This window comes from Staurois parvus, unplaced genomic scaffold (assembly GCF_062004578.1).
Source record: "Staurois parvus isolate SC_StPar_1 unplaced genomic scaffold, SC_StPar_1.0 ptg000159l, whole genome shotgun sequence".
NCBI classification, from domain to species: domain Eukaryota; kingdom Metazoa; phylum Chordata; class Amphibia; order Anura; family Ranidae; genus Staurois; species Staurois parvus.
The window spans coordinates 285,065-556,209 of record NW_028317955.1 but is presented as its reverse complement, the minus strand read 5'-3'; the positions used below and the strand labels follow the sequence as shown (position 1 = coordinate 556,209).

Sequence of the window (271,145 nt, the reverse complement as noted above, 5' to 3'; positions counted from 1 at the left end):
GGGCATCTCATGGGGCCCCCTACTGACCCCGGGCCCTGGGAAAGTGCCTGAGTTTCGAAATGGTCAGTCCGCCCCTGGTTCACAGCTAGTGACAGATCGTGCTGCTTCACGGCCCTGCAGCCATGTGAGTGGCACCTTCTGACAGGACGTCATATGATGCCCCTTCAGAAAAAAGCCTGGCCTATAGCAGATTGAAGGTGTTAAACGCAAAAAACAGCGTTTTTTCCAGTACAATGGAGAAGCTGCTGAAACGCATAGAATGCATTGTTGCCACAATTTTGCTGTGTTTTGCATTTTTATTCTGCCCAGCAACAAAAGAATTTCCCCTTTAACAAAAAAGAAGGCTGAAAAAAACCCAAAACATGTCAAAAACACACTGGAAAACGGACAAAAAGCACAATGCATTGGTGTAAACCATGCCTGAAAGGATAAAGGATATGCTGTTTTAAAAAGTGACAGCAGATACGGGGATAGGATCCCCCTCCTCCTATCACAGGGAGGGGGGAGCAAGGCAGGAGCTGGAACATGTTACATACATGTAAATGTTATTTATTTGCAAACATTTATAACAGAAACGAAGAAAAGTGTATTTTTTTTCAAAAGTTTCAGGTGTTTTTTGTTTTATTTAGCAACAAATAAAAAACTCAGTGGTGATTAAGTACCACCAAAAGAAAGCTCTATTTGTGTGAAAAAAATGATAAAAATTTCATATGGGTACAGTGTTGCATGACAGCGCAATTGTCATTCAAAATGCGACAGCACTGAAAGCTGAAAATTGGCCTGGGCAGGAAGGGGGTATAAGTGCCCGGTAGGTAAGTGGTTAATATGTGTTAAAACTCATATCAAGATGGCTCTAAGCTCCGGCATGACTTCAGCACGTAAGGCTCCACCGAATGCGTTTCGTACTCCTGCATGTCCTCAGGGCTACGCCCACTATTTTGTTGATACACAAGCTCATTTTAAATATAACACTATTAAACCTATGGTACTGTTTCGACATTTAGCTACTACAATTTTCTAAAACTGGCGAAAAAAAATTCAAATGCTGCTTTCCCACAGTTATGGTGTCATAGGGAGGTTTTGTCCGTGTACAGCGTGCCTCATGTGTGCTTGTGTGATTGGCTTGCTTTTCCTAAAGTGTATGTACACCCTCACAATGGAAAACAACCCATTCAGTTTAAAATAGAAATGAAAGCCAAAACATATTTATGTATACATACAAAAAAAATGATAAATACTTTTTCCCCCCTTTTTTTTATAAGTGATCACATACCCTCTGTTCTCAGCTGCATAAGGAGCTCAGGGAGGAGACAGAGCAGCACATTGGTCTTCCCAGTGAATGGGAAAGGGTTAATGTCAATGCTGGTCGGGATGATCAGAAGCTCGGACGGCAATACATAGTTACATATAGTTAGTCTGGCTGAAAAAAGACAAAATCCATCCAGTTCAACCATTAAAAAAAAAAAGTTATAATCCTATACCCACAGTCGATCCAGGCAAGGAAAAAAAAACCAGCAAAGCATGATCCAATTTGCCTCTGCAGGGAAAAAAAATTATTTCCTGATCCCCCGAGAGGCAATCAGATATTCCCAGGATCAACTTTACCTATAAATGTTAGTATCCAGTTATATTCTGTGTATCTAAGAAAGAATCCAGGCCTTTTTTAAAGCAATCCACTGAGCTGGCCAGAACCAACTCTTGAGGGAGTCTATTCCACATTTTCACAGCTCTCACTGTGAAGAAACCTTTCTGTGTTTGGAGATTACATTTCTTTTCCTCCAGACATAAAGAGCGTCCCCTTGTCCTATGTGATGACCTCAGGGTGAATAGCTCTACACCAAGTTCACTATATGAACCACTGATGTATTTATACATGGAGATCATATCCCCCCTTATGTATTATACATGGAGATCGTATCCCCCCTTATGTATTATACATGGAGATCATTTCCCCCTTATGTATTATACATGGAGATCATATCCCCCCCTTATGTATTATACATAGAGATCATATCCCCCTTATGTATTATACATAGTGATCATTTCCCCTCTTATGTATTATACATGGAGATCATATCCCCCTTATGTATTATACATGGAGATCATATCCCCCCTTATGTATTATACATAGAGAGCATATCCCCCCTTATGTATAATACATGGAGATCATATCCCCCCTTATGTATTATACATGGTGATCATATCCCCCCTTATGTATTATACATGGAGATCATATCCCCCTCATGTATTATACATAGAGTTCATATCCCCCTTATGTATTATACATGGAGATCATATACCCCCTTATGTATTTATACATTGTGATCATATCCACCTTGGAGATCATATCCCCCCTTATGTATTATACATGGTGATCATATCCCCCCTTATGTATTATACATGGTGATCATATCCCCCCTTATGTATTATACATGGTGATCATATCCCCCCGTATGTATTATACATGGAGATCATATCCCCCCTTATGTATTATACATGTTGATCATATCCCTCCATATGTATTATACATGTTGATCATATGCCCCCTTATGTATTATACATGGTGATCATATCCCCCCTTATGTATTATACATGGTGGTCATATCCCCCCTTATGTATTATACATGGAGATCATATCCCCCCTTATGTATTATACATGGAGATCATATCCCCCCTTCTGTATTATACATGGAGATCATATCCCCCCTTATGTATTTTACATGGAGATCATATCCCCCTTATGTATTATACATGGTGATCATATCCCCCCTTATGTATTATACATGGAGATCATATCCCCCTTATGTATTATACATGGAGATCATATCCCCCCTTATGTATTATACATGGAGATCATATCCCCCCTTATGTATTATACATGGTGATCATATCCCCCCTTATGTATTATACATGGTGATCATATCCCCCTTATGTATTATACATGGAGATCATATCCCCCCTTATGTATTATACATGGTGATCATATCCCCCCTTATGTATTATACATGGTGATCATATCCCCCTTATGTATTATACATGGAGATCATATCCCCCTTATGTATTATACATGGAGATCATATCCCCCCTTATGTATTATACATGGTGATCATATCCCCCTTATGTTTTATACATGGAGATCATACCCCCCCCCCTTATGTATTATACATGGAGATCATATCCCCCCTTATTTATTATACATGGTGATCATATCCCCCCCCCCCTTATGTAGTATACATGGAGATCATATCCCCCCTTATGTATTATACATGGAGATCATATCCCCCCTTATGTATTATACATGGTGATCATATCCCTCCTTATGTATTATACATGGTGATCATATCCCCCCTTATGTATTATACATGGTGATCATATCCCCCCTTATGTATTATACATGGAGATCATATCCCCCCTTATGTATTATACATGGTGATCATATCCCTCCATATGTATTATACATGTTGATCATATGCCCCCTTATGTATTATACATGGTGATCATATCCCCCCTTATGTATTATACATGGTGGTCATATCCCCCCTTATGTATTATACATGGAGATCATATCCCCCCTTATGTATTATACATGGTGATCATATCCCCCCTTATGTATTATACATGGTGATCATATCCCCCTTATGTATTATACATGGAGATCATATCCCCCCTTATGTATTATACATGGTGATCATATCCCCCCTTATGTATTATGCATGGAGATCATATCCCCCCTTATGTATTATACATGGTGATCATATCCCCCTTATGTATTATACATGGAGATCATATCCCCCCTTATGTATTATACATGGTGATCATATCCCCCTTATGTTTTATACATGGAGATCATACCCCCCCTTATGTATTATACATGGAGATCATATCCCCCCTTATTTATTATACATGGTGATCATATCCCCCCCCCTTATGTAGTATACATGGAGATCATATCCCCCCTTATGTATTATACATGGAGATCATATCCCCCCTTATGTATTATACATGGTGATCATATCCCTCCTTATGTATTATACATGGTGATCATATCCCCCCTTATGTATTATACATGGTGATCATATCCCCCCTTATGTATTATACATGGAGATCATATCCCCCCTTATGTATTATACATGGTGATCATATCCCCCCTTATGTATTATACATGTTGATCATATCCCTCCATATGTATTATACATGTTGATCATATGCCCCCTTATGTATTATACATGGTGATCATATCCCCCCTTATGTATTATACATGGTGGTCATATCCCCCCTTATGTATTATACATGGAGATCATATCCCCCCTTATGTATTATACATGGAGATCATATCCCCCCTTCTGTATTATACATGGAGATCATATCCCCCCTTATGTATTTTACATGGAGATCATATCCCCCTTATGTATTATACATGGTGATCATATCCCCCTTATGTATTATACATGGAGATCATATCCCCCCTTATGTATTATACATGGTGATCATATCCTCCTTATGTATTATACATGGAGATCATATCCCCCTTATGTATTATACATGGAGATCATATCCCCCCTTATGTATTATACATGGAGATCATATCCCCCCTTATGTATTATACATGGTGATCATATCCCCCCTTATGTATTATACATGGTGATCATATCCCCCTTATGTATTATACATGGAGATCATATCCCCCCTTATGTATTATACATGGTGATCATATCCCCCCTTATGTATTATACATGGTGATCATATCCCCCTTATGTATTATACATGGAGATCATATCCCCCCTTATGTATTATACATGGTGATCATATCCCCCCTTATGTATTATACATGGTGATCATATCCCCCTTATGTATTATACATGGAGATCATATCCCCCCTTATGTATTATACATGGTGATCATATCCCCCTTATGTATTATGCATGGAGATCATATCCCCCCTTATGTATTATACATGGTGATCATATCCCCCTTATGTATTATACATGGAGATCATATCCCCCTTATGTATTATACATGATGATCATATCCCCCCTTATGTATTATACATGGTGATCATATCCCCCTTATGTTTTATACATGGAGATCATACCCCCCCCTTATGTATTATACATGGAGATCATATCCCCCCTTATTTATTATACATGGTGATCATATCCCCCCCCTTATGTAGTATACATGGAGATCATATCCCCCCTTATGTATTATACATGGAGATCATATCCCCCCTTATGTATTATACATGGTGATCATATCCCTCCTTATGTATTATACATGGTGATCATATCCCCCCTTATGTATTATACATGGAGATCATATCCCCCCTTATGTATTATACATGGTGATCATATCCCCCCTTATGTATTATACATGGAGATCATATCCCCCCTTATGTATTATACATGGAGATCATATCCCCCCCTTATGTATTATACATGGAGATCATATCGCCCCTTATGTATTATACATGGTGATCATATCCCCCCTTATGTATTATACATGGAGATCATATCCCCCCTTATGTATTATACATGGTGATCATATCCCCCCTTAATCTCCTCTTCTCGAGAGAGAATAAATTCAGTTCCTCTAATCTTTCCTCATAGTTGATCTCCTCCATGCCTCTTATCAGTTTGGTTGCCCTTCTCTGTACTTTCTCCAGTTCCCCAATGTTCTTTTTGTGAATTGGTGCCCAAAACTGAACTGCATATTCCAGATGAGGTCTTACTAATGATTTGATTTTGACCCCAGACCTCAGAGTATGAATCATTAACCTCTACTCTCTGAATACGATCATTTAGCCAGTTTTCTACTCATTTACATACTGATTTTTCCAAGCCTGTAGACTTTACCTTACACATTAGCTGTGTGGGGGGAACTGTGCCAACATCTACACTACGAAGACAGGTGAACACATTCTCCTTACTGCACAGTCTGCACAAGGGGGAGACAGTGACTATCCACAGAGAATGAAGTCTTCTCATGAACATCTGACCTCAGCTCTTCTTGACGGGAGATGTCATGGTATGTACAGGGTCAATGTCAACAGCAACCACTGCAATCCTTCATGGTACAGCACTGGATTTGTGTTTTATTTGCACGCACACAGATTTTCTATGTTTAAATTGCCTCAACAGCCTCCTTAATGTGGACCCCTTCCACCTCCCGGGCCCCATAACAGTTACATGGACTGCCATGGCTCTTGTTAATGAATAATTCCAGGCATCAATATATTAGACATTGTCAATGTAACTATGTATATACCATACCTGGCCAATGCCTCTGCAAGCTGCAAATCTCATAGGTATACCCCAATACTTCAGTGATCTCCATGTGCTGAGTGGCTGCACCTCTGCTTACTGAACACAGGAGGTCGGCTGTTCGGCACAGGCGCCATTCAGAGAGGTGGAGAGGCAGGGCAGTGTCTATTGAGTGATTTCCAGCTTCTGGGGCATTTGCCAGGTATGGTATATACAATTTTACATTGGACCAAGCTGAACAACTATGCATAGTATACCTTTGCCTGGCATTATTCCTAAAGTGTTATTAAACCCACAACAGTAACATCAGTCTGTATATGCAGAAAAGCATGCTTGTCATTCTCCCCATGGAACCTCAGGGGTTAATCCTCTGCACTGTGTACAAAAAGGCTGTTTGATCCTGTCTTCTCTGATCCTCCTCTTCTTCTACTGTCCCCAATCCATCTGCTGATAGAACTGAGCCTTGTGGGCAAGCTACACAAGCTCAGTTTGGTGTGTATTACTAGAGAGGTTTTTTTTTCTTGGGAGAATGCATGTGATCAGCACAGGGACAATCAGCCCTGTCCAGACAGAGGTCAGGGGTTCTGCATCCTCCTAGAGCAGAAAGAAAACTTCTCCTACAAACGTTAACCAATGCTCTGCTGATAGAAGTCACAAGACTGCTATAATTTTTGATGAGAAAAGGTATTTAGCAGTTTATATTTACCAAAATAATTGCATTTCCACATTCCGTGTACTGTGGGAGACCAGATATAGTGAATGCAGGGTCCTGGGAGACAAGATATGGTAAATGCAGGATCTGGGGAGACCGGATATAGTGAATGCAGGGTCCGGGGAGACCGGATATAGTGAATGCAGGGTCCGGGGAGACCAGATATAGTGAATGCAGGGTCCGGGGAGACCGGATATAGTGAATGCAGGGTGCGGGGAGACCAGATATAGTGAATGCCGGGTCCGGGGAGATCAGATATAGTAAATGCAGGGTCCGGGGAGACCGGATATAGTGAATGCAGGATCTGGGGAGACCAGATATAGTGAATGCAGGGTCCGGGGAGACCAGATATAGTGAATGCGGGGTCCGGGGAGACCAGATATAGTGAATGCAGGGTCCGGGGAGACCAGATATAGTGAATGCAGGGACCGGGGAGATTAGATATAGTGAATGCAGGGTCCTGGGAGACCGGATATAGTGAATGCAGGGACCGGGGAGACCAGATATAGTGAATGCAGGGTCCGGGGAGACCAGATATAGTGAATGCAGGGTCTGGGGAGACCAGATATAGTGAATGTAGGGTCCTGGGAGACCAGATATAGTGAAATCAGGGTCCGGGGAGACCAGATACAGTGAATGCAGGGTCCGGGGAGACCGGATACAGTGAATGCAGGGTCCGGGGAGACCAGATATAGTGAATGCAGGGTCCGGGGAGACCAGATATAGTGAATGCAGGGTCCGGGGAGATTAGATATAGTGAATGCCGGGTCCTGGGTTTAGTAACACTTTAGGCCACTGCTAGTATAGTTTAATGTGTGCCTGTGAATACTGACCTTACAGGGCAGAACGTCTTGTAAACATTTTCACAGCATTAAGCCTCTTGTATTCCTTTAAAAAGCATTGAGCAGCTTTCTTGATGGTTTTTCCAGCATCCCTCAGTTCCTGGCTGGGAGTGATGAATACAGATGTTAATCAGAGTTCTGGCTATGGCTTCAATCGAGCTGGTAGAGGGCTTCAGCAGGAATTTAACAGGCCTTTAGCAAGCTTCAAGAGCCTAGGCTGAGCAATGCCAACATTCAAAGCTTAACAAATGCCTGCTAAATCTTGCTAAATGCCTGCTGAACACCAGGCTCTTGAAGCTGGCATTTGCAAACGAAAATAAAAAATGCCTGACGTAGCTTGAATTTACTTTTCATATGCATAAAATATTTGTATATAGTAAAAAGGCATTAAACATTTTTTTTTTTAAAAAGTGTGACATTTGATTTTTAGGTATTGCAAAAGAATTGTACAAAATCAGATTACTCCATAAGGCCTGATTCACACCAATGCATTTTTGTTACAGTAGAGTTCAATGGAGATGCTGCTGAAACGCATGTTGTGAGTTGTTGCTGTATTTTTGCCACGTTTTGCATTTTTATTCTTTTCAGCAACAACAAAACTTTCCCCTTCAACAAAAAACAAAACTGAAAAAATGTGTCAAAAAGTGTGCTAAAATGCAAAAGCATTGCAAAAACGGATCAAAAGTAAATTGCATTGGTGCAAACCAGGCCTTAGACAGAACTAAGGACCTATGGAAGCCCACCTGATGTGTACTGTAGTTTTATCACTGATAATTTCTAATCTTTCTATGGCTTATTGTGCTTCACACCATTTTTCTTCTTTATGCTTTCTCACTGAACCATTCTCAAGGCTTGAACAGGTCTAGGTAATATAAGACAGCGGTCACTAACCGATGGTCCATGGACCACTGGCGGTCCCTGAGAAAATTTTGGTGGTCTGCAGAAAAACCTGGACATTATTTGCATTTTTTATTAATAATAATAAAAAAAATAATATTTTAAGAAATTCTGATATTCTGAATGACAATTTTCACCTTTATATTGCACTAATTTGACGGACTGTACTGGAGAGGGGGAAACGAGAGAGGTGCAACGTGATGTCAGGGTAGTCTTAAGTTGTATGAGGCAGCCGTTGGCAAGCTGTACCCCTCAGTATTGTCAGTACCAGACTCGCCTTGAAATAAAAACCGCTCTCCATCTTGCAGTAACGTCATTGGGGCCACAAATCCATAAACTTATTTCAAACAAGCAGGAACAAATATCACACTAAAAATGTGTAATACTTAAGTACGCTTCAATTATTTTGTAATAATTAAACTAACTTTAATAATTTTGTTACAATTAAACAACCTTTAAAGATTTTGTTATGATTAAATAAGTATTTATGATTTTGTTATAATTAACCATTTATAATTTTGTTATATTAAATAAGCATTTATAATTTTGTTATATTAAATAAGCATTTATAATTTTGTTATATTAAATAGGTGTATTTCATATTAATAAAATGGAAGTTCTCTGATCATTATTTTACAAATGTATGTATTTTTAAAAAAAATCATATTAGTGGTCCGCGGGATTTAAAATTATGAATTTAGTGGTCCGTGAGGTCCGAAAGGTTGGCGAACGCTGATATAGGATGTAGAGAAAAAATTTAGGGAAAAAATGTGGCCTGAGGGGCATATGCCTGAAGCCCATAAGGAGGCCCTTTCACCTTGCTCCTTCAGCCCACCAAATTATAACCTTTACAGTTCCCTCCTACCATTCCTTCCCCTGTTGCAGTAATGGCAAAATTGACCTCCTCCCAAAATGCAGTGCCCGTTGGAGCAGCCAATGGCTGGGCCCGAACACTGCCACACTCCTTCTGATGCAGAGTCACCCACCACTGCATCATAGGACAGGGTCACTGGGCACTTTTCGGCAACTGTGATGAAGGAAAAAGCATTGGAGGGGAAAGCTAGGTCACTCCTCCCTAAATGGGAGAACCCGAATGGCATGACACCCTCTGACGTAAGTTTGTTGCTGCGTAAGGCATGGAAATATATTGATGTGCGTTGTGCTATTCTTCCAAAAATAGTGCATGCGCCATTTTTGATAGTTCCCCCACAGCACACGTCCATCAAAGGTGTTGCCTTTCAGATGGTACTGCATGGCACCAGCACATTTAGCTGCTACTGCAAAATTATGGTGTAAATGGGCCCTAAATGAATGAAGAAACACACAGCAAATTGTAAATTTCAAATGCCTTTTTAAAGGCTGGGGTACTTTATTGGGCATACAGTAAACCAACAAACAGCAATTATAACAGGTGTAATAATGATATATTATTATCATTACAGTTAATACAATGATTAACCAGAACGTTAATAAAACAATACAGGGATCAACAATATAAGCTCATGCCCGACCAAACCAGAACACCCAACTAGGGCTTGAACATTATATCTCAAACCCCCAACTGATTATATACTAGTGACTTTTTAATATTACTTGTCCACCTACTTATTGAGTGACATTTGCCGATAAAGTATTGACTCAGTATTGGCCCAATGACATTTCCAAAGATCCACCAAGGAGAGAATATTTAAAGAAGATGTGTCTGATTCACTGGGTGACAGAGGGTGCCCCATATACAAAAGTTGTAAAGTATTGCAGTGTACTAGTCCAGATGTGGTTGCGCCACTAGTTTTCTTTTTTACATTCTTTTTTCACTCGGTAATCTTGTGACTAACACACTTCCTGTCCCTTGGTGGCTACACTCACTCTTCCACAGTGCAGTTGTGTTGAAATGTTTGCATACCCTTTTGAAAATTGGTAATATACAGTATGTACCATTTTTAAAGAAATCATCAGCAAACAAAACACATTTCTTTTGTATCTTATGGGATTCATATTCAATTGTAGGTCAAAGGATAGCACAATCATAAAACAAAACATGTCAACAAGTAAACAAATTAAATGCCCTCTGTTCAAAAGTCTGCATATCCTTCGTTCTTAATACTGTGTATTTCCCCCTTTAGCATCAATGACAGCGTGCAGTCTTTTGTAATAGTTGTGTATGAGGCCCCAAATTGCAGGTGGTATAGAGCAAACATTAAGGGTGCAGAGCAAAAATTCTTCCTCCACTTAGGTGGATGCTTGGATTCTTAATAAGGACTCTTTTCTCAGAGCTTGTACATCCCATGTGCTGGCGTTCATCTCAGAAGAAACAGGTCTGTTCAGCATGTAATAGTTGTGTATGAGGCCCCGAATTGCAGGTGGTATAGTTGCCCCTTCATCTTGGCAAAATGCCTCAAGGTCATGCAAAGTCTTTGGTATGTATGTACGAACCGCACGTTTGAGATCTCCCCAGAGTGGTTTGATGATATTAGGGTCAGGAAACTGTGATGGCCACTCCAGAACCTCCACCTTTTTTCTGCTGAAACCGCTGGAGAGTCAATTTGGCCTTATTCTTAGGGTCTTTATCATGATGGAAAGTCCAAGAGCATCCAATGCTCAGCTTCCATGCAGAAGAATGCAAATTGTCTGCCAGTATTTTCTGATAGCATGCCGCATTCATCTTTCTATCAGTTTTCACAAGATTCGCTGTGCCTTTAGAGCTCACACACCACAAAAATATCAGTGAGCTATAACAATGCTTCACAGTTGAGATGGTATTCTTGTCTCTATAGACCTTGTTGACTCCTCTCCAAACATAGTGCTTATGGTTGTGACCATAAAGCTCTATTTTGGTCTGGTCACTCCAGATTACAGTGTACCAGAAGTTGTGAGGCGTGTCATGCAGGGGTGTATTTACCATGAGGCAAACAAGGCATTTGCCTAGGGTGGCATTTTTCAGGGGGCAGCACAGCCAGGGACACACATGACATGGGGACCAGGTGGGATCTGAGAGAGGCCGTGGGCTGCTTGACGATGTATACAGAGCCCAACTCTCGTACCTGGGGATGTCCAGAGCTGTGTGAGTGTCTCTCTCGCCGGGGGGAGAGGAGGGTGCGGCGGGCATATGGGGGTGGGTGGTAGAGGAAGGCTCTCTTGGCCGGGAGGAGGGTGGGTGGTGGTGGTGGGGAGTGGGTAGAGTGCAGTTGGTCGGTTTCAGTTTCTTTCTGGGGGGGGGGGGGTAGTGGTTGGTTGGTGTTTTTTGGTGTCAATCTCTCTCTGCGGTGGTGGTAGGGTGCAGTTGGTCAGTGTCAGTCTCTTTCTAGGGGGGCATGATTGGTTGATGTTGTTTTGTCAGGCTCTCTTCACAGTGGGAGGGGAGTACGGTGCAGTTGGTCGATGTCAGTCTCTTTCTGGGGGGGGGGACGTGGTTGGTTGGTGTCAGGCTCTTTCCATGGTGGGGGGGGGGTGTAGGGTGCAGTTGGTTGGCGTCGGTCTCTTTCTGAGGGGGCGTGGTTGTTTGGTGTTGGTTGGTGTCAGGCTCTCTCTGTGGGAGGGGAGGGGAACGTCCAATTTTTGCCTTGTCTAGGGCAGCACAAAATATAAATACACCACTGGTGTCAAGGCGTTGTCCATCATATTGTTACTGGGCTTTCTTATAGCATTGGCACAATAAAGGCTTCTTTCAGGCAACTTGACCATGCAACTTATTTTTGTTCACGTTTTGTCATATTGCGCTCCTTGAAACAGCCACGCTGTCTTTTTCCAGAACAACCTGTATTTCTCCTGAGGTTACTTGTGGGTTTTTCTTTGTATCCAGAACAATTCTTCTGGTAGTTGTGGCTGAAATCTTTTACCTGACCTTGGCTTGGTATCAAGAGATCCTTGAACTTTCCACTTCTTAATAAGTGATTGAACAGTATTGACTGTACTGCATCCTTTTCCATCTTTATAAAGTTTCATACTAGGTCTTTTGACAGTTCTTTTCTGCTCCCCATGGCTCAGTATGTAGCCTGCTCAGTGCATCTACGTGAGAGTTAACAAACCCATTAACTATTTATACACAGCCACTAATTTCAATTTAAAAAGATGTGGGAAATTAACCTTGCCATTTTAACAAGTGTGTGTCACCTTGAGTGTCTGTATTAAGGCCAAACATTCCAGGGTATGTAAACTTTTGATCAGGGCCATTTAGGTGATTTCTGCTGTCACTATGATTCAAAAAGAAACCAAACAACTCTGTGATAAGAGACGGCTTCATAAGATCACTATCCTTAAATAAAATAGTTTTTTTTGGCATGATCAGTCATATTTTCAGTCTCAATGCCAAAATTTCATGATTTCTGCCAAGGTCTGCAAACTTTTGAGCATAACTGTATCTATGGATGGAGCCCTGCCACCTAGACTGGACGAACATGCCTGCATTTGGTCATCTCCAATACATGGTTGCCACCTTGAGTAGACAAACATGTCTGCCTTTGGTCATCTCCATTACATGATTGCCACCTTGAGTAAACAAACATGTCTGCCTTTGGTCATCTCCATTACATAATTGCCACCTTGAGTAGACAAACATGTCTGCCTTTGGTCATCTCCATTACATGATTGCCACCTTGAGTAAACAAACATGTCTGCCTTTGGTCATCTCCATTACATGATTGCCACCTTGAGTAAACAAACATGTCTGCCTTTGGTCATCTCCATTACATGATTGCCACCTTGAGTAGACAAACATGTCTGCCTTTGGTCATCTCTATTACATGGGGGTCATGGGAGTAGTAGTTTACACAAGAAAGATAAAATTGTTTTTGCTTCCAGTCCAGCTTACATGAAGTGACAAGGATACTGCATCTCCGGTAGAATCAACACATATTTTCTGTACTAGCTGAAAATATTTTAATTGAAAAATAATAACATAAAGCAAATGCAGCTAGCCCATCTGAAAGACTGATAAGTCACAATAAATTACATTTTTCTTTTCTTGGGTTTAGGTATCCTTTAACAACTTTTGCCTGATGACCTCCTAACCTTTCAAACTGAAGCAATAAAAGTAGAGAAGCTGAAGCTAGCCAAAAAGGGACTCCTTCAAATTGAAATAACGCAAATAAATGTAGTTGTTAAACTAAATAAAATAAATAAATAACAGAATCAGAGGAGGGAAGATAAGCAACCCCACGGGATCCATCTTTAGTCAAAGACAAAATTAGGTTAAAAAAAAAAAGGACTCATAGTTGAATATTTGGCAGATAAGAAAACAAAGCAAAATCCAAAATGTAGCGAACTTTTTTTTATTGTGAACACTGTAGCACACAGGAAAGTATTGTGCACAAGATGAGGGTTGAGGTCACGTTGTTTATACAGAGACTGGCTGAGCTGCTCTTTCACAATCCTTCTTGAGACATCTGGAAATTCTGAGCACATTAGGCAATTTCCCCACCGCCCACATGTCAGTATTTTTTATCATGGCAACGGTGAGTGCGGGTCATTGTTGTGTGATTCACCAATCTGTTTTCAAGTGTCACCCTTCGATCTGCACAAACCACTGTGACAATTTTCCGGCCACCTTCCTGGGAGGAATGGGCCTGCTCCAACTGGCAAGTCCTGTGGTCTGAAATGGAGAAAAATGGCAATAAGCTCCTAGTGTCTTCTGATATGACATAGACAGCCGGCTAAAGGCATGTACAAATACAGACATACAAAAAAATGCCACTGCTATCTCCTTTTGAAAATGCTAGCTTAAAGCAGGTATGGTGGTATAAAGACATTAAAGTAGTAGTAAATACTGCTTGGGTACCTACAGGTAAGCGTATAATAAAGAAGAAAGACCAGGTGAAGAGGCAAGTCCAGTCAGTGGTAACAGCTCAATGCGATGCATACTAGAACATCATGACATTAACTTGCAGGGACCCGATTTTAATTTGCATTTTTGAAGACTTTACCACCACTTTAAGGTATCACAACTGTTCCTTTACAGGAGCTTTTATCCAAGCAAAACTGGCGACCATGGCCTCATACCCTACTTTGTCTAATCTGAATTTTTTAGGGCAAATTACAATTATAGCACTTTCTTGCCTCCCTACCATGGTTCACGTGAAACCTTCTGCAATTAGAGCAGTTGGACTGTGAGACATTCTTATGTCATATCTCTTTGACGTATCGAATACTCAATTATCCCCCAGCAGATTTCCAGTTACCTTCTCTAGATGGGAACGGGTCCTTCAGCTTGGTCTCTCACAAAAACAGGTAAATAGGATACTCTTCTTTATATATAAAACTTCTATCTGCTTCATGTTTCAGGAATCTGGATCTAAAATGTTGACTAGGTGGTACTATGCTCCCTATAAACTACATAAAATGTTCCCTCAAAGCTTGGAGAACCACTGGAGATGTTGGGAAGCAGTGGGGGATTTACTTCATATTTTTTTGTTCTTTATCAGGCTTTGTACCTTTTGGTCGGAGGTGCTTTGCATCGCTTGAAATTCATGGATCGTGAACTGCCCCTGGACCCTGGTTTCTTTGCACCATCACAGTAACCCAACTCCATGTATTGGCGCTTGATGGTGCCACTTCTGATCTGTGCAGTGAGGAGCCCTATTCTAGTATTCTGGACAAAGCAACAGGCACCCTCGACCGTCACCTGGCTGAACAAAGTACAAGAAATTAATGAAATGGAAGACCTGGTGGCTACAGACAGGAAAATGTTTTTTATTGACATTAATTTTCTTATTCATCAAAATATACATCCATCCTGCTGGAAGAGACTATCACAGCCGCACGGGAGGGAATATGAATGTTTTGAGGAGGCCCCTTAGTCAGAGGAATGGACAACCCCACCCCTTTTTTTCTTCTCCCCAAATTTAGATTTGACCTGCGGTTGGGCATGTTGAGGGTTTCCCCTCTATGTTTTTCTTATGAAGGCCATCTTGCTATGGTAGGCTATGTTGCCAGATACAGGCACACCAATTTCTCTATGCCATACTTATGCCTACCACTGGCTATTATAGGATTTATTTAGCTATCCATGACAAGGTGTGATCTCATTTTCTCGAGTGCTAGATACCATGTGCACCTTTTTTACCCTGGTATTTTTCTTTTACGTTGTATAAATAAAGAATTGATTTTAAAAAATGGCGACCACATGTTAACACCAGACACAAATGTAGAACAATAGCTCAGTGCGTATAGTCAGGAGATTAAATGCTTACCTTTCATCATAGCAGAAACCCCACTTGAACTGGATCAACAGCTTTACTGATAGGGGGAAATGGTTTAGACTTGTGCTGGAACTAAGCAGAATACAAAGGTTGATCCCTGGTCTCCAAACTGCTTGTGGCTTGACGGAGTGAGGCCTATCTGTCCCACACAAATGGGTATCTATCTGTGCCTAAATGCACTTCCCACTACAAGGCGATTCCTATGACACAGATCAAACTATTTATAGTCCTACAGTGGCCACCAAAATCTAACAGAAACTGTGGTGTCAATATATGACATGAACTTTCCCAAGATGGTGCTTGCAACCCAAGACAGAGGACATATGAATCCAATGCTGGGCTCCCTGTGTTGCCTATGATAAATGGCAGTCATGTGAACTCATTGTTTACTACTGGACCTCAATGGGGAAGTGATTTATGCTTCATTCTCCTACATTTCTGCCAGGGTAAAGCACACAGAGCTCTACAAACACAGCAGCAAGGCGTCCAGCCATCTGCCCCAACTTTCTTCAAGCTAACTGGCTGTCACACTGATCCTGTTTGTGAGTCAGTAAGGCATACAATTTTGGCCGTATTCAATATATTTCAAAATATATTTATATATATATATATATATATATATATATATACATACACACACACTATGTGTTGAAATGCGTTTTTTTATATATTACAAAATATATGAAAAATATTTTTAAAAATATATATTTTTTAAATATATTCTTCACATTTTTTTAACATCTAAAAAAGTAATTTTAACATATACTTTTACATATATTTGTAAATGCATTCCAAAAATGTAGATTAAATGTATTTTTAAAGACATACAGTATATATGAAAATGTATCTTCAAAAATATTTTTCATACATTTTGTTATATATAACATACAGTATATACATACAGTGTATATATATATATTGAAATATATTGAATACGGCCAAAATTGTAGTCTTTCAATGTCAATATATTTGGGAAGAATATTTTAAAATATATTTAAAATATATTTTTCTTCCATGTGGGCAGTGCTGACCCTGGACAGGTATGTGTCTTTATGATAAAAGTCAACACTTAAAGTATTTGTAGCTGCTGACTTTATATTTTTTTGGGAGCTCCTCTTAGCTGCAGACGTATAGGTCTGCCTCATTGTGGAGCATGTAGTGCCTCTGCAGGTATTGAAGGCTACAGACATTTGTATATCATGCAAGAAGATTAAGTAAAAATCAAGGTGATGCCCTGGATTTTAGGGTGAGTTGAAATGGATGATATGCCAAGGTCATCTTTAGTAAAAGCTGTATATGCAAACAATAAATAGCATTAGAGTTATGATTTACATGGAAGTGTCAGCTTTTGCTGTGAAAGTCAAGGATTGCACCACCCCTGCCCATCCTTTTAGCCTCCCTATTGATCCATTCATATGATGGGTGCCTTGCTGACCAATTGGAAGGAGTGGAAGGTGTTAGGGGACGGGGCCAAGTGTGACTCTTACAAGGAAAGTTGAGACTTACATACAGAGTTCTGGATCCATTAACCGACTTGTGGTCTTTACAGACTGGAACTTCTGCTTTTGCATTTTGCATCATTAGAGTTTGACTTGTCCAGGTTTGGGACTGGTTTACTTTAAATCTTTTTTTGGACAAGTTTAATATAGAGCCACATCATACAGAGCCTTGTGTTGGACAGAAAAACAGGATGTGGAATACAAAAACACAATAATCATATGGAAAGTACCTTTGTGTGAACAAATGAAGTAGAACTGTGCATAGACTGGAATATTACTGGAATTCTCTACTTCAGTCCAACGACACATTTCAAAGTTTAACTTTGAACTTTATGGCCAGTGTGTTTCTAAAGTGTTTTTCTTTTGTTGGGTAGACAATGATTCTTTACAGGCTCTAATTTCAGATGCAGTATTAAACCCAAAATCAAAAATGTAAAATATTGCTGCTTGCCAATCATTAGATGTCGTGTCTGCACTCCTTTTCTTTTTTTTGTGAAAAAATGTATGGACTGGCACTGTGCAATGGTGTGGACTGCTGCCAACACCTATCACACCTTGACTGGAATGTGTAACGTAAATATGAACATAGGGATGTAGCACTGTTCCTGAAATGTATAAAATGGTGCAACCCCCCACTCGGAGTTGATACACAGTGCATCCAGAAAGTATTCACAGCGCTTAACTTTTGCCACATTTTGTTATGTTACAGCCTTATTCCAAAATGGATTAAATTTATTTTTTCCCTCAACATTCTACATACAATACCCCATAATGACAACGTGAAAGAACTTTGTTTTGAAATCTTTGCATTTTATTAAAAATAAAAAAAACAAACAAAAAAAACCCATGTACTTAAGTATTCACAGCCTTTGCTTAATACCTTGTTGAAGCCCCTTTAGCACCAATTACAGCCTCAAGTCATTTTGAGTATGATGCTACAAGCTTGGCACACCTATTTTGGGGCAATTTCTCTCATTCTTCTTTGCAGTACCTCTCAAGCTCCATCAGGTTGGATGGGGAGCGTCGGTGCACAGCCATTTTCAGATCTCTCCAGAGATGTTCAATCGGGTTCAAGTCTGGGCTCTGGCTGGGACACTCCAGGACATTCACAGAGTTGGCCCGTAGACACTCCTTTGTTATGTGGGCTGTGTGCTTAGGGTCGTTGTCCTGTTGAAAGATAAACCGTCGTCCCAGTCTAAGGCCCACAGCGTTCTGGAACAGGTTTTCATCAAGGATGTCTCTGTATATTGCTGCATTCACCTTTCCTTCGATCCTGACTAGTCTCCCAGTTCCTGCCACTGAAAAACATCCCCACAGAATGATGCTGCCACCACCATGCTTCACTGTAGGGATGGTATTGGCCAGGTGCCTCCAGACATGACGCTCGGCATTCAGGCCAAGGAGTTCAATCTTTGTTTCATCAGGCCTGATTGGTGGAGTGCTGCAGAGATGGTTGTTCTTCTGGAAGGTTCCCCTCTCTCCACAGAGAAATGCTGGAGCTCTTTCAGAGTGACCATCGGGTGCTTGGTTACCTCCCTCAATCGCTCATTTTGGCTGGGCGGCCTGCTTTAGGAAGATTCCTGGTGGTTTCAAACTTCTTCCATTTACGGATGATGGAGGCCACTGTGCTCATTGGGACCGTCAATGCTGCAGAAATTTTTCTGTACCCTTCCCCAGATCTGTGCCTTGATGCAATTCTGTCTCGGAGGTCCATGGACAATTCCTTGGACTTCATGGCTTGGTTTGTGCTCTGATATGCACTGTTACATGTGGGACCTTATATAGACAGGTTTATGCCTTTCCTAATCATGTCCAATCACCTGAATTTCCCACAGGTGGACTTCAATCAAGTTGTGGAAACATCTCAAGGATGATCAGTGGAACAGAATTTACCAGAGCTCAATTTTGAGTGTCATGGCAAAGGCTGTGGCAACTTATGTACGTGTTTTTTTGTTCGTTTTTTATTTTTAATAAATTGCAAAGACTTCAAAACGAACTTCTTTCACGTCATCATTATGGAGTATTGTTTGTAGAATGTTGAGGAAAAAAATGAATTTAATCCATTTTGGAATAAGGCTGTAACAGAACAAAATGTGACAAAAGTTAAGCGCTGTGAATACTTTCTGGATGCACTGTAAATGTTCAATGCTCAATTGGATGAGTCTAAATCCTTAAAACATGAAAAAACCACTCCTTACTACAAGACACCTTCCCCCTTCCTAAAATGTGTCAAAATGAAGACTGAAAATGAATGAGGTGATACGTCCTAGAAAATATTCTTTTAAAGAATCCTTCCGCCTACAGAGCACCCTCCTGCATTTACAGATAAATCAAGTGAGTCAAGCGGAAACTTCAAAATCCTCCTCAGCTTATTCCACAGGGTGAATTGAGGTGAGATCAGACCTTCTTCTTCTTTTCCTTTTTTTTAGGCCTTTTTGTTCCCCTCTTTTTTCACCTGGTGATCTTTCCAGTAACACACCTCTTATATTAGAGTACCCCCACTCTGGATGAAGGAGCACAGGGGGCACCTTTGTACAGCAGCATTGTCAGTTGGGGGGGGGGGGGGAATGTTAGATGGACTAGAAGATTTAAATACACAACAAATTGAAGCTGAACTTTAGGTAATACTTTACAGCAAACAGTTTTGTTCCTTTTGGGATAAAGTTTTTTTTCTTTTAAAAAAAGGTCATTGTAAGTATCCCTGCCAGTGTTAAATGGTTTGTCTCATCTCTGTAACTGAAGCATTCTGCTGGAAAGCGTGTTCTTTTGCAAAACAACAGACTTAGATTCCTTTCACATGGGCAGTTAGTCTACACTAGTCTGTCAGTTTTTCTAATGGATCCAGACTGAACCACAATGTATTCGCAATATAACATAATTTAAATAATACAAATATAATATATTCCTTGTGACCTGCTCTGGTGGTTTTTCTACATAAATAATGAGAAAAGTTGCCAAACGTGCCAAAACCTATCACAAATGTTCCTGCTGGTATACACCAAATGACTCCCATACTAATCAACATAAACATAAATTAAATAAAAGTGCAGCAATGAAATAAAAAAATCTAATTCAGATAATAAACATAAAAAAAGTCCTCAAAAGAATCTTCTTTATGTGGTGTATTTTTTGAACTATTCTACCATCAGGGCTTCTACATGTCACTGCAAACATGGCCACCACAAGATTTGCACTCACCTCAACTGATTGACATCACATAACATGCTCGGTCAAACTGCGCTTGTTTGTCCCTTAAAAGCTAGACTGTAGTAGATTCCTTGGTACATCCACTATTATCCACCACAGCCTGACATCCGCTTCCTCCTTTAGCTCCACTCAGCACCATGCAACCAAAACACTTATATAGTGCTTATCCTTTTAAAACATTTATTTCCTTCTCAAGTATAACAATATCACACACACATTATTTTGGCGCTGAATCGCACCAGATATGTCTAATTTTGTATTTGAATATCGCCATCCTGTGCAATACCTCCAATGTTCTACCCATTACGATCGAGCGTTGTGATGTCATCCAAGTCCTGCCCCTACGCATTTCGTCGGAGATGTGACTTCCTCAGTGGAGAGGGCTCTCCTTCATCTGAAGCATAGCCCTGCAAAACACAAACTGTGTTTCTCTCTCTTCCCCTCTGGCCCTCAGCAGCTCCTTTGGCTCTCTAACGGATTGCAAGAGGGAGAGCAAGTGTGTGTGTGTGTGGGGGGCAGTAGCTTCCACTATGACAGCTCTGTCTGCAGCGCCCCCAACCCAGGGCTACACAGGGGTAATTTCCAGTTAGCAAACAGCATTTCGAAACATCAACCAGGCTACACTACTGTGGCATTTAGTATGGCACATTATCTCTTCTTGAATAGTCTGTTGTGAAATCAGGAGCCCTAATCACTTTAACTCCTTGGCGCCGGCGCCTCCCAGACCTTTAAGGGTTTCAGAAGCCAGGGGGGTTTTAGGGTTATGTGAATGCTGTGATTCACTGTCACGGCGGTCACATGATCGGGAAAGGTCCCGATCGAAAGAGGAGATCGGGACCTTTCCGTGAGTACCGGACATGTGTGCTGGGAGCTCGCAGGGAGCACGCTCTCAGCACATATGTTTTTCTTAATTGTATGCAAATGTGTGGCCGCTTGGCATCAAGGCCCAGACGCCGGGAGGCCGCACATTTGTGTGCAGCCGGGGCCAAGAGGTTAAAGAGAAGTATGGCCAAAGTTTTTTCTGGTCATACTTCTCTTGGGGGTCACAGGAGTGCACCAACTTGTGCTCCCCTGTGAACCAGAATAAGCCAACAGTCAGCTGACATCACACAGCCACTCCAGGTTCTGGAAGGATCCCAACAATAATATCAGGATCCACCCATATGCCTTACCAGCAGCTTTCTCAGCCTCTCAGAGCTCTGCTGAGAGCCTGAGACAGCCGCTCCTGCCCCTTCCACAGTCCAATGCTCCAATGTGCGCTAGAGGGGCAGAGCAGAGAGCCGATGACTGACAGTCACTGACATCTGATAACAGGAGACCGATAACTAAGCAATCAGTGGCCATGTGATCACTCACAATCTGTGCCCATTCAACCAACAGAGCAGTTTATTAGGGTTAGGTTCAGGTCTCTTTACAGGCCCCTTGCACCAAACTCCTCATACCATGTCTTTATAGTGTACAGAGACACAGACAGGGAAGAAATGTTGGTTAGTAAAGAATTCAGACTCAGTAAGGCAATTAACACTATCTCAGAAAAGTTAGGTGTTCCAAACATTAAAGCCATTACCTAGAACAGGGATTTTCAACCAGGTTTCTGAAACCCTAGGGTTCCTTCAGAGGTGGTTAGGGGTTCCTTGAACTACAGTTGATTGACCTCCCATCTTAGGGTTCCTCCATGGTTCCAGGTCCAACACCACATGGCAGAACCAGTGGTATGACACCAAAGAACATTTAGCAGTCTGTGGTGTTCTGAGCCCACTGTAAGGATTTAATTCTTTCTACTGACCACTAGTGTAAGGGGTGGGGCCAGTTCACTAAAGGTTACCGCATGCAATATGAAGGTCACGTGACTCATTTTTCAGAGTCAATTCATCAAATTAAAATATTGCATCTTAGGTAAATACCACATTTTTGTTAAAATAGTGAGATAAATACCGCAAAAAAAAAAAAAGAGCTAAATCATTAATTTCACTAAATACATATTCGTTATTGGTGTTTTGCTGGTGGTATTTTAGAAATGTACATAATAACAATTCGAAGAACTCTGCACAGTGGAAATGTTCTCTACTGAACTCTGGGATGAAAATAAATGGTAACATTTTATTAAAGGGAGATAGTTTTGTAAATGAAAGCACACTAGAATGTTTTCATTGTTTCACAATATTCCTGTGCCCTTTCTGGTGCAGTGTTAGCCTGCAAAAAAAATTGCGAAAAAATGCCAAAAGTAATTCAAAATGTAAGCGCTAAATATTTGAAAATATAAAAATGTAAACACACTTGTTAAATAACACTTTTTTTTTGTGAATTTATTACTTATAAAATAAATAAAGCATGAGTTATTTTAACTAAAAAAATCATACAGAATTGACCCCATTCTTCCCACTGCTCCCAGATGAATTAATTTTTGCAGGGGTTCCCCAAGACCTGAAAATAATTTCAAGGGTTCCTCTAGGGCTAAAAAGGTTAAGAAAGGCTGATCTAGAATGTTGCTTGATCCAACACTGAATCCATGTTGTTCTGCTGCTTTAGAGTGACAAGCAACACTCACTGCCATAACTCACTTAAAAGAAGAGGCATCGAATGCATGCGATCTGTGTTTTTGTATTTCCTTTAGAGAATAAATACATTATCGTGATTAAAAAAAAATGATGTTCCTCCTGATACTGCAGCTTGCAGTCCTAAAATGATTGTATTTTTAGTCTCAGACTTCTCTGGAAACAGCGGTGGTTGACATCAGAACAATTGGCTGAGACCTTTCTTGACCTTTTTACCATGGAAGAACCATTGAAATCATTTTTAGGTCTCAAGAAACTATTAATAATAAATACAAGAATAAAGAAAAGGCTGTATTTAGCCATCTTTACACTCAGAATGAATCATTTTGGACAACCCCTGGTATAAAGTATATACAACAAATTTATTTTCTTCATTTCTTTGTGCATTACAAGAAATGGCCAGAAAAGACATAACAGTGAAATCCCCATATATTGTTTGTCAGTGTAGTGCTCTCCTACAATGGTGATCAGTGCATAAATAACCCCCACCCCAACCCACCACCACTTCCACCCCACCACCACTTCCACCACCACCTCCACCATCACACATTAGTGGTCAGTAGAAAAGCGATTTCTTACATTGTTCCTCAGCCAATGTAGAGCTCCCTTAAATTTGTGGTCAGTAGGAGGGATGTCCCCTTACATTGGTAGTCAGCGCAGAACTGCCCCTTAGAGGAGAAGTGCCCCCTTATCCTGGTGGTCAGCATATAAATTCTGCTTTACATTGGTGGTAAGTGAAGAAGTACCCCTTACATTTGTGACCAGTGCAAATGTACTCCCTTACATTGTGTTTATTGCAGACGTGCACCCTTACATTTTGGTCAATGGAGAAATGCTACCTCACATTGGTGGTCGGTGCAGAAGTGCTGCCTTACATTAGTGGACAGTAGGGAAGCACTCCCTTACAATGGTGGTCAGTGCAGAAATGCTGCCTTACATTAGTGGTAGGTGGAGAAGTGTTCCCTTACATTCTTGGCCAGTGGAGATGTTTTCGATTACACTGGTGGTCAAAGTTCTCCCTTACATTACATTAGAAAAGTACTCCTGTACATTGGTGGTCACTGCAGAATTGTCTCCTTACATTTGTGATCAGTGCAGAAGTGCTCCCTTTACATTGTGGTCAGTGGAGAAGTTCTACCTTACATTGGCAGCCAGTGTAGAATTGCTCTCTTACATTGATGGTCGGTGGCCAGAGCTCCCTTACATTGATGATAGGTGGAGAAGAGCTCCCTTAAATTCATGGTCAGTGAAGAGGTTTTCCATTATCTTAGTGGTCAGTGGAGAATTGCTCTCTTACATTGATGGTCGGTGACAAGAGCTCCCTTACATTGATGATAGGTGGAGAAGAGCTCCCTTAAATTCATGGTCAGTGGAGAGGTTTTCCATTATCTTAGTGGTCAGTGGAGAATTGCTCTCTTACATTGATGGTCGGTGACAAGAGCTCCCTTACATTGATGATAGGTGGAGAAGTGCTTGAAAGGAATGATTTTCTTTTCCCCTCAGAGACCCCCGGTCTGTGGAGAGATTCCTGGTTTATCAGCAGAATTCTGGGAACACCCCTTGAACACGGGAATAACGGCAGTTTATGTTCAGAGATGTTCAAAGTTTATTAGACATTAATAAGATTATATAGACTACAGATAAAATAAGGGAGGGGGGAGCGAGTTTCAAAACTGTAACTTGTAACTTTCCATCATGAGCTAACTACATGAAACATAACATATACATTTCTTGGTACAAATTGTTTTGGCTAACTTTCTGGAAAACAACCAGATAAAGACATTGTCAGGGTCATGTTAGCTTCTGTTGATACATCCTTGAACAACCAAAAACAGTTTCATTAAACTTCTAATATATCTGCAAAAAGCTAACTTAATACTTAAAATGGCGTACATAATACAAAATGGAAGTTATCTAGATCCTTTTCCTATAGCTCTAGCTTCTTCCATCAAACCATCTACCTGTTCCCTGTGTTGCTTTATTATTTCATAATAATCTGGAACAGTCATTGTGGTATTATATATCCAAGTACAACATTCATAATCCTCTGTCATCTCACACAAACCTGTCAGAGCAGCACTCATACTTTCAATAGCTAATTCTTGCATCTCCAGCTGTTTTCTAATAGCTCTGGTCTCGGTATTTAGCAACCCTATGTCCTTAGAGTTCCTCTCCAGTATATCATCAATAATGTTTGTGTAATTATTTATTTTGTTCATAAGTGTTATTCCCCATCCCGTGTAAGTAGGAAACCATGACCAAACCTTATCCCCTGTAGAGAAAAGATCTACCTTTTCTTGTTTGGTTTCCCTTCTCTGTCTCAGAGTTAGTTGGTGTTTTGGGTATGTACTGGCTTTTACCTGGTGTTCCTTTTGGTCTATAGCTGCCATGATTGGCACTAATTGGGCTACATAGCACCAGCCCTGGACATTACTCGGTATCCAAGGGTAACAGATCTTACCACAACAGATATAGGTATTGTTTCCCAAGGAGATTGGCAATTTTTGTATTGCAGAGCGAAATTCAGGGGTGACAACAAGTGTAAAATAAAAAAGTTTTCCAAACATAGTTTTCCCCACATTATCTTGTATCCCTTCTAAACTTTCATTCAGGGTTTTACCATTTACTTGCCAGAGTTTCACAGAAGAAGTTCCATCCCTCCTCCCAGGATCAGATATGTTTAATATGGACTGAGAGCACATTCCCTTTCCCTTGTGGGAAGTATTCCCCAGTCTAAAACACCAATCGGGGAGTTGAGTGACTCCCAGAGTTGGAAAAGATATGGTGGCATTAGAAGTAATATTGGTCAAACCAATACTTACATTCCCTTTTATTAACAAAAATATTTTGACTGGAGCGGCCAGAAGAGGAATTTCATATGTGCTAGGATGTAACTTACTACATATCCAACATTTATCATAACCTGACTTTTGAGCATAAGCATATTTAAACTGCATCATCAAAATTTTTCCTGAAAAAGGATTGTTCTCTTCAAAACTTCTTTTTGACTTTCTTTCACTTTTGGTTATCTGGGTCTCATTTAAAACTAGTCCTTGACCACAGATACCTTTTATTAGGCCCAAGTCCTCAGGGTGATAAATACAGTTAGTTAGGATCCATACTGGCAGGAAAAAGAGCACAGTCAGTGTGCCCAATAGGACCCAGAGCTTCTTCACCATGAGGGGCAGTAAGGAATGTCATCTTCAGGGTCTTTCTCACTTCACCCGCTCTTCGAGGATTTTCCTCTCATACTTCACCTCCTTTTTCCATCTCGTGTTTCTCAGGTGTTTGGTTCACCTTCTTCACTCGACTAGCATGGATCCAGGACTGGGAATTCTCCACCAAAACAGCCGTTCTGGTAACCGCTATCACCGTAGTAGGTGGTCCAAAGGGGTAGCCTTGCTTCTTGTCTTTAGTGAGTTGGCGGACCACTACGACATCTCCCACTTGGAAAAGGTGTGTTGGTTCCTGAAAAGATAAAGAAAAAGTGCGAGCAACATTTCTTTCAACCTTATCTAAACTCTGAATCAATTTTCTCACATATTCTTGTTATACCAGGTCAAGGTCCCCTCTTTCTAACATAAGTGGCTGTCTAGCCCAAGGAGTGGGGAACGGTCTTCCCATTAATATTTCAAAAGGGGATAACCCTGTAGTCTTATTAGGTGTCATTCTTACCTCTGATAGAATTGCAGGTAACATCTTCTTCCAGTGGGTATAGGTTCCTCCAGTGGCCTTCCTCAACTTATCCTTAATTGTCCTGTTCACCCTTTCTACTATACCCGAACTTTGAGGATGATAGGGAATATGAAACTTCCAATCTATCTTAAGTACTTTTACCAAATCTTGACATACCTTGGCCACAAAAGCTGGTCCGTTATCAGAATTTATCTGCAGCGGACATCCCCATCTGGGTATTATCTCCTGTGTAAGAATTCTGATTACAGTTTGTGCGTCTTCTTTATTAGTGACAAATGCTTCCACCCATCTGCTGAACATATCCACCATTACCAACAAAAACTCTTGCCTCTGTCCTGTTTTTGGCATGTGGGTAAAATCTATTTGTAAATGGGTGAAAGGTGTAGTTGGGTACACTAGATGCTGGTGTTGTGATTTCTTTGGGTTCTGTGGATTGTTCCTTATACATGTAATGCACCTAGAAACATATTCTTTCACCAACCTAGATAAGCCTGTAATGTAAAAATCCTGCAATAATGTTTCACATGTCGTTTTCCATCCTCTATGTCCTAGACCGTGGTACTGTGCAATGAACAATGGGGCACTTGACATGGGAATGCATGGTTTCCCCTCTAAGCACACTAGACCAGAAGCTGGATCTAGTTGTGCTCCAGAACCATTCCAGTCTTCTAAATCGATTTTTGTAGCAAATTTTTGTAAATCTGCATACATCTGGTCATGTGGGGTAGTTGTGACGCCTGAAGTGAGCAAAGGCATCTGCTCACAGGCCACCTGTTGTAATGCGGCTTCCTTTGCTACCTTATCTGCTAATGCATTTCCTTTGGCAATATGATCTCTGCGATTTGTATGTGCCCTGCAATGTAGAATGGCTAATGTTTTTGGTAACTGTATGGCTTTGAGTAGATCAGATATCAAAGAAGAGTGAGATATGGTTTTGCCATCAGCAGCAATGAATCCTCTTCTCTCCCAAATGACCCCAAAATCGTGTACAGCACCATGGGCGTACTTGGAGTCTGTGTAAATGTTGACATCCTGTCCTGCAAATAATTGACATGCTCTTGTAAGGGCAATCAGTTCGGCTGCTTGGGCTGACTGATATGGAATTGGCTTTGCCTCGAGTATTTTGTCAGGAAGTTGCACAATGCCGTATCCTGCATGGTAAGTAGAGATGAGCGAATCGAACCAGGCGAACCGGAATTCGATACGAATTTCAGGAAAAATTTTTCCCGATCAGCCGGCAAAAGTGTCCCTGCAGAGAGCTCCGCTATTTCTGACATTTCTCTGACAGTTCCTTCACATGTACAGCGGTTGAAACATTGTATCTATTAGTTTCCATTTAGGATACAGATGTTTCAACCGCTGTACATGTGAAGAAGCTGTCAGAGAACTGTCAGAAATAGAGGAACTCTGCACATACACTTTTTGCCGGTTTGGAATTCTTATTTTCATCCTACTTCTTCTTCTTCTTCTACTTCTTCATCCTCATCCTCATCCTCAGAAGAAGAAGAAGAGGATGAGGATGAGGAAGAAGAAGAAGAAGAAGTAGGATGAAAATAAGAATAATTCCAAGCCGGCAAAAAGTGTATCTGCAGAGCTCCTCTATTCTGCAGATACACTTAGAGGAGCTCTGCAGATACACTTTTTGCCGGCTTGGAATTAATCTTATTTTCATCCTACTTCTTCTTCTTCATCCTCATCCTCATCTTCAGAAGAAGAAGAAGAGGATGAGGATGAAGAAGAAGAAGAAGAAGAAGTAGGATGAAAATAAGAATAATTCCAAGCCGGCAAAAAGTGTATCTGCAGAGCTCCTCTATTCTGCAGATACACTTAGAGGAGCTCTGCAGATACACTTAGAGGAGCTCTGCAGATACACTTTTTGCCGGCTTGGAATTAATCTTATTTTCATCCTACTTCTTCTTCTTCATCCTCATCCTCATCCTCAGAAGAAGAAGAAGAGGATGAGGATGAAGAAGAAGAAGAAGAAGAAGAAGAAGAAGAAGTAGGATGAAAATAAGAATAATTCCAAGCCGGCAAAAAGTGTATCTGCAGAGCTCCTCTAAGTGTATCTGCAGAGCTCCGCTATTTTTGACAGTTCTGTGACATTCACTCCATACAGCGGTTGAAACATTGTATCTATTTGTTTCCATAAATGGATCCATTTATGGAAACAAATAGATACAATGTTTCAACCGCTGTATGGAGTGAATGTCAGAGAACTGTCAGAAATAGCCTATTTCTGACAGTTCTGTGACATTCACTCCATACAGCGGTTGAAACATTGTATCTATTTGTTTCCATAAATGGATCCATTTATGGAAACAAATAGATACAATGTTTCAACCGCTGTATGGAGTGAATGTCACAGAACTGTCAGAAATAGACAGAAACTGTCACAGAACAGTCCTTCTTCTCATCCTTCTCCTTCTTCTCATCATTCTTCTCATCCTTCTTCTCATCCTTCTCCTTCTTCTCATCCTTCTCCTTCTTCTCATCCTTCTCCTTCTCCTTCTTCTCATCCTTCTCCTTCTTCTCATCCTTCTTCTTCTCATCCTTCTTCTCATCCTTCTCCTTCTCCTTCTTCTCATCCTTCTCCTTCTTCTCATCCTTCTCCTTCTTCTCATCCTTCTCCTTCTTCTCATCCTTCTCCTTCTTCTCATCCTTCTCCTTCTTCTCATCCTTCTCCTTCTCCTTCTTCTCATCCTTCTTCTTCTCATCCTTCTTCTCATCCTTCTCCTTCTTCTCATCCTTCTCCTTCTCCTTCTTCTCATCCTTCTCCTTCTTCTCATCCTTCTTCTCATCCTTCTCCTTCTTCTCATCCTTCTTCTCATCCTTCTCCTTCTTCTCATCCTTCTCCTTCTTCTCATCCTTCTCCTTCTCCTTCTTCTCATCCTTCTCCTTCTTCTCATCCTTCTCCTTCTTCTCATCCTTCTCCTTCTCCTTCTTCTCATCCTTCTCCTTCTTCTCATCCTTCTCCTTCTCCATCTTCTCATCCTTCTCCTTCTTCTCATCCTTCTCCTTCTCCTTCTCCTTCTTCTCATCCTTCTCTTTCTCCTTCTCCTTCTCCTTCTTCTCATCCTTCTCTTTCTTCTCATCCTTCTCCTTCTTCTCATCCTTCTCCTTCTCCTTCTTCTCATCCTTCTCCTTCTTCTCATCCTTCTCCTTCTCCTTCTTCTCATCCTTCTCCTTCTCCTTCCTCATCTCCAAGGGCATTTAAATTAAAGGTACAGTGTTCTGCACTAATTTAAAGGCTCTCTGAAGCCTAGAAACCCTTTTTATAAGTTAACTTCGTAGCGAATTAATTCGCATCGAATCGAATTTCTTCCTGAAATTCGGCGAATCAGCCGAATCGAACTTTTGAATAATTCGCTCATCTCTAATGGTAAGTATTATCATTTGGCCTAGAGCATGAGCCATCTACAAACACATCTGGGGCCCCATGAAGAGCCACAGCTGACATGTCGGACCTAGGGGAAGTGTCTTGCTGTATGTGGGTTATACAATTGTGTTCTGGTGCCACTTCATCCTGTTCCCCCTTTATCCCCAGTAGGGCATTCAAAATTGGAGTAGGACCTGAATTTGCTGAAGAATATTTAATAATCAAGTTGGGATCAGATAGAAGAATCACTTCATATCCGCTCAACCTTTGTGCTGACGTGTTGAGTGTGTATGTTTTTCAGTAGTAAGGACACTTGGTGTGTGGTGTGTAGGGTAGTTTCATGTCCCAATGTGAAAGAAATAGCCATCTCCACCAGAATCGCGCAGGATGCAACAGCTCTCAGACAAGCAGGCATGCCCTGAACCTGAGTTGGCACTACTTTGGAAAAAAAAGCTACAGGGCGAAGCTTGCCTCCATGTTCCTGTGCCAGGACCCCCGCCATGGTTGTACAATTTTCCCTAGCATACAGATGAAACATTTTCTTATAATCAGGTAGTCCAAGACCAGGGGCCGTTACCATAGCATTCTTCAGGTACACAAAGGCATCAACCATTTAATTTGACCATGTGAGAATGTCAGATGATTCTGAAAGTGTGGCAGACCTCAGAGTGTGATCATAGAATGAACAATCAGGTATCCATTGGCGGCAGCAACCAATCATACCAAGAAAAGTTAGCATGTCCTTTTTTGTTTGTGGGCGGGGCAGACCCACGAGAGCCGCAGCTCTTTTGTGACTGACATTCCTCTCACCATGACTTAGAATAAAACCAAGGGATTCAACCTGTTTTTGGCACCATTGCAATTTCTTTTTAGATGCTTTGTGACCATTCCCTGACAACCATTCTAACAGAGACCAACTATCCTCCTGACTGGCCGCCTGACTTGAACTACAAATCAATAGGTCATCCACATATATAATGAGGACCGAACCATTGGGAGGGGTCCAGGACCTCAGTGTGGTCTGGAGGGCAAGTGAGTAGACTGCAAACGAATCTACATAGCCCTAGGCATTCTACACCAGCTCATCTGGCGATTTTCAGAATATAAATACAAATAGCGCCCTCGTCTGGTGGTCCACAGGAACCAAAAAAATGCATTTGTTAAATCAATCACTGTAAAATATTCTGCATCGAACGGAATGGAGGTAAGGAGTGATGGCACATCAGGCACTATTGGGGCTAATGGAACCACCAAATTATTTATGGCCCTCAAATCTTGTACAAACCTGTAAGAGCCATCCGGCTTCTTAACAGAATTGATAGGTGTGTTGTAAGGAGAAACAGTTTCTTCCAAAATACCTGTTTACATGCTGTAGCAATAGGGAGGGAAGCCTTATTCTTGAAAACCCTTTTTAATTCTGTGTCAAGCTCCTCCCACATAGTTTCTCTCCCTTCTGTGGTATTCAGTTTATAGGCAGTAGCCTGTGTATTACTTGGTTCTATGTGACTAATGCTTTTTACATTTATCCAATCCCAAGCTGGATTATTTCCCAGAATACCATCAATGATAAATCTCATATCTTCCTGCGTGTAATTTCTTCCTAAACATGCCTTTTTTAAATAAGCAAGTGTACCTCCAGGAGATACTGTAGGCTTGGGACAATGTTTAACAATCTTATTAATATCTTCTAATTCTATGGTTTTTTTTAGAATTAGTTCTCCTGCTGTGAGAAAAGGTAGTGTCAATATAGCCAACTCCTTTCCTCCTACGGCTCCCTCATCTTCTCTTTTTCCCTCTAGTTTCTTATCCATGGATCTAAGCTGCATTCTAAATTCCTCCACATCTCTGCCCTTTCTATGACTGGTGTCACTTCTTCTCCATTGACCATCCTTTTTCTGTAATTTTATTATATTTACCTGTCCCTGTTCTTCGTATTCCAACTCTCCTTCGTTGTCATTATTCTCCGTAAGGATGCCTTGAACTTGGCTACCCTCTTTTGGTGATTTTATACTAATAATCTGTTTGGGTCTAGTGGAGGGGCCTGGCTGTATTGGTTGTAGATCCGGGACGGGAAGTGGCGCAGGGACAGGGGCAGGGACTGGAGGGGCAGTGGCAGGAGGGGCATTAGGCTGGGGAGTAATCATCCCCAAACTGATCAAAAAATCATCATCAGCAGCATTTTTAAAACCACTTAATGAAGGATATATATTATACGGAGGGGGTGGGATTGGTGTCTGAACTGTTTTCAGTCCAATCTTGGGTCTGCATGTCTTTTCAGATTGATGCTTTTCCTGGCATATTTTTAATGTATCCAATTTCAACTTCCTCTTTTGTTTTAAAGAGAAAATCAAATTGAACTTTCCCTTGCTATTATCAACCCAATACGGTGACCATTTCAACCAGTTTTCTCCCCCTTTCTTCATATAAACTTGGTCCCATTGTGGGTCCCCCTCATACCAAGGAAAGGCTTGTTTGTCCCCCAAACATAATCCCTTAACCATGTCTGTATGAAAAGGATCATTTGCCCCCTTTCTTGGGAATGGGTCTGTACTCCCCATAGCTTCTGTCCAGCCTGCCATACAATCCACCCAGGGATTTATTAAATAAAAGTCCGTTCCACAAACTCTAGCAACATAATCCTTACAATTGTCTCCCTTTTCTGGGGGACCTGGTGGGTAACTACCTCCTTGACCCATATTTAGACAGTGGATAAGACAATTTTACCTTAAAATCTTATTTTGTTCTACACAACAAATTATCTTATACTTCTACGCAACAGAAAGAAAAAGCAAAAGACAGATAAACCAGAATCTGCTCCACAGACTTATTAACCTTTTGATAACTTCCCAAAAGTTATCTCTTCACTGTTTTACCAAAAAAACAGTGTGTTCTACCAGAGAACAATCTGTGTTTACCAAAAACACTTTTTTTTTTTTTTTTTTATAGTGCACTATTTTGTAACTCTACCAAAGAGTTAAGTCTGCTTACCAAAAGCAGCTACAGGTTATCACGGGTCTATATAGACAATACAGAATGATTCAAGACCTTCCCTCAACACAGGGCAAGAAAGAGCTTTTAGTCATAAAAAGACAAAAGGTTTACTTACCAAGTGAGGTGGGTGGTCATCCCGGGCTGAGCCCCCAGCTGAAAGGAATGATTTTCTTTTCCCCTCAGAGACCCCCGGTCTGTGGAGAGATTCCTGGTTTATCAGCAGAATTCTGGGAACACCCCTTGAACACGGGAATAACGGCAGTTTATGTTCAGAGATGTTCAAAGTTTATTAGACATTAATAAGATTATATAGACTACAGATAAAATAAGGGAGGGGGGAGCGAGTTTCAAAACTGTAACTTGTAACTTTCCATCATGAGCTAACTACATGAAACATAACATATACATTTCTTGGTACAAATTGTTTTGGCTAACTTTCTGGAAAACAACCAGATAAAGACATTGTCAGGGTCATGTTAGCTTCTATTGATACATCCTTGAACAACCAAAAACAGTTTCTAATATATCTGCAAAAAGCTAACTTAATACTTAAAATGGCGTACATAATACAAAATGGAAGTTATCTAGATCCTTTCAGTGCTCCCTTACATTCGTGGTCAGTGGAAAGGCTTTCCATTAACTTGGTGGCCAGTTGAGAAGTTCTCCCTTGCATTGCTGATCAGCAGAGCAGTACTCTTTTACATTGGTGGTTGGTAGGGAAGCTCTCCCAGTGTAGAAGTGTTTCCAGGCTGGAGATCAATCCATCACTGGTCAAGGAACCCCTAGCAATCTCTATAGGAAAAGAAATAGAGAGCCTTTTGTTCCTTTAATATGTATAGGAGAGCAAGTTATGATCAAGATTTCGGAGTTTAATCTCAAACCAGTATTATTATTTTACTGAAGGTTAATGCTTGAACAGATTTCCAGTAGAGGTGGTGAGTCAGTCAACATTCTTGGAGTGAACCTAGAGCTATAATCCGACAAAAAACCTAAAAATACACAAATACTAAAAAAAAACACACATAAAAAATAAAAAAGGGACTGCTTGCTACATGACTATCTCTGAAGGTAAATGTGCACATCTAGAGCATCTGGAAAAGCTTTTTTGTATACACCCTATTTGGTACACCTGTTCAATTGCTTGGTAACACCAACTGCTAATCAGCCAATCACATGGCAGCAGCTCAGTGCATTTAGGCATGTAGACGTGGCAAAGATGGCTCGCTGAAGTTAAAACCAAACATCAGAATGGGGAAGAAAGGGGATTTAAGTGACTTTGAACATGGCATGGTTGTTGGTGCCAGACGGGCTGGTCTGAGTATTTCAAAAACTGTTGATCTACTGGGATTTTCATGCACAACCATCTCTAGGGTTTACAGAAATTGGTCTGTAAAATATCCAGTGAGCTGCAGTTGTGTGGCCAAAAAGTGTCAGAGGTCAGAGGAGAATGGGCAGACTGGTTTGAGATGATAGAAAGGCAACAGTAACTCAAGTCAATATGAACCAAAATCTCTGAAGAATGTTTCCAACACCTTGTTGAATCTATGTCATGAAGAATTAAGGCAGTTCTGAAGGTAAAAAGGGGTCCAACCCTGTACTAGCATGGTGTACCTAATAAAGTGAGTTTTTCAAAATTATTTTTATAACTTTTATTGCTGTCACAAGGAATGTAAACATCCCATGCAACAGGCACATGACAGGTACTGTTCATGGAGGGATCTAGGGTCAATAAGACTTCAGATCCCTCCTCTGCCCTTAAAAGCATTTAATCACATCAAGACTGGCACGATCAAATGCTTTTCTGTTTTGACCTCCCAGCCCTTTAAGAGTTTCAGAAGGCGGGAGGTGGGTGGGGTTTTAGGGTCATGTGACCGCCGTGATTCGCCGTCGCATGATCGGAAAAGGTCCCTATCGAAAGGGGAGATCGGGACCTTTCTGTGAGTAACGGACATATGTGCTGGGAGGCACAGGGCTCGCGCTCTCAGCACATATGTATTTTCTAAATATGCGGCCGCTTGGTGTAAAGGGGTTAAAAAAGGAGCCGTTTATATCTGAGTAAACCGTAAGTGATGTAATGTCATTGCTTCCGAGTTACCACATCACAGAGTCTAATTTATTATTATTATATAGGATTTACAGTTGCAAGAAAAAGTATGTGAACCCCTTGGGATTACGTGGAGTTTTGCATGAATTGGGCATAAAATGTGCTCTGAACGTCATCTAAGTCACAACAATAGAAGAACACAGTCTGCTGAACATAATACTACACAAACATTAGATGTTGCCATGGTTTAATTGCACATAACATGTAAACATTCACAGTGTAGGGAGGAAAAAGTATGTGAACCTTTGGACTTAATAACTGGTTGACCCTCCTTTGGCAGCAATAACCTCAACCAAACGTTTCCTGTAGTTGCAGATCAGACCTGCACAACGATCTGGAGTAATTTTGGACCACTCCTCTTCACAAAACTGTTTCAGTGTAGCAATATTCTTGGGATGTCTGGTGTGAATCGCTCTCTTAAGGTCATGCCACAGCATTTCAATCGGGTTGAGGTCAGGACTCTGACTGGGCCACTCCAGAAGGCGTATTCTGTGCTGTTGCAGCCATTGTTTTGTTGAATTACTTGTATGCTTTGGGTCATTGTCCTGTTGCATCACCCATCCTCTGCAGAGCTTCAGTTGGCGGACAGATGTACGTACGTTTTCCTGCAAAATGTCTTGATGAACTCTGGAATTCATTTTCCCATCGATGACAACAATCCATCCAGGCCCTGAGGCAGCAAAGCAGCCCCAAACCATGATGCTCCCTCCGCTATGTTTTACAGTGGGGATGAGGTTTTGATGTTGGTGTGCTGTGCCTTTTTTTCTCCACACATAGTGTTGTGTGTTCTTCCCAAACAACTCAATCTTGGTTTCATCTGTCCACAGTATATTTTGCCAGTAGTGCTGTGGAACATCCAGGTGCTCTTTTGCAAACTTCAAACGTGCTGCAATATTCTTTTTGGACAGCAATGGCTTCCTCCGTGGTGTCCTCCCATGTACTCCATTCTTGTTTAATGTTTTCCTTATTGTAGATGTGTCAACAAAAATGTTAGCATGTGCCAGAGATTTCTGTAGGTCTTTAGCTGAGACTCTGGGATTCTTCTTTACCTCATGCAGCATTCTGCGCTGTGCTCTTGCAGTCATTTTTACAGGACGACCATGCCTAGGGGGAGTAGCAACAGTGCTAAACTTTCTCCATTTGTAGACAGTCTGTCTTACCGTGGACACATGAACATCAAGGCTTTTGGAGATACTTTTGTAACCCTTTCCAGCTTCATGCAAGTCAACAATTCTTGATCGTAGGTCTTCTGAGAGCTCTTTTCTGCGAGGCATGGCTCACATCAAACAGTGCTTCTTGAAACCAGTAAACCCAAAACAAGTGTGTGTTTTTTAAGCGCAGGACAGCTGTCAGCAACACATCCAATATCATCACACTGATTGGAGTCAAGGTTGGCTCACTCCTGGCTCCAATTAGCTCTGGGAGAAGTCATTAAGCTAGGGCCTCACATACTTTTTCCTCCCTGCACTGTGAATGTTTACATGTTATGTGCAATTAAACCATGGCAACATCTAATGTTTGTGTAGTATTATGTTCAGCAGACTGTGTTCTTCTATTGTTGTGACTTAGATGACGTTCAGAGCACATTTTATGCCCAATTCAAGCAAAACCCAACTAATCCCAAGGGGTTCACATACTTTTTCTTGCAACTGTATATAGCGCCAACGGTTTGCTCAGCGCTTTACATTATAGTGGGAGACAATACAGTAACAATACAGTTCAATACAAGAGGGATTTGAGGGCCTTGCTCCTTGGAGCTTACAATCTAGGAGGGCGGGGTGAGTAGTACAGTAGGTAGTCACTGTGGGGGATGGAGTGGTTGGAAGAGTAGAGGATACCAGGATTAGCAGAGGGCGGGATAGGCTTCCCTGAAGAGATAGGTTTTCAGTGAACGCCGAAAGGCAAGTAGAGTAGGTGATAATCTGATAGATTGGGGTAGGGAGTTCCAGAGGATGAGTGACGCCCTGGAGAAGTCTTGGAGACGAGCATGGGAGGAGGAGATAAGGGAGTTGGAGAGTAAGAGGTCTTGCAAGGAGCGGAGTGTACGGTTTGGGTGATATTTAGAGATAAGATCTGTTACGTAAATTGGGGCAGTGTTGTGGATGGCTTTATATGTCATTGTCAGAGTTTTGAATTTTATCCATTGGGCAACTGGGAGCCTGTGGAGGGATTGGCAGAGAGGGGTGGCAGATACAGAACGGATAGTGAGGTGGATGAGTCTGGCAGCAGCATTCATGATAGACTGAAGAGGGGATAGTCTACGATGAGGTAGGCCAATGAGGAGGGAGTTACAGTAGTCGATATGACAAGGGAGTGAATAAGTTGCTTAGTGACTTCTGGGGTTAGGAACGGTCGTATCTTGGAGATGTTGAGGAGGTGAAGTATGCCAAGAGGAATTAAGGCAGTTCTGAAGGCAAGTGGGGGTCCAATCCGGTACTAGCAAGGTGTACCTAATAAAGTTGCTGGTGAGGGTATATCTCTAAGAAGCCTGTACAAAGCATCTATGGATTACACCAATACAATTTTTAATACATAGGCAATAGATGTCTTCAATAATAGAAAACAATCCAACATGCTAACACCCAATTTTCTGTAGCTAATAACTAGGAAATACAAACCAGCTTAACTAATGAAATAACCAGTAGAAAACCTTGGGGACAGCAGGAACATGGAAAAAAGACAGTTCTATTTTCAAACTTGCTTGAGTGTGTTAATGGTAGTTCAGGACTGAGCAGCAAATAACGTGTATATAAGTCCACCAAGGCTGCACTATTTTTTTTTTTAAGAACGTTAAATGTGTATATTTTTCCAGCAGGGTAAATGATTCCAGTTATGATCCTGAAGAAGAAAGTACAGACTACGAACCCCTCACCTCTCCTGCCCCCAGGCACATAGCACCAACTTGTGCTCTATGAAGGGTAAGCAGGGTTATGTGTCATTGCAGCTATGGTCAGTTTATTTTACAGAATCCTGGATCGCAGGTCAGATGTAGTCACCATTCTCCTGGAATCACATGCCGCTGAGCTGGAAGGGTGAGGGGATGTGTGTTCTGTTCTTGGCAAGCTCGAAATATTCCAGGCTGCAGTTGGAGCTGTGAGCAGGAGCCTAAATATAGAGGCCATAACTCAATCCTTAGGGAGCTGTGCGCAGCTACTGAAAGATGGCAGTTCGTACCAGGCGTGCCTTTGTCAGGTGCTTCTCGATTCTCTTCGTATGCCAGTTTAATCCCGATGCATAACTCATTAACCACAGGCTAAGTCTGGCAGCTGTAAACTCCTCACCGTGGAGTCTATCCAAAGCTCACTTCCGATCCGGGAAGAATGGACTGTATCTGCATTGCAAACGGACTGTATATTCCAGGGGCACTCGAAGAATGGTGATATCCATCCAACCATATGGTCAGGGCCACTAAGACTACACATGTTACACAAACAGTTATTAAAGCCGTATTAAACCCAAAAACGTAATATATTGCAGCTTACCAGTCACTAGATGAGGTGGCTGCATTCGTTTTTCCCCTCTGTTTCACCTGGTGATCTGGCTATTCCTGTATTAGAGTGCCTCCACTCTGGATGAAGGAGCACAGGGGACACCTTTGTACAGCAACATTGTCAGGCTGGGATGAGGGGAGTGTTAGATGTACTAGCAGATTTAGATACACTAACACTTTGAAGCCAAACTGCAGCTAATACTTTTTAAACAGTTACAGCAACCAGTTTTTTTTTTCTTTTGGGATAAAGGTTTTTCGTGAAATAAATGAAAGCTGATCATTGTAAGCACAAGAAGGAGAGAAGCGCCTCTAAGTGCAATAAGCCTCTTTATTAAAGTCTATCTGTAGAAACACTTGAAAAAGGAGCGCACTTTCGCCTTCCACGGCCAGCGCATGCTCCGAAACGCGTCGCAGTGCACCTTGGGATCTGACGTCATCACGGCCACACCGCCACTGCACTCCAGCATGCGTTCCATCTGGCTCTGAGGGAGGACGTGCACGCCGGCCGGCCTCACCGCTGTTCCCCTCCAGCCACCACGCTGTTCCAGCCGAAAGCTGACCTCCCCACACCACAGAGAGATGACGGCTCTTCACCCGGGTTACCACCCCACCGTTAACTATTGTTAACCACGGTTTTTATGCTTATCATTACTTCACACATGTGAGTGTTTCTACAGATTGACTTTAATAAAGAGGCTTATTGCACTTAGAGGCGCTTCTCTCCTTCTCTTACCTACAGAGCCTGCAACAGCTTATTTGGAAGCCTTGCCCTCAGTGCCACACGGAATCCTTCGCTCTTCATACAACAGCCACAACCACCACTATCACCCCATACTATTATTTCCCAGGACTTCCTGCAGTGTTTGCGCTGTTACAACCCCTGATCATTGTAAGCACCCCTATCAGTAGTAAATGGTTTGTCTCATCCCTGTAGCTGCTATATCTGCAGAAAAGCTTGTTCTTTTGAAAAACAACACTTATTGGCCAGATCACTACGTGAAAATAAAGGAAAGAAAGCCTAAAAAGAAACCGAATTCAGCCATCACATCTAAGAATTGGTAATCTGCAATATAATAATTGTTCGCCTTTGGGTTTAATACTGTCTCAACATGCAAGCCCTTTAAATGACATTCACTGAGTATCCGGGTAATGAAACAGAAAATCGGCATGAATCTGAGAGTACAAACTAACCAAAAAGTTAAAGAACTAAAGGCAAAAGCGGTTTTCTCATTTTGGATATAGTACGGGTGGGTTATAACCCCTGTCAGTTTTTTTCCATGTGTTTCCCATTGGGGAGATTTTCTTTCACTTCCTGTCCCATAGCCTAAACAGGAAGTGAGAGGAAATTTCTCCACTATAAGGGAATCCCTGGTTGTCACTGGAACTAGTGTCCCCATTGGAGCATTTCACCTTCTGTTCTGGTGACAACCAAACATTTGTGATTTTCTTCCATTTCACTCTCGGTAGAAATAGAGAAGGTGAATCTCTTTACCACCTTCCAGCCCGGTCTATAGCAGATTGACGGCCAGGCAGGATACTCACCATTGTGACTGAGCGTCATGTGATGTCCTGTCAAAACGAACTACTCACGGCGGCGCGATCTGTCACCAGCTGTGTCCTGTGGCTAGGAAGGCTACATATACCTTTTCTCCCACTCCAGCAGGGTCCAGCACTTTCCTCTTCTCTCCAAACTCTGGGCAGTGGGTAGTTCATCAGCATCATCATGTACAATGCTGGGCTATTAACCCTGTATTGTATGTATAGGAGGCAGGCGACTGTGGACAGGAACATTTTAGAGAGAAGTCTTCATGGGACCAGGTGCACCACTGGCAGGACCCCTCTGAAGCAAAAAATAAGAATTACACCTTATTCATGCATACGTAGACTTAACGAGCATTTAAACTAGGGCTGCTCAACCTGAAGCCCACAGGCCACATGTGGCCCTCTAATCCTCTGATGTGGCCCTCGACCTCAAACCAGGAAAGCGTGCTTATATTATATCCTGTGGGTTTGACGTGCTTTCAGAAAGTGCACCACACCCACAAGATATATTAGAGGTATATGGAAAAGCGCAACTACCTCGCAGGAAAGCCACAGGTGCATTGTGCTGCATCCACCATGCAGGTAAACCGCAGTGCATCAATGTGAAAGCAGCCTTATAGTGGACTCCGGACAGTAAGGGCTTGGTTACGATTGTGGTTTTGGGGGGTGGTAAAACCCATAGTTGATACATGATTTTACCACACCCCCTCAACCACTGGTGAAGCATCAGGGGTTGCAGTGGTGACCCTGCCTCATGCTCCAGGGGGCCTGTGTGGCCTTTCTGTCACATTCTGTTTTACACTTGGAAAGGATATACAGGAACCTCTAAATTTTCCCCCTGCAACCGCTTCTTCTTCTCTTCTCCCTCCTGCTGGCATTCATCGGCTGCAGGAGGAAAATGTTCATTGTGCTATTCAAAACAAAAAATTAGAAATTTTAAACAATTTCATTTCATTGTGGCCAGCAACCAGTTACCAAATCACTTAAGTGGCCCTCACTCTTCAAAAGATTGAGCACCCCTGATTTAAAACTTGCTGTGCAAGAGGGAAAGATCACTGCAACTGTATTTTTTTTTTATCTGCTGTGCCTATAGTTGGGCTTTACATATTTTTGGTGTCATCATTCCAAGACCTGGGTCATAATTCCTTGATCGTCCGATGACCATGCATAGTGGCAATTAATGGTTATTTTGTATTTCTTCCATTTGCGAATAATCACTCCAACAGTTGTCTCCTTCTCACCAAGTTTCTTGATGATGGTCTTGTAGCCCATTACAGCTTTGTGCAGGTCTACAATCTTGTCCCTGACATCCTTTGACAGGTCTTTAGTCTTGCCCATGGTAGCGAGGTTTGAATGGAAGAAAGAGATCACATAGCGAGTTGTCTTTTGGAGAGCCTTCTTAAATTGACAAGACAAATCTGTGTACCACATGAGTACATAGCCAGTCTGTGGGAGCCAGAATTATTGTTGGTTTGTAGGGGATCAAATACTTATTTTACTCACTGAACTTCAACTTAATTTATAACATTTGTACCATGTGTTTTTTCTGGTTAATATACTGTCTCTATCATTAAAATATTCCTATGATAAAAATTATAGACCCTTCATTTCTTTGTAAGTGAGAAAATTTACAAAATCTGCAGGGATCAAATAATTATTTTCCCCACTGTATATATATATATATACATATATATATATATATACACTATATTGCCAAAAGTATAGGGACACCCCTCAAGATCATTGGATACCGGTGTTCCAATCACCTCCATGGCTACAGGTGTAAAAAATCAATCACCTAGGCCAGGGGTATGCAACCTGTGGCTCTCTAGCTGTTGTGGAACTACATTTTCCATGAGGCATTGCAAAGATTACAAAACTGACTGTTACAGCTATGACTTGCAGAGGCATGATGGAACTTGTAGTCAGGTTGCCTACTCCTGACCTAGGCATACAGACTGCTTCTAGAAACATTTGTGAAAGAATGGGTTTCTCTCAGGAGCTCAATGGATTCAAGTGTGGTACCGTGATAGGTTTCCACCTGTGCAATAGGTCCATCTGTGAGATTTCCTTGCTACTAAATATTCCACAGTCAACTGTTGGTGGTATTATAACAAAGTGGAAGCAACTGGAAACAACAGCAAGTCAGCCACGAAGTGGTAGGCCATGTAACATGACAGAGCGGGGTCAGTGCATGCTGAAGCGCACAGTGCGCAGAAGTCGCCAACTGTCTACAGAGTCAATAGCTAAAGTCCTCCAAACTTCCTGTGGCCTTCAGATTAGCTGCATCCAAGCCTTACATCACCTAGTGCAATACAGTGGTGTAAAGCACGCCGCCACTGTATTCTAGAGCAGTGGAGACGTGTTCTCTAGAGTGACAAATCACACTCCTCTGTTTAGCAATCTGATGGACAATGTGTTGGTTTGGTAGTTGCCAGGTGAATGGTACTTGCCTGACTTAATTTTGCCAAGTGTAAAGTTTGCTAGAGAGGGGGTTATGGTGTGGGGTTGTTTTTTAGAGGTTGGACTTGGCCCCTTAGTTCCAGTGAAGGGAACTCTTGAGGCGCCAGCATACCAAGACATGTTGGACAATTTCATGCTCAACTTTGTGGGAAGAGTTTGGGGATGACCCCTTCCTGTTCCAATATGACTGCACATCAGTGCACAAAGCAAGGTCCATAAAGAGATGGATGAGTGAGTTTGGAGTGGAATAACTTTACTGGCCTGCGCAGAGTCCTGACCTCAACCTGATAGAACACCATTGGGATGAATTAGAGTTTACACTGTGAGCCAGGCCTTCAGTGTCTGACCTCACAAATATGCTTCTGGAAGAGTGGTCAAACATTCCCATAGATACAAATTAAACCTTGTGGACGGCCTTCCCAGAATAGTTGAAACTGCAAGGGATGGGCCAACACAATATTGAGCCCTACGGACTTAGACTGGGATGCCATTAATGTGTGTGTAAAGGCAGGCATCCCAATACTTTTGGCAATATAGTGTATACACATACATACACACTCACTGGCCACTTTATTAGGTATAGGCTTGGACCTCTTTTTGCCTTTAATTCTTCATGGCTAGTGATTGGCCAAACACCACTGTGTTTGGTTCGCAGTTGAACATTGGAACCTAATGAATGTTCGACTGCGAACTTCAAACCTATTGCAAGTCAATGGGACTCAAACTTGTAAATTCAAAAGTGCACATTTTAAAGGCTTATATGCAAGTTATTGGCCATGAAAAGGTTATGGGGACTCGGGTATTGCCCTGAGGAGCATGAATCAGTGAAAATTATTTTAATAAAGTATTGTTTTTAAAGGTGCAGTCATTTTTCATTGCTCAAAGTAAAAAAAAAGAAAAATTCCTTTAAATTCCTTTAAATATCATGCCTGGGGAGTCCCCTTAAACTACCTGCAAAGTTGTACATCTGTACAATGTATAGACTGGACTGACATTTTAAAAAATAAAGAAGACATTTTTACAAAAAAAAAAAAACAAACAATCCATACCAGGCCTTTAGACCTGGTAGGACTTTTAAAGGGAACAACACCTACAAAAAATGGGGGGGGGGGGGAAAGCATGGGGTTCCCCCTGAATTCCTATTAGACCCTTGGTCCGAGCACAGGCTTAGCAGGGCGCAAGAAAGGGGAGGGTGAATGAGTGACCCCCCTCCCTGTGGCTTACCAGGCCATGTGCCCTAGGCATTAGGACGTTGTCCCCATGCCGATGAGGACAAGGGCCTCTTCCCCAAAACTCTGGCCTGGCGGTTGTAGGGGTATGCAGGGGAGCTCATTAGCATCATGGTACCCATTTAAATAAAAAGACACATTGATGCTGCCCCCCTTCCTTGTGAATGAGTAAAGTGTACTTGTACCCCTACCCATTCACTAAAGGGTTATATTTAGTAAAAAATAAAGAGACCAAGCTTTTGAAAAATTCCTTTATTAACAAACTTTTTTGACAAGTCCTTAAAAAAAAAGCCAAAAAAAAGGATCCATCATTGTAATCTATCGTCAATCACGGCGTCCAGCATTGTCATGATGCCGCCAGCTCGCCGAAATAAAAAAAACCCGGCACCCACTGACCCATCTGCTCCCGCTGAGCACCCACTGCAATCTGACATTTGCCGGTCAGATGGAAACAAGTGGGTGGAGCTAGGCAATGTCACCACTAGCTCTGCCTAATTGTGCTGTGATTGGCTAAAGCATTGCACCCAGGGGTGGACTGACAACTCATGGGGCCCCCGGGCAATAGGAGATCATGGGGCCCCTGTGTCCTTGCCCAAACTCAAAAAAACCTATGAAAAAGGTACCAGGGGCATCTCATGGGGCCCCTTACTGACCCCGAGCCATCAGGCAGTGCCCGAGTTTCCAAATGGTCAATCCACCCCTGATTGCACCTGACCAATTGCTTTAGCCAATCATAATGCACTGTGAGAGTGCAGTGCATTGTGGGCCACGGCGGGCAAACAGCCTGCCAAATGCCCTTACATTCGACTCGAACATCCAGCCCATCCGTATTCATGGCATAGATTCAACAAGGTGTTGAAAACATTCCTAAGAGATTTTAGTCCATATTGACATGAGTTACTATTGCCTTTCTATCACCTCGAACCATTCTGCCCATTCTCCTCTGACCTCTGATATCAACAAGGCATTTTCACCCACAAAACTGCCGCTCACTGGATATTTTCTCTTTTTCGGACCATTCTCTGTAAACCCTAGAGTAGAGATGGTGGTTGTGCCTGAAAATTCCACTAGATCAGCAGTTTTTGAAATACTCAGACCAGCCCGTTTGGCACCAACAACCATGCCATGTTCAAAGTTATTTAAATCCCCTTTCTTCCCCATTCTGATGCTCGGTTTGATTTCAGCAAGTTGACTTCACCACATCTACATGCCTAAATGTATTGAGTTGCTGCCATGTAATTGGCTTATTAGCAATATGTGTTACCAAGCAATTGAACTGGTGTACTTTATAAAGTGGCTGGTGAGTATATACACCCTGTTCCAAATTATTATGCAAATTATATATTTCTCATTTACCTAAATAATTGATGTAAATAACAGCATAATTCTCAAGTTATCAACTATTAAGAGTACAATTCAAATTTTATTGAACAAACCTCCTAATGATAACAGGATTTTTTTTAAACATAAAACACTTCCAATGCACTGTTCCACATTATTCCGCACAGTAAGTTTTAAAACACTTTATAGGTTGTAAAGAACTGACAATTGTCATTTGTTGTGTTTGCAGCATATTTACTGAAATCAAAAGCTATTTCAATCAAACTTTTAACAACATTTTAACTTTTTAAACATTTTAACAGGTCACGTTACATTGTAACATAGGACCCCTTATTTGCAGCTTCACAAGTCTGGCATCCATTGAACTTGTGAGTTTTTGGACAGTTTCTGCTTGAATTTGTTTGCAAGATGTCAGAATAGCCTCCCAGAGCTGCTGTTTGGATGTAAACTGCCTCCCACCCTCATAGATCTTTTGCTAGAGGATGCTCCAAAGGTTCTCAATAGGATGGAGGTCAGGGGAGGATGGAGGCCACACCATGACTTTCTCTCCTTTTATCCCCATAGCAGCCATTGATGCAGAGGTATTCTTTGCAGCATGAGATGGTGCATTGTCATGCATGAAGATGATTTTATTACGGAAAGCATAGTTCTTCCTTCTGTACCAGGGAAGAAAATGGTCAGTCATAAACACCACATACTTTGTAGAGGTCATCTTTACACCTTCGGGGACCATAAAGGGGCCGAACAGCTCTGTTCCCATTATTCCGGCCCAAAACATGACTCCACCACCGCCTTGCTGACGTCGCAGCCTTGTTGGAACAGGGTGGCTGTCCACCAACCATCCACTACTCCATCCATCTGGACCATCCAGGGTTGCACGGCACTTATCAGTGAACAGGACTGTTTGAAAATTAGTCTTCATGTATTTTTCTGCCCAATGCAGCTGTTTCTGCTTGTGAGCATTGGTTAGTGGCGGCCGAATAGAAGGTTTATGCACAGTTGCAAGACTCTGGAGGACTCTACACCTTGATGTCCGTGGGACTCCAGAGGCACCAGCAGCTTCAATTATCTGTTTGCTGCTATGTAATGGTATTTTAGCAGCTGCTCTCTTGATCCGATGCATGGATCTGGCAGAAATCTTCCTCAATGTGCCTTTATCTGCATGAACCCGTCTGTGCTCTGAATCAGCCACAAATCTCTTAATAGTGCGATGATCACGCTTACGTTTTCGTGAAATATCTAATGTTTTCATACCTCGTCCAAGGCATTCAACTATTTCACTCTTTTCGGCAGCAGAGAGATCCTTTTTCTTCCCCATATTGCTTGAAAATGGTGCTCTGCTTAATAATGTGGAACACCCTCCTTTAGTAGTTTTTCCTTAAATTGGGCTCACCGGCCAATCTAATTATCACAGGTGTCCGAGATTGTTTTCAGTGATCAAAAGAGCCCTGACACACAATGCCATCCATGAGGTAAACTGAAAAACTAAATATTTAATCTTTGTGACATTTAAATAGAATTTGCATAATAATTTGGAACAGGGTGTATACACACACACACTACTGTGCAAACGGTTTAGGCGTGTGAAAAAAGCTGTAAGTGAAGAATGCTTTCAAAAATATAAGTATTACATAGTCTAGTAGATGTAGATGGGTGTCCCTGGGTCCCTCTGGTTTCTGTCAGTTCTGTGCTGATGGCACTGCTGGACATCATCTGATGTTGAAGGGCAGTAAGCATGATGTGTCTTTCATCTGCTGCATTAAAGTTCCTTGACTGACCATTGAGCCTACAGTCCTCAGCATTGCCCATTTCTTTAAAAGAGCTTGAGCAAGACATCTTGAAACCCCAGTCTTCTTCTAAATCTTTGGCTGGAGAGACCATGATGATGCAATATAAATACCCTGTGTCTTGTTGCTCTGTTCAGTCTTGCCATGGTGTATGACCTGTGACATGAAACTGTCTTCCACAACCTCACTTTATTAGGAGAGTTTGGCTGTTCCTCACCCAGTTTTAAGCCTCCTACACATCTGTTTCTATTTTCTTTTCTTTTTTTCTCTTATGAATGTATTTCAACCTACATATAAAATTGATGATCATAAGCACCTGCTTGGTATAATTATGTAATCATGCACCTGACTCTAATCCTACAAAATCCCTGACTTTGTGCAAGTGTACAAAGTGTACAAGTGTAAGGATTGATGTTGGTTTTAGGCCAATGGGTAGTCACACCAAGTATTGTTTTGATTTAGATTTTTTCGATGACTGCATTTTGTAAATTGATAAAAATAAACAATGAAAATACATGTTTTTGAAAGCATTCTTACTTTACAGCATTTCTTTTGCACAGTACTATCTATCTATATATATATATATATTGCTAGCATGTAACCATATAGCTATGATGTGCTATTGTGTGATCACAAGAAAGTACTGTATGTTTCTGTGGGTGTGATCTTCGCTTAAATCTTTTATCTTTCTCTACCTCTTTTATATTTATACTTTAGAAGAAAAGCCACAATACAGCTGCATTAAATGTTTTAACCCATTCTACCTCCCTCTGCCTATACCACAAAGGCCAGGGAGGGAGTAATGCACTAAAAAGGAAACACTGTAGCCAGCTTACCGGCAATATGCCCCGTTCATCACTAATGGTGCATTTGATTATCATGCTCTAATGCAGGAAAAAGACAACTTTTAAGGAGATAGGTGTTCAAATATTATCAACTTTAAAAAAAAAAAAAAATCCTTTTGAAGAAGATTCTACCAGCCATATATTATTCAAACATATATGCACTGGAGCATAGCGAACGGTCAGCACAGAACACTACAACTAGAAGGGAAACTATTATGTAGCCATGAATGTGTAACTAGTATATTTAGGAGGTCTTCTTGGCATTAATGGCGGAACTATGTGACAACTATGCATTAAAAAAGAACCTGGTAGCCTACAGTAGTTGAAAGCTGGGAGCAACTACAGCAACTTAAAGGTTCATTCTTGCTGATGCTGCCTACCTGTTCAGAGCTCCAGTTTCCAATGTCATTCTGATTTTACATATACCAATACCCTGTGCTAGCAGCACTTTATAGAGCCAAACCTCTTCTCAACGCAGGGGGCAGCACTCTGGGTCTCCAGTGGTCCAACACACCCTGGTCCTCAGTGGTTTGACACAACCCCTGCCTAGTGCTCCAAAAAACAAAAAGTGCAACAGTCCAGTCTCAAGTGGTTCGACACCCCCGCCCTGTGCTTCAATCAACACAGTGCACCGATGCCATTCTCCAATGATTCAACAAGCCCCCTGCCCAGCGCTCCAATCAACAGCACTCACAAGATTCCCTGTTTGCAAAACTGTGATATTTCTCCACCGTGCTGATTTTGTCCATGTTTGGGCTACAACACCCTCATCTGCTCTGAAAGTTACAGTGAATACTAACTAGCAACTACTAATTAGCAAATAAATTATTACATGCAATAAAATGATTCTCTTGCTTATAGGGACAGCTGCAACAGAATAGTTCTCTATCAGGTAAGAGGAGAACAAAGGTACAGGCTACTTAAAAGTCTGATAATGCTGAAATAAAAGCTTATCTACTTTTGGGCCACAAAAAAAAACTTCCTTTTTCTAGCCATGGTTTGAGGCTTGCATTAGCTTATGGAGGAACTCTAGGCAACAAATATTATCAGTTATTATCTGTTACTACTGCTGTCCAGGAAATAGGGTGACTGTAGTCCACTTAGTTTAAAGGTTTAGTTCACCCAAAATTGACCTTCTAGTTTTTGGGAGGATTAAACTTCCTGAGAGTTATTTGGAATCAATTGGTGAGATCATGGGGCTGAGTTCCCACACTTACTGTTGCAATTACGAAAGGTTCCCACAGTGCCTGCTCGATTTTTAATGTATTTTATATTATGTAGAATGTAACAGTGGGAGCAAGAACAAACAAAGGTGGACAGGAACACTCAAGAATTACCAGATGTACAGGGAGAGTCAGGGAAATCTCACTGTTGGACTATATAAAACAGGTAAGAAGCCAAGCCCTTCAGTCATTGCCAAAAATATTGGCACCCCTGCATTTCTGTCAGATAATGCGCCACTTCTCCCAGAAAATTGTGGCAATTACACATGTTTAGGCATTTTCATGTTTATTTCTTTTGTTTGTATTGATATGACACAAATAAGTGGAGAAACAAGCCAAATCTGGCACATTCCACACAAAACCCCAAAAATGGACTGGACAAAATTATTGGCAGCTTCTGAAAATTGTAAGAAATAATTGCATTCCAAGTTTGTGATGCTCCTGTAATTTGTAATTAAACTCATCTGTATCAATTAACAGATGCTGACAATATAGAAATCACACCGGCAATTAGTTAAAATGGTGAAAAATTGACTCAACCTTTCTGTTGTGTGTCTCTGTGTGCCACATGCAACATGGAGAAGAGAAAGCACAGCAAAGAATTGTCTGAGGATTTGAGAACAAAAATTTTGGAAAAGCATGGACAATCTCAAGGTTACAAGTCCATCTCCTGGGATCTTAATGTTCCTGTGTCCACTGTGCGCAATATTGTCAAGACGTTTACAGCCCATGGCACTGTAGCTAATCTCCCTGAATGTGCACGAAAGAGAAAAATTGATCAAAGATTGCAATGAAGGATTATTCGAATGGTGGATGAAGAACCTCAATGAACTTCCAGACAAATTTAAGCTGACCTTCAGGTACAGAGTACAACTGTGTTAGCTCACACTATACGTTGCCATCTGAATGACAATGGGCACTATGGTAGAAGACCCAGGAGGACCCCACTGATGACACAGAAACTTAAAAAAGCCAGATTGAAATTTGACAATACTTACCTGAGAAAGCCACAGTCCTCTTGGGAGAATGTGCTGTCATACAGGTGGTCCTCACTCAGGGGGCCGGTGAGCTCTGATCTTTCCTCCTTTCCAGCTGGACGCTAAGGTAGAAGACCCAGGAGAACCCCACTGATGACACAGAAACTTAAAAAAGCCAGATTGAAATTTGCCAATACTTACCTGAGGAAACCAAACTCCTGTTGGGAGAATGTGCTGCCATACAGGTGGTCCTCACTCAAGGGGCCAGTGAGCTCTGAGCTTTCTTCCTTTCCAGCTGTAGGTCTGTAGGTGAGCCCCATCCCACTGAGCCTCCTCACATCCTCCTCTCTGTCTTCCACACAAACTCTCCTGCAGCTAAGCAGGCTCTAACACTTTTAAGAATGTCCAGCCCCTTGCCAACCTCTTGTTTGGGATTGGCTAGGACCCCTCAAAAGTGCATCCAGCCACTCCCCAGATCCTCCCACTGCCTCTAATGCCTTCCTCCAAAAGTCCTAGAGCAGGGGTAAATTCCAGAGGGTCCGGCCTGCAGATCCTCCCAGCCCTAACCACAATTTGACCCCTCTCTGGCTATTACACCTCAGCTGCTGCTCAGTTCCTGTTTAACCATTGGAGTCTAGCTCCCCCTAGCTAAACTAGGAGGGTACTACACTAACTTAATACTTGAACTGACAGATGATACAGGATCATGTCCTGTTCATTAAAAGGTGAGATATTTAGCTCATCATCCCCTAGCAAGGGAACAGATGCATATACCAGACCTAAGATTACCATTTGTCCCCATCTCCTGGAGACAGTTACTGATTTGAGAGGTTTTGTCTCTACATGCAGAAAATCAAGAATCCTCGGCTGTGGGACAGTGCAGTTTAAACATTATATTGTCCAGATTCTTTGGATCTGGTTGTGACCTTCCAGTGCTATGATTAAAAGAAAATTATGGGCTTAAGAAAAACAAAAACATTTACACTCACCTAGGTGAATGGCTGTCAGTCACTGGCTCTCTGCTCTGCCCCTCCAGAGCTCACTGGAGTGCTGGGCTGGGGAGGGAAGAGAGCGGCTGGCTCAGTCTCCCAGCGGCACAGCTGAGAGGCTAAGCCAGCTGCTGGTCCAGACTTCTGGGTGGATCCTGACCATGTGGTTGGGATCTTTTCAGAGCCTGGACTGGCTCTGTGATGTCACAGGAGTGCGGGTCACAGGGTGCACTTTTGTGATCCATAGGAGAAGAATAGCTGAAAAAGATTTGGCTACACTTCTCCTTTAGGACCTGCATAGGGCAGAAATGTGTGACCGCGGATACAATGTTCTATGTTAACCTGTTCTAAATACAGTTTTGCAGTAAAGTGTCTCAGAAGCCGAGATCTACAGTATCTATTCGCTTTGGGCAATCTAAAATGGTGAGAAAACATTTGTGGCTTTTGGCCAGTAGGGTGTTCCTGAATTTCATTTTGAAAATCTGGGAATCTTATAGCCAAAACCCCAGCGATGATATACTTTGCATAATAACATTGGCCCAGCTTGGTCCAATGTAAGTATGCATATTTGATACCTATTGTGGAAGCTGTATATCACTGTAGTAGCCCAAGTTACTACAGTGATGTCTAAGTTCTTCCCGGAGTCATGCCAAGCGAATGCTCTGCTGAATAATAATTACAGGGGGTCACCTGCTTAGGACCAGCCTCCATTCACAGAAAGCCTTGCATTCTTCTTATTGAATGCAAAGTGTTCTCCGATTGGAGAAGGTTGAGAGGGGTGGTGATGCAGAAGATCGCAGCCATCACTGTAGTAGCTTGGGCTACTACTGTGATTTACAGCTTCCACAGCAGCCAATCAGGTATGACTAGGGGCGGACTGACAACTCATGGGGCCCCCGGGCAATAAGAAGCCATGGGAACCCTGTGTCCTAGCCCACATTCACACCACACCCAAAAAAGCCTATGAAAGGTACCAGGGGCATCTCAAGGGGCCCCCTACTGACCCCAGGCCCTCGGGCAGTGCCCGAGTGGCTAAATGGTCAGTCCGCCCCTGGGTATGACATATGCATACTTGTAGTGTGCCAAGTGGCCTAATGTAAGTATACAAAATATATCATCCCTTGGGTTCAGTTTTCATGTACCCAAGTGTATGCGATTATGATATAAACCGCATGTAAGTAATTCAAAGTAAATGTCAATAATTAGACAGGTTGTTTCAGACAGAATTCTTAGCTTTTTTTTTAGATATATTCGAACATATTAATGGTATTACTCATAAGAACTACTCTGATATTATCCTAAGCTAATAAGGGGGTGGACAGACTAATGAACAATGTTTTCTGACTGGCTGTTACACGTACTGCACTTTGTTCTCCTTTTGTGGAGCTCATCTCCCCAGGAAATTTTCTCTATATATCCTTCTATGCTGGAATCATTACTTGGGGCCATTTAAATTGGACACTCTCTATTTCTTTACTTATTTTATGGCCTTTGCCTCTAGAGTTTCCTGCCTGTTGTCAAAACTTGGCTATTTTTAGTTTGACGACATTTTAAAGTCTCTATCGTATTGCACTTTTACTTACCTTCCCTCGTCAGCTTTTAAAACTTGAAGAACCACCTGCTGCTCTGCATCTGACACTCCAGCTTCTCTGCATTAAGAACTATCTCTGCCACACAATTGCACTTATAGGATTAGAGTTCATTAGATCATTGCTCTCGTGGAGGGAATGTTTTTCAGCCACAGTTCCCAGCATGCCTCAACTATCGGTGCTCACAGCTCAGCATTGGTATTTTTTGGTATGAGGTATGAGGACTCATCACAGCTGGTCCTGGTGTAAGAGATAAATATATAGAACATAGAATTGTTTTAATATTGGGGGTTGCTGAATAGGCAGAGTTGGATTTGCCCCCAGGCCACCTGCTTGTGGTGCCCAGCTGCCTAGCCAAAGTATCATACTAACAAGATAATACATAGTCACACAAGACACATCAAGGACAGAGAGGCTGAAGATACTTTATCCACTCTGCTTCTAATATCTGAGAACCAATGTCCACTAGATTTGGGTAAATTGTCAATATGCTCTGCTAGAAGTGTGGTTCTGGGTGAACAGACTGTAAACTATGGTAGGACATCATCAGTGAAGAACCATCTGGATGGCACTCTCATGTAGTCTGGGACCTTTTATTATATAAAAAAATGTGTACAGACAGCTAGGAGAGAGAAATCACTTTAAGGGTTAGGGCTAGGAATAAAGGATGAGAACACTTCAAAACATAGTATCCTTAGCCTTTTTGCCTCCACCTTCCTTGACCTTGAACTTAGTCCACCCTCCTCCTCCTCAGGTGAATACCTACCTCAATCTGACACTGTGGCCTCCAGTGTTTGTTTAAGGGCTAAATTCTCCTTTTATGTAAACTGGCCAAATAGGCAAGGGGCCCCAGTAACTTACAATTTGTCAAATAATTACTTAGTGCAAATGCCATACCTGTAGGTCTTTTCTTTCGCCTTGACACCTGGCTGAAATACTCCCAATGTTTGCATTTCCACAGCCTGGCCTATCTCCCAGACATCGGTTACAACAGCATTGTTACTGAGCCTTCCTCTTCTTTGAGGACAACCAAAATGATCATCTCTTTACTTCTCCTACAAGAAGAAAGCTCAGTGGCCATTTGTTGTAACCTATGTCCTGGAAATAAATCAGGATGTGGGAATTCTTGGACATAAGCCAGGCTGTGGGATGGAAATACTGGGATTATTTTGGCCAGGCTTCATGGGTAACAGAAAAAAACCTATATGTATGGCATTTGCATTTAACAATATAATACTGGCTCTTGTCTGTATGGGCTAGTTTATGTAAGAGGTAAACTTAACCTTTAAATCTCAAACTGCAAGTATTCAGTGACCTGGCCTTGCCATGCAGTAGTTCCCCACAGATCTTTATGGGACTGTGTCTTAGGAAATTCCAGCCTCTGAAGACTCCTCCATTGAAGTCTACAGTGCCGGCACAACCAGGACACTGGAGACTTGTGGCACAAAATGTAAAAGTAGCTCAAACCAAGGTAAGTATGCATCTGTGGAGGGTAGGTGGTTAGGGAATTGAGGAAAAAGGATAAGTGCACTTTGTTTTAAAGTGGTGATGTGTGATGAATATACAGGTAAAAGCTACCTCTTTGCCTGTGCCGCCTATAGTTCTTAAATCTGCCCCTGACTTTACAATACTCTGCTGTGCCAAGCTATTCCTGCTCATCATCCATCATTCCGTCAGAAGGAAGGAGAGATATGAGACATTAGCTTGCAGTATATACTGTATGTTGACTGGGATGCTGCTAAAGGTAAGCCCTTATTTAAACATATGTACATATAAAAATTACATAGGCTGCTGCAAATACTTGACATGCCTAAAGTGTGTAAAAAATATGGCTTTAAAAATAGTACTTTGTCATTTTACCATACTGTATAAAGAAAAATACCAGAGGATTATATTCGGTGTGTAGAAAAAAAGACTTAGTACTGTGCAATGTCCATATACAGTATACAAACGTTGGTGGAATTTTAGAAATAGTAACTAAAACAGTAATTATTATGGACCAACCGATGGCAGCCTCTAGCATTCCACAGACCAGAATTCCCCAGGGTGCAGAATCTAAGTCCCGACCTGCTTGTTCAACAGAGCCCCTGATGGTGGGGATGGACTTGGAGCAAGCCGAGACCAGGTCGCCACTCCTGGGTGCAACCATCTGTGGTAGAGACACCTGTCGGTGGTACGCAGCAGGTGAGAGTCTGATGTGAGGAGGCAGAGTAAGAGAGGTCAGACAGGCCAGGTCAGTAACAGCGGAGCAGGTCGGTACAAACGGCAGGCAGAAGAATAAACGGGTCACGGTCCAGGTTTGGCAACTGGGGATCAAAGGTGCAGGAGCAGGCAGTAGAATGGTCAGGCAAGCCAGGGGTCAGAGCACGAGAAGTCAGCAGATCAGGATCAGGGTCAGCAGCAAAGTAAACTTACAGGACACAGGAAAGACCATACGGCAGCTAAGCATTGTCAGAGCCTGTTCAAATAGGGCGCCCTGTGCTCCTATTGGTGCCAGGCGCGCGTCTGCGATCGCAAGTGCGCATGCACGAGCGACGTTGCCGTTGCAGGCGCCCAGGTCCTAGTACATGCACGCCAGCGCACCTCGGCACACCGCGCATGCGCAGACGCGCATCCGGCCCGAGATCCCTGACAGTAATATACATATTGAGTCCATGTAATGTAGCACCCTCATAGCTAGCTAGTTTGAATTATTAGTCATAGGCTGAGTAGCAGCCTGGGTGTGATAGTTAGCAGGGTCAAATTTGGGTCAGAGCTGAGAGCTGTGCAGACTAGCTCTCTGAGACTTCCCCTTGCACTAGAACTTTGGAGAAAATTCTAGAAGTAGTGGGTGGAGGTAAGGAGTGACTAGTCTGCACTCTCAAGGGATCCTGGCCAATCCCCAACAGGAGGCTTGGCAAGGGGCCAGGACAGCCCTTAGGAGTGACCAAGCCTGCTCAGCGGAAGAGCCTGGGAGGGTGCTCACATAGCAAGAGGTTCACCTACTGGCAGAGGACCTTGGAAGGAGGAAATCTCAGGACTTCACTGGCCCCCAGGGTGAGGACCACCTGTGCAGCAGGGAAGAAACAGCCCAGCTAGAAGGCCTGGTAGCCACCGACCCACCAGCAGCATAGGAGAAGGACTGAGTGAGTAGACCAGCACCCCCTGGGCCAGTAAGGGAAAAGAGGCACTCTAGTGGGAAACTGAATTAACTTTCTTTCCCAGGACTGTTTCGCACTGTCGTGTCAGTCACTGGATACCCTGCCCAGGGATTCACCCAAAATAGCCAGATAAAAGAGTATCTGGGGTCTAGGGGGGTACTACAGGAAAGGCTGACTAGCTCTTCAGAAGAGAATCTTTTTTTTGTGTCTGTAAAGACTTGTATATGGTTCCAGGAAAGTTTATCTTCTGTTGCCATTACCCTTGGGCATCCTGTATACCCCTTACCTTCCCTTACCCTATCTAAGTTTTAATTCCCATAATAAAAATTCTAAAGAAATTTCAAGGATTGGTTACTGTCTCCTGGATACAAGTCTGTATGAAAAAAATGTGTTTTGCCTGGCTGTGCAGGACTATATAGGGACCCTAGTCTACAGTGACTCCTAAGGGGGTAGTGCTACATAATATATATAGAAAGTACAGAAAGAAGTGGAATCAGTACTTTATCTGAAGTAGATGGCTTGGCACACCACACAAAAACTAAATGCAGAAGAAGGTAAAAAAGGCACTCAAAGAACTTCCATGAAGAATCGATGAGGTTGATGTCATAGTTTTATTGCATGTTGAGAAATGCTAGCACAATAAAGCTATCATATCATCCTTTTAATTTTTCCATGGAAATCCTTTGAGTACCTACTATACCTTCTTTTACATAAATGTAGCCAAGTACTTGTCTGCAAGGGTCAAGTAGTTATTTGTGCATTGAAAGCAATCAGTCAAGTTGGACTTCATTGCCCTACTGTTTCCCAGCTGCAGTTCTGGCAGAACCCAATGACTGTAAAGCTGGCCACAGGGGAAGAAAATTATGAGCCTCTATTAGAAAATTATGAGCTTCTATTACCAATAGGCTACTGTTCCCAGAAGGGCTTGGGCGTCGGGAGGGAAAAGAAGCAGTACCTTCCCAGGCTGCTTTTGGAAATGTGCAGGTCTTTTGCTGTGTGAGCACATACCCAGAGCTGAGGCCTCAAGTACACATCTGTGGGGCCAGGGAGAAAGAAAGCACTAGAGAGCATGGAGCTGGGATCATGCTACCACCACTGTGAACTTTGGGCTGCACTCACACCAAAGCGGTAGTGGCGTATGAGCCAGCGCATGGAGTCACACTGAACCGGGGCAGAGGATTCCTCCTCAAGTGCTGGGAAATTCCAAGCTGAGTCTGGTGAGAGGACCTTGCAGTCATGACTTACTGCCACTAGAGGAACTGAGCCTTTAGAAACTATCCACCTAGGTGTCCCCTTGCTGTAACTGCCCTTATGTGCACCAGTGGTATGATTGGGCCCCAACGCCAGTCGGCTAAAAATTCAGGATCAAAGACTAACTATTTATAGTTGCCAAATAGAGACCTTTGCTAGTCGTTTAGTTCAAAGGTAATGCACAGGGGAGTCATGTAAGACTTAGTTATACATTGGGTGCACCCTAAGTGGTTGCAATATCTCTATTTCCAGAACAGGTAATTTTCATGTTCATTGTCTATTATTGATCTTGCTAGATTCTGTGTTAATGACAGTCTAGTGGCACAGAATTTTAATTTAAGTAGGTCTGGCATAGTGATTCTCCTGTCTAGCAGACTATGTCTAAAGCCTATCTCCTGTATGTTCATTGTTATTCAAGCCTCTGTTTAATCCATATTACCCTAATACATTGAGTGTCCATTCCTTGGTACTGGCTTGCTACTAAAGCAAGGGTATCTTTGATTGTGATTCCTTAGGAGGTTGTGGTGATTTTTTTTTCAACTAGGTGTTGTCAGAGGGACTGAGAGGATTAACTTAGTCTAGGCTCGGAACAGAGAACCAAGGTTACCAAATGGCTCCTTCTGGGGTGGTACTACATACACAGACACTCACACACTCACACACAATATTTATATCTGCATTAAAGCATAGTGCCTGGTAAACTAAAAATATAATATTACCCATGCAGGATGCTTGGTACACCAAGCATCCTGCATGAATGCCTGGAAAAGGGATATATCTAGGAAATCATTCATGGCAATCTCTTTCCCGACCTCCATTCCTGCTCTACTGAGGACCTCAGCTCATGACATTTGTCACCAAAGTGCTCATTTTCTGTTGACAGCAGAATGTGTTTGAAGCTGCTGATCACAATGGAGACTGATATCATCCCTTAAACAAACATCCTTGATTGCTAAGCTGTGACACTTCACAGATGAACCTCCAAGCTGTTACTAGCAGTATTAATACAACATGCAGGGTAAGCGTTGGCATATATACAAGCCATGCAGACTATAAATGGGGGGAACATAGTAAAAAGAGTCAAGTTTTATCTCAACTGGTACTATTGCTTATACTAACCACCAATTAACTTATATTTTTATTTTTTTCCCCACACAGCTTAGAAAATGAACATTTAAAAGCAGATTTGCTGCACTCCAGTTTAAGCAAAACTGCGACAAAGTTTGTCTCTGACCCTTTTCATTCAACAGGAACTAATCCCCTTAAGATACTTACCTCCACCTTCCAGTAAAGCAATGGTTACATCCTTCGCTAGCCACTGTCATCTTTTTTCCCAGCTACGTTTGGATGGGCCCACATGCTGCTGCTTCAGTTGGTAGTGTCATGGTTGATTGCTTTCCCTATGTCCATTTATTGCTGTAGCTAGCTTGTTCCTATTTGCTAAAGGGACAGGAATCTTCTTGTTCCAGGTCACACAGCATCCAAATTGCATCACAAATGTTGTAATGGAAATAATATGAAACACTGCATAGTGAGCTGTTATTGCTCTGCCTGGTTGGTCTGTGTCAGATTTTATTACTGTTTAGCTCTCACCTGTACCAGTGCTGGAGGTGATCTAGAGGAGGATTTGGGTGACCAGCTTTCTGGATTGTTTAACAAAGTGCGATTGACCAATCTTAACAGGGGGTTATACCTTTCTGGTAAGCCTTCTGTAGTAGTGGTTGGTGACACGGCAACTGTCCTTGGATTTCTTTTGTTTCATCACAGCCTCTGCGACTTTTCTTTTATTTCTGGATGGACTATTTTTTGACACATTTTTCACTGTTTTCTTATGATTATTTGTAACTTTTTAAGTGCTGCACTTTTATGTTTTTATTGTTGATTGCCTAGTATCAGGGTTTTTGTACTCAGCTGCTATGTTTGATACCTCATTTTTGTTTATTGATTATTTATTGTGGTTCTTATTAGCACAGGTTTATATGTATATATATTTATCATTGTATATGAGTATGCTTGTTATGGATATATCTACCGAAAAAAAAAAGTTGATGGCATTAAAAAAAAGCACACGGGAATAAAGTTCCTTAAAGTGAAACTAAACAATATTCTTATTCTGCAAAAATAATCTATACACATTCACTACTTAATGGCCCTGCAATCTATTTTTCATTAAATTGTTTCCCACTGTATTTGACTGCTTCCATGTAATTTCTCCATGAGCTCCCGAACCTCTCATTTTCCTCTTTCACTTCTATTTGTTTAGAACAGTGGTCGGCAAGCCGCGGCTCGCGAGCCACATGCGGCTCTTTACAAGCTTAAATGCGGCTCTTCTGTGTGCCGGGCGCCCGCTCCCCTCCCTCCTCTCCCTCCTCTCGGACGGGCGTGTGCAGGGCGGCCGGCCGCCCCCTCCCCTCCTCTCGGACGGCCGCTCGCTCCCCTCCCTCCTCTCGGGCGGCCGCCCCAAAAGTCAGGACTCTGCAGCTGTCAGGATGTAGGCGGGGCAGCCAGGATGTAGGCAGGGCAGCGTGACGAACTCCTCTCCTCTCACAGTCCGCCCTGAAGACCAGAACGGCGCGGGAAGCACGGCGAGAGGAACGCGCGGAGCAAAGGTAAGTGAATTGACACACGGGGGACTTACTATATGGGGGATGAATTACTATATGGGGGACTTACTATATGGGGGGACTTACTATATGGGGGGGGACTTACTATATGGGGGATGAATTACTATATGGGGGACTTACTATATGGGGGGGGACTTACTATATGGGGGATGAATTACTATATGGGGGACTTACTATATGGGGGGACTTACTATATGGGGGGGGACTTACTATATGGGGGATGAATTACTATATGGGGGACTTACTATATGGGGGGGGACTTACTATATGGGGGGGACTTACTATATGGGGGACTTACTATATGGGGGATGAATTACTATATGGGAGATGACTTACTATATGGGAGATGAATTACTATGGGGGGGATGAATTACTATGGGGGATGAATTACTATATGGGGGATGAATTACTATGGGGGATGAATTGCTATGGGGGATGAATTGCTATATGGGGGATGAATTACTATGGGGGATGAATTACTATATGGGGGTTGAATTACTCTATGGGGGATGAATTACTATATGGGGGATGAATTACTATGGGGAATGAATTACTATATGGGAGATGTATTTTCAGTTTTAAAAATGTGGCTCTCAAAATAAATTTCAATCGTGGTTTTGGCGAGATTTGGCTCAGTTGAAAAAAAAGGTTGCCCACCACTGGTTTAGAACAAGCAGTGCATGCTAGCTGCGGTCATGTGCACTTCTCTATGCACACTACAAACCCATAGTCCATCTCAGGAGTGAGCAAGAGAGGGTGGCTACGTTCCTGCATACAGTGGATCCATGGAGAATAAATGTAGCCACCCTCTAACAGGAAGTCAAATCACAGAAAAAAGAAAAAAAAGGAATGTGACTGAGAGCAGTGAAAGGTACTGTACTTTTCAGAGTTGAAAATAATTTTCTTTTGTCTATATACCGATGTAGTGCCGTCCAGTTTAGGTGGGATTTTTGTTCTGTTAGAGGCTTGCTACTGGCCTGGGATGAGTCAACCTGGGAGTGAAGCAGTGAGGTTATCTCAGTGCAGGCTGGAAGGCTCTACAGGTCAGGGCGTCTGGAGCACTCCCATCCTTCTAGAAAACTCTGGCACGTTCTAGAAGAGGGGCAGAAGAGGGGAGGAGACCTGGCTTGTCTGAGGGAACTTGGTCAATCCTCAGGCAGTAGAACTGGCATTGTGGCTGGGACAGCTCTTAAATGTGGGAGCGCCTGAGAAGAAGGGAGTTGTTGGAGTTGGGTGGAAGATGGAGTGAAAGAAGATACTGGAGTGTGGAGCACGGAAGGGGGGCCCATCTGTATGCTAAGGCGGGACAGAAGGATCTCTACTGCCCTACAGTCTACTGGGATAGACAGCCTGTCAGCAGGGAAGGAGCCAGTCCAGTGTAGGGCCTGAAACCAGCTGCAACCCATTAAGCTACAGGAAAAAGATGGTGTGAGTACTTCTACACCCCCTGGGCCAAACAAGGGAAAGGGCGGTCAGGTGCATTACCAAATTAGTTCTCACTGGGACTTCACTGTAGATCTTGTAATCCCTTGCCCAGGGGCACCCTCTAGATGGCTGGGTGGAAGAGGAAAGTTTCATCTGGGGTCTGAGGAGGTATACCAAAGGGGACTCAGAGCTCCTTACTAAAAATGTAGCTGATTTTTGTTAATTTTTGCTAAGAAGTTGTCCTCTGACATTGTGCAGTTCCTTGGGCATCCCATATACTCCTGGACCCCACCCAAGTTGTTAACCTCTAATAAAAACAACAAAACCAAGCTCAAGGACTGTTTTACTTCTGAAAGTGTTGGAAAATAAGTGTTGCCTGGTTGTGCAGAGCTGAGGGAGGACTCAAAAACTCAGCGGCCCTCGAGAGGGTAGCGCTACACCAGAGTTTAGTATCAGTTTCATTTCACCTTCCCTATTGACTGCAATGCATTTATTCAAAAATGGCAACAATTACCAAAATCTACTCATTTTTGTTAAAAATTCCAGGAAGTGAAAAAGTCTCAGTTTCTTGTATCCTTTCTGAATAAGCACAGAGATAAATCTTTTAATGATCTGGCAGAGAGAAAATACAACAGATACCATTATTATTATTAACAGAACACACTGCATTCATAAGCATATCAGTAATAAAAAGAGCTGAACTAAATCAGACAACGGGTGTCCTAATAATTCCATCAGATATGAAATACCATGCACCAAGGACATGGGAGTAACTGAGCCTACATGTCAGATTTAATGACGATCATGGAGTGATTTTAATGGAGGTTATCCAACATTTTACAGAACCTTGGTTTCCATACAGAGGCCACATACATCTAGGTTTTGAGCTGGCTATTGTAAATGGCTTATAAAAAAAAAAATCAAATAGATTCCCCTATCCACACATGTGAGGTGCAAGGAGGAGGAATCCTCCTCACTGTGCCATTGTATTCTGACAGCAAGGACTCCTCTGCTATCAGAATACACTGATCAGGGGCTGCAGCCATTGATTATTATTATTATACAGGATTTATATAGCACCAACAGTTTGCTCAGCGCTTTACAATATAACGGGAGACATGACTATTGCACCAGAGATAGGCTCGTCCACTTCCCCATTACCACCATTACCGTTCCGCACCAACCCCCTTCCCCTTAACCAATTATACTAAAAAAAGACATGACACCAATTTTGGAGTAAATGGTCAACATGGCCTTTTATTAACAACTCAAGTTACAATACACCAACCATTCCTTATAACAGAAACCCAAAGAATTGTTGTTGGTCTTCGAAGACACCCCCAAATGATCCGAAATGCACCTGCAGACAACCATATACACTAGGCCTCCAGCCGCAACCAACCAGCTCGGAGACAACCATACCGTCCGCAGTGCAGCACCACCACCTTCCAGTTAAACCTTGGTTAACTGGGTATGTCCCCAGGCATCCCATACCACCGATGGGTCCCACACCATTGTTGTTTACCTTCCAAGATAAGAACCGCCTCCAAAGACCAACAACCGCCCATGAACCAACATAATCCCCCCTCTACCTGGAGGGACCCAAAACTCACCCAAACAGGGAGGGCGGGAGGGAAGCTCACACTCCTGCCGTCCAGCTAAACTGACGCCCCCTCACAGAACCTCCCACCCTAAGGTGCAGCAAAACCCCACCTACACCAACCTCTACCAATCAGCTACCCCCCACTATCAATAACAAATCCCCCTGGAGCTAACCTTAACCCTTTCTGCTCTTCTTTCCCCCACTCTGGGCCTAGTCATGTATGCCCTGCGCTATTTCTTCTTTATTTTCGCTACAGGCATTTCTATACAGCAACAATACAGTTCAATACAAGAGGGTTAGGAGGGCCCTGCTCCTTGGACCTTACAATCTAAGAAGATGGACAAGTTGTTCAACAGTTCCATTGGCCAAAGATGGATTGAAATTGAGACACTACCTGCTGGACTGGGCAAATTTCAAACCATCTATGGGCAGTTGTAGGCATCATGCACGCACGTTTTAACGCAGTTAGGGGCATCTGGCGTTTTTTTCTGCCTCTGAATGACCCTGCATGTCCATGCACACATAGGCGTTTAGAGGCAGAAAAAAAACCTACTGCCAGCATGTGCAGGAGCAGTAGTGTTTAGGCAGAAAACGCAGAAATGCCTGACGCATGTAAACGGTAGGCATGCCAGGAGCTTGAACATTAACTAATTTCAAAGGCCAGAATAAATTAATATTCTAGCCAATGAAATTAACGTCCAAGCTGTCTAAATGTGTCAAGATGCGTTTACAAGCATCAAGAGTTTTTTCTACTAACACGCTACTGCCAGGAGAAAAGGCTTCTAAGAGAGATGGGCATGGGAACTTAGTCTCAAGAACAGTGGTTATTTTTTTTTATTATATATATATATATATATTTATATATATATATATATCTCCTAGATTGTAAGCTCGAAAGAGCAGGGCCCTCGATCCCCTCATGTTTTGCATTGTATTGGTATTGTTCTGTCACATGTTCTGTCCCCCTTTGTAATGTACAGCGCTGAGCGAACTATTGGCGCTTTATATATACTGTATAATAATAATAATATATATATATATATATAAAGCAGAAATATGGGTGGAGTGCACAACGATGATCAATCACAGTGTATAGCAATCAGGCCCTCCCAAAGGCCATATATAGAAAAAAGAAAGTTGGATTGCTGGATGGTTGTTGAAAAATCACCATACAAAAGGTTGATCCAAAAAAATGGACAAAAAGCTATACATCATAGTGTGATCACAACTACGGTTGTGATCACAAGTTTGCATACCCTGGCAGAAATCATGAAATGTTGGCATTGATATTGAAAATATGAATGATCTTGAAAAAAAAAATCAGCCTTTTATTTAAAGTTCCATTACCTTGTTACGCAGGTCTTTTGATGGTACCTTTCTGCTCCCCATGGCGCAGTATCTAGCCTGCTCGGTGCATCCATATGAGAGCTAACAAACTCAAGTCACAGATGTGGGAAATTAACCCTTAATTGCCATTTTAACCTTCTGCACATAAAAAAGTTTTTTTTAAATTGTGTTTTTAACACAAGGATAAAAATGATTTATATCAAGATGATCTCTATACGCATACAGTATATCTATTCCTCGGATACTCGGGGCTCTCCCAAATGGGACACAGGGGCCACCCGAATCATTTTATAATTGTGGATATCTGAATATTCCCCAAAAGGTTGTTTTGATTATAACGATGAACAAGGGCACATATAGACAGGAATGTTCAAAGTGTACACCAGGTCATGCCTCATGGACCATAAGAACTCACAGCACCACAATCTGAGGGAATCCACACCAGCCCATCAGTATCCAAGGCCCACCGGAGTTCTGGCTGGGAAAAAGCAGCAAACTGTAATCTTGTTTTTAAGTTTGATTGAAGATTTATCTATTTGTCTTTTTACTCCTCTATGTTACTATATCACCTTTGTGCAGAGTCTTTTCCCTGAGGAAGGAGTACAATTACTCTAAATTGCGTCGGATTATTATAAAACCATTTCCGTAACCAAACAATATCTTTTGATGGTGATGATTTTTGGAAAATTGTTGGCATTCTATATCTTTTATATGTGTGAAAATTTGATGGAAAATAAAGACTTCATTAGTTTTTAAGTTTGTGTATGTATGCCTTAATAGTCCCACTTAACCGGGGGGGAGAGTTCTCCTATATTTGCTCAATATTCTGGGGACGGTGGCTGTTTATCAGGAATTCCTTTCTTTTTTCTTTCCCTTTAAACATATGACACCAGATCCAGTGATGGATTTTTCTGTTTCGGATAGAGTAAAGGAGGGTTATAACATCTTTCAGTTTCTCTTTTTTGCCATCTGTGTCGGATTGGGGAGATTTTCCTTTAATTTTGTGTTCCATAGCTAAACAGGAAATGAGAGGAAATCCCTGCAAAGTGAGGGAATCATTGGTTGTCACAAAAATGAGTGCCCCATCTGATGATTTCCCCTCTATTCCTGTTCTGGTGAAAATCAAAGTGTGGGATTTTTAACTTTCACTCTTTATGGTAAGAGTGAACAGGACATATAGAGAGGGTGATTCTTTTCAACATGGATGCAGACAACAATAAACACCTAACAGGTGTTGCAACCCCTCTCCACTCTTTCCAGCTCATTTTACATTCTGGAGATTGCTGTGAGCAGGTAGATGTATTTCATTGCAATAAAAGGCCTTCCTGCTAGCAGTATTTACCAGTGGAACTTTAATATCCGTATCAGGGGCGGACTGACCATTTGGAAACTCAGGCACCGCCCGAGGGCCCGGGGGGGCCCCCATGAGATGACCCTGGTACCTTTTTCATAGGCTTTTTTGAGTTTGGGCAAGGACACAGGGGCCCCATGATCCCCTGTTGCCCGGGGGCCCCATGAGTTGTCAGTCCGCCCCTGATCCGTATTGTTTCTGCCTGCTCTGCAGTGATGTGATCTTCCCAAGCACTTGATTTAGAAGCATGCATGGTTTGAATTGTTACTGCATTGCATGGTGAATCTGATTCCTACTGGAAACCCTTTGCACATTCTTTATTAATTCACAGATCAAAGCAGAGGATCAATTAGAAATCCTAGTCGGCCATGCCTGAATATAAAACGTTTCCTGTGCTGCAGAACAATAAGCAGTGTGACTGGTATGTCATATTAACAAGTCGTCCAAATGTAAACTCTTGTGAAAACTGCGTAATCCTGATAAGTAAAATTAAAGTGTTACTAAACCCAGGACCCTGCATTCACTATATCTGCTCTCCCCAGACCCTGCATTCACTATATCCGGTCTCCCCGGACCCTGCATTCACTATATCTGGTCTCCCCGGACCCTGCATTCACTATATCTGGTCTCCCCGGACCCTGCATTCACTATATCTGGTCTCTCCGGACCCTGCATTCACTATATCTGGTCTCCCCGGACCCTGCATTCACTATATCTGGTCTCCCCGGACCCTGCATTCACTATATCTGGTCTCCCGGGACCCTGCATTCACTATATCTGGTCTCCCCTGACCCCGCATTCACTATATCTGGTCTCCTAGGACCCCGCATTCACTATATCTGGTCTCCCCGGACCCTGCATTCACTATATCTGGTCTCCCAGGACCCTGCATTCACTATATCTGGTCTCCCCGGACCCTGCATTCACTATATCTGGTCTCCCAGGACCCTGCATTCACTATATCTGATCTCCCCGAACCCTGCATTCACTATATCTGGTCTCCCACAGTACACAGAACATGGAAATGCAATTACTTTAGTAAATATAAACTGCTGAATACCTTTTCTCATCAGCAGTTACATCAGTCTTGTGACTTCTATCAGTGTTCACCTAAGCACTAGCTAAAGCTTGGGGGAAGAGTTTTCTTTCTGCTCTAGGAGGATACAGATCCACTGACTTCTGTCTGGACAGTGCTGATTGGCCCTGTGCTGATCACATGCACTCTCCCAAGAAAAAATGCACTCTCTCTAGCAATACACACCAAACTGAGCATTTGCATGCCTACAGTTCAGTCTGGAGATAAGTGTTGGTTGCATGAAAAAGGGGAGGAACAGCGAAGAAAGGATCAAACATCCTTTTTACACAATGCGGAGGATTAAGCCCTTAGGTTCCACAGTGAGTATAACAAGCATGCTTTACTGAACATACAGACTGATTTTACTGTTGTGGGTTTAGTAACACTTTAAATAATAGAAAACAGTCCTGGCACTTGCAAAATTAATTTTAAATAAGTCCATATTTGGGGTGTAACATGTAACATGGTATAAATAGACCGGCCAACGTTCCCCTGCTTTGACAGCTAGAAGGGGATCTTCTCCATCTGCCTGGCAGCATCACTCATTTACAGTTCTCTGTGAATGAGAAACTACAAGTCCCGGCAGCCTTACCGGCTTGTAGTTCTTAATACACTACCACAGTGCTGTAGAGTGCCATGGTAGTTCATTGATTCTTCCTGTCAGTATATCTGCTTGCCTGTACATCCCTTATGAGCAAGCAGATACACTGACAGGTCTGCAGGAGACCTGCATAGCACCAGTGATGGTGCCATGGTTTAGAGCAGTGATGGCGAACCTATAGCATGCGTGCAAGGGCCCTCTCTGTTGGCACGCTAGTCAAGTCACCCCAGCAGCTGAGCATTGGATAATGGTGCACATAGGGGCCAAGAAAGGGCGGAAAGGAGTAGTGGCGCCAGGCGATGATGTCACGTGCTGCGACTCATTAGCCGCAACTCATCCGAGCTTTCGTATGGTTGGTTAGTGCCTGTCAAAGAAATTATATATATATATTTGCTTGGACTAGTTGTGATTTTAGCAGAAGCCCCCACAAGGTAGGAAATGCACTCAGATGCCCTTTTCTGAGCAGGCCAAAAGCTGGTGGTCGGTGGAACACTGCCCTTTTGTGCTAGTGGTCAGTGTAACTTTGCCCCCTTGTGCTAGTGCTCAGTGGAACTTTGCCCCCTTGTGCTGGTGGTCAGTGGAACGTTGCCCCTTGTGCTGGTGGTCAATGGAACCTTACCCCCCTGTGCTAGTGATCAGTGGAACTTTGCCTCCTTGTGCTGGTGGTCGGTGGAACTTTGCCCCCTTGTGCTGGTGGTCAGTGGAACTTTGCCCCCTTGTGCTGGTGGTCAGTGGAACTTTGCCCTTTTGTGCTAGTAGTCAGTGGAACTTTGCCCCCTTGTGCTAGTGATCAGTGAAACTTTTCCCCCTTGTGCTGGTGGTCGGTGGAACTTTGCCCCCTTGTGCTGGTGGTCAATGGAACTTTACCCCCCTGTGCTGGTGGTCAGTGGAACTTTGCCCCCTTGTGCTGGTCGTCAGTGGAGCTTTGCCCCCTTGTGCTGGTCATCAGTGGAGCTTTGCCCCTTGTGCTGGTGGCCAGTGGAACTTTGCCCCCTTGTGCTGGTCATCAGTGGAACTTTGCGATAAATAAGTGGGTTTTGGGTTGCAGTTTGGGCACTTGGTCTCTAAAAGGTTCGCCATCACTGGTTTAGAGGCTCCTGCAACAAAAAATACTAAATGCACATTTTTTTACCTGCAAAAAAATATGCATTTATTATTTTTTAGCAAAAGGTGAACTTATCCTTTAATTTCTGAGACTCTTCTGCAAGCTTGTCCGTCCGCCTGAACATTGGAACATTTGCCACTGTCATCGAGCACGTGTGTGCCACGCAGAATGACTACATATGTGCAAAACAGGCTACACAGTCATGAATGCTACAAGCTCTTTGCATTAATCCCTAGTGACAATCCATCTTGTATATTATTCTATTTATTGAGAGTTCAGTGTCAGATCTGAGAGTTATGAAGGTCACTAAGGACACACAGGGAATGTGAACTCAGATAAGCTTCAAGGGTTCTTAGTAGCTGTTCCCTTGGTACTGATAGGGGCCTGAATGATTGGTGGTGGCAGTTGGATGGAAGAATGACATCTCAATTACAGACAAGCAAATAATGGAAAATCTGCTAGGCACTGATTCCATGGAGCAGCCCCATTATGGATGAATATTTGTTTTACTTGGAGTAATAGAGACATTCTAACCACTTACCGGCTCACTGTTATTTCATGGCACATTGGTTGGTGATTACCAAATCCTGGAAAATCTCTCTAATTCTGGCCATACATCCTATAATCTAATTGTACAATCTGTGGACTATCCCTTTTATGGTGGCCGCACATTTATCGATATAATCACTTAATCGATTACTCAAGAAGACTAAACTGATTGAATCAAAAATCATAAACCCCAAACCCTCTGTTTTATCAGTAAAGAGAGCTAATTGACTTCAACCATGGTACAATCAACCACGGCATAATTCTGATGACTGTTCAAGGTAGCTCAAATGCATATTTGTGTGTGCCAGAGAAATGGAATTAATACAGGTTGATCAAATGAATGTTTTTGATAAATTGTTCATTTTCAATTAATATTTTCAGTTGATTGCAAAGTGCAGAACAGTATTGTGTTTGTTGCATCTGTCAATATTTTAATTGATGATAAATCAGTTGTTTGCAATTGGTCATCTCTAGATCTATCGCAGTTTGTGTGGCCAACTTTAGGTTTACCAATGCTATGTAGTGTTAATGCAGCCATGCCCCACATGTAGCAGATTTTTAAGGCCAGGCATCCCCTGGATTTTCTGATAGAGCACAGAATTCGTAATTCCATCAGTTATGGCAAGTCGTCCAGGTCCTGAAGCTGCAAATCAGCCCCAGAACATCACACTGCCACCACCATGTTTGACTGTTGGTATGATGTTCTTTTTATGAAATGCTGTGTTAGTTTTACACCAGATGTAACAGGACACACACCTTCCAAAAAGTTATTTTGTCTCATCAGTAAACAGGATATTTGCCCAAAAGTCTTGGGGATAATCAAGATGTTTTTTGGCAAATGTAGGACGAGCCTTTGTGTTCTTTTTGGTCAGCAGTGGCTTTCACCTTGAAAGTCTCCCATAGATGCCATTTTGCCCCGTCTCTTTCTTATTGTTGAATCATGAGTACTGACCTTAGCTGAGGCAAGTGAAGCCTGCAGTTCTTTAGACGTTGTTCTGGGTTCTTTTATGACTAGATAAGTCATCATTCTGCTCTTGGAGTAATTTTGGTAGACCAGCCACTCCTGGGAAGGTTCACCCCTGTTCCAAGTTTTTTCCATTGGTGGATAATGGCTCTCACCTTAGTTCATTGGAGTCCCAAAGCCTTAGAAATGGCTTTGTAACCCTTCCCAGACTGATAAATGTCAATTACTTTGTTCCTCATCTGTTCTTGAATTTCTTTAGATTGTGGATGTTTGTGATTTTTTTTTTAGCTTGCTTCACTTTATCACACAGCTTCTATTTAAGTTTTTACTTTATTCAGCAGGTCTGGCAGTAATCAGGCCTGGGTGTGGCAAGTGAAATTTAACTCAGCTTTACAAAAAATGTGGTTAATCACAGTTCATTCATAATTTAGCAAGGGGGGGTACCTTTTCACTGCATTTTGTATTTACTCATGCTATCTTTGTTTAATAATAACATTTGTTTGATGATCTGGATCATTTAAGTGTGACAAATATGCAAAAAAAAAGAAAAATCAGGAAAGGGGCAAGTACCTTTTCACAGGTTGGTAATGCAGGCCATACCTATGACTTACTATTACACAGTTGAACATCAGGAGAACTCCTTGACTCGAGAGGCCTCCCTATTCCCAGTTGCTGAAGACACTTAACAAGGAGTCAATGCTCCAACAGGTCAGCGGAAGGTTGCAGCCCTGAGCAGCTGGTCTGTTTCAACTAATGGGAAACCCAAGAGCTTTCCAACATCGCACTGCTCATATTTGTACAGGCCAATTACTCCTTCCCTGCAGACCTCATAAGCAATCTCACACATTCTTCAACCACATGCAGCACATTACAGATGCAAAATGTAGCACTATGGGTAAAGTCCTCCACAGCATCGGTACTGACAGTGCTTTGCAGTCTCTGTTCTGGTGCACTTAGGGGTCCCCCCACTTCCTCCAAATGAACAAGCCCTGGTGTAAGATATGCCTGAGCTTAACATCTCCACTCAGCCATGAAATACTCTCTTATGTTTGGGAATAGTCATTCTCCCTAGAAGAGGCAGACACCTGGACTTGGGTGACAGGTGGATATTTATATACCATATCTGCTCCATAATGGCTGCCAAATCTTGCATGAATGTCTTAATAGGCACAGACTTCCCCAAAATGCCCACCTAGAGCTGACTGCAGAGGACAAGTCGGTTCTTTGCAGTGTTCCTTCTAGGCCATGATGGTGCCAGAATCTTTCTGACAAGATCCTTGGAACAATGTAGATCCCAGATCTTGCAAGAAGACACTTCTGCTCTGTGGTAGAGTTTCTTCTTTCAAGATCTAGGATACTTTTCCAGGATCGTGCTACAAGGATTGTGACTTCATCCATTTCTGTGCAAGCCCCACAGGTAGTCTTTTTTTTCCAGTATTATTTGGCAGTTATACATGAAGAAGGGAAGACTTTTAGTGCCTTAAGTTTTTATTGAGGAATTTCTAGGTTCCTAATAGATCCGAGGCACCCCTGTGCACTTAGATTGAAATGTTGTGCGTCCTTTAGCTTACCGTGTTAAGTAAGTGAATCTATATTCCCAACTCCCATATCATTTCTTCTCTCTCCTTTCTGCCTTCCCTCCAATTAAGGCTAATTCCCTTTCTTACTTCACTTTCCTGCTGCCATTAATTGTTTGGCCCTTTGCTGACAGTGATCCCAAACCAAAGAACCCACTCTCAAAAACAGCCCCAAAAGAGTTCTTTGTTTTGCCAATGTTTCCTTAATGCCTTATCTTGGGCACCCTAAGCTGCATAGTAGTAAGCTGATACTTGGGGTTGGCTTTCACTGGTATTAATCCCTTTGTGATCACAATACAATTTACAGTAGAAACTAGGAATGTGCAACAACATTGTGGAATCATCACAGCTTAAAAGCAATAAGAATGTATGCAATGTGTTTGTCTAGACCAGTGGTCGGCAAGCCGCGGCTCGCGAGCCACATGCGGCTCTTTACAAGCTTAAATGCGGCTCTTCTGTGTGCCGGGCGCCCGCTCCCCTCCCTCCTCTCCCTCCTCTCGGACGGGCATGTGCAGGGCGGCCGGCCGCCCCCTCCCCTCCCCTCCTCTCGGACGGCCGCTCGCTCCCCTCCCTCCTCTCGGGCGGCCGCCCCAAAAGTCAGGACTCTGCAGCTGTCAGGATGTAGGCGGGGCAGCCAGGATGTAGGCGGGGCAGCGTGACGAACTCCTCTCCTCTCACAGTCCGCCCTGAAGACCAGAACGGCGCGGGCAGCACGGCGAGAGGAACGCGCGGAGCAAAGGTAAGTGAATTGACACAGGGGGGACTTACTATATGGGGGATGAATTACTATATGGGGGACTTACTATATGGGGGGACTTACTATATGGGGGGGGACTTACTATATGGGGGATGAATTACTATATGGGGGACTTACTATATGGGGGGGGACTTACTATATGGGGGGGGGACTTACTATATGGGGGACTTACTATATGGGGGACTTACTATATGGGGGGGGACTTACTATATGGGGGGGACTTACTATATGGGGGGGACTTACTATATGGGGGGGGACTTACTATATGGGGGACTTACTATATGGGGGACTTACTATATGGGGGATGAATTACTATATGGGAGATGAATTACTATATGGGAGATGAATTACTATGGGGGGGATGAATTACTATGGGGGATGAATTACTATATGGGGGATGAATTACTATGGGGGATGAATTACTATGGGGGATGAATTACTATATGGGGGATGAATTACTATGGGGGATGAATTAATATATGGGGGATGAATTACTATATGGGGGATGAATTACTATATGGGGGATGAATTACTATATGGGGGATGAATTGCTATGGGGGATGAATTGCTATATGGGGGATGAATTGCTATATGGGGGATGAATTACTATATGGGGGATGAATTACTCTATGGGGGATGAATTACTATATGGGGGATGAATTACTATGGGGGATGAATTACTATATGGGAGATGTATTTTCAGTTTTAAAAATGTGGCTCTCAAAATAAATTTCAATCGTGGTTTTGGCGAGATTTGGCTCAGTTGAAAAAAAAGGTTGCCCACCACTGGTCTAGACCACATGTGACAAACACAAGGCCCGTGGGCTGAATCTAGGACGGACCATTTCACGTGGCCCTCACACCTTCCCTGCAGCTGTGACTGACCCCATGTCTCTGCCCCCACCTTGTCTCAGCAGTCAGCAGCAGAGAGGAGGACTCCACAGCTAGATCCTGTGCTTTACCGTGCAGCTGAGAAGAGGCTTGTAACTACCCCCTGTCCTAGAAGTCAGCAGCAGAGAGGAGGACAGAACTCCTTCCACAGATCCTATCCCTCTCTGTGCAGTTGCAACATCCCCTGGTCTTTTCCTCCCCTGATCTCATCATTTAGGTGACTCCAGCCCTCCTCTGGTTCTCCTCCAGACCCTACACTTTCTGCTTCCTAGCTCCACCCCCGGCTTCTTCACAAGGTAAGGGGGGTGCTATGTGATGTAAGGGAGGGTGGGGGACTTCTGATGGTGGGGGGCTCCTAACATCTGATGCAGGGGGTGATATCCACTTATAAGAAAATGTATTGTAGATTGCTCGGGCAGCACACCATGGCAGAACAATGGTCTGCCTGGGCAGTCTCCAATAAAGTTTCTTGTGGATGATACCAATGGTGTGCACCTGCCCTTCACAGCTTAAGTCTTTTTGACAGGTACCCACTCCCACTTCCGGTCCGTTCGCCTAGGCAATCGGAAACGGAAGGTGTCCTCCATCCCTCCCTCCCTGTAGTCTTTTGAGACACGTGACAGGTCCCAGAAGACTACAGGACCATTCATGAAGCGCAGCGCTATTCACGCATGCGCAGTGGGTACCCTGCTGTGAAGCCACAAGCTGTCACAGCCGGGTGCCCACACTGAAGATGCCGGCCTCTTGGAATACAGGACGGCCGGTGAATTGGGCTGTGGGGGACACACTGCGTGATCGAGGGACAGGTAAGTGGCTGTTTTTTAAAAGTCAGCAGCTACAGTTTTTGTAGCTGCTGACTTTTATTTTTTGACCGGTGAGTGGAACTCCGCTTTAAGTTGATCCAGGGAATATCCAATTGCCTCTCGGGGGATTAGGAAGGATTTTGTTTCCCTGCAGGAGCAAATTGGATCATGGTTTGCTAGGTTTTTTGCCTTCCTCTGGATCAATTGTGGGTATAGGATAATAACTTTTTTTTTTTAATGGTTGAACTGGATGGACTTTTGTCTTTTTTCAGCCAGACTAACTATGTAACTATGAAGAAAATGCCATTTTAGACAGTTGACAACACACCTCATGTCCCCATTGAAAGATTATTACTATTACTCTATTACTATTCCAGTGACATCTCAAAATGTTATTTCCCATCTCTGTGTATGGGCAACAATGGCCACCAAAGCAAAACCATTTTTTCTTTATCTACCAGTTGACCTAGGCCTCTGTATATTTCACAATATTCCCTAATGTAAGCTTTTTGGAATGTTTGTTTGATTGTCAAAGTTTTAGTGAGGTCAAATTGACATTGCTTTTCAACTGTCATGATGGGAAAATTCGATGGAGCAGGATGAGAAAATGTTTCTTAAATAACCAAATTGTATCTGTGAACATGGTTATTCTTTGGGAAAAATAATACTGCAATGGAACCTCTTTAATATTATTATTATTATACAGTATTTATAAAGCGCCAATAGTTCGCTCAGCGCTGTACATTACAAAGGGGGACAGAACGTGTGACAGAACAACAACAATACAATGCAAAACATGAGGGGATTGAGGGCCCTGCTCTTTCGAGTTTACAATCTAGGAGGGAGGGAATGGTGGCACAGGAGGAGATAGCTGTGGGGGATGGAGTGGTAGGAAGAGTGGAGGAGGTCGGCAAGTTAGCAGGGGGTGGGGTAGGCTTCCCTGAAGAGATGGGTTTTCAGGATGCGCCTAAAGGAGAGGAGAGTAGGTGATAATCTGATGGGTTGGGGCAGGGAGTTCCAGAGGATGGGTGACACCCTGGAGAAGTCCTGGAGGTGGGCATGGGAGGAGGAGACCAGGGAACTAGAGAGAAGGAGGTCTTGTGAGGAGCGGAGTGTGCGTGCTCGGCAGTACTTGGATATTAGGTCGGTGATGTAGTTCGGGGCAGTGTGGTGGACGGCTTTGTACGTCAGTGTTAGGATTTTGAATTTGATCCGTTGCGCAATCGGAAGCCAGTGGAGGGATTGGCAGAGGGGGGTGGCGGAGATGGAGCGGTTGGAAAGGTGAATGAGTCTGGCAGCCGTATTCAGGATGGACTGAAGCGGGGATAGCCAGCGGCGAGGCAGGCCAGTGAGGAGGGAGTTGCAGTAGTCGAGTCGTGATATGATGAGGGAGTGGATGAGCTGTTTAGTGGTTTCTGGGGTTAGGAACGGGCTAAACAAAATCAGTTGACATAATAATGGCAATAAAGAATGTTCTGAGGAGTTACTTTTCTATAAATGTTCAAATGAAGCTACAGCTGTGTATGGTCGGCTTTACATTTGCTTACTTTATAAATCAATTATAATACTGTACAAATTGTAAACTGAGTATCAGTTAAAAAATTTTTTGCCGCTACCGCGTTTCCCCGAAAGCAAGACCTAGCGGTACTTTTTGACGTACCGCTAATATAAGCCCTCCCCCAAAAATAAGACCTACCTCCACCAGGGGCGGACTGACCATTCGAGCACTGCCCGAGGACCCGGGGTCACTGCAGGGCCCCATGAGAGGCTCAGTCCATCCCTGTAGGTGCCGCTTCTGAAATAAGCAGGAATTGAGGGGACGGACAGTGAGGCAGACACTTCGGACACCTCTCCTGCTCAGAGTTTCAGCAGAGGGGCGGGTCCACATCCCTGGCATGGGTGCTGAAGTCGTAGTGCTGGAGGGGCCGGCAGAGTATGCAGCAGGTAAGTATGTAATCCCCTGACCCTGGTGACAGCACTGCAGCTTCATGTAGTAGGTAGGGGGGAGAGAGGGGGGGAGAAAGAGGGCAGAGAGAGAGAAGGCAGAGGGGGGGGGGGGGGCTTGCTTTAAAACTTACCTTTTTGTGGAGCTGGTGGAGAGATCAGTTAGGTTCAGGGGCAGACTGAACATTTGGAAGCTCGAGCACTGCCCAAGGGCCCAGGGTCAGTAGGGGGCTCCATGAGATGCCCCTGGTACCATTTTCATAGGCTTTTTTGAGTTTGGGCAAGGACACAGGAGCCCCATGATCCCCTATTGCCCGGGGACCCCATGAGTTGTCAGTCCGCCCCTGGTTAGGTTGCAAGCCGACGATCCCTGCAAGATGGATCAAATCTGCGGATTGGGAAGGATAAGGGATCGGACTATGATCCATTATTCTCATTCCGCAGATCCGATCCATCCTGTGGGGATTGTCGGAGGGGGTGTCACCAAGTGAATAAAAATAAATAAAAGTCAATAAAAATAAGACCTACCCGAAAATAAGCCCTAGTGCATTTTATTTACCTAAATATAATGTAAGACACTGTCTTATTTTCAGGGAAACACGGTATTCCAGAGAGGTTGACCTTCCTACCCTCTGTAATTTCATATTTGTTATGTCTATACTGGTTTGAAAGTAACCTTGTCAAAAATATAAAACTCATTGAATATACCAAAATAAAAACAATAAAAAAAGTTTAACTTAAAACAGATTGGTGGGTGTTAGTTTATGATACCAAAGACATAGAAAATTGACCTATACTTTTTTGCTGCCAAGTATTAATAACATATTAAATACGTGGTAAGTGTGCTACTAGGGATTTTAATAGACGCGTCTGTATAAGTCTGCATATTTTGAATATGTTTGAATACAATAGAGGGTCTTTTCGTTTGTAAAAAATTATATCAATATATATATGTATATATATATATATACATATATATATAAATAGAAAATAGAAAAATGTGTATTAATGCCTGGCGCCAAAAAAGTCCTACTGAGTAAATACTGCTTGTCTTAAAAAAAATTGAAAACTGCAATATTTATATGGCACAGCAGTAAAGGTTGTAGTAGAGCGTAGAGTCCTAAAAAGGCTTCAAATAACTAGAGACTAAATATATAACGCACACTGTACAGGCTATGCTGTTGTCAGAATGTATTCTTTTACATTCGCTTTTTTCTTTCTATCCATAGATAAGTGGAAGGAAAACAGTCCAACTGGGGATTGAAGTTTTTCCTGCCTTCCTTTTTATTCCGATAAAACTTTTGCTGGGGGTTACATGTAATGTCTGTATAGGTTGGGTACGTGTTTTGTACATACACAAGGTCAGCTGCAAAATGACAGGAGCTATCAGCATGGCTGTTTGAGTCAGCAAGTGATGAGGACACACTGGTGACCAGAACGAATGAGAGCGGTGCTGGATATTTCTGAGGGTTATAAACCTAGCCTAGGTGCTGATGTCAGACCCATGATGCCAGCCTTGATTGGGACAATGGTCCTCATACAGGCCAGAAACCCCTCTAGACGGCACAAAACCATAGGGGGACCAGAGGGCAAACATCAAGGCACTGGCAGCTTGGCTATATATATCTCGGCTGATATATCCTGTCAAGTGAGGTCTGCTGCTGAGAAGGTGACAGGACTGTGTGACAACAGGAGAGAGTGAGGGAGGGGTGGAGCACATTGGGTTTCTCTCTATCTTACTTTTTTAAGGGGTCTGTAAATCTCAGTAGACTCATTCCAGCCTCTGCTACGGACTAGAGTGCTACTGCTGAGCTCGTTGACCTCTTTCTGGGTGTTTCTGTCCAGGCTGAGCAAGGATGCCCGAGCCTGCAAAGAAAACAGGTACATGGGACAAGTTGGGAGGCCACTATGTAATTTACAAGGAGGACATTCAGAAGTCATAACCATGAAATTAAACTACCTGGGATGTTTTGAGATGCAGACTTAGCCGTCAGGAGCTGCATGTTGCTTTGGACTTTGATGGGTCACCTTCAAATGACATCTGGCCATGGTGTGACTAGATCTCCCAGGGCTGGGTTAGAGAAATCAGATTATATTTAATGAACTGTCAAATTCCTGTGTATATCATTACAACAGCTGTACCAACCTCGGCCATCTGAGACATATATGTGTACATTGAGGGCTGTAGAATAACGTGCTATTACAAGCATCGTTTTGTATTCCTACCATTTCAAGGATTAGCTGCTAGGATTAGATAGATAAATAGTCTAATGGTAGGGGAAGAGTTAAGATGTACTTGGGGTATACGTACTATACTTTGGCATAGGATGGGAGGATTTACTACTAAGCATCTATTGCAGAGCTGGATCAATGCTAGAAACAAGTTTATTATGCTTTAAGATTGTAATGCTGATGATACAGCAGAAATGACAAGTTGACATTTCTCCAGACTGTGACTCATTTGCCCATCTTGGGTGGTGCACAATTCTAACACATGGTGTTCTGAGTGGGTGGTGAATGAAATACACAAGGCAAAATACTATCATCATATCAAAGCCTCATAAAAGTGCTGATGGGAACTATGTATGATCGTTCAAGTCAGCTGTTTGACACCAAAGTGGATATGTGGTGGCCTTGAACATCAGAAACAGCCTGTTTATGGACACATTATCATCTGAGGAAGTCTAAAATTTCATTGCAGCTAATCCACCCATGTAAGATTAGTTGTAGAACTAAATGACCAAGAGCAAGCTGAGATATGTAGTTCCCCAACATAGCTCATTCATTTCTGATATAGAGTAATTGAAAAGTAATCATTTGTTAGCTATTCTGTGATGTTTGAAGTCAGCATTTCATTTTCCAGTAGCTGGATGTAGAATTATTATTATTATACAGTATTTATATAGCGCCAAAAAGTTTGCTCAGCGCTGTACATTATAGTGGGGGACAGTACATGAGACAATACAGTAACAAAACAATATACGAGGGGTTTGAGGGCCCTGCTCTTTTGAGCTTACAATCTAGGAGGGAGGAGATAGTGGTACAGTGGTAGAATAGTTTTGTGTTGAGTTATTTTTGTTTTGCACAATGGATTTGCATATTTCCCAACTTTTTTGATATGGGAAAAAGGGATACGTTATGGCACAAAAGGGGTTATTTACTAAAAACGGGGGAGTGAAAAATCTGGTGCAGCTCTGCATAGAAACCAATTAGCTTCCAAGTTTTATTGTCAAAGCTTAATTGAACAAGCAGAAGTTAATTTGCTACCATGAAAAGCTGCACCAGATTCTAAGTTAAGCAATTTTAGAAAATCTCCCTCAAAGTATGTAGGCAAAAGACACACCCCTGACATCCCCCCACCCTCGGTTACAAGGACCTCAATGAATGAATACGTATCCGGTTGCTTTTTTTACGACTACTGTTCCGTCCTACTGGCTTTTCAAGCATAGAGGTTGGGTGATTGGTTTAGTGCAGTAAAACACTATTTGCTTGATAAAAATAATATATTTTGTATAGAGCTCAGTATATTATACCAAAAAGAGGGACAACTGAGGAAGAAAGAAGGATTTGGTTCCAAATGTTGACCTCCTGAGTCACTTACCTGAAGCAAGTGTGCAGATCAGGAGAGTCGGAGTAAAGGTAGATGACCTTATCTGCATAATTGCTCTGGGTCACTGACTGAAAACCATATCAACATGATATCGAGGCAACTAGCATTTTTAGAGTGGGATGTCAGCAACGACAGACTCCAGGTCTCTCTCGGGGGGGGGGGGAAGGTCAGCTTTCGTCTCATGCTGAGGGAATTATTGCTAAATGCTGCTGTTGGTTTTTATGTTTCTTTTTTCTTAGTAAACTGTGAAGTTTGTGGCTTAGATTTCAAGACTGGTTCATGTCTGGGCTGCCGTATTGCAACATTTAGGGCCTTGGTTAGCAGTGATCACATATCAAACAGAAGAAAACTGTAGAAGACAAACTCTATTACTCCATGCATATTTCTGTCTTAAGCTCCTACCAAGCTCTTCTGTTTGGAACAAGAAGGTTTTATTAATTATGTTACCAACACTACAGTTTACATTACATTTCGTATTGTATGCTTGGTGTTGCTTTCTAGGATTCAGGGAAAGGGGATAAGGAAGCCATTGCAAATGTTATGCCACAACCCTCCACCTATTGAGTTTTGGTTGGCGTTGCTCTTTAAGAAAGAAATGAATCCAACCAATGTTTCTTGGGTTGACTAGTCCTAGTGATGTGTAAAATCTGGTAGGTTATCCAATATGGTGACCTCTTTGTTATCTTGGAAATTCAGTGATGAGACCAGCTCCCATCTCTGCCCTTCCCACCTAGTCTCATCCCTCCAGCTGCAGTTCTATGCTGGCTGTACTTATCTTTATTTTCATGCAATCACCCATTCGGTGTTAACATTTTAATTGTTCAGCTACCTGAAATGGCCATTTGATGCAGCACAAGTGGCGATTTTGCCTGTATCAGTCCACTTGCTTTCATTCTCAAACGTTTATTGGAAAAAATAAAGAAATACTGAAAATAATAACTGAAAAATCAACCAATTGCTCTATATATCACAGCCAGCTTCAAAAGGATTGGCATTTTAAAGCCTAGCCAATAGCTACCATCTTTAAATTGATACTATAATATCAGTTTAAATAATCATAATCAAAAGTAATAGTAATCAGTTTAAATGGGTTTTAAAAATCTAAATAAAATGCTAGTAAAAATGATTGATAATTATTATATTATGAATATTGAAGCATCCAATTGTTGATCAACCAAATCAATGTGTATGGCCAACCCCTGAATGCTGAATGATCTTTAAATCAATGATAATTATCATAATAACATAAATTAGGAATAAAACAGGATGAGCATTACCCTTACTAGGAATGCAGCGTGTGGGTGCAGCTGGGAAGCCTACAGTCTCTACAAGTTGAAGCAAACCTACACTGCATCTGAGCACCACAAACCAAAAACACTATTTAATTCATTTGTAATATTCATGGCAATCTCACCCATTCATCCATGTCTCCATGCTATATTTTGCTGTGAAATCACTTTGAAAACACCCCTAGTATTTCTAGCTGTGGCCATTTTTAGTAAGGGCAGATGATTCATGTAAACTTTACTTCCTGGAATCCATCTACCCTTAGCTCAGGCATGCAGGCAAGAGGTTGTGATTAGCTGAGAAAACTCCTCCCCTCCTGAAGACACCTGGGATATACACCAAACCAGGGGAATATGGAAACCAGGGAGTAACTGAAGAAATGTAAAAATAAGTTTAAAACAAGTGAATATAATATACATACTAATGCTATCAGCATAAGGATTACAAATAGTCAATGTTGATTGAGAGAATGGAGTTCTGCCTCAAAAAAGCATGTAATTGAATAAAAAAATATATACTATTGTACTAATATAATTTTTCAGTGAACCGATTGTTTAAGTGGTTTTAGCCCATAGTTACATAGTTAGTCTGGCTGAAAAAAGACAGAACTCCATCCAGTTCAACCATAGAACAAAAAAAAGTTGTAATTCTATACCCACAGTTGATCCAGAGGAAGGCAAAACAAAACCCAGCAAAGCATGATCCAATTTGCTCCTGCTGGGAAAAAAAATTCCTTCCTGATCCCCCGAGAGGCAATCAGATATTCCCTGGATCAACTTTACCTATAAATGTTAGTATCCAGTTATATGCTGCGTATCTAAGAAATAATCCAGGACTTTTTTGTAGCAATCCACTGAGCTGGCCAGAACCAACTCTTCCATATACTCTAAAGTAGGACTACATACAGAATACTGATTTATAGTAGCAATGTATATATCATAGGGGTGAAAACCTGGACCAAAGGATATTCTAATAATTGCCCATATGTCCCTAGGGCCAGTGCTATAAATCATGTGGCAGCTGCATGTCAGTTTGGGGAGATGAAAATGTTGGTATTTATGGCTCATGATATACAAGACATAGTAGGGAGCTACTGTAGGTTAAAGGTAAATAAGTGATACTATGTGAACCAGCCTATAATAACCTTATCAAAAATGTATGTAAAGGTCTAGCAACGAGAATGACATATGTGACTGAGGTCTGCTATGTGACCTACTGCTTTCTGTGTGTTTAAAAATACTGCTCCAGTCAACTATTATGTTCTCAGTTCCCTAACATTTGATAAATGTATCGGTACATGTTAGAATTTTCTTTTTAAATCTTTATTGAAAGTTTTCAAAAGTACAAAAGAGATGAGGCCATCAAGAATAAACAAAGAAATAGGACAAAACAGGCAGTAGGCATGCATGTAAAAGTTTAAAAAAAACGAAAAACTAGTACCAAAGGTAACTATAGTCATCCACACAACACCTATGCTAAGTGAGCAGATAAGGTATGTGGAGGGGTATGTTAGAATTTTTTTTAACATAAACCAATTTGTCAATTATGTTTAATGGCTTTTTGAAAGTTGTGGCCCTGTGCGTGGAATTTCATTTTTTTCTGCTGCTGCTAGAAATCATGGGGCCTAGTACAGCCTACCTGACGGCTCCCCCCCCCCCCAACAATATCAAATGATATTTCAGTAAAATGCCACAGCCACGATGCTTTGCAGCCACGGCTGAAGTTATACTCCCATTGAACAAAATCCATTCAAATGAATAGCGCCGCAAAGATTCCGCAACCAAGTGAACAAGCCCATGGTTGCGGTGTTAAAGCAGACAGTGAGGAGGCAACATGCTGACCAAATGCTGATCTCTCTTCAGACAGCAAAGTACATTTGAACCAGTCCTTATTTATTTTTATTATCTTTTAGAATTTTACTTTTTTCTTAGAATCTTAGTTTTATTTATTTATATAATTTTTTTTCCCTGCCCTGTTGGGGGGCTCTGGTAAAAAATTAGAGGTCTAAATAGACCCCTGATATCTCAATTTAAGACAGGGAAAGGGACTGAGGACAGAGATTCCCCAGTCCCTTTCTCTGCAGCTTCAGTTGCATTGGACAGTGAATGAATTGGAGAAGCTCTGTGCTGAGTTATTTCCTGTCATTTACAAACTAAACACATTTTACTATGCTTCAGTGATGAATTGACGCAGTAACGATCAGTACTGATCTCTCACTGTGTTCATTCAGGAAAGGAAAGGGCTGGTCATTTTGACACATTTTTCAGCTCTTTTCCTTGCTTTCCTTTCTGAAACCAATCCCCTGTGTGCCTGCAGTAGCTGCCAGTGGGAGACAAAAGGAGGGAAGCTGTGGCAGAGGGGGGGGGGGGCAGCAAGGGGGACAGCAAGGAGGTGGGGGTGCAGGTATCGAACAGGAGGTAGAGAGAGGAGGAAAAGCCAACAGCGCTGCAGGGGGAGGCACAAGAGAATCAGGGTCTACAACAAGGCAGCGCAATCATCCTTCCTGCATCATCTGCAGGTGCCTGGGCCTTCGTTTTGAACTGTTGAGTCCTGTGCCTGGTACAGTTGGGCAGGCTGTACTGCCTTATTATTGGTCCTTGTCATTTTAGTATTTCAGATATTTCCGTTTTTGGAAGATGCTGTCTTTTTTTATATCACTTTATTAGTAAAACACTGGATCTTCATTGCCCCTGAAACCAATATAGGTAGTTTCAGTAAAGCTGGATCACCCACAATACAACCTAACCGGGTGCCTAGGGCTTGGGGGGTGACCTGAGGTTCATGTGAAATAGTTTTTGTGTGTCTGTACGCTTAAAAAAATAAAGTGGTACTAGAGAAGGTTTCATTGAGGTTATTTGTGAGTATTTGTCTTATTGGAAAAAGTGAACAGGGCACATATGTGGAAGGTGACCTGGGGTAGGGGAGCAAAGCTATTATATTGCCTATGACTTTGTTTGGTTTTAATCCAGTTCTGGGCCCCACTAACCCTTTTGGATTTTTTAAATGTATTTTATCTTATGGAGAATATAACGGAACGACAGAAACACAGAAAGGTGCTTGATACCCAGGGGTGTATTTACCACAAGGCAAACAAGGCATTTGTCTAGGGCGGCATTTTTCAGGGGGGCAGCGCTTCCCCCTGGAAGAAGGGACTGAAGTAGGGACACAAACGGCATGGAGATCAGGTGGGATCCCAAAGAAGCTGTGGGCTGCTTGACAGTATAGAGCCCGACTCTCATTCCCGAGGATGTCTGGAGCTGTGAATGTGAGTGTCTTTCTCTCTCTCACCAGGTGGAGAAGGCGGTGTATGGGGGGCAACGGTAATGGAAGGCTCTCTCAGGTGGGGGGCAGGGGTGTTGTTGGTCAATGTCTCAGGCTCTCTCCTCCACGGGGGTGAGAGGGTGGCGTTGGTCGGTGTCAGGCTCTCTCCATAGGGGGTGTGGGATGGCTGATTTTTGTGTTGCCTAGGGCAGCACAAAACCTACATACACCCCTGTTGATACCACCCAACAGTCCCCAGTGGACAGGAACAGAGACAAGAGTTGGAATATTCAGGACTCCTGATCTAGCTTACAGAAAGTCCTCAGAGAAGAACATACTGTATGTTTCCACCTCAGATTTATCTTTCACCAAGCTATTTTTATTGATCACAGAAATAATTATGTAATATTCTGGGACCACACAGGGCCTTTTGTGTCAAATATACCTTGATGAAGATGCCCTTTGTGGCCTTAAAACAATTCTGTATTATGGGACTTTTTGTAATCAATAAACATTTCTTGGTGAAGGTCTGTACAATGGGCTCCATGAGCTTTTTTCAATGTATTTGTAAATTGCTGAACAGCAATTTTATGTTGTGGAACTACACCACAACTGTGGTGCTGCAGGTCAAACTCTGCACACAGAGTTAAAAATGCCTCGAAGCAAAGTTCAGCCATATTGTTACAATCCGGGGGGGCAGAAAAACTGCAGCTTAGCAACCTATTTTTACTGACCTCTCCCCTGGCCAACTGCCCGAAAAATCCCTTGCTGCATTTTTAAAGTAGAACCCCAGGGACAGGTACAAGAGGCATTCAAGTCAAATCAGGACTTTTCATTTTACAGGTATAAAGGGGATGCTAGCGTGGCGGTACTATACTCAGTAGTAAGAGGCAAGTGTGTCCTATTACTGATAGGCGGAGCACATGTCACAGGCCAGTACAGTGGCCGTTAATCAAGATGGTAGACAACAGTGTTAGTGCGTGAAAGGAACAACGTGTGGTGATGAAGTTTCTCGTAAAACCCGTGGATATCCACAGAAGACTTCAAGCACAGTATGGTGATGAGACAGTAAGACATTTGAATGGTGTAAACGTTTCAAAGATGGCCATACATCCTTCGGTGACGATCCCGGCCGTGGTGGTTTCCAGCCAACAGCAGTCATTCCTGTGAACATTCAGCCCGTGGAACACCTGATCCTGGATAATCAATGCATAACCTGTCCTGAGATTTCACAAGAGACACATCTTTCTCTGCTTCACTGATGACAAAGTGAAGCAGACTGTCCTAGGATGGTTCAGGCGTACTGACAAATCTTTCAATGCCGATGATTTCCAGGCATTAGTTACACGCTGAGATAAGTGTATAAATGTAGCAGGGGAATATGCTGAAAAATAAATGCAGTTTTCACTCCTTGAAATTTGTTCTTTTAGTATATAAACTCAAAAGTCCCAGTTTGACTTGAATGTCCCTCGTATTTATAGCTAAGACTTCCCATTTTGGGCCTATTCACACCAGCCTGCTCAGGAGAATGTAAATTTGTACTGTGCAGATATCTATTAGTTGAAGGTCTTTGAATGGGATGATGCGATGCACATTTAAGCACATAGCACTGCATAGTTATGTTTTCTTTTTTTTTTGTTCTCCAACTTTATTGAAATATCAAAATTACATCCCATTCATTTCTATCCACTGCAGCTCAGCTGAGGTGCGCAGAAATGTACAGTACACAGAGCCTTCAGGTGAGCTCTGGTCCATTGCAAAAAAATTAATAAATTATGCATTTTTCGGCACTGCACTGCTTGGCACCCAGGAGCTCCATTGCAGTGTGAACGTAGAAAACAATTGTCTTCTGTGTGCCCTTGTGATTACTGGCGTTGATCCAATGCAGATAAATACCAGTCACCGCACCTATTATGAACGAGCCCTTAACAAATTCTAACTGCTCAAGGACAGGTTAGATATAAATAGATATTCTCTCCTTCTTCTTTAAAGCACATTTCTGAGCAGAGCCCCATCCTTCCATGTTCTTCCCTACCATCTCCTCTCACTCATTCAGCGTCCTAAAAAACAAAGTATCTTCTGAATCTTTTTTACTTACCTAACTCCAATGTCTGTTCTGCTCATTGATGCCTCCTCCAGGAGGGGAGACCTAATGAATCTAGCACAATATCTGTTCACACCAACCAGGTTCATATCTAACTGTGCAATCCAAGAGAACCCCACTGCTGGACAGTCAGTAGGTCATGATCATACCACCCAGGCAGGAGCATCTATTCCAAGAGAAGGACCCCTCTTTCTCTGCACTGAAGAAGATTAAAGACTCAGGACCCGATGCAGCACATGACCCAGGTGAGTATTTGACCCAGCACATGACCCAGGTTTGCAGCACATGATCCAGGTGAGTATTTGGACTTTTAGCTTAGGAATTCTCAAAAACTAACTTCACAGCTAGGTATAGATGACTGAGGGGAAGGTTAATGTCTCAACATCTTTGGCACCCAAAGTAACGCTCCTCTGTCACAAGGAACATTGTGACAGAGAAAAAACAAATTATCTTCTGAATCTTTTTTACTTACTTAACTGCAATGTCTGTTCTCATTGATACAGCCTCCAGGAGTGGCAACCTGGTGAATCCAGCACAATATCTGTTCACATCAACCAGGTTCATATCTAGCTGTGCAATCCAAGAGAACCCCACTGCTGGACAGTCAGTAGGTCATGATCATACCACCCAGGCAGGAGCATCAACTCCAAGAGAAGGACCCCTCTTTCTCTGCACTGAAGAAGATTAAAGACTCAGGATCCGATGCAGCAGATGACCCAGGTGAGTATTTGGGGCTTTTAGCTTAGGACTTCTCAAAAACTAACTTCGCAACGAGGTATGGATGACTGAGGGGAAGGTTAATGCTTCAACATCTTTGGCACCCAAAGTAACGCTCCTCTGTCACAAAGAACATTTTTTTTAACTGGGCCTAACCTGTTTGGCAAAGTCCTACAGCCACACACCCTTTGCAAAGGGTTAAATCAACTTTATTGTTCACATGCACAAACACAGACTTTCCACCCAGGATCTTCTCTCTAACATGTTTCGTCCCCTACAGGGGCTTAATCTTGCAGGTCTACAATTAAAGCCCCAATTAAAGGATCCTGGGTGGTGTTTCTGTGTTTGTGCATGTGCTGAACAATAAAGTGCATTTTACCCTTCAGAGGTGTGCGCTAAATGGTGTATGGGACAGACAAACTCTGGAGGAGTGAGCACCTGCGAGCTAACGTTTGGGATTGCAGAGGTCTTAGAAACCGTTTCATCTTTTTTGGTCCTAAACTGGCTTAAAATATTAAAACTAAGTAATCTCCAAATAATTGTACAGGTGATTGCTAACCCACCACATGGCTGTTTGTGCAAAGGGAAGCAAAACCTCAGTATAAAAATCCCCTGTATTTCTGTATTCCATGTGGTTGACTTGTTTTCATACCCATAGTCTTGAAAACAAGGTATTCACACAAAATAAATCAAATAAAATAGATCCTGTAAATAGCTAAACACGAATCTAAAGGATATAAAAAAAGGAAGTATATTTTACTTTAAGTAAACAAGCTAAGTGCCTTACAAAAAAAATGGAATATTAAAGTGAACCTTGAATAAAAAAAATGTTTAGCTGCTTTTTAGCTGCTGCCCCAACACTTGAAAAAAAACAAAACACTAGTTTAAAAAAAATAGTTACAAATAAAATGAAAAGGTGAACTAACACTGTACACCCTGCACCCCCCACCATCCTATCTCACTGTACTTACCTTAGGTGATGCTGAGCTGCCCACACAATTGGTCTCTGTGCAGTGCTTCCAGGACAGACCAGAGTGATTCTGATTGGTCAGCTCCGGCACAGAGCACCACTCTGATCTGTCCTGGGTGTGCTGCTCAGAGAACAGGGAGGAGATTGGAGATTTCAGTTCTCTGGACCACTGGACAGGCTGCATGGGCACTGACAGCTCAGCATCCCCAGAGGCAAGTATAGTGGAGATGGGGGGGTAGGGAGGGTGCACAGGGTTAGTTCACCTTTCCATTTTTTCTGTAAAGGTGAACTAACCCTTCCGGTTGAAAGTAAAATTTCAAATTGGTTTAAAAAAGAATAAAATTCTTACCTTACACCTCAACTTCCAGCAAGCTGGCATAAACAAGGGAGACATCATTTGGCCTTTTCCTGAGGTCCTGGGAAAGCTGAAGACCCCAAATCTGGCAGAATGCAATTTGGTACAATGATTTCGTATCCTTGAGCCGGGCTGAAAGTTGGGTTTAGGGTCAGAATTTTTTATTTTCTTCTTTTTATTAATTTTTTGTTTGAACCTAGCATTTTTTAATATGGGTGGATGGGCTAGTTAATAAGTGGTCCTTGCATTTGATGCAAAGTCTGATTTAAAACTTGACAACCAGGCTATAGCTAAATGATGGCTACAGAGCTGTCGCCTAGTTCTGGGAGGGCGTCATATGACGTCCTTCAGAACCGCACCTCCTACATGCCCCCTGAGGCGCACACGGCATGCTCTGTGATCGCTGTGTCTTTGGACACAGCTGATCGTATGACATGGTAAAGGGCCAATCACAGTGCCCTTTTACCACGTGATCAGCTGTAGGGTATCGGCTGTACTTTCCTCACGCTGTCATAACGTGAGGAGAGATGGTAATCTGCAAGTGTATTTAAACATCAGAGGACATCAGTACAGCCCCAAGGGGTCATCAGTGTAGCCCTAAGGGGGGTTCGGTGCAGCCACAACAGTGTCCATCAGTGCAGTCCCAAATGTGTCCATTAATGCAGTCCCAACAGTGTCCATCAGTGCTGCCAGTCATTGTCCATCAGTGCCGGTAGCCAGTGCCTATCAGTGCCACCAGTCAGTGCCATCCTATCAGTGGCCTTCAGTGCCGCCTTTCAGTGCCCATCAGTGCCACATATCAATGCAGCCTCATCAGTGCCCATCAGTGCAGCCTATCAGTGCAACCTCAACAGTGCCGCCTCATCAGTACAGCCTATCAGTACCCATCAGTGCTCCATATCAGTGCCCATCAGTGCAGCCTCATCAGCACAAATTAGTGAAGGAGAAAAATTACCTGTTTGCAAAATTTTATAACAGAAGCTACAAAAAAAAATTAAAAATATTTGGTCTTTTTTCGTTTGTTTAGCAATAATGTTTAGCAATAAATACCACCAAAAGAAAGCTCTGTATGTCTCAAAAAAATTATAAAAATGTAATTTGGGCACAGTGTTGCATGACCACACAATAGTCATTCAATGTGTGACAGCACTGAAAGCTGAAAATTGGCCTGGGCCTATTAGTGGCCTTCAGTGCCGCCTTTCAGTGCCCATCAGTGCCGCATATCAATGCAGCCTCATCAGTGCCCATCAGTGCCTGGTAGGCAAGTGGTTAAAGTCAAATTTTACTCCATTTTAAACTTTTGAAGCTGAACTCCAGGAAGATATAAAAGAAAAAATGAAGGCCCCTTTCACATGGGGCAAACTCTGGCTGCGATCCACTTGCTCAGGTGGAGCGGAAACAGCCCGCTGTCATCAGATTTAAATGGACCACCTGTCCGTTTACAACCAACTGCCATCCAATCCGATCCGTCCAGACACAGGGGAACAGATCACCATCTGTTTATTTTTAGCGTATCGGATTGGATGTAGGTGGGTGTAAACTGTCACATGCCCACTCCATAGAGGAGAATGAAGGTTTCAATTGGGTCCTCCTGAAAAAACAGACAAACGTTTATGTGAAAGGGGCCTAAAGCAACTTCATAGTCCTTAATACATCATTATTTTTTTTCCTTTTATACGACCAATGTAAGTATCTGTATTTGACCTGGTATCTACTAACCTTCTAATATAATGCATTTGGAAATTACTGAATACTAATGCAGGCCATACATGGTTCGAATTCCGAATGATTTTTTGTCCAAAAATCAAAACGTCGTTCGTCCTGTAATACGATCATGCCACCAATGACTTTGAAAATCGGTCGTTTTTCACGGATTTTCCAGCATGCCCGAAAAAACAAAATCGGGAGGAACCACGAAAATCGGCCGATGCCATTGCCCCACTAACAGAGCGAAAATCAGCCAATTATTCTTAGGTCTGATTTTCGTACAAAAATAAATAAGGAAGGTCACATCAAGAATTACTTCCAGAAAAATGTGGGCTCAATTTGGGCATGCTAAAAAAACACTCTATATTGTCATTGTTAGCAGTGTTTATTACTAAAATAACTATATATATATATATATATATATATATATATATATATATATAATATATATAAAGAGAGAGAGAGAGCGAGAGAGAACAAAAGCACAAGGACTAGGTAAAGCCAACAGGAGTAAGAATGTGCCAATGGCCATGCTTCCATGGCTAACTGGCAATCAGTGGTGTCCTGAGGCAGGTGCGGGGGGTGCGTGCCACACCGGGTGACACCTACCGCACGGGGTAGCGCTGGACCCGCTCCATGAAAAGGTAAGTTGTAAAGCAAGCCGATGATCCCCACTTTCCCCGCTTTCTTTACAACTGCGGATCTGTGGATTGGGGAGCATAATGGGTCGGACTCCAATCCATTATGCTCAATCTGCAGATCCAATCCATCCTGTGGGGATCGTTGGCATGCAACCTATACGGGGTGACACCGGACCCGGTCCACGAAAAGGTAAGTTGTAAAGAAAGCCGATGATCCCCGCAGGATGGATCGGATCTGCGGATTGGGGAGCATAATGGATTGGAGTCCGATCCATTATGCTCAAACCGCAGATCCGATCCATTCTGCGGGGATCGTCGGAGGGGGTGTCCACCAAGTGTTACCGCACTGGGTGACAGCAACCCTGGGGACGCCCCTGCTGGCAACCAATATTGTGGTAGCCCTAATGACATTTCTTTATTTAATATAGATACTTAGTATATAGGGCTAACAATGTATGTAGTACTTTGCATACAGTGTATTGTACATTCAACTCAATCCCTGTCCTCAAGGAGTTTACAATCTAAGGTCCATAACTCACATCCATACATACACATACTAGGGCCAATTTTCTTTTGGAGTGTGGGAGGAAAATACAAACTCCATGCAGGTAGCATCCCGGTTGGCATTTGAACCAATGACACTAGTCCTGCAAGGCAGAAACACCAGGGCTTTTTTTCAGCAGGAACATGGGGGAACGCAGTTCCAGCACCTCTAGCACTGAATGTATGTAATGGCAAGGGGTGCTGGGGTCTATTGATGCTGCCTAATGGGGATCTATTATTTCTGGAGGGGATATATTTCTTTGGGTGTCTATAGATGTTGGGAAGGTCTATTGTTGCTGGTGTAGGATCCATTGTTGCTGGGGGTGGGTTCTATGTTGCTAGGTAAACAATTTTTGCTGGGAGGGATCTATTTTTGCTGGCTGCTGTGGGGTCTATTGATACTGGTTTTGGAGAGATCTTTTGTTGCTGCCAGGGGACTTTTGTTGCTGATGGAGTTTTTTGTTGTGGGTGGTCCTTTGTTGCTGGGGAGATCTTGTTGCTGGCTGTAGAGGATCTATTTTTCTGCTTTTTTTGTAACAAATTCCATACAAATTACTTATCAAATTGATACTTGATTATGTATTCTCTAAAAGGGCAGTATTGGGAGGTGAGTAGGTGGTGGAACCAAGTAACGGTGCTTGGAGGTGTAGGGGTGGAGACAAGGGGTGACTTGGAAAGGGGGAGCTCCTGCACCTATTTTCTGAGGAAAAAAATCCCTGAGAAGTGCTAACTACTGCCATCTATCAAGTATTGACACTTTTTCCCCTTTTAACTCCTGTCAAAACTTTTTTTTTTTTACATTTTGAATAGTGCAATTAAGAACAAAACAGAGAGAAAATCTCCTTCTATTTGCCAGATGTCATTATCTAGTAAATGTTATATAATCATGCAAGCTTGCCTATGAAAGGTTATGGTTATAAAGAGCATAGTAATGATCAACTTGCAAAATCGATTCTGGCTGAATGATCTGTACTTCGAGCTGGAACAGCCAAGGGTCTTAAAGGACACAGATATACAAATACCTCTATCTTGATGGTGTCACTGGTAAAAATGCCTTTACAAAGTAGGTGTCACTTGAAGGCAAAAAATCTTGCCATGTTGGAGTCAGTGGGAGGCAAAAATCTATCTTTGTGTCAGTGGGAGAAAAAAAGACAAGCAGTACATAGAAAGGGAGGAGGGTAGTTGATGGTGGGGACAGGAAGGATGGTGTAAGGGGGCAGTTGGTTGTAATGAGCAGGCAGTACAGAAGGGGAACTGGAGGTCTCAGTGGGGAGGGAATAGAATTACAAGGCACATATTGGGGCTAGGAAAGCCAATACTCCTTTTTGATCACCTTAAACACCTCTATATCAAGTCTACTGTGTCTTATTGTATTGTCTCAGTGTTCTGTATGTAATGGTGGGCAGTTGGTGGTGGGCTCAGGCAGAACAGAAGGGGGCAGTTGGTTGTGAAGAGCAGGAAGTATAGAGGGTCACTGACATTCCCAGTGGGGAGGGAAGAGAATAATAACCATCAACCTACAAAATCAGCTCTGACTGAAGGTGTACAGATATACAAAGGTTTTCCAAGCTGCCCATAAATTACTCCATAGTCAGAAGAACTTTCAGATCTCCGAGCTGCCCACAAACGACCCCATAGCAGGGGTGGACTGACCATTGGGAAACTCGGGCACTGCCCGAGGGCCCGGGGTCAGTAGGGGGCCCCATGAGATGCCCCTGGTACCTTTTTCATAGGCTTTTTTGAGTTTGGGCAAGGACACAGGGGCCCCATGATCCCCTATTGCCCGGGAGCCCCATGAGTTGTCAGTCTGCCCCTGCCCCATAGTTAGAAGAGTGCAGGGGCGGACTGACCATTTGGAAACTCTGGCACTGCCCGAGGGCCCGGGGTCAGTAGGGGGCCCCATGAGATGCCCCTGGTACCCTTTTCATAGGTTTTTTTTTCGTTTGGGCAAGGACACAGGGGCCCCATGATCCCCTGTTGCCCAGGGGGCCCCATGAATTGTCAGTCTGCCCCTGGAAGAGTGTAAAGGTCTACAGATATATGAAGGCTTTCTGAGCTGCCCATAAATTATCCCTTAGTCAGAAGAACGTGAAGTTCTACAGATATACAAAGGTTTCTGAGCTGCCCATAAATGATCCCATAGTCAGAAGAACATGAAGTTCTACAGATATACAAAGGTTTCTGAGCTGCCCATAAATGATCCCATAGTCAGAAGAACGTGAAGTTCTACAGACATACAAAGGTTTTCTGAACTGCCCATAAATTACTTCATAGAAGAAAGTGAAGGTTTACAGATGAAACAAAGGTTTTCTGAGCTGCCCTTAAATGACCCCAAAATCAAGAAAACATTTTCTTATTAGAACTTTTTGCTGTAATGTCATGTGATTTCCATCAGAAAGGCTGGGAGACATATCCTTTAGTTTATAGAACAGCTCTAGATGTGTACACAGAGTTTAGTCTTGCACTGACCTCTCAACTACTGTTTCCCCACAGCTTTTACCAAGAAGCCAAAGTCAGCTGAAGTGGTGACTGGGGGTTCTGTCGTCTTTGAAGCCGAGACTGAGAAACCCGGCGTTAAGGTGAAATGGCAGAAGAATAATGCAGACATCGCTGCTAGTGACAAGCACGTCATCAAGGCTGATGGCAAAAACCACTCTTTGACCATCAACAATGCAAGCACTGAAGATGAGGTTGTTTACTGTGTCATCGCCGGGACCTCAAAGGTGAAGTTTGAACTCAAAGTAAAAGAACCAGGTAAGAGGAATTACAGAATCAAACATTGATCCAAATTAATACCCCTTTTTATACAGCTGATAGAAATTGTGCAATGTACAGAAGAATTTCAGATTCAGCCACGTTTTTACATACATTTGCATATCCATGCTAAAACTATCTGCAATTATACTGTGATAACAATATTTGGCACCAGTTGAGATCTGACAAGTATTTAATATGTAGTGGGATTCTCTAGCAAACCTGACAACCAGAACAATTAGTTGTCCGTATATGAGTCATGGCTGCTCTGTGGAGAGATGAAGGGAGTTTTAGTTTTTGGAAGTTTCAGTATCTCTCATATTTTCTAATTGATGCTGCTGATCATGCACTTGCTATATCTACTGGATTCAGTGGAGACTAACATCTGTTGAAAGCCATGGGATGTTGTGATTCATCTTTTCTGGAATAACTTAGAGCTGATGGGGGGGTTTTGGTGTCACCAAAAGGAAAAAAAAGCCCCCATATATTGGTGATGTTACTGGAAATAAAAAAAGGTCCCTGCATTGGTAGTGTCAGAAGAAAAAACCCTGCTGTATTGATTTCAGTGAGAGTAAAAAAATCAAGCCGTACAAGGGGGGTTGGGGTGGAGGCATTTGCTGCTGGGGATGGGCAGTACATAGCGGAGCATTTGATGGTTTAGACATGGGTGGGGGGCAGTAGGTGGAGGGGAGTGGGGACAGGCAGTACAAAGGGGGGCACTTGATAATGGGGTCAAGCAGTAAAGAGGTGGGCAGTTGATGGTGGGAAAAGGCAGCCCAGAGGGGGGCAGTTAATGGTGGGGATTGGCAGTACAGAGAGGGCATTTGATGGTAGTTGAGAGACAGTACAGAGGTCCATTCAAGTGGTAGGGAGGAGAGGGATCCCGTATCTTGGTCACTATGCTAAGGATGAGCAGCTCCAGGCCATATGCAGATTTTTTTAGAGCAGCAGCCACAAACGACAAGCATGGCTGCAGCTCAAAGGATAACAAATGAGTATTTCCTGAAGAATCCCCATTGTGCGCAGTTAGTGGGCTCCCTGAGCCTTGGGGCCCATGTGCAATACAGTAGGATAACATACTGGGGGGTTTACTAGCTATAGAAAAAAACGTCAAAAGCCAAAAACAGCAGCTGCACCAGAGTCCTCTACCATGGGGGAAGCAGCAGACTGATGAGCTCATCTCTTTGCTCTCTTCACCTATTAACAAGTTCTTTGTTGGCACATGGACTGATTGGCTCCTTGTGCTGCTTTTTCCTCTTTGAATGTGAGCTCTGCTGTACACGGGACTGCAAAAGGCTGATACAAGCTCAATTCAGGCATTTACACTCCTAGAATTAAAAATATATGTAATGATATGTTAATAATCCAGAGCTGCATTGATTTGTGCTTTTTGTATCTGCCTAGAGCTTAGCTGTAAGCAGTTTCTTCAGTTTACATGCAGTCAGGTAGGCATTCATACTACACTGTTGTTGTTATTGGTATTCAGGATTTATATAGCGCCAACAGTTTTATGCCCAATTCATGCAAAACTCCACGTAATCCCAAGGGGTTCACATACTTTTTCTTGCAACTGTATATGCATAACCCTTGCTTAACCCTTAAAAAGTCACACCACCATGCTGCGTGCAATATGTAAAGTTGAGGGCCTGTTGCAGCACAGGCCTATTCAATTGAATAGGCTGTGTTTAGTGGGTCATACTACCCCCTGAACCAGGGGCGAACTGACCATTTGGAAACTCGGGCACTGCCCGAGGGTCTGGGGTCAGTAGGGGGCCCCATGAGATGCCCCTGGTACCTTTTTCATAGGCTTTTTTGAGTTTGGGCAAGGAAACAGGGGCCCCATGATCCCCTATTGCCTGGGGGCCCCATGAGTTGTCAGTCCACCCCTGTGAACACCCTTTGTTGTGGCTCATTCTGGATTGAGCTTTATTGCTTCTAATTTCATATTATTTCACCAGTATTCCATTCTCACATGTTTTGGATGGTATTTCACTGAAAATAGTTCACTTTACTAAATAAAAAAAAATAAAACAAAACTGCCTGTGCAGATAAGGGGTTTCTGTAGATAGAAACAAACTGTGCAGCTCTGACTAAAGCTGAAGATTGCCCTTCTTATAGGTGTAGGCCGTTTACATATCTCATGAAGCCTGACTGGAATACTCCCAGGACATTTCTAAGTGAGGCCTAGTTATTACTGCTCACCTTCCCTTCACAACAGTGAGCTTTTTGTCTGATTCTAATCCCCTCACATGCTCTTTCCCTCCCCTGATGCTATCTCTGAGTTCAGCATTTGAGAGCTCACTCCTGTGATGGTGGAGGTGAGCACTAATGACTAGGCCTCACAGAGCAACATCCTGGGAGTATTCCAATAAGGCTTCATGAGGTACATAAATGGCCTACACCTATAGGAAGGTTGCCCAGTTTGGTTTTATTTAGAGATTTCCCTTACCTATGTAGGCAGTTTTTTGGTTAATTTGAACTAACCATTTAAACGGAAATTTCAGTTTGTTCTTCAGTTTAATAATTATCCTTTATGTTCTTGACTCCATTTTATTCTGTGTAAGGCCCCATTACATGGGCTTTATCTCTGAGGAAACAAAATATTTGAGGTACGTTTTTACACACCTCAGCTGCCTGTCTTTGCATCATGGTGTAGCAAAAAAAGTAGGACATTTCATGTTTGACAGACGGTATGGTGTGCCAATGCGCCCCATAGAAGTGAATTGGCCACACAACACCAGTGCTGCAACTATGCCTAATGGATGCAATTGTGGCATGGTAGAGAGGGATTTCAGTGTGAAACTCTCTTCAATCAGGCATGCGGGAGATGGCATATCACCTCCTGATCTCCTGCTAACTGCGGGCCAGCCACTGCTGACAAACTGACCCACCCCAGATTGCGATTCAGCAGCATTTTGTTGTGGAGATGGAAATGCATATGCTGTATTTTTGGATAGACTGCATTGGTTCTATATTACGGGGCATAACTGAAAATATACCATTTAGGGGAAGTTAAAATATTTTTAAATAGGAAATTTTTAAAGAAGTACACAGTGAAGATCTAATATATATAAATATCCTGTTGTACAGAAACATGGCTTTTACAGAGCTTCTCTATTACGATAATTGTTCTTTCAATGTGTATCATGGGGCTAATTTATAAAATCATCAGAGACAGAGGCAGACTGGGGAGACGTTGCTCAAACCTACAGAATCCCAGCTGTCAGTGTAGGTCTCATACACACTTGGGCGATCAGCCACCGTGCCTGAGATTCTAGCGTTTTCATGTGGGAAGAAGGTACGGATCCAATATTGAACTCCACTATTGAACCCTACTGGGTTAACACTGTACGGAGGGGTACGTACATCTAGAGCAATATGTGCCCAGTGACAAATGCTCGGAATACAGACTTCTTGTGTTCCAGGCATTCCTCCCTGGGCACATACAGCCCTAAATGGTATTACCACATAATACAGCATCCAACCCTGTTCAGCCACAGAAGCTATCAGCTTCTCATAGACTTTGACAGGCTGTAGGCAACAGGGCAGTAAAGAATTAATAAACGCCAGATAAGAAACACAAGAAGTGAAAAATGTAATGTCCTCTTAGGCTGGTGGTCAGTAGGAAGAATGCTTCTCATATTGATGGTCATTAGGAAGAATGCTTCTCATATTGATGGTCATTAGGAAGAATGCTTCTCATATTGATGGTCATTAGGAAGAATGCTTCTCATATTGATGGTCATTAGGAAGAATGCTTCTCATAGTGATGGTCATCATCAGGAAAAATGCTTCTCATATTGATGATTATTAGGAAGAATGCTTCTCATATTGATGGTCATTAGGAAGAATGCCCCTTACATTGGTGATCAGTGAGAAGAATGCGCCTTACATTGGTGCTAAGTGGGAACAATGTCTCCCTACAATGGTGGTGAATGGGAAGAATTCCCGTTACATTGGTGATTACTGGAAAGAATCCTTCATACATTGGTGTTCAGTGGAAAGAATTCTGCCCTCATTGGTGGTCAGTGAGAAGACTGTCTCTTTACGTTAGTAGTCAGTGGGAAGAATGCTTCTTACATTGGTGGTAAGTGGGAACAATGTCTCCCTTCGATGATAGTGAATGGGAAGAATGCCCCGTACATTGGTTATCACTGGAAAGAATCCTTCATACATTAGTGTTCGGTGGGAAGAATGCTGCTGTCATTGGTGGTCAGTGGGAAGACTGTCTCTTTACATTGGTAGTTAGTGGGAAGAATGTTTCTTATAATGGTGGTCAGTGGGAAGACTGTCTCTTTACATTGGTAGTCAGTGGGAAGAATGCTCCTTACATTGGTGGGAATTTGGAAGCATGTCTCCTTAAGATGGTGGTCAATGGGAGGAATGCTTCTTACATTGGTGGTCATTGGGAAGAATGCTTCTTAAATTTGGGGTCAGTGGAAATAATACCCTCCTTACAAGTAGCTAGAAAGATAATGGGGGAGGGGTGTACTGAAACTGGAGCACAGAGACTCTGGTGCAGGTATGCATTGTAGCCAATCAGCTTCTAGGTTTTATTGTCAAAGCTTAAATGAAAACGTTGAAGTTAGAAGCTGTTTAGTTACCATGCACAGCTGCACCAGATTCTAAGTGCTCCAGTTTTAGCAAATTCTCCCCAATTGTTTGCATATCTGAGGGGCACACATTTCTTGTTGCTTAAAGTATATGTGAACCCTCACCTTGTAAAATAACCTATTCAGTTTAAAATAGATATGAAAGGCAAACTGTTTGAGTATGTACAAATTAAATGTTATAAATACTGCTTTTTTTTTTAATAAGTCATCTCTGTTCCCTGCTGCAAAAAGGGCTTGGAGAGGTGGGGGTGGTGAAACAGCAGCACATTGTTCTTCCCAGTGAATGGCTATACAGGGGAACATGTCAGCACAAGTCTTGCCTATTGGAGAACAGGAAGGCAGTTCTTCCAGCACAGCCAGAAAACTGGCCACTCGGAAATGGATGTGCTCTCATGCCTAGCGTCAGTTTGAAAAAGGGAAAGCAGGAGGACTGGCAAGATCACCAGGTATTTCACGCAAAGGAAGCAATACAAAGAGAACAGAATACCTTTTAACACAAATACAAAATACATCAGAATCAGATTACTTTATTAATCCCAAATGGAAATTATTAAAATACAGCCACATTCAATGAAGACAACACAAGAACTCAACAAGGAACGGAACAAGACACAATGACACAATAAAATTACCAATAACACACACACAGAATAAAACTAAATTAAAACTATACTCTAATAAACCATAAATACTATTAAAATACAACATAGAATAAATAACACAGATTAAAAAAAACCAAACTACTAAAATACAAATAGTACACAACTTTTTCTAGCATGACCCAAAATCATAAATTACCTAATACCAACATACTATGAAAACTACATAAAAGTCCTCACAGAGGAGAATTACATAATTTGATGGCCACAGGAAAAAATGGTTTGTGGTGAATCGTGGTTATAACAATCTGTCAATGATGGTACTCCACAGACTGACCAGTGTATTGTGGAGTTGGTAGGAGGAGTTGTCCATGATTGAATGTTCCTCGAACAATATTCTCCTCTCTAACACTGTTGTTAAAGACTGCAACTCCAATCCAACAACATTACTGGCTTGCGAATCAGTTTGTTGAGTCTGTTGGTGTTGGCAACCCTAAGCCTACTTCCCCAGCATGTCACTGCATACAAGAGAGCACTGGCCACCCAGGCTCCTAAAACAGCTTCAGTATCATCTGGCTGATGGTAAAAGACCTCAGCCTCCTCAACAAATAGAGGCAGCTCTGGCTCTTCCTATAGAGCACCTCAGTGTTCTTGTTCCAGTCCAGCCTATTATCCTTGTGCACCCCTAAATAATTGTAATTCTCTACTACATCTACATCCACTCCTCGGATGGAGACAGGGGTCACCGGTGCCTTAGTCACATTTAGATACAAATGGTTATGTTCAACCCATGTGACAAAGTTCTCTACCACTGTCCTATACTCTTCCCCTTTCCTGATACATCCCACTACCACAGTGTCATCAGAAAACATCTAAAGATGGCAAGACTGTCGTAACTGAAATCAGTGGTAAAGACAGTATAAAGAAAGGGAGAGAGAACTGTCCCATGTGGAGCCCCAATATTGCTAATCACCCTATCTGACACAAAGTCTTGCAAATGCACATACTGCGTTCTTCCTGTCAGGTAGTCCTCAATCCATGACACAAGGGAAACATCAACCTGTGTCACTGCCAGCTTCTCTATCAAAAGATATGCGGCCTGATAGTATTAAAAGCACTGGAGAATTAAAAAATCATGATCCTCACAGTGCTCACTGGCTTATCCAGGTGTGCATACAGTACATGCAATTTAGCATGAAGATGATAGCATTCTCAGCTCCCAGTCTTGACTGGCAGGCAAACTACAAAGGGTCTACATTTTTACTAACCATGGACTGTAAAACAAGTCTCTCCAAGGTCTTCACAATGAGGGAGGGCAAAGCCACTGGTCTGTAATCCTTGGAGCCACAAGGACATGGTATCTTCAGCACAGGCACATATATCAGTAATATAAAATGTTGGGGTAATATACTCTTTTACCTCTTCCCGTCTGCCCATTACCTATAGACGGCGGACCGGAAGCTTTGCCAATGTGGGCTAACATATCTGTAGGTCGGCTTGCATTGATGGCTCCTGCGCGGCTCACAGAGTGTGCACCAGGGAGCCCAGCGATCCAAATGTCGCCCAGACACATGGTGTTTTACCATGTGACTGCTCTGACCAATCACAGCACTCTATTGGTAAACATTGAAAGTGAAATTAAAAATTTGTTCTGAGAAGCATTGCAGCAGTTTATGAGTGTGCAGCAGCCTGTCAGGCTACATGTACACTCACAAACTGGCATGCCAGCCATCCATCCCAGTGTCCCTGATCACTGCCCCAGTGTCCCTGATCATTCCCCATTGTAGTCTATAATAAACAATACAGCCAGCCCTGTCACCTCTCCCAGTGCACACAATAACACGCCCATACACCATACCAATGACATAATCACTGCCATACTAGCATCCTGATCACCGTCATACCTCATACCAGTGCCCTGATCACCCCATATGCCATGCCAGTGCCCTTATCACTGTCATACTCCATACCAGTGCCCTTATCACCGTCATACTCCACACCAGTGCCCTTATCACCGTCATACTCCACACCAGTGCCCTTATCACCGTCATACTCCATACCAGCATCCTGATCACTGCCACATGCCATACCAGTGCCGTTATCACCATCATACTCCATACTAGCGTCCTGATCACCACCATACCTCATACCAACATCCTGATCACCGCCACATGCCATACCAGTGCCGTCATCACCGTCATACTCCATACCAGTGTCCTGATCACCGCCATACCCCATACCAGCATTCTGATCACCGCCACATGCCATACCAGTGTCCTTATCACCGTCATACTCCATACCAGCATCTTGATCACCACCATACCTCATACCAGCATCCTGATCACCGCCATACCCCATGCCTGTGTTCTGATCACCACCATACCCCATACCAGCGTTCTGATCACCACCATACCTTAAATCAATGTCCTGATCACCCCATACCAGTCACTCATCACTGCTATACCTCATGCCTGATCACTGCCATACGTCATACAAGTGTCCAGCATTTTAGGGTCTCAACTGATCAGTTTTCAAATATATATCCCATAGTTTGTAGACTCTATAGCTTTCATACAGACTAAATAATATACACTGTTTTGGGTTATTTTTACCCCAAAAATGTAGCAGAATACATTTTGGCTTAAATTTCTGAAGAAAGATTATTGATTTGCAAAATTTTATAACAAAAACTAAACATTTTTCAGTATTTGTTCATTTATATAGCAAAAAATAAACCAAGTTTTGATCAAATAGCACCAAATGAAAACTCTGTCTCAAAAAATTATAAACATTTCCTATGGGTACCGTGTTGCTCAACCGCGCTATTATCACTGAGTGTGAAAGCTGAAAATTGACCTGTACTTGAAGTGGTTAAGGAACCCCTAGCACTTCTAGAGGCTTCAACAAAGCTTGCTGAAACCTCTGCAAATACTTTGTGAGAGCTTGTTGTACACACTGCTCTTATATTGTACAAGCTGATGCCAATGTGAACAAGGTTTTAGGGTTCACAAAACTATATGATCAGTACTCCTGGGGTTGTCACATGCACTTGGCTTTTCACTACACTCAGTAAAAAAGCTAAATGCAAATGTGTGTCTTGAGAGTGTTGCCCGAACGGTCCATTGAATCCTAAAAGCAGCATGCAGGAGAGCTGCTATGGGTCTCTCCCAGGATATGCTGAGCATAGCTATAAGTACACAGAACATACTGGCTTACAGCACAAATGTAGGCAGAGCAAAGGCCTATTTATCATTTGCATACAGTTTTATTATCTGTAACATGAACACCTCCATGGCATGGGGCTTACTAAGCAATGAGACAATGTGGCGGAACCGTTCCGCCTGGGATTCCTCGTGCGGAGCAGTGCATCTCACCCAATGGTCCTCATTTCCGGCAAGTCTTCCAGCATTCCCCCAAGGCAGGTATTATAGTTAAAAACACGAGTCAGAACTTCCTGTAGGGTGAAACTGACAATCTTTATTAAACACAGCTCAGTATATACAACTTCACCCCACCCCCACCAGACAGACTGGCACCAGGTTTTCCCCACCCACAACAAACCATACAATACAACAATACCTAGGAACTCTATAGAAGTGAAAGACTACAAGGTCACATTTTCCTAAACAAACAGTGTAGAATGTCTGTGAAACATGTCCAGCTTTACAAAGGGGATAAAACCAGAACAGAAAGGGCAAAATGGTATTACAAAGACAATTCGTCACAAGGCTCCCCCGTTGTGTAACACCCGCCAGACCCGGCGAGACCTTCAAACAGGTCCGCTTGGGGCTGGTCGGTTCAGAGGTTCACTTCTCCAACTCGGCTTGCCGGGACAACCCATCTGCATTGGCGTTTTGCTTCCCCGATCGGTACTGGTTGAGCTTCAGCAGGGGTCTCGGTGCCAAAAAGTGGAGACCAGGACTCCTAGATCATTTCCAAGGAGAACCTCAGCTGGCAAGTTCTGCATTACTCCAATTTCAACGTCCCTGACCCCGGCCCCCCAATCCAGATGAAGCCTTGCGGTAGGAATCCGGTAGACATGGCCTCCCGCTACCCGTAACGCCACAGATCGCCCGGTCTTGGCCCAGTCTGGTATCAGCTGAGGTTGGACTAGGGTGAGTGTGGCTCCAGTGTCCCGTAATCCTTGGGCCTGACGGCCGTTAACATGGACAACCTGTTGGTGGTGTCGGCGATTGTCCGGGGTGGCAGCCTGGAGAGGGTTAGCCTCATGAAAGACCCCGATATCCTCATCCTCGGTGGTAAAATTCCTCCATGAAGAGGCGGTGTCACTCGGGTGGTCCTGTAGAGAGTAAGCAGAGGCTCGGCCATAGGGAGTGGTAGGTCGGTTGGAAGTGCCCCGAGGGGGTTGGCTGCTCTGGAGCCTTGGTGGATTCCGTGGGCAATGAATGCGGATGTGCCCTGTTTGGTTGCAGCCATAACAGCGTGGGCCAGACCGCTTTGGGTCAGAAGGTGTGGGTGGTCTGAGGCATTCTCGGGTGACCAGAGTGGGCACCACTGGTTGTGGACGAGGTGCAGGGGGAATGGTGGGCTCTGTTAGCCTCCTGTTGTCCAGGTACTCATCTGCCCAGTGACTAGCATCGGCTAAGGTTAGGGGGTGTTTGTCCCGGACCCAATGTCTAACATCCCCTGGAAGTCCATTGTAAAACTGCTCCAGTAACAGCAGTTGTAACAGTTCCTCTAGCTTGGTGATCTGACACCCTCGGACCCAGCTGCTGGCAGTGTGTTGTAACTGATGTCCCCATTCAGTGAAGGTGTCCTGGGGTTTCTTCTTGAGTGTCCGGAACTTTAAGCGATACGCCTCTGGGGTGAGAGCGTAGCGGGCCAACAAGTGTTCCTTAACAAAATCATAATCCAAGCAGTAGCTGTCGGGTACAGTCCTGAATGCGTCTGCAGCCCGACCGGTTAGCTTGCTGCTCAAAATGGGGACCCGGTCTTGGGCTGCCACACCATGGATGGTGCACAAATGTTCAAAGTCCTGAAGAAAGCTATCAATATCCCCATCCACCTCTGAGAAAGTTTTAAAAGCAGCGTAGGGAATTTTCTTTGGTCCGGTTGCAGTCTGGAGAAGGCAGGAGATAATCCTCTCCCAGACCGAGTCCTCGGTTGATGACCGGGAGTGACTAAGCCGCAGTTGGGTGGCATCGTCCAGGGCCTTGGAAATCTGTTCAGGGGTGGGAGCGCTGCCAAACAGAGACAAACGCCACTCCACCTCTTGTCGTAAATCCGAATGGTATAGGGGTCTCTGTACGGTGCTAAGTGGGCCTGGTGTTTCAGGGGCCGATGAGCTGCTCTGTTCCTCCAACTCCTCCTGTGAAGCAGAGTTCACTTCTGGTGGAGCGGTGTTCGCTTTAAGCGTAGCGGAGTGTGCATCAGGTGAAGTGGGGTGCGCATCCGCTTGGTCCAGGGCCATAATCTCGTCCAACAGTTCCTCTCTGGTCTTGGAGCCAGCGATACCTCCCCGAGCGACAAGCATGCTTTGGAGGGCTGGCTTCTGGAGGTCTCGTATATCCATCTGGCTGAGCAGGGATGTCTCCGTGAAAAAGATGGGTCCCGGTTGGTGGTTTGGACTTTCTCCGCAATGAGGAAAGATCCCACCGCTGCCAACCAATTGTGGCGGAACCGTTCCGCCTGGGCTTCCTCGTGCGGAGCAGTGCATCTCACCCAATGGTCCTCATTTCCGGCAAGTCTTCCAGCATTCCCCCAAGGCAGGTATTATAGTTAAAAACACGAGTCAGAACTTCCTGTAGGGTGAAACTGACAATCTTTATTAAACACAGCTCAGTATATACAACCTCACCCCACCCCCACCAGACAGACTGGCACCAGGTTTTCCCCACCCACAACAAACCATACAATACAACAATACCTAGGAACTCTATAGAAGTGAAAGACTACAAGGTCACATTTTCCTAAAGAAACAGTGTAGAATGTCTGTGAAACATGTCCAGCTTTACAAAGGGGATAAAACCAGAACAGAAAGGGCAAAATGGTATCACAAAGACAATTCGTCACAGACAAAATGACCAATAAGCTCAAAGATAGCTGCATCAAAATGAACCAAACAGAATGCTTAATATTTTCATCATCCCTGTCCTATTCATTAAGATCACGTCATCACAGTATTTATCCCCCTTGAAATTTTCCACATTTTGTCGTGTTACAACCAAACAACGTCCAGACCTAAATCCAATTGAGAATCTGTGGCAAGACACAGACGCTCTCCATCCAATCTGACAGAGCTTGAGCTATTGTGCAAAAGGAGAATGGGCAAAAATGTCACTATCTAGATGTGCAAAGCTGGTAGAGACATCCCCAAAAAGACTTGCAGCTGTAATTGCAGCGAAAGGTGGTTCTACAAAGTATTGACTCAGGGGGGCTGAATACAAATGCCACTACACTTTTCACATATTTATTTATAAAAAATTTAGAAAACCGTTTATCATTTTCCATCAACTTCACAATTATGTGCCACTTTGTGTTGGTCTATCACATAAAATCCCAATAAAATACATTTACGTTTTTGGTTGTCGCATGAGAAAATGTGGAAAATTCCAAGGGGTATGAAGACTTTTTCAAGGCGCTGTAAAATACTATCTTAGTAAGCAGCCTTTATAAATAGGGTCGGACACAAATGTCTTGTGAAATTGCACAACAAAAAGTTGCAGACCCACACAGACGTAAATGTGAGAAGTTTGCTAAACTCTGTAAACTGGATTTCCTAAAACTCAGAATAATATAACTTTGCACATTCAGAATTTAGCACCTTGCATCTGTTTCCCTTGTTGATGAAGTTGCTCTTAACATTTTGGAAATTTGGCCAAATTTGTCCAGCCCATTGTATGAAATGAATATATACGTTGAGCTATGCTATATACATTTTGTCTGCTGAAGATAAGGAATGTTGTGCAGTGGGGGTATTGGTGAAGTGAAATATGTATTAATAGCACAGAAAGTAAAAGGAATTTTCTACAAAAGAGGAACTGGGAGATTTCTGATGGTACAAGCAAGTTTACAGGTTACGCATTCAGTTCCTGTTAGGAAAATGGAAGTGTTTGTACTTTTACTCTGACTCTTCTAAAATAAATTTGGACTTCAGGTAAACAAGTGATTAAAGCTGATTTCCAAGCAGCTACAAAGAGACTCTGATTAATGCAGTGATGAATTTCTTAATAAATCATTATTTTATTAATGCAGCCAGTGTAAGTTCCTCATTTTTGATTTGGCATGAGTGCAATTCCCAATCAGCTGAATGAAAATTGTCTGATATGCTGAGTGGAAGAGTGAGCAGAGTAACTAGAGCAGTGGTCTTCAAACTGCGGCCTGGGGGCCGGATGCAGCACTTTGTTTCCTATTATTTTAATATGTCATCCACTGACACTAACAATGGGGCATAATTTCCCCCACTGCCACCAATGAAAGGGCACAATTCCTCCCAATGACACCAATGGTGGGGCATGAGTCTTTCCAATGACACCAAAGATCTCACACAATTCCTTAATGATACCAACGATCTGGCACAATTTCTCCCAATGACACCAACAATGGGGCACTATTCCTCCAAATGACATCAATGATGGGGCACAGTGACACCAATGATGTGGCATAATTCCTCCCACTGACACCAACAATGGGGCGCTATTCCTCCAAATTACATCAATTATGGGGCACAGTGACACCAATGATGTGGCATAATTCCTCCCACTGACACCAACAATGGGGCGCTATTCCTCCAAATGACATCAATGATGTGGCACAATTCCTCCCACTGTATTCCTTAAAACCCATTTTGGTTTAAATGAGCTAAATACATTCAAAGTCAAAACAATGTGTTCAAATTCTCACAGTTTGCTTCCTTTAGTCTCCATGCACACTGGGTGTTTTGATAACACGGGTAATGTTAGCTGTGTAAAGTCACGCTAAAAATGTGAGTTTTTTAGCATTTTTGCATTAGCATTTAGTGGCGTATTGTCGCGTTTAGCTGCATTTTCCCGCATTTTTCCACATTTGGCTTTTTAGTGTTTTTTTACCCCCTCCCCCATTTTTGGGGGGTAAAAAATCCCAAAATGCCGGTTTGTGACATTTTACCACGTTTTGCCACGTTTTTCAGCATTAGAGTGTTTTTATAAAGCTCCTCTAGAAACCCACTAGTCCTGGGGTTTTTTTTCCAGCCAAAAAAATGTCCCTGCTAAAAAACGTTGATTACAGTCTATGTGTATGGACACATAGGATAACATGCTGGGGGGTTTACTAGCTATAGAAAAAAACGTCAAAAGCCAAAAACAGCAGCTGCACCAGAGTCCTCTACCATGGGGGAAGCAGCAGACTGATGAGCTCATCTCTCTGCTCTCTTCACCTATTAGCAAGTTCTTTGTTGGCACATGGACTGATTGGCTCCTTGTGCTGCTTTTTCCTCTTTGAATGTGAGCTCTGCTGTACACGGGACTGCAAAAGGCTGATACAAGCTGAATTCAGTCATTTACACTCCTAGAATTAAAAATACATGTAATGATATGTTAATAATCCAGAGCTGCATTGATTTGTGCTTTTTGTATCTGCCTAGAGCTTAGCTGTAAGCAGTTTCTTCAGTTTACATCCAGTCAGGTAGGCATTCATACTACACTGTTGTTGTTATTGTTATTTAGGATTTATAGAGCGCCAACAGTTTGCGCAGCACTTTACAAAATATAGGGAGACAACAGAGTTACAATACAATAAAATACAAGAGGCTTAAGAGGGCTCTGCTAATAAGAGCTTACAATATAATAGGGTGGGGCAAGTGGTACAAAAGGACTGGGAAATGTTTTAAAAGAAGTGAACTCTCATCCCTGAGCTTGCCAGAGGGGGAACAAAGGGGTTGTTGGCTCCTTAGGCTCTTCCACTGAATCAGTCACATAAATTATTGGGGAAAAATGATGGTTCAATGTTGAACTTTCCTTAAATTGTGATATTGGGCAGCACAGTGGCTAAATGGTTAGCACTTCCGCCTAGCAGTACTAGGGTCGTTGGTTTGAATCCCAGCCACAGCACCTCCTGCCTGGAGTTTGCATGTTGTGCCTGTGTGGGTTTCCTCTGGGTTCTCCAGTTTCTTCTCACACTCCAAAGACATGCTGGTAGGTTAATTGGATCCTGTCTAAATTGTCCCTAGTATGTGTATGTATGAATGTGAGTTAGGGACCTTAGATTGTACACCCCTTGAGGGTTAGGGACTGATGTGAATGTACAATATATGTGTAAATTGACGGCGCTATATAAGTACCTGAAATAAATAATATTAAAATGATTATATTTGTCTTTAGAAAAGACAGAAGATGCCCCAGCACCTGCTCCAGAGGTCCCAGCTCCTGAACCTGCTCCCGCAGCACCGGCACCGGCGCCAGAGGCACCTGCTGCAGCCCCAGCCCCAGAAGAAAAGACAGATGCTCCCCCTGCTGATGGTAACTATATTTGAACATTCAAGCCAGCAGTGGAACTTACACCCATTTTTAAATAATTGTAGCAGTTTGGTAACCCATTGCAACTAGTCCTGATGATTTACTCAGAATGAAAGAAAACTAAAACCTGGTTTCTGTGGATTACTATATTTATTAGCCTGATTCCATCCAAAACATTTTACTTAGTCTTGGATAGAGAGAAGAAGGGTTAGAAACACTACTGGGTTACATTGCTGAGTGCAAGTATACAAGTTTGAAGGATTCTGATTGTTAACCATCGTCTGCAGGAGTCACCTTTCTCTGTCTCTGCAACCTACTGCAAACAACTTTCAATTGTGAATTAAAAGTAAAAATTAAAATAGCTGTTTCTGCCCAAATTTGCTTGCCCCCGGCAGGACAGCCTTACTCTCCTAAATAAAAAAAGTCAAAATAGAAATTTTGTTTTTTAAAAATTTAATTTGTTTGCATCTTTTACATAAACAAAATGCAAGGCATATTACCAAACTAAATCCTAATTTGTCCCACCAAAAAAGAACATATGTATCACTTTGTTATCTGGAGAGAAGCTCAACCTCACCATTTAGTAGGCCATTGCTGGAACTTCAGTGGCCAATTGTGTTACAGTACAAATATTTGCTTTGTTGTGGCTCAGTTAAATGTTCTAGGTTGGGGTCATCAAACTGGTTGATAAAGTCCCCTTTTACACTAAAGTTCTGATCAAGTCCGCGTGTCCTTTTTTCCGGTGGACCCAACCCTCCATTCTCCTCTATGGAGCGGCAGGTGTAAACAGACATGTGTCTGTTTACACCTGCCTGCATCAGATCCTCTTAAAACAAATACCGTAGATGGGGATCCATCAGGCTGGATCGGATCAGATGGTAGTCAGGTGTAAACGGACAGGCAGTCTGTTTATATCCTACCACCCATATATTAGAGCGGGCAGAGCAGGCTGTGTCTGTGTCCATTCTGCATAAGTGGAGTGGACACAGACCTGTCATCCTCCTGCTTAGCGGGGATCAGTGGAAAGATCCCCTGCTGAGCAAGTGGATCGCAGGCGGAGTCTGCGCCATGTGAAAGAGGTTATCATTTATTTCTACTGTCCTCTGATATATGAACTTTTTTTTATTTCTGCAGCTCCTGCTCCCGAACAAGAGGCTCCAAAGGATGAAATTGGTCTGTTTATGCAAAGACCGGTGGACGGCGAAGTGACCGTTGGTCAGTATCCCAGTTTGCACTGGTTATATGGAGGGTTTGGTTGACTTTAAAGCACAACCGTAGCCAATACTGTTTTGTTAGTTTTGATAGAGAGATGTTAGAAGCAATGCATAAGATGAGCCAAATCTCAAAATGTCAATTTAGCAATGTCAATTGCTAGTGTCCAGTTCATCTGTTAAACTAAATTGCTTCAGTAAGGATGCCACCATACAACAGGGCTCCTGACACATAAGAGAGGGTTTTAATAGGAATCCAGATATATAAAAACAGTAAGAACTCCACAACAACGGTGATGAAGTCCAGAATTATATTTTTACTGGCTAATCAAAAGAATAAAATAGTCAACAAGTTTTGGGGGCACTGTCCCCCTTCATCAGGGCTTCATTACTGTATAACCTCAACAAAGCCTGGACTCCAAGAGATTTGGGAGATATAGATAATAATAATTGCTGGAAGATCTATATACACTTCCAAGCTTAGTTGAAATTATTCAATAATCGAACCCTGATGAAGTAAGTGAGTGAATCCCTGAACTTCATTAACTGTTTGTTTTTCTTGATTATCCAGTAAAAGATCACTCTGGTTTGGATTGATTTTGTTGTGTTGCTCTTATTGTTTTCTACGTATCAAATTTGTATTGCCCTCATTGAGGAAGTATCCTCTTATTTCCTGTCCCAGTGAAACAGGGTCAGCGGGACAGGATGAGATGGAAAGTTTATTTAATAGGGACAATAACTGTAGCAAAAACACTTTTGTTCAGTAGAGTGGGGAAGGTTTAAAATCTGTCCAACATTTAGTTGGAGTTGAGCTTTAAAGTGTCTGTCACCAAATATTGATATTTCAGTTGTGGAAAGTTGAATCATCTATTGCCCACACTGCCCACCTGGAGCAAGTTATCTGCACATGTCACGGGCAATATAACATTGTTGTGTATAAATCTTTTATTAGATTTACAGTATAGAGACTGAAGCTGGAGCAGTGAGACTTTACATTTTAGGCAGCGGGGAAAATACCTCCAAGCTTAAAAGCTGTCAGCAAACCTCCCCAGTCTACAGACCTATGGAGAGAGAGTCAAAGCCTCCCTGTTGGATTCTTCATTCATTATTAAAATGGAGAAAAGAACTAGATGGGTTGGAACACTTGGAATAACTGTTACATCCCCGTAATGCGGCTGAAATAATCATCAATGTTGGTTGGACTCTGGAATCTAAACATTTTTCTGTAGATAACCTTTTTGTTTTGCCCATCTTTTCCCTTTAATTTTAGGCGATAACATCAAATTTACTGCAAAGGTTAATGGCGCCAACCTCATGAAGAAACCAGTGGCGAAATGGTTCAAAGGCAAATGGATGGACTTGTCTACGAAAGTTGGCAAACACCTGCAGATAACAGAGACTTATGATCGGAACACAAAAGTAAGTGGCCACCAGAAGAGTCTCTAAAGAGAACACAGAGGTCTTACATGGATCATTTGTGGTGGGGAAATAGGGAAACGTTATGATCTGCAGTTGCAAAATATGTTTGAAGGCTAGGTAGAGCATACTTTTAGAAAGCCCTTATTTTGAGTTATTCTTGCAGTGTTTACCTTTAAAAAATTCTAATGTAACTTTTACATTCTCACAAGCGTGTTCTTCCTTATTTTTGTTATTGTATTAAATGTAGTCATGTGCAAATTAGCTTCTACATTGACTCATAGAGGTTGAAGAAGTTAAAGAGACTCATTTTGCCCATTCAGAGCAATTACTTGTCCACCTCCAACCCACTTATGCTCACTTTCCCCACACTTTCCTGACACTCGGCTCTTCCATCATAGCCATTGCAAGCACCCTGTTCTTCTGGATATGAGGGAGCAAATGACCTTCTTCCTGGATGCAATGCTCAGACCTGTACTGATAATCACCCAGTCCTAGCACTGTCATGGGAGGAGGATACTAAAGTATTGTAAAAATGGGAGCGCCACACTAGTCTGTACAATCCATAAAAAAAATATATACTACAACAAAACAGTACAGTCTGGGACAGGGGCGGACTGACCATTTGGAAACTCGGGCACTGCCCAAGGGCCCGGGGTCAGTAGGGAGCCCCATGAGATGCCCCTGGTACCTTTTTCATAGGCTTTTTTGAGTTTGGGCAAGGACACAGGGGCCCCATGATCCCCTATTGCCCAGGGGCCCCATGAGTTGTCAGTCCGCCCCTGGTCCAGGAAGGTATCCCTCACCCTTTGGTTACCATTCTACAAGCCCTGATGAAGGGGGAGTGTTGAGCCCCCAAAACGTGTTAGCTTTTGTTGCAGAATAAATATTTTTTGGACTATACAAGCTAGTGTGGCACTCCAATGTTTCCAGTACTTTATCAAACTCCTTTGGGGGTCTAGCAGGACACCACAGTTGTTGGTGAGCAGCCTCCAGGACCGCATACTACATTTTACATTACAACAAACCATCATATGGTTTAGCACTCCTATCTCACAGACAAATGTGAGGAGGAGGAGGAGAACGCCATCAATACAGTTTAAGCTCTGAAACTATCCAATATGGAGCTCACACTTGGGTTGACTCTCTCAGGAATGGAGACATGGGGAAGAATGGCGTTAGTAGGTGGGGGAGGGTGGGCTTTAAATAGACTCATTTTGCCTTGAATGGTTCCCTTCAGTTGGCCATAGATGGTTTGAATCTTGGCTGATTCCACAGGGACTGGGCAAGATTCAATGCATGGGGCAGCTGATTGTACCCAAGTCGATCCACTCGATCAACTTGGGTACAACCAGCATGTTGGATTTCTAGCATGCAATTATTGCCAGAAGCTATAGCCGCTAGCAATAACAACTGTGTTCTCCCGGTAGGGATGGCTCCCCGCGACCCCCCCCCCCTTTGCCAGGAAAGCAGAATAGCTCTGTGAGAGGGATTCCCCCATGAACACTGACTGTGTGTAGATGGTGGAATCGAGTGATTTATTTCCTGCAACCATCGCATCATCAATGGCCTGCCTTAGCTTACTGAATAAAGTGCAACTATTTTCACTGTAAATAGCCAATCATATCTACAGGAATATAAAGAAAATACACAAGATTTTTGCTTGAATATTGGAAGATTAAAATAAACCCAGCTTCACTAAAATCCCTGCTAAGTAAAGGATCTCATGTTCACTGTCTTTTTTTGTTCTTATCCAGATTTATACCTTTGAAATACACATTATCAAGGCCAAGACCACATATGCAGGAGGCTACCGCTGTGAAGTATCCAGCAAGGACAAATTTGACAGCTGCAATTTCAACCTGAATGTTAATGGTACTGCCATAAATCCAGTGTTCGATTGTGCTTTTATTAGTATTAAACAGTTTGTGACTGCACATAGTGGAACCACATCAGGAAAAAACCTGTGATCAGTGAAGTAAAATAGGGGTAGTATGGACTGTGGTAGGGCCAGATTTTCATTATAGCGTTTGTATTCCCATAAAATAAGTATACCAAGTGTAGGCAAATTTTCCCTTTCAACGGGTGTAACTGCCTCCAGAGGATAGTTTACACCCATGTCACCATCCAAACAACGATCCACAGTAGAATGCTTTTCATGGGGTAGTTGACAGGCAGGAGGTGTTATATTTTAAAGTCCTGCACAATCATGCCGCAATCGCATGCATTGTACGAGCTTGTGGCATATTGCCATTCAGGCAATATGCACATGACCTCTGCATGTGTACACCGATATCTGCTGCCTTTGCAGCAGGGGAGCGGTTGGGGATGGTAAAACCAAAGCCCAGCTGTGTATTTTTACCGCCCCAACCACCTGTGTAAACAAGACCTTAGATTTGTCCTGTGTGGCTATGACATCCACTTTTGGTAAACAGATCCATTCAGGTCTCTAAAGGGATCAAATTGGCACTCAAGGTATTATGAACCGATCAAAATGGCGCTCTCCAGAGGCCATGGGAATAATTGCTTTGAATCAAATGGGTTCTTTACAGTAGGAGCTGTAAAAATGGACTAGTCAACTCAGTAAGTAGATTGTGTCAAAAAAAGGTCTGAATGTGTTTCTAACTGCACAAAATATAAATGGCTACAAATATTATTTTATAAGAAATACCACTAGAATTCTAATTCATTGTGGACCAGTAAGAATTTTTTTGCCTGTTACAGCAAATTGAACCTTGCTGTGTAAGAATTTATTCACACAAGCCGCTGTGTTACAATGCAGCTTCTGGTGCGTGGTGCGATCTGGCTGGATAACTGCAGTGCCAACACGTCGATCTCTGTATATTGCTCTGTTAGTCTTTTTTTTAAGAAACATTATTGAAATGTCACGCAGCAATATTTGATTATGTTCCATTAGCAGCTGCATGGTGAAAAGCGGTGGATTGTCTGTTGTACTTTTTTCAGCACACACCACCCATGAACCTGGCACATAGGAGACAGGGCATTTTGCTTGCCTTGTGGTGGGACTGTGATGGAATAGGTACCCAACACAGTTCCACCGCACCTGGTGTAAATGGGCCCTAAGGGTTTTTTGCTATCCTCTGAAGCAACTGTGGACTTAGGGTTCTAAGAATGCAAGAATGTTTTTATTTTATTAATTAATTATTGTCTTTTAGTTGATGGACATTTTCAACCTTTTTCAAGTAACTATATAGTGGAAATGATATGCCCAACAAGACTCAACCGCTCAGGAATGTTTAGCGGTTTTTGTACCTAGGTTCAGATACACATTTATGGGGATTTACCAAAGTTTCCTTCAACTGTATTAAATGAAAATTTATACATGAACTATTAATATGTTTTTCCACTTGTACATCCTTCCTTATGCCAATATTTTCTTCACCCTTTCTCTGTGCAGAAGCCTCAAATACAGGAGACATTGATATCCGTGCTGCATTCAAGCGGACGTAAGTATCTGCCCTAAATGTATTCCACTTTTACTGTCTGATTGAAGCTACAACAAAAGAGTGTCTGATGGTTGAATGTGGCAGCGAAGAGTTATTTTGTTAGAAAAAGATGAATATAGTCAGTTAGTATGATTCTGAATGACTTATAGAAAGATTAAATTCAAGCTTGGATAGTGGATGGAAATTGGCTAATACCAATAGGAGAGCCCTGCTCTTGATGGTCAGAGTGTATGTTACAGGAATATGTTGGGTAAAACACAAAACTCATATAAATAAAAGATTTGTAAAGTGAAAATATATGTATGTGTGTTTTAGTTTTTGTACACATTGTTTTAGGGTAAAATAAAAAATCTTGCAAAATTTTTAAAGCTGGCCATACGCTAGTAGAATTTTGTTCAAAACATTTTACTTTAAGAATATTAATTCAATTTACTAATCATTAGTGCGGTCAAATCGACATTCGTTTTTGACCGCAGTGACAAGAACATTCGAGAGCAGGGTGGCAAATTTTTCTTAACCAAAATATTTTCTAGCAGTGTATTTGGTTTTCATTAAGGAAAGTCCATTCATTCCAAAACCAAATGTTAAAAACAAAAACAGTTTTGAAGTACTTTCGAACGACATTCGTCAAGTCATCAATTGTACTCAGAATTTTCATACGAATGTTTGAAATTTTGTTGTAGCATGTCTATACAATCTTCAGAGACAATACATACCAGGGGCATTGTGGGAATAATGGGGTCATTTTCAAGTGTAATTCAATATATCTCTACAACTTGTCTGATACATCCAGGAGCATAGTAGGACCAACCAGAAGGAGGATATCCATTGCCAGGTAGACAAACTTTGCTTCAGCAACATTTCTAAAACTTCCCAATGAATGCCTTCCTAATGTGAAAATGAAAACTCTGCCCTTATAATGAAACTGGGGGGGGGGGGGGGCAGAATGATCCTGCGCTTTTAAAGTAGAAAACCACTGAGCACTCTCTACATCCATTCTGCCCACATAATGCTACCAAGTGCAATTTCTGAAAATGACAATTCTTGTGAGTATTGTTTGCATTGGCCATATATGGCAGGGTGTTGCTAAAAACCTAGTGCATTAGACTACATGTAATTTTCCTGCAGAACATTTTAGATATTACCATTCATCTCTTCATGTAGCCTTTTGGGTCATTTCGTGTTTATGGGTACCTTGAGGATAGGGTAAGGACAATAGTTTGCCTTACTATAAAGTATATCTAAAGCCTAATTTTTTTTTTGCATAGAGTAGGGTAAGGGTAGAACCCCTGCTGGAATTGTTCACCATCTCCCTCTTGTTGGGGAGATTACCTTTATTTTATGTTTTGTAGACACAACAGAAGTAAAAGCAAATGGCTCCAACATGAGGGAAATCCTGTATTCCAGTCTTTTTCAACTAGGGTTCCATGGAATTATAGATCTCCTCCAGAGGTGGCTGGGGGTTCCTCGAGTGGTGGATAATTGACCTCCCATGTGATGGTGCCTACATATGCTTGTAAGAGGAGCATCCTTCCCACTGGGCACCACAAATGTAAGGGGCATTTTCCCAAAGACACCAATGGAGTAATTTTAGCAAGGGATCCCTAAGACCTGAAAATTATTTCAAGGTTTCCTTTGGGGTAAAAGGGTTGAAAAAGGCTGCTCTAAACATTTATCATTGGAACAAGTTCTCCCAGTGGTAGATTTCTTTTTCATTCCTGCACCGGTGACAGCTCAAATTTTGGTGACCGCAACAAGTTCAACCAGCACCTGACCCTATTGCCACAGCCTGGGAGTGCACAGCTAAGGGTGATACCATATTATAGCTCAAATTAAGAAAATATAGCACTCAACCAATAAACCTCACAGTTTTAATGAGATTGTATTGCAGTAGTAGTGACAAAACATGCAAGAAAAGGCAAGGTACAACATCTGGCCCACCTTGGTGTATCACATCCATTCTTGCACTTATTGTTACAACTACCACAATATGACCTCATTAAAACCATGATGTTTATTGGCTGGGTGTTATTGGCTGAGGCTTATTCATGTTTTCAGCAACAAAAACCAGATAACCTCTCAGCACTCCATCAATTAAAAAAAGTTTTGGCTTTAGATACACTTTAAAGGTTTAATTGACCTTTTCAGAAAAAAATGACAGGTGTACTAACACACTATACCCTCCATACCCCTACATTAACTAACACTATACACCCTCGATACCTCCTGGTGGGTGATGGACTTTCAGTGCCCACGCAGCTGGTGTCATGGTCTGGGGATTTGAACCCTTTGCTATTCTTCCCTTTATTTTCAGTAGCCATTCTGAGATCATTCAGAGCGATCCCTGTTGGTCGAAATGGTCATATGCTGGCTCCTGACCAATCTGAATTGCTCTGATTTGGCTTAGAAGCCCTGTAACCCTTAAAAGGGTTAGAATAATGCTGCCACGGTCCTGCCATGAAGGTACTTGTTCAGGCAGTTCCTGTTGTGGGTTGACAGCTTTCTCCCAGTTGTGCATTGTCAACCTGTCAAATGCACCCCTGGTAGACACTATCAGGAAGCCGGTTCAGAGCAATGAGGTGCAGCTGATGCTTGAGCAAATACATGCAGGCAGAAAGCATCTGAAAGAGGCAGCAGGTGGTCAGCAACACTGAAATACAAAAATATATTTTTTTTAAAAAGAGGTGAAAGACAAAATTTAATTAAACAAAAGGGATAAATGTTTTTGATATACAGTGCTTTAGCATACTAAACATGGGCAGAAAACAGTAGCACACAACTGAATAGGTAATAGAAATCTCATTCCATTTTTATAGCCTGCAGTAAAAATATTATAACTGACATCTGGGCTGTCATGGGCCATACCAGTGATAGTAAAATATGGGGTCATATATGATTGGTGTAAACCCAGAATCAGTATCAGGGCAGATTTTATCACTCATTAGGAAGACTGCTTTTCCTTGCCATTGGGTTAGTTGCTGGGCAAATGATTACCCAGAATTTGATGTAAGCTGTCATGGAAGATCTGCTTCTTTATTCAGATTTCCAATGCAAACCAGTTCTGTGATACTGGTTGGAGACCATGCGTTTCTAATACACCTGGCACCTCATGAATCCATGCAATACTCAGCTTTTCACTTGTTTTCTGGCTTTCTAAGATTGCGCTCAGTTCTCTGCATGTATAGCAAGTCCCCTGCCCTGTGTACACAGCTCAATGCACAGAATTTACGGCACTCTAATTCTCGGAGGCTTGTGTTACACCTGTCACTCAAAGATTAATGTTTCCTTGTAATGTCTATATATTACCACATGCTATGTCTGATCCTTGCTGCACCAGCACATTTCACAGTTTGACTTTAGTCACTACTGGTGTATAAAAAATAGTATAGGATGGGTTGTTCAATTGGAATTGATCGTACAGATACATCTATAGACACACCACACGCACATATACAGTATGTACATGCACACAGAACATATACCACACATACATACAACATATATATTTACGCACCACTTATCACCTACACACAAATGCACCACATGCATAAATGTACACCACACATACACACAAATACAGTATCTTCCAGAAGTAAGAACACCCCTCACATTTTTGTAAATATTTTATTATAACTATTCATGTGACAACCCTGAAGAAATGACACTTTGCTACAATGTGACGTAGTGAGTGTACAGCTTGTATAACATGTAAATTTGCTGTCCCCTCAAAATAACTCAACACGCAGCCATTAATGTCTAAACCGCTGGCAACAAAGGTGAGTACACCCCTAAGTGAAAATGTCCAGATTGGGCCCAATTAGCCATTTTCCCTCTCTGGTGTCATGTGACAAGGTCTCGGGTGTGAATGGGGAGCAGGTGTGTTAAATTTGGTGTTATCGCTCTCACTCTCTCATACTGGTCACTGGAAGTTCAACATGGCACCTCATGGCAAAGAACTCTCTGAGGATGTAAAAAAGATGGCCTAGGCTATAAGAAGATTGCCAAGACCCTGAAACTGAGCTGCAGCATGGTAGCCAAGACCATACAGCGGTTTAACAGGACAGGTTCCACTCAGAACAGGCCTCGCCATGGTCAACCAAAGAAGTTGAGTGCACGTGCTCAGCGTCATATCCAGAGGTTGTCTTTGGGAAATAGACGTATGAGTGCTGCCAGCGTTGCTGCAGAGGTTGAAGGGGTGGGGGGTCAGCCTGTCAGTGCTCAGACCATACGCCGCACACTGCATCAAATTGGTCTGCATGGCTGTCGTCCCAGAAGAAAGCTTCTTCTAAAGATGATGCACAAGAAATCCTGCAAACTGCTGAAGACAAGCAGACTAAGGACATGGATTACTGGAACCATGTCCTGTGGTCTGATGAGACTAAGTTAAACTTATATGGTTCAGATGGTGTCAAGTGTATGTGGCAGCAACCAGGTGAGGAGTACAAAGACAAGTGTGTCTTGCCTACAGTCAAGCATGGTGGTGGGAGTGTCATGGTCTGGGGCTGCATGAGTGCTGCCAGCACTGGGGAGCTACAGTTCATTGAGGGAACCATGAATGCCAACATGTACTATGACATACTGAAGCAAAGCATGATCCCCTCCCTTCCGAGACTGGGCCGCAGGGCAGTATTCCAACATAACGACCCCAAACACACCTCCAAGATGACCACTACCTTGCTAAAGAAGTTGAGGGTAAAGGTGATGGACTGGTCAAGCATGTCTGCAGACCTAAACCCTCAAACGGAAGGTGGAGGAGCACAAGGTCTCTAAAATCCACCAGCTCCGTGATGTCGTCATGGAGGAGTGGAAGAGGACTCCAGTGGCAACCTGTGAAGCTCTGTGAACTCCATGCCCAAGAGGGTTAAGGCAGTGCTGGAAAATAATGGTGGCCACACAAAATATTGACACTTTGGACCCAATTTGGACATTTTCACTTAGGGGTGTACTCACTTTTGTTGTCAGCGGTTTAGACATTAATGGCTGTGTTGAGTCATTTTGAAGGGACAGCAAATTTTAATGTTATACAAGCTGTACACTCACTACGTCACATTGTAGTAAAGTGTAATTTCTTCAGTGTTGTCACATGAAAAGATATAATAAAATATTTACAAAAATGTGAGGGGTGTACTCACTTCTGGGGGATACTGTACATCAAATGCAGGCAAATATACCACACAAGGCAAGTCAGATCATGGAGCTTCATAGCAGGCCACCAGGGACCTCCCTACTGTCATTGCTCTTAACATAAATTAAAATCAAGGAAAGGTAGTGGAGGATGATAGATGTGTTTTTTATATGCAAACAGATTTTGTATGTTTCTATTGTCCCCATGGGACCCCCTTCCACCCCCAGGCCCCATGGCAAGGGCAGCACAGTGGCTAAGTGGTTAGTACATTCACCTGGCAGCACTAGGATCATCAGTTTGAATCCCAACCATGGCACTACCTACTTGGAGTTTGCATGTTCTCCTTGTGCCTGTGTGAGTTTCCTCTCACACTCCAAAGACATGCTGGTAGGTTAATTGGATACTTGAGTGCAGGGACTGATGTATATATGTAAAGCACTGTGTCAATTGTCAACACTATATAAATACCATTAATAATAGAATCTGGCATGAATATTGTTATGCTACTGCACCACACAAAGAGACACATACACCACACGCATATATACATATTACACTTACACACAAATACAATGCACAATTACCATTGCAGAAAAATGCACAAAGCAGCAGACACTTCCCCAGGATCAAATATTCCACAACGCAAAAAGTTCTACAGAAATCAGTTTGTAAAAACAAATGTACTAGAGTACACAGAATCTGGAGCAGCTGTGCATAGAAACCAATCAGCTTCCAACTTCAGCTTGTTCATTTAAGCTTTGACAATAAAACCTGGAAGCTGATTGGTGGCTATGCAGAGCTGCACCAGATTTTATGTGCACCAGTTTTAGTTACTCCCCCCAAAGTATCAGAACACAAGCCAATAATTTGTAAAATGTATTCCACTTGCCTATTGCTATCCTTATATACATGTACATTAACACATTAACACTGAGTTTTATCAATGTGAGTTCACGTGTGCATGTCACAGTACTGTAAGGTTCTACTTATCCTACAACAAATCAGCTTTATGCTGTTTTTGTTACAATAACTTGCCTTGCTAGTAATAAAGTATATATATAGCCTACATTTTTGGTTGTGGATAGAGGAAGGGTTAAGATATTTACAGGTTATTTTGTTTTGTTATCTGTGTCCTGTTGGTGAGGTTTCCCTTTACTTCCTATCCTGGAATTTCCCTCTTGGTTGTTAGCAGAACAGGTGGCCCCATCAGCAGATTAGCCATCACCTCTTGTTCTGGTTACAGCTCTAAAATGTTGGATTTCCCCAAACTTTCGGTCTTGGTGAGAGTAGTCACCAGAACAAAGAGAGACGTGATTGTCCTGAGTGGGGACAGCAATAAAAACTTGACAGGAGGTATAACCCCTCTATACTCCATCCAATGCAAGTAAACGTTTTGCCTTTGCACACACTGTAAGGTGAATCACTAATGAAATCAAGGATTTGCCATCCACAGCCAAGAATTCCAGCAAGCAGGTTGTGGTTGGTGACTGTAACAATCGCAATATTATAAGTACAGCAAATGTCACAGAAATGTGGATTTCTCTTCCAATAATAGGAAATCCATACATGCATTAAAAGGGACCCACCAATGTAAAGGGCATTTGACGGCAAATGAACAGCAAATGGTTTGGCAAACAGACTATTTTGTGCTTTTATAAATATGCCCCAAAATATCCACTTAGTCTACTTTTATGTCAATGTTAGAAAATCCATTGGAATCAGATTTATTTGCCTTTTTATTTCTGGTAAGGACTGTGAGCTCCAATCAATTGATTCTGACATGTGCAACTTCCTCCTCTTGATACAATGTGTGTGGGGGCAGCAGTAAGTTCACTGAGTAGGTTGAAAGGGAATTTTAGAATGTGGTGGCATAGGCAGGCTATAGATTATAAGATTTTCTTTTCTGCAACCACAGGAAAGAAAATCATTCAATACCCTCACCAACACAGTCAGTGTTGATGGTGGAATCCCTCCCACTGAGCTATCGTGGTCTCCGGGCGGGGAAGGGGGGCACGGGGCACCATCTCTGACTGGAGAACACAATGAGTATAGCTGGTAATATTTGCATGCTAAAATCCGACATGTTGGTTGTACCTAAGTCGATCGATGGATCGACTTGAGTATAATCATCGTGCCCATAGATGGATCAAATCTTGGTCGGCCCTTAAATCTCTACCGACACCTACTGTGGCTATTATGAGGAACTCCCACTCTAACTGCTGTATTTTTTCATATATTTCATATTATTAAGACTGTAACAAGAGGAGCTACAACACACAAAGGTGTGCAGTATCACCCAAAATTCCTAAGTGGACAGGGACAGGGGCATGTATAATGTAAGGAAGAACTTGTTGAAGAATTCAAGATATAATGGAAGCTAGAGGCTGACTTAGCCACTAGGGTTGTACCAATAACTAAAAAAATCCCTTTTGGCCAGACTGATCCTTTAAGAAAAATGTCACAGAAGATTTTCTGAGCTGATGGTGTCACTGACAAAGGTAAAGTCTTCATGTATTCCTAAGGAGCAACCATCAGATGCTACCACCCACTCGCTTTAGTAAATTCTCCTTAGGAATAAATGAAGAACTTAGTTTGACAGGTGACACTCTGATTTTGGCTGTGATGTGTAGCGTTCCAGATGTGTTAAAGGCAGATGAAGGTTTACCCCGTGGGTGCTTGGAGATGTTTAAAGACCTGGGAGATAATCAGTCTGTGATCCACTTAACTCTGAACATTTCTAAACCAATATTATGTTTTCCTTTCCATTTAAGATATAACAGGGAATGTATTGTAAAATGTATTATTAAAATGCATTATTGACCTCTTTCTTTTCATGATACTCTCTCTCTAGTGGAGACGGAGCAGAAGAAGCCGGAGAGTTGGACTTCAGCGCTCTCCTCAAAAAAAGGTTAGTGTACGATGGCAGTACACTCCCCTCCAGTGGATCCTAGTTCGAAATCCATACCAATCCAACACCTTCCGGAAACACTTCTGTGTGTCCAGTAACCTGTCACTGATATAGATATTTATAATTCCTTGCAATCTCCCATCTTCCCCTCCATGCCATATGTAGAATTCCCATTGACATATGAGACATAAATATAATACCGTGTATCACCTTACACGGATTCTTTGAATTGATACAACATTCTATCTCAGTCAACTTCACACAGTATTCGTATCCCTGGCGCAGAAAGTTTACACTTCTTTAAAAGTTCTTGTCAGTCTTGTAATACATGGAAGTTGTAGAATGGTTTCCAGTCAGGATTACATATCAGTGTGACACCTGCATAGATGGAAACTTATGAAGAACAGCAGAGGGCTTCTGTTGTAACTTTGTATGGGGTCCTGTAATGCTGCCTTAGATTATATTGCACCTTTGTAGCTGAATGGGTGTGGAAACTAACTGTATAGTTCCTACCAACCAAATCATTTATAGGATAATATACCCATGGCAGAAATTTTTACAAATATACCACCATGAAACTTATGTTGGGAAGTTGTAAAGAGACTGTTAGTTTGCCCAATTAGGGTTGAGTGATAGGTTCGCGTAAATAAACCCTTTCCCCCACAACCACTGATACTAAACCTTTGCAGTGCTTCCTCACTGCTGCATTGCTTCCTTATTGCTGCTCCATATGCAGTACTTCGGGACAAGATGGAGCTGGTGACCTTCTCTCCTCATAATATACAGTGGTCAGGCCTGAAGGGCTAATCAATAGGCCTGAAAACTGCCATGTGGGGAAGGTGAGAAAGTAAATTACCACTTGCATTCCAGGTGTCATTGTAAGTGGCACAGGGACAGCGGCTATTTCTCCCAATGCTATTTTGAAAACGCATTGAGACTTTGCGGTTCCTGCGGTTCCCTGTTGGAAGTGTAGACTTTAACTACCAGCTCTCATTAAAAACCAGAATCCAGCACTAAGGATCTTGCTACACTGTACTCCAAATGAGTGCAGGTAGCTCATCAATGTAAACAAAATGTTTCCATATTGTTTTTCTCATTGGGAGCATAGAAATGTCACAAGTGATGCCATGGCATTTTCTCTTAGTAGAGATGTTGGGTCAGGGTTGTTGCAGCTCTGTCCAGTGGCTTCTTGCAGCAATAGACCACTGTTATAGTGATCTATCGCTGTCTGATTGCAGCCAGCATTAGACCAATAACAGACAGCATTAGGCACAAACATTGTCTTTGAGCTTTACCAATCTGCCATGTTACGCACAAAATCCATTATGTGATGTTGTTTTAATTGGCAGATTTGATGGTTTATTTTTGGGGTAATATCTAGGGGTGTGTCAATTACGTAATTGTTGCATTGGGAAAAATTACCAGAATTTTTTTTTTCCCTAAAAAAAAAATACTCTTGTACAAATCTACCACCAAATTAAAGCCATAAGTGTCCCAAAGAAAACAATATTGTAGGTTAGGGTAGATTCAATTGCTGAAAGGCATAATGTGTGGAACCAAGACATCTCCAAAATGAAAAACCACTCTTGGAGGATTAAGGGAGAAATATGCCCAGGACTCAAGTGGGTAACCTTATGTAAGCTCTAAAAGCATCCAAAACAAAGCTTACACAGGGTTTGGTCTCTTGGCTTTAGTGCAGGAACATAGTGGCGGGGAAGTGTGGCGACAGTAATTATCAGTGGTTGGGAGCTGTTCATTAAAAGAATGGGCAAAGTGAGTCTCTTTAGGGTAATTTCAACCTCTTTCCATCAAACAGTCTGCCACCAACACTTCTGATCTTTTCACAGTGTTGGAAAAACAGGTGGTGGCAGGTTATATTATTTAGAACATTTTTTAAATCACAAGCTGGTTACCAAAGGTGTGGCAGCATTACATTGGCCATAGACTTTGCAATTGCTGGCAAAAGCATCCATTTGCAATATCCATCAGTCACAAAGACCACCAAACAGAACAATGCAAGAAGCCGCCAACTGTTTTTGTTGTAAAGCAATCAAATTGGTTGGTAGTAGGCTGCTTTATGCTGTTCAGTAGATTTTGCTAAAAACTGGTAGAAAGTGGTTGCATTTGCCTGAACATTGCTATTTATACAGCTGATTTTACACTCCTTTTCATAGTAAAAGGAAAACAGTATTAGATGAATCATACTATATTGATTGTTTTTCCATTTCTCACTGGTAACTGACATGATTTCTATGCTTCATATTCATGTGTCATTTTCCTATGTTCTTATATCTAGCTTTTGCTCCATGTACATTCCCTATCCTCTCCCTGTTCACCTGTCTAGCTGGCTTTGGGACTGGTTGTGTTCCAGACACTCCAAACTCTTGCAGTTATTGTACCTGCAGCTTGCTTGCTGCCCTCCTTTCATAGTCTTGCAGAGCTTGCAGTATTCTTCAGTCCTGCTCTCTTGCAACACTTACTGCTTCTTTTGATCCTGCTGCCTATCAACACTTGCTGCTTCCTTCAATCCTGCTGCCTATCAACACTTTCTGAAACCTTAAGTCCTGCTGTCTAGCAATCTTTGTTGCATCCTTCCATCCTGCTGCACTGCAAAGGTTTCTGCATCCTTCGGTCCTTCTCTCTTGCAATGTTTACTGCATCCTTCCACTCTGTTGTTCTACAATGTTTGATGCATCCTTCTACTTCTTTGTCCTGCAATGTTTGATACATCCTTTCACTCTATTGTCCTACAATGTTTGATACATCCTTCCACTCTATTGTCCTACAATGTTTGATGCATCCTTCCACTCTATTGCCCTACAATGTTTGATGCATCCTTCCACTCTGTTGTCCTACAATGTTTGATGCATCCTTCCACTCTGTTGTCCTACAATGTTTGATGCATCCTTCCACTTCTTTGTCCTGCAATGTTTGATACATCCTTCCACTTCTTTGTCCTGCAATGTTTGATACATCCTTCCACTCTGTTGTCCTACAATGTTTGATGCATCCTTCCACTTCTTTGTCCTGCAATGTTTGATGCATCCTTCCACTCTATTGTCCTACAATGTTTGATGCATCCTTCCACTCTATTGCCCTACAATGTTTGATGCATCCTTCCACTCTGTTGTCCTACAATGTTTGATACATCCTTCCACTTCTTTGTCCTGCAATGTTTGATGCATCCTTCCACTCTATTGCCCTACAATGTTTGATGCATCCTTCCACTCTGTTGTCCTACAATGTTTGATGCATCCTTCTACTTCTTTGTCCTGCAATGTTTGATACATCCTTCCACTTCTTTGTCCTGCAATGTTTGATGCATCCTTCCACTCTACTGCCCTACAATGTTTGATGCATCCTTCCACTCTGTTGTCCTACAATGTTTGATGCATCCTTCCACTCTACTGCCCTACAATGTTTGATGCATCCTTCTACTCTATTGTCCTGCAATGTTTGATACATCCTTCCACTCTATTGTCCTACAATGTTTGATACATCCTTCCACTCTATTGTCCTGCAATGTTTGATGCATCCTTTCACTCTATTGTCCTGCAATGTTTGATACATCCTTCCACTCTATTGTCCTGCAATGTTTGATGCAACCTTTCACTCTATTGTCCTGCAATGTTTGATGCATCCTTCCACTCTATTGTCCTGCAATGTTTGATGCATCCTTCCACTCTATTGTCCTGCAATGTTTGATGCATCCTTCCACTCTATTGTCCTGCAATGTTTGATGCATCCTTCCACTCTGTTGCCCTACAATGTTTGATGCATCCTTCCACTCTGTTGTCCTACCATGTTTGATGCATCATTCCACTCTGTTGCCCTACAATGTTTGATGCATCCTTCCACTCTGTTGTCCTGCAATGTTTGATGCATCCTTCCACTCTATTGCCCTACAATGTTTGATGCATCATTCCACTCTGTTGCCCTACAATGTTTGATGCATCCTTCCACTCTATTGTCCTACCATGTTTGATGCATCCTTCCACTCTGTTGCCCTACAATGTTGGATGCATCCTTCCACTCTGTTGCCCTACAATGTTTGACGCATCCTTCCACTCTGTTGCCCTACAATGTTTGATGCATCTTTCCACTCTATTGCCCTACAATGTTTGACGCATCCTTCCACTCTGTTGTCCTACAATTTTTGATGCATCCTTCCACTCTGTTGTCCTGCAATGTTTGACGCATCCTTTAGCCCTGCTTTCTTGCAATGTTTACCATATTCTTTTATTCTGTTGTGTAGAAATGCATGTTTCAGCCTTCAGTCCTGCTTTCTAGCAATGCTTGCTGCATCCTTCAGTCCTGCTGTCTAGAAATGATTTCTGCATCCCTTAGTTTATTTGTTTTGTAGCTATTGAGTAATTATTTCTATCATGTTTCCTTCTGTATTTCCTCTCTTTCTTTATGCTATCACTCTTCTCTTCTGTATCTGTCATTTTCCTATCTTCTGCTGTCCTTCATCCTGCATACAGAGAGTAAGTTTTATGCGATATGCATGATATGTGTGATTAAGCTTTACTGATGCTTTTGGCCTGGCGTAATAATGCAAGTGGCTCTGACCAATGTTTGGGGACCGGCAATACCCATTAATGCTTTGCTACTCGTTTTCTGATGCTGCTTAATAGTTTTAACTTAAGGAGTCAACTGCACTGGTTCTGCTCATTTTCTATCTAAAGCAAGTGACCCCTCTGATGCCACTGTGTTGAGTGACCGCTCTATCCATTCTTCTCATCAGTAAGTGGAGAGACTGTGGAACAGCATGTAACTCATCCGTCTATATCTTGGAAGGAGAGACACCTCTCCGAGGAGATGACAGCTGAAATCCAATGAGTAATAGGATAGCGTGCATCATAGGCTGAAAAAAGGGTTGTGTTACTATATTAAAACCTCCCACACTGTTTTTTTTTAAATATATACTTCACTAGAATATCCTTCATCACAATATATCCTTCGCCACTAGAAATGGGAAAAAAATGTGGATGGCAGAACCAATGTTGAAAGAGCAAGTCATTCTGGGTAAAAACGGGTGTCTACACTTACACTTAAAGTAGATCTAAACCCAATCACTAAAAATCTCCTTTATACTTTAACATGTTAATGTCATTTCAAATGCTGTTTTCAAATATTTTAAATCTGCAGCGTTCAAAAATATAATACCAAGTGATCCTGCCACAAAGGTCCTTGTTGAGCCACTTCCTGCTATATGGTGACAACTGCCAACCAGTTGTGCGTCTGCATTGTCATGATGTTACATGCATCCCAGTGGCAGTTCTAACGCTCGTTAGGCAAGCATGGTCCACTGTAGTGATCAGAAAGCCAGTTCAGAGCAATAATGTTGGAACAATGCCGGAGTAGGTGCATGTAGACAGGAAGTGGCTGAACAGGGCTGGAAGAGATCAGCAGCACTAGGATGCAAAAAAAGATGGATAAGAGGGGAAAATTGTATTTTATGAGAGCAAAATAACATGTCTACTAAATGTAGTAGTTTAAATCTACTTTAACTCCGAAAAAAGAGAGTAAATGCAACTGAATACCTAAAGTCAAACTTTAGTCATATTGTTTATATTTTGAGTAGCATTGCTGTAGTGTTCATTTGGGCTTTTCTTCATTTCCCTTTGCATCCTGTTCTGGTGACGCAGAGGCCCATGAAGTCCAAGGTCCTAACAATATTTTCACTTCCCTTTATTTAAGTCTGTATGCTTTCATTATATGCCATTCTGAATAAAACAGGACATATTCCTTATTCTTATCTTCCCATATTACTTTTTTCATATTTTCTAGATGACTTTCAAGTAGACCCATAAGGGTTTAAAAAAGTCACAATTTTTCAATTAGCTTTTAAAAGCTAGAGGACAGTTCTCAGATTTTGCTATTTTCCAAAAACAGAGACTTATAATCTGCTGATAATATTAGTGTCTTGGAAGTTTCCATAGTCCTTGAAATTAAAATGAAGTAGCCATAAAGGTGACGGAGACTGTCCTCTAGCCTCAGCCATTACATTGACCAGAGTCACTTCAAAAAAGGTGCCATGTTTGCAACTTATTGAAAGGGTGGGCAGTACATTTTGAGGACTAGGGAATAGTGATCCAATGTCAGGCCTTCATCAGGGACCTTGAGGGGCATTTTCACCACTGGTGAACTGGTTAGATCGTTGTAAGCAAAACTGTCATAACTTCTAACACTGAATGTGAGCTAAAGGGATAACTATATATGACGATATACTATGTGTAAACTATGTTTAAACAACTGAGAGTGTTCGCACAGAGCATGTGATGGCAAACTCTGTAGCTGAGACAGCAGTATTAGAGCAAATGTGTATATTATACTGTGATGACCCACTTAGGAAAATGTTTGTCAGCAACAGGAAATGTGCAAGTGTAAGAATATTATACTTATGAAGTCTGGTCTGTATCAGGGCTCCTAAGTTCCTACATAAAACCTAAAGTTGTCCATTAATTTTAGGGAACAGTCAGATGTACTGGCAGGATTAAATTACCCACTGGCTAAAATTTCTTCTGACTGCTTCATATCACTTTATAGACTTGTAAGTTCTGCTCTGCCAAGCATCCAAATTTATTCCAGTGGAGAGGGGCAAGTGGAGGAAGAGAGAACCACACGGCTGGTGCTAATCAAACAAAACAATAAGGAAAGGCTTTCTAATCTTTATGAACAGATGAACAGGTTGTCCAGCAGCATTTTTAGACACTTAGGGGTTGATTTACTAAAATTAGAGTGCAAAATCTGGTGCAGCTCTGCAAAGAAACCAGTCAGCTTCCAGTTTATTTGTAAAAAGCTTAATTGAACAAGCTGAGGTTAGAAGCTGATTGGCTACCATGCACAACTGCACCAGATTTTGTACTCTCCAGTTTTAGTAAATCAATCCCCCAGAGCCATGAGATCATTATCTTGTGTATAAAGAAACCTTAGAGCAAACCTATTCTTAAAATCCAAGGTTTGACTCCAAAATTTTGGAATTCATTTCAGTTTATTATGACAAAGCAATAAGTAAAAACACATAACTTTTGCAATCAACCCCTTTAAGAAGTTTTTTGCACATATGAAAATACAAAGGAAACCTTCATTCTTCAGGCCTCACAGGACATATCCTGCCCAGTCCCGATGCCCACCCTGATTAAAGTGAGCAAGGAGTAAAGTCTAGGGACAAAAAGAGCTGCACTGTCATATCTTGTTCCTCCACTTCTACAGTTGGCCTCTATGCACCTCAGCAGAAAAATGGATGACAAAGTATATGTGGGCTAAGGAACAGCTGTGTAATGAATAAGTTCTACATCATTCTCAGATGACTTGTCTCACACTGTTTGAAGTATAAGGTTGTTTGAGCCCAGGTCAGCTTTGAGGATTCACACACATAAATAACACATAGTGGATTCCCTTGTGAGGGATTTGCTGTTGCCTTTGAGGATCAGTGTTTTTCTGAGTATGGGAAGGCCACAAATGAATGGAACTGTAGCATCACTTTAAATTGGATGCCACAATCTCTGTGCATTTTAGCACAGCACAATGTGAAGTGAATTGTGGTTATGGTTATATTTTCTAAAAAAAATAATATAAATAAATACAGAAAAATATTAATTTTCTGTGTCAACTTGATACTTTAGAAAAATCCATTTACCCAACTTCGAGAACCAAATGGGCAAGCTTTCAGGCCCAGCCTAATTGAAAAGGCTCATACATGCCTAGACTGTTTACTTCGATGTAGGCCAGAATGGCTGGTATGTGTGAGAGGACAAGTAGACTTCTTTGAGCTCCTGTTGGCTGTTTAGTTGTCATCTCAACAGGAAGTTATGGGAAATCTTGCAATAGAAACACCTCATCCCTTGAAAACTGTCCAAGAAGATACTCTCACTTCCTGTTATCTCAGTGCACAAAAACAGTTACTGTTCATACAAATATCAATGCTCCACCAGGTTTAATTAATACTCATATGCAAATATGGATGGAATGTCGAGGATGCTGGTACTTGGACTGACCAGAGATATGTAGTTAAGCAGCACTTAGACCTGTCCAGGCGTCAGGGTGCCACATTACCATTTTAGGCATACGTCATTGTCTGCATTTTGTGGTCACTATCTTCAAAGTTGTCCACAGCTAGAGATGCCAAACAGTTTTGCCATGCCTATTAGCCACACAGACTCTTAGAATGCTGTCACAGCTACAGGGTTGCTGATGTCTTGAATTATTATTTTAGAGTGGTAGAAGTTACAGTGGCTTGTCTAGTATCACTTGCATACGTCTCTGCATTGCACCAATCTTTGGATTGCACTTTTTTTTTTGACTGCCGAATTTTCTCTTTGCATGCGATGACATCATTCTTTGCCTTTGCTTAGTGCATGTCTGAGAAGTTGTGTTTACGTTTGTGTCTACCTCTTGGCCTGGTTTCAGCAAGTGAATGTGATTGCTTTGCACTGACTTGTCTTGCTCTCTTTTGCCCTCGGTGATTTGGGCGCTGTCTTCCGATGCATGCTTTTTCTGAATACTTCTTTGCAAGTCCAGCAGTTTCCTGCGTTCTGTAAATCGGTAAGACCCATAATATATAATGGTCTTCCCATGAGGCCATAAAATGGTTTGTAATTACAGTTCTTCAAATAGGTATTCTACCATGTACCTGTGTTATATTCTCCAGTTCCCCACACATAGGAAATAGACATGCACAAAAACGGGGACACCCTGCTGTTAGGTAAAATCAAGTGGTAAAAAGAAAGTTTAATTTGAAACATATGTGGAATCTATCTTCTGTTTATAAGGTGGTTCCTAAAGTATAACTAAAGGCAAAACTTTTTTTAGTTTTGGATAGAGTGGAGATTGATTAGAAGAACCCCTGTCAGTTTTAATTGCTGCCTGTGCCCCGTTAAGGAGATTCACCCTCTGTTTGTCCTGTTTGCCATTATCATTGAAAGCAAAAGTAAAAGAAAATCCCAAATTTTGGGTTGTCCCCAGAAAAGAGATAGAGGGGAAATCTGCCAATGGGGACACTAGTGCTGGTGACTTGGGGGTCCCCAAGGAATTCCCTTAATTCCCAGAGATTTCCTCTCATTTCCTATTTGGCTATTGGACAGGACATGAAGAGAAACCTCCGCAATGGGACACAGTTGGTAAAAAAAATCTGACTGCTTGGACCAGGCTATTGGCTAAGAACTGCATCTTAGAAGGAAGGGGAACAAGTTACATTTTCAAGGAATCAGACATTTCCAAGGGCTCAGGCAGATACATGGTGCAGCGGGGGAGCACACTAGGATGAGTTTCAGTGGTTGGGGCTATGACCTGCCAAGAGAACCTGTCATTTGTCCTACCCTGAATGGGCAAAGTGATTGGTCCTCTTTAAACTGACTTATCAAGGGTGAACAAAAGAGAAGAAAAACTGAAAGAGATTGAGTACGTTTAGACATATTTTGTAAAAAACTAGAGCTGGCGTGGTGAAACTCATGATAACCAACCACAAAACTCTTGTGCCACAAACCACACAAAACAAAGATACTTAAACAGCAACTGTAGCACCTTACAAATATCCAAAATGTTTATTTCATGGGGGATGCTTACCAATACAGTAGGCCTGGAACCTGGTGCAGTGTTTCTCAACAGTGAGCTTTCAGGGCTAAAAACCCTTTATTAGCAACACCTAAGGGTTAGATGGGTTATGATAATTAACATTCACCACTCATTTAGGATTTAAATGTCAATGCACCACAAATTTTTGTTTTCTTTAAAGCCCAACCAGATTCTCGGGTAAATACTTTCCAGGTATGCCAAAACAAAAGGTGTTCAAAGTCTTACAGTTAAAGTATTTTAGAAAGCGACAATAGTCTAAGTAAAAAAGCCTGTGCTCTGCCAACATGCAGCAGAGGACTATTACTTTCTGTGTCGGAACAGTTGTCTCTCTGAAGAGGTCTGCCTCTCCCCCTACTGATTCAGAGCCAGAGCTCCTCAACCAGCAGGAAAAGTGTTTTGTTGTTTGCAGATCTTTACCTCTGACTTGGTAGAGGGCATGTTGGATCTCTGCAGAGAGACCACTTTTTCCATACAGAAAGCCTTTCTCTACAGCATGCTGACAGGGGACAGGCCTTTCTATTCAGGTTGTGGTTGTGGTTGTTTTTTTAAAGCAGATGCACTGTTAGACTTTGCACACCTTTTTGATGAACCTTAAATATAATTTGCTGGATTATTTGGGCTTTTATGCATTTTTGGCTCAAATATGTCTTTTTTAGACATGTGCACGCCAGAAGTTTCTGTTTCATTACAGATGCATTCGTTAATTGAAGAATTTCGTTTTGTCATATCTGTTATGGGGACCTGATTCGTTTTCAGAATTCGTTTTGTATCTATGGCATTACTTTCATATATTCATTGGTTTGGGTGGATTCAAAAAAGTGTCAGAAGATTGCTTTATATTTGACATATTATCAAATTGGACAGATTCAATATTTTTAGATGCTAGTGCAACCCACCAAGAGAAATGGCATGAGCTGATTGGAGAATATTGACTGACACTAAGTGCATTTGAATTAACAAATTGAACAAAATTCAGATCCATCTGTTACCTGAATTAAAATTATCGAACAAATTCGAAAATGTAATTAATTTCCCCATGGACCCCAACTACTATCGCATCATGTGATGTCATCTGAATGAAACAAATGCATTCGTCAATTTCGTTATAATTTTTTTTAGATTCGTTGCCATTTGTTTCTGTGCCTGTTTGGAGATTTGGATACATCTGAACTTATGAAAATTAAATTTTCAGTGGTAAAATGAATCAAAACTAAATGAATTGCACATGTCTAGTCTTTATCCAGTTTTAATTATTACAGTTACAAAACATTAAACAATACAGTGGCCACAAGTGACAATTCGAGCAAAGAGGGAATGGGGAGGATGGGGGAAGAGGGAAGAAATTAGATAGGAGGACGAAGGGAAAGAGGAGTGCAAAAATATAATGGTCAAGCCCTAATGTACTGTAATTATTCAGTTATAGGGTCACATACTTTTAACAGAAGCCACAATAGTTGGACCATCAATAAAGGGGGGAGGGGGGAGGGGACAGGTGAGGAAGGCCCTTCCAGTATATTGGAGAAAGAGCTTATTGATTAGCGTCCCATCAAGGCCTTGAAAGAATCTGATTCCCAGTGGACTAACCAGCTGCTCCAATAGGTGGCAAGGGCTTTAATATATTTTAATGTATTAAGTTATTTGTTAACCATAATATAAGTTAATATACATCCTTGAAAATAGAAGGCGTAGAAGTAGGTATTTATAGAGTAAGATTTTTAAGAGAGCCCTTGATTGAAAGGTTTAAACCTCTCTATATAAAAAAGGATTTACTGTTCATGGCGACATGAAGGACTGTGAGATTAATACCCCCGTAAACACACACACATGTTCTGGTTACGTTTTACTATGTAATGTATACAGAGGCACAGTATCAATTCTGCTCTGAGCACCAGCCAAAGCTTGATATATTATAACAACCAGTTTCTATTTGTGGGATCTCACTACTATTACTAACTAAATTACATCTCTATTTCTATGTAATTAATTAACCTTGGTAGCTGAGGGGTTGGTATATCTGTGGTATGTTATTAATCAAGAACTGTTATTACTTATCCTAGTACAGGGATGCAGCACATTTTGCATTATGTGAGAAGCCTTGAAAGCTTTAAGTCAGACTAGTAGCCAAGTGCTTTGGGGCCTTCATCCTCAAGTCTGTGCTACAGGCTGGAGGGCATCAAAGCTGCTTACTAACACAGTGATTTTTGGCAGTAATGAGGCAAAGCAAGATATCGTACTGGACGTGGATGTATGGGAGATCCTTCGTAATGCCCCACCATCCGAATACGAGAAGATAGCCTTCCAGTATGGTATCACTGATCTGCGTGGACTGCTGAAACGTCTGAAGAAGATGAAGAAGGAGGAAAAGAAAAGCGAGGGTGAGGTGAAAATGAAAGATCCCCGCCTAAGCTGTGTTTGGTTCCAGAGGCAGGGAAGGTCTGGGCTAGGTGGCATTCGGCCCTGGAGTCACTACAAATAATATATGTTGAGCAGGTGCCCCTGAGTGAAAATACTCACCCATTTAGACCATAGTTAGAGCAGGACCTGCAGTTAGTGACAGCTGCCAGTCATTATCAATCTAACTGCTTTAAGTTCAGACCTGCGACCAGCATCGACTTTCTTTGCAGCTCTGAGATGTTATTTCACCGAATGCAGAGAGCTGCAAAGGAATTCAATTCTGGGAGAATGCAAAACTGTGAAATTGCTTGTGCTAATTTAAAAGTAAGCTGAATGCTAAAAATTATTTGTGCTGCTGACATGCTATTTTTTAATCTCTTACAATCCATTTTTATTATATATATGTAAAATGTGTCACAATAAACCATGTTGTCTAAGACAACACCTACCTTTTACTAAGGCCACCAATTACTGTGGCACCACAAAACACTTTGTCCTTAATCAGCTGTCCCTGCTATGAAAGGACCAGTTGATTGTGTTTGCTTCTCAGGTCAACATGTTCCCTGTCCTCCCCTCTTTTGACGTCTTTGTGTGTCAAATAATATGTGCAACCAATTTGTACATATCCGGCATGGCTCCACCCCCCAGTTGAAAGTTTCTATTGACATCAGTCAAGTCAACATATTATCCAGAAAGGCTGCAGCAGCAAGTGCAATGACAGGATGGGATAGCCGGATGGACTTCACAAGTCTGGATAATCACCCCAAGGCAGCCAAGGAAAGTATAGTTTTACACGTAACCTGACAACATCATCTTCCATCACCATGTTAGAATGGGTGTTTTGTTTAAAGGGTCCAGGAAATTCATTCACATTACCATATCCTCCATGTAAAACAAGCCAATGTGTTGGAGAACTTTGATCTTATTAGAACTTCAAAGCCTCTCAGACTAAAGTCTTTCAGTTTCTGGCTGATATATCTCATAGTAGGGTTAGTACAAGCTCATCTTGAGAAGAAATAAATACAATTTCCATCACCTGCACCATGGCTGAGGTTGTGTAAGGGGGCATGGCACAGAAATATGACTTTTTGTTGTCTGACCAAAGCTCTCTCATTGGTCCACTAGCTTTTTTGAAGAAACTGGATCCAGCCTACCAAGTAGATAAGGGTTCAAAGATGAAGCTGGTTGTGGAAGTAGCCAATCCTGATGCAGAAGTGAAATGGCTAAAGAATGGCCAAGAGATTCGTGTTACTGGAAGGTGAGTAAAGAGTACCAATACCTAAAAGTGTTAAGGAACAGTTAAAGAATTTTTACTTTTCCTTTAAGTGGTGTGGATTTAATGGTGTCTGGGTTAACAATGCACAATAAACCAGAGGCAGATAATGCAGGGATTCTTGGTTATAGTAATGTGAAAAGTGAACAATCCGGCTTCTCAGTATACTGATTTATGATACCTTAGGTTAAAGTTCTGAAGAAGCCATTTTCTTTTTTTTGGTCCATAATGTTATTATTGAAATTTTTCAAATATATAACAACACAACTTTAGAAAAAGGGAGAAGTGGTACATTGCAGAAAAGAAGAACACCAGAGGAAGCCATTTTTACCACTCGAAGGACTCAAAACGTGGCAACCCTTCCTACCACAGATTTAGTGGAGGGCAGCTCAAACTCAACATTAAGGATGAGTGAATTTGATTGTTTTTATGTCCCTGAAAATTTTTGAAAATGGCTCCTACGGTTTACAGAAATTATTTTCAACTATTCTGGGCCCGTTCTTGTGCCAAAAATGTCTCCCAATTAGACTTATGATTAAGGTTTTTTTCACAGGGGAAAAAAGTTAAGTAAAAAGTTAATAAAGACAGTACAGAAATAAAAATAAATCACACATAAAAGAAGGGTGCAAAGCACAATTACATGGAAAACTAAAGTAGCTCAATGAGCAAAAATGAGAGTATTCTCTATGACAAAATTTTGCCAATGGCCATTTTTCTGCAAAATCAAATTAGCTGAAATCACTCTGTTCATCCCTACATAAAACACATACTATCGTGTATATATCATAACCATATATATATCATAACAGAGTACAACACAGCAGAACACTATTTTGAATATGTGTTATAAATATTTCTAACAGGTAACATGGCTTTGTATCATACCTACCAAAATCAGCAGATTAGTCACAACCAGTTCTTCTTTTGTTTTGTTCATCCCCCAGTTGTCAAGATGCCAATTTATCAATATTCGGTTATATCAGAAAAAATATAATTCCTGTTAGAACCCAGTATAATTAGTCCTATAGTAGCAATGATATGGTGACTTTTTTGGCATCTGGTTTGGGGCTCTTACCCTAAGTGTCAAGTCACATGGGTGATCTTGATGCCAAAGGTAACTTGCCATTGTCAGGATTGCTAAGAGACCATTTGCCACTCTCTATGGAAACATTCCCTCTCAGGTCAACATGAGTTTCCTCACTGGGGCCAGTGAAGGAATGATTCCATGGAGGTGAGTAGAAGGCTCTCCTATACGACTTTGCTGCTGGCGTTGTGTTGCTAGTAGCAGATTTTCCCATGTGACATCATCCTAAGGCTGAATATCTCTGGTCTTCTGTCCTGACTACTCTTTCTTGTATACAGACCCCTCTCTTTACTTTTATATCCAAAACATAATCTTCTGGTGGATATTGTGTGTAAATAAAGTGGATAGGACTTGAATGTTTGTACCTGTGCAGATACTTTCATGGTTTTGCATTATTTTGTATATACAAATATTACTATTACTTCATATATTATGTTGCATATTTGTTCTGCATTTTGGCTTTTTATATCAAGTTTTCCCATATTTTCTTCTTTCCATGTATGATTTTTTACCTACTATGCCATCATGAACTTTTGTGAACCTGGGGTGTGAACATGGAATCTTCAGCAAGTAAGTGTTCATATATTTTCTTTATTTTTTAATGTGTGATATGTGATTTCATTGTTAAGGTGTTACTAAACCCACAACCATAAAATCTGTCTGTATAAGCAGTAAAGCATCCTTGTTATACTCACTGTGGAACATAAGGGGTTAATCCTCCGCATTGTGTAAAAAGACTGCTTGATCCTGACTTCTCTGATCCTCTCCTTCTCTTGTCCCCAATCCATCCGCTGATAGAGCAGATCCTTGGGGGGCAAGCTGCACATGCTCAGTTTGATGTGTATTGCTAGAGAGTTTTTTTCTTTTCTTGGGAGGGTGCATGTGATCAACACAGGGCCAATCAGAGCTGTCCAGACAGAGGTCAGGGGTTATGCAGCCTCATAGGACAATCAGAGAAGAATAAAAACTCCTTCTACAAGCTTTACCCAGTGCTCTGCTGGACACTGATAGAAGTCACAAGACTGCTCTAACTGCTGATGAGAAAAGGTATTTAGTAGATTATATTTACTAAAATAACTGCAGTTCCATGTTCTGTGTGTACTGTGGGAGACCAGATGTAGTGAACGCAGGGTCCTGGGTTTAGTAACACTTCTGAATTCAGGTCAATAATAGGAATAAAACCAATCAACTCAACAATATTTAATTGTTCATATTATGTATTATTCATACTATATGGGTTATCTGGTGCTACTGGTGTCTATGTCTTGGAGAGATTTCCCTTTACTTCCTTTGCAAGAGTTAATAAAAACCATTACAATATGAGTACAAATCCCATCCTAGAGAGTTGTCACCAGAACAACTGTCACTGTTGGATTATTTCCTATTTATCCCTGTTTGGTAACAACTGTAAAATTGTAGATTTATTCAATACTTTCTGTCTTGATGACAATCTTCATCAGGACAAATAAGAATGGTGAATTTCCTTAGATTGGTGCAGACAGAAATAAAAACCTACTCTATTCAAAACTACAAAAACACTGGTTTTAGATACACTTCAAAATATGAATAACACTTTTGGTGTTAGGAAAGACCTTGAAAAATGGATACCTATAACTGTATAGCTGATTACATTTATAAATGTATTTACATGTCATTACTTCATTACCAAATTAAAAAATAAGAGGATTATTCAGCATCTAAGGATTGTTGGTTTATTAGCACACATACAGATTAAAGTGATCCTGTGTCCTGGTCATGCAACAAGTTTACTTTAATGCCAGCCCACCAGCTGCACATTCCTGCAGTATATCGCCTAAAGTATGTTGATCCCTCTCCAAATTTTCGAGTTCAAGTGTTTCTATTGAAGAGTATTGGTAATGTTGAAATAAAGACATTTTAGACATCTGTGCACTTCCAACCTTGTGGCAATAGTTTGGGGAAGACCCTCTTCTGTTCTAATATGACTATGCCACTGTACACAAAGCCATCTCTACAAAGATGTGGTTTAATGAGTTTGGTGGGGAGGAACTCAAGACAACTAGAACTCAACCTTGTTGAACAATTTTTGAGATGGAATAGAATGTCAATTGTGAGCCATGTCTTCTCTGGTGCTGTATGAAATGCCTACTACAAGAGTGGAAAAAGGGGCGTTGGTTTTAGTATGGGATGTCCAACAAGTTTATATAGGTGTGAAGGTTTGGCTCTACAATCATTTGGCCATATAGTGTAACTTACCTTTGATCTTCTGCTGTTCCATTTTTCTGCTTGAAGCGCAAAGAAACTCTTTGTAAGCTCTAAGGTACATACAGTTGGTTCAGACTTGTTGTCCATCAACAGTGCAATGGGTTTCCATGGGTAATGTGAGTATAACCAGTTGGATGTTTAGGTCTGATTCAAAGTAGGGGAGAACACACATTACAATAGAGCATTGTAAAACATTCCAGCAAAGGTTGTATTTTCTGCGTTTTTGTCAGTAAATTATATTCCTCACATGCATTTCTGTACATTGTCAAGGTACATCTTTGAGAGTATTGGCAACAAAAGGATCCTGACCATTAACAACTGTTCCCTGGCAGACGACGCTGCTTATCAGTGTGTGATTGGAGATGAAAAGTGTTTCACTGAAGTGTTCGTCAGAGGTTTGTATCATTGGAAGATTTTCAAAAGGTATTTTCTAATGGCTAGTTCACATAATATCAGCTGAATCATCTGTTGCCATTTCTGTCGTAATTTTAACTGTAGTGTAGAGTGTTGTACCAAACTTTTTCACCCCAGGGTTGTGGGTCAAAGCCATTTCTCCCCAGGAGATGGGTTTGGTGTAGAATGTTAAACCAAATCATTTCTTCCCAAGAGTCCAGGCTGTAGTGAAGATTGCAAGTCCAAACCATTTTTACTGCAGAGTCTTGGCTGTAGTGTATTGTGTTGGATCAAATAATTTCACTTTAGGAGATCAGGCTATAGTGAAAAATGTGAGTCCAAACCATTTCTCTTTCAGAGTCTTGGCTGTATGTGGCATGTTGGACCAAACCATTCCTCCTTACCCAGGGGTGGACTGACAACTCATGGGGCCCCCGGGCAATAGGGGATCATGGGGCCCCTGTGTCCTTGCCCAAACTAAAAAAAGCCTACCAGGGGCATCTCCCCTACTGACCCCGGGCCCTCGGGCAGTGCCCGAGTTTCCAAATGGTGAGTCCGCCCCTGTCCTTACCTCATCTCCTTAACATATGGAAGGCATTCTGTAGTTCACAGAAGTAAACCGGGCAGGGTTTGAGATTTCAGTGAAGCAGGGCCAGAGAGCACAAGTTATCAGTTGATATGATTTCAGGATCAATAGATTTTGTTAAAAAGGTATTTAAAAAAACACTTTCAATGGTATATATAAAGCTTGTTCATGGGAAAGGAAAAATCCTTTCTTGCAGTGGGGCTGCCCCTGACCTTTAACTGTTAATTGCTTGTTTAGGTCTAGGGTACTTATCTGATCTTCCATTCCCCCTGCAGCAAGAGCTTTCCTCTACACCCCTATGCTCTTGCTGTGAACTGTCCTTCAACATCCTCACATCCAATGCAAGGCTGTGAGCCCTGCACTGTACTTAATGACATCAGAGTACCTGTGACCACCAGAGCTTAGGAAAGAAGTGGCTGTGGGGGATGGGACTAGCAGTGTTTTTCAGCACTCTAGAATAAGCAAAATCCTAGCACTTAGCAAACCAGAACTTAGTCTAGTGAGGGGGAAGAGGCAATCCTGTTAGTAAATTTTGGCCATTTCTAGGGCTAATTGGCAAGCTGTTGTCAAAAAGGCATTGGAAGCTGGGTACTGTCCTGGGGAACATGTACCAATGCCAATGCCATGTCATCACATGACCATTGATCGCTCATTTCTAAGTCTTATTTAAGAAGAGAGCGGTGACTAACTCACTGGAGCGTCGGGCTGTGGAGGTGGCAGGAACAACTGACTCAGGCTCTCAGCGGCATGCTAGGAGGCCGAGCCAGCTGCCGATCAAACATCTGGGTGGATCCTGACATTACTGTCAGGATCCCTGCAGAGCCTGGAAAAAGCTCTATGACATCAGCCTACAACAGACCCACTGTTGGGTGAATCTGGGTCACAGGAGTGCAGAAATAAGTGTACATCTGTACACTAGGCCCAAATGTACTAGAGACACAGGGCACAGGCATGTGTTTTACTACAGGTGACTTAGCAGTGTAAAATTGGCCAGCTCTAGAACAGTTTTTAATCAAGGATAATAAGTCTAACTGGTGTATGGCTAACATTTGTTTTTACTATGAAGACATGGGTGCAATGACTGAGAGTGATATAATATGAGGGGTTTTGATGCATACTGTTGTTGCACTTTCTTTTAAACAGTGCAGAAGTGTATTGTGACCAGAGACAGCTCCAAAAATGGTGCTTTAAGTACCAAAACCTTTTCTTTTATATGAAAGACTTTCTGTACCAAAATTATGTTTGCACTGGATGGAATAGCAGCCAAAAGTGACCATTGCCCTTGAATCAATCACAATAGGATCCAATATTAAAAAAAGGCAGCAAAGGGAGGGATTGCTCAAAGATCTAGTAATTAGAAATAAGGGTTAAGTCTACCTTTGAAAAAATAATAAAATAAAAACTCATATTTATTTAAAAAAAATATTATTATGTTTTGCATATAGGAGCCAAGAAAGCATTGCACCTGTAATCACGGGTGCAATGCATAGGCACCTGTAGACTATTTCTTTAGTTACTGGTTGCAGGGCTGCAGGATGTGTCAATGAACTAAGAGTGTGGTGACGTCACTGCATTAGTGTTCCATTTACAACTCCCTCTGCTGCGAGTTCCTCTGCCGCTGTGGTAGACAGGGCTCATAGGGATTGATTTACTAAAACTGGAGAGTGCAAAATCTGGTGAGCTGCACTTAATTTTGCACTCTCCAGTTTTAGTAAAGCAACCCAATAGTCTTTCATTCACAAGTGGAAATATGACAGGGGAGACAAAAGGCCCAGCTCCTGTAAGAGAAGAGAGCTGTTTGAGGGTGGGGAGGCTGCAGACCATATTTCATGTTACACCCTAAATATTAGTGTGACATGAAACATGGTCAGAAAGATGGAGTTAGCCTTGAAAGTACAGTTTTCGAACTGACCCTAATCTCTCTATGCAGTTTGTCTGCTTTCCTTAGAGCAGCTTCTTCACACTTTGAAGCTGCATTCACACTTGAGCGATTTGTAGCTTGAAGCTCAAAAACACTTGGATCGATTGTTCTCAATGGAGATGGTTCATAACTCCACTCCAAGTCATCTGAAGCCAAATGCCTGAAGCTCAAACAAGTTCTGGAGCTTTTTTTGTCGCTCAATTTGGGACGATTTTTTAATTTGTTAGCATTTTTAATTCCATAGAAATGAATGGAAACGCGTGATTCTCTTGTTTTTGCCTTATTCCTCCAGCCTTACATCTTCCTACTCCTTCTTCCACCCAACTCCTCCACTCTCCTGCTAATGAGCAGGCTCCTACACTTTAAAGAGAGTCCAAGCCCTTTGCCAAGCCTACTGCTGGGGTTTGGCTGAAAGGTGCAACCAGCCACTCCTCAGATCCACCCTTCTGCCTCCAAGGCCCTCCTCTGAAATCCTCAGAGCAGGGGGAAATTCCAGAGGGGCTGGCCTGCAGAGTCTCTCAACCCTGACCACAATTTGACCCCTCTGGCTATCACACCTGAGCTTCTAACCAGCTCCTGACTAACCATTGGGGTCTAGCTCCCCTTAACTGAACTAGGAGGGTGCAACATTACTAAACAAAATTGTTTCATCTGAAATTGGATTTTAAATAAAATGGACATGAAGCAACTTCACGAATACTCAAATAAACTGAGCACAGCTTGTAAATTGTGAGAATTCTAATATGTCCTTTTTGCTTTCAGAGCCCCCTGTACAGATCTTGCGCCCACTGGAAGATCAGGTGGTGATGGTGGGAGAAAGAGTGGAATTCGAGTGTGAAGTATCAGAGGAAGGTGCACAGGTGAAATGGTGAGTTAATTACTACTCAGAGCAGAAACAATTCCAAACTGACCGGTTAACCACTTTCAGGCCCCCACCCACAATGCAGTGCGGACGGGCGGCAGCTACACGACCAGCAATGTACCCATACGTCGCTGGTCCTTTGCCAACACAGGGAGGCGCTTCGTGCCAAGCGGGAATACAACCCTCTCCCCCCATGTCTGCTCTGTCCACTGGAAACAGCAGAATGAGAACCCAGGTGATCGGGACCCAGTGATCATGTGATCACTATGCAATCACATGATCACAATAACAACAATCTGACTCATAAAAGCTTTGCTTCTGTTCCTGTTGAGCTGTGATTGGTCCACAGCTCTCACATGACACATGGGGCCAATTACAGCACCCTGTACCATGTGACCAGCTGGAGCCAATCACAGATCACTATTATATTGAACTGTCATGAACTTCGCACCTTCATGATCTCCTAGATTGTAAGCTCTAACGAGCAGGGCCCTCTGTTTCCACTTATACCCAATTGTATGGTAACTGTAATGCCTACCTTCATTTTGTAAAGCGCTGCGCAAACTGTTGGCGCTATATAAATCCGGTATAATAATAATAATAATAATAATGACGACAGTTCAAAGCAAGTTTTGCATTGCATGCAATGCAAAGTGGAAAATAAAATCCCTGATCACCCCCCAGAGTGGTACAATGTTACTATGGTAACATTACATTACTTTGATGAACGTATTTTTAAAAAAATAGTAAAAAAAAGTTTAAAAAAATGATTGAAAAAATTTTTTTTTGTTTTTTGGTAACTACTTGCCGCCCGCCCACCAACAATGTACAGTCAAGCGGCGGCCCTGGGCAAAGCACGCACGCGTGCGCCCCCAGCTGCCCCCTATGCCTTCCAGGGAGAGAAAAACGAACACTGCACTGAGTAAAAGCACTACATTTTACACACACACATTAGATTAGCATATTCAATTCTTTGATCGCCTCTATTAACGCTTTGATCTCCCCGTTACCCTGCCAGTGCCATTAGTACAGTGTCAGTATATAGAATTTTTCACTGATCACTGTATTCCTGCCACTAGTGACATCAGATAACATCAGGGTCTGTAAGCGCCCCACCCAGCCAGGGTTAGCTACCGTTAGATTGCCCGCACACTATTGCACTCACGCTATAGGTCGCTGATCACCATCATTATTAGTATAGTGTTTGTATGGATCAAGATATTGATCACGTACAGAACTATACTAGTACTTCCTTTGTATGGTGTTCCCAAAAACACAGTGTTAGTAAGATCAGGTCTGTTTGCTGCCAGCACTAGCGTTTAGCCCCTTCGCTGTTTTTCACGGAAGATTTGTACCAATTGATTGTGGGCCAAAGCAATTTTTATGCACAACAATACATCGCCACCAGGGGCGGACTGACCATTTGGAAACTCAGGCACTGCCCAAGGGCCTGGGGTCAGTAGGAGGCTCCATGAGATGCCCCTGGTACCTTTTTCATAGGCTTTTTTGAGTTAGGGCAAGGACACAGGGGCCCAGTGATCCCCTATTTCCCGGGGGCCCCATGAGTTGGCAGTCCGCCCCTGATCGCCACCCACCCAAATTCAACTCTTGACAGACAATTCGCATGGAAACCTATCACGGTTTCTGCATTTTAAAACTTTTTTGTAACCCTCAACATGGATATTACAAAAAAGAATGCATTATAACATTGGTCCACAGACCCGATTCATCATATGTCCATGTTCTCTGCTGTTACATATATGCCCAACATGGACAAGCAACATACTAGTACATTGCTGGACTTTGAGTGGTTATACCGGGATGATGCCTGCAGCTACAGCTGGTATCATTTTGTTCAGCTGGTGGTAGGCTTTCATGTAAAAACAATCCTAGCTGCTGATTAGCCACTGGATTGCTTTTAGAAGCAGCAGGATGGGACTCCCCCACTCCTCCCGACACCTTCCAAGGTTTTCTTGGGTTCTCCCGTCCCACCGGGGAATCCAAAAATGCAGCCGGCAGTTCCACTGGCTGACCATAGAGCCGATCAGAGACTGAAACACCTCCAATCATCATCATTTCCGTTTCTCTGAATATAAACAGCGCCATTTTAAAATTGGGAAAGCATCTGATCACACTGATTTTGGTGTGATCAGATGCTTTAAGGGCAGAGGAGATATCTAGAGTCTAATAGACCCCAGATTTCTCAGAAAAGAATACCCGTCACTGCCTATTGCTATCACAGAGTTTCCTCTGATAGCAATAAAAGTGATCATAAAAAAAAAAAATTAAAGGTAAAGTGTAAAAATAATTTAAAAAAAGCAAAATAAATAATTAAAAAAAGAATTCACCCCCACCCCTCATCCCTGTGCTTGCACGCAAAGGCAAACGCAAGCGGTGGTCCCATGGCGGAATGTAAACAGAGATTGCACCATGCATGTGAGGTATCACCGCGAACGTCAGATCGAGGACAGTAATTCTAGTACTAGACCTCCCATGTAAATCTTAGTGGTGACCTGTAAAAGCTTTTAAACTTTGCCTAAGGATATTACAAATTTGTGTAGTTTGTCGCCATTGCACGAGCATGTGCAATTCTAAAGTATGTCATGTTTGGTATCCATTTACTCAGCGTAACACTATATTTTATATGTTATCAAACAATTGGGCAATATCTTGTGTTTTTGTGCATTAAAATTCTAAAAAGTGTATTTGTTAAAAAAAATTGCGCTTGGAAAATCACAGCACAAATACTGTGTGACATACAAAGTTTCAACCCCCACCATTTTATTCTCTAGAGCCTGTGCTTTAAAAAATATTGTAATGTTTGAGGGTTCAAAGTAGTTTTCTAGCAAAAAACGTGTTTTTTCAAGTAAACAAGTGTCAGAAAAGTCTTGGTCTTCAAGTGGTTAGAAGAGTGGGTGATGTGTTGAATAAATGTTGGCCCTGAAATGCCAGGATAGTAGAAGCACCCCCTTCCAAATTACCCCTTTTTGGAAAGTAGACACTCCAAGGTATTTGCTAAGAGGAATGGTGAGTATTTTGCAGATGTCATTTGTTGCCACAGGTTTTTGGAAAAAGAAGAAAGAAAATGAAAATGTATTTTCTTTTATTCTTTTTCAAAAGCCTGACAAAAGTGAGATCTGCAAAATACTCACCATGCCTCTTCTCAAGTTCCTTGGGTGTCTGCTTTCCAAAAAGGGGTCATTTGGGGGGGGGGTGTTTGTACTATCCTGGCCTCCGAAACTGTGATAGGTAGTGAGGGAGTGATATGAGGAAATATGCCCTTTGAAAGCCTGAAGGTGGTCATTGGATTTTGGGTTCCTGTATGTGGCTAGACTGCCAAAAATCTCTCATATGAGATATTCCCATACTTGGGAGAAGTAGCAGATTTTGTTTTGGGGTGTATTCCACATATACTCATGGCATGCATGAACAATATATCATTTAACTGACAACTTTGTGTAAAAAAATTTTTTTGTCATTTTTCAAATATTTGTGTCAAAAAATAAAATGTTCCATGGACTCAGCATGCCTTTCAGCAAATTCCTTGGGGTAACTACTTTCTAAAAAAAAGGGTCATTTGGGTTTTTTTTGTACTGCCCTGGTATTTTAGCACCCCAAGAAAAGTAAAAGCTGCATAAATTCTAATATATATACCATAGTTTGTAGACGCTATACCTTTCACGTAAACCAATTAATATTCATATACTGGAATTTTATTTTACCAAAGACATGTAGCAGAATACATTTTGTCCTAAATGTATTACTAACTTTAAGTTTATTACATATTTTTTATAACTGAAAGTAAAAAATATACATTTTTTTCAACATTTTCAGTCTTTTTTTATATCACAAGATCAAAAATACTACCAAAAGAAAGCTCTATTTGTGTGAAAAAAAGGACATAAATTTAGTTTCTGGTACATCATTGCATGACCGTGCAATTACCAGTTGAAATAGTACCGAATAGCAGAAAATGTCCTGGTCATTAAGTGGTTAATTAAGGTATATGTAAGCCCTTACCTTGTAAAACAAACTATTCTGTTGATAAGTTCACCTTTTTTTTGGGCAGAATTTCACTTTTCACAATAAATAGAAGCATTTTTCAATGCCATTTCTGGCCCAGCCATCCCAATGTGCTTTTCTCTCACTTATGTTATCCACAGGACGTTTAAAATCTTGTCGGTTTATTTAAATTTTTCAAATTATTTTCAGTTTCCATCACTTCCTGTAGATCATCTCTCAGCATTCATTTTCCTGTTGCATTACAGAAAAGGGTGTGATAGGTAATTTCCACCACTCTGGACCTCTCTCAATACAATACTACCTTCCACCCACTTTCTGTACAATCTCCTTTAGAACTACTGTCAGCTACAGTTGTGGCCAAAATTATTCAACCCCCACTGAAATTGAGTGTTTTGGCCAGTTTGACATTGCTTTTGATCATTCAGTCATCTTGCTTACATTTACATTAAAGAGGCACTTGTAGGTCAGACAAATATAACATAACAGTTATAATGAAATAACCACAAATGTCTTTTCTGTGCTCACAGCATTATCAGTTTTATTCAACCCCCAAGTGACATTCAATCTTAGTACTTAGTACAGCATCCTTTTACAGTTATAACAGCTTTTAAACGTGAAGCATAGCTTGACACAAGTGTCTTGCAGCGATCTACGGGTATCTTCGCCCATTCTTCATGGGCAAAGGCCTCCAGTTCAGTCACATTCTTAGGCTTGCGCACTGCAACTGCTTTCTTTAAGTCCCACCAGAGGTTCTCAATCGGATTTAAGTCTGGTGACTGCGATGGCCACTCCAAAATGTTCCAGCCTTTCCTCTGCAACCATGCTCTAGTGGACTTGGAGGTATGCTTGGGATCATTGTCCTGTTGAAAGGTCCAACGTCTCCCAAGCCTCAGGTGTGTGACGGACTGCATCACGTTTCCATCCAATATCTCCTGGTACTGAAGAGAATTCATGGTACCTTGCACACGCTGAAGCTTCCCTGTACCTGCAGAAGCAAAACAGCCCCAAAGCATGATTGACCCTCCACCATGCTTCACAGTAGGCAAGGTGTTCTTTTCATCATAGGCCTTGTTCTTCCTCCTCCAAACATAGCGTTGATCCATGGGCCCAAACAGTTCTAATTTTGTTTCATCAGTCCACAGAACACTATCCCACAACTTTTGTGGTTTGTCCACATGGCTTTTGGCATACTGCAGTCGACTCTTCTTATTCTTTGGAGACAGCAAGGGGGTACGCCTGGGAGTTCTGGCACGGAGGCCTTCATTACGCAGTGTGCGTCTTATTGTCTGGGCTGAAACTTCTGTACCCACATCTGACAAATCTTTTCTCAGTTCCTCAGCAGTCACACGGGGACTTCTCTCCACTCTACGCTTCAGGTAGCGCACAGCAGTCGAAGTCAGCATCTTCTTTCTGCCACGACCAGGTAGCGTTTCAACAGTGCCCTTTGCCTTGAATTTGCGAATGATGCTTCCTAAGGTGTCTCTTGGTATGTTTAACATCTTTGCAATCTTCTTATAGCCATTGCCCTTCCTGTGAAGAGAAATCACCTCTTCTCTTGTCTTCCTGGACCATTCTCTTGCCTTCACCATGTTTGTAACCACACCAGTAAATGTCTAGAAGGAGCTGAGTATCACAGTCATTTTAAAGCTGCCTAATTGGTGCTTATTATGCTTGATTGCTGCTCGGTGACATCCACAGGTGTTTTCAATACCTGATGGAAAGCACCTGTATGAACCTCTGTTCTTCAGAGTGGTAGTCTTTAAGGGGTTGAATAATTGTGGCAATGAAGAAACCACATAAGAACCATTTACTACTGTATTACATAAACAATTGATGTCATTTTAGTTGCATTTGGGTAGTTACAACGTCCTTGTAGGATTTGATTCTGAATACAATTCCAAATGTACACTATAGTCCCTAAACCCCTTTACAGCATTGGGGGTTGAATAATTTTGGCCACAACTGTATGTAGTACAAGGGCCTGTCTGATTTGATACAGACTGAATGGATTGTTCAGGTGTGTCCTCCTATTCCATAGTTCTAGTAAATCTAAAGAAACTTGTACAATCAGATTGCATAGTGTATGGCTATCTTTATACAAGTACATAGGAGGGAGTGGATGGAGACACCCAGTTGTCAGGCTCCGTTCACATCACGCAGCGAAAACTCACATTCCCACATGCTATTGTTTTGGAGCCTTTTCACTTGTCACGCATAGGGCAGTCCAGGGGCGGACTGACCATTTGGAAACTCGGGCACTGCTGAGGGCCCGGGGTCAGTAGGGGGCCCCATGAGATGTCCCTGGTACCTTTTTCATAGGCTTTTTTGAGTTTGGGCAAGGACGCAGGGACCCCATGATCCCCTATTGCCCGGGGGCCCCATGACTTGTCAGTCCGCCCCTGGGGCAGTCCATTCACTTGAATGGGCTGCACTACATACAATAATCGCCCCAGAGAAGCTCCAGAATTTTTTTTGGGAGCAGAGCATGGTGCATTACCGCAGTTTTTGGTGCGTTTGCTGGACTTGGGGTGCCTTTAACATGGAATTACAACACAAACACGATGCACATTTGCAGCATGTATCTGAAATGCATGGCAAAGCACACATATTCTGTACAGTTTGTCATGCGTTCCGAAACACACAGATGTGAATGGAGCCTCATTGTTCTTGTGTAAACACAGCAATTTCACTTTCAGGCCCCATTCACACATAGAGTAGTGGAAGCTCATGTTTTTTTTCTCAGTGACACACATAGGGCAGCCCATGGATTCCGATGGACTGCTCTACACGTGGCAAAGTAGCTCATGGGACATTTTGGGGTGGTGTAAGTTGCACATTTTTTACTGTGCCTTTTGCTGCATTTGTCACTTATTTTTTCACGTGGCAAAATGTGTGCTTGTAGCTGAGTTTGGTGTGCCCTTAACAATTAAAGGCACCAAAACCGCAACTAGTTCATTTTAGCTGTACAAAGGTGGCCATGCACTCTACATTCTGATTGTACAATCTCTTTATGGTCTCCTTTAGATTTACCAAAACTATACCATAGGAGGACACTCCATCTATCCATTCACTCTGTATCCAATCATGCTTCGCATTTTCTGAATGCATGCAAAGTGTTCCCTGATTGGATGAGGGGGATTGGAGGAGCAGTGAAATCTCTGGAGAGAGGAACAAAGAGTGCCGGAGACTGCTGGAACAGGTGTACGTTAAGTAATGCAGCCTATCCATCTCACCTAGTCATAACAAGCATTTGACTCTTGCAGTGTGGGGGACTCACTGCTAGGAATTTTTTTTTCCTACCAGTCGGGAGTTGGTCTTTAAGTTCATATTCCATAGTGGCTGTAAACATTGGCAAGGGATAAGAGTTGCTTTAATTAAGCTCATCATCATCTTGGCAATTTGGCCCTCTGTGGCTTCCAGCCGTCACGTCCTCTTGACAATCTGCCACTTTGCAACTGCTGATCGTGTTTACACCCTATCTCTTAATTATGAATCTGGAAGCCATCACCCATCTCTTTTAGGCTGCAGAGCAGCATTCACATTCCAGAGAAGAAGTCTTACGCCTCCCTGAGGAAGTGTTGGCATTTTAACAAACCTTCTTACAGCTTTATAATTACAGCAGGGGATATGTTTCAGCATTAAAATAGCACCCCTCCAGGGAGAACTAACAGCTATGTCATCTCACAGCTGCCAAAGTGTGTCTCCGACATCATAGGCTCAGAGTGATAGGTGCTGCTATGTCAGCAAAGTCCTCTGTGAAGGGCACCTTGGATAGACCCCCCAGAACCCCCTTCAATCAGACATTTGTTCAGCCAGTGTCTGTCACTCCACTTGAGTACAGATACATCATCCTTCCATGTTTGATCCATCAAACAAGAACATTGTGGGATATGGGATAATGTGGCAGCTAAATGTAAAGCCAAACTCCAGCCAAAATCTTTTGTTTTAGTTTCTATAAAGGGGGAAGCATGAAACATCAGTCAGCTTTTATTGCCACCCAAGTCCTTTTTAAACAGATAATGTGTAGATTCAGGCCTAAGCTGGCCATAGATGGATTCAGTGGGTTACTATCAGGAACTATCCAAATTTCGTTCCATCTTGCCAGCAATGATCACTGTATTCTGCTGGTGGAGACGGCTCCAATAGTATGGCAGAAGAGATTCGGTGTTGATAGAGGAATCAAGTCTTTCCTTTAACCTGTGGTAAGTACATAATGTATGGCCTGCTTTACTTCATACAGTGTTGACCATTTTGAGCAGGTGTGGTTATAAAACAATGGATGGGGACATGCAAAGGGGTTGAATGGAAAAGGTACATCACTAGCACAACATCGAAGGCAATCGTCACATCAAGAGCTAGGACATTTCTGGGTTACATTAGACAGCAGTAACCCTTCTGGTCAAATGGTCTCGCTGTGGTCCCGAAACATCCAAATTCTTGGTGTAGCAAATAAAGGCTCTTGGTGAGCATGTTGGTGTGCTGGTGATGTTCCTTATCTATTGGATCTTTTGGAGAGATGTCCCCTCACTTCTTACCAAGAAAGGATTTGAAAGAGAGGAAGTGATAGGACATCTCTCCAATGGGTATACAAACAAAAACAGGAACTGAGAAAAAACCTTCCCAATGGGGTCACAGACAGAATTAAAAACCCAACAGAAATGCTAACCTTTCCTCACTCTATCAAACATTCTATCCAACACTAAAGTTAGGTTCTAATGATGTACTCTGCTGTGCATTATTTCATAAAATCTGGCAACATTATAAAACCCAGAGTAGTGGTGACATCACTCCCTTAGTCATGTGACTTGCTTCCTGGTGATGATGCCCAAGCCTAGCAGCTAATCCATGTCTATGGAGGAGCAAGAAGCTATGGTGGAGCACAAGTAAGCAAAGTATCCTTTTGGCTAAGATCAAGTGTAGTATCTGTTCTTATCAGTGTCCAGCAGGGGTTCTCCACGGTCATTCTAACTTTGCGGGGATGACTGGTTGTATAGTACCCCTGCTGGTATGATGGGGGTCCTGATGGTTAATACGGGGGGAACAGAAACCGTGGTGCCCATTGGAGTTGGGGCCCGGGAGTAATTCCCCTTTGGAACGCCAGAGGGGCCCAGTACCTCCTGATTTGGGTGGATCTACCTTGTCTGGCCAGGGGCCGGGAAGGCAGAAAGTCCACAAACCAGTGCCCCCTGAGTGGTCGCCTCAGGGGGGCTCTTAGTAACACCTGGGTGTGGGACCCCACAGTGTGAAAAGGCACATGGCCACTGTGTTTACCACTTTTTCTGCACAGCACCCTCAGGACCAGGCCTTCTGGCTAAGTTCGGGGCAATTTTTGCTACAGGCCTCAGGGCCTGGTCTGTGCACAATTTAGCATGACCACTACTTTTTTTTTATTTATTTAATTTATTTACTCTCCCACGTTTTGTCACTTTCACTCTTATGTGTGTGTGTTTTATTTCCTCACAGGATGGAGGGTGTGGGTCCTCGGGCCTGCCCTGAAGTCTAGGGGGAGGATGTGTGGCTTTTGGTTCCTTCCTCCCCTGTCCCTAGGGGGTTTTCTCTCCAGGAGAGCCCCCTGGTCAAGTACTGTGTGGCTGGCTTCGGCTGGCCACAAGGAATGGTGGTCCGCCAGGCCTTTTGGCTAGGTGGACCAAATGGGAACCTTATCCCTATCAGGAGCTTCGTGCCCCGGGGGATCAGGGTAGAGGTCCATCCCCTTCGGGGGAAGACAAAGCACACCCCTAAGTGCACTTTTTCGTGTGGTGTTTTACACTTGCACTTTTTTTGTGATTCACGTACAGGTTTTTTCGTTATTCGCACGTTTGCGGACTTAAAAAGAAAAAAAAAACAAGTAAGCAAAGTATATAGAGGTGAAGGGGTACCCTTTCGACAGACGTCACTTTGTCCCTGTGGGTAAGGTGATAGTGTCTCCTCAAAAAAAAGCCTGTCCTAGCTTAGCAAGTGGAAAAAATTCCTCAGTTATTAGATTGCAAAGGGAGATTCATATATTCAGCTCCATCTCATCTGCTCTGTGCAGTGCATGTTGTTAATAAATATGAGGGGTGGCTAAAAAAAACAGGACTTTTCACTACACACTGGAGTTCATCAGCTGTTCTTCAAAAACAAGCAAAGCAGGCCAACATATTTGGAGGCTTGCTGTGTCTTCTTCTCATCTCTTTCAGCATTTCTTATCTTCCTGATCTCATAAAGACAAGTAGCATTTGTTCAACCTCAAGTTGCAAATCGATTGGCAGTTGATGAGAAATCATGTGACCTTTCCATTCTTTGCATTCTTTGCATCTGCATGCAGAGCCGGATTATCAGGCAAACTAGGTAGGAGCCCAGGACCTGGTGGATGTTCAGGGGGTTCAGCTACAACTTTCATGTTCCTGCAGTACAGTTGGTCAAAGTTGTGCACCTGCCTGTCACTATGTAAGGACGATGGACCTGTAAGCAGTAGGTTTCTGATAGGGCGGGGTATGCTATAACAGAAATGGTCAAAATGCACATGTGCTGGTGAAGCTCATTAAGACTATGTGAACTGCAGCAGCACAGGTCCCATTTCAGAAGTTTTCATACTTATTTTTCTATAGGAAGCGTTTCCATTTTTTTAAAATCCAAACCCTAATGAAGGGGGATTGTTCAGCCCCTGAAACGTGTTGGCTATCTTGTATCTTCTTGATGTCTCAATTTTAACAACAGTAAATGATGGTGGACTCTCAAGAAGACCAGCTTGTGATCTTTTCGTCTATTTCCAATTGAAGTAATTGGGCAGTCATTGCTTCTACTTTGCATTGGGTTCTCATAGGGATCACGTTTTAGAGGGTGTTTGACAGGCGTTGAGGAGGTGTTATGTCATATCCTTGCTGTCTGTTGTAACCAGGGGCGGACTGACCATTTGGAAACGCGGGCACTGCCTGAGGGCCGGGGTCAGTAGGGGGCCCCATGAGATGTCCCTGGTACCTTTTTCATAGGCTTTTTTGAGTTTGGGCAAGGACACAGGGACCCCATGATCCCCTATTGCCCGGGGGCCCCATGACTTGTCAGTCCGCCCCTGGGGCAGTCCATTCACTTGAATGGGCTGCACTACATACAATAATCGCCCCAGAGAGATGCCCCTGGTACCTTTTTCATAGGCTTTTTTGAGTTTCAGCAAGGACACAGGGGCCCCATGATCCCCTATTGGCCGAGGGCCCCATGAGTTGTCAGTCCGCCCCTGGTTGTAACCCTTAAAAACCTGCACTACTGTACTGGAACTGCATGCATTGCCATTGCGTGGCCCCATTAAGTACCAAATGTGACAGAGGAAATAATTTTTGCTGTGCTTCATAAACGCGGAATGTGTATATCCCTGTATGGCTGCCTTTGCAGCTTAAGGGGAGCGGTTGGGGGGTGGGTGGTAAAAATGCTCCCCAACTGCAAGTGTAAACTAGGCCTCAGGTCTTGTTTAGATGTACCTTGGCACCTGTACTGCTTGCAGGCAGTTTTTGTGCCTGCTTCTGTCCCAAGCTGTGTGCAGGCAGCCTACGGAGGTGCAGATGGATGTAGATGCGGCAGCTGCATGGACACAGCCGCATGTCAAAATTTTGCAACTGTGCAGAAGCGGCTCCATGTCCTTAACTCAGGCAGTGTGCATTTGGGGCATTGCAGCTGCTCCTTCACGGCTGTTTGCATTCGCTTCTATAGGCTACCTATACACAGCTCGGGGTGAATACAGACACCAAAGCAAAAGCAGCCTGAATGCAATATGGGTGCCAGAGCCTGTCGGAAGGAGACTTCAGTGAACTGTACTTGTTATTGAGTTTGCTTTTTGAATTATATTTCCTACTGTAGCAAACCCAGGGATTTCAGCACCTGGCTATTTGAATGAATCCATTTCTCCGTTTGGAAAGATTTGTTTAGTATTCAAGACTTCTAGAGGGAACACATGTGAATTCCATTTCTGCACTTGTGTTCAAACTGTGATAAATTAATACAATTTTAGCTTCTATTTTAACACATTCTAGTGGAGGAGCGCCACCTACAGGATCTAGCATAATATTGCATCTTCACAGCATCTGAAAGGCCCCTTTCACACAGGCGTTCCGTTATTTCACCAGTTCACTCACGTTTTTTCAAAGAAAAAAACAGATCATATTACATCCATTTCTCATCAGTTTTTACATCCTTTACTAATGCAAAAATGGATCACATGTCTGTTTACATCCGTTTTTTTGCTCGTTCCATTTTTTTTTAATGGAAGAATAATAGGGCTTCCTTTCATTCACAAAAAGGATGTTAAGGGATGCAGACATTAAAGGATGCAAACAGATGATCATCCGCTTACATCCGCTAGTCCAGGGGTCTCCAAACTTCCAAAACAAAGAGCCAGTTTATTGTCCTGCAGACTTTATCAGGGCTGGACTGTGGCCAGAGGGAGCGGAAAATTTCCTGGCATCAGCGGGAGTAAACATCGCCACATTTGGTATTAGTAAGAGGATTAGTGCCCCATCATTGGTATCTTTGGGGGGAGTAGTATACCATTTTTGGTGTCAGTGGGAGAAATGGGGCCCCATTGTTAATGTTAGTTGGAAGAAAAGTGTCTTATATCAGTGGGAGGAATATTTCCCCCAAGGCTAGATAAAGGAAAGAAAAGGGCCATATCTGGCCCTGAGCCACAGTTTGGAGACCACTGTGTAACGGAACTGACCCAGACTGCGCTTGAGTACTTCCGTTAGAATACTGCTTCCCCGTCCGAACACCGACAACAGACACCACAGCCGACCATACAAGACTAGATGACACCAGTCTGTCTGAACATGGAACTCTTTATTTTAAACTCAAACGGGCTTTTTATACAATACACACTGAGTCTGATCACATGATCATATGCAACTGCAGCTACATACAGAAAAAGACTTAACACTCTAAACAGTAAGTTAATTAGGTTAGCTAGCTGGGTGACCAAAACAAAAGGTGAATGGGAATTCACACCTAGACAATGGTTTGATGAATTAGGATCTCCTACACTGGAGTAGAGGAGAGGCCAGCGTGATCAGCTCTTTCAATTCACATGTCTAGTTCAGAATCAACAACCAGGAATAGTCTTCATTTGGCTGATATATTTTACTGTTCCATCAGAAGTAATTCCAACCGCATTCTCAGCGTCCATTAGTCACCCTGTGCCCCTAAGAGACACAGGGTGACTTGCACATAAGAGGGATATGGGGAGCTGAGACAGGGGTCTACCAACCTCTGCAAAGTAAGCTGGGTTCCATGAGCCCCCCACCCAAAGTGACTGTGCTAGTCCATAGTAATACATGGGTGTCCGTTTTTCATCTATAAACGGATGGATGAACAACAGACTTATGGAACGCCCCTGTGAAAGGATCCATAGTTGTAAATGTAGAACTTCCATCTAGAGGGCTGGAGAACAATTGCATGCAATAAAGTGTGCTGTATTTTTAAAACAATTACTGTTTTTGACATTCCATGACATCTATTCTACGCATACATACAGTTCTGCATTTAAGTATTGAAATGTGTGATTTTGAGAAATGTGCAAGCCAGTAAATGTTGTTTTGTGAGTGTTTGTGGAAATTACACCACATGGAAACCATGCTTACTAAGAGTAATCCTAACTAAGCCAGGCCAAACATAAAGTACAACTCTGGGTGCTATGCCTACAGCTGGTCACCTAATACCGAAACAGAGGATTTAGGTGGAGGTGATTATTAATACGATGGTACTCATAAATTACAATTTATCCAGCAGAAGATGTCACTGCTTCTTATGATGGAAATATTCTAAATGTTTCCTACAGGGAGAAGGACGGGGTAGAGTTGACCAGAGAAGAAACCTTTAAATATCGCTTTAAGAAAGATGGAAAGAAGCATTACCTTTTTATTAATGAGAGCACACTGGAGGACAGCGGCCACTACACCGTCAAGACCAATGGAGGAGAGTCAGTGGCTGAGCTGATGGTGCAAGGTGAGTGTCAGAGGTTGAGGTTCTGGCTGAGTGTCATGATCAGTGATGGTAGGCGACTATTACAAGACATGATAGATATAGAGGGACAATGGGGCAGGGAAGACTGCACAAGATGGTTTGCAGGTAGCTAGTTTTTGCTATAATTAAACTCTGTGTAAGAGGGTACAATCACACTACAGCAAAACCGCCATGATTGGATTTCGTCAGATTCACTTTCAAGTGAACCTGTGATCAGGTTGTGGACATTCAAAGGTTTACAGGTAATAAATAAACTTTAAAACAAACCCACGCCATGCATTGTCCATTATTGTTCCCTGGGATAACACATGGTGAAATGCATGTTACAACAACACAATGGTGTGAAGGGGCCTGTAGTGAACAGATAACTGCTTTATTACTCTGCCCAGTGCAGGAAAATATTGACTAAATAGCTATGTTGCACGCTGGAGACAAGTGAGAAATCCCTATGTAGGGCCAGCGATCACCCATGAGCCTGGCAAGTATCCAATAAAGCATCATCAGTCACACATTTTTTTGCAGTGAAGGTAAATATAAGCGAGAGTAGATGGGAGGGCTGCCAGGTAAATATCAATAGAAATAGGAGGGAGGGCTACCAGGTAAATATCAAGAAGGTCAGGAGTGTGGGCTATCAGGTAACTAGCAACAGGAGTAGGAAGGTAACCTACCAGGTAAATATGAGCAGGAGGCAGGGAAACCAAGTAAATATTAGCATGACCTGGAAGGTGGGCAACCGGGTAAATATCAACCGGAGCAGGAGTGTGGGAAACTAGGTAAAGAGCAGGAGCTGGAATATGGGATACCAGGTAATTATCAACAAGAGGAGGAGGGTGGGCTACCAGATAAATATTAGCAGGGTCCGGAAGGTGGGCAACCAGGTAAATATCAGCAGGAGCTTGAAGGATCTGGAAGGTAGGCTACCAGGTAAATATCAGCAGGAGTAGGATGTTGGGCTACCAGATAAATATCAGAAAGAGTAAGAGGGTGGACTACCAGGAAAATATCTACAGAATCTGGAAGATGGGCAACCAGGTAAAGAACAGCAGGAGCTGGAAGGTGGGCTACCAGGTAAAGATCAGCAGGAGTAGGATGTTGGGCTACCAGATAAATATCAGAAAGAGTAAGAGGGTGGACTACCAGGAAAATATCTACAGAATCCGGAAGATGGGCAACCAGGTAAAGAACAGCAGGAGCTGGAAGGTGGGCTACCAGGTAAAGATCAGCAGGAGCTGGAAGGTGGGTTACCTGGTAAAGATCAGCAGGAGTAGGATGTTGGGCTACCAGATAAATATCAGAAAGAGTAAGAGGGTGGACTACCAGGAAAATATCTACAGAATCCGGAAGATGGGCAACCAGGTAAAGAACAGCAGGAGCTGGAAGGTGGGCTACCAGGTAAAGATCAGCAGGAGCAGGAGAGTGGTGAAAACTAGGTAAAGATCAGCAGGAGCTGGAATGTGAACTACCAGGTAAATATCAACAGGAGCAGGAAGGTGGGCTACCAGGTAAATATCAGCAGGGTCCGGAAGATGGGCAACCGGGTAAATATCAGCAAGAGTAGGACAGTGGGCTACCAGATAAATATCAGAGTAAGAGGGTGGACTACCAGGAAAATATCAACAGGATCCAAAAGGTGGGCAACTGTGTAAAGATCAGCAGGAGTTGGAAGGTGGGCTACCAGGTAAATATCAGCAGGAGAAGGAGGGTGGGTTACCAGGTATATATCAACAGGATCCAGAAGGTTGGCTACCAGGTAAATATCAACAGGATCCAAAAGGTTGGTTACCAGGTAAATATCTGCAGGGTCCAGAATGTGGGCAACCAGATAAATGTCAGCAGGAGCAGGAAGGTGGGCTACCGGGTAAATATCAACAGGAGCAGGGGAGTGGGAAAACTAGGTAAATATCAGCAGGAGCTGGAATGTGGGCTACCAGGTAAATATCAACAGGAGCAGGAGGGTGGGCTACCAGGTAAATATATATATATATATATATATATATATATATATATATATATATATATATATCATGTTGAAATGTGTTTTTATTAAAAAATCCAAAAAATATTTTTAAAAATACATTTCACATATACTGTATGTAAAAATCTGAAGAATATATTTTAAAAATATATATATTTAAAAATGTTTTTTTTAATATATTCTTCGGATTTTTTTAACATATAAAAAAGTCATTTTAACATATATTTTACATATATTTGTAAATGCATTCCAAAAATGTAGATTTGTATTTTTAAAGACATACAGTATATTTGAAATGTATTTTTAAAATATTTTTCATATATTTTGTAATAAACACGCATTTCAACATACAGTTTATTTATTGATTGAAATATATTTCGAAATATATTGAATAAGGCCAAAATTGTAGCATTTCAAATATATGTCAATATATTTGGGAAGAATATTTTTAAAATATATTTCAAATATATTTTTCTTCCATATGGGTAGGGCAGACCATTCACCTAAATGGGCTGCCCTATGAGTGTTTGTCACAGAAAAGAAGCTCAGGGACGAAATTTTGGTCCTGAGCCAGGCAAGATTTCTGCAATTCTTGCTCATTATTTTCATGTGGCAATCTCAGCAAACTTGCACCGCGGTTAGGGTGCCATTCAGGATGAATCGATTCTGCCCATGATTCCTAATTGCCCAAGTTTGCACGGGGCCATATTGTTGGTGTCATATTGCCAGCTCTGCCAAGTTCCATTGGGCACAGAACTATCCAGGTACCATCAGATGAAAGGGAAATCAGCCACAGCTGAAGGAACCTCTAGTAACCTCTGAAGGAACCTTGCTGTTCCATGGAACCCTGGCTGACAGTGGCTGCTATAGAGTGATTGCTCTCATGTGACACTATAGAGGATAAGCTCTTGGGGCACATAGTGATTAACAGTATGAAATGTAAGTTGTTGAAGATCTTTTAATCATCTTGAGCGCTCACAACAATTTTGCTAGTCTGCATTGTCTGACATTGTATGTCTGGTATGGGAAGACTATGTAACCTCCTGTTGTATCTTCATTCCAGCAAAGCAGCTGGAGGTTCTGCAGGATGTGGCCGATCTGACAGTCAAGGCCAAGGAACAGGCCGTCTTCAGGTGTGAGGTGTCTGACGAGACGGTCACTGGAATATGGGTAAAGAATGGAAAAGAAGTGATTCCCAACGACAGGATCAAGATCACCCACATTGGAAGGTTCGATCATAACTCACTGTCTGAACATTGGTCCAGCCAACTATCTTATGGCAGAATTATTAGCAACTTTCTCAAATATGCTTGGAATGTGCAGAGCCGAATCCCAAGCCGTGCGTTACTGCCTGTGTTGATGGGAAAATCAAACAAATTTCTTTCCTCTGGTTAGAGGAAAGAAATTTGCTCCGCGTATGGCCTGCCTCATGATCATAAGATATAATTATTCTTAAGTATTGATTGAAATCCACTTTCCCGTGTGTGACTTATCGATTAAAGTGTTACTAAACCCAGGACCCTGCATTCACTATATCTGGTCTCCCCGGACCCTGCATTCACTATATCTGGTCTCCCCGGACCCTGCATTCACTATATCTGGTCTCCCACAGTACACACAGAACATGGAAATGTAATTAGTTTAGTAAATATAAACTGCTAAATACCTTTTCTCACCAGCAATTGGAGCGGTCTTGTGACTTCTATCAGTGTCCAGCACATGTTAAAGCTTGTAGGAGTAGTTTTCATTCTGTTCTAGGAGGATGCAGAACCCCTGACCTCTGTCTGGACAGTTCTGATTGGCCCTGTGCTCATCACATGTATTCTCCCAAGAAAAAAAAACCTCTCTAGCAATACACACCAAACTTAGCATGTGCAGCTTGCCCACAAGGCTCTGTTCTATCAGCAATTGGATTGGGAACTGTGGAAGGGGAGGATCAGAGAAGTCAGGATCAAACATTCTTTTTACACACTGTGGAGGATTAGCCCCTTAGTTTCCACAGTGAGTATAAAAAGCATGCTTTACTGCATATACTGACTGTTGTGGGTTTAGTAACACTTTAAATGGGTTAGACCAATTGAAAGAGATGGAAAAGAAATCAATCATTTATCGAAGGGTGTATGACCACCATTAGATTTACCAAAACTTTTTGTAACGTAAGGGTTTGCCTGTGTTGCATTCAATAGAAGCTGACAGTTCTTAGGCTTTATTCACACCTATTCTTTTTCCATTGCTTTTTGCAGAAACACACTACAGTCCATTTAACATGGTTTCCTATGGAACTATGGAACATGTTGGCATCTATGCTTTTTTGAGCTGCTTCATTTTTGGAAAGAGTCAAGGACTTTTTTAAAAGCAAAAACCAGCATAAACTAAAATAAAAACAACCTGCGCCACAAGAACTATGTGAAAAATTTGAAAGTGAATGCTGCTGTGCCTTGATAAGAATCAAAAAGATAGATAAAAATCACAAAAAATCATTGACACAATAAAACAGCGCAAAACATGAAATGAATCAGAAATAATTATACACAAATCATAATAAATTCTGTGGTTATAAAATAAATGTCCAAAACCACCAAAATGAAAAAAAAATATAAAATTTGTGTCCAAATACAAAAAGTGATGAAACCAATAACAAAGAAAGTCCCCTTTTAAACATGCAAACAGTGCTCTAACAAATTTTTTTTAGGATAAGTGTAATACAGAGAAAAGACTCCACGGAACCACACCTTCCTGTGAATACTGATGTATTCCGCACTCACCAGAGATAAGAATAAATTGCATTTTATGGATACAATATTATCCTCCAATTCCCAGTGAAAATGTCCTCTCCTTAGTCTCCTCCATATACAAAAGCTTCCTTACATCCAACTTCAAAAGGGATTTCCCCTCATAACGATGTGTTACATAGGAAGACAAAGGAGAACCTATAGTGCAATATTGCAAAGACTTTTAATTGAATAAATTAGTGCTCCATCTACTCACATTATAACTTAACATAAGTCGCCAATTGACAAAATCCTCCAAAACAGACTTCCTAATATAAAACGGATTCCAGAAAGTAACCCAAACTGGCAGCACCGGATATGACGTCACATGCTCAACATAGGAAACTGGAAGTACATCTCTGACGCATTTCGCCTCTCCTCCAGGGCGTTATCCAGCATGTTTGCTACAATAGAGTTCAATGGAGAATCTGCTGAAATGCATGACAGTGTATTTTTGCTACGTTTTGCATTTTTATTCTGTCCAGCAAAAATAAAATTCCACTTAACCACCTCCCGTCTGGCCATTGTATATAAACGGCCAGACGGTGGCAGTGCAGGGTTGGGTGGCTGTTTATAAATGACATCCCCGCACCCTGCTTGTGCGTGATTCCTGGGAGCGTGCAGCACCGCGATCCGGTGCCCGCTGTGTCCTCTGGACACAGTGGAACACCAATCGTCGGACAGGACCTCTGTGCAAGGTCCCGATCATGTGGACACTGATTGGCCAATCAGTGATCACATGCAGAGTAGTAAGCAAGATGTCACTTCTGACATCATTGCTTACTACGTGTGAAATCTGTGAATGATCACGGAGGTCACATGGTACAAGGCTATTCACAACAGCCTTGTACCATGTGGCAAGCTGTGACCAATCACAGGTAACACAGTAGTTCTCAATGCCTGAAATGAATGCTTTTAAAAAAGCAATTCAGTGTAAAAAAAAAAAAAAATCTTCATCACCCCCCACAAGTAGTACAGTGTCACCATGGTGACACTGTACTACTAGGGTGACAGTATGTAAACAAAAAAAAAAACAGAAATAATATAAAAAAAATAAATAAAAGTGTAAAAAAAAAATGTTTAAAAATTATCATTTTTGGTTATAAACTAATTTGGGTTATTTTTTTTTTTTACTAAAAAGATGACTGAATAAATTTTGGCCAAGATTTATGATGAAATACTATTTATTTGCAAAATTTTATAGGAAAAACACTTTTTTTCTACATTTTTGGAAATTTCATTTACATAGCAAAAAAAAAAAAATCCCAGTGGTGAATAAATACCACTAAAATAAAGCTTTATCTGTCTCAAAAAAATGCTAAAAAAGTCATATGGGTACAGTGTTGCATGACCGCGCAATTGTCATTCAAAGTGTGATAGCGCTGAAAGCTGAAAATTGGCCTGGACAGGAAGGGGGTAAAAGTGTCTGGACTGGAAGTGGTTAAAAAAAAAAGGTGCAAAAAATGCGTCAAAAATGCATGTAGAAAAATGCAATACGAACTGCAAAAAGCACTGCAAAATGGACAAAAAGCAAACTGCATAGATGTGAACAGAGCCTTAGGCTACATGCACATAGGTGCATTTGCCTGTGCAGCATAGTGTATTTTCAGTTTGCACAGTGTACATCTGTCTATAGCAGGGGCGGACTGACCATTTGAGCACTCGGGCACTGCCCGAGGGCCCGGGGTCAGTAGGGGGCCCCATGAAATGCTCCAGGTACCTTTTTATGGGTTTTTTTTGAGTGTGTGAAAGGAGATAGCCCCTGGTCTATATACATACTGTAAATGGGTCAAGGCAGCTATATGCAGCTATTTTGCACAAGGAAGGACGCCTAAGGTGCATTCAGTGCATCGTGCCTGTTCACATGCACTACTTTACACCATGTTCATAAGTTCACATGTCTGCGTACAGCCACCTTCACCCATTCATGTCTATGGGCAGCTGTACACAGCTCTAGGACATCCAGCGCACCAGAAATATGCTGTGTCTTTACGCTGCCCGGGCAAATGCACTCATGTGCATGTAGCCTGTATATGTTTTTGCTCCTTTTTGTTTTAACATGGAATTGTGTGCAATATAATGTATATTTAATGATAATTGATATATGTGTTAATTGGCACCGTGAGAGTCCCTTAAAAACATATATATGTATTTGGTTTTGGCATTCTAGATCTAACAGTAGGTTCACGTACAGCATGTGCGGGTTGGAAATACATGCAAGCTCCCAACCTGCAGACAAAATACACTTAATTCTTAATGGCACCCCATACAATGGCAAAACACCTGCGTTTTCACTAAACCACATAGTACCACAGGAAAATGTGGTTCTGTGTGGCATGTTTTTTTTTTTTTTTTAAAGGGTTGGGGACTTTTTTCCCTGTGGTTTTTGCAGGTAGCAGCTCATACAAATGAATAGACTGCTGTACCCGCAATGTGCGCACACAAAAGCGCATGCACATACTTGCAAATGTGAACCTAGATTTAGAGAAATTGTACAAGCAAGTTTTACATATTTGGCCACCTTTAGAGCAAACACCTTAAAACTGTACTCCAGGAATGATTGTTTATAATGCTTTGCGGAAAGCCTGAATCTTTAACAACGATGTTTCATCTCTCTGTAGGGTGCACAAACTGACCATTGACAATGTGGTGGCCTCAGACGAAGGAGACTATTCCTTCATTCCCAATGGATTTGCCTTCAATCTGTCCGCCAAACTGCACTTTATGGGTGAGTTCAGCTATTGTAGTTCTTCCACTGGAAAACAAATATCTCAAATATCTTTATAAAAGCTTCAGCCTTAGGTGACCATTAAAGTCTACAAAAGATCAAAACTTCCTTCTTCCTAAAGACAGGACTGGAGTAGGGGTGATATCTCCTTACTTAATGTCTTGGAGACCACACTAGAGGTAAGGGAAAATCTCCACACTGGAGCCACAGACAGCATTAAATATTTAACATTGGCTCCAACTTCTTTATCTTCTGTGACTTTATTGTTTTACGTGTCACCTTTCCAGGGATTTCACATGATACATGGGGGCCAATCACAGCACCCTGTACCATGTGACCGGCTCTAGCCAATCACAAATCACTATTATATTGAACTGTCATAACTTAACTCATTCATGACAGTTCAAAGCAAGCTTTGCATTGCAGAGCAAAAATCTTTATTAGCTTCTGCAAAGCAAAGTGGAAACAAAAATCCCTGATCACTCCCCCAGAGTAGTACAATGTTACTATGGTAAAATTGCAGTACTCTGATAAAAGTATTTAAAAAAAATTTAAAACCAAGAATAAAACAAAATAAAAAATACTGTTAAGTACATTAAAATACATTTAGATTAGCACATTAAACCCTTTCATCACCCCTATTAACCCTTTGATGACCCTGTCACCCAGCCAGTGCCATTAATACAGTGTCAGTATAAATAATGTGTCACTGATTACTATATCACTGCCACTAGGGATGTCAAATAGAGTCAGGGCCAATAAGCGCCCCTCCCACCCAGGGTCAGCTAGTGTTAGATTGCCCGCACACTGTCACACTCATGGTATAGATCACTGATCACCGCCATTACTAGTATAGTATTTGTACAGATCAATATATTAATCACAAACAGAATTATACTAGTGACCCCAAAAATGCAATGTTAGCAGAATTGACCCCAATCGCTGCCAGCACTAGCGTTTAGCCCCTCCGCTGTTTTTCATGGAAGACTCGTATCAATTGATTGTGGGCCAAAGCAATTTATACGCACAACAAAACATCGCCGCCCACCCAACTTCAGCTCTTGCCAGACAATTCACATGGAAATCTACCACGGTTTCTGAATTTAAACTTTTTTGGGCCTAACCCTCAACATGGGCATTAGAAAAAAGAATGAATTGCAGTCATATTGGTCCAAAGACCCCATTCATCATATGATATGCCCATGTTATCTGCTGTTACATATATGCCTAACATGGACCAGCAACATACTGGTACATCTCAGGACTTTGAGTGGTTATACCAGCCTTGAATTAGCCTGTGGCTAGTTAGCTGCTGAATCATGTAACCCCCCCCCCTCTTCCGATGCAGCCTTCCACGGCTTTCTTGTGCTCTCCTGTCCCACAGGGGATTCTGAGAATGCAGCCAGCAGTTCCATTGGCTGAGCATAGGGATGATCGGAGACCAGAATGGCTCCGATCATCTCTGTGGTCTAAAAAACCGGAAGCTATGAGCGTTTCATCAATTCTATTTCAGATATTAACAGTGCCATTTTTAAATTGGGAAAGCATCTGATCGCACCGATCTTGGTGTGATCAGATGCTTTAAGAGCAAAGGAGAGATCTTGAAGAGAGTACCTGTCACTGCCTATTGCTATCACAGGAGATATTCACATTCCCTAACAATAAAAGTGATAAAAAAAAGAAAGAAAGGGATAGTGTAGAACTAAAAAATAAAAACCAACATTAAAAATGTAAAAAGAATAATTACCTCCACCCCACCCCTCTTCCCATGCTCATGCGCAGGCATCAGTCATGTGTCGGTATGTAAACAGATTGCACCATGCATGTGAGGTATCACCACGAATGTCAGATCAAAGGCAATAATTCTAGCACTAGATCTCCTGTGTAAATATAAAGTAGTGACCTGTAAAGGCTTTTAATGTGTCACCTATATTAAAAATCTACATAGTTTGTCACCCTTGCACGGGCATGTGCAATTTTAAAGCTCAGGAGAAGTAGCAGAATGTGCTTTGGGGTGTTATTCCACATATAGCCATGGCAGACGTGAACAATAGATCATTTAATTCACAACTTTGTGTAAAAAAATAAAAATAGTAATTTTTAAAAAATTTGAGGCAAAAAAATAAAATCTTCCATGGACTCAACATGCCTCTCAACAAATTCTTTGGGGTGTCTACTTTCCAAAAAGGGGTCATTTGGGGGGTGTTTATACTGCCCTGGCATTTTAGCACCACAAATAAATGTGATAGGCAGTCAGAAAGTAAAAGCTGTGTAAATTCCAGTATATATACCATAGTTTGTAGACGCTATAACTTTCACACAAACCAATTAATATACATGTATTGGGATTTGTTTTACCAAAGACATGTAGCAGAATACATTTTGGCCTAAATTTATGGCTAACTTTGAGTTTATTGGAGTTTCTGTAAATGAAAGTAGAAAATATCATTGTTATTTGTGATCCCATTAGAGAGGTCCTGCTCAATTCAGTTCACAGTGACCACATGGAAGGTGAGGTGAGATCTTCCCAATGGAAACAAAGCCAATGCATTTCCCTTAAGAATTCCTGCTTCTTCGGGGTTGAAAAGGATCAAGTATCTGAAACATGTACAGAACAGTAATAGAACCATGGAACCTAACATTCTGGTGGTTCTATCAGAAGATTTTTTGTCTCCTCTCAGTTAGGCAACCAAACCTACATAAGTCCCAGGACTAAGAACAGCTAACAGTAGACCCCAATATATCTTTTAAAACACATTGAGTAACCCAGCACTCCTCACTGAGGAATTATTGAGCAGAAAAACCCGACAGTGGCTGTAACCCTTCTTCCTCTTCTAAAACATGGATTTACAACTCTCTGTGAGTTGAGATGGCTCCTGCCAAGTTCATGTCCTGTTGACCAAACAGTGAGGGGAAAATCTCCCCAGTGGGGACACAGGGAGCAGTAAATTCCCACAGGGGATCCTAGACTTGCCCAAAAATTGGTTGGAGGAAGCATGGAAGACCTCCCCTCTTCAATGTAGTTGTCTGGTTGTAGCAGTGTAAAAGAAACATTTATCCCCTACTCCGGATGCATTTCTGATTTGTTTTTGCTTACAGTTCACACCACGCTCTGTTTCGGTGCAGTTTTGATGCAGTTTGTCATGTTCCAGAACAGTTCTGTGCAGAAAAAATGCAACATGTTCTACTTTTTTTTCTGCACTGGAAACTGACTGCACTGGTGTGAACCAGGGCCATTGGATTACATGGAAAACACTGTGCATGCATTTTCGAGGCAGAAAAAAACAGCACTGGACTGCTTTTAATGTGAACTAGCCCTAAGGGCCAGCTCACATTACATGCGTTTCAGTTGATTTTTTTCTGCATCCAAAATGCACAGAAAGTAAGTTATATGGTTATCAATGTCATAGTTCACATCAGTTCCAGTGTGTTCTGGATGCAGAAAAAAAAATAGAACAGACTGCACTTTTCCTGCACGGAACTGTACTGGAATGCGGTAAAACACATAAAAAACGCACTGGAACACACCAAAAACGCACTGGAATGCACATGTCCCTATTTAAATTGAAGAAAAAGAGAGGGGGGAGAAAATGAACTGGAATGCAGCAAAAACGCACCAGAATGCATAAAAATGTACCAGAACGCACCAAAAACGCACATGCAGAAATGCATCCGGAATGCATTTATATAGTGTGCACTGACCCTAAAAGAGGCTATCCTTGCAGAGTGCTGTCCAACAACCACTATTGAATACTAGTCTAGAATACGAGTGAACATTGGAACATAAAGAACCTTTATTGAGAATATAGAGATCTTTAGCAGCTTCAAGAATCAATCACTTTCCTCATCATGGCTATAACAATAACTGAAGAGCTGTATGCACAATATATATATATATATATATATATACACTGTGTGTGTGTGTATATATATATATATATATATATACACTGTATGTATGTGTATATATATATATATATATATAATATATACATACACTGTATATTATATATTCTGACAAATTAATGTGTCAAATATTATTAGGAAAAAAACAATGCATCTTTATGAATGTGATCATACATATTTCATAACACTTATTACACGGACATACAGAATATAAATGATGGAACGTCACCAATGAACTGTCACACAGATTATACGCATCAATGGGTAAAATAATTGCACTACATGTTTTTACATGTAACAATTAACTGAACAAAGAAATACGATTTTATAAAATATTAACACATACAAATAGAATCATTTTTATGTTTGATCTAAAACAACATTGAAAAGACTGCACATTCCCTTTAATGTATTTGTAAGGATACTGAGCATACAAGCAAACACACAGAAAATATACAAACTCTGTTAGTGGGTCAATGGTACCGGACGATTTTTGTGGTCCCTCCCCTTTGGGCATGTTAGAAAATTCTTGAAAAACTAGATTTTCCACTCAATGATGGTCAAATCGTACGATCGTTTTTCCAAAAGAAATATGCACATGAGCCGTGACCTGGAAGGAACAGAGGTTTCACCTGTTATATGGGGTGAACTTTATGACTTGGTCAGCCGATTTTTGAAATCATTGATGGCACCATCAGATTACCGACGATTGACGTTTTAGATTTTCGGACAAAAAATAGTTTGGAATTCGACCCATGTATGGCCTGCATAAGGCTAGCTCTGCTAGGATTTGAACACAGGACCTGGAGCTGCAAGGCAAGAGGTCTATCTATCTAAAGGGGCATATACTGGTTGTGTGCTTTATTTTTTTGATCAGGCCCTGATTTTTAAAGAATTTTTTTTTTTTCAGGTAAATATTCTTTGCTCTGTTGTTGTGAAAAGACTGTTGTCTAGAGACCCCAGTAGCTCAAGCAGAAAGTTAAACACTCAAATGAATGAGTCAGAGCATTGGCTCATTTATTTTCAGAGCTCCTCGGGGTGAATCTATTGTTTATATGTGTAGATGTGTGGGTAAATATATTTTTTTTAGGGACACTCGGAGAGAGGAGAAGTCATTGTGTGGAGGAAGAACTAGAAGAAGCACTGGAAAATATTTTTGCATCACTATTATCTTGAGGGTTTCACAGACGCTGGAAGAGACTTTTGGACTCAAATGAATGAGTTAGAGCATTGGCTCATTTATTATCAGAGCTCCTCGGGGGGAATCTATTGTTTTTTTAAATCCCAACTCTGGGCTCCATGCCCCCATCCTATCAGTGCACCCTCTTAGCAGAATTTCATGCACTATCTGTGGGCAGGCCTGGATGATGCAGAGAGTGACACTGATATAATGACATTAGCTCCTCTCTTTGCATCAATAGACTGTGAGTACACACACTGTGCCTAGGGGGCGGGGCCATGACGCCCTGCACTTAGTCTTCCAGGTTGAGTGATACTGGGCATCATTCATTCTGGAAGACTGAGGACATCGTTTGGTGAAGAAAAGGTACTACAGGGCAGTTTAGACAGCCCAAAGAAAAAATCGGCCTGAATTTAAAATGAATACTGCTAAATTAGATTTCTGGGGACATCTTATATGGATGACTCTCAGTAGGCTCTTGGAACTAATCCACGCAAGTCCAAATTATAAACTGACTTGGAACTTTGTGGTGGGATTATATCTTCTGCTTGGCCTGGAAATGTCTTGGAGCCTCCCAGCAGGAGCTTCACTTTGTATCCTTAATGCCTAATTTTATTGTACATATGAATGAATACAAAGCTGGTTGTGATTACACACGTTTCATAATTCATTTCTTCTTTCTCTTTTCTTTTTCCTCTGTCAGAGGTGAAGATTGACTTCGTCCCCAGACAAGGTTAGTGACATCACAAATGTACTGAGCTGTGTGTAAGTCCCTATGTCATAGCCTGAGGAACAAATGAATGGAAAAGCATTAACCTGAGTGGGATCAAAGTTTGTTGGGTGGAACAGCATTTCCCAATCTTTATTTCAGTCGTGGCACCATTAACCCTATGCAGAATCTCAAGGCACCCCAATCTAAAATGTACAAAATGTAAATGTTGTTTATCAATAGGAAAGCAAATTAACTTTGCATTAGAAGCCCCTCTTCCCATCAGACTCCCCCATCCCAACACATCTGACCTCCATTCACATCAGAGTGCCCCCATCATTTCTGAGGTCCCCCCATCACATCAGGGTCCCTCTTCATATGAGAGCCTCCCCATCACATCAGAGTCTACCTTCATATAAGAGGTTCCCCCACCACATCAGAGCCCACCTTCATATAAGAGGTCCCCCATCACATCAGAGCCCACCTTCATATAAGAGGTCCCCCCATCACATCAGAGTCCCTCCTTCATATAAGAGGTCCCCCCATCACATCAGAGTCCCCCCTTCATATAAGAGGTCCCCTCATCACATCAGAGCCCCCCTTCATATAAGAGGTCCCCCCATCACATCAGGGTCCCCCTTCATATATGTGCCCCCTATGACATCAGGGTCCCCCTTCACATAAGTGCCCCCCATCACATCAGGGTCCCCCTTCATATAAGTGCCCCCCCATCACATCAGAACCCACCTTCATATAAGAGGTCCCCCCATCACATCAGAGTCCCCCCTTCATATAAGAGGTCCCCCCATCACATCAGAGTCCCCCCTTCTTATAAGAGGTTCTCCCATCACATCAGAGTCCCCCTTCATATAAGAGGTCCACCCATCACATCAGAGTTCCCCTCTTCATATAAGAGGTCCCCTTATCACATCAGAGTCCCCCCTTCATATAAGAGGCCCCCCCATCACATCATAGTCCCCCCTTCATATAAGAGGTCCCCCATCACATCATAGTCCCCCCTTCATATAGGATGTCCCATCATCACATCAGAGTCCCCCTTACAGCAAAGTCCCACCTTCATGTCAGAGACCTCATGTCATCTCTGATCCAGGGCAAACTGGGTCTCATTCACCATGGAGGAACCCAAATGGCACCCAAGGGTGCAGCGGCACCCTGGTTGAGAAACACTGGGCTGCAGGCACAGGGAGGGACAATCAGAGTTCAGAGAGGGTATGCAGGAAGGTGGATTTTTGTACTTGGTTGCCATGATAACTGTAAATAACTAAGGGACTAATTTATAATGGAGAGCGGATACTTGCAGCTGCTTCATTTTTCCTTTTTTTCCTAAAATGCATTGTAAAGCGAGGTGCCTGCAGAGCCCTTTGGGCCGTTCTCGGCATAATGCTGCAAAGAACACTAGGAGACTAGGACTAGGAGAATAGACCAGTCACTTTTTTCACATTCTTAAAAAATATACCTATGGTAAGCACACCGCTGTGCCTTCTAATGTGCTGGAGGAGTTCTGCTTTAAAAAGCATCAGTAGGAAGGATTTTTTCAGTGTTCAAAATGAGTCATTGGATTTATCTTATTAGATCTTTGATGTGCTTTTAAGTGGGTAATAATCACTCCAGGATTCCATTATGACTTTGGTCACACCAAATCCGACTTTGAAATCGTGCAACTTCACTTGAATTTGTATGATTTCAAAGTCGCATGTCAGTCGACTTCAGGTGCGACTTGGAAGATATCTGTGTGCCTTCAGGAACAGATGTCTTGAACTTTCAAAAGGTAGTGCATGTAGTACTTTCCATATCGGTGCGACTTAGACAGAGTCAGACTCGCACCAATATGACCACTTCCATTGCAGACAATAGGGTGCGACTTGTCATGCGATTTGAAACGATCAATTCATACCGGTGTGATTAGAAACTTTGTGTAAATGTATTTTTATTTTTTTTGTTTTCTTGTTTATAACTATATATTCCTCTGTAGAGACAACAGCTGTTTGGGCGTGCTAAGCTCAAGTGCACACACTATATTGCCAAAACTATTGGGACGCCTGCCTTTGCACGCACACGAACTGTAATGGCATCCCAGTCTTAGTCCGTAGGGTTCAATATTGAGTTTGCAGCTATAACAGCTTCAACTCTTCTGGGAAGGCCGTCCACAAGGTTTAGGAGGGTGTCTATGGGAAGGTTTGACCATTCTTCCAGAAGAGCATTTGTGAGGTCAGGCACTGATGTCGGACGAGAAGGCCTGGCTCACAGTCTCCGCTCTAATTCATCCCAAAGGTGTTCTATCGGTTTGAGGTCAGGACTCTGCAGGCCAGTCAAGTTCCTCCACCCCAAACTCACTCGTCCATGTCTTTATGGACCTTGCTTTGTGCACTGGTGCGCAGTCATGTTGGAAGAGGAAGGGGCCATCCCCAAACTGATCCCACAAAGTTGGGATCATGAAACTGTCCATAATGTCTTAGTATGCTGATGCCTTAAGAGTTCCCTTAGCTGAAACTAAGCGGCCAAGCCCAACCCCTGAAAAACAACCCCACACCATAGTCCCCCCTCCACCAAACTTTACACTTGGCACAATGCAGTCAGGCAAGTACTGTTCTCCTGGCAACCGCCAAACCCAGACATGTCCATTGGATTGCTAGACAGAGAAGTGTGATTTGTCACCCAGAGAACACATCTCCACTGCTCTAGAGTCCAGTGGCGGCGTGCTTTACACCACGGCACCCGACGCTTTGCATTGTACTTGGTGATGTAAGGCTTGGATGCAGCTGCTCGGCCTTGGAAACCCTATTCCATGAAGCTTTCTACGCACTGTTGTTGTGTTAATCTGAAGGCCACACCAAGTTTGGAGGTATTTAACTATTGACTCTGCAGACAGTTGGTGACTTCTGCGTACTGTGCACTTCAGCAAGTGCTAAAACTGCTCTGTCATTTTACGTGGCCTACTACTTGGTGGCTGAGTTGCTATTGTGCCCAGTTGCTTCCACTTTGTTATAATACCACTAACAGTTGACTGTGGAATATTTAGTAGCCAGGAAATGTCACGGATGGACTTATTGCACAGGTGACAACCTATCACGGTACCACGCTTGAATTCACTGAGCTCCTGAGAGAGACCCATTCTTTCACGAATGTTTGTAGAAGCAGTCTGCATGCCTAGGTGCTTGATTTTATACACCTGTGGCCATGGAGGGGATTGTAATACCTGAATCCAATGATTTGGAGGGGTGTTCCAATACTTTTGGCAATATAGTGTGTGTGAATATCTGACTAGAGTCTATCAATATATTGTAATGTTTCTGGAGCTTGTGCACCAATTGTCTGTACTGTGTGACATTTTTCAATAAACACTTGATTAAAAAAAGAAACCGCATCAGCATGGCGCGAGTAAGGCCCTACCACTGCTATATAAATCAGCCCTTAGTTTGCTGCTGTATGTTTTATCATTGATCTTACTGTATGATAGTTCACATGTGTCTGATCATGCAATTGAACATTTATTTCCTCCCACAGAGCCACCAAAGATTAAACTGGACTGCTCTTCTGGAAATGCTGACACCATCATTGTGGTTGCTGGCAATAAACTGCGTCTGGATGTCCCTATCACCGGAGATCCGGCACCAACTGTGATCTGGAGCAAAGGAGACAAGGTAATAACTGGCTGTTTTCCTGCCTACGTAAAGTGGACCAATGGTAATGATTTATAAAGAAATCTGGAGGAAAAATGGTTTCCATTTCATCCAGTCAGATGATCTTCAGGTAGTCCAGCTGGGTTTTAGCGTTTGCTCAGACTCCAGTCCTGTCTCAGATTCTGATAAAAGTCTCCGCTTGTCTAAAAGCTGGCATTAATGCAACCATTTTATTACTTATTTCTAAGTTACAATAACACAAAAGAAGCATTGTATACTGAAAAGTGGTTTAGGAAAGATGGACGATAATATTCATCTTTAAAGCGGAGTTCCAGTTGAATAAACAAAAATAAAAGTCAGCAGCTAGAAAAACTGTACCTGCTGACTTTTAAAATACAGCCACTTACCTGTTCCTCGGTGTCCTCACCACCGCTGGTTTCACCGGCCGTCTTCTCTCCCCGGAATCTTCAATGTGGGCACCCGGCTGTGATAGCTTGCGGCTTCACAGCTGGGTGCCCACTGCGCATGCGCGAGAAGAGCTGCGCTTTGTGAATGACCCTGTAGTCTTCTGGGACCTGTCACGTGTCCCAGAAGACTATGAGGAGGGAGGACAACTTACACTTCCAAGCGCCTTGCAGCGGTAGTGGGAGTAGGTACCTGTCAAATTCGGGTCCCCCCTGCTCCCCAAAGGAGCCAATCCTTAATGGGGAGCGGGGGACAAGGGCTTGAAAGTGGAACTTCCCCTTCTGAGTGAAGCTCCACTTTAATCATAGCTATCTAACACCGGCCTCTCATGCTATACTATCATAGCAATTAATAATATTGCAGCAGGATACAGCAGTCAAAACAATGAAGGTTAATTTCTGGTTGATTACTACTGCTTTAATGTAAAACTCAGTTTATTAAGTCAAGAAATGAAATGCAATGCTTCAAAATAAACGTACAATGAAGCATACCTGTAGGTAAAATGAATATCTGCTAAATGTGCACTGTTTCGAAGACATTCACTCTTTTGGCAGTCGGTGCATGTGCTCTAAATTAATGGCACGGGTATGCAATATTTTTTTCTTTTTTTTGAAGCCGCAGTTTACTAAAGTGTATTTATAGCTCAAACATTTTAGTTTTTGATAGGCAATCCCATGTTTATGGGTATCTTTAGGACCAGGGGCGGACTGACCATTTGGAAACTCGGGCATTGCCCGAGGGCCCAGGGTCAGTAGGGGGCCCCATGAGATGCCACTGGTACCTTTTTCATAGGCTTTTTTGAGTTTGGGCAAGGACACAGGGGCCCCATGATCCCCTATTGCCCGGGGTCCCCATGAGTTGTCAGTCCGCCCCTGTTTAGGACTTTCCGCCCCAGAGATAATTATCACCCAGACAAATAGGGTGAATCTACCCACACTGACTGCAATTAAAACTTGACATAAAGTCTAACCCTTCACTACTCTTAAAGTTTAATCTGCTTATATTTTGCCTTTCATGGTTCTTCCTGTCCCCATCATCAACATGCTAATGAAATGTTTAAATAAAACCTTTCAATTTGCATAAAAAAAATTTATTTTAGACCTAATATTATCATCACTGGTAATGCCCACATGTGATGTTGAGCTTCCAAGAACTGAAATCCAGTGAAAGGCAAGGACCAGAGACAGTCAGGTTGGGGAAGGAAGAACTAGATGATACTGGATGTCCTCCATTTAGGAAATGAGGCAGGCTTTATCTGCAGTTTCTAATGCACACTGTTGGAAACTCTCAGTGTGCAGTGAAATCGGGGTATGCAATTTCAGTAGAGGAGAGGAGCCGGTACGACTGTGCAAGACTAAAGGGAAGGCGGAAGCTCAGTAAGAAGTCATGGATCACCTGACAAATAATCTATATCTGCATATCCCATGTCCCCTCCCCCGATATCAATCCTTCCCTGCATCTCAGCTCTATTTTCCACAATCAGGTCATGCAGCAGAAACCTGTCAGCACTGACAATGAGTCTGGGGTGGAGATGAACGAGGATATGGATGTAAGTGGAGGCACGCTAATGTCTCTCCAGTGCTTGGAACTGCGAGTAACAATGTCACATTTACTTATCCCACTTGTGAACTTTCCTTGGTGTGATCACGCACAACTTACCATCACTTTTGTATTTCTCATTGACTTTATGTATGTGTGTGTGTGTGGGGGGGCAGCACAAAGAATATTTCTAACTCAGCATGTCACCTATGTATTGGTAACGGTTTTATATAGATTTGGCTATCATGCAGCCTATAGTTCATTGGGAATAAGTGACCTCAGAATATCATGCATAGCTCCTACTTCCTACCAACTTATTTTGTTTTTGGAAAAAAGGGGAAGAGTTTACAATTCTGTGTTTTTATTTATTATCTGTGACCCCACAAGGGAGATTTTTCTTAATAATTTATGTACCTGACATACTGGCCAATAAAATAATTCTTGGATGTTTTAAATCTGAAGTCTAGTCTGCTAATATGCTGCTTTCTTTGGTTTCCTGATGTAAAATACATATTTTGTATAGAATTAAAATGCACATTAAATCTGAACCCTGGTAGGTTCAAGGGGTCTAGTTATAAAACATTTGTTGCATGAATGTCAAAAGCATTTGTGGAAGTTGGGTGAAATGTCCCCGTATTTTTTCTAAGAGATTGATTCCTGGATCATCCACACCATCTAGTGGCCAAAATGTGGTATAGTTTTTTTCATTGACGTATTTCAGAAAACTATACCGCATTTTGGCCCCTAGATGGAGCTGATGATACACACATTAATCCCATGGAATTTGTGCAATGAATGTTTTATAGATAGACCCCACAGTTTAGCCAGTTCACACCTAAACACTGAAAACTCTGGGGGGGGGGAGTTGCGTGTAAAATAAAAATGAAATTCTGGCAAATCTTCCTCGCTGGTGCTGTGCACTGCAGTGCCTCTTCACCACAGGATGTACTCAGTCTTCTGGGCTGAGTGACACCCGCTGAAGACTGGACGACTGAGGACATACTGCAAATCATGGTCATCATCACAGTGCCTACATGACTGGCCTGAAGAAATTTGAAAAAGGCAAAAATAAGGGGGAAAAAAACGCCAAAAAATATTGTTGGGGCTTCAGAGGATGAGGCTGAGGATAGAGTTAGACCATGGAACATTTTTGTGCATCTATAAACAGCAAAGGAAACCTGCATTGGGAAAAACACGAGCACTGCTGTTGAGTGATAGTCCTGTCTGGGCTTCGGCCGCACCACTTAGCAGCCTGAGTGTACTCCTCTCCTCCCACCACTGTAGCTGTTAAAAGTCATTGTGGAGGGAAAGAGAAATGCCAGGGTGGACTCCTCTTCTGTATGTATTCTGTATGTACTCCCCTACCCGCTGCTGCTGTTCAATCACAGCAGGGAAGAGGGTGGGAGCTACTGCAGGTCTACAGGGGGAGCGGGAGCTGCCCAACCTTTCATTTTGACAAGCGGCTCATCACTTTATAACAAGAAGAGTTGGGCAGCTCCTGCCCTCAGTGCAGACCTTCCGTGCCTCCAGTCCTCTCCCCTGCTGTGAGTTTAACACCAGTGGTGGTGGCAGGCGGCAGGTGAGTATTAACAGAGCAGGAGGCCTCCCTGCCACTCCTCCCACCCCCTGCAATGCTGTGTTAAGGTATTACTGTGAAGGGGAAAGAATATGGGGGGGGGCTGTGATGTGAGAGGGGGGAGTTATGCTATGGGGGGGCTGTAATGTAAGGGGGGGGAGTTGTGAGATGGGAAGTTGTGATGTCAGAGGAGGGAGTTGTTGATATGGGGGGGGGGCTGTGATGTGAGAGGGGGGAGCTGTGAGAGGGAAAGTTGTGATGTGAGAGGGGGGAACTGTGATATGAAGGGGGTTTGATGTGAGAGAGTGGAGCTGTGATGGGGGCAACTGTGATATGGGAGGCTGTGATGTGAGAGGGGGAAGCTGTGCTATTGGGAGGGGCTGTGCTGTGAGAAGGGGGAGCTGTGATATGGGAGGACTGTAATGTGAGAAGGGGGGCTGTGATGTGATAGAGGGGAGCTGTGATATGGGGGGGGGGCTGTGATGTGAGAGGGGATTTGTGATATGGGGGGGGGGTGCTGTGATATGGGGGGTTGTGATGTGAGAGGGGGGAGCTGTGATATGATGGGGCTGTGATGTGAGAGGGGATTTGTGATGTGGGGGGGAGGGCTGTGATATGGGGGGTTGTGATGTGAGAGGGGGGAGCTGTGATGTGAGAGGGGATTTGTGATATGGGGGTCTGTGATACGGGGGTTGTGATGTGAGTGGGAGAAGCTGTGATGTGAGAGGGGGGAGCTGTGATATGGGGGGCTGTGATATGGGAGGCTGTGATGTGAGAGGGGAGAGCTGTGATATGGGGGGCTGTGATGTGAGAGGGGGCATTTGTATAGGGGGCTGTGATGTGAGAGGAGGGAGCTGTGATATAAAGAGTCTGTGATGTGTGGAGAAGGGCTGTGATGTCAGGTGGGGTGAAGCTGTAATATGGGGGGTTGTGATTGCAAGGGTGACTGTGAAGTAAGGGAGGCTGTGATGTGAGGGGAGGGTCTGTGATATGGGAGGCTGTGATGTTAAGAGGGGGGAGCTGTGATATGGGAGGCTGTGATGTGAGAGGGGGGAGCTGTGATATGGGAGGCTGTGATGTGAGAGGGGGGAGCTGTGATATGGGGGGCTGTGATGTGAGAGGGGGCATTTGTATAGGGGGCTGTGATGTGAGAGGAGGGAGCTGTGATATAAAGAGTCTGTGATGTGTGGAGGAGGGCTGCGATGTCAGGTGGGGTGGAGCTGTGATATGGGGAACTGTGAAGTAAGGGAGGCTGTGAGGGGAGGGTCTGTGATTGCAAGGGGGGCTGTGATGTAACCAGGGCTGTAATGTTGGGGGGACTATGATGTGGGGGGGGGGCTCTGATGGGGGGGGTGATGTGAAAGGGGGTTGTGATGTGAATGGGGGCCTGTGATTATAAGGGGGGCTGTGATGTAAGCGGGGTTGTAATGTTGGGGGCTATGATGTGGGGGGAGGGCTGTGATGTGCAAGGGGGTTGTGATGTAGGGGGGAGCTGTGATGTGAAAGGGGGTTGTGATGTTAAAGAGGGCACTGAGGACACTGATATAAAAGGGGGCTGGGATGTGAAGGACCTGAGTCATAGAACAAAAAGGAGATTCGGACGTCTGCAGAAAGAAAATCTTACCAACAGGACCTCCGTGAATTTTAATTCAGCACCCCTGCTCCAAAACAAGCAAAATACAATTCTGCCTTGTTTCAACAGATGCTAAAAGTGAGGAGCAAAAGATTTCAAATTCATCTGGTAGTTTTGGATGTCCCAACTCACCTTTGTGAGTTGGGACATCCAGAGTTGGAAATTGTAGGTTGAGTGGGCACTTTTCATAATGGTCACATTACCAACACAGTCCCCGAGAAATAGAAGAAAATATCGGAGGGTTTAGAGAGTAAGTCCAACTTTGCTGAGAAAAAAAAACAATCCCTTTTGAGTAATTATTGTACATTGCAAGGACTTTAACAAACTTTATTGCAGATTCCTACTTTTATAAAGGATATTCTTTCCACTGACCACCCAGCTAATGTACTGAGAGCTTTGGGTATAGTAATTATTGGCAGGGGTTCCTTGAGGCCTGAAAGTTATTTCAAGGGTTCCTCCATGTTAAAAATGTTGAGAGGCTGCCATAATAATTAGTACATTGTTTCATTTAACTCAGTACATAATATCATTGTATGGATCAATGGTGGTCCACCAGCCCTGAACCATCACAGTTAGGAAATTGGAGCTGCTGACATCTTAAACTTAAAAGACTTCAAGAGTCAAATCTATTTATGTTTAAGAAGGGATACGATCACTACCTATAAATACATAAATGGTGCATTCAAAAACACTCAGAGACCAGCTGCTTAGTCCTATGTCACCACAGTAGAAAATAAAACAGCCTTCATAGTCGTGAAATAAGTCATTTGGTATTTTTTTGTACCCTGGATGGATAGATTTCGCTTCTCTTTCCGTCATGTAGACCATCTTGTGTGTGTTGGAGACCGCGCTGACTAAGCCCTGGTTCACATATATGTGGCTATGCAGGCCGCGTTTTGCACGGGCATGAGAGCCCATTCATGTGAATGGAGTCTCGTGCCCCGTGACATGCAGGGAAGAAGTCCCTGCACGTCTTCTGAAAACACAGCCCGTACGGGAACCTCAGTTCCCAGCACAGTTGCGTTTTCCAGTGCGGGCGGCGTGGCATTAGAACTAATGGCACCGCCCGCGGGTCCGCATTTCTCTGTGCGGGTGGTGCAGTTGCACGGATTTTCATGCGGATCCGCAGTAGCACCACCCGCACAGATGTGAACCTAGCCTAAATCTGTCTCTGGTCCTGGGTGGGTAGTTATGTGGGTGGATTGGAAGTATTCCTTCTGATGGGAATGTGTCTGATGTATCCAAATCCAGTATCCAAACTCACAATTCATTTGGATACTGGGCATTCCTCCTTTCCTCATTTCATCCCCATTATGTAGACCAGGACGTGAGAGGAAATCTCCCCAAAATTAAATAAATACTGTACCTAATAGGGTTTCTTACCCTTCTTCACCCATTCCAAAAGAAAATAGAACGCTATGGCTGGAGTTTAATTTTTAAAAATACATTTCTGTGGATTATCAGGGATTATAGATATAGAGGTAGATGTGCTTTTATGTGGACAAATACAATAGTCCTATGTCTTTTTTTTCATCTTGGGGGGAGAAGAGAATTATGGTGCTTTTTGGACAGCTTGTCTGTATTTTGGGTTGGCATACAAAAGGATGCACCCAGTTACCTTGGCTTGTACCTGAATAGATGAGAACTGTAAGTACCACACCAAGAATTAATTGTGCAGGACTGGATTTATTCCAATATAATTTAGGGTAAAGAGTGAAGCCAACCCATTTGGAGGCCTCAAAATCACCCTCTTCACCAGGGCTTAAAAATGGCTGCTGAGGGACTTCACACTTGTCTATCCCAAATACTGTGCAATTTACTTCTCCCATTGGGGTTTATTTACTAAAGCTGGAGAGTCCAAAATCAGACTCCCTTCTGCATAGAAACCAATCAGCTTCCAGGTTTCATTGCCAAAGCTTCATTGAACAAGCTGAGGTTAGAAGCTGATTGGTTTCTATGCAGAAGGGAGTCTGATTTTGGACTCTCCAGCTTTAGTAAATAAACCCCATTGTGTCCAGCATATCCATTTGCATATTTTGAAGTTCTGATGAAGGATGGTGATTGTGGGGTCCCGGAAATGTGTTGGCTCCATCCTTTTCTGTAAGTCATATTGAAATAAATCTATACCTGATTAATTCATTCTTGGTGTTGCGCTTTAGTCTCACATCCTTTTTGATTCACCTTGGAAGCTATGTAACTATGAAACCACAAATGTAGTGAGAGTGCCATTTGAAGAGGCTAAAGCTCCATTCACACTTGTATGACTCCAAAGTTGTTCGACTTGAATGTGACTTGTCCCTCTGCAAAGTCAGACCCACTGTTGCATGTAAAACATTCAGGTATGACTTTCATGCAACTTTTTAGGGTTAATATTGAAGTATATGGCCCTCAAGTTGCATGAACGTCAGACCAAAGTAGTGCATGAATACATACATGCATGGTTATCATTGGAAAACATGGGGTATGACTTGTCATGCAACTCTGATATCCAAAGTCGCATGACAGGTTGCACAAGTGTTAAAGGAGTGTAATAGGTGGGGGAGAAATACTTAGATTGGATGGAGAGAGATAACGGTGGGTGTCCCCAGTGCAATGATGCTCACTAGAAGTCCAAACATCAAGAAAGAGGTCTAGAAAAACAAAAACAGAGGGAGCACCAGCCTTGCGCATTACCTTTCATAAAAAATTTTTATTGAAGAAATAAAACGGTTGTGTACTCACAATCATCAACTGGTCCACTGCTCCTATCCCAGCATGGGAAAGACACTTCAAATGCTGACGTGTTTCGAAAGTGGATACCCTCTTCCTCAGAGCTCTGAGGAAGAAGGTATCCAGGGCTCTGAGGGAAAGGGTATCCATCCTCGGAATGCACTGTGGATACTGACGAGCTTGTTGCCATATGCTGCTTGTGAATAAACAACCATTTTATTTTTTCAATAAAAATTTTTTTTTAAAGGTAATGCATGAGGCTGGTGGTGTCCTCTGTTTTTGTTTTTTTGTTTTCTTCTCGGAATCCACCAGTACTTAGGTACTTAGGGGGTTGCAAGGTCTTGTCCAGCGTCAAGCTATTGATGGTGTAAAGGTCACCATTGCCAGAACATCTACTTTGAGGAGGCTGTTCGTTTTGTTTGTATATCAGTAAAGGAGGTGGGGTAGCAACTGAAGTCTGGAGGACTGTTGCCTCTGCAACTAGTTTGCAACCTCCGTATGTTCTACGCCAGGGCCATGTACGTTACTGTCCACACCTACTGTAAAGTCAGTTGTTTGGCTACCTTAAAACCCAAGTCTTACATTGTTTTATTGTCCTGTACCCTGCATGTTAAGAATTGTGACTGTTTTTTGCTAAAATGCCTTTGAATACTTTTTTCTTTCAGTGAAAATATTGCTTCCAGTCCTCACATTGCAGTTTTTTGTGCTGGCAGAGCTGAGTAGACATGTACTGTAGAGAAAGAGAAGAGGCATGTCAGACCATAAAAGGGGTGTGTCTGACCAGGTCTGTGACTGAGTGCTGATTACTGAGAGCACTGGTTCTAACTCTATTACCTATTGGACTGAACAATCCTATTTAGACTCTCCGCACAACAGCTGTAACATGGAGGCAACACTAGGAAAATGGGAGGAAAATGAGGGTCTGATTATACATTTATTTCTGTGTCTTTAATCGGGCTTTAAATGGCATATTCAAATTCATAAATATTAAATCATAGCACATTGAAAGTTATCCCAGTTATTTTAATATTACTCTTCACAGCTGTGTCTGATTGTAGTGTACAGCAACCACCGTGTTCTTGTTGTGTCTACTGTATCTGTGACACTCGTGTAGGTTCTTTCGGCAGTGTTCTTGTTGTGTCTACTGTATCTCTGACCCTCTTGTAGGTTCTTTCGGCAGTGTTGTTGTGTCTACTGTATCTGTGACACTTTTGTAGGTTCTTTTTCGGCAGTGTTCTTGTTTTGTCTACTGTATCTGTGACACTTTTGTAGGTTCTTTTTCGGCAGTTGTCTTGTTGTGTCTGCTGTATCTGTGACACTCTTGTAGGTTCTTTCGGCAGTGAATGCGGGTTAATGTCTGATCTGTGGACTAACACTACAGAATCCTTCTAGCTCATTTCAGAATCTGATGGCAGAGTTCATGTGGAGACCTTCGCCGACCATTGCGTGTTCATCATTGAGGGTGCAGAGAAGTTGGATGAAGGTTCCTACACCGTGCTGGTGAAGAATCCCGCTGGAGAGGATAAAGCCACTGTCAATGTCAAAGTCATAGGTAAGCCATAGTCATGATCTAAACTGTATCTCCCACATTTTGCATGAAGTGTGTCAGGGATTAATCCTTCACTGGCTATTCATTGCTACCTGAGACACAGGAGGAGAAAGTGCATCACCTTTGGCACAACCATGACAGCCCAAGTTTAGATTTCTGGTCAAGCTGCTGTTGTCACCAACTAATATTGATTCTCCACTAGAAGGCACAGGACATAGAAATGCTTTGTCATCCACTGTCCTGTGGATTCCCCACAGAAATTCCCAAAGAACCTTCAAAAGTCATTTGGTAAAATTTTCAGTCTTTTGACAATTATGAGACCTTTTCCTAGGGTTATGGATAAGAAGGATAGGCAGGATTTTACATTAGTTTTCAGATCCCGAAATCTCAACACTAATTGTTTCTATTGTATATGATACAAGTATCACACCCAAACCTGAGACAAGCAATGACAAGAGGAATGCAGAGATGTGTCAGCCATGCATTCCTCTTGCTACTGCTTGTCTCAGGAAAGTGCTCACAGCCAACACAAGCAGCAGCTATGATTCAGCTGTCTACTTTCTAGCTCTTGTCAATTCGGCCAGGGCAGGAGGGGATGGGGGCAGGTCGGACCTCATAACTAAGGTTGAAAAGTACTTAAAAACATGGGGCAAAGTGCTACATCTACTTTGTTCCATGGGGGAAAGTACTGTAAAATAAAAATGGCAATGACAGATCTTCTTTAAACTATATGTAACTCTAAACTGGTCATTCATGGGTCAAAATTCGGCTGGTTCAGCAATGACTGGCAGAATTGTGATAGATGTGTGGCCATTGCTGTTCAACAGAAGTCGATCATTAGACTGACTTCTGTTGAGCAGGAATGTTGGAAAACTTTTGTTGATCAGCAACTGCAGCCCTGATCAGTGTTTTTGCTAGAGGAGAGTCCCTGCTCTCACAATACAATGCTCGGTGGGGGGACTTCTCCATCGACCTCATGTGCAGATGAAGGAATCTGTTTTTTTTTTTTTTCAGCCCACTGGCTGAGAAAAAAAACAACCATACCCAGCTTCAGGAAAATGACTTATTACTATTATAATCTGATATTAGTGAACTGGCAATAGATGTCCAAAGTTTACTACTTTGTAAATGAAGAGTATGCAACTTCACTTCTAACAGGAAGTTCTCTGTGTGACATGACTGTCCTAATGGGAAATTACAAAAATTACAATTACTATTAGCACAGCCCTTTATATAGAAATATAATGTTTCCTTATTCGGCACCTCACCGGCTGTAGAAATTCTCACGCCATTACCCCTGTAGCCTTAAAGCTGAACTCCGTGCAGATGTAAAAAATACCCCTCAAGGCAGTTATGCGTTCATTTATAAATTGTATTTTTAAATGCAACTAACGTAAATACCTGAATTTAACCAGATCTCTGTTCAGCATACCCTGCACAGCAGCACTAGACTGGGGGTGTGGGGGTGGTAGTGGAAGGATTTCGGGCCTGAGATGTCCTGATGTGCTGGCAAGGAACATGCTAAAAGAGGAATGAGCAGAGAGATTACCTCATCAGCCTGCTGCTGCTCTCCAATCACAGGCTGGGGAAAGGAGGTGATCCCACTTTGTAGTTTACCTGTAGTAGAGAAAACTATGATCAAAGGCTGGTTGTTCTGTCTGGTACAGTGTAAATTCTAGGACCATATAGTCAGAATTCCAAATCTTTTGGCAGATAAAACATCTTTTATATACTCAAAATGTAAAAATAGTGAAGGTATATGACCAACAAACTGCGCTAAATGTGGAAATAAGTGATATTTATTACTACTATATCACATCTGTGTATAACCAATATGCTGCCACTTTAAAAATATATAATACGCATAAATAAACACTTCAAAAAGCATTCAGGTGGTGCATAAATCAATTGATAGTGCAAGAAACTCTTATAAAGTACATAAATAATATTATCCACATAAATAATATATATTAATGGAATAACAATGATTAATAATTAATGATATTCCCAAAGAAAAAGTCCAAATGAATCAGTACACAAAGCAATCACTCCGTGAAGAAAACTTGAGCAAAATTAAATGCATGCGTTCAATGCTACCCTCTCAGGTGTTCACTCGCCAAAAAGTGTTGCCTCCCACTTTCGTGGTTGGCACACTGGGCTTTAATGGACGATATTCCAAGGAATAAATCAGGCCACTGTGATGTTTTATTCTCCTTAATCTTGAGACATTGAAATCCCAGGACAAGCGCTCCCGAACTCCAGCACACAAACTCCTCCTCCCAAAGCTCCACACTCAAATGACCATGTAGGAGAAAACGAGAGAACCCCAAATGGTGCAGTACCAAGTACCTGTAGATGATTTTTATTTCCACAATAGAGTGCCACTTACAAGATGAGAATAAGTAAAAAAAGCCCAAAGATATTAGCTTTAGTAAGCTCTCAGTGTTTGTTAATGCCTAGTGTGCCAACTGTGAGAGTGGGAGGCAACACTTTTTGATGAGTACACACCTGAGAGGGGAGAATTGCACACATATTTATGCACAGGGACGGACTGATCATTTGTAAACTCGGGCGCTGCCCGAGGGCCCGGGGTCAGTAGGAGCCCCATGAGATGCCCTTGGTACCTTTTTCATAGGCTTTTATGAGTTTGGGCAAGGACACAGGGGCCCCATGATTCCCTATTGCCCGGGGCCCCATGAGTTGTCAGTCTGCCCCTGTTTATGCATTTAATTTTGCACAAGTTTTCTTCATGGAGTGATTGCTTTGTGCACTGATTCATTTGGACTATTTCTTTGGGAATATCATTAATTATTAATCATTGGTATTCCATTAATATATATTTTTTATGTGGATAATATTATTTATATTATTTTTATACTTTATAAGAGTTTTTTGCACTATCTTTTATATACTGTATGTATTTTATTTGTATATTCAGCAGGCTTCCTGAAGTTCTGCTTTTAGGGTTTGTTCAGGTTTTGGTGCTGTGTTGCAGTGTTGTTATGGATTGTGTTGCACCGCTACCCCCTTGCATTGAGGAGGTGTGTTGGGGTTTCATTCAGAATGGCATTGTACCTATACACGTAACATGCACATTACTACAACACAGCAGCATCCATAAACGAAGGATTCCACTTGGGTACCAACAAATGACTAGACGTCATCCAAGGGGTGGGCAGCAGAGTGTGGCCTCCCTGTTCTAGGGGGTCATTGCCCAATCTACAGAGTCAATGCCAGAGGTAGGCAATCTGAATGGGTTTTGCCAGGGTAAGAATGGAGTTGCTCTTGACCACTTTGCTAAAATAAAAATTAAATATAGTGATGACATGTTACCTAAACTAAGAAACACAAATTGAACACATCGCAGCTTACCAATCCCTAGATGTGGTGGCTGTATTATTTTAATTCTTCAGACTTGTTGTTCCTTTATTTTCACCTGGTGATCCTACCAGTAACCCACTTCCTGTCTCAGGGTGACAAAGGGTGACATATCTCACTCGCCCTACTGCCGCCTTTCTGACCGTCTGATCGGGTCCGCCTGTCACTTTTTCAGGTGGATCTGATCGGACCATCCATAGACATCTATGGACCAGCAGGTGTCAGCGGACAAGTGTTTGCTGACACCCGCCAGCATCAGATTCGATCCTGTACACCAAAAACTGACTGGTGAGGATCCGTTCCCCATCCGTCTGGTGGATCGGATGGCAGCCTCCCCAAGAAGAGAGCGGGCAGTGTCTGTGTCTGCTCTGCAGCAGTGGAGCGGACACGAACCTGTCATTCACTTGCTCAGCGGGGATCAGCAAAGAGATCCCCACTGAGCAGACGATCCACTGACGGGTCCACCCCATGTGAAAGGGGCCTAAGAGAAGTTCATCGGTACGGTTTATGTATACTTTAATGACTTCAGTTGCACAAATGTAATCCTGTACATCTTGTAGCTTTGTGTCGGAAGGCATCCTAAATAAAGGATTTATACTGATGAAGTCTATAATGTTCTTCTTGCTTTTTCTTACAGAGGTACCAGACCCTCCTGAAGCCCCCAGGATCCTTAACATTGGAGAGGACTATTGTACTGTTCAGTGGGATGCACCCAAGTACAATGGAGGCATGCCAATTTTGGGTAAGTTAGATCCGTTCATATCACCTATCACTTCACTGTTTAAAATACTGTCCTATAATGTCCAAACTAACATTTATCATTTTGAAGAGATCACTTCTCACTTGCTGTTGTGTCTCTGTGGCAGAAAATGAGAGGAAATTTCCCCAACGGGGAATAGTTTTAGGGCCCATTCATACTATGCTGTCCATCAATGCACATGCATTATCACAGCACGTTATTGTGTGTTAAAGTGGTTGTAACACAGAGATGAAACAAATCCTCCTAGATAAGTTGTACATGTTTATCTGCAGTCTTCTTTTCTCTACAGCTGTTTAAAGCTCAGAATTTATACAGCTTGTCAGAAAGCCTTTTCAGAAAGCAGAGATCCAGGAGCTGAAATTACATTCTTTAGAGCTCAGTGAGAACTGATTGGAGGGAAGGGACACCCCTCTTCACACAGCACACAGGAACAGAGCAGAGGTTGTCAAGCACAGGCTCTGTACTGGTGTTTCCTCCCCTGTCACCTTTTTATCTCTTGGTGTCAGGAAAACTTGTCAGAAGTGACGCATTTAGATATCAGAGGGACAAGACAGCAGACAGAAATGACATCTGGTGCTCTGGATTGAGAAAAGTACACACTATAGAGGGATATGCTTTGTTCATAATTTTATGTCAGAGATTTACAACCACGTTAGGGTGTGCTGCAGTAGGGCAGTCCAGTTATATTGAATGGGCTTTTTTTTTCAGGGAATAGATGCAGGTACTCCTCCTATCCAAGTCACTCTGCTCTTTCCCACCTCCAAGCACCATCCCTTGGTTCTACTACCTTCCCAACTCCCAGTATCACCCCATTTAGAAAATACAGAACCATGTATTGTTTTGTGGAGCTAAGTAATTTGTATAGAATGTGGTAATGATAAAAATAAAACCAGTTAAATAGATCCCCTGCAGCCATTGACAATAGATCCCCGCAGCAACAATTGCCCCCAGCAACAATAAATCCACCCCAGCAACAATAAGTCTCCCAGCAGCCACCATCAACAGAATTTCCAGCAGTCAGAAACATTACACTACTCCCTCAAACGTAGATCCCTCCCAGCAACAATAAATCGCCCACCAGCAACAACAGACCTCAACAGCAACAAAGGATTCATCCCAGCAACAATAGATCCCTCCCAGCAACAACAGACCATCCTGCACACCACAGCACCCCTAGCTATTAAATATCTTCAGTGCTGGAGGTGCTGGAACTGCATTTTCCCGCATTCCCGCTGAAAAAAGCTATGGGACTACATATACAAACTCCAAAAAGACTGCCAGACCAACAAGCTGGTATGACACCCTTTTGGATTTTGTATATGCAGCTTCCAAATCTGAGGTCTCTCATTTTATAGGGGCATCCTGTTTGTGCATAAGAGCTGCCTCACTGGAGCCATTGCGCACAATTTGAATTTGTTTGATTTTCTCCAATTTTGATCAATTGGTTTAAACCCAGGTCTCCGTTACATATATTCTCTATTCATTGGCTCGCAGGGCATCTTAATACAGTAGAAAATGTCCTGACCCTTTAAAAAACAAACCACGTCATGCATACTGTGATGTGCTGTCCTCAACTGCCATAATGCATTGGGGTACCTGCTATTCAACAAAATTGACACCTCTACATACTGCATCAGTTTTTATTGTAATGTGAATGGATTGGTAACCATCCCCTACTCTAGTCAAAACTTCAGAGATATGTTAGCAAGCATAGCCTTTTTAACCTGTGTTAATGATTATATACATTGTTTCTACACATATTCACAGTTTGTAAATATATATATATATGCAGTGAAGGAAATATATTATAAATATAAATATATTTGATCCCCTTCTGGCTTTGAATGTTTCACCACTCAAGAAGAAATGATCAGTCTAAAAATCGAATGGAGTCTTGTAACACTGAGAGACAGAATAGCAACAAAAAATTCAAAAGAAATGCATGTCTTACAAATTATGCACTGATTTGCATGTTCATGAGGGAAATAAGCATTTGATCCCCTTCACAAAACATGACTTAGTACTTGGTGGCCAATCCCTTGTTGGCAATCACAGAGGTCAGACATTTCCTGTAGTTGGCCCCCAGGTTTGCACACATCTCAGGAGGGATATTGGCCCACTCCTCTTGGCAGATCCTCTCCAAGTCATTAAGGTTTGGTGGCTGCCATTTGGTAACTCGAACTTTCAGCTCCCTCCACAGATTTTCAGTCGGATTAAGGTCTGGAGACTGGGTTGGCCACTCCAGGACCCTAATGTGCTTCTTGAGCCACTCCTTTGTTGCCTTGGCCGTGTGTTTTGGGTCATTGTCAAGGGTTTCTCCTTCTTGAGCCACTCCTTTGTTGCCTTGGCCATGTGTTTTGGGTCATTGTCAAGGGTTTCTCCTTCTTGAGCCACTCCTTTGTTGCCTTGGCCGTGTGTTTTGGGTCATTGTCAAGGGTTTCTCCTTAAAGTGATTTTAGATGTGCTTGCTTTTGCTGCATTGTATGCTTTGTGTTGGAGCAGTTTGAATATTGCATTGAGAAGCTGCACTTTCTTGTTTCTCTACCAGTGTTCTCAGCACGGTTACTAATGGTATCACTCCTCCGGCAGGTTACGTCCTGGAGAGGAAGAAGAAGAAAAGCTACCGTTGGATGAGGCTGAACTATGACCTGGTGAAGGAACTGAGCTACGATTCTAAACGCATGATTGAGGGGGTTATATATGAGATGCGGATCTATGCTGTGAATGCCATCGGTATGTCTCGTCCCAGCCAGCCCTCGCAACCATTCATGCCCATTGGTAAGTCATTTCAATTATTCTTCATTTTTACAAAGGGCTGTATTTATAGAATCCTAGAATGATAGGAATTGATACTTGGCATCATCCAGTGGCCAAATGCTGTATTTTCAATTTTAAAGTGGAAGTAAAGTCCACTTGTACCTAGAGGTAAGGCTGTAATAAGGCTTACCTGTAGGTACACTGAATATCTCCTAAACTTGCGCTTTTTAGTAGATATTCACACAGCAACTGATGCATGCACTCTGAAGGGACGGCATACCCATGGCATATCTTCAGAGCTTTGTGACATCATCAAGGCCCCAGTCATTCATACAGTTGGAGTCCACAAACCCGGAAGGGTGAAGATGGATGCGCTGTGACAGCGCTGTGCCGGAGGGCTCGGTGTACAGGTAAGTCTGTTATAATATGCTAGTATGACTTATGCCTGCAGGGGCCCGATTTTTTTTTCTTTTTTGTGGCGGTTTACTCCAGCTTTAAATCAATATTAAAAAATACTACTAAGTGGTTGAAACTGTATTTTGTACTTAAAAAATAGCAAAAAAACAATAAAAACTATTGAAAGGAAGTCAATTTTAAAAAAAAATATTCGACCAGCACAGGAAATTGAGAACAATTTTTTGTTTTTTTGTCCCATTCATAGAGAACTAATGTTCATGCACTTTCACTGGGTGAATTGCTGTGGTTTTTTTCATAAATACACCCTGACATGATTGCACAGCTTACATTGTATAGCAATTGCATGCAACTGTGTATGTCAAGTGGGCTCTGTAATACCTGAACTGCAAGTATTCTGTCTGTGGACCGTTTCCAATTGGACAGGTGCTGTTCTTTAACCCCTTCCCATATTCGATCTCTATATGATTGTTCCACCAGCATGCTGAGTATATGTTATCAATCATCCCCTCCTTTAGGGCCACCAGCCAACATTTTATGATTCTGCTGACTTTCAGTCCCAGGGGGTCAGTTGCAGCCAATGTCCCCAGTGATGATCAGCATCCAATCAGAGTTTTTTCTGATCATATGATTACAATTTCCGATTAGATCGGAACAATATAAATCCCATCTATTTGCAGATGATCTATCATTTCATGTCTGTGCAATTGCTTTGCGATCTCAACCAAAAAATGTCATCCAAAGTTCAACTGCTCCACCAAATTATCATGTGTATTGCCAGGTTAGCTGTATCACTGCCAAACACCGGAGATAACTTGTGGTCTGAATTTCATAGTAATGCTAATAGCTTTCCACCATCTTAAAGCCTGTCTCAGGACATTGCTTATGACCCTCCAAATCATCTATTCAGCTATTTATTTTGGTAACTACCTTATGGAATCCTTTTATACACACCACTATTCGTGTCCCACACTGGCACTGCTTCCGGGAGTCTAGAACAGTTGATCCAGTGCTGCAGTAGACAGGTTGCCTCTTCCTGATGTCTTCAGCCACTGCCATCTTCAAAGAAACCCATGGATGGACACCCAGTAGGAAGTTACTATGTCACCCAGGGAGTGTTGTGAAAACCTGAAGAAGGACCATGCTTCACTGCAAAGAAGTAGAAAGAAGACTCGAGACCTGGTGTATCACAAGACCACATCTTTGGGCAATTATTTATGGCCTTTAGAAAAATAAATACATATAAATATATATATTTAAATATATATATATATATATATATATATACACACACACTATATTGGCAAAAGTATTGGAACGCCTGCCTTTACACACACATGAACTTTAACGGCATCCCAGTCTTAGTCCGTAGGGTTCAAGTGTTCAATAGTGAGTTGGCCCTCCCTTTGCAGCTATAACAGCGTGAACTGTTCTGGGAAGGCCGTCCACAAGGTTTAGGAGTGTCTATGGGAAGGTTTGACCATTCTTCCAGAAGCACATTTGTGAGGTTAGGCACTGATGTCATACGAGAAGGCCTGGCTCTCAGTCTCCGCTCATTCATCCCAAAGATGTTCAGTTGGGTTGAGGTCAGGACTCAGTCAAGTTCCTCCACCCCAAACTCACTCATCCATGTCTTTATGGACCTTGCTTTGTTTCAGTCATGTTGGAACAGGAAGGGGCCATCAGAAAACTGTTCCCACAACGTTGGGAGCATGAAATTGTCCAAAATGTCTTGGTATGCTGACGCCTTAAAAGTTCCCTTCATTGGAACTAATGGGCCAAGCCCAACCCCTGAAAAACAACCCCACACCATAATCCCCCCTCCACCAAACTTTACATTTGGCACCATGCAGTCATGCAAGTACCGTTCTCCTGGCAATGGCCAAACCCAGACACATCCACTGGATTGCCAGACAGAGAAGTGTGATTCGTCACTCCAGAGAACACATCTCCACTGCACTAGAGTCCAGTGGTGGCGTGCTTTACACCACTGCATCTGACGCTTTGCATGGTACCTGGTGATGTAAGGCTTGGATGCAGCTGCTCGGCCATGAAAACCCATTCCATGAAGCTCTCTACGTACTGTGCGCTTCGGCGTGCGCTGACCCCACTCTGTTATTTTCTGTGGCCTACCACTTGGTGGCTGAGTTGCTGTTGTTCCCAGTTGCTTCCATTTCGTTATAATACCACTAATAGTTGACCGTGGAATATTTAGTATCACAGTACCACTCTTGAATTCACCGAGCTCCTGAGAGCGACCCATTCTCTCACAAATATTTGTAGAAGCAGTCTGCATGCCTAGGTGCTTGATTTTTTATACCTGTGGCTATGGAGGTGATTGGAGAGGTGTCCCAATACTTTTGACAATATAGTGTATATTGTACCATACGCAGCTTTTGTGCAGAAGAATGGAAATTGTCTGCCAGTATTTTCTGATAACATGCTCCATTCATCTTGCCATCAGTTTTCATAAGATTCATCGTGCCTTTAGAGTTCATACCCCCACAAAACATCAGTGAGCCACCACCATGCTTCACAGTGGAGATGGTATTCTTGTTGCTATAGGCCTTATTGACCCCTCTCCAAACATAGCGCTTATGGTTGTGACCATAAAGCTCTATTTTGGTTTGTCACTCCAGATTACTGTGCCAGAAGCTGTGCGGCATGTCAAGGTGTTGTCAGGCATATTGTAGCTGGGCGTATTTGTGGCATTGGTGCAGTAAAGACTTCTTTCTGGCAACTCAACCATGCAGCTCATTTTTGTTCAAGTATCATTGTATTGTGCTCTTTGAAACAACCACACCTGCTTTTTCCAGAGCAGCCTGTATTTCTCGTATGGTTTCCTGTGGGTTTTTCTTTGTATCTTGAACAATTCATCTGGCAGATGTGGCTGCAATCTTTATTGATCTACCTGACCTTGGCTTGGTATCAGGAGATCCCTAATTTTTCCACTTCTTAATAAGTGATTGAACAGTACTGACTGGCATACTCAAGGCTTTGAATATCTTTTATATCCTTTTCCATCTTTATAAAATCCCATTACCTTATTACACAGGTCTTTTGACAGTTCTTTTCTGCTCTCCATGGTTCAGTATCCAGCCTGGTCAGTGCATCCACATGAGAGCTAACAAACTCATTGACTATTTATACACAGACAATAAGTGTAAATTAAAAAGCCACAGATGTAGGAAAGTAACCTTTAATTGCCATTTTAACCCGTGTGTGTCACCTTGTGTGTCTGTACCAAGGCCAGACATTGCAGGGGAGGTAAACTTTTGATCCGGGCCATTTGGGTGATTTCTGTTATCATTATGATTTAAAAATGAACCAAACAACTATGCAATAATAAATGGCCTGATGTGAGCATTTTTTTTGCCATGATCATTCATATTTTCAATGTCAAAATGTCTTGATTTAAGCTAGGGTATGCAAGCTTTTGAGCAAAACTGTGTGCGTATATGTATGTGTGTATATATATATATATATATCTATATCTTTTTTAATTATTATTATTTTTTAATTATTTATTTTTTTAACCTAGCAATTAGTTAAAGAAGGGGGTGCCCCAAGTTCAGCTGCAAACATCAGCTAGGTAACACCTCAATCAGATAGCCAGAAAAGGCAGACTCTATATTTATGACACCTTAGGTACCGGGATTTAAAAATAGCCCATGCTTTAGTATGCATCTCGTCGTGTGCAGTCTACATGACGTTTACTGAAATACTTGAGACACATTTGTCAAAACAAACTTCCAAACAATGTCAAAACTGTCCATCATTTTTACCCTGGATCGAAAACCTCAGTGAATTCCTTGCATGGTTTGTAGTTGTAGGAATATAGCATTTCACATAACATCAGACAGTCATGATGAATGGGACCTCAGTTATAAATGCATGCAGTACATCCTATTACTCATGTAATTTACATGGATTTATTGAACTTGTTAGGACTGTTAAAGTGTATCTGAACCCAAAATCAAAAATATAATTTATTGCAAATCACTAGTGCTTGGTGTGGTGACTTCATTAGTTTTATTTTTTTCAGTTTTTTATCCTTTTATTTTCACCTGGTAATCTAAATGGTTAGCCCTGCCACCTGGCAGTACTAGCGTCATTGGTTCAAATCCTAACCATGACACCACCTGCCTGGAGTTTGCATGTTCTCCATGTGCCTGTGTGGGTTTCCTCCGGGTACTCCGGTTTACTCCCACACTCCAAAGACATGCTGGTAGGTTAATTGGCTCCTGTCTAAATTGGCCCTAGTATGTCTATGTATGAATGTAAGTTAGGGACCTTAGATTGTACGCCCCTTGAGGGTTAGGGACTGATGTGAATGTACAATATATATGTAAAGCACTGTGTAAATTGACAGCGCTATATAAGTACCTGTAATAAATAAATAAAATGCATGCATTAACATGAATAAAAACTAAATTCTTTTGCTTCAGCCTCAATGAGGTGTATATCTACTTTTTTCTGCATTTTTAGACTTTTTTTTACACATCACTTATTAGTCTTTTCTGTTTCTAAAAAACTTGACGAAAGAGTTGTAATGTCTTGAAGAATCGTAGTGTAATATAGTGTTTTATATACAGGAATACATGGTGACCCATATGGAGAGAGTGCCTGTTCCTCTCACAAATGGTTGCTGTATTTCTGAAATTGCCCTGGGCAGTGTTATGTGGCCAGTTTAGATAAGTGGCATAGTTCTCCTCTAGTGTGTCATACTATCCCTCATTCTTCCAGTTAACATGAAGACTTCCAGTATTACACACAGCTGCTGGGGAGCGTTAGGGGTTTGTTGTCCATATAGAAGTTATTCATCTGTCACCGTCACTGCAGACTCAATGCAATGAACCTAGACATGGACAAGGCCACACGTCTGACTTCTGTGTAATGGACTAATAGGTGTCCTGACTTTTCATCCGATAACTTATACTAAGGCTTCATGCACAATGGGGCTCGGGCAGGAGAAAATCAGCTGCCAAAATACTCCTAAGCCGCGTTTTTGTGTTCAAACACATTTAGGCACGCCAAGTGCTTGGTTGTTTATTCATTTCATTTGCCAGAATATTAATTTATTCTGGTCATAGAAATGAAAAAACGCTCAAGCGCTAAATGTGCCTAGCATTAACATACATGCACATGGTGCGTCAGGAGGTTGTTTCTGCCAAAACGCTCCTCTCTTGAATGCAAAATTGAGGTTTTTGTTTTCTACCTCTAAATGCCCCTGCCTGTAAAATCCTGTAGATGCCTATAGTGTGCATGGACACACAGGTTAACATGGAGAGGAGTTTAGAGAAAGAGAAAAGAAAAACGCTCAAATGCCCGTAAAAGAAGCATTTGTGAGCTCAAGTGTGCATGATGGCTAAAAGTGGGCAATAAAAGGCAAGATCATTTAATAGACCCATCTCTCCAAATGTTTAGGTATGCAAGCAGGCTGAACAACATACATTTCATGGGGGGCCCATTAACCTGATGACCAACTTACCATTAACCACTTCAATACCGGACTCTTATACCCCCTTCCTGCCAATTTACAGCTTTCAGCGGTGTCGCACTTTGAATGGTCATGCTACACTGTACCCATATGAAATTTTTATCATTTTTTTCACACAAATAGAGCTTTCTATTGGTGGTATTTAATCACCACTGAATTTTGTATTTTTTGCTAAATAAAACAAAAAACACCTGAAACTTTTGAAAACAAACGTACTTTTCTTCGTGTCTGTTACAACAAAATTTTGCAAATAAATAACATTTCTTCATAAATTTAGGTCAAAATGTATTCTGCTACATTTCTTTGGTGAAAATAATAGTTGCATTTGTATTTTTTTTTTCAAATGTTTCTATTTTTTTATTCATTTTTTTCTTTTTTTTACTATTTTATTTTTCAGCACACTGTGACCAAAGCAATGCAATGTTACATAGTAACATTGAAATACTCTGGGCAAGTGATCAGGATTTTTTTTTTTTTAACACATTATGATTGCTAATACCAATGTATTTCATTGATATTTGCAATCATTGTTACTGAATGAAACTGATTCATTCAGTCTTTTGTTGTGATTAGCTGTGATTGGGCAAAGCTGATCAGATGATACAGATGGGCTGATTAGCCCTGTCTGTATCATGTGACTGCCTTGACCAGTCACAGCTAACAACATAATTGTATACAATGGATGGCATGACAGGAAGCCATCCATTGTATACAATTGACATGTGATCTGGTGTGATCGGTCACAGTGGCAACGGGCCCGTGTAGTGATATGTCATCGGCTGTGTCCCGTGGACACAGCCGGTGACAGATTGCACCGCTGCGCGCCCGCGTGAGCAGCTCGTTTTGACAGGACGTCATATGATACCCAGTCACAAGGAGTGTCCCGCCCGGCCTATAGCAGATTGACGGTGTTAAAGTGACACCAAAATCTGGTTTTAAAAAGTATTCTATTCAAGTATGTATTCTTAACTCAAAATTCTCCTCCTCCAAATCTCTAAATTTCTTTTTTTTTTTGCTGTTGTGATCTGCCTTCCTGTTAGAGGGTGACTATGTTCATTCTCTATGGTCCCACGGTATGTAGGAACATAGCCACCCTCTCTTGCCTGAGATGGACTATGGGATTTATAGTGTGCTTAGAGCAGTGCACATAACTGCAATCAAAGTGCACTGCTTGTTCCATACAAAACAGGGCCATTAAGTAGTGGATGTGTATGGATTACATTGGGAGAATAGCAATATCCTTTAAAGTTTATGGCACCTAGGCACACATGAGTAAGGAAAGTGTTTGAAGAAAGGCTGTGTGGTCAGGCAGTACAGCAGAGATTTGTGGAGATGTACTTCACAGAAATATAATATATAATTCAATATTGCTTATAATGGGGGGAGCTGTGGATAGTACCCTCTTATTTGTGTCCTCATCTTTTTAATAGACTTCACCTGTACATTCGAGGATATAAATCTCTTATCACGAGGTTCTATTTCGTTTTTGTCGCCACTGTCTCCAGAAAGTGGGCTGACTGTCCCTGCCTCTTGTTAGGCTATATAAATGGGAAGGGGGACTGCTAATGTGTGGTTGCAAGCAATAAGGACTGAGGAGAACTCCAGAACATAGTTACATAGTTAGTCTGGCTTAAAAAAGACAAATGTCCATCCAGTTCAACCATAGAAGTGGATAACAGAGTGGAGAGACCCCTGTGTGGGCCCTCAGTTTTGGGCCTACTATCCGAAAAATTATGGGCAGGTAAGCATAAAAGTCTAAGAGAGGACTGTGAGATGTTGGGATGAGCAGCCATGTAACTTTCATCTTATGAACCCATTTGTATGGAAAGATTCAGATGTATTGCAAAGATAGTATTCTTTATTTTGCCATTATTTGGACTTTGTTTACATATGCCTTTATTGGACCCAAGTCTACCTGACTAGACATTCCACCATTGTGAACGTTGGGATGTGTAGTTGGGTGAGTAGATCCTTGTAGGGTAACAGTAACAGTGAGGCCTTCAATAACATGGATCATGGTCCAAGCACTTCTATGGGAAATTTAGAGCACTGAGGATCCTGTTTCTGGCCTATAGGAAGAGAATGAGGTCTGTGCTCTGGACGCCATTTTCTCTATCATGTCTCCAAAGGTATGGGGTTACTGAGTGAAACATCCCATGGGCTGTGTTAGGTTGCACAGAGGGAAGGTGGAGATATTCCCCAGACCTGAGTCTTGGCTGTGAATTCTGTAGAAGAGTGGTTGTGTTATTGGGCCTTCAGCCATCCACAGCCATCAAACCTCGAATGTTGTAGGGTAGCAATGAGCATCCTGGTAATGAAGGGAGGCCATACCTTTGTGTTTATTCTCTACAGTAGGAACTGGCTTATCAACCACGGCAATCCAATGCTGGTTAGAAGGTTAGAATGCCTCTCAGGTTTCTGTTGCTCAAACACAAGAACAAGCAGGGTGATGGATTCAGGTTCTCTAAGTATTGTATAAGTAAAATTGTCACTGGGCACACCGGCTTTGGTTCGGCAACATTCTGCAAAACAGCGACTACCCTCATGAACAGGGAAAGAACCCAGAGTTGAGAATCCACATCTACAATTCAATAAGAGCACCAAACAAATGACCAAGAGTCCAAGGTAATTTAATGATAAAACTGATTCACAGCAAAGTAAATCCAATGCGTTTTGGGGGCCAAACACACTCCCTCTTCATCGGGCTGAAGAAGTTTTACTGTGCTTAAATATTCAGTTGAGTAAATATCAAATAAATCTGCAATTTGATTTACTGCTTGGAACAGTTTCATGACCAAAAGTTCAGCCAGTGTTACTGAATGCAGGCTGCATCAAAATCTGTAAGCTCTGATGAAGAAGGAATTTGTTTGGCCCTGAAACACGTTGGCTTGATTCTGCTATGAATCAATCTTTTTAAATTTCCTTGGACTCTTTGGCGCTGATTCCCGTTGAGATGATTCACCCTTAGTGCCAGTTCCAGTGACAGGAATCAGATGGAGAGGAAGTGATGGGAAATATCCCCAACAGGAACAAAGACATTAATAAAATTGTCTTTTCAGTAAAGCAGGGGTGGGGTAGAATGGCAGTGGGTTTTATAAGACTCTGTTAATGACAGAATCGCTTCTCTCCAAATACAATACCTCCCAACTTTCTGAGATGGAAATAAAAGGACATATTTTAGAACAAAGTATGTTGTCATTGGACACACCTCTACCATGCCTCTGGTTATGTGTCGCATGAAAAATGTATATGCAAAAAAAGACTGGTTAAAGCTGAAGTTTAATCTGCTTATATTTTGCACTCCCTGGTTCCTCCTTTCCTCCCCCCCCCCCCCCCCTCTCCTTATCAAACCTTTCTCTTTCTCTTTCATACCTCATTTTAGACCTATTGACATTATCACTGTGTCTCTGTGCTCTTCTGTGCAATGTAGACACATTATGGCTGGTGGGAGGGGACAGCAAAGCTCTGTATATAGACTTCTGAAATCATCACACACACACTCCCTACTCCTCCACCTCATTAATCCTCTCAACAGCTGTCAATAACAGACTTTCAGGAGAAGTTATACAAAAATCAAGATGCCTTAATAGGTGGATGTCAGTCTGAGTCTGGGTACTCCTAGGAAGACCACCCTGCATAATGCCCATATGTAATGCCAAGCGTCCATGATTGAAAAAACTGAAATCCAATTAATGAAAGAGGTGGCCTAGGTACAGTAAGCTGGGAGGAAAGGGCTAGATGATGCAGATCATCCTCCACCTAGGAAAGGAGGCACGCTCTATCTGGCTTTGCTGCAGCTTCTAATGCATACTGTGAGACATTCTCACTGTGCAGTGGAAACAAAGTAAGCAATTTCAGTGCAGGAGAGGAGCTTGTCCAACTTTGCAAGAGTTCATGTCTAAACCTGTAAGTGCTTTTTCACCAATATTTTTCCATTATAACGGCGTTTTAATGTAACAAATTAAAAAATAGAGCTTAAATGAAAGGTTTTATAAACACTTTTGAAAATTAAATAGTACATTTTTTGACGGTCAATATACTGTATATCAGACCAACCAAAAAGAGGGACAACTGAGGAAGAATGAAGGACGGGGGATTTAGGACAGTCCTTCCAGATAAGCAACAGTTGGGAGCTATGTAGTACAAGTCAGTGGGAAATGCAAAACAGCTTAGAAACAGGTTAACTACAGGTCAAGTGCACCTTCCAATGTACTCATTTTCCCATTGACACAAGCCCAAAGCCCATTTACCCAGGCCCTTAAACTCTGGGTACCTTCCTGTCCTGGAGACCCCCATACTCCTAGAACTAGAAATATCCCTAGTGGGATGATAGATAGAGCTCTTGTTAAGCTAACTCTGCACTCCCCCAAAAAACATAATTTTTGTTGGACACAGACATTTTATTTTCCAGCTCAGGTATATTATTCGCATTTTCTGATATTTGTACAGTTTGCTGATTCATATACTGATTACTGATTTATATTTCATGTTTTGAAAAGTAATAAAACATTGCATTTAGATCCATATGTTATCTTTACAGATCTGAATGTAGCTCTATTAAATCCAATATGACCATGCACGCGAGGGCATTTAGCTCCATTTATTTGAGTAGCTTTCAGGGTATTCTAATTTTTTTTTTGTGCACATGCCTACATTTGGGTAAACTGATGCATCCACTTGCATTTTCTTGTAAATTCAATCTAGTGGGTAGAATAAATGAGTTTTCTAGCCACTAGAATAAATATATGCATGTACCTTTCTAAATGCAAAAGAATTTTATGCCCCATTACATGTGTTTTTTTTCTGGCAGCAAGATCCAGCTTTATTATATTATGCCCATGTGCATGATCCAAGAGATCAGCAGACACAGGTATCAGCTCAGATCAGATCAGCTCCTATAATTTGTATTTTTTTTAATTTTTGTAGTTGAGTGCTGTTCAAGATACTAACAGTTACATTTTTAGGACAAGCTTTCAGGGTGGTCCACCTAGTTCTCAATTCAGGAAGGAGGTAGATCATTATCCTTTTTTAAATTATAAACCTGTTATGCTTACCTGCTCTGTGTAATGGTTTTGCACAGAGTAGCCCCAATCCCCCTCTTCTTGGGTCCCCTGTTGGTGCTCCTGACTCCTCCCCCTTGTTGAGTGCCCAGCTGCTTGCTATACAGGCCATCTCTGCATGTTCACTCCTGAGCCCCTCTCTGTGTGTCCATAAGACACACAGAGTGCAGCTTGACCCCGCCCCTTGCTCCCTCCTAATTGACTGTGAATGACAGCAGCAGGAGCCAATGTTTCCTGCTCGCTGCTGGGTCTAAGCCAATGAGGAGGGAGAGAGCTGGGAGAGCCGTTGCTTTCATGCACATCGCTGGATTGAGTTCTGGCTCAGTTAAGTATTAGGGGGGCTGGGGGGAGCTGCACACTGAAAGTTTTTAACCTTCAAGCATAGAATACATGAAGGTAAAAAAAATCTTCAGCATTTAGAACCACCTTAAAAGTATCACGGACAGTTTTCAACTATGTTGTCGCAAGGTTCTATTTTCATAAATCGGTATGTCACCTAAAGTCACCTTTCACACAATCTCGGTGAGGTGACTCAGTAAGAGGAAAACTGATCCTCAATGTTCTCTTTTTTTATACTCAGGATCTATATATACCTACAGGATGCCTTTGTTTTAATGACAATTGCAAGCATCTCTGTCTTTGCCATTGAACTCATTTACATTGTATTCTCTATTATGTATCTACAATAATCATTCACCTTGCCTGGTTTTGGTCTGGTAAATGTGCTGATGGCAGTGTGCTGGCTATATTTAGAGGTGAGAGCATAAGGGTGATTGGGGATGAAGGCTCAGAGTACATGAAAGAAATGTTCTTAGCTATAGAGAAGGGGTGGGAGCAGGGTCTTGGTTAAGCTCATCCTCTCTCCCCCCCTCCCCTTCACTCGTCCTGATCCTTAGTTCATAGAACTCTGCTTTCCTTCTACCATCCTCACACATCTACGAGGAGTTGGGTTTCAGTATCTGAAGGCTCCATCTAAGCTTGGAGACACAGAGCCACCATGACCCGTAGGTCAGTTGAAGAACCTGTTAAAGTGGAATCTTCAAGAACTTCAAGAAGGAAAACCCAAAAAAAAGAAAAGTTAGGTGTGGATGACCTCTCTTTTACTGGTTGATGGAATATTCAAGTGTATTAATTCAGTGGATGCTATCTCTACTGCTTAGATGGTTGGCTTATCTCTAATTGGTGGGACCAAATTGGACTACAGACACTGGCTGGCCTTTTCCAAAATAATCTTTGAATGTAGTTATATTTTTTTTTTCCCATATGGATTGTGTAGCCCGGTTTTGAAATCTGTGTCAAAAGATTTTTTAAACCAGAATATTGTTAGGCCACAAGGCAGACATGCAGTTTATTGCGGATTTGAGAAGGAGTTAAATGTGTAGGGGCCCATAGCATCCAATTAGGTTGTCATAAGTTGTCATAACTCCGCCTCTCACTATGAATTGTAGTTTTTTTTAAGTGATACTTGTGTTATTGATGAAAAATGCTGCATATTGCTAGTGGTGACCATTTTTATTGTAAATAGAACCAGATTCCAGCACATTCTCAATGTGTTTTCTAGGAACAGAATGTAGCAAAACTGTATTTTAATACTGTACATTAATGTTTAGTGATTTGGCCTTCCCACCATGATCATCAGAATGAAAAACGTGATGAAAACATTTTTGATAGAATTACATGTTATTAAAAATAAGAAATTAACTGGAGAAGACTGTGCTGTTGTTTGATAGTGAGTTTATTGCATGTACTATGGTGACAAATTATGTTTGGGTGGTTTTCCAGATATAAATGATGAATATGAAACGCTGTACTGATGTATTCTCCTTGTTCGGGGAGATAAACATATTTAGTAACTGTTGTAACCCATAGCCACTAGTTCATCTATAATTGATCTGCCTATAATCCAAGCTTCTGTATACATTGAATGGGTTTTAGGGAGTAAAATCATGTTATAACATAGTAAAGCCCATCCTTCAACATAAAATAAAAGGTTCACATTGTGGATCAGTACAGTGTGATCTGGGTGTGCCTTTTGCTTTGTATAAAGATGTATATCACACATGTAATGGGTGCTTTCAGTCCTGTGACTGCCCATAGCAAAATCTTATATATATATATATATATATATATATATATATATATATATCTCAATTTTTTTTTTTTTGCACATAACAAGAGTGGATTAAGAAAAATGCCAGTTTGTTCAGTACAGAATGTAAAAAACATGGCTTATAGTTTTAGTTGGACCTCCCAGGAACAGGCGTTCTAATACTCTAGACCAGCTATTTTCAACCAGGGTGTCAGGCACCCTGGGATTCCTTCAGGTTTCTGCAGGAATGCCTTGGCAAAATGTCTCAAAATTGCCCAAAAATTGTATACAAGCTAGTGGGTGCTTCAAGCCTTCCTTTTTGTTACTCAAAGTCAATGATATCATCGGTTGATAGGAAGGATGTTGGGTGTCCGCACAGCATCCTTGTTTATTCCTCCACTGCCCCTCTGCATCTACACTTGGGTCACATTAACTGAGCAAAGGAGAAAAACTAAGATAGAATAGAAAGGCTGGAAATACTAGTCAGTTCCAGTGTGCAAAGGTGTATTTGTTGTGAAAGGATAAATTGCCTCTAATGTTCCTACATGTCTGGATGTTGCTGCATTATGTAAAACTATTAGGTTTCTTACATTTTAGAATGGGGTACCGTGAGATCGCGCATAATTTTAGATGGTGCCTTGTCTGGGAAAAGGTTGAGAAACACGACCCACACACCCTAGGACAATGTGATCTTTTTATCATAATGCAGCAACTCGCAGATAGAAATCAGCAGTCGGTAGAAATTCGCTTGCTCTGGGTTATTGTGTTCATTGTGCTTTGCGGTTTTATTATATTCATAATTATGTCTATTGAGAGACATAATTATCATATGCATCTCACTAGGTAGCAGACAAGCTGGTTTCCATATAGAATAAAAGTAGAATACAGTCACAATATTCATCTTTATTTGCATAATATATTTATCTATGTATATTTTAGTCCTGTTTGCACAAATGTTACCCAGAACTGGTAAGACAGGAAAACTATTTGAGATAGATAGATAGATAGATAGATAGATAGATAGATAGATCAATCAATCTGGTAGCTGGAGGCAGCAGAGGGGACACTTGTACAGCAGAGTGAATGTTAGAGTGGAGGTGGTGGAGGATAGAAGAAGAGGGGACACTTATAGAGTGGGAATTATTGTTAGAATGGAGGTGGCTGAGGACAGGAGCAAAAGAGGGGACACTTGGGAGTGGAGTGAATGTTAGAGTAGAGGTGGTGGAGGACAGAAGAAGCAAAGGGGACACTTTTGGAGTGGAGTGAATGTTGGTGAGGAGGTGGTGGGGGACAAAGGAACCAGAAGGGACCTTTGGAGTGGAGTGAATGTTAGATTAGATGTTGCGGGGGACAGAGGAAGCAGTGGGGACACTTGTGGAGTGAGTGTTAGAGTGGAGGTGGCAGGGAACAGAGGCAGCAGAGAGGACACTTGTGGAGCAGAATGAATGTTGGAGCAGAGGTGTTGGAGGACAGAGGAAGCAGAGAGGACACTTGTGGAGTGAATGTTAGAGTAAGGGTGGTGGAGGGGGGGACAAGGGAAGCAGAAGGGACACTTGTGAAGCATTGGTGATTGTTTGAGCAGAGGTGGTGGCTAGCGGGAGAGAGATAGCAGAGGAGACATTTGTTGAGCAAGGGTGATTGTTAGAGGGGAGTGGTAGAGGCCAGGGGCAGCAGAGTGGACACTTGTGGAGTGGGGATTTTTATTAGAGCAGAGTGCAGGAGGGACAGAAGCAACAGGGGAGACAAATGATGAGAGTTGGTGATTGTTAGAGCAGGGATGGAGGAGGACAGAGGCAGCGGAGTGGATACTTATGGAGTGGGGGTGATTGTTAGAAGGAAGGTGGCAGGGGACATGTAGAACCAGAATGATACAATGAACAATGAGGACAGACAAACATCACTGTCAGTACTGTTTTGCTAAACCAATGATATCATAAAAAAGCTCACATTGCTTCTTTGCTTCCTTTTAGCTCCTACCAGTGAGCCCACCCAGCTGACAGTGGACGATGTCAGTGACACCAGCATCACACTGAAGTGGAGACCTCCAGAGAGGATTGGTGCAGGAGGACTGGATGGCTACATTGTGGAATACTGCAAGGAGGGTTGTAAGTGTTACACTCCCATCACTCCTCAATGTTCTAAGAGTCTGAGCAATGAACTGTCTGGACACGCTCAGATTTTACAGATATGTTATATGAAATGTTTGTCCCCAGAAATGCCCACAGTGACATGCTATACCATGGAAACCTGCATTCCTCCATCCAATTATAATTACATGTCAAGTGGTAAAAAGATACAATCACATCTCATCTATAACATAGGCTGTAGGATAATTCAAAGAATTGTATATGGCCACTGGATAGCTCTAGGCTTCAGGCTTGAAGCATAGCAATAGCCTAATTTTTTTTAGTTTTGGATATAGTGTGGAAAGATCTGGGGAGGTCCATTCTCTTTATTAGTCATGGTGCCCATAGTTGTAGAACAGAAAGTGATGGGAAATCTAAAACTGTATGATAGTCACTAGAAGGAACAGGTAATGTGAAATCTTTCAATGTGGACACCTGTTCCAATCTAAACTTTGATAAGATTTCCTTCCTCTTACTTTTGCTGTTGTGTACAGAACAAGAGGTGAAGAGAAATCTCCCCAATGGGACCCAAAACCAAACGAAACAAGAGTTTTTAATAATTTGTACTCAATCCAAAAATGTTTTTTTTTACATTTTGAGTATAGATATACTTTAAAGCAGCCATACTTAACCAAAGTTCCTCCAAAGGTTACTAGGGGTTCCTTGAATTGTGGCTGATTGACCTCCCATTTGATAGTGCCTGCATAGTTCGGGGACCAGCATCACTTGGCAAAGTCAGCAGCATGACAACAATGATCTTAGCTGTCTGTAAGAGGGTTATTCTTCTTACTGACCACCATTGTAAGGGGTATTCTTCCTTCTGACCACCAATGTAAGGAGTGTTCTTACCACCAACGTAAGGGGTATTCATCCACCTGAACATCAATGTAAGGAGTATTCTTCCCACTGACCACCAATCTAAGGAGCATTTTTCCCACTAACCACCAATGTAATGGAAGTATATTTCCTACTAACCACCAATCTAAGGAGGATTCTTCCCACTAGCCACCAATGTAAGGGGAGTATATTTCCTACTCACCACCAATCTAAGGAGCATTCTTTCCACTAATTACCAATGTAAGGGGAGTATATTTCCTACTAACCACCAATCTAAGGCACATTCTTCCCACTAATTACCAATGTAAGGGGAGTATATTTCCTACTAACCACCAATCTAAGGCACATTCTTCCCACTAACTACCAATGTAAGGGGAGTATATTTCCTACTAACCACCAATTTAAGGAGCATTCTTCCCAGTAATTACCAATGCAAGGGGAGTATTCTTTCTACTAACCACTAATCTAAGGAGCATTCTTCCCACTAATTACCAATGCAAGGGGAGTATTCTTTCTACTAACCACTAATCTAAGGAGCATTCTTCCCACTAATTACCAATGCAAGGGGAGTATTCTTTCTACTAACCACTAATCTAAGGAGCATTCTTCCTACTGCCCACCAATGGACATTTTGCATTATGGCCACTAGATGTAGCTGATGATCAAGCAAATTAATATGTATTTCCTATAATCATTAGCCCCCTCTAGTGGCAGTATATTCCTGATTTACTCTATTCTGTATAAAAAATAACATTCGACCTAAAATGAATTGTCCCCATTTGCACAGCACAAATCTACAGTACATGCAGTTTCCCATGACAACTAATTCTGCATGTTTTATAAATACACCCCTTGGACAGTTGCTAAAGAAATAGGTGTCCCCATTGGATGATGAGGACAGGAATACAAACAACAATAAAAAACCTGGCAGAGGATCTAGCCCCCCATTACTCTGTTGAAAAAAAAATAGTTTTGGATACACTTTATTCTGGGTCTGGTTAAAACTAATGCTTTGAGAGTGACTGATCTGTGATTGACAGCACACAGATCTGTAAAGCAGACAGTGATGGATTTAGTGTGTGTTATCATTGGCACATTAAGAGCCCCTTATGTAGGCACAGGATCAGCCCAGACTCTTCCTGACATTAGAGATCAGATTAGAAGCTTATCCTTTTCAGTTCCTCCATGCCTCTTCAGATCTGGGTCCCTGCCATCCTAAGCACTCCGGCCTGATTGTAATCTCCTGGGTCCCAGGATGGATGCCAAGGATGAAGATTAATATAATCCAGGCTCCCTATTCCTGTTATCATTAACCAGGTGCTACCTGAGCCCCTCATCAAGTATGCATTTACTGCTGGCCACCACCCAACTGATAATGGTTTAATAGGATTTGGGCAGGATGTTTGCTGGGCTATGTCACCAAAACCCCGGTGTCTGTATGTGGTCCTCCAAGCTTGGTGAAGCACAAGATCGTGCCAACGTGCCCAGAACACTTTACTGAAGGGTGGCCCCCACCTATCCCTTCTATCATCTGTATTAAAATCAAGTGACTCAGAGAACCCAGTATCCAATATCCTGGCTGCATGTTTTGGGGTGAAGTATCAAGCTCTCTCCAGATGTATGAAGAAATGTAGGAGCGTGTGCATTCTTGGTGTATGCGTAGGATTTATTTATGAACATTACCCACTCCACTATGCTGATAAGCCGAAAGCAATTCGCCAACACATGCATTAATGTGCCAGCTCCGATCAAGCCAGTTGTCGGGTATTTTTATACAGTATGCTCTACAGTGTTGGCATTCTCTCAGCTTTATGCAGCTAGAAAGTGCAAAGAGCACGGAGGGCACAATGGGGTGATTTACTAAAGGCAAATAGACTGTGCACTTTGCAAAGTGCAGTTGCACCCTGCAGGAGCAGCATGCTGCAGAGCTAAGCAGACGAGGTGAAGCTTCACTTTGCCAAGAATACCCAATCACATGCAAGGGAAATTAAAAAAAAAAATGCATTTTTGCTTGCACATGATTGGATGATGGAAGTCAGCAGAGCTTCTGCTCATTTACTAACCTTTGGAGCAACTGCACTTTGCAAAGTGCACAGTCTATATGCCTTTAGTAAATCAACCCCAGTGAGGGCTCATTCACGCTGCAATGAATTTTACAACTTTTATTTTTCCTTAAAAGTTATTTAATTGTACAATCTGTTGAACTCTATGCAGCAGTGCATTGGGATGCATTACAGCATGCCTAAAGGCACTGCGAAAAAATGCAAGTCCTATTTTTTCTTTTTCAACGCACACTAATGCAACATGTTGATGTGAACTGAAGCAATAGGATAAGGCAGATGAAGCCATAGCCTCATAACTGCATCTAGGTAAGATATACCTAAAGGCAAACCTTTTTTTTTTTTCATTTTGAATAAACTAACGGCTTCTTCATTCGTACAGATATTATTGCCGCCCCTCAGAAAAGTGATCCATGATGGATCACTTTTTAGAGGGCATTTGACAGGCGGTGAGGAGGGGATATGTCACTTCCTTTCCTCCTGTTTTAACTCTAAAAATGCTGATCCATCACGCTGCAACTGTGTGCATTGCACAGATTTGCAGGAAGGTTGGGGAGCTGCCCGTTGAATGAGTTGCATACAGAGGTGGTAGTATCCACCAAATGAAACAGGACATTTAATTTGCTATGGCATGTGTACAGCCCTGAGTGGCTGCATTTTTGTGTTTAGGTGGGCAGTCGGGGGCAATAAAACCACCTCCCCCGACTGCCCACCTAAACACAAAAATGCAGCCACTATAGCGTCCGATGATTATTTCCCATTCAAGTGAATGGGCTGCTCTGCAAGCACCCTGTCACTGTGTGCAATGCACACGGTTGAGTTCAAAGGGTTAAAGCAAACAGTGATAAGTGACATCTCATCATGGCCTGTCAAATGTTCTCTGAAGAGTGATCCAAACGTGGTCTATGGGCAGGCGGATGTAAAGGGATGTGTGTCCATGTACATCCGACTATCTCTGAGTCCATCTACATCCACAAAAAAAAAAGGAAACAAGTTTGCTTCCTTTTCTGATTTTTCCGACCTGAATGTAGTCATAGGTAAACAATGAAAAAGAGATACACGTCTGTTCCTATCTGCCTGCCCATAGACCTAACATGGGTCCATTCAGCTCAGAAAGGGGGAAAAAAACTGAATGGCTGCGGATGTCACAAAAGCAGCCAGGGGTCTGGTCACGGATTCCCTGCTGATTAGAATGGACGCCACTAACCTGAACCCTTAGACAGCTGTCATGGGAACAAGTGTCTCCATTAGAAGATCTGCCCTCTATTTTTGTTGTGGTGGCAACTCAGTTTTTTAGATTGATTCACAATTCCTTTCCTGGTGCTCAGAGCAATGTCACCCTAATGGGGACACAGACAGCAATAAAAACCTGACAGAGGTTGCATCACCTTACCAGTCTATCCAAATCTAGAGGAAAGGGTTTTGCCTTTAGTTATACTTTAACTTGAATCTGTATGCTGTGGTCTACAGCAGCCTTTCTCAACCAGGGTGCCTTGGCAAAATGTCTAAAAATTGCCCGACACTTGTATGCAAGCCAGTGGGTGGAACAAGCCTGCCTTCAGTTACACAAAGCCACAGGTTTTCATTGTGCACCATTACGACCTTATAGCCGCCGGCGTCCTGACAACCAATGACATCATCAGTTGATAAGGAGGATGCCAGCTGCCTGCACAGCATCCTAGTTTGACCCTCCCCCGCCCCTCTCCATCAGTGCTGGGGTCACATTAGCTCAGTGATGGAGAAAACTTGAGGGAGAAGAGAGACACTGGAATACTAGTCAGTACCAGTGTGCAAATGGGTATGTGCTTTGGAAGAATAAATCACCTCCAATGTTGGGTGTTCTACGTGTGGATATTGCTGCGTTATATATACAACTATTAGAATAGTTTTTCACATTTTAGAATGGGGTGCCTCAAGACTGTCCATCATTTTAAATGGTGCCTTGACTGAAAAAAGGTTGAGAAACACTGATCTACAGCACTGTGCACACCATCATTACCATCTGCATTGGTTTACTACGTAAGCCTGTATTTATAGTAGAAGTATTTATGTTGTTATATAATGCAGAATAGGACCGGTTTATAAAAAGCAATGCAGCAGCAATAATATATCAGCCATTCAGTGATATTTTATTTATAAAAATGGATTTGAAAATAAACTATGAGTGGTTGTGTTGGGTAATTATGGGTATGTGGGATTTACTCCTAAATATACTAGTTGCCTGGCTGTATTTAGCATCAGTACTTCTGAATCTCTGGCCTAGAACAAGTATGCTGTGAATTATAGTCAGAGAAAATCGTTCATTCCTTGAGCTCTGTAGTTATCATTGACTCAGAAGGAATTGAAGTAAAAGCAGCCAGGCAATTGGAATTTTAAGAGGACAGTATTTACAGACTACAGATTTCACTCGTGGCAGGTTTCCTTTACAGAAGAATTCCAGGCATGAATATTTTTACAGAATTCCATTATCCCAGCTTGGACCAATGTAACTATGTATGTACCGCAGCTGTGGGGTCCCTTGAGAATCTGGAAATTGTTGCTCTAGACATCACTACTCCAGTGATCTCAACTTGCTTCCAGACCCCGTAATGAACGGCTGCCCTGCAGCACTGTGAACACAGGAGATCAGTCGCTCAGCACAGGCGCCATCTAGAGCTTGCTTTGTTTTTTGGCAATTAATGCAAAATGCTCTCTAAATGGACAAGGTGGAGGGGCAAAGAGGGGCTGTCCACTTCGTCCAATCAGAGTCTGCTTTGCAGTCTTTGAACGGTGCCTGTGAGAAAGCAGGCGACCTCCTGAGTTCACAATGTAGTAGGGCAGCCACTTGGCGTGGGACTCAGAAGCTAGTGGAGATCACTGGAGTAGTGGTGTTTGCTGCAATGATTTCCATGTTCTGGAGGAATCCCACAAGTATGGTATGCACAGTACATATCTACATTGGTCCACGTTGGACCAATGCAACTATGGAAAAAATGCCATGCTTGGAATTAATTTTTCAAGCAGAATTAATGAGTCAGGCCAATCCAGGAGCTATCAGTACTTTAAAAATTAAGGCCTCATGCACACTGCTGCACCTAAACACGTTTAGGAGCTTTTGGTGGTTTTTTTTTTTCCAAAGCCACTGAACTCAACTCAATAAAAGCCTATGTGTCCATGCACACATAGGCTTTTACCAGAGTTTAGAAGCAGCAAAGTTTAGAGACAGTAAAATGCTCCTCTCCTTAATGCAGAAGAATTATGTTCAGGAGAGGAGTATTTTGACAGAAAACCGCCAAACGTGGCAAAAACACGTGTAACTGCTGGGTGTGTTTAGCATTTAGACATTTTTCATTTCAATGGTCAGAATAAATGATTCATTCTAGCCAATGAAATGAATTAACACCCAAGTGCTTGACGAAAGTACACAGGTGTAAATGCGGTACACACGATTACCAGCGTCAAGATTTTTTTTTTCTTTTTGCTGCCAGAAACCAACGGCAGGATCAGTTGTTTTGACATCTAGTGTGCATGTACCCATAGCTCTGGTTTACGCTGGATCTGACTTTGTAATTCACTTGAAGTCGCACGATTTCAAAGTCGTATGTCAGTGCGACTTCAGGTGCAACTTAGCAGACATCTGTGCAACTTCATGCACAGATGTCTATACAAATCGCACCTGAAATTGCGAAAAATAGTGCAGGAACTACTTTCCAAAAACAGTGCACCTCCAATGGAGTCAGAACGGTTCCATTGCAGACAATAGGGTGTAACTTGTCATGCGATTTGAACCTGTCAAATCATATGACAAGTCGCATCGATTTGAACCAGGGCTATAAATGAGAGAAATACAAACTCACTGCCGCTACTGACCATCTGATCAAAAAAGTGCTAGTTGCTTGGCTGTCATGGCAATTATATATTTCTGACAGCTCATGGTAAATTAGCATGGTGGTCATTTGAAAGAATCCTCCTTACATTGGTAGTCAATGGGAAGAATGTGTCTTACACTGGTGGCTAGTGGGAAGAATGTTTCCTACACTGGTGGTCAGTGGGAAGAATGCCCCTTACATTGGTGGTCAGTGGGAAGAATGCCCCTTACATTGGTGGTCCATGGGAAGAATGCTCCTTACATTGGTGTTCAGTGGGAACAATGCTCCTAAATTTGGAGGGTCCTTGGGGAAAAATGCTACTTATATCGGGAGTTAGTGGGAAAAATGCTCCTGTCATTGAAAGTCAGTTGGAAGAACGCTTCTTATATTGGTGATCAGTGGAAAGAATGATCCTTAGATTGGTGATCAGTGAGAAGAATGCTATTTACATGGGAAGTCAGTAGGGAGAATGCTGCTTACATTGGTGGTTAGTGGGACAAATTATTCTCCAATAGATAGCTAAAAGAATCACTAATGTCAGTGGTTACATACCTGAGTTTCAGAATTGTTAAAGTGGTTGTAAACCTCAGACATGAAATGTAAACAAAGTATCTACCTGTATAGTGTGTGCTTGTCTCAGTCCAGAGCACTAAGTGTCATTTCTGTCCGTCGCCTCATTCCTCTGCACTCAGTTACTTCTGATGAATTTTCCTGACACCAAGAGAAAAATGAAAGGGGAGGGCACAGCCTGTGGTTGACAGCCTTAACACTGTACCTGTGTGCTGTGTGAAAGGGGGGGGGGGGCTTCCTTCCCTCCAATCAGCTCTTAGAGCTCTCCTCACTGATGTAACTTCAACTCTCTGCCCCCTGATTTTCTGTTACCAAACAAATTTTATTGAATAAATCAACAGATTATACTGGTTATAGAAACATAAGTGACACATAATAGAGCAGTCATTCAAAAGAAAAAGGGAACTATGCACAGTTACATAAGAACAAATATGTAATGCAGGGGTTTAAGTAACAGAAAAAGCTTGAAGTGCGGTCATCTACAGTAAAAGAAATCTGGAAATATGTCTAGCACATAGCCAGAAGTATGACAAAACCTGATAGTCCACAACAGGGGCGGACTGACAACTCATGGGGCCCCTGGGCAATAGGGGATCATGGGGCCCCTGTATCCTTGCCCAAACTCAAAAAAACCTATGAAAAAGGTACCAGGGGCATCTCATGGGGCCCCCTACTGACCCCGGGCCCTTGGGCAGTGCCCGAGTTTCCAAATGGTCAGTCCGCCCCTGGTCCACAATAAATAATCACTATAGAGTCATAGAACTTGAGTGTTGAGATGTCTCCCATCAATGATTCATCCCACGGGAATAAGAGAAAAAGCAAAAAGAAATAAAGGGAGTTGAGGGGAGAAAAAAAAGAGGAGGGAGGTGAGGATCAATTTTGTAATCCTTGTAAAAAAACTATTTGAGAGGGATGGGGAATCGCGACGAGCAATGACATCAAGCAAAAGCCTCAATAATTAAATCAGTCAAAAAAAGAGAGTAGAATCTACCCCCTGATTTTCATAGCTGAGAGATCCTATGTAAATTCTGCACTTTGAATAGCTGTAGGGGAAACACAGCTGTAGTTACACACAACTTGAGTAGGAAGATTTGTTTAATCTCTGTGTATCACCTGAGGCCATTGACTTCACTGGGTATAGGTAGGGGTTTACAAGGAACACCAAGCAACATCTGGGCAGTCCTGATTCAGAAAGACCACTGATTTATAGATGGTATTATTTTTGGCAAAATGTTCTTACCTTTCCATGTATTGTCCTAGAAAGATGAAGGTTACACCAGCACCAAACACTTGTCTATCTATTGGTGGCTTTATCTCCTTTCCTCTTGCTCTTTTGGTTACCTCTTTTCTCATCGTGTCTTTGTTGCCTTCTACAGCCTCAGAATGGGTACCAGCTCTTCAAGGCCTGACTGAAAGGACCTCTTGTCTGATAAGAGACCTGCCCACTGGGGAGAGACTCACTTTCAGGGTCAAGGCCATTAACTTGGCAGGACCCAGCGAGCCATGCACCATGAAGGAGCCTGTGACCATCCGGGAGATCATGCGTAAGTTCACTAAAATAAGACCTGATGGAAGATAAAGAAGACATCAAGCCAAACCTTTTCTCAGTTTTGGATAGTGTAAGGAGAGTGTCAGATTTTATTGCTGTCTGGTATGAGGATTGTCACCTCTTCCAATAAAAAGTGGTTGGATCAGGCAACAGATGGCCTGGGACAAGTTAATGAAATTGCAGAAAAAAGTTCTGAGCACAAAAGTGAATTTGTTCCAAAGCTTGATTCTTGATCAGTCTTTCCATCAAAATAAGGTGACATCTGACAGCCCAGTAGTGTCTATCTCTCATTCTGTTTAGCTTTTATTGACAGTGAAAAAAAGTGTACTTGGGCAGTAGTTAAAAAAGGGACACAAAAATGATCTTGTACATGGGCCCTTTTGTATAATATTTCACCACTGGTTAAAGAGACAAGCAAAAAGGCAAGCAAATGACAAATAACTAGTCTCCAGTATTGCCTGTAGTCTCTCTGCAGCTGAGCGTTTCCCCATCACTGACTTACCATGCCTTGTTCTAGACCAGGGGTGTCAAACTCAATTTCACCAGGGGCCGCATCAGCAGTATGGTTGCCCTCAAAGGGCCTGTTGTACCTAGGGTGCACTACATACACAATGCAGAGTTCAGGGGTGTGCTACATACAGAGTCCAGGGTTCAGGAGTGTGTTACATACAGAGTGCAGAGTTCAGGGGTGCACTATGTACAAAGTGTAGGCTTTGGGGGTGCATTATGTACAGAGTGCAGAGCTCAGGGGTGTGCTGTGTACAGAGCTCAGGGTTTAAGGGAGCTTGTTCGCTCTCTCAGATTCTGTAGATCTGTCCCCACCATGGCTGCGTGCAGGGATGTTAGGGCCACATGACAAGGCCTGGAAGGCTGGATTTGACCCATGGGCTTTGTGTTTGACATATGTGTTCTACACCTTGTGGAGGTGACCATTTTGGTGGAGGAGAGAATCACATTGTTTTGTGAAAAAGGACTTTGGAAATTGCTTTAAGGGCAACTCTGGACACCATCCATTTCCGTAGCATCTGTTTCCATCAGTTGTGTACTAATAGCATGCTGGCAGGAGCTACACAAAAGACATCTTTTTAGGCTATATGAAGAAAGGCAATATGCGATTATTACACAGCTGACGTAAACAGATAGTATCCTGTCTAAACCTAATAAGACAATGGTACCCAGATCCGAGATTTAACACCTGCTCACCAACTTAACAAAAATTCAGGCATAAGTACAGAAAAAATGAAACATTTTAAATGCAGCATTTTTCATTCTATAACTGATTTACTTGCAGTGTGTCTGAACTTGCTAAAAAAAAAAAAAAAAAATTGACTACTCCAAGAATGTCAATTCCCTAGTACAGTCCCCTCCCTCCTTGTACGTCATAATCTTCTGCTTTCCTGGGGGGGTGTTTACATCCTCTCTGTGCTGGCCCAACTCCTTTGCCCCACCCCTCACCTCCGTACATAACCTTTTATGTACCTGCTGGAGGAGGAGATATTGGTCATATTATAGTGTCACTTGAGTGCCAGTGGGCAGCTGACATCACATCAAAGTTGGTGACACCCAGCAGCGGTCTTAGGTCTTTTATTTGTCCACACAGAACAGGCTTTTTCAATGAAATAACATGCCTAATATATGTTAAATGCATATATAATCTTCACTCTTACCAACATTTTCATCTTAGGATACTGGTATTTCATTCTCTCACCTTCCAGGTGGGCATGACAGACCGTGTCCAACTTACGGGTTTATCCCTTCCAGACCTTGCCCCTAAATATGCAGACATCGCTCATCACACCCACCTTACAGATTGGCCCCTATCCCTGAGATTGATGCCTCTTTGAATTACTGCAAATGTGCAATAGCTCAGATATGGTTGATGCTGTGATCCCGGGACATGGCCCATGACACAGCAGGACAGAGGGTCAAGATGCAGGGTTGTCCCAGCAAATCCGGAATATAATCTCTTATCTTCTCCTCACTCTCTGTCTATATCACAGGTGTCAGGCTGAACAGGAATTGAGAGGCATTTGATCAATGAAACAAAGACAGCATTTTTAGTAGAATAGGGGAGGTGTAAAACTGTCATTTATTTCTTTTTGGTCATTGTCCTCATTGATTAGATTGCCCTCACTTTCTGTCCATATGATGGGTGTCGAAAAACAGGATGTAAATTTAAAAGATCCCTAGCTGAGACAGCAGTTACGCTTTGCTATCTTCTTATAGCCTTCTCCAGCTTTGTGAGCGTCAACTATTTTCAGTTTCAGTTTTCTAGACAACTGCTTAGAAGAACCCATGGTGCTGATTGTTGGGGCAAGGTCAGATGAGTCTGGGCATTTAAAACCTTTGAGATTGACATCACCTGGTCTTCCCAGACGATGATTGAGAACAATCCATGACACTGGCAGGTCTCAGCTTGGCAAAGGGGGCAGTGCATGCTATAAATTCTGCAGGGTACCCAAACTTTTGCAGACGCCATTTTTTTGTTTTCTGTTATTTTGAAAGTGTAAATGATGGAAATACAATCTAACTTTTGTTGACATATTATAAGAATGTCTAATCTGTAATTTGATGCCTTTTGGAGATTTTTCCATCTTTCCTTGGCTTCTTTATGCACATTAATACAAATTTTTAGCTGGGGTGCCCAAACTTTCGATCCCCACTGTAAAACCTGACAGGGGTTCTAAACTCACTTTAAAAATAGTTTTAGCTAGAAACAATTTCTGACTGTATGTTGCCTTCCCTACAGAAAGGCCAAAGATCTGGCTGCCCCGTTACCTGAGACAGAAATTTGTGAAGAGGGTTGGCGAGACGGTGAACATTGTTATTCCCTTCCAGGTATGACCAGTGACTAAATGTTATTAGATTGTTCCATATACTGAGAGTTTGTGGCTGTATGTACAGGCATTGGGTAGGAGTATGAACTCAGCACAGAGAGTCTTGTATGCTGAAATCATTGATCTTCAGGCTATATTCACCCACATATGTTCTACAACCCACTTATCATTAGTGCTTCAGTTTTACTGGGAAACTCTTTATTGCTGTACTGAGCGAGGATCTATGGTGTGCTGGTGACACATGCTTTCTTGTATGTTGATAACAGGTTAACCAACTGGATGTTATATGAATAAAGCTATAGGCTTCTTTCAGGCTTTTACCCAAGAAGGAGTGTGATAGGAATATATCCATGATCTTCCCAACAAGGACCTGACAAAAGTTCTAACCTTTCCACTCTTCATCCAAAGTTGGGTCTACATATTCGAACATTGGTGGACCAGGGTATCTGACATCCAACTTATAGGACAGTTAACCGCATTTTCTAACAATCAGTCTGAGAAACATCTTAAAGGATAAGTTCACCTTTTAACAAAAAAGTAAAAAGAAAAAATGTGCATGTATTATTTTTTGGTTCTGGAGCCTCTAAAGCATTGCACCAGTGATCAGAAGATCGTTTGTGCCATGCAGGTCTCCCTCTGACACTGTATCTGCTTCCTCATACATCCCATATGGGCAAGCAGATACTTACTGACAGGAAGACTCAATGAACTACTACAGCCCCGTGGTAGTTCATTGACAACTACACGCCAACAGGCACAAAGGCTGTCGGAACTTGTAGTGTTTTAATTCACAGAACACAGAATGAATGAGTGACATTTTTTTGTTCAATTTTGACAGCTAGCGAGAGGAGGAGATCCCCCCGCCAGCTGTCACAACGAGAATCAAGGGGGGTGTGGGGGCCAGTCTGATCGTAACATGTTACATCCTGAATATGGGTGTAACATGTAACGTGTTACGAAAGATGAACTTATCCTTTAAGATTTGGATGCCTTGGCGGTAATACCTGGATTCTTTGAGTCAGGTTGGAGGTGGTCGGTGGATGGTAAAGTTGGGCCCTTCCTGCCCTCAACCTCCCCCCCCCCTCATTCCCCTCACTTTCCTTATCCCTTTCCATTATTTTCTTTGATTACCTGTTTCTGTCTGTTAAAAAAACAACCTCAACAGGGCAAAGACCCTGGTGATCCAGTGTATACAGGTTAAATGCTTGATTGTTCTCTGTTGCCAATTATTTTGATAATTGTTTTTTGAAATAAGCGTAGCTGGACTAATAGTTGACTATTGTAAGATGTATTATTTACACTGTAACCTGGTCAAATTAAATAAAGTATTAAAAAAATAAAAACGTTGGGTCTAAAGCTCAAACAACTGTCCAGAAATTACAAGGTACCATCATTTTTGCCTTAAAAGTTGTTTTGGGCTCAGGAATTTTGGTGCCAAAAATCGACACATGAGTCAGTGGCAATTTTTACCAAAAAACTTGCAGATTTTTTTGGGGGGGGCAGGGGTCCTAATGTTTTGGATTGATTGTCATGTACTTACCCCCTGATCCCTAGGCTCTAACTATGTCCCATAGGAAGCATTTACATAAGTACTTATGAATTTTCCTGGAACAAACTGATCCGAAAACATGTTCAGAAACTTTGACGCCATTGATTTAGCACCATAGCCAGGCAACTAGCATTTTCAGAGAGATCAGAAGTGGTTACCAATTTATTTCTCTTGTGACAAGTTAACTTTAAAAATCGCATTAACCGGGCCAGGTGTTGGTGCTTTCAGTCTATGTAGGTATTTAAGAAATCATTTTCAGGTCCCTACTAGTTGCTGTGTTGTATATCTGTTCTGAGAACACAGCGATGAGTGATGTCAGGGTACACAATGAGCAGAAGTATGAGAAGACGAGTGAGGGGAATGACACATGCATGCCAGTTAATACAAGCCTTAGCTGTTGACAATGGCAGAAGATACAAGCCATCTGTGCTGGTTAAATTTAGGCTACTGTGCCGATCTGAAATGCAAGTGGATAGGCAAGACATGAACATACAGGAGCTGGAGGCGGCAGGAATAAGGACAGCAAAGGACATGGCAAGAAAGACTGACTAGTCAGATATATATGTATATATATGATATCTATATACATTGTGAATTTCTGTTCAATTGGTGGGAATTTCATGGGTGTCCCAATAAATATTGAAAGAACCCCACCCTGAACAAATATGCCAGATGCCTTCAGAGATACGGTAGATCAAGGAACGTCTTCCACCATGTCAGATATGCATGGCAATGCGGCTAGCATGCTCATAGAAAATACAATACAAAATCTAAAATCTGGATTTTTGTTCTTTAGATATAATATTTTTTTGATTTATATATCAACCTCTTGATGTCCAGAAGCCACATGGTGTACAGTAAGTGGCGTAAAGATCAAATACACACATGTGAGTTGTTTTACCTGGAGCAGATTTCCTACCTTAAGTTGCTGTGAAGAAATAGCTTTTTGTTTCACCAGACTGACTGCATACTCATTGTCAATGGGAGGGTCTTGTAGATTATAATCAGCTGCTGCACTGTGTTCTAATAAGGAAAGCAGCAGTGTCTGCGTCCCTTTAAAAGTGATCAACCCTTGGGGAGTATCTCAGCATCACTTATGTTTTATTACAGAGGGTGCCTACAATCTGACTTTTATCTTAATATAAACTTCTGGAAACATCAGTAAACCAATCACACAAGCAGGACCAGGGGCAGACTGACCATTTGGAATCTCGGGCACTGCCCGAGGGCCCGGGGTCAGTAGGGGGCCCCATGAGATGCCCCTGGTACCTTTTCCATAGGCTTTTTTGAGTTTGGGCAAGGATACAGGGGCCCCATGATCCCCTATTGCCCGGGGGCCCCATGAGTTGTCAGTCCGCCCCTGAGCAGGACATTACATATGTAGGGGCGGTCTGTAAATCAGCTGTCTACAGAAAGTCTGGCTGCCATAATACATTCAATTTTACATAAAATGACAGCACTGAAAAAGAAAAGGTAATGTTAATAACAAAACATTACATGACTTGTGCAGCAATTGTACATGCTATATTATTTTTTAGTTGCCAGATTTTTTTTTTCTATGAAAGTGGAGTTACCCTTTAAGGCTCACTGTATAACAATTAGAATATGATCACTCCCTCTCCCCCAACCCAAATACCTTTTATAGATGTGGGCCTCCTGAACACGTTTTTACTGACGCTTTTAGGGGCATCAGGCATTTTTTTTTCCCCCAAACGCCTCTCCCTGTTAGCCTATGTATCCATGCACACATAGACTTTAGGCAGCATTTAGGGGCAGGAGAGGCAGGAAAAAAAACACTGCCAGTGCATCTAGAAGCAGCAGAGTTTTGGCAAAAAAAGCGATTGGCACTTGTAATTGTGTGTAAAGGCGCATTTAGCGTTTGAGTGTTAATTTCAATGGCCAGAATAAATTATTATCACTTTTATTATGGCCAATGAAATGAATTAACGCCCAAGTGTTTGACACCAGTAAACACACCTAAAAGCATTACACTTCTACAAGTGTCAGGTGTTTTTTCTGCAAAATACTGCTGTCAGGAGGAAAAGCTTCTAGGAGAGTTTTCAAAACGTCCTGTGTGAATGAGGCCTTGATTTGAGGAATCATTGAAGAGAAAAGTAGAAAGTGAATAGAGATCATGTAAGCATCTACATGGCTACAAAGAGACCTGTATTTCGTATTGAAGGCACGGTTCTACTGATCAAAGTGAGCTGCAATGTTTACCGAAACTTTATACAGTATAGCAAAGTGCTATACACTTTATAGTGGAATTTAGCAGGAATGACATCAGTAGACATTATACGACCCTTGAGAATTAACTCTACTCAATCCGGCCTGCGAATTCCTTCGAATTTGACATGCCAGAGCCAGCATATGAATGTTTATTTACCTTTAACAGACTGTTCTCATGCAGTTCCAAAGCTGGCCATACACCAGTTGAGTCTCTTTTGGAAAGCCTTGATTTAAGCAGAATAACATTTTTTTCTTGAATGAAGAAATCTGTAACTGTGAATGTGGTTTTCATTCAGGAAAAAATCTTATTTATTGTAATGCACTAGAGATGAGCGAAGTATTCAAAAATTCGATTCGGCTGATTCGGCGAATTCGAGGAATAAATTCGATTCGATGCGAATATATTCGCTGCGATTTTAACTTATAAAAGGGTGTTTCTAGGCTTCAGAGAGCCTTTATATTAGTGCAGAACACTGTACCTTTAATTTAAATGCCCTTGGAGTCTGCTGGGGAAGAGAAATAATACTGTCAGTCAGTATGACATGCAGATGAGTGCCGTCGATCTTAGAATCACCGCACACTTCACTCATTTGGGCAGTCACGGGGCCAAAACCAGAGTGTGGAGCCACAGTGTGGCGGTGGAGGCAGCAGCAATGGGAGGCCATACAGCACCCTATGACAAAAATGGAACCCACCAGCAGTGTGAGGAGACCTGAAAGTGGCACATGGCAGAGTGTGGCGATGGAGACAGCAGCAATAGGAGGCCGTACAGGGACCCATGACACACTCTGGACCTGGCAGCAGCATTAGGAGGCGGTACAGGGGCCCATGGCAGATTACGGGCCTGGCAGCAGCAATGGGAGGCCCGTAATCTGCCAGCACCCTATGACAAAATGGAACACACCAGCAGTGTGAGGAGACCTGAAAGTGGCACATGGCAGAGTGTGGCGATGGAGACAGCAGCAATGGGAGGCCGTACAGGGACCCATGACACACTATGGACCTGGCAGCAGCATGAGGAGGCGGTACAGGGGCCCATGGCAGATTACGGGCCTGGCAGCAGCAATGGGAGGCCCGTAATCTGCCAGCACCCTATGACAAAAAATGGAACACACCAGCAGTGTGAGGAGACCTGAAAGTGGCACATGTTTGGGGCATGATTCATGGCGGATTTAGTCAGTTGTGTCAGGAACTGGTGGTTTGAAATCCAGACTAATCCACGCCTGCTTCATTTTCACAAACGTGAGTCTCTCCACACTTTGGGTGGACAGTCGTGTCCTCCGCGGAGTTACAATACCTCCTGCCGCACTAAACACACGCTCCGATGCCACGCTACTGGCCGGGCATGACAGCCTTTCAAGGGCAAATTCAGCTAGTTGGGGCCAAAGGTCAAGTTTCGTTGCCCAGTAGTCAAGGGGATTGTCTACCTCGGTTGGCAGGGTGCTGTCCAAGTAGGCCCAAGCCTGTTGTTTGAGGTCCTGCTCCAGGTCCACCTGATGCTGCTGCTGCTGCGGCTGGTTAGTAGTTTCCTCACTGCGCTGGTGAAGAAAGCTACTCATTATCGACTGCAGACTGAGGCAGCCGCTGCTGGTGGAGCTGCCACTGCTCCTACCACCCCACCCCTCCCCTGCTGCCATGGCAGCGGAACGCGAGCGCACAGGGCCCACAGTGTCTGAGGATGGACGTTGGCGCACAAAGGCAGAGACCAGCTGACTATATAGGTGGTTTTTATAGTACTTTATTTTGGCCTCCCTCTCAGCAGGTGTGAAAAAGGCCACCATTTTTGAACGGTAGCGAGGGTCCAACAAGGTGGACAGCCAAAAGTCATCCCTCTGTCTGATGGTTATTATTCGGCTGTCGCTACGCAAGCAACCGAGCATGCTATGGGCCATTTGTGCCAAGGAATGCGAGGGACTCCCTGCCTCCATCTCCACAGCATACTGCCACGGTGCGTCTGGGTCCTCTGTCTCCTCCTCCTCCTCCTCTACCAGATGCTCCTGCTCCTCCACTCCTGTCCGCTGAGTGGAAAAACCACCCATTTCACTCAATAATTCCTGAGCACAAATGTCCTCCTCTACCTCCTCCTCTTCTTCCTGTCCTGCCCCCACAGGGGTCATGTGGCGTTGAGATCTGTGCGCCATGTCTACCGCACCCTGACCAGCCATTGTTAACAGCATTTGTTCCAGGACGTGCAACAGAGGAATGACGTCGTTCATCCCATAGTCCTGCCGACTCACGAATAGCGTGGCCTCCTCAAAGGGCCTGAGCAAGCGGCAGGTGTCACGCATGAGCTGCCAATGGCTGACATCTAAGTTACACAGGGAGTACCTTTATCCGCTTGTAACATCAGGAAATCTGTGATGGCCTTTCGCTGTTCGTAAAGGCGGTCTAACATATGTAGGGTTGAATTCCACCTTGTTGCAACGTCACAGCATGAGGAGTCGGTACGGGGGCCCATGGCAGATTACGGGCCTGGCAGCAGCAGTGGGAGGCCCGTAATCTGCCAGCACCCTATGACAAAAAATGGAACACACCAGCAGTGTGAGGAGACCTGAAAGTGGCACATGGCAGAGTGTGGCGATGGAGACAGCAGCAATGGGAGGCTGTACAGGGACCCATGAGAGACTCTGGACCTGGCAGCAGCATGAGGAGGCGGTACTGGGGCCCATGGCAGATTACGGGCCTGGCAGCAGCAATGGGAGGCCCGTAATCTGCCAGCACAATGTCAGGGCTCCCAGGTGTGACCAGAGGTGTGTGGCTGACGCAGGGAAACGCAGACCTCAGATATGTTATAAACAATATAATTTATTAACACTAACAATACAAACATAAACGCAGTGCAATACTAAAACATAATACAGTGCAACCAAACCAAACCAACCACCCACAGATAACAGTACATACAAGCAAGCGTCGTCAGGCAGGCCGGGTCAATATCAATAGGGCAGGTAGGTACAGGGGGAGCAAGCGGAGATAGGTCGGGGTCACAGGCCAGGTTCAGCAGGTAGCAAGCAGTGTAGTACAGAGGGTAAGGCAGAGGGATGGTCAGGGTCACAAGCCAGGGATCAGAACAGGTAGCAAGCAGCGTAGTACAGAGGGTCAGGCAGAGGAATGGTCAGACAAGCCAGGGATCAGAGCAGGGTCAGCAGAGAATCAGACAGGAACAGAGAGCAGGAACAGGATACAGGGCCCAAGAGAACACAACACCAAGGCAGAGTCTGCAAGTCTGGCCATCCCTTAAATACCCCAGCATAATCAGTTCCAGGTGTTAGCTGGCTGCAAAGTTGAGTCTCTGATTGCTGGGAGCACCCGCTGGCCAGCCCTGGTACTGCAGATCAAAAGGCAGGCGAGTCCCACCATTGCTGGCTAGTCCATTCCTGACACACCCTATGACAAAAAATGGAACACACCAGCAGTGTGAGGAGACCTGAAAGTGGCACATGGCAGAGTGTGGCGATGGAGACAGCAGCAATGGGAGGCCGTACAGGGACCCATGAGACACTCTGGACCTGGCAGCAGCATGAAGAGGCGGTACAGGGGCCCATGGCAGATTACAGGCCTGGCAGCAGCAATGGGAGGCCCGTAATCTGCCAGCACCCTATGACAAAAAATGGAACACACCAGCAGTGTGAGGAGACCTGAAAGTGGCACATGGCAGAGTGTGGCGATGGAGACAGCAGCAATGGGAGGCCGTACAGGGACCCATGAGACACTCTGGACCTGGCAGCAGCATGAAGAGGCGGTACGGGGGCCCATGGCAGATTACGGGCCTGGCAGCAGCAATGGGAGGCCCGTAATCTGCCAGCACCCTATGACAAAAAATGGAACACACCAGCAGTGTGAGGAGACCTGAAAGTGGCACATGGCAGAGTGTGGCGATGGAGACAGCAGCAATGGGAGGCCGTACAGGGACCCATGAGAGACTGTGGACCTGGCAGCAGCATGAGGAGGCGGTACGGGGGCCCATGGCAGATTACGGGCCTAGCAGCATCAATGGGAGGCCCGTAATCTGCCAGCACCCTATGACAAAAAATGGAACACACCAGCAGTGTGAGGAGACCTGAAAGTGGCACATGGCAGAGTGTGGCGATTGAGACAGCAGCAATGGGAGGCCGTACAGGGACCCATGAGAGACTGTGGACCTGGCAGCAGCATGAGGAGGCGGTACTGGGGCCCATGGCAGATTACGGGCCTGGCAGCAGCAATGGGAGGCCCGTAATCTGCCAGCACCCTATGACAAAAAATGGAACACACCAGCAGTGTGAGGAGACCTGAAAGTGGCACATGGCAGAGTGTGGCGATGGAGACAGCAGCAATGGGAGGCCGTACAGGGACCCATGAGACACTCTGGACCTGGCAGCAGCATGAAGAGGCGGTACAGGGGCCCATGGCAGATTACGGGCCTGGCAGCAGCAATGGGAGGCCCGTAATCTGCCAGCACCCTATGACAAAAAATGGAACACACCAGCAGTGTGAGGAGACCTGAAAGTGGCACATGGCAGAGTGTGGCGATGGAGACAGCAGCAATGGGAGGCCGTACAGGGACCCATGAGAGACTGTGGACCTGGCAGCAGCATGAAGAGGCGGTACAGGGGCCCATGGCAGATTACAGGCCTGGCAGCAGCAATGGGAGGCCCGTAATCTGCCAGCACCCTATGACAAAAAATGGAACACACCAGCAGTGTGAGGAGACCTGAAAGTGGCACATGTTTGGGGCATGATTCATGGCGGATTTAGTCAGTTGTGTCAGGAACTGGTGGTTTGAAATCCAGACTAATCCACGCCTGCTTCATGAAGAGGCGGTACAGGGGCCCATGGCAGATTACGGGCCTGGCAGCAGCAATGGGAGGCCCGTAATCTGCCAGCACCCTATGACAAAAAATGGAACACACCAGCAGTGTGAGGAGACCTGAAAGTGGCACATGGCAGAGTGTGGCGATGGAGACAGCAGCAATGGGAGGCCGTACAGGGACCCATGAGACACTCTGGACCTGGCAGCAGCATGAAGAGGCGGTACAGGGGCCCATGGCAGATTACAGGCCTGGCAGCAGCAATGGGAGGCCCGTAATCTGCCAGCACCCTATGACAAAAAATGGAACACACCAGCAGTGTGAGGAGACCTGAAAGTGGCACATGTTTGGGGCATGATTCATGGCGGATTTAGTCAGTTGTGTCAGGAACTGGTGGTTTGAAATCCAGACTAATCCACGCCTGCTTCATTTTCACAAACGTGAGTCTCTCCACACTTTGGGTGGACAGTCGTGTCCTCCGCGGAGTTACAATACCTCCTGCCGCACTAAACACGCGCTCCGATGCCACGCTACTGGCCGGGCATGACAGCCTTTCAAGGGCAAATTCAGCTAGTTGGGGCCAAAGGTCAAGTTTCGTTGCCCAGTAGTCAAGGGGATTGTCTACCTCGGTTGGCAGGGTGCTGTCCAAGTAGGCCCAAGCCTGTTGTTTGAGGTCCTGCTCCAGGTCCACCTGATGCTGCTGCTGCTGCGGCTGGTTAGTAGTTTCCTCACTGCGCTGGTGAAGAAAGCTACTCATCATCGACTGCAGGCTGAGGCAGCCGCTGCTGGTGGAGCTGCCACTGCTCCTACCACCCCACCCCTGCTGCCATGGCAGCGGAACGCGAGCGCACAGGGCCCACAGTGTCTGAGGATGGACGTTGGCGCATAAAGGCAGAGACCAACTGACTACATAGGTGGTTTTTATAGTACGTTATTTTGGCCTCCCTCTCAGCAGGTGTGAAAAAGGCCACCATTTTTGAACGGTAGCGAGGGTCCAACAAGGTGGACAGCCAAAAGTCATCCCTCTGTCTGATGGTTATTATTCGGCTGTCGCTACGCAAGCAACCGAGCATGCTATGGGCCATTTGTGCCAAGGAATGCGAGGGACTCCCTGCCTCCATCTCCACAGCATACTGCCACGGTGCGTCTGGGTCCTCTGTCTCCTCCTCCTCCTCCTCTACCAGATGCTCCTGCTCCTCCACTCCTGTCCGCTGAGTGGAAAAACCACCCATTTCACTCAATAATTCCTGAGCACAAATGTCCTCCTCTACCTCCTCCTCTTCTTCCTGTCCTGCCCCCACAGGGGTCATGTGGCGTTGAGATCTGTGCGCCACGTCTACCGCACCCTGACCAGCCATTGTTAACAGCATTTGTTCCAGGACGTGCAACAGAGGAATGACGTCGTTCATCCCATAGTCCTGCCGACTCACGAATAGCGTGGCCTCCTCAAAGGGCCTGAGCAAGCGGCAGGTGTCACGCATGAGCTGCCAATGGCTGACATCGAAGTTACACAGGGGAGTACCTTTATCCGCTTGTAACATCAGGAAATCGGTGATGGCCTTTCGCTGTTCGTAAAGGCGGTCTAACATGTGTAGGGTTGAATTCCACCTTGTTGCAACGTCGCAGATCAGGCGATGCTGTGGAATTCCGTTCTGCCGCTGCAGCTCAAGGAGGGTGTGCTTTGCGGTGTAGGAATGGCTGAAATGCATGCAAAGTTTACGTGACATTTTAAGGATGTCTTGCAGTGGGATGGTGGATTTTAGGAACCGCTTGACAACCAGATTGAACACGTGAGCCATGCATGGCGCATGGCACAACCTTCCTTGACGCAGAGCAGACACCATGTTCTTTCCGTTGTCGGTCAACATGGTTCCGATTTTCAGTTTGCGCGGAGACAGCCATCTGTCGATTTCTCTGTTCATTACACTCAGAAGTTCCCCCCCTGTGTGACTACGTTCGCCAAGGCATACCAGGTGCAGCACAGCGTGACACCGTTGCGCCCTGCACATGTGATATGCCGGTCGGGTAATGGGACTTGGCACGGGGGTGGTGGCTGAGGATACGGTGGAAGAAGAGGTGGTAGAGGCGGACATCTTTTGTGGACCAAGGACGTGCAAACGTGGAGGCAAAAGCGGCGTGACCTGTCCAAGTTGCTGGTGCGGCTGTGCCGGCACCACGTTCACCCGGTGGGCCGTAAATGACATGTACTGTCCCTGACCGTAGTTACAGCTCCACACGTCGGCGCTGCCGTGCACTTTGGCAGAGACCGACATGCTCAAAGACTGGCCCACCATCTCTTCTACATGTGAATGCAGGGCTGGCACTGCCTTTTTGGCGAAGAAATGACGGCTTGGCACTCTCCACCACGGCGCGGCACAAGCCATCATTTCTCGGAAAGGTGCTGAGTCCACCACTTGGAAAGGGAGGGACTGCAGCACCAGCAACTTGGACAGGAGGACGTTCAGCTTTTGCACCATCGGGTGCATGCTCGCAAACTGTTGTCTCTTGGAAACGGATTCCAAGAAAGACTGCTGACGGAATCCGTGAAGAGGAGTAGCAGGAGAAGGAGCATCTGAACGAGCGGAAGATGCCAACGAGCGACAACTCCCCTCAGCAGAGGTGTTGGAGCCTTGACTGGCTGATAAAGGGCGATTGACGTCGGGTGACGGAGCAAGTAACGGAGCGGGTGATGGAGCAGGGGCTGGGGCAGGCAGAACCGCCGTATCTTTATCACGGTTTTCCCAGACCACCAAATGGCGACGCTGCATATGCTGACGCAACGCTGTAGTCCCAACATGGGCCCCCTGGCCACGCTCGACTTTCTGGCCACATAGTCGACATACGGCTACGTTTACTTCCTCGGGCGGCTTGACGAAAAATTGCCACACCGCCGAGTACGAAACTTTGCCCCCGATACTCCTCACTGGCTGACTGCTACTTCCTCCGTGCACACCGGCACCACTACTGGCCGTGGTGGTAGGCTGCAGTGGAGCTGGTGCTCTACTCCGTGGCCGTTTGCCTCCACTGACACTGCTGCGACCCTGCTGCCTCCTGGGCAACCCACCGACTGTTTTGCTCGCTGCCAAGCTGCCACCGTCTTCTCCTGATGATGCGGAAGCAATAGCCTGATGACGACGAGGCTGCCAAGTGCGATCAGCCTCATCATCATCATCAATTAGGGTCTCCGCCTCACTACTAGCCCCCTCGGCTGCGTGTGGGTCAGGAGACAGACCTGTCTCTAGACCTGCTACCGAGCCACTCTCCTCGCCACTACTTCTTCGCCTGGCTGCTGAAGAGGCGGATGTCTCCCCCCGTTCCTGACCGCCCTCTGTTAGCTCTTCCTCACTGTACAGTGGGGCTGAGCCCACAGCATGCGATACTTCGCTTGGTGAGGGAACACCAAAGGACAGGGGCAGGTAGAGGACACGTGATTTCAGTGGGCTTGCTCCCGGGCCATGCCAACTAACGGTTGTGTCTGACGTACCCACCGACCGTTGGCTGTAGGTGTCAGAGGTGACCTGGGAAGAGGAAGACGACCGAGCCAACCAATCGATGACGGCAGGGTTGTCGGTGGAGACACGACCGCTGGATGACACCGGGAGCACTGGCCTCTGGCTGCGACTAGTGCTGCCTCGACCCCTTCCTCTGCTGCCACGTCTGCTCGCTCCTAAAACATTGCCTCCTCTGCCACTCCTCTGCATGTTGTCTGACATACTCTTTAATTCAACGATTCTGTGTCCCTGAGTAACAATTCTGTGTCTGTCCCTGAGTAACAATTCTGTGTCCCTGAGTAACAATTCTGTGTCCCTGAGTAACAATTCTGTGTCCCTGAGTAACAATTCTGTGTCCCTCAGTAACAATTCTGTGTCCCTCAGTAACAATTCTGTGTCTGTCCCTGAGTAACAATTCTGTGTCTGTCCCTGAGTAACAATTCTGTGTCTGTCCCTGAGTAACAATTCTGTGTCCCTCAGTAACAATTCTGTGTCCCTCAGTAACAATTCTGTGTCCCTCAGTAACAATTCTGTGTCCCTCAGTAACAATTCTGTGTCTGTCCCTCAGTAACAATTCTGTGTCTGTCCCTGAGTAACAATTCTGTGCCCCTCAGTAACAATTCTGTGTCCCTCAGTAACAATTCTGTGTCTGTCCCTGAGTAACAATTCTGTGTCCCTCAGTAACAATTCTGTGTCCCTCAGTAACAATTCTGTGTCTGTCCCTGAGTAACAATTCTGTGTCCCTAAGTAACGTTTCTGTGGCCCTAAGTAACGGTTCTGTGTCCCTCAGTAACAATTCTGTGTCCCTCAGTAACAATTCTGTGTCTGTCCCTGAGTAACAATTCTGTGTCCCTAAGTAACATTTCTGTGGCCCTAAGTAACGGTTCTGTGTCCCTGCCTCGACCCCTTCCTCTGCTGCCACGTCTGCTCGCTCCTAAAACATTGCCTCCTCTGCCACTCCTCTGCATGTTGTCTGACATACTCTTTAATTCAACGATTCTGTGTCCCTGAGTAACAATTCTGTGTCTGTCCCTGAGTAACAATTCTGTGTCCCTGAGTAACAATTCTGTGTCCCTGAGTAACAATTCTGTGTCCCTCAGTAACAATTCTGTGTCCCTCAGTAACAATTCTGTGTCTGTCCCTCAGTAACAATTCTGTGTCTGTCCCTGAGTAACAATTCTGTGTCTGTCCCTGAGTAACAATTCTGTGTCCCTCAGTAACAATTCTGTGTCCCTCAGTAACAATTCTGTGTCCCTCAGTAACAATTCTGTGTCTGTCCCTCAGTAACAATTCTGTGTCTGTCCCTGAGTAACAATTCTGTGCCCCTCAGTAACAATTCTGTGTCCCTCAGTAACAATTCTGTGTCTGTCCCTCAGTAACAATTCTGTGTCTGTCCCTGAGTAACAATTCTGTGTCTGTCCCTGAGTAACAATTCTGTGTCCCTCAGTAACAATTCTGTGTCTGTCCCTGAGTAACAATTCTGTGTCTGTCCCTCAGTAACAATTCTGTGTCCCTCAGTAACAATTCTGTGTCTGTCCCTGAGTAACAATTCTGTGTCCCTCAGTAACAATTCTGTGTCCCTCAGTAACAATTCTGTGTCTGTCCCTCAGTAACAATTCTGTGTCTGTCCCTGAGTAACAATTCTGTGTCTGTCCCTGAGTAACAATTCTGTGTCCCTCAGTAACAATTCTGTGTCCCTCAGTAACAATTCTGTGTCTGTCCCTGAGTAACAATTCTGTGTCCCTCAGTAACAATTCTGTGTCCCTCAGTAACAATTCTCTGTCCCTGAGTAACAATTCTGTGTCTGTCCCTGAGTAACAATTCTGTGTCCCTCAGTAACAATTCTGTGTCCCTCAGTAACAATTCTGTGTCTGTCCCTCAGTAACAATTCTGTGTCCCTCAGTAACAATTCTGTGTCCCTCAGTAACAATTCTGTGTCTGTCCCTGAGTAACAATTCTGTGTCCCTCAGTAACAATTCTGTGTCCCTCAGTAACAATTCTGTGTCCCTGAGTAACAATTCTGTGTCTGTCCCTGAGTAACAATTCTGTGTCTGTCCCTGAGTAACAATTCTGTGTCTGTCCCTGAGTAACAATTCTGTGTCTGTCCCTGAGTAACAATTCTGTGTCCCTCAGTAACAATTCTGTGTCCCTCAGTAACAATTCTGTGTCCCTCAGTAACAATTCTGTGTCTGTCCCTGAGTAACAATTCTGTGTCTGTCCCTGAGTAACAATTCTGTGTCCCTCAGTAACAATTCTGTGTCCCTCAGTAACAATTCTGTGTCTGTCCCTGAGTAACAATTCTGTGTCCCTAAGTAACGTTTCTGTGGCCCTAAGTAACGGTTCTGTGTCCCTCAGTAACAATTCTGTGTCCCTCAGTAACAATTCTGTGTCTGTCCCTGAGTAACAATTCTGTGTCCCTAAGTAACATTTCTGTGGCCCTAAGTAACGGTTCTGTGTCCCTCAGTAACAATTCTGTGTCCCTCAGTAACAATTCTGTGTCTGTCCCTGAGTAACAATTCTGTGTCCCTAAGTAACGTTTCTGTGGCCCTAAGTAACGTTTCTGTGGCCCTAAGTAATGTTTCTGTGGCCCTAAGTAACGATTCTGTGGCCCTAAGTAACGTTTCTGTGGCCCTAAGTAACGTTTCTGTGGCCCTAAGTAACGATTCTGTGGCCCTAAGTAACGTTTCTGTGGCCCTAAGTAACATTTCTGTGGCCCTAAGTAACGGTTCTGTGGCCCTAAGTAACGTTTCTGTGGCCCTAAGTAACGTTTCTGTGGCCCTAACTCTCTCCCTCAATACAGCCAGGTCTGCCTCTCTTGAATGACTGGAGGCAAATGGAGAATTCTAAAATGGCCGCAATTTATAGCTCGACCATTACACAGTGCTGGCTGGCTGGCTGCTGATTGGCTAATGCGATCACATGTCATGAATGAATGCATTATGGGTCAGCGTGCCTTGTCTGCGCGCCTTCCCAGAGATCCCCGCTCTGTCGCCGCACATGTCGCCGCCATTTTAGGAAAAATTTCGATTGGCGCATCCGAAGTCTGCTAATTTTCGGATTCGTTGCGAATCGAAATTTTCCTAATATTCTAAACGAATTCCACTTCGCCAAGTTCGATTCGCTCATCTCTATAATGCACCTGTGCATCATGAAATTGAATTTAGAATTCAAGACATTGGCATGGCAATCAAACATTTTCAGGGTTCTATTACGAAATGTGCTGAGTACATAAGGGTACTGTTAACTTCTCTGAATTTCCACATGAACTTCTCAATAAATTTCTCTGGGTGTATGGCCAGCTTAAAGCTGAACTTCAGTCCCGCTCTTTACTGGCTCCGCTCCCTCCAGCACCGCCATTATAGCGCAGATATGCCAATGGGCTCTGCCCAGTGTTCAGGTCCTGGCTATGCCCTTTGGTGCATCTGCGCTCACACAAGTGATTTTCTATGCATGAGCAAAGGTTTGGGATTTCCCTTACAGCCATCTTTGCAAATGCATCTGACACCAAAGCCCTGCAGCACATCTGCACACGCGCAAGAGGTGGGGAGGAAAAAAAATCCATAATTCTTGCTTATTGGAGAAATATAGAAGTGCCAAAATACATTAAATCAGCTTAAAAAAAATAAATTTATGTCCAACTGTAAGAGGGTCGGAGAAGGAGGCAGGGCAACATGACGTGACATTTAGGGTGAAGGCCCAGTTCAGTTCAAAACTTCAGCTAAATAGAAGAAAAAGAAAAATCTTCACTCTATTGGACTCTCTTCTAGCAACAGCCCTACGTCTCCTTAAAGCCATCTGGCCCCCAAACATTTGCTAGGAAAAGGAGTTATCATTGAGAGGAAAGGGACAGGGGAAACTGTACAAAGACATGTAGGAATCTGAACTGCAGTTAGACAAACTCTTTGTAGTTTATATAGCAGTCTTTGAAAGAGGGTATGCTTTTTCTGCCCATCCTTTTGGCTGTAATATAATTTTTTTGGGGGTGTTGTTGTAGGGAAAGCCTCGCCCTGTGGTCACCTGGCTAAAGGATGGGCAGCCCATTGATCCAAAACAGATCGGTATCAGGAACAGTGAAGCTGACACCATCCTGTTCATCAGATCTGCCGAGAGGCATCACTCTGGAGAGTACCAAGTTAAGATCCAGATAGAGAACTGTGAGGACTCCGCTACCGTCTGTATCCAGATTGTGGGTAAGTGGCTATAACCTGAGGGAGACCTACACTGACAGCTTCAAGACCTAGTAAAACTATTGCATTTGTTTCAAATGTGATTTTATAAGGAATCCTTATCTTCTAGACAAGCCCAGTGCTCCTCAGAAGTTGAAGATTGTGGAAGTATGGGGATTCAATGTGGCTTTAGAATGGGCTACACCCCAGGATGATGGAAATACTGAGATAACGGGCTATACCATTCAAAAAGCAGATAAGAAGACCATGGTGAGTTCTTTGGGGGGGCCATATAATATTATGATGTCACACTGGGTCACTGTGGATCCAGAAGACTTTTTTTTATTTTTTGCTTCTCTCTCCGTCTTATTTTCCAGTTCCACTTCACTCATTAGAATTTTATTTTCCTAAAATTTAAAATTAGTTTAAATTTTTTTAAATAATTGACAAAAGGGACAGTACTTACAATATGAAGTGTCTCTTGTGCCGCTGACTGCTCTGTTAAAATCTGAAGTTCTCTGCCACCACTTAAACCCCTGCAAATGTAATCTTGCCCTGCTGTGGGGGTTAGTACAATTGGCTAGACCTGTCCTAGGCATTCATCAAGAGTGCTGACTATGCCAACCCTTTGTGCCCCCTCCTCCTTTCATAGAAGCTGTACTGTAGGTTCCATCAATAAAGTAAAGGATGGGCTTGTAGTCCGGTGCAGTCTATTTGGTCCACTGCAGGTGGGACCCAACCTCAGTGGCTTTGCAGAAGGAAAGAAAGTCAAGAGGAGCATGGTTTACTGGGTCACAGGGGGAAGCTATCCGATTGGATGCTGGCCCCCCATGCGACTTTGGCAGTCATCTTGGGCCAGGCAGAGTCTACTTAAGACCCTGGTTCCTGGGCTTGGCATGCATTTCGCATGTGGCTAGAGTAGGGACAGGTATCCCGTCTGTCAGAGAGAGTGCTAAGCATCAAGGAAAGGTTTCAGAGTAGTAGGGAAAATGCAGGGGCACACCATCCTACCCTCCACATGGGTATGGACCAGCCAGGATGCATTTCGCTCCTCTAGACAAGCACACCTGAGACCTTCTGCTGTGGATAAATCACTGTTACATCGTGAATGTTCCCAGTCGGGTTGCCTTCCCGTCGGGTTTGCTCTGTATAGCCATACATCAGTTGCAATATATTCCTGTACCTGGACTGCACCTGGAGTGATTTCTGTCACTGCACCTACCCAGAGGCTGATGAATGAAAAAAGGTCTGCCTCCTCCATTCATAGAATGCTTCTCATTCATGGAACCTAAACCTGTAGTACAGCTGAAAATAAAATAAATAAAAATAATTAGAAAAAATGTAAATGCCCCCCGTCATCGCCTGTACACACCCCAATGCAAAACATGGAGCGTTAAGGTGCACACATGTATGTAAACATAATTTGCGCTACACACATAAGGTATCGCCACTAACACTAGAGTGAGAGTTATCATTCTAGCCCTGCCTATGAGGAATATTGGGTACCAGGATCAGACTGACCATTTGGAAACTCGGGCACTGCCTGAGGGCCCGGGGTCAGTAGGGGGCCCCATGAGATGCCCCTGGTACCTTTTTCATAGGCTTTTTTGAATTTGGGCAAGGACACAGGGGCCCCATGATCCCCTATTGCCCAGGGGCCCCATGAGTTGTCAGTCTGCCCCTGTTGGGTACCATTGTTTTTTTAAATTGCACAGGAACACACAATGATAAGGTTTGTAATGTCTGAGATCTATCTACTCAATACCTTATCTTTTATATTTTACCCAATAATTGGGTATTATATTGTATTTGCACTAAAATTCATTTTAGTGTATTTTTACCTGAAAATATGCATTTGATATATGGCTACAAACATTGCACGGAATAAAAAATTGCAATGTCACTATCTTTATTCTCTCTGGTTTATAAATATATATAATATGTTCTACTTTTATATATAAAATATATAATTATTTAGGGGGTTTAAAGTCATTTCTAAAAAAAACAGATTTTAACATGCAAAAAATTTTAAAATTTCCCTGGTAGACAAGTGGTTAAAGCCCAATTACAGGCAAATAAAGTTATTCCTTGAAGTGGGGCTGTGCCCTCACTGCAAGGGATAAAAGCGTATTTTATCTAGGTGAGAGGAAAAACAGCTATACTTCATCCTCCGCTCCCTCAGCAGGCGGCACTACCCTATGATTCGGCAGTGGACCATCCCTCAGTGTCATCATGTCCAATGCAGGGCTATGAGAAGAGAAATATGGACAAACAAAACATCTGCAATCACCATACTGGATGCAGCATTGGACTGATGTCCCCTGCTAGCTCAGTTCTTCCCCCCGCTCTGAGCAGAGGACTGTGACTGTCAGTCTTTGGCTCTCTGTTCTGCCCCCCAACCCCAGCGCTGTGCTTTGGAGGGGGCAGTAGTGGCTGGTCCAGGCTATCGGCAGAGCCAGGTGCCAGTCCAGGCTTCTAGATGGATCCCAACCATATGGTTGTAATCTTTTTAGAGCCTGGACTGGCAGTGACATCAGTCAACAGCGGACTTTAGCCTGCTGTCAGCTGAAAACGGGACACAGGAGTGTAGAACTAACTGCTCCTGTTATCCCCATGACAAGTATAGCCAAAAAAAGCTTTGGCTATACTTCTCTTTTAATTTTACATAAAAGCACAACACACTTTTATGACTATAGGGTAAATTGCAGCCATCCTGGAAAGAGCACCCCAAACATTCTGAGTAGGAATTCAAATGTGAATCAGGCTTTTTTTAACCATGATATTTATATTCTTTTCTCACCACTTACTTCCTCAGGAATGGTTCACAGTCTTTGAACACTACAGACGTCTGAACTGTGTAGTGTCTGACCTGATCATGGGTAATCAGTACCACTTCCGAATTTTCAGTGAGAACATGTGTGGACTCAGCGAAAAACCTATAACATCCAAGGACTTTGCAAGCATACTGAAGTCAGGTAAGATGTTGCCTTTAGGCTGATGACTATACAATTGCCCACATACCTGTACAGATGGGGCATGTATCCTTGTATATGGTAATCCCTCTGGCTAAAATGATGTCCCCTACTATCTGATATCTTTGGCCTTGCTTTTAAAAGGAAACCAATTGGGACTGAAATTTTCCATTGTTGATCTCTCCTTCTGAATGTGCTTTTTGTCTGGTCATTATGCTGACCTGGAACAGGTATGCAGATCAGGATTTTTCTGTCTTTACCTGTTGTATATTTGTTATGGGTCAGCGATAGTAGTGAACAGGGGCGGACTGACCATTTGGAAACTCGGGCACTGCCCGAGGGCCCGGGGTCAGTAGGGGGCCCCATGAGATGCCCCTGGTACCATTTTTATAGGCTTTTTTGAGTTTGGGCAAGGACACAGGGGCCCCATGAGTTGTCAGTCCGCCCTTGGTAGTGAAGCAGCTTTTTCAGCATAACAGCCAGATGACTAGAAGGTAGTCACAAATGGTGGTCCCCACCTCTCTCTCAGTATAGGTTTCCTTTACTAAAGAACTTTTTGGGAGTATGTTGCATAGAGGAAGGCAAGATTTTTTTTCCTCACCTTTTCTACTGTTCTGGGTGGGTTCTGTTGCTTTTCTCCTGATCTTGCAGATAGTCACTACTTGTTTGCGTATGTCGGACATATTTATTTCTGGTCCATTGAGTGACACAGGAAGTATTTAGCATTCAGGTTATTCTGCCACGTGAACGAAAGTCTGGACACTGGCAAAAAAAACACAGTAGGCTAGCTCAGTAGTAGCTCAGGACAACTCCTACTACTACAGCATTCATCAGTTGTTTGCTAGTGTTCTAGGAGGATGGACATCTTTTCTTCAGCTCTGCTGCGTGAAACACAAACAAGATATTTTTTTTTGCTCACACATTTTTTTCTTCCTCTTCAATTTTGTTCTTCTCTACATTGCTGCTAAACCTTGTCTCTAGGATTGCAGCTATCCAATGTGATTGTCCTGAGCTTAACTTTTGAAGCTTCACTGCACTGGACATTGTGTGGATAGCCTGGAAGTGATTCCACTGTGTCCCGTGTGGTTTCCATGCTTTGGTAAACGTTAGCGGCAAAGTACTTTCAACTTTGTCTCATTTCAGTACACATGCTTAGGGCACTTTGTTTTAAGTGCTGGACTGTGGAGCCCTTGTGTAAGAAGCATTTGATCTGCATGCCTTTCAAGGTACAATGTTTTTTGGTATCAACTCTTGATACTTTTATTAAGAATACTACTGGAGGCCAGAACACCCATCGTCCAGAAAGAAAGAAGTCCATCTTCCTGAAAGAAATAAGGCTAAGGAACAGACTGCAAAATCTTCCCTTTCTCTGGCTGTTAAAGACCCTTCCGTTCCTCCACTCCCTCAGTGTTCTGCAAACTTAATTCCCAGTCCACCTGCCAGATATGACATTCCAATTTCCCTCCACTGATTGGATGTGGATCAGACTTTGAGAGCCTCTCAGCAACACCTCCTTTCAGAAAGACAGATTCCCTTTTTAATAAAGTATATCTTTTTATAGGGTCCATTGAGGGCCACAGGTCTCACCCCTCCTGGTTTATGATCATGCTGTGTGTACTGCTATGTTAAAAAAAAAAATACTGAGACATGCTCATAGTAGGAGAGTTATCCTGGCCTGTTTTTACAGTGTCCAATCCTTCTGTAGGCAGCAGTGTAACCTAAAGGTTAAAGACGTCTTGTATCTCTCAATTGACTAAGTAAAGGACTTTACAGTGTGTACAAAAATTGTATCTTCTATTTATATCAATATTACATACATGTTCTTCCGCACTTGGAGGCTCTATCCATGCTGATAGTTGTCACACACATCCACTGTGACATTACATCCAGACATGATGACTTTTTGAGGAGCTACAACCAGATAATCAAAGCTAGATCTATTGTACTGATGATACTGATTGTTATTGGCCATTTTGCCCCTAGATGTAGTCTTGTCCAAGGGCATAACTATAGCAATAGCAGACCCTGTGGCTTTTGTGAAGCCTGGAGCTTTGTGGGTACACAGTGATTTATGAAGCTAACAATGGTGCCTGATTTTTACATTTGGGTGAAATTAATGTATGTTTGAGAACTTCTATGCAGTTATGAAAGCAGTTATTACACTATATTGGTAGAGAAATGTCCCTTGAGATTAAGATTTGAGAGACCGAGGGCCCCTAATAGTTTTACTCTGGGGTCTTCACCTAGTTTGGGCCCTGGTCTTGGCTCAAAAGAAGAAGTTAATGGCTCTTTTAGAAAATAAGCCACATTTGTGGTGATCAGAGAACAAAGGAGATGTGTTGAGAAGGTGGAGATGTTCCAGACACTACTAGATTTCTTTGAAGTACTGTGTCAAGAGAGCAATCTCTTTAATGTCAAAGATCTCATATGTTAGGGGCCAGAAATGCTATGAAGAAAATACTCTATCATGAATGTCCTAGCTCTGATCCCTGAAAATGACACAAGACTCACACACAGCCAACAGTAGTAACTAGATAAGGGCCAAGTATGAATTTTATTACCACACCGCAAATTCTACTGTATTTTTCCAGAATTTACAATAAAGTATAATAATCTGCTTGGCAAATGGCAGGCACCAAGAGAAGCCATTGTACTATGTTCACATTACAACTTACACAACTGTAATTCAAAACTAGAGGAACAAAAGCTGACTTTTCTATAAGACCTAGTCAGGATTCCAGCTGTTAATAGCAAGGGTACAAACAGAAGAATGACTATGGCTGCCAGGAGAAAATTAGAGACTTTTATAGAACATCCCTTTAAGGGCTTGTTCAGATAGCTACAGCTTGTAGCCCAACATTTACATGTGTGTTTTCAACACATTGACGGGTTCTATTCATTACAGAGCTGTCATTCACTCACAGCACAGGCTATTGCTCTAGCAGTTCTCAGCAGTCATAAAAGGAGCCCAGCAAGGTATTGTGTTTGAATGACAGCTCCGTTCATTATAGTGATGAATGGATTCTATCAAACAATCCATATAAAGACTGAAAATTCCAGACGATGAGCCGCTGCCTGTCAAGCTTATCACCTGTCTGAGGGAACCATAAGTCTCTCCTTTCAACAACAATTAAGTAAAATTAATTCAGCCCATAGACAAGGAGATGTTTTCACAAAGGACAAGGATCTGAGAGTCTCTTAGCATAATCTTTGGGTTCATGAATAGTAAACAAGCAATTTCAAAGGGGAAAAACTACCAAAATAATAATTTTCTTGAGCAGCTGTTTCTGTTCCAAATAGCAACATGTCTGCCTAGGAAATTAAATTTTATTATTTCATCTCTGGACAGAAGTAGTTTTTTTCTTTATACTGTATTTTCCATACATCTCCTTTCAAACAAACAAAAAAACATACATGCTCACCTCTATATTGCAGCTGTCCCATGTCCAAAACCAAGAACTGAGCGATCACATGACCGCTGATCGCTCAGTTTTTCAGTTGGATCAGAACGGAGAGCAGTGACTGTCAGTCACCATTCTCTGCTCTGCCCCTCCAGTGCTCGCTAGGAAAAGTGTCCTTTCAGAGCCTGGAGCGGCTGGCATAGCCTGCTATCAGCTGATCCTGGGTCAAAAGAGAGCAAAAGTAAGTTAGTTTTTTTTCTCTTCTATATATTATCTGCTTTTAAATATTTTTGAATATTTCTTAATATTTTTTAACACTTCTGCAAAATTAGATGTAACAAATCAAATGTACGGATTCTGTTATTGCCTTGTGAGGCAACTTGATTTTTGCTTAAATGTTTTTTATTTTCCTTTATATGTCGTATTTTATTGTTGTTCTGTTTTTCTTTTGTGTGTTATAAACATTTAAAGAATAAAATCTGGTTAAAAAAAAGAGTAAGTGAACTTTTGTGACCCAAAAATACCTTTGGCCATACATCTCTTTTAAAATACACCATAAGTGCATTCATGCATTTAATTAAAAAAAAAATAAAAAATAATTCAGGGGCATATTTATGAATCAGTGAATGTGACATTCACTGGGGTGAATAATTTACTTTACATGAATACACATTGACCAGGCAGATATGCATGCAAAAAGTGTTTGGTGAATGTGGTATTCACTGCTTTATAAATAGCCCTTAAATGGATCCTAAATGCATCTAGTATAAATGCCTGGGTCTGACCTGGTATCAGCTTGGTGTGATCCTCTAATCAGCAGCACTCAGGGACTGGGAGGCTGTGAGGGAGGGGAAGCACTTGGGGACAATGAGGTGTTCTGCATTCACATGTGCTAACATGGAACATGCTGACAGGAGGAGAGAGCAAAGAGATTGCCTTATCAGTTAGTCACTGCTTGGTTACTGTTCAATCACAGGCTGAGGGCAGGGAGTTGACCAGGGCTGCTGCTAGAACCCATGGGGGCCCCATACAGCCAGTCTAACAGGGTACCCCTCCTGCCCCCCCCCCAAACAACATCTACTAGTTTACTATGCTTCAGTAACGAATGAAAACAGTGAGTGATCGATCACTCATTGTGATCACTCAGGGAAGAAAAGGGCTGGTAAATGTGACATATTTATGGGACCCTTCCACCACTCCTCATCCTGAAGGATCCGAAGTGTGTTTTCCGTTGCTGGTGGGAAGGAGAGGAGGGTATCCGGCAGCACTGCGGGGGCTGGGGGCACACAGGGGCACCTGTGCAGCACTGGGAAACGTATGGTGCATAGGGAAGGTGATGGATGCGGTGGGTTGGCAATTACTGAAACCAGTCCCCTGTATGCCTCTTTTTGCAGCAGCTGATAGCCAGCGGGAGGGAGAGAAGAAGCCAGCTGCTGCAGAGAGATCTATACAGGGGATCAGTTCCAGTAACTGTCCCCCTTGCCTTGCTGATCACCTTCCCTGCCCACATCCAATTCACCCCGCTGGCCTGGGCCCTGTACAGAAGGACAGGTGGTACCCCCTTATCAACACAAACACAGCAAACTCTGTACTCCTGCACTGGGGATGGACTCAGCAAAGGCTATGGTAAAAATTCAGATGTTCCGGAATATGCACTCCTTGCTGCCCTCAACAGACCAGGGTAGTCTAAAGTCACTGGATACAAAGAAAGCAAAAAGGGGGCGCACCGGCAATGGACATACAGGACAAAGGCACATCACACTAAACAGCGGTGTCCAATCCACACTGCATATAAGTCCAAAATATTGAACCCTGGACTTCCAACTCGCTAACGCATTTCAAGGACTCAGCCTCTTCCTCAGAGCCAAAAAAATGTCTTATATTGGACTTATCTGCAGTGTGGTTTGGACACTGTTGCTGCTGTTTAGTGTGATGTGCCTTTGTCCTGTATGTCCATTGCCGGTGCACCCTCTTTTTGTTGTCTTTGTATCCGGTATCCCCTTATCCACAGCCCTGGAGTTGACTAAGCGGTGTTGTTCAATTGCAGCAGAAAAAAAGTCAGGTCACCAGCTTGGCTTTGTTGTTTGACATAGCTGTGTATATCTCAGGACTGGCTAGACAAAAATGCTAATTATTTTGCAGATAAGACAGGTCTCATATACTGTATGTATTTAACTATTTAGATGTTTGCCTGGAGATGAGCTTTACAGTAAACCGATCATGAAAGAAATATAGGGCATGCCATTACTAACATCCTTATGTCCTCATGTCTTATGTATACTTGTCCCAAATTAGTAACTCAAAGAATTAAACCTGGGGATCAGCATGACTTATTAGTCCTCATGCACACGGGACGTTTTTACAGCAGCTGTTTTTGGCTTTTGACCTTTTTTTCTACAGCCAGTAAACCCCCCCCAACATGTTATCCTCTGTGTCCATGCACACAGACTGGAATCAACGTCTTTTTGTCTGGAAAAAACCCAGGACTAGTGGAGGAGTTTTTTTAGCTGGAAAAATGCTCTAATGCTGAAAAATGCAGCAAAACTTGGTAAATTGTGGCAAACCAGCGGTTTTGGACTTTTTTTTTTTTTTTTTACAAAAAAACTCTAAAAAATGCAGCAAAACGCTAATACAAAACCGCTAAAAAACTCACGTTTTTAACATGAATTTATACAGCTAATGTTACCACACCCAGTGTACATGGAGCCTTAGGGAAGCTGCCATTTTCAGAAGGAGATCAGCAATACCAGCCTGTGTGTTTCCCTTATGATTAGTTTAGTTTATAAAAAAAAAAAAAAGATACTTATAATTTCTACAAATCCCAACAAACAATATCCCCAATGTCAAAAACAGTCAAATAAGCACAAGATCAGCAGGAGTAGAAGCAACAATATATTCTATAACAAGTTATACTGTCATAGCTTTTAATTAATACACTAAGGGATTTTTCACAGTCATTATTGAAGTATAATTCCCCCCTGCAATTAACAGGACAGTAATTCCAAGTGTGAGCTGACAAGTTTACACATTGGTAATATTGGTTTGAAAAAACATTCTGCTGGGATGCATAGACTATCCTACAGCTCAAATTGTTATTCAGGGTTTGCGAGGGTCTCCCTCATACTGGAACAAAGACAAGTCTTCCTGTCAGCCTTCACATTATATGTTCTCTTTCCCTGGGGGAGATCAAACTGAAGCAATGCTTGCCATAGGGTTCCATGTTATGTTTACATTGAAGTATTCCTGCTATTTTTTCTACATCGTATCCTGTATCATGTGTGTAAAACATTGCCTAGCTCATTGCAGGAAATCAATCACGTCTTTGTTCCACTAGAAGGAAATGATGATCGGTTTAAGGATATAGGGGCATCTTAGCTTGCTGATCACATGCTTTTTTTCTTCTTTTCCCCAGGCACTGAATACAAACCCCCCAATTACAAGGAGCATGAGTTTGGGGAGGCTCCCAAGTTTACGCATCCACTTGTGAACCGCTCTGTGGTTGCAGGATACAATGCGACTCTCAGCTGTTCTATTCGTGGAATACCCAAGGTAAGAGCTTTGTCTTGTTTCCATACATATACAGACTTGGTCACCTATGGAAAGAACATTTTAGCCTTTAGAAAGTATTATTATACAGGATTTATATAATGCCAACAGTTTGCTCAGCACTTTACAATATAACGGGAGACAATACAGCAACAATACAGTTCAATACAATAGGGTTAGGAGGGCCCAGCTCCTTGGAGCTTACAATCTAAGAGGTGCTTACCAAGTCACTTCTCAACTTGCTACACTGTCAGGAACATATTAGCCTTAGGGTTGGTGTCACCCAGTGTGGTAACACGTGGTGTCACCCCGGTCCCGAGCTCTGTGTTGGGAGACAAAAGGATGTCCTGTGCAGGGACTGGCCAGTGATGTGTGATGCAGAGGGGCAGACTCTGGGCAGGGTCATTACCAATCATGGACTGACAGGTAAAGTAGGAGCTGTCCAATCAGAGGGCGGGGGCGGGCTCCGTTTCGGTGTATAGGGGACAGGCTGGGTGTGAATTGGCCTGCAGCAGCCTCTGTAGTCCCGGGGATCGGATACCCCCCCCCATCCCCAGCTGGGCCCCAGCATCTCACCATCCGCAAGGCATGGGTGTTCCTGGGCCTACAGGAGGGATGTCCCCTGTGATGGTGTCGCCAATGGAATAGTAGTCTTGTCCTATAGGCTGCAGAGCCAAAGAGGCAGCTTTTCCATGAACTTATTATGAAATTTCCATCACCAGTGGGAACAGTCAATCCTATATAAGGTTTACTCGGTATCACAATATTCTAAGTCAGATTAGGACCTGAAAAACAGGTACGTTGTATAAAATAAGGTCATTCAGCAGAAGGATGTTACATAGGGTGCCAAAAGCTATGTGCCTTTAAGCTCCAGTGATGGACATCTAGCCCTAGTGGTACTATATATTGAGGGGATTGTGTCGGAAAGGAGCAGAGCAATTTGTGTGAATAAGGACATGATGCCTTTTGTGAAGTAGTTTAGATGCTTTGGGAACGTGTTCATAATTTATGGAAAAAGTGAGCACTGCATTATTAAGTGGATTGGGCCAGCAACTATATCTTGGCGGACACTGTACCAGTTATATGTGGGAAGTGTGTGCTGAGGCATTGGACAAGGCTTGTGCATAGCCAATCTATGACTCATCTACATTCATGAGCTGTAGGTAATTACTGAAAGAACAAGGTTACAGTTATGGTTGGGGAAGTCGAGTTTCTTGGTCTGTGATTATGGCAGAAGCACAACCATCCCGGAATTGCTGCTTCTTTGAATGAAGAGGTGTTAGGCGAGGCACTGTGAACATCCAGCACAGAGGTTCTATCATAAACTGTAATAGACAAGTGTAACCAGGAGATGCAGAGCAGACCCATAGCATGGGAAGCGTATTGTGACTTTCCCAAAAAGTATCCTCTACAAGGACAAGAGTCAAAGACTGGGCAAAGAGAGACCTAGACCAGTGTGCCTAACCAAGGACTGAAAAGCCAAAAATGAATAATAAAACACAATGATATACTAATGTGTAAACTCATTAGTCCCAACACTGTATAAGAAATTAACCAACATGCTCCTCAAAGTAGAACAATGAGTAATAGCCCTGAAGTGGCAATTATTGCATATCCCAGCTGAACAAATGATTCTGAGGATGAACACAGTTCTAATAATGGAATGTACAGCCCACATTACACAGGATACATTACACCAATTCCACGCAAAGTTGGGCCCTAGTTAACCCTAAGGAGCCATCTGTAATGCCAGTCTAGCATACTTCATTACTACCACCAAGACAAATCCCAAGCTGACAAGGGGAAACATGTTAGATGCATGCACTTTTACATTTGCTTTACACCCTTTTCGTTATACTGATACTGTTAGTTTTAACTAGTCCTGTTGTTGATAATACATTAATATATTGTAGCTTGACTAGTTATCCATAAAAAACAAAAAACATTGGTAATTGAAATACTAATACAATACTATAGAATTGAAAGACAGAGAAAACAATAAAAGGGAAATTTTCATTGGGCCAGATGGTGTTGCAAATGGGTCTAGATCTCTAGCTATAAGCCTGCTAAATTCTGTAGCTTGACTAGCCATCAAAAAACCTTTGGTAATTGGAATTCTAAATATGAAATAGTAATACAGTACAATACTTTAGGACTGAAAGACAGTGAAAATGCTAAAGGGATATTTTGATTGGGCAGAAGGTGTTGCAAATGGGTCAAAAAATCTCTAGCTATGAGCCTGCTAAATTCCAAAAAGTTTATTTTTTTCATTTGCATTGCACCTTTCTGGATTCCCATTCATTCTAGGTGTAGGCCAACTTCAAAGTCATCCTGTTATTTCAGACAGTCATGCAAAGGAAAGCTGCTCTCCATGTATTCCATATGGAACAATAAAGTTAATTCAATGCCAGAATACATTTTCCTTTGAATGACTCTTCCATTCCCAATCTGAATGTACCTGTATTTGTAGCTTGTTTTGGTTTGTCAGCATTGCTATGTTGGAAACAGTATGAGACTTTCATTAAAAGAGATGTTGACATGCGAAGAGACTTTTCTTTTTAAATTAATTTCTTTATTGATTTTCAAGAGATGTAATATAATTCCCACACTTCCTGACCTTTTCTATCATCTCTTGAATTTCTGCAGCCCAAGATAACTTGGTACAAGAACAAGATGGACCTGTCAGGCGAGGCTCGTTACAGGTCTTTCAGTAAGCAGGGAGTACTGACCCTAGAAGTGAGAAAGCCTAGCCCCTTCGATGGAGGTGTCTACAGCTGCAAAGCCACGAATGAACATGGAACAGCAGAGACTGAATGCAGACTGGAAGTCCGCTGTGAGTTTTGGATATATGATCTATATACAAGCACAGCTCCATAAATGTTCACACCAACCCATACTTATACCATAAGTGCAATTGTCAATCACACCCATTGGACTGGACTAAACCAAAGATCATCTTCAAGTCACCATACTACCACACATTTCCAGTGAACTGGCAACTTCCCTTGAAGTGTGCCCATTTCATAGAATGTCAACCTGCCTGGTTTTGGGCAAGAATTACACTTTGAGAATACCCCATATACAAGTCAGGGCTTAAATGTGAAAACGAGAAGCTCTATAAATACAATGAACCTTGCTGATGAATCTGTCAGAAATTAGAACAGTTCTTGGTGGGAGAAACCAAACAGATCCTGAAATTTGCTGATATTTCTCTAGATAAATGGAAAGCAAAATGTAATTGGCCGCTTTGCTGTCAAGTGGTGGGTACATGTCTGTTGATACATGGATTTAACACACATTTGTCCATAAATGCAAATGATGAAAGTTAGGAGGAAAAGCCCCACCCTGCAAGCTAAGCTCTGCCGATCTATCAATCATCTAATAGGAACAGTTTGTGGGTCATTTTCTTCTGTTAAGGGAACAATGGGTGGCCTAAGCTTAGCCCTAAAGTCAGGAACACAAGTAAACAGGAACAAAATGAAGCAAGGGGCAAACTTGTAGAGTGCAGTAAATTAGCGCTGTCCCCCTAAGACAGGATTAGCAGAATCATCAGGTGAAAATAAAAAAAGTTTGAAAAATAAAAAACGAATACATGTACCATATCTAAGGAATGGTACGCTTCAATTTTTTTTTTTTTGGGTTTAAATACAATTTAAATTACACTTCATCTCAGAGAGTAGCAACATGTATGGGTGACAGTCGATTTTATACTGCTGGGGGGCCCTTGCCCTAACAGCTGGTCTGTCCTAGAGAAGAGTATAGTGCGGAGCTGTAAAACACTCAGAACTGCTTGGGGCAAGCTTCACTCCATGCACAAATGGCCTACAGGTAAGGGGGGGGGAGTGTATTTTTAAAATCAGATTAGTTTAGAATTATGGAATGTTTGTGGAGTGCAAACTGATTTTTTTATAAAAAGGTGAGCTAAGCCTTTAACAGTGCTATAACAAGCAACAGATAGATCAGGCTGGTAATGGTCCTTCACAATGGTGGGGAGGAATATGACTCAGGCCTGTGGAATTGGAGTTACCTTTTCTTAGGTTTGTAACAAAGCTTTTACTCTTGTAAATAATGATTTCTGTTTCATTTTGCAGTGCCCCAGTAAATGCCTGGATGGAGGTTGGCAGGTAGGTTTTGTATGGGTGTTTTATAGGGGTTGTACATCTGTAATATGTCCTTACACTGGGATATGGTGCCAATGTTCAGTTTTCAGGAAGAGGTTCCTGCTAGCGATCTAAACACTAGACAGCCTTATAACAGTCTTAGTCGATGGGCTTTTGTTCAAGTCAGATGGGTTTTGCATTCCCATACAAGTCTTTAGGACTGCAAAACCTGCTTGAAGCAGGTCAACTACAGGTCCAGTGCATCTGTCAGTGAATTCTGCATTAGATCAAACTGGTGGTAAACTGATGCAATTAACAGAAGTCCAAACTCAGATACAGGCCCTAATAATTCTAACTGGAAGGATTCAGGCAGGAGAGTGTCCTGAGAGTGCTCTACAGGGGCTGTATATCGTTGGTCTGTCCTTACACTGCAGAATGTATGAAGGTTCAGTTTCCATGTAGTGCTAGGGAGGTGAACACAAGACAGATTTATTATAATTACGTATATTATTGTGACGAATATGTTACCATTGTTAAATGAGCTAAAAGGCAGCTAGAACTAAAAGCTAAACTTTTTTCCATTTCTGAAAGAGCAAGTGATGATTAGAACGTTTCTTGCCATCTTTGTACCCATTTAGTATATTTGCCTTCACTTCCTGTCCTTAGCCAAGCAGGAAGTGAGAGGATCCCCATTTGTCACCAGAACAAGTGCCCCCTCTCTATTCCTGTTATGAGAACAACCCAAAGTTTGTGATTTTCATTCAGTTTTGGCAAAAATGGTAAACAGGACAAATAGAAAGGGTAAATCTCCTTAACGGGACACAAGCAGCAATCCATCTGCACTGCAAAAAAAAAAAGTTTTGCTTTTTAGTTATACTTTATTATTTTATGTAGAATTTCCTGCTAAAGATCTGAACACAAGACAGCTCTATTATAATTCTAGCTAGAGGGAATCTGGCAGGTAGGTCTTGGGGTGCTCTACAGGGCCTGTATATCTCTGTTCTGTCCTTACACTGCAGGATGCATGAAGGTTCAGTTTCCATGTAATGCTAGGGAGGTGAACACAAGACAGATTTATTATAATTACGTATATTATTTGGGCTCTGTAGTGACGAATATGTTTAAGGAACCCTGACTGGTAAAAATAACTCTCTCAGAAGCCACGGATCACATTTCAAGGTTCACTGAGAACATGTCTGTCTGCTTACTCTGTGTCTTTAAATGTAAAAAGACATGGTGTAGTTCTTGGAGGTATATCTTTCCCCTGTGACAGCTGGCAGCATGGCCGGATACACGATTCTAGTCAGTGGAAGCTTGGCATCGTCTGCTCCTGTAAAGTTAGACAGCTGTCAGTACTCAGCTAGGTCGTGCTATAAAGTGCCGTAACGGTCACGTTTGCGGGCAAGTTTTATTGGGTCCAGGAACAGAGCCGTCTTCTTGGGTCCAGTACAGTAATAGGGGAATTAATGTGAGCCATCTACGATGGCCATAAAACATGAGATAAGGAGAGTGGTGGCAATGAGTCTTCTGCATGTATTGAGTGCCCTCTACAGCATCATTCAGGGGTGTGTTATAATGGCCAGTGACCAGATGTGTCTTTCATTGTCTCTGTCATGAATTGATGCTGATTTGAAGCCAAAGGGTAGTCACACCAAATATTGATTTGACTTAGATTTTTCTTCTGTTTGCATTCTGTAAATTGATAAAAACAAAGTGCGCAATTGAAAACATTCTTTTTAAACATTCTTACTTTGCAGCATTTCTTCATACCTGCCTAAAACTTTTTCACAGTACTGTAGGAGTCAGAGACCATATATTAATATCATAGAATTGTCCTTTATTACATAAACAAAGAAGATTTTTAGAAACCATTTAAAACAGAATCCCTATAGTTTACACCACAATATATTTTGGAAATACCTCTAAATGCAGATATACAATGCATACCATACCCATTAAAACTGTATATTGCCCACTTCATGTACTGCAGTATATACTGTACACAACATAGGTGGCTGTAGTCTTAACATATTTTGTTATCCGCTTCCTCAGGAGTTTAAAGCTATATGTAGATGAACTTATAGTTAACCAAATAGAACCTGGACTTTGCAATTACATGGTAGGACAGACACTACGGCTTTGTGGTGGCCGTCAGGGGGGAGAGAGAGATAACACCCAATAGCAGCTTTAAAATCATATGCCCATTTGATATAGTCCTTCATAAAGCATGAAATAGTTTTTTCCTAAGTTAAGTCAATGTATTAATGAGAAGAATTCTGTCTTTAAATGAAGTTGTCACATGTTGGCTGAAAGTTGAAAATAAGCATTCAGTGGAAGTGCTTAAGGAAAGGGGGCTCAGTGTGGGCATCATCTGCTTGCAGGCAGCAAGGTACCATGGGACATGTAGTTAGAAATTGGACGTATTGGCATCATCTGCTTGCAGGCAGCAAGGTACCATGGGACATGTAGTTAGAAATTGAAAATATGGGCACCATCTGCTTGCAGGCAGCAAGGTACCATGGGACATGTAGTTAGAAATTGGACATATGGGCATCATCTGCTTGCAGGCAGCAAGGTACCATGGGACATGTAGTTAGAAATTGGACATATGGGCATCATCTGCTTGCAGGCAGCAAGGTACCATGGGACATGTAGTTAGAAATTGGACGTGAACAACAGAGGAAATGCTGCAAAGCATACAGGGAATTCAGGAAGTTGTGGAAAGATGGCCAGCACTCACATGAAAGTTTTTTTTTTTCTATTTTCAAGAAAACTTATATTGGATATCAATAATAATTGTTTTTCAATTTTTTTTTAACAGCATTATAATAATACAGAGTATGCTGTAACCATATATCTTGGCTATATGCTCCTTGTGACTTCCAACTCAGCAAAAGAAGTTCATGCACCTCTTTCCGTTTCCTTCATAGGTGCCGGTGTCAGGAAGAAGGATTTGATCTTGGAATTTGTTATAAAACGACTAAAGAATATGGATGTCAAACACACATACAACTCCCATACACACTGCAATGTTCTCATTACTTCAGATGCTCAGATTGTATTGTACTGTCGCACAGATACTTGACCTGGTTTTCTGCAGAAGACATGAGCTTGGATTGATGGTTTTTGTTGTTGATATTTTCTAGACTCTATGACAGGGTAGGTGAAATAATAGGAGTAACAATAGTACCGTAATAAAATATGTAAGTACTTTAAGTGAATTTGGGAGGTGAAATAAAACAAAGAATGCAGAATATTTGTAGAGCGTGTTTTCATTGTGAGTATTCTTCTGTAATACAGAGTGAGCCAAGTTACAGCATCCATCCCTGATTACCGCATTGGTCAACCTCATAGGACCCTTTAAGATCAAAGGGAACCTTCAGTTTAAAGACTCATGAATGTGGACATGAACAGGTTAAAAAGTCCTCTAGCGTAAGACTCCCGGCTCCCTCCTGCACAACAGGGGCCACAAGTGGTGTGTACAATGGCTGAATAGCTGTATGTGACTGCACTCATGTAAATTGCCAATGATTCCATCCTAGGGCATGTACCCATCCCATGTGTGTACGGTGTATTATTATTATTATACAGGATTTATATAGCGCCAACAGTTTACTCAGCGATTTACAATATAACGGGAGACAACACAGCAACAATACAGTTCAATACAAGAGGGGTAGGAGGGCCCTGATCCTTGGAGCTTACAATCTAGGAGGGAGGGGCTAGTGGTACACAAGATAGTAAATGTGGGGGATGGATAGGTTGGAAGAGTAGAAGATTTCAGTATTAGCTGAGGGCAGGATAGGCTTCCCTGAAGAGATAGGTTTTCAGAGATCGCCTAAAAGTGAGCAGAGTAGGCAATAGTCTGATAAATTGGGGTAGAGAGTTCCAGAGGATGGATGAAGCTCTGGAGAAGTCCTGGAGACGAGCATGGGAGGAGGAGACAAGAGAGCTAGAGAGTAGGAGGTCTTGTGAGGAGCGGAGAGTACGGTTTGGGTGCGATTTGGAGACAAGATCGGTGATGTAATTTGGGGCAGAGTAATAAATGGCTTTATATGTTATTGTTAGTGTTTTGAATTTTATCCGTTGGGCAATGGGAAGCCAGTGGAGGGATTGGCAGAGAGGGGTGGAGGACACTAAGTAGAGGCCAGTGGAGGGATTGGCAGAGAGGGATGGAGGACACTGAGTGGAGGCCAGTGGAGGGATTGGCAGAGATGGATGGAGGGCACTGAGTGGAGGCCAGTGGAGGGATTGGCAGAGAGGGGTTGCAGATACAGAACGGTTAGTAAGGTGGATGAGTCTGGCAGCAGCATTCAAGATAGACTAAAGAGGGGATAGCCTGCAATGAGGTAAGCCAATGAGGAGGGAGTTACAATAGTCAGGGTGAGCGATAACAAGGGAGTGAAGAAGTTGCTTAGTGGTTAGGAACGGGCGTATCTTGGAGATGTTGCGGAGGTGAAGTCTACAAGATTTGGACAGTGATTGGATTTGGGGATGAAAGGACAGATGGGAGTCTAGGATTACACCTAGTACCCTGGCATGAGGGGAGGGACTGATGATAGTGTTATTGATCTTGATGGAGAAGTCAGGGGAGGGGGCACGGGCTGGAGGGAATACTAGGAGCTCAGTTTTGGAAAGATTGAGTTTGAGGAAGTGGAGTGACATCCATGCCGATATGTCACTTAGTAGGTTAGTAATGTGAGAGGAGACTGAAGGGGTGAGGTGAGGGGTAGACAGATTTGTGTGTCATCAGCATAGAGATGGTACTTAAAGCCATGGGAGTTTATCAAGTGACCAAGGGAGGAGGTGTAGATGGAGAAGAGAAGGTGTATTTCCCCAAATAGCCCTGTGCATTAGGGTTTTCCCAACTGTGGCCACATACAGCCATTTGCTTGTATGCTCAGCTGAATGGGTCACCTGCAGCTCCTGGCGAGAGGACTTTTCAAACAGACAAACAAGTACTCAGCCTCCTGTGCTTGAGAGTGGACCCCAGAGATAGCAGTTGCCTGTAATCCCATCCTGGTTTATGGGGACATTCCACACCTTGCTGCTCTTTCAAAACTGGGGAAGTCTGGATACACTGAAATCATAAAACAAAATAGAGGGTGCACCAGGCTAGGGCATTATCCTCAAAACATTGCTGAAAAGTGGTAAGTAATATACTCACAAACCGACAGGTACTGCTTGTCATAATATGTCATCAACGCTTGTCATAATACAACAACCCCACTATCTTCAAGTCCTCAATACATCACATCTCATAGCGGGACAATGAAAATCAGACAGGCTGTTGGATTTTCATTGTCCCGCTATGAGATGTGATGTATTGAGGACTTGAAGATATTGTGGTTCTTATATCAGCACCAGCTTTCATGTACCTGTCAGTTTGTGAGTATACTACTTACCACTTTTTTGCTTTTTTTAACAACAAACAGGGCCAGATCTAGAGGGGTGCCGCTGCCCCCCGATTTCATTTGTGCCCCCCCCCAGGCGGGTCCCCCCCATGGAAATTCTGCCTGTCCGCTAAGCTCCACTCCCCATCTCCCACCCTTGGAGCAGGGAAAAGGCATCACAGGAGTGCAGAATAAAGAGCGTTGCTTGTACTTCTTCATTAAGTTGCTCAGATACAGCTTCCCCACCAGCAAGGAGAACAGCAGGCACAGGCAGCAGTCCCTCTCAGCCATACAACTGTAAGGCTGTAGGCACAGGAGTGCTCAGGCAGCCTCCCATACCAAGAAGTGTGCTGCCAATTTTCAGGAGGAATTCAAAACAAAAAAACATTTTCAGGGTACTGCTTCGCCTCAAACAACATTTCTAGATGTTCCATATAACATAAAAAAAATCTTTATACAAAGAAAATGCAGCGCTGTGTGATGTTACTATATTGCGGGCAGATATAAATAATAAATGAAACCAAAGCAAATGAATAAATCAATAAATAAATAAATCACAGTCCAGTAATAGTGCTCGCTGATTCCCAGTGAAAAAGTTAGAAATGCGCACTAACCAGAAACGTATTAATAATACGAATGTGTATATATCATATACTCTCATAAAAAAAATCTTCATTGTTTGAATTCAGGTCTACTTTAAAGCTGAACTCTGGGATGAGCAAATATGGTCTGACTGACAGAGATATGTCACTTCTTCCTTGAATCTTGGTGTATTCTTTCAGATCTGTGTAACAATACGATGCGAAACTGCCTCTGAGCAGAAGCTTTTTGCAATAAAGACCAGGTCCTGCTGGTCTCTCTCTTGTACAGGGTGTCTGGTCTTGTATCCACCCCCTCATGTAGTTTTCTGCAGGTGGCCTGTAGTGGGTGGAGTATGCTGGGCCCCTCCCACAGCTCTGCTCTCTGCACAGGCTATGCACAGCACAATGATGATGTAACAGTCACTAGTACACAGAAAGTGGATTTATATAATTTACGGCTATTGAGGAATATTTTTGGACTTGGAGTTCAGCTTTAATAGAAATGGCAGGCCTATCCTAGAGATACAAGTGAACCAGCTTTGTATTCTCAACATTGTTCTCAAGGACAAGCAGGGGGCTCATTCTAAGTAAATACATTCCTGCCAGACTGTGAGCTAACAATATGGTTTAGAGCACTAGGAGAGGGTCAATTGGAAGGGAAGTTCAATGTACGCTTGAGGTCCTTGAAATCTTAATAGGACATAGATCATCTGCAGACATTGTCACAATGTCTTATCTTTCACAGAACACATTTCTATGCCATGCCCTTCTCTAACCAATAACTGGAATAACAGTAGATAATAGTGCAGCATTTCTAAACCTTTTTACTCCAAATTAACTTAAAATATTTTTTAGTTCTCAGAGAACTTCTGCTAAAAACCAATTCATTGCAGGTTTGTGGGGAAAAACTACTCCTTACATAGGTGGCCAGTGGAAAGAAAGCCCTCTTACAGCAGCGGACAGAACTTCACCCTTACAGACAGCTAATAAGATCATTGGTATCCTGCAGCTGGTTTTGCCAAGCAGTGTTGGCCCTGGATCTGTGCAATTACGACCAAATGGAAGATCAACCTGCCACAGCTCATCAAACCCCTATCATTCTCAGGAGGAACTCTGGTTGAGAATGGCTGTAATAGTGGGTAGAAAATACTGCTTAGGGGAGCGTTTTGCAAAGCTAACATCTCTTCCACTGAGCCATTCTGAGATTAAAGTCTATGTACACCCCACCAATAAACATCTCTTATTTGCTTCATTTGGTCTGTTAAAAATTCCATTCAAAGAGTCCTCACACACTTTCTGTGCTAGGCAGGCAAAGCTGCTCCTCCAGAGATACAGTCTTCATATTGCTGCCTATGTTCCTGCTGTACATTTTCCTCACATTTCAGAGTGACAATGTTGCAATGGAACAGGAAGTGAAAATTATCCCAGCAAATTCTACAGAAACCCACCAGAGATTTTAATTCTTAAACCGGCCATACGTGGATCGAAATTCAGCCAGTTCAGCAGTGACCGGCCGAGATTTAATCCATGTATGGACAGGCTGATTGTACCCATATCAATACATCGATCAACTTGGGTACAACCAGTCTGTTGGATTTTCTTACATTGGTATAGCTGCTAGCAGTAATAAGGTTTTGCTGGACAGGTGGGATCCCCACGAAGCTCCCTTCCCCTTTGAAGAACACAATAGTGCTGCAGGAGGTATTCAGTCAGTGTTGATGGAGGAATCAATTTTCTTTCCTTTCACCCATGGTGGAAGGAAATAATATCAAGTCACCTGTTGACTGCTTTTCCCATTTCATCCAAAAAAAAAAAAAAAAAAAAAAAAAAAAAAAAAAAAAGACTGCTCTAAGACGTTCACCAACCATTCTCAACCAGGGTTCCTCCAGTGGATGTTTGGAGTTCCTAGAGTAACGAGCCACTTCGGCCTCTCAGTCGAGTAACAGCTGATTGCAATAGTCTTTTACATTTGTGGCCATTGGGAGGCATCCTCCCCAACAGACAGAGCTTAAAAAATAAAGAGCAGCCTTTGCATTGACCAACATATTGACGTACTGTAAGCTGTAGATATATTAATCATTGAAAAAGTTATTTCAAGTGTTCCTCCATATTAAAAAGGGTGAGAGCTGCCATAGAGTCATGTGTGTGTTTCTCTCCCTTTCCCCTGGTATGAGCCAGGAAAGAATATCACTGCTGTCAGGAACTGTTGGGGTCTTTCCTTCTTGGGTTCACATTTCAGTAATGGTGATACAATGGTAGATGGTCAAACTGAGTTAATGTGAGAGATAAAAGGATGTAAGTTAGCCACAGATGGATAGAATCTTGGCCAGCTCAGCAGGGACCATCTGAGATTCAATCTATCTTTGGCAAGGTGGTTGTAATGAGGTCGCTCCATCGATCAACTCCAGCACGAGCCTGTCTTTTTTTTTTTTATGTGATCATTGCCGGCAGCAGTAATCATGTTCTGTCAGTGAGAAAGGCTTCATGTTGGCAGAACGCAGAAGCACTGCAGGAGCCATCCCTCCCATCAGCACAGTCTGTGTTGATGGGGAATTATGCAATTTTTTTCCCCTTCTAATACAGGTAGAAGGAAAGAAAATTGCTCAATCCATGGACTGCTTAAGACAAGAAATTCTATTTTAGTAGATGGCACTCGATCAAGATGGACTAACAGAAATCTCTGCCTTTGAACTCTGGCACTTGGTATATACTTTTCCCAATAATAACAACACGGCATCTATTAAAAACCAAGAACAGCAGTATGGCTGTGCAACAGCGAAATTAAAAAAAAAAAAGGGGTAAGCACATTTTTACAGCACAGCAATAGCAGTCCATTGGCTTAGGGAGCCAAAATTGCCAGGAGTACAATAATAATGAAAACTGATTGATTGTTCTCCAATGATGAAGTTCTCTGAGTGCTAACAAATGAATTCCATCTGATGCTGCACACCATGGCTCGCATTTTATGAATGGGCGGTCCACCGTGTTCAATACTACTGCGGAGTTTGACAGAGAGCAGACAGTGATATCCACTCATGTTATGAATCAACCCCTATGGGGTAATGACAGCCAACATTCACTATAAGTAGTGATGGTCTTAACGAGGTGACAAGTTGGCCGGCAGGCACTGGTACTCAATAGTATGTTCTATTTCCCTGCCCAGTGGTATTTGTAAATGTGAAGAAACATCCAGCCTCCTTAATTGTAAATGAAACCCCAAATCTGTTCAGATGAATTTTTGTTTTTGCAACAAACAGTTTTATAAAATTAAAGTTCACAGAGGAAATATAGCCAAAGACCATATTACTGACTGGATTTTGCAAAACTTGATAGAATAATGTGTCACCTACTAGTTCACTGCATATGCTGGCAGTCGTGTATGATGCTTTAGGCTCCATTCACACCAATGCGTTTTTTTGCAGAAACGCACTACAGTCCATTTAACATGCTTTCCTATGGAACCTATTCATATCTATGCTTTTTTGAGCTGCTCTGTTTTTAGAAAGGGTCTGGGACCTTTTTAAAAGCATAAAGCAGTGTTCTTGCAACACAGTTCAATGGAGAAGCTGCTGAAATGCATGGTAGTGCCTTTTTGCAGGTTTATTCTGCCCAACAATAAAAAAAAAAAAAAAAATTGTACTTTAACTAAAAAAACAAAAAGCTGAACAAAACCACGTGTAGAAAAACACAAAACAAACAGCAAAAAGCACTGGAGAAAGCATCAAACGCAAAATGCATATATGTGAACCAAGCCTTCGCAAACTACATGTCCTCCATTTATGGTTTCATCCTTTTTAATGTAAAATTGCAGTACTTTAAGAAAAAACAAAAACACAACCCTCATGCCATGCCAGCTGATAGCAATAGTTACTATATACCCAGGGGCGGACTGACCATTCAGTCACTCGGGCACTGCCCGAAGGCCCGGGGTCAGTAGGGGGCCCCATAAAATGCCCCTGGAACTTTTTTTACAGGCTTTTTTGAGTGTGGGCAAGGACACAGGGGCCCCATGATCCCTTATTGCCCGGGGGCCCCATGAGTTGTCAATCCGCCCCTGTACATACCCTTACCTGGTATATAGGTCTGTAGCCCACAGCAGTTCCAGTATCTCAAGTGAAGAAACACCGTACCATCTTGCATTATTTTCAACATGCAGCAGTTATCAAACCAAAGATGTAACCAAGTGCGGGTCAGTGCCAGAATCAAATTACAGGCATCCCCTGCAAAAACAGTAAAATTACAAAAGAAAGAGGATAGAAAGTCCAGGAAATCTGCTTATAGTTGCAAGGAAGAGAAATATTGCATACTGCAAGTATAAAAACAACTAAGGGCACATTTAAAATTGTCAAATACCAAAATGGCTCATTAAAAAAATAAATAAATAATTTTTGGTAATTAGATAAAAAATTTTCATTATGCATAAAATGTTTTGTTTTGCAAATGTTATGTGTAATACCCTGAAGGAACCCCTCTAATTATTTCACCCACACAACCCATGGAGATCTCTGTAAGACATTTTGGAAAGATTTGTGGACGGCCAGTTTAGAAAACACTGCCAATTGCTGTGCATGAGATATCTGGTATCGTGTAAATTGTAGTTTAGCTGGTTCAGATTGCAGAGGACTAGTAGCTGGATCGGGTGTGGGAACAAATGTATCAGGTATTTTACTAGCTCGCAGCTGACGTTTGCTGTATGGGTTGCTGAGCCTTGGCACTGGAGGGGAGCTGGCCAGCTGAACTATTTGGGGCCTCTGATCTGGAGCGTATTGGGTGACTGCTGGGATTGCTCTTGCAGATTGCTGAAAGCTCTCACAATATTGTGCCTGCCTGCACTGTGAGAACATCCTGCCCTTATAAATTGCATGTAGTTATCCCATCCAGCCAGAGCTGGAACATCCATAAGGCAACCTAATCAGAAGACTAGGGCCTGATAGATGCCCATGGATGCCCATGGGGCCCAGGGACAACGGTCATGCTCCTGAAGTAAACCGGGAGATAATGCAATGGGCAAAAGCTGTGCCATTACCTATTATGAGGATGAATGCAATTGTAGGCAGTGGGTGTTTGATGGGACCAGGCATGAAATTACAGATGATGCAAATTGGGCATCTTCTCTATCCTTATTGCTGCCTTGCTTAGGGCCCTCCCTGAATCCATTTCAGCATTCAGCCAAAGCAGAAGCTCCAGTAATTGATGCTTGCATCTTACAAGTACCTAGCTATTACTACCCATTACTACCTTTATTTTGCCATTAAATGTGGCCCTACAATACACATTGCCTGCAGGTAGGGGTCTGTGGTTGTAAAATAAAACCATGGTCTCCATGCCATTCTAAAATTTTCTTCTGTTTTCTGTAATGTAGAGGATAAACACTAAGTTCACCTTTAAGAAAAAATAAGTCCACATATTGTTGCAGGAAAAAAAAAAAAGTGCATTTTTTTCCCCACAGGAACCTGCAAAGCATTGCACCCACAGTCAGCTGATTTTGGGTGTAGTGTCAGGCTCCTGCACACTCTTCCTTTAATACCGCTGTTAGAAAGTTGGAAGCATCAATGCTCTACGAGTGTGCCGACTACTGCACTCACAGTCCACTGGAACTACTAGCCTAGAAGGAGTGCTTATTTTTATTATTATTACACAGTATTTATATAGTGTTCAGTGCTGTACATTACAATGGGAGACAATACATGAGACAGTACAGTAACAATACAATGCGATACACGAGGGGTTTGAGGGTCCTGCTCCTTGGAGCTTACAATCTAGGAGGGAGGGGAGAGTGGTACAGGAGGAAAAAGCTGTGGGGGGTGGACTGGTAGGAAGAGTGGAGGAGATTAGGTGAGGGCGAGGTAGGCTTCTCTGAAGAGATGGGTTTTCAGGGTGCGCCTAAAAGGTGAGGAGGGTAGGTGACAGTCTGATGGATTGGGGTAGTGAGTCCCAGAGGATGGGAGAAGCCCTGGAGAAGAGCATGGGAGGAGGAGACCAGGGAACTGGAAAGTAGGTCGTCTTCTGAGGAGCGGAGAGTGCGTTTTGGGTGGTAGATGGATATCAGGTCGGTGATGTAGTTTGGGGCAGTGTTATGAACAGCTTTGTACATCAGTGTTAGTAGTTTGAATTTTATGCGTTGGGCAATCGGAAGCCAGTGGAGGGATTGGCAGAGGGGGGTGGTGGATACGGAGCAATTGGTGAGGTGGATGAGTCTGGCCGCAGAATTCAGGATAGACTGAAGCGGGGATAACCTGTGTTGGGGTAGGCCGGTTAGAAGGGAGTTACAATAGTCAAGTCGTGATATGATAAGGGAGTGGGTGAGTTGCTTTGTAGTTTCTGGAGTTACGAACGTGCGTATTTTGGAGATGTTGTGGAGGTGGAGTCTCCATGAACTTGTCAGTGATTGGATCTGGGGCTGGAAAGACAGATTGGAGTCTAGAATGACACCAAGTACTCTGGCTTGCGGGGTGGGGCTGATGGTGGTGTTGTTGGTCATGATGGAGAAGTCGGGGGGGGGGAGGGGCTTGGGCTGGGGGGAAAAAAGGAGCTCAGTTTTGGCAAGGTTTAATCTGAGGAAGTGGAGTGACGTCCAGTCTGATATGTTGTTCGGAAGGCTAGTGATTTGGGCGGAGACTGAAGGGGTGAGGTGAGGGCTAGAGAGATAGAGATGGTAGTTGAAGCCGTGGGAGTGTATCAGTTGACCAAGGGAGGAGGTGTAGATGGAGAAGAGAAGGGGCCAGAGGACAGAACTTTGGGGGACCTCAACAGAGGGGGAGTGAGGGAGAGGTGGCAGCGTTATAGGTAATGCTGAAGGAGCGTTGTGATAGATAGGAGGAGAGCTAGGAGAGAGCGGAGTCTTTGAGGACGAAAGAGTATAGTCTTTTAAGGAGGAGGGGGTGGTCAACCATGTCGAAAGCTGCAGAGGAACATGATGCACTCTAAATACAGGTGTAACAAAAGGTGAACTTCTCCTTTAAATCTTCCATTTGGAGGCTGCTGTTGAAGTTTGAGTACCACATTTGTCTGGTGGGTGGGGAGTTCTGCTTCTGCAAGAGAGCAGTGCAAGCACTAGCTGCACTGAATAGATGGATTGTTAGGCTTCATGTACACAAGCCTACCCTGACCACCAGCCATGGGAAACTGCAAATCGTGGTACTGAAGTTGCTGTGGTTTTGCGTTTTCCCATGGTTGGCGGCCAAAACATTTCTATCCTGAATGAGATTCTTCTGCGTTCAGGAGAGGGAGGTTTAACCTCACCTAAATGCGGCAGCTCCTAAACTCTGCTAAAAGCCTGTACATGGACACGGAGGCTTTTATGAAGTTGAGTTTAGGCGCTTTGACAAAAAAAAAATGCCAAAATCTCCTAAACTCAAGTTCAGGAGCTGCTCGTGTACATGGAGCCTTAAAGATTTCTGCACACTTTAAACCTGCGATTTCTGAAGATCAATTGTTTTAAACCTTTTTACCCTGGAGTAACCCTTGACAGAATTTTCAGGTCTCAGGAACATCTCCAAATGATCATATCAGCTCATGATACATTAGCATGATCGTCAAGCTGGGGCTATGTTGATCCAATAATAACGATCAATGCCTTTCCAAGCAGAGGATACTTTTTGTGGTTTATTTTGGGTACCTTATTAGCCTACTCTTTGATTTGGTTCCCCATCTCACAAAGGACATCAGCTGTAGTAGAACTATGGTTGTAGTAGAGCTAGACGTTTTAAAGATAACATTGCTTTTTTTTGTTTTTTGTTTTTACGCCAATTACAGTCTCTTGTAAAACCCTGACCATATACCAGATGTATACTGTAGCTGGTTGCAAAACCTATAGGAAAATATTTTTTTGGTGGCTTACTTTTCCTTTTTATGAAATATATTTTAAAGTTTATACCTTTTAAAATTGTTTTGCCAACTAAAAATTATTTTGCAAACATCCAAAAGCTGACCAAAAGGAACTATTACCTTCACTAGTAGTAGGTGTGTTTGCTGAAAAAAAAAACTTTATGTAGTCACAGCTACCAGATCTGTGTTCTGGAAGTGGGTGGGTGATTTCCCACCTCGTGCAGAGGCACTTACAGGTGAAACTCGAAAAATTAGAATATGGTGCAAAACTTCATTTATTTCAGTAATGCAAATTAAAAGGTGAAACTAATATATGAGATAGACTCATTACATGCAAAGCAAGATAGTTCAAGCAGTGATTTGTCATAATTGTGATGATTATGGCGTTCAGCTCATGAAAACCCCAAATCCACAATCTCAGAAAATGAGAATATTACATGCAATCAATCAAACAAGGATTGTACAAAGAACAATATCGGACCTCTGAAAAGTAGAAGCATGCATATGTACTCAGTACTTGGTTTGGGCCCCTTTTGCAGCAATTACTGCCTCAATGCGGCGTGGCATGGAAGCTATCAGCCTGTGGCACTGCTGAGGTGTTATGGAAGACCAGGATGCTTCAATAGCTGCCTTCAGCTCTTCTGCATTTTCGGTCTCATGTCTCTCATCTTTCTCTTAGCAATGCCCCATAGATTCTCTATGGGGTTCAGGTCAGGCGAGTTTGCTGGCCCATCAAGCACAGTAATCCCATGGTCATTGAACCAGGTTTTGGTGCTTTTGGCAGTGTGGGCAGGTGCCAAGTCGTGCTGGAAAATGAAGTCAGCATCCCCATAAAGCTTGTCTGTGGAAGGAAGCATGAAGTGCTCCAAAATCTACTGGTAGACTGCTGCGTTGACCCTGGACTTAAAGAAGCACAGTGGACCAACACCAGCAGATGACATGGCTCCCCAAATCAACACAGACTGTGGAAACTTCACACTGGACTTCAAGCATCTTGCAGTGTGTGCCTCTCCATTCTTCCTCCATACTCTGGGTCCTTGGTTTCCAAATGAGATGCAAAAGTTGCTCTCATCAGAAAAGAGGACTTTGGACCACTGAGCAACAGACCAGGTCTGTTTTTCTTTAGCCCAGGTAAGATGCTTTTGACGTTGTTTGTTATTCGTGAGTGGCTTGACAAGAGGAATACGACATTTGAAGCCCATGTCCAGGATCCGTCTGTGTGTGGTGGCTCTTGATGCACTGACTCCAGCCTCAGTCCACTCCTTGTGAAAGTCCCCCACACTTTTGAATGGCCTTTTCCTGACAATCCTCTCCAGGCTGCGGTCATCCCTGCTGCTTGTGCACCTTTTTCTTCCACACTTTTCCCTTCCCCATAACTTTCTATTAATGTGCTTTGATACAGCACTTTGGGAACATCCAACTTCTTTTACAATTACCTTTTGAGGCTTTCCCTCCTTATGGAGGGTGTCAATGATGGTTTTCTGCACAACTGTCAGGTCAGCAGTCTTTCCCATGATTGTGATTCCTACTGAACCAGACTGAGAGACCATTTAAAGGCTCAGGAACCCTTTGCAGGTGTTATGGCTTAATTGGCTGATTATAGTGGGACACTTTGAGCCGAGAATATTGCACCTTTTCACAATATTCTCATTTTCTGAGATTGTGGATTTGAGGTTTTCATGAGCTGTAAGCCATAATCATCACAATTATGACAAATCACAGCTTGGACTATCTTGCTTTGCATGTAATGAGTCTATCTCATATATTAGTTTCACCTTTTAAGTTGCATTACTGAAATAAATGAACTTTTGCACGATATTCTAATTTTTCAAGTTTCACCTGTAGATGCCGCAACATTGCTGCTGCAAAAAAAGGGAGTTGGTATAACATCCCAGTGGTCATATGTTGAAAGTGTAAAGAACAGACATTCCTAGCTCCTGTTGGTGGGTTCAGAAATCCACCCAAGACCTTTAGGCTGGCCATACACTGGTTGATTTCTGAACTATTTTTCATTCAAAAATCGGACCTAAGAATAATCGGCCGATTTTCGCTCTGTTAGTGGGGCAATGGCACCGGCCAATTTTCGTGGTTCCTCCCAATTTTATTTATCGGACATGTTGGAAAACTCGTGAAAAACTACTGATTTTTGAAATCATTGTTGGCACCATCGGATTACAGAATGAACTATGTTTTCAATTACAAAATCGTTCGGAATTCGACCCATGTATGGCCTGCTTTTAGGCACTATTCACACAGGTGTTTTGCCATGGTGCAAATCTTAGCAGCTGGAATCTGATTACTACTGCTGGGATTGAAAACGGCATGCGGATAGCAGCTATTCATGCCTGTTTGCACAGCCAGCGATTCCCTGCATCCAGCCATGATTGCTGCAGGTGATAGCAGGCTGTGTAAACGGCACAAAGGGCTGCCGATAGCCTGTCATTAGCAGCCGCTGCCATCTGCATGCAGCTACGAATCCTAGCAGCAAGAATCAGATTTCTGCGGCTAGATTTGCACCACGCCTAAACACCGGTGCAAATGCAGCCTACCACAGAGAATCAACCGCAATACAAATCACTGCAACACTAGTATTACATTTTAAAAGAAAAAAAAAATGTGGTGCTTGCCAATGCTTTGATTATGATTGTTACCACTGACTATGAAAAAGCAAGAAGCAAGTGAAGTCGTAATTCCTGATCTGCATACCTATTCCAGGTAAATTTATGGAAGTCCCTGGAACAGTTTAACAGCCTGGCAACTAGAAGTGCCCCATACACAAAAAACTCAAAGCCCTGCTCATAGCACTACAAGACTTCCCTCTGTAGTCCAATGCACAACCCAGGTGCCAACATTAAAACAAGCTCACCCAGGCTAGCAGATACAGAACAGAAAACGGAAGGTGGAAATGCCACACGCCAGAACCCAGCCACTACTTATATAGAAAAGGAAAGATACGACTTCAGCCTGAACTCCTCCTGGCTATGCAACTCTGACATGTTTCACCCAACCTATGGGGCTTATTATTATTATACAGGATTTGTATAGCGCCAACAGTTTGCTCAGCGCTTTACAATATAACGGGAGACAATACAGCAACCATACAGTTCAATACAAGAGGGATAGGAGGGCCTGATCCTTGGAGCTTACAATCTAAGAGGGAGGGGCTAGTGGTACAAACTGTGGGGGCTTATTCATAGAGATTAGAGGGTAACCAAGATCGTGTTTCTAAAAGGCGCAGTCAGCAATTGCATTCTTTGTATTCTCCCAGATGGATTTCAATTTGGACATCTTTTCATCAGTAAAAGCTTCTTCTATAGATTTATGTTCTATGAATGTCAAATCTCATTACTTCTCATAATTACTACGGATGGCCTTCAAGATGGATATACAAGACATAGGAGAGAGGCAGAGGTTATATGGCTGAAAAAACAAAGCCAACATTATGTTCTACAGTTCCAGTTTATAAATGTCATTCTCTGCCTGTCCCAGCTGACCCTTTCCTAACACCTCCGGATTATGAAGCCATTATACAGCAGGGAGTCACAGGATCATTGTGAGTTCGGATGACACTAATTACTTATAACTTCTATAAACAGGAACTCATTTCTCAGGGGGCACACTGCCCATCCATGGAACAAGCAAGCTGCAGAAATACGACTCCCAGCCATGCTTTCTCCTAAGGCCTCACACAGGTTGTCTTTTGTACCCAACTAAAGCACTTCAATACATCGGACGCAGGCAGAATGCTGAGCTCTAGAAACATAGTATACTTTATCCTTGTATGAACGGATGAATATGGCCATTGTGGTGCCCTAGAGAAGGTCCCTATTGCCACCACAATCCTATTTCAAGATTTTATCACCAATAAGGGGTAAGCCCACCCAAAAAAAGTGATATACAGTTGCAAGAAAAAGTATGTGAACCCCTTGGGATTACGTGGAGTTTTGCATGAATTGGGCATAAAATGTGCTCTGAACATCATCTAAGTCACAACAATAGAAGAACACAGTCTGCTGAACATAATACTACACAAACATTAGATGTTGCCATGGTTTAATTGCATATAACATGTAAACATTCACAGTGCAGGGAGGAAAAAGTATGTGAGGCCCTAGCTTAATGACTTCTCCCAGAGCCAATTGGAGCCAGGAGTGAGCCAACCTTGACTCCAATCAGTGTGATGATATTGGATGTGTTGCTGACAGCTGTCCTGCCCTTAAAAAACACACACCTGTTTTGGGTTTACTGGTTTCAAGAAGCACTGTCTGATGTGAACCATGCCGCACAGAAAAGAGCTCTCAGAAGACCTACGATCAAGAATTGTTGACTTGCATGAAGCTGAAAAGGGTTACAAAAGTATCTCCAAAAGCCTTGATGTTCATGTGTCCACGGTAAGACAGACTGTCTACAAATGGAGAAAGTTTAGCACTGTTGCTACTCTCCCTAGGCGTGGTCGTCCTGTAAAAATGACTGCAAGAGCACAGCGCAGAATGCTGCATGAGGTAAAGAAGAATCCCAGAGTGTCAGCTAAAGACCTACAGAAATCTCTGGCACATGCTAACATTTTTGTTGACACATCTACAATAAGGAAAACATTAAACAAGAATGGAGTACGTGGGAGGACACCACGGAGGAAGCCATTGCTGTCCAAAAAGAATATTGCAGCACGTTTGAAGTTTGCAAAAGAGCACCTGGATGTTCCACAGCACTACTGGCAAAATATACTGTGGACAGATGAAACCAAGATTGAGTTGTTTGGGAAGAACACACAACACTATGTTTGGAGAAAAAAAGGCACAGCACACCAACATCAAAACCTCATCCCCACTGTAAAACATGGCGGAGGGAGCATCATGGTTTAGGGCTGCTTTGCTGCCTCAGGGCCTGGACGGATTGTTGTCATTGATGGGAAAATGAATTCCAGAGTTTATCAAGACATTTTGCAGGAAACCGTCGGACCATCTGTCCGCCAACTGAAGCCCCGCAGAGGATGGGCGATGCAACAGGACAATGACCCAAAGCATACAAGTAATTCAACAAAACAATGGCTGCAACAGCACAGAATACGCCTTCTGGAGTGGCCCAGTCAGAGTCCTAACCTGAACCCGATTGAAATGCTGTGGCATGACCTTAAGAGAGCGATTCACACCAGACATCCCAAGAATATTGCTACACTGAAACAGTTTTGTGAAGAGGAGTGGTCCAAAATTACTCCAGATCGTTGTGCAGATCTGATCTGCAACTACAGGAAACGTTTGGTTGAGGTTATTGCTGCCAAAGGACGGTCAACCAGTTACTAAGTCCAAAGGTTCACATACTTTTTCCTCCCTGCACTGTGAATGTTTACATGTTATGTGCAATTAAACCATGGCAACATCTAATGTTTGTGTAGTATTATGTTCAGCAGACTGTGTTCTTCTATTGTTGTGACTTAGATGATGTTCAGAGCACATTTTATGCCCAATTCATGCAAAACTCCACGTAATCCCAAGGGGTTCACATACTTTTTCTTGCAACTGTATATAGTATATGCAGCCAGGTGGGCAGAGGAAGCCCTGGGTCTTATAGCTAAAGGGGAAGTCCAAGAAGTGCTGGAACCTTCCTTGAAAATGGCTCAGCCTTACAGAAAGCACATCCAATCCATAGAGCTCACTAGCGCTGCTGAGGCTACACTTTTAGGACAGGGTGCTCCTAGCCATGGGACCCAGGATAAAAACAGCAAAAAATAAAAAGCTGTGAAATCCTTTCCTCTGAGTCTGAGGGACAGCTTACAGGGAATCTACAGTTTCTCCCCCCCAAAAAAAAATAATTGAAAAATTAAAAAAGGTCAGCAGCAACACATACAGTGACTGCTGACTGTTAAAAAATTACCTGTTCTGGGCCGCTCCTCACCGGCCTTTTGGTCCCCAGTGCTGGCATGTTTATGAAGCAAAACTGGCTGTGAAGCCCCAAGGCTTCTCACTGCATATGCATTAGCCATATTGCGTGAATGGTCCCACAGTCTTCTGGGATCTGTGATGTGTCCCAGAAGGCTACAGGTAAGGGGGGGGGGGGGGGGACGAGAAATCAAAATTGGTGCAGCACTTACTACAGTTAAATAAAATGCTAATTAAAGCCTAAAGGTTAATTATATGAGTGCCATTAAACATTAAAAAGTGCTGCATATAAAGTGCTCTGTGGCTGCTAATAATTAACTCACCGTACTATACATGTAAATAATTAAATTAATGTAAACAAAATTGCTGTACAATAATGTGCAACAATAAAGTCACTGGTGCTTAATCCTCTATGTGATCAATACAAATATAAAAAAGTGATAAATAGGCCCAATGACAGTCTTTATGCAACAAATCCACAAATTAAAGTGACTGCTGCTACAGGCTTCACATCCTTCAGTATTATGCACAATACACTCCATGCTCCCCTCCTTCCCTACCACACTTATGCACCATAAAAAGGTCTCAAGTACTTAGATATGGGTACTCTCCACTCCACTGGTCCAGTGTCCCCGCTCTGCAGAAAGGCTTCCTGCTGTTGCTCTCCAGATGTGCGTGTATGTAAGGGAGATATAGAGCCAGAGGCAGCCTTCAATAGCATAATTACGGATTTGTTAAAGGGGGGGGATGAACTTGTGCTTAGATTGCCTAGGTGAAGTTTCCAAATGTGGGGAAAGGGAAGAAAGGGGAAAGGCGAAAGGGAGGGAAGGGAAAGGGGTAAGGCGAAAGGGAGGGAAGGGAAAGGGGTAAGGCGAAAGGGAGGGAAGGGAAAGGGGTAAGGCGAAAGGCAGGGAAGGGAAAGGGGTAAGGCGAAAGGCAGGGAAGGAAAAGGGGAAAGGCAAAAGGGAGGGAAGGAAAAGGGGAAAGGCAAAAGGGAGAGAAGGAAAAGGGGAAAGGCAAAAGGGAGGGAAGGAAAAGGGGAAAGGCGAAAGGGAGAGAAGGAAAAGGGAAAAGGCAAAAGGGAGGGAAGGAAAAAGGGGAAAGGCAAAAGGGAGGGAAGGGAAAGGGGAAAGGCAAAAGGGAGGGAAGGGAAAGGGGAAAGGCGAAAGGGAGGGAAGGGAAAGGGGTAAGGCAAAAGGGAGGGAAGGGAAAGGGGTAAGGCGAAAAGGAGGGAAGGAAAAGGGGAAAGGCAAAAGGGAGGGAAGGGAAAGGGGAAAGGCAAAAGGGAGAGAAGGAAAAGGGGAAAGGCAAAAGGGAGGGAAGGAAAAGGGGAAAGGCAAAAGGGAGGGAAGGGAAAGGGGAAAGGAAAAAGGGAGGGAAGGGAAAGGGGAAAGGCAAAAGGGAGGGAAGGGAAAGGGGAAAGGCGAAAGGGAGGGAAGGGAAAGGGGTAAGGCAAAAGGGAGGGAAGGGAAAGGGGTAAGGCGAAAAGGAGGGAAGGGAAAGGCGAAAGGGAGGGAAGGGAAAGGGGAAAGGAAGGGAAGGGAAAGGGGAAAGGGAGGGAAGGGAAAGGGGAAAGGGAGGGAAAGGGAAAAGGGGAAAGGGATCGAGAAAGGGGAACGAGAAAGGAGAGAGGCAGGGAAGGAGGAAGTGGAAAAGCTGAACTTCATTTTCATTAAAGCAAAATTTCACTCAAAAGGGGAAGGAACATTGTGTTATGCTGCCATCTTACCATCCAACTGTGTCCCTTAATGGAAAATAGAGAAAACAGGATTTTATGCACCAAAAAAACATCTTTTCTCTAAATCCATTGAGGGACACCGTTTGACAATTTAGCAACCTAGGGTTATGTCACCATCCATGTTGCTTAATTATCATTCGTTTGTATCCCTCATTGGAAGACAGAGAAGATGGCATTTTTGCAGTCACCATAAAGTACTTTTCCCACATTCCATTAAGGGGTACAGCTTAATGATAATTAAGTAAGCTGGGCATCAGTATAATCCTAGGTTTCTTAATGATAAAATATCAGCAACCCAATGGCAATAAAGAGTGCCAATTGTAAAACACCAAAGTAACCTTTAGCCCCGGTTCACACTGGTGTGACTTATCCAATTTAGAACTGTGAACTCGTATGACAAGTCGCACACCATTGCTGGCAATGGAACCGTTCATATCGCCGTGACTCATGTTGCAGGAATTATGAAAGGTTCCTGCACTAATTTCTGATTTAATTGCGACTGGCATAGACTTGTTTTATGAAGTTGTAAGCCATAATGAAATCGGCGGTGCAAATCACACTGATATATTGCTTTGAAATTGTGTTGAAGTAGTGTGATTTCAGTGCCGCACCAGTGTGAGCCGGGGCTAATAGTTCATAATACGGACCAACAAGACAGTCCGTGCGTTTTGGGGGCTCAAGCACTCCTCTTCATCAGGGCTTATCTGCTGTGTAAACTGGAATGGACTTGGATAGAAGAATAACTATAAAGATGATCTTGGATAACACATGAAGAACGTGTTGTTCCCAGTGGGGATAAATAACATGCTTTATCAATACTACACACCTTTTTTTTTGTCATAATTTGGGTTATTCTGTAATCCAAATCTAGTCAAGTATACCCAAGAGTTAGGTTCTTACTCAATTAAAACCATCCCGAGTGTATACACCATGATATACGTGTAGATATATTATGCAAGTTAAAGTGTTACTAAACCCACAATAGTAAAATCAGTCTGTATATGCAGTAAAGCATGCTGCTTATATTATGTGGAACCTAAGGGGTTAATCCTCTGCATTGTGTAAAAAGGCTGTTTGATCCTGACTTGTCTGATCCTCCCCTTCTTCCAGTGCCCCCTCTTATCTCCTAATTAGAAATATTGTGTGTAGTCACTCTGCACATGCTCAGTTTGGTGTGTTTTGCAATAGAGTGGGAGGGTTTTTTTTTTTTCTTGGGAGAGTGCATGTGATCAGCACAGGGCAAATCAGCACTGTCCAGACAGAGGGTCAGCGGTTCCACATTCTCCTAGAGCAGGGGTGTTAAACTGGTGGCCCTCCAGCTTCCAGCAGAGCACTGGTTAAAGCTTGTAGGAGGAGTTTTCTTTTTGCTCTAGGACCCGGGTGTCAAACTGGTGGCCCTCCAGCTGTTGCCAAACTACAAGTCCCATGAGGCATTGCAAGATTGACAGTTACAAGCATGACTCCCAAAGGCAGAGGCATGATGGGACTTGTAGTTTTGCAACAGCTGGAGGGTCACCAAGTCCCATCATGCCACTGCCTTTGGGAGTCATGCTTGTAACTGTCAATCTTGCAATGCCTCATGGGACATGTAGTTTGGCAACAGCTGGAGGGCCACCAGTTTGACACCTGGGTCCTAGAGCAAAAAGAAAACTCCTCCAACAAGCTTTAACCAGTGCTCTGCTGGAAGCTGATAGAAATCACAAGACTGCTCTAACTGCTGATGAGAAAAGGTATTCAGCAGTTTATATTTACTAATATAATTGCATTTCCATGTTCTGTGTACTGTGGGAGACCAGATATAGTGAATGCAGGGTCCGGGGAGACCGGATATAGTGAATGCAGGGTCCGGGGAGACCGGATATAGTGAATGCAGGGTCCGGGGAGACCGGATATAGTGAATGCAGGGTCCGGGGAGACCGGATATAGTGAATGCAGGGTCCGGGGAGACCAGATATAATGAATGCAGGGTCCTGGGAGACCAGATATAATGAATGCAGGGTCCTGGGAGACCAGATATAATGAATGCAGGGTCCTGGGTTTAGTAACACTTTAATAGAGCATCTTTATCCAGACAGTAATTTTCAACAGTCACACTGCACAAGGACCCTGCTGTTCTACAGGGAATTCTCCACTCCTTTTATACATTTCATGACCTGACAAAGTCACCCAAGTCATCGATATCCCAGAGACGCCCCTGCATGCACCTAGGACACTATTTTGGGTGCAGCTGGGAGATGTATCCTGTCACCGGTCTGCTGTGTCTACATCAGCCACATATGTGCTTGTGCAGCAGTCTAAGCTGCTGACAGGTTTAGGAGAGCAAATTCAGTCCTGAGCTCCACATATGGACGTTTGATCTTTTCCCACCTGCTGCTGCTGATGACAGGCAGAGAGAAAGCAGAGCATGAAAACAGCCTGGAGGG

At 42.7% G+C, this 271,145-nt stretch overlaps 1 protein-coding gene across 1 annotated transcript; it reads left to right on the top strand.

Moving 5' to 3' along the window:
- The first annotated feature begins 77,538 nt into the window (after positions 1-77,538).
- MYBPC3 (myosin binding protein C3) lies at positions 77,539-250,561 on the top strand. The gene is made up of 32 exons (XM_089675793.1): positions 77,539-77,695; positions 93,503-93,763; positions 108,293-108,430; positions 109,562-109,642; positions 110,909-111,057; positions 112,812-112,929; positions 114,473-114,521; positions 122,498-122,554; positions 134,342-134,508; positions 135,653-135,785; positions 137,452-137,454; positions 139,399-139,523; positions 142,791-142,896; positions 156,713-156,879; positions 159,936-160,101; positions 164,265-164,371; positions 170,161-170,190; positions 173,692-173,828; positions 175,756-175,821; positions 183,122-183,281; positions 187,294-187,398; positions 190,006-190,194; positions 205,207-205,341; positions 214,054-214,221; positions 216,976-217,064; positions 233,117-233,312; positions 233,419-233,558; positions 236,104-236,263; positions 243,074-243,210; positions 245,854-246,040; positions 247,299-247,331; positions 250,238-250,561. Exons 1-31 carry the CDS (start codon positions 77,671-77,673, stop codon positions 247,307-247,309), a joined length of 3,762 nt encoding a protein of 1,253 aa, XP_089531919.1. The 5' UTR covers positions 77,539-77,670; the 3' UTR covers positions 247,310-247,331; positions 250,238-250,561.
- Positions 250,562-271,145: the final 20,584 nt, after the last annotated feature.

Bases quoted from the DNA above. Each gene is read 5' to 3' on its own strand.
- MYBPC3 (XM_089675793.1), top strand. From the start codon at position 77,671: ATGCCCGAGCCTGCAAAGAAAACAG. The intron at 160,102-164,264 runs GTTCGATCATAA...ATCTCTCTGTAG, and splicing joins AAGATCACCCACATTGGAAG to GGTGCACAAACTGACCATTG. The intron at 217,065-233,116 runs GTATGACCAGTG...GTGTTGTTGTAG, and splicing joins ACATTGTTATTCCCTTCCAG to GGAAAGCCTCGCCCTGTGGT.